General features: G+C 41.3%; 1 protein-coding gene across 1 annotated transcript; it reads left to right on the forward strand.

The window, feature by feature from the left end:
• Window positions 1–56,452: 56,452 nt before the first annotated feature.
• On the forward strand, window positions 56,453–198,660 carry SLC38A3 (solute carrier family 38 member 3). Its single transcript, XM_053721165.1, has 16 exons — window positions 56,453–56,986; window positions 107,546–107,636; window positions 115,072–115,150; window positions 115,965–116,080; window positions 134,138–134,211; window positions 146,616–146,708; window positions 148,765–148,846; window positions 159,874–159,956; window positions 160,142–160,200; window positions 162,796–162,957; window positions 179,239–179,318; window positions 183,716–183,816; window positions 190,309–190,433; window positions 191,379–191,523; window positions 191,605–191,708; window positions 192,461–198,660. The coding sequence occupies exons 2-16, from the start codon at window positions 107,548–107,550 to the stop codon at window positions 192,563–192,565; spliced, it is 1,497 nt and encodes a 498-aa protein (XP_053577140.1). The 5' UTR covers window positions 56,453–56,986; window positions 107,546–107,547; the 3' UTR covers window positions 192,566–198,660.
• The last annotated feature ends 89,698 nt before the right edge of the window (window positions 198,661–288,358 follow it).

Raw genomic sequence — 288,358 nt, forward strand, 5'->3', positions numbered from 1 at the left:
ATCACACATTTAGATAGAGAGCACTGTCCTTTGACAGGCCACAATAGGATTACAGTACTTAAGATAACAAGTTTACAAGTTCATCTTATCAATTAGCAGTCTGGCTCCAGAGGTGATTAGACAATGGGATTGGTTATCCCTAAACTTAGAGCTGAGGCCAGCAAATGTGTATTTAGGCAATAGTTTCTAAAAGCTGAAAAAAAAGAGTTAACTCTTTATGAAATGATACTTGTTACGGTTTTCTTGGAGCCCTTCTTAGGCGCTGGCTTGCTGGTTCAGGCATTGCTGCTGGGAAATAAGCTCTTCACAACAAAATAACTAATGCTTCTGTAACAGTGCTCCCTTTCTGTGGAACACTCTGGCAGACACGGTCTGACCCCTTTTCGGGGCAGACTAAGGCTGTCCAGACCGCTGGTTATGCGGGGCTGAGGTTGGTTTGTCTGGACAACCCGTCGGCGTTGCCATTCTGTTTCCCAGGTCTGTAAGTAATGGTGAAATTGAAGGGTTGCAACGATAAGCTCCAACGTAATAGCCTGCCGTTATCTCCAGAGACCCGGTTCAGCCACACCAACGGGTTATGGTCGGTGACCAGAGTGAACTCCTGACCATATAAATAGGGAGTCAATTTCTTTAATGCCCACACCAAAGCCAAACACTCCTTTTCGACCGCTGCATAGCTGACTTCGCGGGGCAGGAGCTTCCGGCTGATGTAGGCAACTGGATGCTCCCCTCCATCTTCGCCTACTTGGCTGAGGACAGCTCCCAGCCCGAACATGGAAGCATCTGTATGGACGATAAAACGTTTGTTAAGGGCTGGGGCCGCCAAGACAGGAGCGTTAATTAAAGCATTTTTGAGAGCCTGGAAAGCCGTTTCACAGTGGGGAGACCACAGGACCTGTCGAGGTAAGTTCTTCTTGGTCAAGTCAGTCAGGGGTTTGGCAAGTGTGCTGTAGTCTGGTACGAACCGTCTATAGTACCCTGCTGTGCCCAGGAAGGCTAGGACCTGAGTCTTAGTGATGGGGGTGGGCCAATTGGCGACAGCTTCTATTTTGGCCGGCTCTGGTCGCTGCTTTCCACACCCCACCCGGTGACCCAGGTACTGTACCTCGGCCATCCCAAAGTGGCATTTTTCTGGCTTCAGAGTCAGGCCAGAAGCCCGGATCTGATCCAGAACCATTCCCACATGAGCTAAGTGGTCCTCCCAGGACTCACTGTGGATCGCTATGTCGTCCAGGTAGGCGCAAGCAAAACTCTGGAAGCCATCCAGGAGCCTATCCACCAAGCGCTGGAATGTAGCTGGGGCATTCTTCATCCCAAACGGCATTACCCTAAACTGATATAAGCTGAATGGGGTGACGAATGCCGACTTGGGGATAGCCTCCGGGGCCAGGGGAATCTGCCAGTAACCTTTGCAGAGGTCAATAGTGGTCAGGTAATTTCCCCTGGCTATACGATCGAGTAGCTCGTCTACCCTGGGCATAGGGTAAGCGTCTGTCACGGTATTTTCATTGAGCCTCCGATAGTCTACGCAGAACCGGGTGGTCCCATCTTTCTTGGGCACCAAGACAACTGGGGAGGCCCATGGACTATCGGAGGGCTCAATTACCCTGAGCTGGAGCATCTCATCGATCTCCTTCTTCATTCCTGTCCTAACTGCTTCGGGGATTCGGTACGGAGCCTGGCGCAAGGGAGCTTGTCCCGGAGTATCTACCTGGTGGGTGGTTAAAGTAGTGTACCCTGGCTTTGGGGAGAAGGTGAGGTGTTTGGACTGGAGGAGTTGGTTGAGCTGCTCCCTTTCAGTGGGGCTAAGTCGGTCCCCTATCTGAACCTGCGCCACTATACCTGTGGGGAGACTCTTTTCTAATAGGTCTGGAATGGGTAAACTGTCGGGGTCTTCCTGAGGGGAACAACATACGGCCGTCACGTTCTCTGGTCGCTCAAAATATTCCTTGAGCATGTTTACATGGAATGTCTTTCTAAGATTGTTGTCATGGCAGCTAGCTATCACATAAGTGGTGTCTCCCCTTTTCTCTACGATCTGGTAGGGACCCTGCCAGGACGCCTGCAATTTGTCTGTCTTCACCGGCTTAAGTACTAACACCTTTTGTCCTATGGTGAAGATTCTCTTTCGGGCCCCCCGATCGTACCATACTTTCTGTCTTCTCTGGGCCAACTGGAGATTAGCCCGCACGGATTTGGCTAATTGCTCCATTCGGTCCCTGAGTTCCAGCACGTATGGCACAATGGGGACACCGTCAGCCTCCATCTCTCCCTCCCAGTGCTCCCGGATCAGGTTTAGGGGTCCCCGTACCTTTCTTCCGTAGAGCAACTCGAAGGGAGAGAACCCTGTCGTTTCCTGGGGCACCTCCCGATAAGCAAATAGGAGGTGCGGCAGGAAGCGTTCCCAGTCTCGGTATTCCTGAGTGAACGTCTTGAGCATTTGCTTGAGGGTCCCATTGAACCTCTCACACAGCCCGTTCGTCTGGGGGTGGTATGGGGAGCTCAGGAGGGACTTAATTTTGCAAACCTGCCAGAGTTGTTGGGTTAATTCAGCCGTAAATTGGGTGCCTCGGTCGGATAGGATTTCTTTTGGAAATCCTACCCGGGAGAACACCTGTACTAGTGCATTCGCTACCGTATCCGCTTGTATGTTAGATAGGGCGACAGCCTCTGGGTACCTGGTAGCGTAGTCCACTACGGTAAGAATGTAGCGCTTACCGGAGGGACTAGGGGTAGCCAGTGGTCCCACTAGGTCAATAGCAACCCGGCTGAAGGGTTCCTCTACAATGGGCATATTTACTAGCTGGGCTTTAGGGTGATCGCCTCGCCTTCCTACTCGTTGACACACATCGCAGGTGTTACAGTAAGTTCTAACGTCAGCGTGCACCCCTGGCCAAAAGAACGTGTGAGTAATGCGGTGTAGGGTACGGGTTACGGCTAGGTGGCCTGCTAAGGGGATGTCGTGGCCTATTTTGAGGATTTCTTGACGGTATTTGTGGGGCACTACCAGCTGTCGCCTACGCTGTCCCCTTTTCTCTGTCCAGCGGTATAGTTTCCCCTTTTCCCATAAGAATGTTTCGTTATCTGCCCCGCCCCCTCCGGTCTCTGCTCGTTCCCGGTACTTTTGTAAGGTCGGGTCAGTCTTAGACTCTGCCTCGAAAGCATCTGGGGTGTCCCAGGGTATGGGGCCTAACCTGTCAGGCAAGGTCGGGGTAGGTCTTACCTGTGTCTCCCGCACTGGTGAGAGCTCTCGCTCCGTCAGGGCTTTGGCCCGTGTAGTCACTGGGTCCGCCTCGTTGTTGCATACTGGAGCATAGGCAGAAGTCATGGGGCCCAAATCGTTGCCCAGTAGTACTTCGGCAGGTAAATTATCCATTAGGCCCACGTTCACAGCCCCCTTTCCCGCTCCCCAATCAAGATGCACTTTAGCTGTTGGAATTTTGTACACATCCCCCCCGCCACTCTAACGGCCACAGTCTGTCCGGATCGCTTGTGCTCTGGCACCAAATGACTCTGTAGTAGCCCCTGTGTCTCGCAATCCCTCGGTAGATCGCCCCTCGAGCCATACCCTCTGCCGATGGTGCTGGCGGTTATCTGAGGCAGCATATACAGGGTCTGCCTCGTGAAGCGGCCCCACATATCCCTCCATAGGGGCCTCTTGGTTAACACAGAGGGCCCGGGCCGGACGATAGGACCCGGAGGGGTAATTGTAATTCCTGGGTGTCTGGTGCATATTAAGGGGGCAGCTAGCCATGAAATGCCCTGGTTGCTTGCATCGGTGGCAAGTCGGTCTGGGACGCTCAGAGCTGTTATTGGGTGGTCCTGAGTGTCGGACGGGCCCTGTGGGCACCGGGGCTCGGAATTCAGCACGAGGGGGTGCACGGTAAACCTCTCTGGGTTCGACCCGTGCTGGAGCTCGGTAGTTCATGGGTTCGTGAAGACGGGAGTCATAATGTTCATCGGCCAATTTGGCTGCTTCTTCTAAGGTAGAAGGCCGCCTGTCTCGCAGCCATTCCTTCCCTTGCTGTTCCATGCCATTATAAAAATGTTCTAAGAGAAACAATTGTAAAATTTCCTCCCCAGTCACCGCTTTACTTTCGCTCAGCCAGTGATTTGCCGCTCTCCGCATTCGGTGCGCCCATTCCATATGGGTATCGTTAGGCTTCTTTTCCGTGCCCCGAAACTGTCGGCGATACGTGTCCGGAGTTACAGCGTACCGTCGCAACAGTGTCTCCTTAACTAGCTCATACTGTGTCACTTCCTCAGCACCCAGAGTACGAAAGGCTTCCAGGGCTCGCCCGGATAGTTTCCCAGACAATATCGTGGGCCACTCTCTGTTGGGAATCTGGTGCAGGGCACATTGCCTTTCAAAGTCCGCCAAATATTCATCAATCCCTGTCTCGCTCTCTAGAAAGGGTCGAAATGCCGCATAGGGTATCTTGGGCCTCCCAGCATTTTCGACAGGGATGATTACCTGCGGGGCTTCAGCATTGCGGTGTGCGTTTGCTAGGTTGAGTTTGTGGGCTCGAGTCTCTCGTATATCCTCGTCCGCCTCCGCCATCAACTGCTGTACCAATGCTGTACCCCCTCCATGGAGGGGTTCGGCCCGTATAATGAGAGCCTTTCCCGAACAATCCTGGTTTTTTCGTCACTAATCGTGGTCGGTGTTTCCGCCATTGTGAAGCTCTGATCCAGTTTGGTCAATTCTGCGATCAGCTCTCTCCTCGGCCGGTTGCTGGCGTACCCCCCTCTGCTTTCAAGTAAATCCTTTAGGGTTGTACGCTTCAATTTTTCGTAAGCGCTCTCCATCCGTTCTGTACCTCTCCTAGGAAATCCAGGAAAATCCCGCCGCTGCCGCCAAATGTTACGGTTACCCTTAGTCTCGCTGAGAGATGGACCGCTTAGTAGCCTGGATCCCTATTGCTAAAGAGGGGAGAAGCTGCTTTCCATAGTATTCTATATGAGTCTCGCAAATATAGAATAATCTCCCTTAGCTGCAGTACAGCTAGGATACCCTTCTGCCCACAAAAACGAGTCAACGCTGCGATTGAGGGTCAAACAAGAACTCAGGACTGGGATGCCCAGCCTGCTTTTTATTAAGGTTACATGCACACAGGGCACTCCCAGGGGGAGAGGGGGGGAAGCACAAAATCCCCCATCACACATTTAGATAGAGAGCACTGTCCTTTGACAGGCCACAATAGGATTACAGTACTTAAGATAACAAGTTTACAAGTTCATCTTATCAATTAACAGTCTGGCTCCAGACGTGATTAGACAATGGGATTGGTTATCCCTAAACTTAGAGCTGAGGCCAGCAAATGTGTATTTAGGCAATAGTTTCTTAAAGCTGAAAAAAAAGAGTTAACGCTTTATGAAATGATACTTGTTACGGTTTTCTTGGAGCCCTTCTTAGGCGCTGGCTTGCTGGTTCAGGCATTACTGCTGGGAAATAAGCTCTTCACAACAAAATAACTAATGCTTCTGTAACAAACGATAGAATAGAGATTTAGGTAAGACATTAACAGATACAGAATGGAGTCGGTCTGGGACGCTCAGAGCTGTTATTGGGTGGTCCTGAGTGTCGGACGGGCCCTGTGGGCACCGGGGCTCGGAATTCAGCACGAGGGGGTGCACGGTAAACCTCTCTGGGTTCGACCCGTGCTGGAGCTCGGTAGTTCATGGGTTCGTGAAGACGGGAGTCATAATGTTCATCGGCCAATTTGGCTGCTTCTTCTAAGGTAGAAGGCCGCCTGTCTCGCAGCCATTCCTTCCCTTGCTGTTCCATGCCATTATAAAAATGTTCTAAGAGAAACAATTGTAAAATTTCCTCCCCAGTCACCGCTTTACTTTCGCTCAGCCAGTGATTTGCCGCTCTCCGCAACTATTGCCTAAATACACATTTGCTGGCCTCAGCTCTAAGTTTAGGGATAACCAATCCCATTGTCTAATCACCTCTGGAGCCAGACTGCTAATTGATAAGATGAACTTGTAAACTTGTTATCTTAAGTACTGTAATCCTATTGTGGCCTGTCAAAGGACAGTGCTCTCTATCTAAATGTGTGATGGGGGATTTTGTGCTTCCCCCCCTCTCCCCCTGGGAGTGCCCTGTGTGCATGTAACCTTAATAAAAAGCAGGCTGGGCATCCCAGTCCTGAGTTCTTGTTTGACCCTCAATCGCAGCGTTGACTCGTTTTTGTGGGCAGAAGGGTATCCTAGCTGTACTGCAGCTAAGGGAGATTATTCTATATTTGCGAGACTCATATAGAATACTATGGAAAGCAGCTTCTCCCCTCTTTAGCAATAGGGATTTAATAGTGTTAGGAAGTCCTCTTTCTCTACAAGGTTCCTCGAAACCAACTATAAGCTACTAACCAGATGGTACCTCACGCCCACTAGAATTAAAAGCTTTTTTCCCTCCTCCTCAGAGCTTTGCTGGCATGGGTGCGGGACAAGGGGTTCCCTTATGCACATATGGTGGGAGCGCCCCAAGATACAACCCTTTTGGGAAGTGATCCAAGTTATTATTAAAACCATATTGGGCTTGGAAGAACAATATAAACTAGAGCCAGAGGTGGCATTACTTAATCTCCCCATCCCTTGTAAATGCAGGTTGAGAAGTAGATTGACTCAATTAACATTAAAGGGACAGTCTAGGCCAAAATAATCTTTTATGATTCAGATAGAGCATGTCATTTAAAACAATTTTCAATTTTACTTTTATCACCAATTTTGCTTTGTTCTCTTGGTATTCTTAGTTGAAAGCTTAACCTAGGAGGTTCATATGCTAATTTCTTAGACCTTGAAGGCCACCTCTTTTCAGAATGCATTTTAACAGTTTTCACCACTAGAGGGTGTTAGTTCATGTATTTCATATAGATAACACTGTACACGTGCATGTGAAGTTATCTGGGAGCAGGCACTGATTGTCTAAACTGCAAGTCTGTCAAAAGAACTGAAATAAAGGGGCAGTTTTCAGAGGCTTAGATACAAGATAATCACATAGGTTAAAAGTATATTAATATAACTGTATTGGTTATGCAAAACTGGGAAATAGGTAAAAAAGGGATTATCTATCTTTTAAAACAATAAAAATTCTGGTGTAGACTGTCCCTTTAAACTCAGCTAGATCATTGATAGCCAAAGGTTGGAAGTCATAGATCTACCCTTCGCTTAATACATGGTTAACACATATGACTGAGACCTTGATAATGGAGGAATACGGATATTTCAAATCCAACAATGTATCTTTTTCCATGACCTTAAATTCTTATGGGATGAAATACATCATAAGCTACCTCTCAACACTAACGGCTAGATTTAGAGTTATGCATTAGCCGTCAAAACCAGCGTTAGAGGCTCCTAACGCTGGTTTTGGCCGCCCGCTGGTATTTAGAGTCAGTCAGGAAAGGGTCTAGCGCTCACTTTGCATCCGCGACTTTTCCATACCGCAGATCCCCCTACGCCATTTGCTTATACTATCTTTTCAATGGGATCTTTCTAACGCCGGTATTTAGAGTCTTGGCTGAAGTGAGCGCTAGAAATCTAACGACAAGACTCCAGCCGCAGAAAAAAGTCAGGAGTTAAGAGCTTTCTGAGCTAACGCCGGTTCATAAAGCTCTTAACTACTGTGCTCTAAAGTACACTAACACCCATAAACTACCTATGTACCCCTAAACCGAGGTCCCCCCACATCGCCGCCACTCTATTAAAATTTTTTAACCCCTAATCTGCCGACCGCACACCGCCGCCACCTACGTTATCCCTATGTACCCCTAATCTGCTGCCCCTAACACCGCCGACCCCTATATTATATTTATTAACCCCTAATCTGCCGCCCCCAACGTCGCCTCCACCTACCTACAATTATTAACCCCTAATCTGCCGACCGGACCTCACCGCTACTATAATAAAGTTATTAACCCCTAATCCGCCTCACTCCCGCCTCAATAACCCTATAATAAATAGTATTAACCCCTAATCTGCCCTCCCTAACATCGCCGACACCTAACTTCAAGTATTAACCCCTAATATGCCGACCGGACCTCACCGCTACTCTAATAAATTTATTAACCCCTAAAGCTAAGTCTAACCTTAACACTAACACCCCCCTAAGTTAAATATAATTTAAATCTAACAAAATAAATTAACTCTTATTAAATAAATTATTCCTATTTAAAGCTAAATACTTACCTGTAAAATAAACCCTAATATAGCTACAATATAAATTATAATTATATTGTAGCTATTTTAGGATTAATATTCATTTTACAGGCAACTTTGTATTTATTTTAACCAGGTACAATAGCTATTAAATAGTTAATAACTATTTAATAGTTACCTAGTTAAAATAATTACAAAATTACCTGTAAAATAAATCCTAACCTAAGTTACAATTAAACCTAACACTACACTATCAATAAATTAATTAAATAAAATACCTACAATTATCTACAATTAAACCTAACACTACACTATCAATACATTAATTAAATACAATACCTACAAATAAATACAATTAAATAAACTAACTAAAGTACAAAAAATAAAAAAGAACTAAGTTACAAAAAATAAAAAAATATTTACAAACATTAGAAAAATATTACAACAATTTTAAACTAATTACACCTACTCTAAGCCCCCTAATAAAATAACAAAGCCCCCCAAAATAAAAAAAATGCCCTACCCTATTCTAAAATTTAAATAGAAAAGCTCTTTTACCTTACCGGCCCTTAAAAGGGCCTTTTGCGGGGCATGCCCCAAAGAATTCAGCTCTTTTGCCTGGAAAAAAAAACATACAATACCCCCCCACCAATATTACAACCCACCACCCACATACCCCTAATCTAACCCAAACCCCCCTTAAATAAACCTAACACTAAGCCCCTGAAGATCTTCCTACCTTGTCTTCACCATGCCGGGTTCACCGATCCGTCCAGAGGAGCCTCCGAAGTCTTGATCCAAGCCCAAGCGGGGGCTGAAGACGTCCATCCTCCGGCTGAAGTCTTGATCCAAGCGGCAGCTGAAGAATTCCATCATCGGGCAGAAGTCTTCATCCTATCCGGGCAGAAGAGGAGATCCGGACTGGCAAACATCTTCATCCAAGCGGCATCTTCTATCTTCTTCCATCCATCAACGAGCGGCTCCATCATCAAGACCTCCGGCGCGGATCCATCCTCTTCTTCCGATGTCCTAACACAGAATGAAGGTTCCTTTAAGGGACGTCATCCAAGATGGCGTCCCTCGAATTCCAATTGGCTGATAGGATTCTATCAGCCAATCGGAATTAAGGTAGGAAAAATCTGATTGGCTGATTGAATCAGCCAATCAGATTCAAGTTCAATCCGATTGGCTGATCCAATCAGCCAATCAGATTGAGCTCACATTCTATTGGCTGATCGGAACAGCCAATAGAATGCAGGGGTCAGCGATAGCGGGGGCGGCAGATTAGGGCTTAATAAGTGTAAGGTTAGGGGTGTTTAGACTCGGGGTACATGTTAGGGTGTTAGGTGCAGACTTAGGAAGTGTTTCCCCATAGGAAACAATGGGGCTGCGTTAGGAGCTGAACGCTGCTTTTTTGCAGGTGTTTTTTTTTCAGCTCAAAATGCCCCATTGTTTTCTATGGGGGAATCGTGCAAGAGCACGTTTTTGAAGCTAGCCACGTCCGTAAGCACTGCTGGTATTGAGAGTTGCAGTGGCGGTAAATGTGCTATACGCTCCCTTTTTGGAGCCTAACGCAGCCCTTCTGTGAACTCTAAATACCAGCGGTACCGACAAAACTCTAAATCTAGCCATAAGACTTTTACCCAGGACTCTAGTGTGACATGAAACATTCAGACAAAGGTAATAGTTGCTTTGCGATCAATATACACCTGGTATCACCTCCGCCCATGGACGTGGACAGACCCACGCATGATATTTGGTGAGAGTAAAGGTATGAATATAAAGTAAGTAAAGAGATGCTTTTTATTAAGAGAATTCGATAGTTCAGTTTATTGTTAAGTAGTAGGTACTTGTTATTTGTACCCCTGTTAGTCTTATTGACTCCCAATTTGGGATGTATACTAAATGCATAATTTATGATGGACTTTTGTGGTGGATACTAACATTTAGTTTACCATATATAAGATTTGAGGGCACTGCCTATTGTTCATTATTATTATGTCAAAATTCAAATAATGATGAATAAATAAAAAAAAAGAAAATGTTGGGGTTTCGTATTCCTTTAATTATAAACTGATGAACTCTTTAACCAGCACTTGAGTTTTACAATCAGCATTGACTTTATTCTAGTTTGTGTGTTTCCTAAAACATTTATTATCTTTGTTTAGTGTTATTTGTCTTTTCGTGAGGAACTTCAAGGGCATCAGACTATTAATACTATTTTGTCTGTCAGCCCTCATTGCAGAATAGTTATAAAGAGCAGAAATTAAAGGGACATTAAGCTGTGATTCCTTTAAATAATATTCGGCTAGATTATGAGTTTGGCGTTAGACTTAAAAAGCAGCGTTAAGGGGTCCTAACGCTGCTTTTTAACGCCCGCTGGTATTACAAGTTTGGCAGGTACAGGTGTACCGCTCACTTTTCTTCCGCGACTTTTCCATACCACAAATCCCCTTACGTCAATTGAGTATCCTATCTTTTTAATGGTATTTTCCTAACGCTGATATTACGAGTCTTGGAAGAAGTGAGCGGTACAGCCTCTACCTCCAAGACTCCTACCGCATTTAAAAGTCAGTAGTTAAGAGTTTTATGGGCTAACGCCGGAACATAAAGCTCTTAACTAAAGTGCTACAAAGTACACTAACACCCATAAACTACCTATTAACCCCTAAACCGAGGGCCCCCCCCCACATCGCAAACACTAAAATAAACATTTTTAACCCCTAATCTACCGACCGGACATCGCCGCCACCAACATTATATCTATGAACCCCTAATCTGCTGCCCCTAACATCGCCGACACCAACATTAGATTTATTAACCCCTACCTACAATTATTAACCCCTAATCTTCCGACCCCAACGTCACCGCTACTATAATAAAGTTATTAACCCCTAAACCTAAGTCTAACCCTAACCCCCCCCTAACTCAAATATAATTTAAATTAAACAAAATTTATTTAACATAATTAAATAAATTAATCCTATTTAAAACAAAAATACTTACCGATAAAATAAACCCTAAGCTAGCTACAATATAACTAAAAGTTACATTGTAGCTAGCTTAGGGTTTATATTTATTTTACAGGCAACTTTGTATTTATTTTAACTAGGTACAATAGTTATTAAATAGTTATTAATTATTTAATAACTACCTAGCTAAAATAAGTACAAAATTACCTGTAAAATAAATCCTAACCTAAGTTACGATTACACCTAACACTACACTATCATTAAACTAATTACCTAAACTACCTACAATTAATTACAATTAAATAAAATAAAATAAATTACGAAAAAAAACACTAAATTACAGAGAGAAAAAAAGAATTTCAAGAACTTATAAACTTATTACACCTAATCTAATCCTCCTAATAAAATAAAAAAGCACCCCCAAAATAATAAAATTTCCCTACCCTATACTAAATTACAAATAGCCCTTAAAAGGGCCTTTTGCGGGGCATTGCCCCAAAGTAATCAGCTCTTTCACCTGTAAAAAAAATACAATACCCCCTCAACATTACAACCCACCACCCACACACCCCTACTCTAAACCCCACCCAATCCCCCCTTAAAAAAACCTAAAACTAACCCCCTGAAGATCACCCTACCTTGAGCCATCTTCACCCAGCCGGGCACAAGTGGTTCTCCAGAGGGTCCGAAGTCTTCATCCGATCGGGGCAGAAGAGGTCCTCCAGACGGCAGAAGGCTTCATCCAGGTGGCATCTTGTATCTTCATCCTTCCGGAGCGGAGCGGATCCATCTTCAATCCAGCCAACGTGGAGCCATCCTCTTCAAACAAAGTCCTAACGAAGAATGAAGGTTCCTTTAAATGACGTCATCCAAGATGGCGTCCCTTGAATTCCGATTGGCTGATCCTATCAGCCAATCGGAATTAAGGTAGGAAAAATCCTATTGGCTGATATAATCATCCAATCGGATTGACCTTGCATTCTATTGGCTGTTCCAATCAGCCAATAGAATGCGAGGTCAATCCTATTGGCTAATTGGATCAGCCAATTGGATTGAACTTCAATACGATTGGCTGATTACATCAGCCAATAGGATTTTTCCTATCTTAATTCCGATTGGCTGATAAGATCAGCCAATAGGAATTCAAGGGACGCCATCTTGGATGACGACATTTAAAGGAACCTTCATTCTTCTTTAGGACTTCGTTTGAAGAGGATGGCTACGCGTCGGCTGGATTGAAGATGGATCCGCTCCACTCCGGAAGGATGAAGATACAAGATGCCACCTGGATGAAGCCTTCTGCCGTCTGGAGGACCTCTTCTGCCCCGATTGGATGAAGACTTCGGACCCTCTGGAGGACCACTTGTGCCCGGCTGGGTGAAGACGGCTCAAGGTAGGGTGATCTTCAGGGGGTTAGTGTTAGGTTTTTTTTAAGGGGGGATTGGGTGGGTTTTAGAGTAGGGGTGTGTGGGTTGTAATGTTGGAGGGGTATTGTATTTTTTTTTTACAGGTAAAAGAGCTGATTACTTTGGGGCAATGCCCCGCAAAAGGCCCTTTTATGGGCTATTTGTAATTTAGTATAGGGTAGGGAAATTTTATTATTTTGGGAGTGCTTTTTTATTTTATTAGGGGGATTAGATTAGGTGTAATTAGTTTAAAATTCTTGTAATTCTTTTTTTTCCCCTGTAATTTAGTGGGGGGGGTTTTCTCGTAATTTAGTTTATTTAATTTAATTTTAATTAATTGTAGGTAGTTTAGGTAATTAGTTTAATGATAGTGTAGTGTTAGTTGTAATTGTAACTTAGGTTAGGATTTATTTTACAGGTAATTTTGTACTTATTTTAGCTAGGTAGTTATTAAATAGTTAATAACTATTTAATAACTATTGTACCTAGTTAAAATAAATACAAAGTTGCCTGTAAAATAAATATAAATCCTAAGCTAGCTACAATGTAACTATTAGTTATATTGTAGCTATCTTAGGGTTTATTTTATCGGTAAGTATTTAGTTTTAAATAGGATTAATTTATTTAATTATGTTAAATTAATTTCGTTTAATTTAAATTATATTTAAGTTAGGGGGGTGTTAGGGTTAGGGTTAGACTTAGGTTTAGGGGTTAATAACTTTATTATAGTGGAGGCGACATTGGCGGCGGCAGATTAGGGGTTAATAACTATAATGTAGGGTTCGGCGATGTTGGGGGCAGCAGATTAGGGGTTCATTAGTATAATGTAGGTGGCGGCAGAGTCCGGAGCGGCAGATTAGGGGTTAATAGTATAATGCAGGTGGCGACGATGTCGGGGGCAGCAGATTAGGGGTTAATAAGTGTAATATTAGGGGTGTTTAGACTCGGGGTTCATGTTAGGGTGTTAGGTGTAGACATAAAATGTATTTTCCCATAGGAAACAATGGGACTGCGTTAGGAGCTGAACGCTGCTTTTTTGCAGGTGTTAGGTTTTTTTTCAGCCGGCTCAGCCCCATTGTTTCCTATGGGGAAATCGTGCACAAGCACGTTTTGCCAGCTTACCGCTACCATAAACAACGCTGATATTACAGTGAGATGTGGAGCTAAATTTGGCTCAACGCTCACTTTTCTGAGGCTAACGCCAGCTTGAAGAAAACTTGTAATACCAGCGTTGTTTAAAGTGAGCGCTGGAAAAAAAAGGCTCATTAGCAACGCAAGTCTTTACCGACAAAACTCGTAATCTAGGCAATAGTTTCTAATCCAATCAGCAGTGCTAGTCGAGTCAACCCAGCTATGAACTAGCATTGTTGGTTGGATCAGCAGCAGTTTCCAGTAGTCCTCTGTGGGTCTTCAGTGGGACTTATTATGGTTAAACACATAGAGTTGCAGCATAAATAGCAGGGGTGAACTGAGACCAACAAGGGCCCCCAGGCAACAATTAGAAAAGGGCCCCCATCTCCTTGGCTCCTCCTTCACCCCAAAGCCTACCTGCCTTGCCCCCACCAGGGCCCACAGCCTCCAGGGCCAGGGACCCAACATCAATTGCCAGGGATTCCATAATCCAGGGACCCTACCCTCTAGGGCCAGATCCCACACTACAGGGCTCCCAGAACAACAGAACTCCTATCTAGGCACAGGCATGCCTTCCAACATTTGTGGCCGAGTATCAGGGACACAGGAGGTGGATAGGGGAGTGTCGCCATTTTGTGGGAGAAGCTGTATTGGGAGGGATCATGGGGGTTAGTGGGTGGGGCTGTGGGTGTGTCTGGGAGGTCTGTGGGTGGGGTTAAGGGAAATTCTGGAAATAGCAACATTTGGCTGTCTCATAGGGACAGAGCTCAGAATCAGGTACCGTCCCTCTCAAATAGGGACGGTTAGGATGTATGTAATGAGGGCACCCACTCCAGAGAGAGGGCAAACACTTTGCCCACCATTATCTGCCTTATTATTGCTAGTGCTGCTGTCTGCACTGCGCCAGCTCCTGATAATCTGCTGCCTGCCCAGCTCACAATAACTATAGCTATCCCATGCTAACATATACCTGCCTGCTGCTGCCTCTAGAGTAGTTCAACTGTCACTGCTACACTAGCTGTGACTGTGAGCATAACCAGTACAGCATGAGCCCCACCTTGGGGCCCATTTAAGTGCCAAGCCCTTGGTCCAGGTCCTATTGGCTACTGCTCAGTCCGCCCCTGGTTAAAAGTTGTGACAGACTCCGGATACCTCGACTAGGTATCTCCACCAAACAATCCTTCTTTAGCCTGGAACCTGTAGCTGTAGAGCGGGAGAAGTGATTTTAGCAAGAGGCCACCCTAATAACCAGACAAGACCAGTATTAAGGTGATACACGAACAGACTTTATTGGGACAACCAAACAGCTTATATACACATTTGACATCTTGATAAGAGCCTTATCTGATCGAGAGATCCCGGCTCCTTCAGACAGGCTGGCGCCTCCATAGGAGCCATAGTCACATAGAGGTCCCATAACAGCTAGGTCGCAGTTTTGGGGTGATCCCGAGGGAGCGGCAGCTATTCCCGGGTACCGCTGGAGAGCTCCGGTCCCCTAGATGTCCCAGTCCAAAAAGCGACATGATCCATCGCTGGGGCTCGGATTGGCAGCTGGGCAAAGGGGACGCCGGGCCAGCATGAGGTAGAGAGAGGTTCAAAACTCCAGGTTCCCGAGTCAACTACCTCTTAGCAATCACCCTAACCCATGCCCCTCAAAGGTATTACAAGTCCCCAAAAGAGTGGAGTTCTGGGGCAAAGGGCCTCTGGAGGGATCTAGGTTAAAGTTCAGTGAGGATCTCTAGCGAGTCCAGCAGGTCATTAGTTCCATAAGCTTCCGACTGGGTCTTAGTAAAGGGACACTGAACCCATTTTTTTCTTTTTTGATTCAGATAGAGCATGCAATTTTAAGCAACTTTCTAATTTATTCTTTTATCAATTTTTCTTCATTCTCTTGGTATCTTTATTTGAAAAGCAAGAATGTAAGTTTAGATGCTGGCCCATTTTTGGTGAACAACCTCGGTTGTTCTTGCTGATTGGTGGATAAATTCACCCACCAATAAACAAGTGCTGTCCGGGGTCCTGAACCAAAAATTGGCTGGATCCTTAGCTTAGATGTCTTCTTTTTCAAATAAAGAAAGCAAGAGAACGAAGAAAAAATGGCAGAGATCAGCTCTTTCAGGGCAAAGTGCAATAAAAAGGGGAACTGGTGGAAACACAATAACCCACAGGAGGAGAGGGGGTGGCCTTGGCAGCCTTGTATCCGTGACAACAGTGATAAAATGTTAATGGCAAGTTGTAGAGTATTTCCCTGATTCTCACATTGTCATGTTTGCTTGGTTCAAATAAACCCTTCCACTGCATAACCACTACTCGCTCCCATAGAAAAATACTGTAGTACCTGTGCGTTCCCTGGACCGTAGTTGTCTGCTTATCTGTTCAGGCACTCCGGTGCAGAGGTGCTCTGCTTTCCATGCGGTACGCTGGAAGTTTTACTTCTCCTCCTCTCACAGTCTTGGCATCTGGCGTTGCAGCGTATGACTGGCCAGGCTACCGTGGGCGCTCCGATAATGTCATCACAAGTTGCTAAAGCCGAATAGGGACAACAGGGGCTGGCAAAAACGGTCAATTGAACTGTGGCCGTGGATCTTCTGGGTAATGTAGATACAAAAGGGCAAAAAGTAAAAACAAACTTTATTGTCAAATTTTTAAAAAAGGTAAGGGAAGCTCCTTAACAATTCACAGAGCAGGCGCAGTACTGTGGCTTACGCGTTTCAGCTGTATAGCCGTAGTCAAAGCCTCATAGTGATAAAATGACATTCTCTAACGAATTATGATGTGAGGTCCGTGTACCACTATTCAAGCTGAGAGCTGTTGGTGGAGTGTATTGTGTCTGTGAAATAGGGACATTAAACTGCTGTGCATAACTACAAAAGAATAGTAAATACAGGTAGCCCTCAGTTTACATCGGGGCTAGGTTCCAGAAAGAATGGTTGTAAATTGAAACCGTTGTAAATTGAAACCCAGTTTATAATGTAAGTCAATGGCAAGTGAGGGAGTTAGGTTCCAGGCCCCTCTCAAAATTGACATAAGTAACACCTAATACATTATTTTTAAAGCTTTGAAATGAAGACTTTAAATGCTAAACAGCATTATAAACAGTATCAAATAATCACACAACACAGAATATATAATTAAACTAAGTTAAATGAACAAAAACATTTGCTAAACAGTATTATAACCTAATAAAATAATCACACAACACAGAAAATATAATCAAACTAAGTTTAATGAACAAAAACATTTGCTAACAGCACCTAATAAAATAATTACACAATAGACTGCATCATCATCAAACTAAGTTTAATGAACAAAAACGTTTTTTTACTTGCATTTTTCTGCAAACAGTTCTCTGCATTGTTAGCATGTTAGATAATATTGGGTTTGCACTTATTCTATGCATTTCAATCTGCAGTGATTAATAGGCAGTTAGGCACCCTCATCTCAAGCTGCTGGACAGGAAGATAATAGGGAGGTGCCTGCTAGAACTTGTTGCTTGATAAGTCTGGTCTGATCTGTGTACACAGATCAATTTAAGGCTGTAAAGCTTGCTTAACTTTGCTGAAACACAAGCGGACAGCTCCACCTACTGGATATTTTAATTAGTGCAATGTTTTTCAATGCATTTCAATAGCAGTCACATGACTGGAAAAAAAAAGGTTGTTATTCTGAAACGGCGCAAATTGAACCGGCGTAAACCGAGGGCCAACTGTACTCACTATGTTATTGCAATTCATCCTGTTCCTGCAGCTCTTTACAAATCAGTTATCCTGTTTTTATAGCTTAAAGGTTCCACAGATACTGAAGCTCCGCCTCTTTGTACTGGGGGCCGCCATCTTGTATCTCAGTTATTCTCACAGCCTGTGACAGAAGCTGTGCACACTCACAGAGCAGTAATATTGTGCACTTTTTACAGCTGCCTCAGGGTAATGTGCATTATACATTACCCTGAGGCAGCTTTTACATTTACACAAAATATATTTAAATAAAGCACTGAGCACTAACATATAGCATCGCGGCCACAGGAAAAATGTACAGCTCCTGCTCTGTATCATGCACCATAACCTGAAGTTCACTATACAGCTGTAAACAAATTTGTAATATTACTGATCTGTGAGTGTGCACAGCTTCTGTCACAGGCTGGGAGAATACCTGAGATACAAGATGGCAGCCTTCAGTACAAAGAGGCGGAGCTTCAGTATCTGGCACCTATATGTCATTAAAACAGGAGAATGGATTCAAAAAGAGCTGCAGGAACAGAATGAAATAAAATAACTCGCAGCTAGATTACGAGTTTTGAGCGCTATAGGGAAATTAACGACCGCCACAAAAGCAGCGTTATTTAACCTCCCTATAGTGCTGCTATTACAGGTTTTGTAAAACCCGGCTTGCACGGGCGATATGGTTGCGTTGAGCTCCATACCTCACCCAAATACAAGCAGTGTTTTGACGTGCTCGTGCACGACTTCTCCATAGACATCAATGGGGAGAGTCGGATTAAAAAAAGCCTAACACCTGCGATCTCGGAAACAAAAGCTCCATAACGCAGCCCTATTGATGTCTATGGGGAAAGAAAAAGTTATGTTTAAACACCCTAACATAAAAACCACGTCTAAACACCCCTAATCTGCCGCCACGACATCGCTGCAACCTACATAATGTTATTAACCCCTAATCTGCTACCCCTAACATCGCCGCCACCTAAATAAAACTATTAAAACTAATAAAACTATTAACCCCTAATCTGCCGCTCCCAATATCGCTGCCACCTACATTACAGTTATTAACCCCTAATCTGCCGCCCCCAATGTTGCTGCCACTTAACTAAAGTTATTAACCCCTAAACTTCTGGCCTCCCACATCACTAACACTAAATAAATATATTAACCCCTAAACCTAACCCTAACGTAACCCTAAGCATAACCCTAACGTAACCCTAAATCTAACCCTAACCCCCCATAACTTAAATATAATTAAAATAAATCTAAATAAAACTTACAATTATTACCTAAATAATTCCTATTTAAAACTAAAAGGGTCTTTTGCGGGGCATTGCCCGAAAGAAACCAGCTCTTTTACCTGTAAAAAAAAAAAATGCAAACACCCCCCCAACAGTAAAACCTACCACCCACCCAACCAAACCCCCCAAATAAAAACCTATCTAAATAAACCTTAGCTAACCATTACCCTGAAAAGGGCATTTGGAAGGGCATTTAGTTCTTTTGTCATGCCCTGAAAAGGGCAATCAGCTCTTTTACGAGGTGCCCAAATCCTAAGCTAAAAATAAAACCCACCCAAAAAAACGTTAAAAAAACCTAACACTAACCCCCGAAGATCAACTTACAGTTTTCAAAGTCTGGACATCCATCCTCATCCAGCCGGCGAAGTCCTCATCGAAATCAAAGTCCTCCCTCTGTGTACCTGCCTCTGGTCCCCCAGCCTTAAGGGCTAATGAATAAACTTAAACTAATATCTTGGAATATTGGAGGGATCTCATCCCCAATTAAGAGGAAACTTATGTTCAAGCATTTAGGGGCCCAAAACCCGGATATAGTGTTTGTGCAGGAGACGCATCTTAGACCCCAGGAAGCCATTAAACTCCAATCCAAATGGGTAGGAGGGGTGGTGTTTACCCCCCTATGATAGATCTAAAAGAGGCCTAGCTATACTGATCAATAAGCAGTTAGATTACCAGATAATATCAGTGGATAAAGACTTAGAAGGGAGATGCCAGATACTAGAATTAGAAATAAACAAGTGTCAATTTGTCTTTTGCAACGTCTATGGAACAAATACGGTAGAGAAAGATTTCTGGGATGGCCTTAGTTTGAAATTATTTCCATATATCGGGAAAAACATGGTGGTCGTAGGATACTTTAATTTGGCTTTTTCTCACATTGCTGATAGATCACACTCAAGGTATCTCTCCAGGAACAATAGAGAAATTAAAGTTTTACAGATGTTTTGCCAAAAATTGTCTCTCAATGATATATGGCGTACACAAAACCCGGATAGCAGAGAGTTCACGTGCGCATCCAAGGGGCATTTGTCTTTCTCCAGAATAGATTATTTTCGAATTGCTAAACACATGATGGGGTGGGAAAGTAAGTCTAGTATTGGAGAAATAGTGGTGTCAGACCATGCTATTATTTCACTGGAGATAGGACATAGAGATTGGGGCTCGACAGGTAATGACAGATTCTTTTTTCCTTTTACCTTTTTCAGAATATACAGTTTAAGGCCTGGCTACAAAACAGATGGAAGCAATTCCATAAAAATAACTGGGAATATCAGGAGGAACCAGAGATTTTCTGGAAGTAAAATAGAACGTGATTTGTTTTTAAAACAAAATATGATTCTTGAGGAACAAAAACAGAAAGCATTTTTTTCTGGTATACAAGGTACCTCAGCAAAATATTTGGCCAAGATTTCCAAAGTTAGGCAGCAGAAGAATATTATAACTTCAGTGATCTATCAAAATAAAAGAACCACGAAGGTGGCAGAAATAAGGCAGGCATTCTTGAATTTTCTTCAGGATCTATATTCAACAAGCCAGATTAATACAACCAATAAAGAATGGTTTTGGCACAATGTGAAGCTTCCCCAAATTATGAATGCTGATCTCCAGGGCTAAAATTAACCTATTACTGAAACAGAAATAGTGAATACTATAATGAAGTTAAAACTAGGGAAATCTCCAGGGTCAGATTTATTTTTTGCCCATATCGCCCAGCCCTACTGGCAGCCATAGGGGGTAAAAATCACTGCTGTGAGAGTTACTGGAGCCAAAGGGGGTGATATCACTGAGGTAACTTAATGACAGCCAAAGGGGTGAGATCACTGCTGTGTTACTGGCAGATGTAGGGGTGAAATTACTGCAGTGAGTGTTACTGGCAGACAAAGGGAGTGAAATCACTGCTGTAACTGTTACTGGCAGCCACAGGGGTGAGATCACTGTTGTGTTACTGGAGCCAAAGGGGGTGAAATCACTGAGGTAACTGTTACTGGCAGCCAAAGGGGTGAGATCACTGCTGTGTTACTGGCAGCCATAGGGGTGAAATCACTTCTGTGAGTGTTACTGGCAGCCAAAGGGAGTGAAATCACTGCTGTAACTGTTACTGGCAGCCATAGGGGTAAGATCACTGCTGTGAGTGTTACTGGCAGCCAAAGGGAGTGAAATCACTGCTGTCACAGTTACTGGTAGCCATAGGGGTGAGATCACTATTGTGAGTGTTACTAGCAGCCATAGGGGTGAAATCCCTGCTGTGAGTGTTACTGGCAGCCAAAGGGAGTGAAATCACTGTTGTAACTGTTAATGACAGCTGCTATAGGGGTGAAATCACTGATGTGAGTGTTACTGGCAACTGAAGAGGGTGAATCATTGATTTGTACGTTACTTGCAGTCAAATGAATTCAATTACTGCTCATTTGTAAAACATGGACATCATGTGGCAACTCTATTTTAGTACCTTGTCATTGCATATCTAATATTTTATTTTGACACTTTAAAAATCAATTAAAATAATAATAATTTGCCCTAAAATGTCTCTTTAAACGTGGTACTGCCACTTTAAAAAAAAAAAAAAGAACCTCAAATACAATATCTTTTTTTCTTACCTCCAATTTTCTTTCCTGGCTTCCCATTAACTATTTCATAGTCTTGCTCAAATAACCTATCACCTGGGTTTCTATATCCAATTTCCAAATTGATATCCTGATATACTGAATACTGCATGTTTCTTTTTGTCTTGATTTGATCAGTTATCTTATTTATTGTTGATATCAATATTGTTTTGTAAACTAAAATCATTATGCCATAATAATCTTCAAACTGTGAAAATACAAATAAATTAACAAAAAGAAAAAAAAATGAATAGAAAGGTATATTAGTCACAAAACACTACTTGACTGGTGCCAATTCACTAGAACAAGATTAGATTTGAAGACATGAGACACACAGCATGGCACAGTTTTGATCAGCAATAATAAAATCAGTATAAGATGATGTGTTTAATGGCTGAATAAAAGGAACAGGCGCACAGTAAAACACTTGTACAATGTTTAGGTAACGCATCCAAAAATCTAAAGTCTAATATCTGATACCGAATTCTGGTGGTTTTATCACAATCACCACTAATCTTATAAAAGATGTAATCACAAAGCTGAGTGAGACAGACAAAAGCTGTGCTTCATCTAGTCGGAACCGGGTGGGGGGCCTGTAGCTGGGGGCTGTATTGCTCTAACCTGACCTGTTTTGGTCCTTAGTAAGCATAAGAAAGAAAGGAAAATGAGAGAATGAAAAACACCAGGGCAGATGAGGTGGAGATTAAGAAGATTCAGATAGATAAAGGAAAATAAATGAAAGTTTAATGATTTGGACAGAGCATACAATTGTAAACATTGTGTCAATGTATATACAATTTACTTTTTTCTCTTTCAATCCTTTGTTGAAAAGCATGCTTTATTGTTACTGTGTTAGCCAACTAACTAAATGAAAAATAAAATAGCCAACAAATTGTATAAGTGATACGCACAAACATAAATACGCACATACGCATATATACACAAATACAAGCACACACACATACAGTATATGCAGTATATATTTATATATACACACACAGAGATGTAGATATATAAACACAAACATACAAATATATATACACACATACATGTACACACTCCCATACACATATATACACACACACAGATATACATATATAAACACACAAATATATATATATATATATATATACACACACACACACACATATATATATATATATACATACACAGTATATATATATATATATATATATATATATATATATATATATATATATATATATATATATGGAGTGCAGAATTATTAGGCAAATGAATATTTTGACCACATCATCCTCTTTATGCATGTTGTCTTACTCCAAGCTGTATAGGCTCAAAAGCCTACTACTAATTAAGCATATTAGGTGATGTGCATCTCTGTAATGAGAAGGAGTGTGGTCTAATGACATCAACACCCTATATCAGGTGCGCATAATTATTAGGCAACTTCCTTTCCTTTGGCAAAATGGGTCAAAAGAAGGACTTGACAGGCTCAGAAAAGTAAAAAATAGTGAGATATCTTGCAGAGGGATGCAGCACTCTTAAAATTGCAAAGCTTCTGAAGCGTGATCATCGAACAATCAAGCGTTTCATTCAAAATAGTCAACCGGGTCGCAAGAAGTGTGTGGAAAAACCAAGGTGCAAAATAACTGCCCATGAACTGAGAAAAGTCAAGCGTGCCGCTGCCAAGATGCCACCAGTTTGGCCATATTTCAGAGCTGCAACATCACTGGAGTGCCCAAAAGCACAAGGTGTGCAATACTCAGAGACATGGCCAAGGTAAGAAAGGCTGAAAGACGACCACCACTGAACAAGACACACAAGCTGAAACGTCAAGACTGGGCCAAGAAATATCTCAAGACTGATTTTTCTAAGGTTTTATGGACTGATGAAATGAGAGTGAGTCTTGATGGGCCAGATGGATGGGCCCGTGGCTGGATTGGTAAAGGGCAGAGAGCTCCAGTCCGACTCAGACGCCAGCAAGGTGGAGTACTGGTTTGAGCTGGTATCAAAAGATGAGCTTGTGGGGCATTTTCGGGTTGAGGATGGAGTCAAGCTCAACTCCCAGTCCTACTGCCAGTTTCTGGAAGACACCTTCTTCAAGCAGTGGTACAGGAAGAAGTCTGCATCCTTCAAGAAAAACATGATTTTCATGCAGGACAATGCTCCATCACACGCGTCCAAGTACTCCACAGCGTAGCTGGCAAGAAAGGGTATAAAAGAAGAAAATCTAATGACATGGCCTCCTTGTTCACCTGATCTGAACCCCATTGAGAACCTGTGGTCCATCATCAAATGTGAGATTTACAAGGAGGGAAAACAGTACACCTCTCTGAACAGTGTCTGGGAGGCTGTAGTTGCTGCTGCACGCAATGTTGATGGTGAACAGATCAAAACACTGACAGAATCCATGGATGGCAGGCTTTTGAGTGTCCTTGCAAAGAAAGGTGGCTATATTGGTCACTGATTTGTTTTTGTTTTGTTTTTGAATGTCTGAAATGTATATTTGTGAATGTTGAGATGTTATATTGGTTTCACTGGTAAAAATAAATAATTGAAATGGGTATATATTTGTTTTTTGTTAAGTTGCCTAATAATTATGCACAGTAATAGTCACCTGCACACACAGATATCCCCCTAACATAGCTATAACTAAAAACAAACTAAAAACTACTTCCAAAACTATTCAGCTTTGATATTAATGAGTTTTTTGGGTTCATTGAGAACATGGTTGTTGTTCAATAATAAAATGAATCCTCAAAAATACAACTTGCCTAATAATTCTGCACTCCCTGTATATATACACACACACATATATGTATACACTCTCATATTCATATATACACAAATACAAGCACACACACACATTTTCATACTCATATATACACAAATACAAGTACACACACAAACATATACATAATCACATATACACAAATACAAGTACACACACAAACATATACATACTCATACACATATATACACAAATACAAGTACACACACAAACATATACATACTCATACACATATATACACAAATACAAGAACACACGCAAACACATACTCATACACATATATACACAAATACAAGTACACACACACACACAAACGTATACATACTCATACACATGTATACACAAAGTACACACACAAACATATACATATTCATACACATATATACACAAATACAAGTACACATACACACATATACATACTCATACACACAAACATAGACATACTTATATATATAAATATATATATATATATATATAAATATATATATATATACTATATATATATATATATATATATATATATATATATATATATATATATACACACACAAATACAAGTACACATGCACACAAACATATTACCAGTTTCATACATATACATATAAACACTGACATACACATATTAACACAAACACAACTGCATGCACACATATATGCACACACATATACAAACACACACACATATATATATTACCAGAAAATAAAGAGGGAAGGCTCTAACACAAAAACTACCCTAAAAAAAAAACACACACACAGTTACATATACAAATATCTATCTATCTATCTATATATATATATATTATTATTATTATTATTCTTTATTTATAAAGCGCCGACAGATTCTGCAGTGCTGCCCATGGGTACAAGGATAACAGTACAGTGGATAAACAATACGATAAGACACAACATTTTACAGACAAATACAGGGGGAATTGAGGGCCCTATTCCTGTGGGGACTTAAAATCTAGACATATATATATATATATATATATATATATAAACACACACACAAGCACACATATACATTATATACATATACACACACAAGAGCACATATAAATATATATATATAAGCAAACACACACACATATATATATATATATATATATATATATATATATATATATATATATATATATATATTTGTGCTCATAAGTTTACATACCCTGGCAGAATTTATGATTTCTTGGCCATTTTTCAGAGAATATGAATGATAACACAAAAACTTTTCTTTCACTCATGGTTAGTGTTTGGCTGAAGCCATTTATTATCAATCAACTGTGTTTACTCTTTTTAAATCATAATGACAACAGAAACTACCTAAATGACCCTGATCAAAAGTTTACATATCCTGGTGATTTTGCCCTGATAACATACACACAATCGCTGATGTTTTAGGGATGTGTGAGCTAGAAAAGGCAGAGGAAATTTGGTCAGAATTGATGGCAAGATAAATGCAGTATGTTATCAAACAGAACGCCTCATTTTCCACTTCTTGATTAGAGTTTGAACACTGCTGATTTGCATTCTCAATTCCTTGGATATCGTTTTAGATCCCTTTCCTGGTTTATACAGTTCAACTACCGTTTTGCCACAGATCCTTTGACAATTCTTTTTCTTTCCCCATGACTCAGAATCCAGAAACGTCAGTGCAGCCATGGATGAAAGATGCAAGGGTCTGTCAGGAGTTCAGAAACTCATTGACCTTTTATACACACACATAAATTACAAGCAAACAGATCACAGGTGAGGATGGTTACCTTTAATAGCCAGTCAAACCCCTTTGTGTCAACTTGTGTGCATGTTATCTGGCCCAAATCACCAGGGTATGTAAACTTTTGATCAGGGTCATTTGGGTAGTTTCTGTTGTCATTATGATTTAAAAAGAGTAAACACAGTTGATTGATAATAAATGGCTTCATCCAAACACTAACCATGACTGAAAGAAAAGTTTTTGTGTTATCGTTCATATTCTCTGAAAAATGGCCAAGAAAACATAAATTCTGCCAGGGTATATATATATATATATATATATATATACACAGTATGTTGTACACTTAGAACACAGTCATATGCCAGGGAAGAATCTTAAATATTCTTTTACTGGTTAAAACAGCTATATTTTATTACAAAACTGTATGACAAACTGTAGGACAGGTCACTCCAATGTTTTCAAATTTTACAAGTTTGCTTAAAAGAAAAAGAACATAGTCATCTTATGTATAAACAACAGAATTTATAGATTCAGAGAAAATGTCAGCTTTTAAAGGAACAATGTATTTACACAAGCAGCTGATAAAAGTGAATTACATTCAAAGCCGCTGCAGGACCACCCTTTTTAAATGTGCTGAGCAATCTCTCTCCCCTATACCTCACGGAGATGTTGATTTCTGCTGCTGCCTATTGTTTCAATGCCTTCTCTATATCCAGTAGGGAAGTACTGAACTTTACAGTATATGTAGAGGTTTTTAGTAGGCAAAAAAAAACAGAATTTATGTTTACCTGATAAATTACTTTCTCCAACGGTGTGTCCGGTCCACGGCGTCATCCTTACTTGTGGGATATTCTCTTCCCCAACAGGAAATGGCAAAGAGCCCAGCAAAGCTGGTCACATGATCCCTCCTAGGCTCCGCCTACCCCAGTCATTCGACCGACGTTAAGGAGGAATATTTGCATAGGAGAAACCATATGGTACCGTGGTGACTGTAGTTAAAGAAAATAAATTATCAGACCTGATTAAAAAACCAGGGCGGGCCGTGGACCGGACACACCGTTGGAGAAAGTAATTTATCAGGTAAACATAAATTCTGTTTTCTCCAACATAGGTGTGTCCGGTCCACGGTGTCATCCTTACTTGTGGGAACCAATACCAAAGCTTTAGGACACGGATGAAGGGAGGGAGCAAATCAGGTCACCTAAATGGAAGGCACCACGGCTTGCAAAACCTTTCTCCCAAAAATAGCCTCAGAAGAAGCAAAAGTATCAAACTTGTAAAATTTGGTAAAAGTGTGCAGTGAAGACCAAGTCGCTGCCCTACATATCTGATCAACAGAAGCCTCGTTCTTGAAGGCCCATGTGGAAGCCACAGCCCTAGTGGAATGAGCTGTGATTCTTTCGGGAGGCTGCCGTCCGGCAGTCTCGTAAGCCAATCTGATGATGCTTTTAATCCAAAAAGAGAGAGAGGTAGAAGTTGCTTTTTGACCTCTCCTTTTACCTGAATAAACAACAAACAAGGAAGATGTTTGTCTAAAATCCTTTGTAGCCTCTAAATAGAATTTTAGAGCGCGAACAACATCCAAATTGTGCAACAAACGTTCCTTCTTTGAAACTGGTTTCGGACACAGAGAAGGTACGATAATCTCCTGGTTAATGTTTTTGTTAGAAACAACTTTTGGAAGAAAACCAGGTTTAGTACGTAAAACCACCTTATCTGCATGGAACACCAGATAAGGAGGAGAACACTGCAGAGCAGATAATTCTGAAACTCTTCTAGCAGAAGAAATTGCAACTAAAAACAAAACTTTCCAAGATAATAACTTAATATCAACGGAATGTAAGGGTTCAAACGGAACCCCCTGAAGAACTGAAAGAACTAAATTGAGACTCCAAGGAGGAGTCAAAGGTTTGTAAACAGGCTTGATTCTAACCAGAGCCTGAACAAAGGCTTGAACATCTGGCACAGCTGCCAGCTTTTTGTGAAGTAACACCGACAAGGCAGAAATCTGTCCCTTCAGGGAACTTGCAGATAATCCTTTTTCCAATCCTTCTTGAAGGAAGGATAGAATCCTAGGAATCTTAACCTTGTCCCAAGGGAATCCTTTAGATTCACACCAACAGATATATTTTTTCCAAATTTTGTGGTAAATCTTTCTAGTTACAGGCTTTCTGGCCTGAACAAGAGTATCGATAACAGAATCTGAGAATCCTCGCTTCGATAAGATCAAGCGTTCAATCTCCAAGCAGTCAGCTGGAGTGAAACCAGATTCGGATGTTCGAACGGACCCTGAACAAGAAGGTCTCGTCTCAAAGGTAGCTTCCAAGGTGGAGCCGATGACATATTCACCAGATCTGCATACCAAGTCCTGCGTGGCCACGCAGGAGCTATCAAGATCACCGACGCCCTCTCCTGATTGATCCTGGCTACCAGCCTGGGGATGAGAGGAAATGGCGGGAACACATAAGCTAGTTTGAAGGTCCAAGGTGCTACTAGTGCATCCACTAGAGCCGCCTTGGGATCCCTGGATCTGGCCCCGTAGCAAGGAACTTTGAAGTTCTGACGAGAGGCCATCAGATCCATGTCTGGAATGCCCCACAGGTGAGTGACTTGGGCAAAGATTTCCGGATGGAGTTCCCACTCCCCCGGATGCAATGTCCGACGACTCAGAAAATCCGCTTCCCAATTTTCCACTCCTGGGATGTGGATAGCAGACAGGTGGCAGGAGTGAGACTCCGCCCATAGAATGATTTTGGTCACTTCTTCCATCGCTAGGGAACTCCTTGTTCCCCCCTGATGGTTGATGTACGCAACAGTTGTCATGTTGTCTGATTGAAACCGTATGAACTTGGTCCTCGCTAGCTGAGGCCAAGCCTTGAGAGCATTGAATATCGCTCTCAGTTCCAGAATATTTATCGGTAGAAGAGATTCTTCCCGAGACCAAAGACCCTGAGCTTTCAGGGATCCCCAGACCGCGCCCCAGCCCATCAGACTGGCGTCGGTCGTGACAATGACCCACTCTGGTCTGCGGAATGTCATCCCTTGTGACAGGTTGTCCAGGGACAGCCACCAACGGAGTGAGTCTCTGGTCCTCTGATTTACTTGTATCTTCGGAGACAAGTCTGTATAGTCCCCATTCCACTGACTGAGCATGCACAGTTGTAATGGTCTTAGATGAATGCGCGCAAAAGGAACTATGTCCATTGCCGCTACCATCAACCCGATCACTTCCATGCACTGAGCTATGGAAGGAAGAGGAACGGAATGAAGTATCCGACAAGAGTCTAGAAGTTTTGTTTTTCTGACCTCTGTCAGAAAAATCCTCATTTCTAAGGAGTCTATAATTGTTCCCAAGAAGGGAACCCTTGTTGACGGGGATAGAGAACTCTTTTCCACGTTCACTTTCCATCCGTGAGATCTGAGAAAGGCCAGGACGATGTCCGTGTGAGCCTTTGCTTGAGGAAGGGACGACGCTTGAATCAGAATGTCGTCCAAGTAAGGTACTACCGCAACGCCCCTTGGTCGTAGCACAGTTAGAAGGGACCCTAATACCTTTGTGAAAATCCTTGGAGCAGTGGCTAATCCGAAAGGAAGCGCCACGAACTGGTAATGTTTGTCCAGGAATGCGAACCTTAGGAACCGATGATGTTCCTTGTGGATAGGAATATGTAGATACGCATCCTTTAAATCCACCGTGGTCATGAATTGACCTTCCTGGATGGAAGGAAGAATAGTTCGAATGGTTTCCATCTTGAACGATGGAACCTTGAGAAACTTGTTTAAGATCTTGAGATCTAAGATTGGTCTGAACGTTCCCTCTTTTTTGGGAACTATGAACAGATTGGAGTAGAACCCCATCCCTTGTTCTCTTAATGGAACAGGATGAATCACTCCCATTTTTAACAGGTCTTCTACACAATGTAAGAACGCCTGTCTTTTTATGTGGTCTGAAGACAACTGAGACCTGTGGAACCTCCCCCTTGGGGGAAGTCCCTTGAATTCCAGAAGATAACCTTGGGAGACTATTTCTAGCGCCCAAGGATCCAGAACATCTCTTGCCCAAGCCTGAGCGAAGAGAGAGAGTCTGCCCCCCACCAGATCCGGTCCCGGATCGGGGGCCAACATTTCATGCTGTCTTGGTAGCAGTGGCAGGTTTCTTGGCCTGCTTTCCCTTGTTCCAGCCTTGCATTGGTCTCCAAGCTGGCTTGGCTTGAGAAGTATTACCCTCTTGCTTAGAGGACGTAGCACTTTGGGCTGGTCCGTTTTTACGAAAGGGACGAAAATTAGGTCTATTTTTTGCCTTGAAAGGCCGATCCTGAGGAAGGGCGTGGCCCTTACCCCCAGTGATATCAGAGATAATCTCTTTCAAGTCAGGGCCAAACAGCGTTTTCCCCTTGAAAGGAATGTTTAGTAGCTTGTTCTTGGAAGACGCATCAGCCAACCAAGATTTCAACCAAAGCGCTCTGCGCGCCACAATAGCAAACCCAGAATTCTTAGCCGCTAACCTAGCCAATTGCAAAGTGGCGTCTAGGGTGAAAGAATTAGCCAATTTGAGAGCATTGATTCTGTCCATAATCTCCTCATAAGGAGGAGAATCACTATCGAGCGTCTTTATCAGCTCATCGAACCAGAAACATGCGGCTGTAGCGACAGGGACAATGCATGAAATTGGTTGTAGAAGGTAACCCTGCTGAACAAACATCTTTTTAAGCAAACCTTCTAATTTTTTATCCATAGGATCTTTGAAAGCACAACTATCCTCTATGGGTATAGTGGTGCGTTTGTTTAAAGTGGAAACCGCTCCCTCGACCTTGGGGACTGTCTGCCATAAGTCCTTTCTGGGGTCGACCATAGGAAACAATTTTTTAAATATGGGGGGAGGGACGAAAGGAATACCGGGCCTTTCCCATTCTTTATTAACAATGTCCGCCACCCGCTTGGGTATAGGAAAAGCTTCTGGGAGCCCCGGCACCTCTAGGAACTTGTCCATTTTACATAGTTTCTCTGGGATGACCAACTTTTCACAATCATCCAGAGTGGATAATACCTCCTTAAGCAGAATGCGGAGATGTTCCAACTTAAATTTAAATGCAATCACATCAGGTTCAGCCTGTTGAGAAATGTTCCCTGAATCAGTAATTTCTCCCTCAGACAAAACCTCCCTGGCCCCATCAGACTGGGTTAGGGGCCCTTCAGAGACATTAATATCAGCGTCGTCATGCTCTTCAGTATCTAAAACAGAGCAGCCACGCTTACGCTGACAAGGGTTCATTTTGGCTAAAATGTTTTTGACAGAATTATCCATTACAGCCGTTAATTGTTGCATAGTAAGGAGTATTGGCGCGCTAGATGTACTAGGGGCCTCCTGAGTGGGCAAGACTCGTGTAGACGAAGGAGGGAATGATGCAGTACCATGCTTACTCCCCTCACTTGAGGAATCATCTTGGGCATCATTGTCATTATCACATAAATCACATTTATTTAAATGAATAGGAATTCTGGCTTCCCCACATTCAGAACACAGTCTATCTGGTAGTTCAGACATGTTAAACAGGCATAAACTTGATAACAAAGTACAAAAACGTTTTAAAATAAAACCGTTACTGTCACTTTAAATTTTAAACTGAACACACTTTATTACTGCAATTGCGAAAAAACATGAAGGAATTGTTCAAAATTCACCAAATTTTCACCACAGTGTCTTAAAGCCTTAAAAGTATTGCACACCAAATTTGGAAGCTTTAACCCTTAAAATAACGGAACCGGAGCCGTTTTAAACCTTAACCCCTTTACAGTCCCTGGTATCTGCTTTGCTGAGACCCAACCAAGCCCAAAGGGGAATACGATACCAAATGACGCCTTCAGAAAGTCTTTTCTAAGTATCAGAGCTCCTCTCACATGCGACTGCATGCCATGCCTCTCAAAAACAAGTGCGCCACACCGGCGCGAAAATGAGGCTCTGCTTAAGCTTTGGGAAAGCCCCTAAGGAATAAGGTGTCTAATACAGTGCCTGCCGATATTATTATATCAAAATACCCAGATAAAATGATTCCTCAAGGCTAAATATATGTTAATAATGAATCGATTTAGCCCAGAAACAGTCTACAGTCTTAATAAGCCCTTGTGAAGCCCTTATTTATGATCGTAATAAACATGGCTTACCGGATCCCATAGGGAAAATGACAGCTTCCAGCATTACATCGTCTTGTTAGAATGTGTCATACCTCAAGCAGCAAGAGACTGCACACTGTTCCCCCAACTGAAGTTAATTGCTCTCAACAGTCCTGTGTGGAACAGCCATGGATTTTAGTTACGGTTGCTAAAATCATTTTCCTCATACAAACAGAAATCTTCATCTCTTTTCTGTTTCTGAGTAAATAGTACATACCAGCACTATTTCAAAATAACAAACTCTTGATTGAATAATAAAAACTACAGTTAAACACTAAAAAACTCTAAGCCATCTCCGTGGAGATGTTGCCTGTACAACGGCAAAGAGAATGACTGGGGTAGGCGGAGCCTAGGAGGGATCATGTGACCAGCTTTGCTGGGCTCTTTGCCATTTCCTGTTGGGGAAGAGAATATCCCACAAGTAAGGATGACGCCGTGGACCGGACACACCTATGTTGGAGAAAGTTATTTTAGATGACAAAACAAAGTTAAAGGGGCTATTTGTAAACAATTTAATACACTCCTGCTGGTAAAATTAAAGGGAAGAAAATTTTACAAACCATGCCCCTTAATTAAGTCTATTATCTAGTGTTGGCAAACTAAAAACTTATAAATTCCCCCTTTTAAATAATAGCTGTATTAAAGAGATATGGGATTCATTTGAAGCTCATGAAAGTAAGTTTATGCTGAATTAAAAAATTAGGTAATTAAAATGCATATTTGTTATATGCTCAATATAATAATCTTTTGTTTTTATTCTCATGGAGGCATGTTTCTTTACACCAATATGGTGTTAGCAAATGATCCTTAAAGGGATAGTCTAGTCAAAATATAAATTTCATGATTCACATTGAGCAGTAATTTTAAGCAACATCTAATTTACTCCTATTATCACTTTTTCTTTGTTCTCTTGGTATATTTTTATTAAAAAGCTGGAATGTAAGCTTAGGAGCCGGCCCATTTTTGGTTCAGTGCCCTGGGAAGCGCTTGCTAATTGCTGGGTACAAATAGAGGGGGCTAAGGTAGAGCTTTTGGGGGCACTGTGTGACCCTACCTATCATCATGTCTAGTCATTTTCAGACTACAGTATTTTTGTGGAGGGCAGCTGGCAACCCATCTGATTTGTATTGGCTGCAGAATGTATAAAGCGCGCCCCTGCTAACTTCCCTCTCCCCAGCGAAGCTTCCATTTCCAATCAGCTCCATCACTTTCCATTTTGCAACTTGCAGGGACAGACGCCCTTTTTTTTAGAGAGCGAATTCTCTAAGAGCAGCCCCTATGAAATGATTTACACCTAATATTGTGAATATTAGATAATACGTCTGCAGGCCCCAAGATAAATATATACATTTGATAAAATACATGCATTGGAAAGGTTTATTTTGTTTTAAATTCTAAGAACCTCCTGAATCAGGAATTGTGAAGTACTATATCCATACAAATTGTGAAGTACGGTAAACAATTTGAAATTATAATATACTCCATAGTTGTACCCAGTAAAACCACATTGTAATATCATTTATCTTTCTTCCTTGTATATGTAATTTAAGTCTGAAAACTGAGATAGCACATGGCAGCTTCACAAGCCCAACCCTGCCACATATATGTCCCTGATTTGCATTTCTGCTGAAGCCAGACAATGTAGATTTTGATAATGCAATGATAGTGGCAATTCCTGTCTTTTCCAGACTCAAGTCCTGATAGGCTACTTCAAATAAAGTGGTGAATAGAAAACGACCATTAAAAATGATTGCAGCAAACAAGGTGTTAATCAGTTCTAATCATTTTTAGACGTGGCTTACATGTTAATATATTTACCAAATGTCATGAGGAAATCAAGTCAAAATTAAACTTTCATGATTCAGATAGAGCAGCGGTTTTAAACAACTTTCCAATTTACTTCCATTAAAAAAATATGCACAGTCTTTTTATATTTACACTTTTTGAATCATCAGCTCCTACTGAGCATGTGCAAGAATTCACAGAATAAACGTATATGCATTTATGATTGGCTGATGGCTGTCACATGGTACAGGAGGAGTGGAAATAGACAGAACTTTACAAATGTGTTAGAAAAAAATCTACTACTCATTGCATTATCTTTTTATCATGTACTTGTTCATTGTGCAAATCTCCTGTATTTACAGGTTCTTTACTTTTTATATTAAAGGTCTCAAATGACCTTCTGAGGGCTTGAGCCCCATATTCTGCCCTTCTTGGCTTACAGTTTCAGGCAATAGGCATAGGCCTTTTTGATTGGTAATGAACCAGAGACCTGTGAAATTCATTAATTAATTAATTAATTAATTAATTAATGAGTGAATTCATTAAAGCCTGAGATGCCTGCTCAGTCATTCAGCATCAAGGAATCATTTTAGTCTTACTATACAAATTATTGTTTCTAGAAGAAAAATTGACTTGTCACTTACATTAAATATGCAATAAGGTGTTAATCAATTCTAATAATGCTCAGATTCTGAATGTTCATCTGTTGGAAGACTGCATAAAAATGTTATTGCAGGGTGTTTACTGTCCCTTTAAGCTATTTGTTGTTTCTCCATTGAACAGTACAAGACAATCAGCATTCTCATACATTTTAACCCATGTGTCTGAGGGCAGATAAACCTCACATGTTCCACCCAGTTAGCCTGGATATCTGGAATCCACCCAATTCTGACTCTACAGTCAGTGTAGCACTATTATTATTCTTACTAATTAGATATATAGATAGATAGATAAATTGTTTGAGAAAACAAGTTATACTAGAGAAATCAAATAAAGAGATACCCCAAAAATCTTTTATTTCCCATAAAGGTCTAGATCACAAGCAATGCACTAACTTTTGCGAGGCAAATGATATCTTGTTTTTTTCGGCTTTTTGGTGCTCATCGGGAATAGCGATCGTATTACAAGTCGAAAGTAAACGCATTTGCTCAAACACAATCACAATTTGCGCTCTTTGGATTTGCATGACTGAAGAACTAGCATGAAGAGTAGTGAGTTAAAAAAAGTTGCATTAAACACAATGAAAATACTTTTAAAAGTATATAAACACTATCCAATAAAAATTATTTTAAAAAAAAAGAAAAAAAAAGTTATAAGAGCTGAAATATATATGGTATAAGGTGTATGACAAAAAAGTATCTGACACACACACAAATATATATATACTAGTCCTAAAGCCTGTGTACACGGGCCATTTTTTGAAGTACAGCGGTCCCACCCCTTGCTCTCTCTCTATCCCCCCTCTCTTTTGTGCTCTCTCCTCCCTCTCTTTTGTGCTGTCTCTCTCCTCCATCTCTTTTGTGCTGTCTCTCTCCCCCATCTCTTTTGTGCTGTCTCTCTCCCCCTCTCTTTTGTGCTGTCTCTCTCCCCCTCTCTTTTGTGCTGTCTCTCGCCCCCCTCTCTTTTGTGCTCTCTCCCCCATCTCTTTTGTGCTCTCTCCCCCATCTCTTTTGTGCTCTCTCCCCCCTCTCTTTTGTGCTCTCTCCCCCTCTCTTTTGTGCTGTCTCTTCCCCCTCTCTTTTGTGCTGTCTCTCTCCCCCTCTCTTTTGTGCTGTCTCTCTCCCCCTCTCTTTTGTGCTGTCTCTCTCCCCCTCTCTTTTGTGCTGTCTCTCGCCCCCCTCTCTTTTGTGCTCTCTCCCCCATCTCTTTTGTGCTCTCTCCCCCATCTCTTTTGTGCTGTCTATCTCCCCCTCTTTTTTGTGCTCTCTCCCCCCTCTCTTTTGTGCTCTCTCCCCCTCTCTTTTGTGCTCTCTCCCCCCTCTCTTGTGTGCTCTCTCCCCCTCTCTTTTGTGCTGTCTCTCTCCCCCTCTCTTTTGTGCTGTCTCTCTCCTCCATCTCTTTTGTGCTGTCTCTCCCCATCTCTTTTGTGCTGTCTCCCCCCCCCTCTCTTTTGTGCTGTTTCTCTCCCCATCTCTTTTGTGCTGTCTCTCTCCCCCTCTCTTTTGTGCTGTCTCTCCCCCCTCTCTTTTGTGCTGTTTCTCTCCCCATCTCTTTTGTGCTGTCTCTCTCCCCCTCTCTTTTGTGCTGTCTCTCTCCCCCATCTCTTTTGTGCTGTCTCTCCCCCTCTCTTTTGTGCTGTTTCTCTCCCCCCTCTTTTGTGCTGTCTCTCTCCCCCATCTCTTTTGTACTGTCTCTCCCCCCTCTCTTGTGTGATGTTTCTCTCCTCTCTCTTTTGTGCTGTCTCTCCCCCTCACTTTTGTGCTGTCTCTCCCCCCTCTCTTTTGTGCTGTTTCTCTCCCCTTCTCTTTTGTGTTGTCTCTCCCCCTCTCTTTTGTGCTGTCTCTCTCCCCCATCTCTTTTGTGCTGTCTCTCCCCCTCTCTTTTGTGTTGTCTCTTTTGTGCTGTATCTCCCCCTCTCTTTTGTGCTGTCTCTCTCCCCCTCTCTTTTGTGCTGCCTCTTTCCCCATCTCTTTTGTGCTGTCTCTCTCCCCCATCTCTTTTGTGCTGTCTCTCCCCCCTTTCTTGTGTGCTGTTTCTCTCCCCCTCTCTTTTGTGCTGTCTCTCCCCCTCTCTTTTGTGCTGTTTCTCTCTCCTTCTCTTTTGTGCTGTCTCCCCCCCTCTCTTTTGTGCTGTCTCTCTCCCCATCTCTTTTGTGCTGTCTCTCTCCCCCTCTGTTTTGTGCTGTCTCTCTCCCCCATCTCTTTTGTGCTGTCTCTCCCCCCTCTCTTGTGTGCTGTTTCTCTCCCCCTCTCTTTTGTGCTGTCTCTCTCCCCCTCTCTTTTGTGCTGTTTCTCTCCCCTTCTCTTTTGTGCTGTCTCCCCCCCCCCTATTTTGTGCTGTCTCTCTCCCCCTCTCTTTTGTGCTGTCTCTCTCCCCCTCTCTTTTGTGCTGCCTCTCTCCCCCATCTCTTTTGTGCTGTCTCTCTCCCCTATCTCTTTTGTGCTGCCTCTCTCTCCCATCTCTTTTGTGCTGTCTCTCTCTCCCATCTCGTTTGTGCTGTGTCTCTCCCCCTCTCTTTATCCCCCCTCTTCTGTTCTCTGTCTCCGATGTCTCGGCAATCGACCCCGCCCGGCCACGCCGCACCCACTGACCACGCCTACGCCACAACCGACCACGCCCATGTCACGTCCGGTCCCGTCTATGTCACGTCCGGCCACGCCCACAACGCACCCGTCCGGCCACGCGCACTCCACCACATGCTGACGCCAGATGCCAGGTCAGTCGGAAGGCCAGGTGTGTTTGTCCTTGCGCGCAGTTTCTACTGCGCATGACAGCTTCGGACAAACACACTTGGCCTTTTATTATATATAGGATATATATATATACACATACATGTCTAAAAATGTGTATGTATGTATATATATATATATATATATATATATCTGTGTGATTGTGTGTGTAAAGATGTATTTATATGTGTATAATAATAATAATAATAATAATAATAATATATACATATATATATATACTGTATATGTGACACGGTCAAGGGGACATCAGAAGAAATATGCATAAATGAGAACAAAAATGTTTTGAATCTATCATGTACAGAATTGTCAGATGTAGAAATTTCGGTTCTTTCCAGGGGGCTTGGTGTTGTTCCATCTCAGCACTTTAACCTATTTAACACTATTTTAGATGTTAATAGATTTATAAGAAAATTGGTGCTACGTAAACATTTTATTGATGCTGAGATTGAACAAGACCAATCGAAACTGGATATTGATGATAATGGTTCAAAGGAACCACTTTCATTTGCTGACAAGCTCAATTATTAACTTGCAGGAACTACAAATGGAGAGCAATGACACAAGGGATGATTTAACTAATGAGTCTCATATAGATTTTAGTAACTGTAGGAAAAAGAGTCATTTCTACCCTGTACATTCCAGATCTAATGCTATAGAAATTTTTCAAAAGGTAATGGAAGAAAAACTGAGGCAACTAAACTGTACAATTAAGGATACAACTAGTACTAAGAAAACAAATATGACAAGAAAAGAAAAAGAAGTTCTGACAAGGCTTACACAGGATAGAAGAATTGTGACTAGACCATCGGACAAAGGTGGGAATGTAGTGGTATTGGACAGAGTAGCATACATTAGGAAAACACAAAAACAGCTTAATGATAAGGAAGTATAGTTAAAGTTGAGGGAGAACCCCACTGATCAATACAAGAAACATACTTAAAGATATTGTTAAAGTTGCAAGATATAACAATATCATTACACAAGTGGTAGAAGAGAATCTTATCCCTGTATATCCAGTAACACCAATATACCATTACTTTCTAAAAGTTCACAAAGATCTTAAGAACCCTCCGGGTCGTCCAATAATAGCAGGAATCGAATCATTGAATGAACTCTTATCAGAACTTATGGATAATTATCTTCAACCCCTAGTAAAAAAACTTCCTAGTTACATACAGGACACAACATCTCTGTTATCAGAACTTAAACAAATCAAATGGAAACAAACCTATAGGTTTTTTGTAGCTGACGTTTCGTCACTCTACACTTCCATTCAACATGCCAAAGGGCTTGAGGCTATTGAATATTTTCTAGAGAGATGTAGTAATTATGAAAATAATACGAAAAAATTTATTTTAAGATCTATTGATTATCTTTTGACACATAACTTTTTATGTTCGATGGGGGCTTCTATCTCCAGAGACTGCTATGGGGGCGAAGTTTGCCCCCTGTTATGCCAACCTTTTCATGGGTTGGTGGGAGCAGTCTCACGTCTATGGAGATGGGAACCCCTATCGTGACAGCATTATTTATTATGCACGGTATATTGAAGATCTGTTTTTTATTTTGGATTGTAGTGACACAAAAACGGAAGAATTTTGTACATATCCTAATAGGAATACTAGTGGTATTACTTTTTTAGAAGAACAAAATCAGAATCAGATTATTTTTTTAGATATTGAAATATCAGTCAATAGAGAAGAACATACTATTGAGACCGACATCTTCAGAAAACCGACAGCAGGGAACACCATCTTAGAATTTAGTTCTAGTCACCCTCGACATACACTTATAGGTATTCCCAAGGGTCAATTTATGTGAAACAAGTGAATAGCATTACTGAACGTCTAAAAAAAGAGGATATAATGATAATATACTCAACAAGGCAAAAATGGAAGTTGATCAAATTCCCAGAGAACGACTTTTAAGTTATAAAATAAGAAACAATAGGGGAACTAAACAGAAACCGAAATTCATCACGACTTACAGCACTCAATATGGGGAGATATGCAATATCATAAAAGAGAGTATCCCCATTTTGGGTGCTGATCCTATAATGAAGAAAATTATGCAGGATGGCTGTGAATTTATTTCAAGAAAGGGAAAAACAATAGGCAATTTAGTTTCCCCCTCAGATCTCCCAAGAGAGATCAAGACTTGCTGGTTAAATCAACAAAATGTTTTTTCAAATGTAGGAAAAACATCTGTAAAACATGTGATCATGTAATGGAAGGAAAAAGCTGTAGATCTACTTCAACAAAATGCACACATGAGATAAAATTCCATATAAATTGTAACACAACTCATGTAATATACTCCTAACATGTAGGTAGAACTAAGAGGTCACTAAAGGATAGGGTGTTACAGCACCTTAGATCCATTGAGGATAAGGATTCAACTATACCGATAGCCAAACATTTTAGGGAATTTCATAATTCCAACTCTAATCTTTTGAGAGTTTAGGGAATTGATGATGTCCCTAGTTGGAGAAGAGGGGGTAATAGGGAGAATAAATTGAACCTCAGAGAGGTCTTCTGGATATTTACTCTCAATACCTCAATCCCAAATGGTCTTAACTTTAGAAGGGATATTGACCTATATGTATAGGGGAATGCATATCTACATAGCTACAAGATTGCCTTTATGGTGGTTATATAAAATATATAGAAGGTTAATATAAATGAATTTAGGACTTAGGGCAGACCTTAACAATTTATTTATCTAAGGGTGAAAATAGATTTTTATAGTAATATTATGTAAAGTGAATTCACAAGTATTGCTTAAAACTCATGTTCATGCCCAGTTTCTATTTGAACATTTGGATATCAATGTTGCGGTCTTGAAACATATATATGGCAATTTGGAGGGTATATAGAATTAATATGTATTGTATCTTTAAGAAATGATGTGTATAAATGGCCGGAAATAGCAGTTGCTCCCCTATGCAGTGAACAAGTGCAGTGTGCATGAAACATGTCTGCTGTGGAGCACGGCTATACACTGTATACCCTATATTAGATTTCATGCTTTTAACTTCGTTTTGGAATAATGGATTTTTTCTACTTTTATATTTGTTTGCCTGGACTCTAGTGCTTTGGACTTTTTTTCTGTATGTATATATATATATATATATATATATATATATATATATATATATACATACATACATATACAGGTATAGATATATGTAGCAAATCAATATATATATATATATATATATATATATATATATAAAGATTATAAAGAGTATATATTAAAGGGACAGTTTACCCAAAAACTTTCTCTCCTTTAATTTGTTCCCAATATTCAATTTTACCTGCTGGAGTGTATTAAATTGTGTACAAATAGCTCCTTAGTCATATTAACATTTGAAATAGCTGATTTAGCCTGTAGTATCCCTACCTATACGGAAAGTTTCTATACCTAGGTATAGGCTATTGAGTAACTATGTAAACACATGTGGGAGGTGGAAGAGATAAAGCAATGCTCATTTTCAATTTCTCTTTCTAAGTATTGTACAGAGACAGAGGTTAAGAAACGGAAGCATTTGAGTGATAAGATAACGAGAGATGATCATTCTGCAAACTAAGCCTATTTTGATGGGCAAATAGCATAAATAAGCAATTTTTCATACATTTTATATGCTGCAGCTGGTATAACAAGTGTAGGGGAACACATTCAGGGAAAAACTATTTTACAGTGAACTGTCCCTTAAAAAATAAATAGAACATTTTCTTCTAAGTGAAGAACATTGGAATGCAAAATATGAAAACTGCCAATCAAGTTTAGTACTGTAGATCTAACGTGGTGTTGGGTTAGTGCACTTGAAGACAGTTATTTTAACCCCTTAAGGACAAGACCATTTTTAAATTTTCTTACAGTTAAGAACAAAGGCTATTTTTACATTTCTGCGGTGTTTGTGTTTAGCAGTAATTTTCCTCTTACTCATTTACTGTACCCACACATATTATATACAGTTTTTCTCGCCATTAAATGGACTTTCGAAAGATAACATTATTTTCATCATATCTTATAATTTACTATAAAACAATTATAAAATATGATGAAAAAATGAAAAAAAACCCACACTTTTTCTAACTTTGATCGCCAAAATCTGTTAAACATCTTCAACCACCAAAAAAACAACCATGTTTAATAGTTTCAAAATTCTGTCATGAGTTTAGAAATACCCAATGTTTACATGTTCTTTGCTTTTTTTGCAAGTTATAGGGGAATAAATACAAGTAGCACTTTGCTTTTTTGCAGGTTATAGGGGAATAAATACAAGTAGCACTTTGCTTTTTTCAAACCATTTTTTTCTTCAAAATTAGCGATAGTTACATTGTAACACTGATATCTGTCAGGAATCCCTAAATAACCCTTGACATGTGTATATATTTTTTTTTTTAGTAGACAACCCAAAGTATTGATCTAGACCCATTTTGGTATATTTCATGCCACCATTTCACCGCCAAATGCGATCAAATAAATTTTTTTTTTCTTTTTTTCACAAACTTTAGGTTTCTCGCTGAAATTATTTACAAACAGCTTAAGCAATTATGGCACAAATGGTTGTAAATGCTTCTCTGGGATCCCCTTTTTCAGAAATAGCAGACATATATGGCTCTGGCATTACTTTTTGGTAATTAGAAAGCCGCTAAAAGCCGCTGCGCACCACACATGTATTATGCCCAGCAGTGAAGGGGTTAATTAGGGAGCTTGTAGGGTTAATTTGAACTTTAGTGTAGTGTAGTAGACAATTAGTGTAGTGTAGTAGACAACCCAAAGTATTGAGCTAGGCAAATTTTGGTATATTTCATGCCACCATTTAACCGCCAAATGCGATCAAATAAAAAAAATGCTCACTTTTTCACAAACTTTAGGTTTCACACTGAAATTATTTACCAACAGCTTGTGCAATTATGGCACAAATGGTTGTAAATGCTTCTCTGGGATCCCCTTTGTTCAGATATAACAGACATATATGGCTTTGCTTTTTAGTAATTAGAAGGCCGCTAAATGCACACACACAGAGTGTCTCTCTCTGCATCGGTATTTGAAAAAAGGTATTGCAGTGATGCCTCAATATCGAGGCATCACGGCAATACCTTCAAAGCGACTGAAAGCAATCAGGATTGCTTCCAGACGCTTTAAACCCCTAACAACGTACAGGGTACGTCGCTGGTCTTTAAAGGGGTTAAGGCGCGCTATGTAAATAATAAATAAAAAAATAATGTACAAAATATTAAGAATAATAAGTAAACATGATTACAGATGTTCTAAAAAAAATTAATATGTATTCTAATTATTTTTTTAGAACCTCTTTAAAAATTATTATTAATATTTTTTTACATTATTTTCATACTTAATATTTACATAACACACCTTAAAAGGACATTGTACACTAGATTTTTTTCTTTGCAAAAATGCTTTGTAGATGATTCATTTATATAGCCCATCTGGGATTGTGTTTTTGTAACAATGTATAGTTTTGCTTATTTGTAAATAACATTGTGCTGATTTTCAGACTCCTAACCAAGCCCCAAAGTTTTAGAGGTATACTGATGTATACAGACTTCAGACTGCTTCTGTTTGTATAATGGGTCTTTTCATATGCAGGGGAGAGGGGGGGGGGTTCTGCTATCAGCCCCTTTCAGTGGGTGTCCCAGGCTTATCTCATTAAGAGTGTTAATTTGGGAGCTTCTAAGTAAGTTTTTAAAAGGTTTTACACTGGATTTGTATATTAGTATCTGTGCATATCCTTTTTTTAGTAGTGTCTATTACATGCAGTTAAAGGAAAATTGGTGTATACTGCCCCTTTAAGATAACTGTCTTCAACTGCGGTAATCTGATACATCGTTAGACCTACAACACTAAACCCGATTCGTATATTGTACATTTTAATGTTGTTCACATAGAAATACATTTATATTTCTATGTATATTTATATATATATAGGATTTTTTAAAATATACATCTATATATATATATATATATATATATATATATGCAGGTATAGGTATGTATACAGATGTACTGTATATAAAATATATATATATATTACATATATTTTAATGTGAAGAACATTGGAATGTGTAATATTAATAGCTTATTTACTTATTTATACGCAAGTATGGGTGTGTTTTTTTCTGTTTGCATGCTCCATTGAAGTCTATGGGGAGAGTAAGTTAACGCGGTCGCGATATCTGAAGTCCAACTCTTTACGCCCGTTGGGGTTTTGTTTGCACACAAAGTTTTTCTTTCAACTCGACGTGCACAAAAAATAACTTCTAGCGAAGCTAACACTTAAGCAAGAGCATTAAATAGTGTGCCACTTGTAATCTAGTCCAAAATGTTTAAATATGCAATACTACACATTTATTTTGCTTGGAAAGTCTTATTTTTTCCACTGCCCACAGAAAGGCTAGAGGGAATACTATTCACTTTAATTGCATGATTGTCTGATCAGTGGAGGAACACTTTTTAATTTTTTGGCCACAGCCATTTAATGAACAGTAAACAACGAGATTTTTAGACAAAATGTTTTGTTATACAATATACTTTCATTATTTGGCCCTTTTTTAAATTTATCTCTGACAATTGTGGATTATCTCATCTTCAGAACTTGAAAAAGCACCTGCTGACATATCAAGGCTAAACCTGCTACATATACAGTATGTCCCTAATTGGCTTTATCAGAAAACAACTGCAAAACAATATACTTTGGGGTCGATTTATCAAAGTCTTTCGCCAGCCTTCGACCCCTATGACTGCAGGTTCTCACAAGAGAACCTGCAGACCATATTTAACAAGCAGCGTTCATCAGACCACTGCTTCCCTAACCTTTTCGCCACCTCTTAGGTGGTGATTTTCAATCTTCCCTGCCTTGTCCGACTGGGGAGATTGACAACGTGTTTGGCTGTGCCCGGGCAGGGGGCAGGATTGCAAGCCCAAAATAGCTCTTGTGTGCAATGCTGAATTCTGGCAGCAGAATTCCACCCGCCAGAGGCGAGCTGCGGCGGAGAGGGGCGCGCATGTGTACCCGTGTCCGCCACAGCCTGAAAAATCGACCCCTTTATACTAACATTATGACAGTAGTGGTTACCCTTGTTGTCTGCAGCCTAAAGCCCAGATTGGCTCCTCCGAATAAGGCAAATGGTGGGAGGAGTTTGTCTATTGAAAAACAATTGCAGTAAAATGGATGATAATTTGTTTTAAAAATAGACGCGGCTGATGTTATTCTGTAAAAGCACAACAGAAATGTCTTGTGATTACAAGGTGATTTAACCCTTTCGTGACAGGGTAAATCTGTATACAATGGAACAACGTTCTGATGTAGACAAATTGAAATCCCGCGATCGTGCATGTGATTTCAGTTATGGGATTGGGTCAGGGGGCGTCCCTATAACGCTAGGCACGCCCTCCAGACCGCAATCAGATCCAGGAAGCGCTGTTGGCTTCAGGACAGCCAAACGGCCAGGACGTTTTATTCCGTCCTAACGGCGCTTAAGCCCAGCGTGGATAGGAGGGAATAAAACGCCATAACGGCTTTAGAAGGTTAAACACAATAATGATATTTCATGATTGGGCAGATATATGTAAACAAAGAAGCATATGTGTGTATGTCACTGAAAACTGTAATAACTTTTACTAGAAGCATTTTTGCTAATGGATGTATATTGCAAAAAGGTGGAGAGGTGAGTGAGAACAGGTAAGATTATGCGGATATTGAGGGGAGGATTAAAGGACCAGTAAACACAGTAGATTTGCATGATCAACAAACACATGAGTCTGAACTTCAAATTAGTAGTTGATTTTTTTCTGACAATTTTAAAAGTTATGTCTATTTCCACCCCCCCGTACCATGTGTGACTGCCATCAATCAGCCAATCACAAATGTATATACGTACCATGTGACTGCCATCAGCCAATCACAAATGCATATACGTATCATGTGACAGCCATTAGCCAATCACAAATGCATATACCTTTATTCTGTGAACTCTTGCACATGCTCAGTAGGAGCTGATGACTCTAAAAGTTTAAATATAAAACAACTGTGCACGTTTGTTAATGGAAGTAAATTGAAAAGTTATTTACAATTGCTGCTCTATCTCAATAATGAAAGTTTAATTTTGACTTGAGTGTCCCTTGTCTTCTGATTTCAGTCATGAAAGGGATTTACAGGAAACCTAAAGGAATAATAAAAATATCTATAGTAGAATATATAAAAAAAAAAATCTTATTTAAAAGATGTTGCAATAGATTATTTCAGCACAACACTGCAAGATGTGTATTTTATTATGAATATTAAGAAACTGGAACTTTTATTGCTATGTTTTGTGTGCTGATGCCAGAATTAAAGTGATCAAGTACGCTTAGTGCAAACAATAGTCATAAAACATTTTGTCACCGTTATCGCTTGAAGGGAAAAAGTGACAAGATTGCTAGAGCTGTGTGCACAATGCTTGCAAATCTGATTAACCTAATTGCTGTAAAATACAGTTAGTTTTTTTTGCGGGGAGGGGGGGGTTGGGTCAGGGACGACCATGCCTGCCCATTTGTGCAGGGTGGGCACTGAGGGACCCCGTAATGTCAGGGGGGAGGTTATGAAAAGTTGCAATGTACATTCTGTATTTTGTTTTTGAAGAAGTGTAACAGGATGTGTACAACATGGTGTTATTATTTATATAGGTAACATTAAATGTCGGGACGGGGTGGGTCACACAAGGCACAGGGCATATGGGGGAGAGGAATAAGGAGATGAACCCCACAAATGTGTCTTGCCCAGTGGCCCACAAATGCTATGGGTGGCACTGGGGATGGTGATGTAGATTCTACACCTCTCTCTGCAGCTTTCATTTTATTTCAGATCATTAAAGTGAATGTCAATTTTGATGCTAAAAATTCGATTAAAAACGGGGGCACTTTAATTCATCAAAATTTACATTTCACTCCTGTTGAGAAAAAAAACTTACCTTTTAATCTTCATAGCAGCTCCAGCTTCCTCCACCCGTCGCAAAGCCTCTTCCTGGGTCTAAAATGAGGAATCCGGCTTCCTCCAATCACGGCGTTGAATCAGACGCTGATTCCCCGGGGGGGGGGGGGGGGAGCCATGATTGGAGGATGACCTATCCATCATTTCTGACGTCAGAAATGGCGTGCAATGACCGGAGGAAGCTGGAGCTGCTGTGAAGTTTAAAAGGTACGTTTTTTTTCTTAACAGGAGTGAAATGTAAATTTTGATGAATTAAAGTGCCCCTGTTTTTAATCTAATTTTTAAAAACCAGGCACTTTAGCATCAAAATTGACATTCACTTTAAAGGGACATTCTAGTCTAGTACAATTTATAAGCATTGTACGGAATTTTGTATCGCTATACAAATAAATGATAATAATAATATTGAGGTTATTCTCCTCCTACATCTAGTCATGGATGCCGCCATGTTGTAATCTGCCTTTCCCTGCATTCCAGAGCTGACTAGTTTACACATGTGCAGTAACTCTCCTTCAGATACCTGCAGTGTAACCTAAGTTCCAAAATGGCAGCCCCCGTGATTAGAGGGAGGAGCATGAGACGTAGTTAGTGATTAGTGTCCCTTTAAAGGGACATGACATAGTATGAGATTGTAATATAAAATAACTTTGCAATATGTATAATGTTTAGTTATGTGCAATGAAAGAATGTTGCAATATATTTTCATTATTTAGTTTGCCCCCTATTCATGTAATTTTGAAAATTTAGCAATTTCTATTTCTCAGAACCTGAAATGCACCTGCTGACTTATCACTAACCCTGCTACATATATGCCCCTAATTGACTTTATCAGATAACAACTTCAAAACAATGCACCTTTATACTAACTTTTTACCTCTGTGATTACCTTGTATCTAACCATCTGCTGACTGCCTCCTTATTTTAGATGTTTTGACAGACTTGCATTTCAGGCCATTAGTGCTGACTCTTAAATAACTCCACGTGCATGAGCACAATGTTATCTATATGGCACACATGAACTAACGCCCTGTAGCTGTGAAAAACTGGCAAATGCATTCAGATAAGAGGCGGCTTTCAAGGGTTTAGACATTTTTAGCATACAAGGCTACCTAGGTTTAGCTTTCAACTATGAATACCAAGAGAACAAAGCAAATTTGATGATAAAAGTAAATTAGAAAGTTGTTTAAAATGACATGCCCTATCTGAATCATGAAAGTTTAATTTGGACTTTACTATCCCTTTAACTTTGCCATAGAATTGGAAGTATAATATGCCTAATCCTAATCCTTCCATATTTATCGGACTCAGCAGTTGTCTGACTCTTCAGATAATTATCGGCAAAACAATGCAATTTTTACTCTGGTTAGCTGTCTCTAATTCAGTAACAAGTCTAGATAGGCTCTTCCAAATAAGTGTTGGGTCGAGTTTGGCTTTTAAAAAAACAATTATAGCAAAAAAAGTATTAATGCATTCAGTTTTTTTCACATTCACCTAGTATGTTAAATTACAATACTGTAATTGCAAGGTGATTTAATTACATTTTTAGAGCTATTGTTGTATATAATTCACATGCTATCGCTAATACACAAATACATGAGATTTTTGCATTACTGATCCTAGGTAACTTTGTTTTAACCCCCAAGAGGGATTAAACATATACAGTGTGTATATATATATATATATATATATATATATACATACATAAAGGGGTCAGCACACCTTCACAAACTTCTCTGCTGTAGTCCTTCCAAATATTTTTAAGAATCATGAAGACACAGCTCCTTCTTTGTCAAACATTATGTTTTTATTCCAACATTCCGGCCTCATTTTTGACATGTTGGAATAAACACATAATGTTTGCAAAAGAAGGAGCTGTGTCTTCATGATTCTTACATATATGTATATATATATATATATATATATATATATGTATATATATATATATATATATCAGAAGAGAGAGAACAGCACTCCTGAAATAGAACAAAAGTTATAATAACTTACATGCCTGTTCATTTTTATTACAACTCAGGGAGGGTGCGTGTTCTTTTAGCACACTATGCCCCTTCACAGAGAAAAAATATCCTGTAGCATATCAGTCTGACCCTGCCCAATGACAGTCCAGCGCCAAAATACCAGGCAATTCTTCTCTGAACAAGAGAAACAACAACCCCAGACGATTGTTTCGGCCATCTGTGGGCCTCATCAGTGAGGTGTAGTCAGGGCCGTCTTTAATATTGACTGGACCCTGGGCAAACATTTTCTTGCCCCCCCCCATGCAATTTCGCTCTCCACCCCAACATCCCAAAAAACAACTAAATCAATTTATTTTATATATTTTTTTAATCATTAAAAAAAAAAAATTGCAATATGTGAAACTGGACCTAAGCAGTACTAATAAGTAAATAAATATATAAATTCCTTCACTCTGGATTAATTTAATATGCTTTTGAATGTGATTCTGGTGTGAGGTTAGCTGGTTAAAGAGATTTAGGGCAGCCAACAGGAGCAAAGCAAGGTAAAGACTGAGGCGGAAACATGGAGGTGCAGACAGATATAAGTTTACTGACTGGGACAGTAGAACTACTATGGGAAGCTTACCTTAATGTGTGAAGTATCAGCATGACACTATACATCAGCCACAGCAGCACATTTCACTACTTTGCTAGGAACAAGTTCCCTCTCATCCTGCACTAGACAATGCTGCATGGGGGAGGGGCATGTGTACACTCACTTATTCTTCCCACTGACACCTTTCTACAAAGCACTGTTTTCCTAACTAACTTCAGTTAGTTGATCTTAGAGCCACAGCAGAAATAGCAGGGCTAAGGGGACCAGCAGACTAGATGCTGTCTGCCCAAGGCTGCATGGATACAGACGAGTCACACAGCCTCAAGACTGAAGAGTGCAGTGTGTGCAGCTGCACAGATGCTCAAATCCTCGCATGCCTGCCACTCCAGCTTTCTGCTGCATGCACCTATAGTCAGCCCTACCCAGAAACAATCCCCACCACCAGAGCAGTTACCTGGTAACAGTGGTAACCCCAGCAGGACCTTTTCTGATGCAGTGGGATTGGCTGGATGCTGAGTTAGGGATTAGCATCCAGTGCTGCACAGTGCACATCTAAAACAGCACATGGCACTAGCTTGGAATGTCACATGACATCGGCACAGTCTGGCACAGATTCTCACAAATAAATATAAGCAGAGAACTTTTGACTGTGACAATATTAGGACTGACTGTGTGTGTCCCCCATGTCACATGACATCAGCAGTCTAGCATGAACTAAAAAAAAAAAAAAACATTTTTTTTTTTTAGGACTCTTGGGCCCCTCAACAAAGACTGGGCCCAGGGCAGCTGCCCCTTTTGCCCTGTGTTAAAGACGGCCCTGGGTGCAGTTGTATCTCTCTAAGGGCATGTGTGCACGGAGTCCACTTCTGGTTTCCCCATGTTCTCTGTCTTTTTGACATATATATATATATATATATATATATATATATACAACACTTACAATCTCTGCAGCTCCCCAGCATTAAATGAGCCAAGCAAAAGCCTCACAAAACCACCAATCCCCATCAGTGTTCTAGTCTGCAGCTGCCATGTTTAGTTTGGTATAATTTTATAACTAGCGTGTTTAAACCTTCCAACACTTTGTTGCCATCATAAATGAACATTTAGATGTTCTGTTTAATCTGAGCGACAATTTCATAATCTAAAAGTCAGGTTGAGCAATATTTGTGAAGCACAATGAACAACAATAACACATTGTCAATCATGTGTTCTCTCCTCTAAAAACACCAAAATAAAGAACATCATTATTTACGTTTCAATAACAGAGAGATAAATTCCAAAAACCAAACCAAAACAAAACATAAATAAAATAAAATATTGGGAAAAAAATACTACTAAATCTATTTTTAGTTTTTGAACATTTCAGTTACTTTTTCATCATTATGTTAATTATAAATTATTTTATATTTTTTTTATTATTTGTTTTCATAATTATGTTTGTAAAGGGACAATAAAATTGAAAATTAAAATTTCATGAACAGAGTCAAAAATTGTTCTGAAAATATACTCACACATATTGTGCCAGATTACAAATGGGGGGGGGGGGGGCAAATGTTTGCGTACAAGTGATAAGGTGTGTATTGCAGGTGTTTGCACTCGTCGGGCTTATCCGCTCGTATTACTAGTTGAAAGTAATCTGTTTCATGAAACAAAAAATTGTTACAAAACACATACAAAATACATTACGGAGTACAGTTACACTCATAATAACAGTAATAAAAAGTATTTTAAAAAAAATATTGCACAAGAAAGTTATAAGGGCTCAAAGATATGAGGTGTCAGGTGTTAGAAAAAAAGCAGGCAAATGGCTTTAACATAGAGATACATGTTTAAATATGTATAACTGTGTGTATATATATATACTGTATGTCTATATATGTGTACATATGTATTTATATGTGTATTAACAGACATATATACACATATAAACACATAAATACATATGTACACACACATAGACATATATAACTACATTTGGAGCTCTTTGCAGTTAAAGTGAATGTAAAGTCAGTGACATTCGTTAACGCCACATTAACATTCGTAACAAATTAGGGGCACTTTCATTCATCATTGTTTTTTAGATCTGAGTAATATCTCCAAATAATACCTTGTAATCTGTTCAATCTTCGTTCCGAACCTCTGCCTGCAATATTTTATTTTTGATTGACATACTTTGCAGCTTCTGATTACCAATCACTGCCCCCCACAGGGGGGTTCAACCTCTCATTTCTGGCATCACAGGGTAATAATGCGCATGCGCTAATCCCGATATTTCCTACTCTGTCCTAATACGTGTTCACCTGTCATGCATGCTCTCTACCCCTCTTTTAAGAAATAGAAAAATCTACAGTACAATGAGTGTATTTATTAATTTAATACAATGTTGCTAAGTTACGTAATCGTCTTTTCACGCATGCGCAGTTGCACAGCTCAACTGGAGCGTGCTTGGAAGATACGTATATAGCGGGTGGGACCGCTCTATATGTCACACTGTGCAGAAGTAGGAAGTGGTGGCTGGGAGGAGTCGGGGTGAAAACGGCATCAAGTTTGTTGCATAAATATAAAATAAATGCTTGATTTATTACAAAAAAAAGTGGCGGTTTGACTAATAGAAAGGTAACAAATGCTTAGGAGGCATCGAAACAAGTAGATGAAAACATGTAAAAGCAAATTTATGCAATATTCATATTTAATAAAGTATTATACTGTTTATTTTCTGTAAATAGTTTACATTCCAATGTTCTGCACATAGCAGAATATGTTCTAAGTATTCATAAATAGATATACCTATATATATCTGTATATATCTATACCTATATATAATCAATATATATAGGTAAGGATATGGTACCAAAATATCATCAGATATCTGTAGAGATATTTATTTATGAATAAAAAAATATATATTCTTCTATGCAAAGAACTTTGGAATGTGAAATATTCATATTTTCATGTCGGGTTAGCGCACTCGAATATGCGATCGTGTTTGAGCGCGAATAGGGTGTTAGTTTTCTTTTCAGCTCCACATCGCTCCATTTGTAATCTGGCCCTATATGGGAAATTACATTTTGAGTTTAAAGGAACAAGTAAACTGCCCCTACTTTGCAATGCACTTTCATTATTTATTTTGCATGCTTTTCCCATGCATGGAATGCAGAACCCTGACAATTTTATATGCTGCACAGTGATTGGTTGATTTGTGCAGAAACCCATTTATATATTTCCCTAATTGGACACAGCAAAGGAAATAAGTTAAACATTAAACAGTTTTTGAGGGTGTGTGTTTTGGGACTGCTAAACAATTGATATTTATTTTTAAATGACAGGGTTTTTTTTTTAATACTTTCACATTTATTTAGTATGCAGACCTGTTGTTAGGGTTTCCAAGGCCTAGATTTAGAGTTGGGCGGTAGCCGTTAAAACCAGCGTTAGAGGCTCCTAACGCTGGTTTTTACCGCCCTCTGGTATTTGGAGTCAGTCAGGAAAGGGTCTAACGCTCACTTTTCAGCCGCGACTTTTCCATACCGCAGATCCCCTTACGTCAATTGCGTATCCTATCTTTTCAATGGGATCTTTCTAACTCCGGTATTTAGAGTCGTGGCAGAAGTGAGTGTTAGAAATCTAACGACAAAACTCCAGCCGCAGAAAAAAGTCAGTAGTTAAGAGCTTTCTGGGCTAACGCCGGTTTATAAAGCTCTTAACTACTGTGCTCTAAAGTACACTAACACCTATAAACTACCTATATACCCCTAAACCGAGGTCCCCCCACATCGCCGCCACTCGATTAAATTTTTTTAACCCCTAATCTGCCGACCGCCACCTACGTTATACTTATGTACCCCTAATCTGCTGCCCCTAACACCGCCGACCCCTATATTATATTTATTAACCCCTAACCTGCCCCCCACAACGTCGCCGCCAGCTACCTACAATAATTAACCCCTAATCTGCCGACCGCAAAGCGCCGATACCTACGTTATCGTTATGTACCCCTAATCTGCTGCCCCTAACACCGACGACCCCTATATTATATTTATTAACCCCTAATCTGCCCCCCTCAACGTCGCCTCCACCTGCCTACACTTATTAACCCCTAATCTGCCGAGTGGACCGCACCGCTATTATAATAAAGTTATTAACCCTTAATCCGCCTCACTCCCGCCTCAATAACCCTATAATAAATAGTATTAACCCCTAATCTGCCCTCCCTAACATCGCCGACACCTAACTTCAAACATTAACCCCTAATCTGCCGACTGGAGCTCACCGCTATTCTAATAAATGTATTAACCCCTAAAGCTAAGTCTAACCCTAACACCCCCCTAAGTTAAATATAATTTAAATCTAACAAAATAAATTAACTCTTATTAAATAAATTATTCCTATTTAAATCTAAATACTTACCTGTAAAATAAATCCTAATATATCTACAATATAAATTATAATTATATTATAGCTATTTTAGGATTTATATTTATTTTACAGGTAACTTTGTATTTATTTTAACCAGGTACAATAGCTATTAAATAGTTAAGAACTATTTAATAGCTAAAATAGTTAAAATAATTACAAATTTGCCTGTAAAATAAATCCTAACCTAAGTTACATTTAAACCTAACACTACACTATCAATAAATTAATTAAATACAATACCTACAAATAACTACAATTAAATAAACTAACTAAAGTACAAAAAATTAAAAAGAACTAAGTTACAAAAAATAAAAAAATATTTACAAACATTAGAAAAATATTACAACAATTTTAAACTAATTACACCTACTCTAAGCCCCCTAATAAAATAACAAAGCCCCCAAAATAAAAAAATGCCCTACCCTATTCTAAATTACAAAAGTTCAAAGCTCTTTTACCTTACCAGCCCTGAACAGGGCCCTTTGCGGGACATGCCCCAAAGAATTCAGCTCTTTTGCCTGTAAAAAAACACATACAATACCCACCCCCCAACATTACAACCCACCACCCACATACCCCTAATCTAACCCAAACCCCCCTTAAATAAACCTAACACTAAGCCCCTGAAGATCTTCCTACCTTATCTTCACCTCACCGGGTATCACCGATCAGTCCTGGCTCCAAAATCTTCATCCAACCCAAGCGGGGGCTGGCGATCCATAATCCTGCGGCTGAAGAGGTCCAGAAGAGGCTCCAAAGTCTTCATCCTGATCGGAACAGCCAATAGAATGCGAGCTCAATCTGATTGGCTGATCGGATCAGCCAATCGGATTGAACTTGATTCTGATTGGCTGATTCCATCAGCCAATCAGAATTTTCCTACCTTAATTCCGATTGGCTGATAGAATCCTATCAGCCAATCAGAATTCGAGGGACGCCATCTTGGATGACGCCCCTTAAAGGAACCGTCATTCTTCAGTTGGACGTCGTCGGAAGAAGATTGGTCTGCGCTGGAGGTCTTCACGATGGAGCCGTTCCTCATCGGATGAAGATAGAAGATGCCGCTTGGATCAAGATGGTTGCCGGTCTGGATCGCCTCTTCTTCCCGGATAGGATGAAGACTTTGGAGCCTCTTCTGGACCTCTTCAGCCGCAGGATTATGGATCGCCAGCCCCCGCTTGGGTTGGATGAAGATTTTGGAGCCAGGACCGATCGGTGATACCCGGTGAGGTGAAGATAAGGTAGGAAGATCTTCAGGGGCTTAGTGTTAGGTTTATTTAAGGGGGGTTTGGATTAGATTAGGGCTATGTGGGTGGTGGGTTGTAATGTTGGGGGGTGGGTATTGTATGTGTTTTTTTACAGGCAAAAGAGCTGAATTTCTTGGGGCATGCCGCGCAAAGGGCCCTGTTCAGGGCTGGTAAGGTAAAAGAGCTTTGAACTTTTGTAATTTAGAATAGGGTAGGGCATTTTTTTATTTTGGGGGGCTTTGTTATTTTATTAGGGGGCTTAGAGTAGGTGTAATTAGTTTAAAATTGTTGTAATATTTTTCTAATGTTTGTAAATATTTTTTTATTTTTTGTAACTTAGTTAGTTTATTTAATTGTAGTTATTTGTAGGTATTGTATTTAATTAATTTATTGATAGTGTAGTGTTAGGTTTAATTGTAACTTAGGTTAGGATTTATTTTACAGGTAAATTTGTAATTATTTTAACTATTTTAGCTATTAAATAGTTCTTAACTATGTAATAGCTATTGTACCTGGTTAAAATAAATACAAAGTTACCTGTAAAATAAATATAAATCCTAAAATAGCTATAATATAATTATAATTTATATTGTAGATATATTAGGATTTATTTTACAGGTAAGTATTTAGATTTAAATAGGAATCATTTATTTAATAAGAGTTAATTTATTTCGTTAGATGTAAATTATATTTAACTTAGGGGGGTGTTAGTGTTAGGGTTAGACTTAGCTTTAGGGGTTAATACATTTATTAGAATAGCGGTGAGCTCCAGTCGGCAGATTAGGGGTTAATGTTTGAAGTTAGGTGTCGGCGATGTTAGGGAGGGCAGATTAGGGGTTAATACTATTTATTATAGGGTTATTGAGGCGGGAGTGAGGCGGATTAGGGGTTAATAACTTTATTATAACGGTGCGGTCCGCTCGGCAGATTAGGGGTTAATAAGTGTAGGCAGGTGGAGGCGACGTTGTGGGGGGCAGATTAGGGGTTAATAAATATAATATAGGGGTCGGCGGTGTTAGGGGCAGCAGATTAGGGGTACATAGGGAAAATGTAAGTAGCGGCGGTTTACGGAGCGGCAGATTAGGGGTTAAAAAAAATATGCAGGGGTCAGCGATAGCGGGGGCGGCAGAATAAGGGTTAATAAGTGTAAGGTTAGGGGTGTTTAGACTCGGGGTACATGTTAGAGTGTTAGGTGCAGACGTAGGAAGTGTTTCCCCATAGCAAACAATGGGGCTGCGTTAGGAGCTGAACGCGGCTTTTTTGCAGGTGTTAGGTTTTTTTTCAGCTCAAACAGCCCCATTGTTTTCTATGGAGGAATCGTGCACGAGCACGTTTTTGAAGCTGGCCGCGTCCGTAAGCACCGCTGGTATCGAGAGTTGAAGTTGCGTTAAATATGCTCTACGCTCCTTTTTTGGAGCCTAACGCAGCCATTCTGTGAACTCTCAATACCAGCGGTATTTAAAAGGTGCGGCCAGAAAAAAGCACGCGTAGCTAACGCACGCCTTTGGCCGCAGAACTCTAAATCTAGGCGCAAGTGTCCAGTATTTAACAGGACAGTCCAGTATTTCAGGTGCCTGTCCAGTAAAATATATGTAAAAAAATTGAAGTCTGATTAGAAAATTGCCTTTATTATACAAGTGATGTGAGGATGACCACGATCTTAGGTCTGATATGGACAAGTATGGCTTTAGGCAATGAGGTCTGGGCATGATCAGCCAACCTATTTCTCTCTATCACCCACTGCACTTCAGTGTGTTTTGTAGGACAACTGGCAACCCTGCTTGTAGCAGAAAATCATTTTTATGCCATAAAATGTCCAGTAAATAATATTAACAAATGAGGGACAAGGAGGATGAAGAAGCAACATTAGTTTAGGGAAAGTATTATGAGGGAAGGTGTAAGAGGGGAGGGGGGAGAGGAGAGCACACTGTGTCCTAAGTGAAGTAACAACAAAGTGTTTCATTGCAATTTGCTCTACTTTTCTCCATTGCCCCTCCCCCTCTGTGCCCCCCCCTCACTACTTTCCATGCCCCCCTGTAGTGTGAGAGAGGCATCTCTACCAATCATTAACCAGCATTGTGACCAAAGCTCTCACACTGCGCTCACACTGGCAGCTCCTTTAAAGCCACTTGGATTACAGGAGCCAGGAGTCAGTCATTGAATTGTCACTCTGTCAGGGACAGGCACAAGGCTTCCTTCTTCATCTGCCCCAGGCTGCCATCCACTTACCCCATCCTGCCAATATCACTTACCTCATCCTGCCACCCTCAGGTACCACAGGCTGCATCTCAGTTACCCCAGGCTGCCACCCTCAGGTACCCCAGGCTGTATCTCTATTACCCCAGGCTGCCACCCTCAGGTACCCCAGGCTGTATCTCTATTACCCCAGGCTGCATCTCAGTTACCCCAGGCTGTCACTCTGAGCCCACCTCTTCCTGCAGTTTTTGGGTACCCTAGCCTGTCACTTGCCCCAGGCTGCCAGTCTCACTCAGCCCAGGCTGACACTCGGTTACCCCAGGAGGCCTGTCCTACCACAAAGCCCCAGGCGCTCAGTCTTTGTTCCTGGCGCAGCTTCCCAGCAGAACACTGAAGGAGACTTCCCTCTCACTCACGTAAGTTTCCTTAGTGAACTTTATATTTCTAAAGCTGTATCTATCAGTGAATAAGCAGTGAGGCGCGTGCTCTACTCACACGTGTCGTGCCCGACGGATGCGCGAGTGCTGGCGCTCTGACCACTCCGCGGCCGCGGGTTTTTAATATTAGTCTGTAGGTGAGGAGCGGGGCTGGTTACAGATATTATCTCACATCTAATAGTGTTATATAGCACTGGGGAGCTGTGTTATATTCAGGGAGTTTTGTTACAATAGTTGTGTGTATACTAGTGGCACACGTGTTCTGTCATGGTATGTGGTGATCACTAATGTCACACACTATAGTGTAGTAAACTAGTGACAGTACAGTGCTGTGTGTAGTGTCATACTGTTGTTGTGTGTGTATTCTCACTCATGTGTTACAGTACAGTGCTGTATATAGTATCATACTGTTGTGTGTGTAATATCACTCCTGTGTTACAGTACAGTGCTGTATATAGTATCATACTAATGTGTGTGTAATCTCACTCCTGCTGTATATAACTTGTGTTACAGTACAGTGCTGTGTGTAGTGTCATACTGTTGTTGTGTGTGTAATATCACTCCTGTGTTACAGTACAGTGCTGTATATAGTATACTAATGTGTGTGTAATCTCACTCCTGCTGTATATAACTTGTGTTACAGTACAGTGCTGTGTGTAGTGTCATACTGTTGTTGTGTGTGTAATATCACTCCTGTGTTACAGTACAGTGCTGTATATAGTATCATACTAATGTGTGTGTAATCTCACTCCTGCTGTATATAACTTGTGTTACAGTACAGTGCTGTGTGTAGTGTCATACTGTTGTGTGTGTAATATCACTCATGTGTTACAGTACAGTGCTGTATATAGTATCATACTGTTGTGTGTGTAATATCACTCCTGTGTTACCATACAGTGCTGTATATAGTATCATACTAATGTGTGTGTAATCTCACTCCTGCTGTATATTAAGTTGTGTTACAGTACAGTGCTGTGTGTAGTGTCATACTAATGTGTGTGTAATATCACTCCTGCTTTATATTAAGTTGTGTTACAGTACAGTGCTGTATATAGTATACTAATGTGTGTGTAATCACACTACTGCTGTATATTAAGTTGTGTTACAGTACAGTGCTGTGTGTAGTGTCATACTGTTGTGTGTGTAATATCACTCCTGTATTACAGTACAGTGCTGTATATAGTATCATACTAATGTGTGTGCAATCTCACTCCTACTGTATATTAAGTTGTGTTACAGTACAGTGCTGTATATTGTATCATACTAATGTGTGTGCAATCTCACTCCTACTGTATATTAAGTTGTGTTACACTATAGTGTGATGTGTTGTCTACTAGTGACTCACAGTACAGTGCTGTATACAGTATCATACATGTGTAATCACACTCCTGCTGTATATTAAGTTGTGTTAGAGTACAGTGCTGTGTGTCGTGTCATACTGTTGTGTGTGTAATATCACTCCTGCTGTACAGTGCTGTGTGGTCATACTAATGTGTGTGTAATCACATTCCTGCTGTATATTAAGTTGTGTTACAGTACAGTGCTGTGTGTAGTGTCATACTGTTGTGTGTGTAATATCACTCCTGCTGTATATTAAGTTGTGTTACAGTACAGTGCTGTGTGTAGTGTCATACTGTTGTGTGTGTAATATCACTCCTGCTGTAAAAGTTGTGTTACAGTACAGTGCTGTATATAGTATCATACTAATGTGTGTGTAATCACACTCCTGCTGTATATTAAGTTGTGTTACAGTACAGTGCTGTGTGTAGTATCATAAAGTTGTGTTACACTATAGTGTGATGTGTGGCATACTAGTGACTCACAGTACAGTGCTGTATACAGTATCATACATGTGTAATCACACTCCTGCTGTATATTAAGTTGTGTTACAGTACAGTGCTGTGTGTAGTATCATACTGTTGTGTGTGTAATATCACTCCTGCTTTATATTAAGTTGTGTTACAGTACAGTGCTGTGTGTAGTGTCATACTGTTGTGTGTGTAATATCACTCCTGCTTTATATTAAGTTGTGTTACAGTACAGTGCTGTGTGTAGTGTCATACTGCTGTGTGTGTAATATCACTCCTGCTGTATATTAAAATACAGTGCCGTGTGTAGTCATACTAATGTATGTGTAATCACACTCCTGCTGTATATTAAGTTGTGTTACAGTGCAGTGCTGTATACAGTATCATACAGTTGTGTGTGTAATCTCACTCCTGCTGTATATTAAATTGCGCTACACTATAGTGTGATATGTTGTATACTAGTGACTCACAGTACAGTGCGGTATACAGTATCATACAGTTGTGTGTGTAATCTCACTCCTGCTGTATATAAAGTTGTGTTACACTATAGTGTGATGTGTTGTATACTAGTGACTGACAGTACAGTGCTGTATACAGTATCATACATGTGTAATCTCACTCCTGCTGTATATAGTGCCTCTATAGATAAAATAAAATGACATTCCCTAATTTGTAAGAGCATGTCATTTTATCACTAGTGACCCTGCAATGCTATGTGACCCAGTTGTGCAACTACCTCTGCTGATTGGGTCAGTTTCTGCTTGAGACCAGCAGTTCTGTGAGGCTCCCAAGCAATACTTTAACTTTATATTTAACCCTTTTGGGGTGTTAAACTCATATCATCGCAGGTTCGCTAGTGATACAATTACATGCTTTTTCTAGAGCATGCATATATATTTTTTTAACTATAACTGCCATTTCAATTATGTTGTAGTGTTTTGTGTACAATAAGGTCACATTGCTATGTAATGTCACACTCTTGTTGTATATTATGTTGTGCAACTGTGCTGTGTATATTTTTCCTGTTATTGCTTTTGTATTTATTGACACATTGTTGTGTGTACTAGTGTCACACTCCTGCTGTTGTGTGTGTGTATATATGTGTCACACTGCTGTTTTTATATTAGTGTCACATTCCTGCTGTATATGGTTTTGTGTGTTTATTGCTGTGGATATATTAATGTCACCTTTCTGTGTGTTTAGTATTGCTGGTATTTAATCAGTTGTGTTACAGTGTTAGTAAATCATAGTAGACTGCTGGTGTTTATTATGGTATTCTTCCATGTCTATATTACATGTGTATTACTGCTGTATATGTACAGGTAGAAAACTCTTTATACAGACTGATTGGGACCAGAAAATGTTTCTACTTCGGATTAGTATGGATTTTGGAATATTTGCATCTGTAAAATAGGACAGTTTGGAGAGGGGATGGGACATTTTATGTTATTTAGGGAATTATTTACATGTCATAATGCAGTTTATACATGTGACCTAAAGCTGGTTTTATATGTTTAATACTTTTTTTTATACATAGTACCATCAGAAATATAGTACAGTACTGTAATCAGAAAATTAATATTTAAAACCAAAGACACAGGCAGAGAAGATTGTGAATAACAGACGGTGAAAAAAGTAATTTTTGATAGTTTTAAAAATATTAATTAAAAAGTTTGTATATCAGAATAAGTTTGGATTTTGGAATTCCAGATTAGACGATTTGTGTGTTAGATTTCTATGAGTTTATTATGTTATGTCAAACTAGTGTGTGTATATTAGTTTTTTGGTGTCACAATGAATATATATTGGTATCACATAACTGCATACTTGTGTCATATTGTGTGTGTCAAACACTGTTGTATGTGTGTTTGCTGGTATGTGTGTGTTACACATTGGTATATGTGTTTATTGCAGGCTGGTGCATTTATCTGTAAATTACACTTGGGGTTAGATTTATTAAGCTGCGTATGCAGCTTTTCCGGCTATGTGGAGCAGCTTGGCATAAGCTAACCTGCTGCACATTTTTAAGAAGCACAAACGCTTTTTCCTCTCCGCCACCTTAGAAGTGACGAAATAAATCAGCCCAACACTCGCTCGTTCAGGGTGATTGACATTCGCTGCTGTAGCGCAACTGATTGCACTGGAGCAGGGGACGACATTGCACAAGAAACCTCTTGTGCAGTATAAAATTTCGCTGTGCAATACAGCATTGCTACGGTGATTGCAGGCGAACAGGTTCACTACTTGTGAAAATTCCTTCAAGGATAGTAAATCCACTCATTGGTTTGTGTGTACCACTTTGGTGTATGTGTATGTTAGAGGGTGGTGTATGTGTGACACAGGCTAGTGTATGTGTATGTTAGAGGGTGGTTTATATGTTTGTCACATTCTGGTGTATGTGTGACACAGGCTAGTGTATGTGTATGTTAGAGGGTGGTTTATATGTTTGTCACATTCTGGTGTATGTGTGACACAGGCTAGTGTATGTGTATGTTAGAGGGTGGTTTATATGTTTGTCACATTCTGGTGTATGTGTGACACAGGCTAGTGTATGTGTATACTACACTTTAGTGTATGTGTGTGTCCCACTTTGCTGTGCATATTACACCTTTCTGTGTGTACTGTAGTATGTGTATGTGACACTTTGGTGTATGTGTATGTCACACAGGTGTATATGTATATAACAGTTTGGGTGTATGTATATGTCACACAGGTATATATGTATATAACAGTTTGGGTGTATGTATGTGTCACACAGGTGTATATCTGTATATAACAGTTTGTGTGTATGTATGTGTCACACAGGTGTATATGTATATAACAGTATAGGTGTATGTATATGTCACACAGGTATATATGTATATAACAGTTTGGGTGTATGTATGTGTCACACAGGTGTATATCTGTATATAACAGTTTGTGTGTATGTATGTGTCACACAGGTGTATATGTATATAACAGTTTGGGTGTATGTATGTGTCACACAGGTGTATATCTGTATATAACAGTTTGGGTGTATGTTACACAAGTGCATATCTGTATATAACAGTTTGGGTGTATGTATGTGTCACACAGGTGTATATGTATATAACAGTTTGGGTGTATGTATGTGTCACACAGGTGTATATGTATATAACAGTTTGGGTGTATGTATGTGTCAAACAGGTGTATATGTATATAACATTTTGGGTGTATGTATGTGTCAAACAGGTGTATATGTATATAACAGTTAGGGTGTATGTGTGTCACACAGGTGTATATGTATATAACAGTTAGGGTGTATGTATGTTTCACACAGGTGTATATGTATATAACAGTTAGGGTGTATGTATGTGTCACACAGGTGTATATGTATATAACAGTTAGGGTGTATGTATGTGTCACACAGGTGTATATGTATATAACAGTTAGGGTGTATGTATGTGTCACACAGGTGTATATGTATATAACAGTTAGGGTGTATGTATATGTCACACAGGTGTATATGTATATAACATTTTGGGTGTATGTATGTGTCACACAGGTGTATCTGTATATAACAGTATAGGTGTATGTATGTGTCACACAGGTGTATATGTATATAACAGGGTGTATGTATGTGTCACACAGGTGTATATGTATATAACAGTTAGGGTGTATGTATGTGTCACACAGGTGTATATGTATATAACAGTTTGGGTGTATGTATGTGTCACACAGGTGTGTATATATATATATAACAGTTAGGGTGTATGTATGTGTCACACAGGTGTATATGTATATAACAGTTAGGGTGTATGTATGTGTCACACAGGTGTATCTGTATATAACAGTATAGGTGTATGTATGTGTCACACAGGTGTATATGTATATAACAGTTAGGGTGTATGTATGTGTCACACAGGTGTATCTGTATATAACAGTATAGGTGTATGTATGTGTCACACAGGTGTATATGTATATAACAGTTAGGGTGTATGTATGTGTCACACAGGTGTATATGTATATAACAGTTAGGGTGTATGTATGTGTCACACAGGTGTATCTGTATATAACAGTTAGGGTGTATGTATGTGTCACACAGGTGTATATGTATATAACAGTTAGGGTGTATGTATGTGTCACACAGGTGTATATGTATATAACAGTATAGGTGTATGTATGTGTCACACAGGTGTATATGTATATAACAGTTAGGGTGTATGTGTGTTACACAGGTGTATATGTATATAACAGTTAGGGTGTATGTATGTGTCACACAGGTGTATATATATAACAGTTTGGGTGTATGTTTCTGTCACACAGGTGTATATGTATATAACAGTTTGGGTGTATGTATGTGTCACACAGGTGTATATGTATATAACAGTTTGGGTGTATGTATGTGTCACACAGGTGTATATGTATATAACAGTTTGGGTGTATGTTTGTGTCACACAGGTGTATATGTATATAACAGTTAGGGTGTATGTGTGTTACACAGGTGTATATGTATATAACAGTTAGGGTGTATGTATGTGTCACACAGGTGTATATGTATATAACAGTTTGGGTGTATGTATGTGTCACACAGGTGTATATGTATATAACAGTTAGGGTGTATGTGTGTTACACAGGTGTATATGTATATAACAGTTAGGGTGTATGTATGTGTCACACAGGTGTATATGTATATAACAGTTTGGGTGTATGTTTGTGTCACACAGGTGTATATGTATATAACAGTTAGGGTGTATGTGTGTTACACAGGTGTATATGTATATAACAGTTAGGGTGTATGTATGTGTCACACAGGTGTATATGTATATAACAGTTTGGGTGTATGTTTGTGTCACACAGGTGTATATGTATATAACAGTTTGGGTGTATGTTTGTGTCACACAGGTGTATATGTATATAACAGTTAGGGTGTATGTATGTGTCACACAGGTATATATGTATATAACAGTTTGGGTGTATGTATGTGTCACACAGGTATATATGTATATAACAGTTTGGGTGTATGTCACACAGGTGTATCTGTATATAACAGTTTGGGTGTATGTATGTGTCACACAGGTGTATAGCTGTATATAACAGTTTGGGTGTATGTCACACAGGTGTGTATCTGTATATAACAGTTTGGGTGTATGTATGTGTCACACAGGTGTATATGTATATAACAGTTAGGGTGTATGTATGTGTCACACAGGTGTATATGTATATAACAGTTTGGGTGTATGTTTGTGTCACACAGGTGTATATGTATATAACAGTTTGGGTGTATGTATGTGTCACACAGGTGTATATGTATATAACAGTTAGGGTGTATGTGTGTCACACAGGTGTATATGTATATAACAGTTTGGGTGTATGTATATGTCACACAGGTGTATATGTATATAACAGTTAGGGTGTATGTATGTGTCACACAGGTGTATCTGTATATAACAGTTTGTGTGTATGTATGTGTCACACAGGTGTATATGTATATAACAGTTTGTGTGTATGTTTGTGTCACACAGGTGTATATGTATATAACAGTTAGGGTGTATGTTTGTTACACAGGTGTATCTGTATATAACAGTTTGGGTGTATGTGTGTTACACATGTGTATATGTATATAACAGTTTGGGTGAATGTGTGTTACACAGGTGTATCTGTATATAACAGTTTGGGTGTATGTGTGTTACACAGGTGTATCTGTATATAACAGTTTGGGTGTATGTGTGTTACACAGAATATGTGCATGTCACACTCCCATGTGTGTGTTTATCTTATGCTTTTTCCTTATATGTCATGGTGTCATTTATGTGCCACATAGCGACTTCCTCTGCTAATGGTTTAGAGCTTCTTGCATCATGCAGACTTGCGCACAGTGCACAGTGACCAGTTACATATTACACATTCTGAAACATTTATGCACCTTGAAATAGTAACTTTTACCACACAGACATATAGATAGATATAGTCAAGCAAATACATGAATAACAGGCACGTGCTTGGGCTTTTCTCTATGAATACACCTACAAGCTGTCTTATGAACATTGTATTCAGTAAAGAAATCATATCTAACAGCCAATAGTAATGTCTTAAAGGTTTTAACATTTTATAATGATTCAGATAGAGCATTTATTTTTAAACAACTTTCTAATTTACTTCTATTATCTAATTTGTTTTATTCTCTTGATATTTATTGCTGAAAAGCATATCTAGATATGCTCAGTAGCTGCTGATTGGTTGCTGTACATAGAAGCCTCATGTGATTGGCTCACCCATGTGCATTGCTTTTTCTTCAAATAAGGATATCTAAATAATGAAGCAAAATAAATAATAGAAGTAAATTGTAATGTTGTTTAAATTTGTATGTTCTATCTGAATCATGAAAGAAAGATTTTGGGTTTAGTGGCCCTTTAAGTTATGGGGATATCTAGACATTTTCAAAGCTTCAAGTATTTTGACCATCAATGTATAAACAAGAAATGACTTTTTACAAGATAAGCAGTGATGGTATGCATAACACTGACATGTCACATCCTTATTTCACGGACAAAACGTATTAAACGGCCATTAAACATTAAATACATAGTATAGTATTGTGATTATTCCTTACTTCCCTTTAGTCATGGGTCTATCTTTCACTGCATTCCAGCGCTGACCTGTTAACACATGACTGATTCAGCAGGTAGCATTTGTATCTGTTCGATGACATTGCTTCCTATTCAATTTATCAAGCTGCGGTGGACAGGGGCGTACATACGCGCCCTTGTCCGCTGCAGCTCGCCTCTGCCATAATTCAGCATTGCACAAGAATGCAATTTTGCGCTCTTGTGCAATGCAACCCACTGCCCGCACACAGCCAATCACGCGCGGGCAGGTCGGACGAGACCGGGGAGATTGAAATTCGCCAGAGGTGGCGAGAGGTTACGGAAGCAGCGGAACAATGACCGCTGCTTGTTAAATACGGACTGCAGGTTCTCTTGTGAGAACCTGCAGTCTTAGGGGGTCGAAAGGCTGGCAAAAGTATTTTGATATATCAACCCCCTAATGTATCAGGAATAATGTCAGTGTGTTCTGCACAAAACAATTAACTATTACATTTAAAAACTTTATATAGGATGCTTAGTAAAAAGTTGAAAAGTGTAGTATGGTGTAAGTGAAGAATGACACTGGAAATGTATGGTTAAGTATTGAGAAGTTTAATTGTGATTAGGAAAACAGAACTGACACATGTTAAAGGCACCCTAGTAAAAAAATAAAAAATAAATTGTGATTCAGATAGAGCATTCAGTTTTCAACTTACTTCCTTATATACACTTTCTGAGGCACCATCCTCTACTGAGCATGTGCGAGAGTACACAGTGTATACATATGTGTCTGTAATTGGCTGTAGTCTGTCACATGATGCAGGGAGCCGTCAAACTAAAGGACTTTTTTAAATTTGTCAGAAAAAAAATCTGCTCATTTAAAATTAAAGGGATACTGACCCAAATTTTTTCTTTTCGTGGTTCAGATAGAGCATGCAATTTTAAGCAACTTTCTAATTTATTCCTATTATTAATTTTTCTTCGTTCTCTTGCTATCTTTATTTGAAAAAGAAGGCATCTAAGCTTTTTTTTGGTTCAGAACTCTGGACAGAACTTTTTTATTGGTGGATGAATTTATCCACCAATCAGCAAGAACAACCCAGGTCGTTTACCAAAAATGGGCCGGCATCTAAACTTACATTCTTGCATTTCAAATAAAGATACAAAGAGAATGAAAAAAAATTGATAATAGTAAATTAAAAAGTTGCTTAAAATTACATGCTCTATCTGAATCTCGAAAGAAAAAATTTGGGTTCAGTGTCCCTTAGCGTTTTTGATCACATCAACATTGAAAAAGGCTCTTCTCTAGCCATTAACATGCAGATAATTATCAAAGATAGATTATGATGAACCCCATGTCTTTAATCCTGCAAACGGCTTAAACACATAGGGACCTATCTATGAAGCTCCGCTGCTCCATAGCCCTGTCCGGTTGCTCTGATGAGGCGGAGAGGAATCAAAACATGGCGGCGTAAATATTTATAGGGATGTACTTTGATAAAAAGGGAGTAAATAGGGAGTAAATGCCGTTTCCGAGAAGCAAAATTTATCATTATTACGCCCCAGCTCACCTGTACAAAGTTACCTCTATTTTTATGGAGCCTTTTCCAGTTAAGCAGATGAAAACATGAAAAAACATATTTATGCAATATTCCTATAAAATAAAGGTTTTAACTATGTATTTACGGTAAATATTTCACATTCCATATTTGTGCAAAATACCATCAGATATATATCTAGAAATATGTATTTATGAATAAAAAGAATTACATATACTGTTATGTGAAGAACATTGGAATGTGAAAAAAATCATATTTTCATGTCAGATAGGCGATCGGGTTTGCTCGCGAGTTAGGTGTTAGGCTCGGGTTGATTGACACCCCCTGCTGGCGGCCGATTGGCAGCGAGTCTGCAGGGGGCGGCGTTGCACCAGCAGCTCACAAGAGCTGCTGGTACAATGCTGAATACAGAGAGCGTATTGCTCTCCGCATTCAGCGATGTCTGTCGGACCTGATCCGCACTGTCGGATCAGGTCCGACAGACATATGATAAATAGGCCCTATAGGTTCTGCTCAGGAGCATATCATTTTTGCATCAAAATGTCCCTTTAAAGGACCATTAAATACAGTAAAATTGCATAATTAACAAATGCATAATAAAAAGACAATGCAATAAAAATTACTCTGAATTTAAAATCTGCAGTAGATTTTTTTTCCCGACAAATGTATTTGTTTTCCCCATTTGCCAGCCCCCTGTATCATGTGACAGAAATCAGCCAATCACAGAATAGTATGTGTATACCCTGTGAACTTGTGAACCTGCTCAATAGCATATGGTGCCTCAGAAAGTGTGTATATAAAAAGACTGTGCAAAATGTAATAATGGAAATAAATTGGAAAGTTTCCTAACATAGCATGCTCTGTCTAAATCATGAAAGTTTAATTTTAACTTTAGTGTCCCTTTAAAGGGACATAAAAAGCAAAATTAAACCTTAAGGTTTCAGAGAGTGTATAATATTAAAGGGACATTCCAGTCAACATTTAAATATTACAGATGAATTACACCTTTGAATATAAATATATTTGCAATATACATGTTTTGGCAAAAATGCTTCCAGTAAAAGATATCACTGTTTTAGTGTTAACATTTTTCTCTGTGTGCCTGTTAATCATAGCTAGATATTCTCAGCGCACCAGCTTTTTAAATACTGCAGCTGCTCAGAGAGTCAGTGGGGCTTGCATCATGTCAGTAGTTAACAAATTGAGTAATAACCAGATGGTACAAGCACCTGAGGCTCTCTGAGGTGTTTAAAATGCTGGTGCACGGTGCATACTTAAATACACTTTTGAAACAGCTAATACACGTACATTACAAAAATACTTCTATTCAAAACTGAAATGCATCCATGTGGATTCCAATTTTGGTTGGAATGTCCCTTTTTTAAGAAGAGAATTTTTTTTCTAGTTTTTCATTATTATCAAATGTATCTTTCTTGATGTCCCTTGTTAAAGCCTAGCTCATTTGCCTGAGAGCATACTGAGACGTGCTTAAGATCATGCACTTGAAATGAGTACTGTATGTATAACATTGTTATAATAATATAATACTTAAAGTCAATTGGAACACTTAGAGGTTTTTTTCCTTTTTTTTTAAATTGTACACTTTATTTTAAACATGAAAGTTTAATTTTGCATTCTATATTCCTTTTAGACATAAAATACAAAATGATCATTAGTTTGAAAAGAGGCCTACATAGGCTCAGATTACGAGTGGAGCGCTAATTAACGCTCCCGCTCGAGTGTTAATTGTGCTAGAAGTAGGTTTATTGCGCTCGTATTATGAGTTGAAATTAAACTGTTTTTGCTTGCGCACTAACCTGACAAGCCCCCCCATAGAAGTTAATGGTGAAAAAAAAGCCTAACACCTAACTCGCGAGCAAACCCGATCGCCTATCTCACATGAAAATATGATTTTTTTCACATTCCAATGTTCTTCACATAACAGTATATGTAATTCTTTTTATTCATAAATACATATTTCTAGATATATATCTGATGGTATTTTGCACAAATATGGAATGTGAAATATTTACCGTAAATACATAGTTAAAACCTTTATTTTATAGGAATATTGCATAAATATGTTTTTTCATGTTTTCATCTGCTTAACTGGAAAAGGCTCCATAAAAATAGAGGTAACTTTGTACAGGCGAGCTGGGGCGTAATAATGATAAATTTTGCTTCTCGGAAACGGCATTTACTCCCTATTTACTCCCTTTTTTCAAAGTACATCCCTATAAATATTTACGCCGCCATGTTTTGATTATTAAAAAAGTGTTTTTAAGTTAATATTTAGCTTATATTTATATTATATAATGTTTCTGTGCTGTTTTTTATATATGTTGATAATTTAAGATCGCAAAAAATAAATATATTAAAATATTGATCTATATATATATATAACTGTTGGTACCCATATGCGCCAGTGGAAGCGCAAATTTCTGGCAATAACAGTCTCTTCTTAGCGCTGAGCCTTTGAAAAATTAGTTAAAAGAAAAAAGTACTGCATCACAAGATGTAAAAGCATGTATTATAATGGTGTTCGCCTCAGTCTGCATGGCGAAATATACAACATGCAATTGAAGCCGAAATTGCAGTTCCCTATCGGCGCAAAGCAATGATAAATAAGAAACTGGGCGTATTTGTAGGTCGGGCTGTTAAATAACGCCTATTACTAATGTTAATTGTAGCACTCGGGAGCGCGCCTGTGCGCCTAGGCGAATGCACGCTGAGTGCGAAGAAGTTTCTTTCAGATTTGCGCAATTATAAGCACAGAGTGCTTTGATGAATATGACGATCAGTTTGTATGAGCTATTCTGGACGTAATTATAGGAGAAGGGCTTTGATAAATCTAGCCCTATGTCTGTAAATTCACATGTACACATATAAATACATATATAGACATGTGTATAGTGTTATTATGAGTGTAACTATATTTTGTAATGTATTTTTGATGTGTTTTGTGCAACTTTTATGTTTTGTAAAACAGTTAAACAGAGCTCTGAGGACGCGGTAATCATTCTAGTGCAAATTGCGCTTAAGCGATTGCGTTTACTTTCAACTTGTAATATGAGCGATAAGCCAGATGAGCACAGAGCCCCGTGGTAAACCCCTTATTGCCCGCGCGCAAATGTTTCCGCTCCACTCGTAATCTAGCACATGGCCATTTAGCAAACAACTGCAAAAAAAGGTAGGAAAGTGGGAAATGAGACTGGACAAGTGATAATTCCTATGTATCTCAGGCTACTTAGCATCCTCATGCAAATTTCCCAGTTAGGGACTATAAAGTTAAAATTAAGAGTAAACCTAGGAAGGCTGATAGTAGCTTAGGAGCGTACACATATCTTTAGCATTCTCTGACAGCAGTTTAAAAAAATTATACTATAAAGCATAAAAGGTAGGGTGCGCCAGACGATATAGGTTCTAGTGAACAATAATTGTTGAAATGATTAATTCTGTTCAAACTAAAACGATATAAAATGGCAAAAGGCAGTGAATACAATAAGTAAAAAACAAAACAATACGTGAACAATTTGTGACCAATGTCATTAAGCAATATGAGATGAGTAAAAATTGCTTGTAAAAAACTTTTTGTAAAAAAGAAAAAATTGTTTCGTAAAAAAATAAGTTCAAATGAGAAAGTTCATGTGGAGGCAGCTTTTCTTGGTGCCGATGGTGAGTCAGTGAATCTAGGAAGTGAAAACGGAAAGAAATCGCCTCATGGTGTAATATCTCAAGTAGATGTTGAACATATACAGCATATAGCATAAAGGTACTCACAAGTGTGGTGCCACTCTTTGTGAAAGAAGTGCAAACGAGCAGGCTGACCTTTTACAGCAGTCAGTACGCTGGAAGGACGAAATCTTTGTGGTGGCAGATTAGGACAGATTGGATGTCCGCAGTGAGGCTGATATCCCCTTATCTTTGTCGGGTGATGTGCATATCGTCCAAATGGAGCAAGGTGAAACCTCCGGGTATCTGGAAGCCGTCTCAGGTACAAGGGATTTTTGGACCGGCGGCTGGACCCACAATAAGGCGTGATGTTATTAACAATTGCCAATCTAATGTGGTGATGTCGGGGTTCAAAAAGGATTAGAAACATCCGAATGTAATAAAAACAAGGTTTTAATGAGCAATACAACGCGTTTCTTGGCTGTTAAGCTCCTGACCTTTTCATCAGGTTGGATATAAAACATGCCCGCCATGAGGCTTTAAAAAAACATACATCAGATGTGATTGGACATAATATAGGCCAATCATAAAAGTTGATACATAATCTGTACACAATGTAGTAACCAAAAAGAAAAAACATTGATACTGGTCTAAAAATTGGAGTCTAAGTATCAGACAAAAAGAAACTGTGTAATGAAACGAATACAATGTACATAGTTATTGGGCTAGATGTAAAAGCAAAATGATATACATTTATAGCCTGCTTCTACATTATAGAAACTGAAATCACACTTGTGAGTACCTTTATGCTATATGCTGTATATGTTTCACATCTACTTGAGATATTACACCATGAGGCACTTTCTTTCTGTTTTCATTCTCTGACAGCAGTTTTAGCAAAATGGTATAACATTGCTATAAACATTGTTACAAACACTGCTGCCAGATGGCTAATAAGGACATGTGCACGCTCCTGAGCTCACCGTGGATTGCTCTTTAACAAAAAATACCAAGAGAACTAACACAATTGATAACAAAAGTAAAATTGAAAATTGTTTAACTTCTCATGCTCCATCCAATCCATTTAAATTTCATTTTGACTTTTACTGTCTCTTTAACTTTTATTATCCCTAAAACTTCTCGCTGGAAGGTTTTTTCTCTGAATCTGCATCCAGCTCAGTAAACCATCGGCTCCATGTACGAAGCAGTGTAAGCTGCTCCAGAGCACTTGCAGGTAGCGAAGAGAAATCACCCTTAACTTGCTCGCTTGGAATGATTGGCAGACCCTTCTCTCGTGCATTTGGTTGTGCAAGAGAAGGGGCGGGCATTACACACTCATCGGAGTGTATAATGATGCATACAGGCCAGCGAACTAACAGATTTGTTGCCCGTATGCAGCAAAGGCGTGCAACATCTTCTAAAGTTGAGAAGCTTGTCCTCCATAGCGCTTAGGGCTAGACTTATCAAGCAAGGGCGGGCAGGAACGTACATATTCGCTCCTGTCAGCCCCAGCATGCTGCAGGGGGAATTCAACATTGTACATGAGCGCTATTATGCGCTCGTGTGCAATACCGCCCCTTGCCCGCGCATAGCCAATCACTCGTGGGCAGGAGCTCTCAATCTCCCCAGTTGGATGAGACCTGGGAGACTGAAATTCTCCACCTAAGAGGTTGAGAAGAGGTTAGGGAAGCAGCGGTTTGATGACCGCTGCTTGATAAATACGGCGTGCAGGTTCTCTAGATAAATCAAGCCCTTAATACTTGGGGCCCCATAACTTCCTGCTGTTTCCAACACTTCTCCAGTTTCAGAGCATGAACATGCTGTTCTAACACTACTTCTTCTATAAGTTATGCTTACCTCTTGCAAAGCTTCTTTCACTCTATAAAGCACAGTTGGTCCCCACTTGTGGTCTTTAAAAAAAGGAAAAGATCAAATCATTTCTGCCCTTTCCCAGTATGTTGCTTTTTTCACCCCATTCTCACCCCTAATTCCACAAATGTTTTACTTTTATTGCAAATATTGTGATAAAGTGAAGTTTTCCCTGCGCGATGCATACACCACAGGGTTATTAGCGTCCCTGGGCCGTGTGCCATACACTGTAGACATGTGTTCACAGCCCAACCCAGGGATCGCATGCTGTGTGTCACAACCCACAGCAGTTGCCCGTGATCCCTGTTTGAGTGTCACTGTGTCACAAGTGACAGCGCTTTATCCTTACTGTGCAGAAAAAAAGCTGACTACAAAATCATAACATCATTTTATTTGCTGTATGTGTGCAGATCAGGTCTTTATTAGATTATAGCAGTGCTTCCTATTTAGATTTCCATACAACCTTTACAAATACGCCTTCAAAATCTCTTCTCCTTATAAGAAGAGAATGCTCTAATATGTAAGCTGGTGAGTGATGGCTGCACATATTTGCATCTTGTCGTTGGCTCACTCAATGCGTTCAGCTAGCTCCCAGTAATGCATTGCTGCTCTTGAGGTACTCTTCAACAAAAGATGCAAAAGAACAAAGCATATTTGATAAAATAAGTAAATTGGAAAGTTGTTTTAAATGACAAAAAAGTGTAGTTCTGAATGTACTGTCCCTTTATTAACCCATTAAAGAGCTGATTTGTTAGTATCCACCAATCACCTGCCATGTTTAGCTCAGGATTGTGTTGAAGATCCAGTGTTACATTTATTTATATGTTAAACTCTTTTGTGAGGTTAAAGGGATAGTAAACCCCAAAACTTTCTTTTATGATTCAGATAGAAGATACAATTTTAAACAACTTTCTAATGTAATTCTATTATCAAATTTTCTTCATTCTCTTGTTATCCATTGCTGAAGGGACAGCATTGCACTACTGACAGGAAGCTGCAAATATCTGTTTAGCCAATCACAAGAGACAAATGTGTGCAGGCACCAATTAGCAGCAGCTCCCACTAGTGTAGGATATGTGTGTATTCATTTTTAACAAGGGATACTAAGAGAACGAAGCACATTTAAAAATAGAAGTGAATTTAAAAGAGTCTTAAAATGACTTGCTCTATCTGAATCATGCAAGGTTAATTTTGACTTTGCTATCCTTTTAAAGGGACATTTTAGCCAAAATTTAAATTCACATAATTTCAGATTGGAATAGAAGCATTTTGTTATATACGTGTATTAGCAAAAATACTTGTAATAAAACTATAGCTGTTTCAAAAGTGTATTTAAGTATGCACCGTGCACCAGCATTTTAAACACAGCACTTGCACAGAGAGCCTAAGGTGCTTGTACCATTTGGTAATGACTCAATTTGTTAATTGCTGACACGATACAAGCCCCACTGGCACTCTGAGCAGCTGCAGTATTTAAAATGCTAGTGCACTGAGAATATCTAGCTATGCTTTACTGTGCGCGGGCAGGGGACGGCGTTGCACAAGAGCACAAAATAGCTGTCACGTGCAATGGTAAATTTCCGGCACCAGAATTCATCCCGCCAGAGGCGAGCTGCGGCGGATAGGGGCACATATGTATGCTTCTGTCCGCCATAGCTTGATAAATCGAGCACATAGCGGTTATAGGGAGCAATAGGAGAAGCTAAAGAGACTTGTTGGCTGAGGCTTGGTGTATTGCTCGGATCATGGTATTTGTGTTTGATGTTGTACACAGCAGGTTACACAGACAGGAGTAACTGTTAGCTGTGCTGTGGGCAAGTCCTCACAAGCCTTTATCCTGCACTAATCGCTGTCAATAACCTCAGAATATTAACCCTTTCAGTAGCACACACAGGCTTCAGTTCTATCTATCTAATGTCTGTCTGTCTCTCTGTTAGTCTGTCTATTTATCTTATATCTATTTATTTGCCTGTCTATCTATCTATCTAATGTCTGTCTGTCTCTATCTAATGTATGTCTGTCCTTCTATCTAATGTATGTCTGTCTCTCTGTTAGTCTGTCTATCTTATATCTATTTATTTGGCTGTCTATCTATCTATCTATCTATCTATCTATCTATCTATCTATCTATCCATCTAATGTCTGTCTCTATCTAATGTATGTCTGTCCTTCTATCTAATTTATGTCTGTCTCTGTTAGTCTGTCTATCTTATATCTATTTATTTACCTGTCTTTCTTTCTATCTATCTATCTCTCTATCTATCTAATGTCTGTCTGTCTCTATCTAATGTATGTCTGTCCTTCTATCTAAGGTTTGCCTATCTCTCTGTTAGTCTGTCTATCTATCTTATATCTATTTATTGGCCTGTCTTTCTATCTGTCTATCTATTGTTCTTTCTCCCTGTCTATCTGTCTATCGGTCTCTGTCTATGGCTTTCTATGTCTATCTCTGTTCAGTTGCCTCCATCTGTATCTGTCTCTGTCTGTCTACCCTTAAAGGGACACTGAACCCAAATTTTTTCTTTTGTGATTCAGATAAAGAATGCAATTTTAAGCAACTTTCTAATTTACTCATATTATCAATGTTTCTTCATTCTCTTGCTATCTTTATTTGAGAAAGAAGGCATCTAAGTTGGGGGTTTTTGGCTCAAAACTCTGGACAGCACTTTTTTTTTATTGGTGGATGAATTTATCCACCAATCAGCAAGGACAACCCAGGTTATTCACCAAAAATTGGCTGGCATTTAAACTTACATTCTTGCATTTCAAATAAAAATACCAAGAGAATGAAGACAATTTGATAATACGAGTAAATTAGAAAGTTGCTTAAAATTTCATGCTCTATCTGAATCACAGAAGAAAAAAAATTGGGTTCAGTGTCGATTAATGGTTTAATGCAAGTAATTACTTAAAGCTACAGTAAAGTCAAAATTAAACTTTTATGATTCGGATAGAGGATACAATTTTAAACAATTATAAAACTAAAACCAGTTAAGCTCACGGGCTCAGGAGTGTTCACGTGTCTTTAGTACTCTATAGCAGCAGTGTTTTGCAACATTATTTGTAGCTTTATTATACAATGTTGCAAAACACTGCTGCTATAGAATACTAAAGACGCGTGCACACTCCTGAGCCTACTTAGTTTTACTCTTCAATAAAAGATACCAAATGAACAAAGAAAAATTGAGAACAGAAGTAAATTGGAAAGTTGTTTAAAATCGCTGCTCTATCTGAATCATGAATGTTTAATTTTGAGTTTACTGTTTACTTTAAGGAAGACCATAAGCAAGAGAATGATGGTGACCAAACTTTACTGAACTCTCTCAAATAACTTAATCAGAAACCTCTATTGCAAAAGAAACTAATCAATATCAAAAAAGATCAAATAACATTATGTTTGCAGATTATGTGTAGATTAAATATAATTTAGGTCAAACTCAGGCAAAATACAAATCTTAATCAGGTAACTGAAACAGCAAAATATATTAATAAGTTACTGTAAGACTAGCAATGTGTAAAAATAGCGCATCAAGTACTCTGCAAATCTCATCAGACAAGGAACAGCTAGAATAGGTAGAACGAACTCTCAGATATAGCTCAGCAGCAGTACAGAGCGATTACAAATGTTATTAAAAACAGAGTCAAATCAATTAAAGGGACCTTAAAGGGACAGTATACACTCATTTTTATATAACTGCATGTAATAGACACTACTATAAAGAATAAGATGCTCAGAAACTGATATAAAAATCCAGTATAAAATGGTTTAAAAACGTACTTAGAAGCTCTCAGTTTAGCTCTGTTGAAAAGACACTCCCCCCTCCCCCTTCTTTTGCATATGAAAAGACCCTTTACACAAACAGTAGCAAGCTGGAGAAGGTAGCTGACGGTATTCAAATAAAACTTTGGGGCTTGGTTAGGAGTCTGAAATTCAGAGCAATGTTATTTAAAAATAAGCAAAATTATACATTTAAAAAAAACAAAAAACTTTATGGGCTTTATAAATAGATCATCTACAAAACATTTATGCAAAGAAAAAAATGAGTGTATAATGGCCCTTTAAGTCCAACACTTTTTTAATGATTCAAGTAGAGCATACAATTTATAAACAACTTTCTATTTTACTCAAATTTGCTTCATTTTCTTGGTATCTTTTGTTGATATAGTAGCTACTGGGAGCTAGCTGAACGCATCTGGTAAACAAATGACAAGAGGCGTGTGTGTGTCTATCATTCTATGTGTGTGTTTATTTATATGTATGTGTGGGTTTGTAGGTATGTGTATACTGTATATGTATGTATGTATGTGTGTGTGTGTATTTATATGTATGTGTGTGTATATGTATGTGTGGGTTTGTAGGTATGTGTGTGTATGTATGTGTGTGTGTGTATTTATATGTATGTGTGTGTATATATATATATATATATGTGTGTGGGTTTGTAGGTATGTGTGTATTTATATGTGTGTGTGTGTATGTACGTATGTGTGTGTATATCTATGTGTGTGTGTGTATGAGTGTGTGTATTTATGCATGTGTGTGTGTATATGTATGTGTGAGTTTGTAGGTATGAGTGCGTATATATGTGCATGTGTGTATTTATGTATGAGTGTGTGTATGTATGTATATATTTATGTGTATGTATGTGTGTGTGTGTATATCTATGTGTGTGGGTGTATGTGTATATATATGTGCGGGTTTGTAGGTATGTGTGTATGTATGTGTGATTGTGTGTATGTATATATGTGTGTGTGTGTGTATCTTTGTGTGTGTGTATCTATATGTGTGGGTGTATGTGTGTGACGTGTGTATATATATATATATATATATATATATATGTTGTATGTGTGGGTTTGTAGGTATGTGTGTGTATGTATGTATGTATGAGTGAGTGTATGTATGTATGTACAGTATATATGTGTGTGTGTGTATGTATGTATGTATGTATGTGTGTGTTATGAGTGTTATGAATGTGTGTGTGTGTTTGTGTATGTGTGTGTGTATGTAAAGGTGTGTGTGTGTATGTATGTATGTATAAATGTATGTATGTGTATGTATGTATGTGTGAGTGTGTGTATGTATATATGTATGTGTGTGTATGTATGTATGTATGTGTGGGCGTATGTGTATATATATGTGCGGGTTTGTAGGTATGTGTGTGTATGTATGTGTGATTGTGTGTATGTATATATGTATGTGTGTGTGTGTATCTATATGTGTGGGTGTATGTGTGTGATGTGTGTATATATATGTTGTATGTGTGGGTTTGTAGGTATGTGTGTGTATGTTTGTATGAGTGAGTGTATGTATGTATGTACAATATATATGTTTGTGTGTTATGAATGTGTGTGTGTGTGTACGTATGTGTGTGTTATGAGTGTTATGAATGTGTGTGTGTATGTAAAGGTGTGTGTGTATGTATGTATGTATGTATAAATGTATGTATGTGTATGTATGTATGTGTGTGTGTATGTATGAATGTGTGTGTATGTGTGTGCATGTAAGGGTGTGTGTGTATGTAAGGGTGTGTGTGTATGTATGAATGTGTGTGTAAGGGTGTGTGTATGTAAGGGTGTGTGTGTGTGTATGAATGTGTATGTGTGTGTGTGTGTATGTGTATGTAAGGGTGTGTCTGTATGTAAGGGTGTGTGTGTGTGTATGTATGTGTGTATTTATGTCTGTATGTGTGTGTATGTAAGGGTGTGTGTATGTAAGGGTGTGTGTGTGTGTGTGTGTGTAAGGGTGTGTGTATATGTAAGGGTGTGTGTGTGTGTAAGGGTGTGTGTATGTAAGGGTGTGTGTGTGTGTGTATGTAAGGGTGTGTGTGTATGTAAGGGTGTGTGTGTGTGTGTAAGGGTGTGTGTGTGTATGTAAGGGGTGTGTGTGTGTAAGGGTGTGTGTGTGTATGTAAGGGGGGTGTATGTAAGGGTGTGTGTGTGTATGTAAGGGTGTGTGTGTGTGTAAGGGTGTGTGTGTATGTAAGGGTGTGTGTATGTAAGGGGTGTGTGTGTGTAAGGGTGTGTGTGTATGTAAGGGTGTGTGTATGTAAGGGGTGTGTGTGTGTAAGGGTGTGTGTGTATGTAAAGGTGTGTGTGTGTGTATGTAAGGGTGTGTGTGTGTATGTAAGGGTGTGTGTGTGTGTAAGGGTGTGTATGTAAGTGTGTGTATGTAAGGGTGTGTGTGTATGTAAGGGTGTGTGTGTATGTAAGGGTGTGTGTGTGTGTGTGTGTCTGTATGTAAGGGTGTGTGTGTGTGTATGTAAGGTTGTGTGTTTATGTAAGGGTGTGTGTGTAAGAGTGTGTGTGCATGTAAGGGTATGTGTGTGTATGTAAGGGTGTGTGTATATGTAATGGTGTGTGTGTGTGTGTGTGTGTGTATGTAAGGGTGTGTGTGTAAGGGTGTGTGTGTGTAAGGGTGTGTGTGTATGTAAGGGTGTGTGTGTATGTAAGGGTGTGTGTGTGTATGTAAGGGTGTGTGTGTGTGTGTGTGTGTAAGGGTGTGTGTGTATGTAAGGGTGTGTGTGTATGTAAGGGTGTGTGTGTAAGGGTGTGTGTGTATGTAAGTGTGTGTGTATGTAAGGGTGTGTGTGTGTATGTAAGGGTGTGTGTATGTAAGGGTGTGTGTTTAAGGGTGTGTGTATGTAAGGGTGTGTGTATGTAAGGGTGTGTGTGTGTATGTAAGGGTGTGTGTAAGGGTGTGTGTGTATGCACGTGTGTGTGTGTATATAAGGGTGTGTGTGTATGTAAGGGTGGGTGTGTATGTAAGGGTGTGTGTGTGTATGTAAGGGTGTGTGTGTATGTAAGGGTGTGTGTGTGTGTGTGTGTGTATGTAAGGGTGTGTGTGTATGTAAGGGTGTGTGTGTGTGTGTGTAAGGATGTGTGTGTGTGTGTATGTAAGGGTGTGTGTGTATGTAAGGGTGTGTGTGTATGTAAGGGTGTGTGTATGTAAGTGTGTGTGCGTGTGTTTATGTAAGGGTGTTTGTGTGTATGTGTTTATGTAATGGTGTGGGTGTGTGTATGTAAGGGTGTGTGTGTGTATGTAAGGGTGTGTCTGTGTGTGTGTGTAAGCCTGTGTGCCATCTAGATTTTGCTTTTGAGATGACCATCATTTTTCTCTATGCTTTTTTGGGGGCTTAGCTAGAAGAGCACTTAAGGCAACTGAACTTTCAGCATTTTCTAACCCTACAAAAGCACTTTTTTCTCCAGTTTGACAGCTAATTATTTTAATGTCCCTATAAAAACTATTATTTAAAAAAAAAAAAAAATAGGAGTCACAATAACATTTTTAGAAGCCTCAGCTCTATTGGGACCTTTCAGTGCCACATGTTTCTTCGTGTCCTTTTTTATTTTTTCCATACTTTTTTTTTTACTGTGTCTTTCCAGAGGGAACATTCTCACCCCACAGCCTGTCCTATAAATACAGAATGGGGTCAGTGCTGAGCCCAGAGCTCGCATTCCACTCCACGCCCACCTCCAGGCATGATGGGGTTAAATTAGGACACTGTATCTATGATGTGGTATAGGAAGGAGGGGGAAGTCTAGGGATGTGGATATGTCCTAGAGGTATTGTGTTTCTCTGTGTATAAATATGCACGGATATTGTACAGACGTACGGACACATTCTAACACATACACACGTCTACACAGTAACTCAGTCGTACAAATAGACTTTACATTCTAAGCCTCGTTTTTTTAATTGCTCTGAATTGAATTAAACACCTTGAGATTTGTATATAAAATGTTTAGTTATGAGTAATTGTTTTATATGTGTATTTATTTTGCCCCCTTTCATGTAATTCAGCTGTGCATTATTTATTTTTAATTTTGAGAACTTGAAATACACCCTGGCTAACCCTGTTACATATATGTCACTAATTGTACTTTATACTAACTTTATGACCATGACTGTAGCCTTGTTGTCTACAGAGTAAAGCCCAGATTGGCTAAATCCAGGTACAGGTATACCTCACTTTACAGCGCTTCACTTTACAGCGCTTCACTAATACAGCGCTTTGTGAAGCTAAAGTTCAAACTCCAAGAATTTCGAAACAGTGCTGTAATCATCGTGAGATTGAGAGAAAAGTGACTGGCACCATTTTGTTATGCACAGTTCACTCTGTTTACCACATTACAGTGCAATTTGTGTCTCAGTGCTATAGTCTGGCAAATTGTACTAAGTAATTGTCACTATTTTACAGGTACAGTATTTATTGAATACTAATTGAATACTGTGCTGTGCTAGTGTTAAACTAAACATAGCACTATTGCACCCTTAATATTTGTTAGTTCAAACATGTTTTCAAGTCTTTAAACACACTGGCAAGTGAAAAGAAGGCTAAAACTGCCTTGTTTCACTTTAAGGCGGTTTTCACTTTACAGCGGTGCTCCGGTCCCTAACCCGCTGTATGAGCGGGGTATACCTGTATTTATTTTGCAAAAGAAGCATAAATGAGCAATTTCTCATACATTGTATACAAGTCACGGGGAACACATTCAGGGAAAAACTACTTTACAGTGAACTGTCCCTTTAATTGTAGATTAAAAGGGGAATGGCTTTTTGCTTGTGCTTAGGGAGGGGGAGGAGGAAATTCCTTTTTTCTTTCTTTCTCTCCCCATGGTATGTTAAAGGGACACTGAACCCAATTTTTTTCTTTCGGGATTCAGATAGAACATGCGCAATTTTACGCAACTTTCTAATTTACTCCTATTATAAATTTTTCTTCGTTCTCTTGCTATCTTTATTTGAAAAAGAAGGCATCTGAGTTTTTTTTGTTCAGAACTTTGGACAGCACTTGTTTATTGGTGGGTGAATGTATCCACCAATCAGCAAGAACAACCCAAGTTGTTCACCAAAAATGGGCTTGCATCTAAACTTACATTCTTGCATTTCAAATAAAGATACCAAGAGAATGAGGAAAATTTGATAATAGGAGTCAATTAAAAAGTTGCTTAAAATTTGGGTTCAGTGTCCCTTTAAATAACTTACCGGGCATGAACACATTGTTATCTATATGGCCCACATAAACTAGCAGTCTCCTGTTGTGAAAAGCAAATAAAAAAGCATGTGATAAAAGGCTGTCTGTAGTGGCTTAGAAACAGGCAGAAATGTAGAGGTAAAAATGTTATAAAATATATTAATATAACAATGTTGGTTATGCAGAGCTGGGGAATGGGTAGTAAAGACGTTCTCTATCTTTTTAAACAAATTTTTGTGTAGACTGTCCCTTTATTGTAATAACAACAAAAGAAAAATTCAGTACAGTCATTTTTGTATTTTTTTTTGCTGTAAAATACGTCTGAATATCAGGCTTATCCTACAAACAATATCGCATTTTCTCATTGCAGCTTTATGTTCCTTTAAAAGCATTTTCTCAGACAATCAGGTTTTGAATATTGTATAAAAACACTGATAATTTGTCTTAAAGGGACACATTTCCATATGAAATGTTTAGCTTTGTGTAATGAATCATGTTTGCAATTTATTTTCAGTGTTTATTTTGCCCCTTTTTCATGTAATTTAGCTTTGAAACTGAAGCAATTTCCTCAGAACTTAAAACATACCTGCTGACTTATCAAGGCTAACCCTGCTACATGTCTGTCCTTAGTTGGCTTTAACAGATAAAAAAACTGAAAAACAATGTAATATTATGACCACGACTAGCCTTGTCTGCAAATTAAAGCCCTGATTGGCTCCTCCAAATAAGATAAATGGTGGCTGGTGTTTGGCTATTGAAAAACAATTGCAGTAAAAAGGATGTTAAACGTTAAAACTTGGCTGGTGTTATTCTATAGCAACATAACAGAAATGTCTTGTAACACCAAGGTGTTTATTGGCCCTTTAATCAAAAATGGCTTACAAAAATGTATAAAGGAAAACTTGAACTGGGTAGTAAAGACGTTCTCTATCTTTTTAAACAAATTTTTGTGTAGACTGTCCCTTTATTGTAATAACAACAAAAGAAAAATTCAGTACAGTCATTTTTGTATTTTATTTTGCTGTAAAATACGTCTGAATATCAGGCTTATCCTACAAACGATATCGCATTTTCTCATTGCAGCTTTATGTTCCTTTAAAAGCATTTTCTCAGACAATCAGGTTTTGAATATTGTATAAAAACACTGATAATTTGTCTTAAAGGGACACATTTCCATATGAAATGTTTAGCTTTGTGTAATGAATCATGTTTGCAATTTATTTTCAGTGTTTATTTTGCCCCTTTTTCATGTAATTTAGCTTTGAAACTGAAGCAATTTCCTCAGAACTTAAAACATACCTGCTGACTTATCAAGGCTAACCCTGCTACATGTCTGTCCTTAGTTGGCTTTAACAGATAAAAAAACTGAAAAACAATGTAATATTATGACCACGACTAGCCTTGTCTGCAAATTAAAGCCCTGATTGGCTCCTCCAAATAAGGTAAATGGTGGCTGGTGTTTGACTATTGAAAAACAATTGCAGTAAAAAGGATGTTAAACGTTAAAACTTGGCTGGTGTTATTCTATAGCAACACAACAGAAATGTCTTGTAACACCAAGGTGTTTATTGGCCCTTTAATCAAAAATGGCTTACAAAAATGTATAAAGGAAAACTTGAACTCTGTGTAAATATCATGAGTTTGCACAAATCAGTGTATGTGTAACAGTGTAAGAGTGTATCCTTATTCATCTATAAATGTTTAAAGGGATAGTAAACCACAAAATTTTCTTTTATGATTTGGATAGAGCATACAATTTTAAACAACTTTGCAATTTACTTCAATTATCAAATTTGCTTCAATCTCTTGCTATCCTTTGCTGAAGGAACAGCATTGCACTACTGGCAGCAAGATGAACACATCTAGTCAGCCAATCACAAAAGACAAATAAGTGTAAGCACCAATTAGCAGCAGCTCCCACTAGTGTAGGATATGTGCGTAAGAAAATAGAAGTACATTTAAAAGTGTTTCAAAATTACACGCTCTATCTGAGTCATGCAAGTTTAAATTTGACTTTCCTATCCCTTAAATTGTGGACATATATTCCTGTGGGTTTAGATACGCTAGTGCAAGACAATTTCTCTGACGCCTGGTAACCAGGGCTACTAGGTTTCTAGTTTTGGTTCCTAACCTTCGATTCTTCTTCATACATCACAGTGGTTGACACATTTATAAGAAATCAAGAAATCAACCACATATTTTAAAAAGCAGAAGATAGATAGAAAGATAAATAAAGATAGACAGATAAAGATAAATAGACAGGTAGCATTTTGTGGAAAAATAACAAAACAAATTGAAGTAGATGTATCATTTTGGAGGCCAAGCATGTAGCATGAAAAATACTTGATCCTCAGAGTCAAGAAGGACTCCAAAACCAAGCTTGTCAGAACTAACCTTTGGCTGTATATTGGCCATGCAGATTTGATAATGAGTTTGACAATATTGATGTAGATTGTCTATGTGGTCCTCCTGGTAAGACCTCAGGTCCTGATGTAGAATGGTCATGCAATATAAATGATGTATATTTGCCATGTAGACCTTTGATGAAATTGTCAGAGATGTGCAGTATTGCTATATATTGACCATGAGGACCTACTGATAACATATACTATTGCTGTATATTAACCACGTAGGACCTTTTGATGAGATGTGCAGTTTCTTGTGAAATTGTACAATAGTCTTGCTATATATTGACCATGAGGACCTACTGATAACATATAGTATTGCTGTATATTAACCACAAGCTGCTCAGTCATGCTGTTTATTAATCACAATGACTTACTGATGAGCTGTACAGCATTGCTGTATATTGATCACAAGGACTTACTGATGAGAAGTGCAGTCCTGCTGTATATTATGAAGACCTACTGATAAGATGCTCAGTCTTGCTGTTTATTAAACATGAAGACATACTGATGAGCTATGCAGTTTTGCTGTATATTTACCATGAGGACCTGCTAATGAGATGTGCAGTTTTGCTGTATATTGACCAAGAGGACCCACTGATGAGTTGTGCAGTCTTGTTGTATATTAACCATGAGAACCTGCTAATGCGATGTGCATACTTACTGTATATTGGCCAAGAAAACCCACTTATGAGCTATGCAGTCTTGCTGTTTATTCCCCAAGAGGATCCACAGATGAGATGTGCAGCCTTACTGTATATTGACCATGAGGACTTACTGATGAGTTGTGCAGTCTTGCTGAAAATTGATTATAAGGATTTACAGATGAGATGTGCAGACATGCTGTATATTTATCATGAGTATCCACTGATGTAGTGTGCAGTTTTGCTTATTTTCGACCATTTTGAACTACTGATGAGATCTGTTCTCTTGCTGTATATTGGTCATAAGGAGCTACAAATGAGAAGTGCCATGTGGATCTACTAATAAGATCTGAGTTCTCACTGAATGTTGTTTACCATTGAGAACTTCTAATGGTATCTCTATTCTGAATGCATATTGGACTTGGAATCATTGATATACTAGTTATATCTATAGATTTGCTACATACTAGGTATATGATGCTGTATTTGAGATATTCTAGCGTATGTATCTATCAGTTATTTATTTAGTCAAGTCCTGTTGTATGCTCAACCAGATATCTCTGCCATTCACACATATGTTGTTTAGTTGGGGTCTAGATATTTGATGGGTGAGTTTTGCTAAACAAACAATATTTTCAGTGATTATTCTTATTTTTCTGTGTGTGTATAGTGGTGAAGGGGCCTAATTGTTTTTAATGGGGAGGGGGGGGGGGGAAACTGTAGTTACGACCAGAGGTGAGTAATACAATAGGAACATATGGGAACCTGTGACTAAGGACAGGTACTGGCAGGGCTCTCACCACCAAGGGACATTGCTTGTCAGAGATGAGAATGATAGGTCAATGATGAATAGTTTTCTGCCAGATAAGTGTACTCTTTACAAACAGAATCAGACAGACCAGTGGGAGGGCAGAGAGGCGAGTGTCACAGAGAGTTCAGGGGCGCAGGCGACGCAGGTTTCACAATCTGAAGCTGTTGTGTTAGAGGAAAGGTACATTGTGTTTTTGCAGTGAGAGGATAAAACTGCAGACTTTTTAACTGGTATCCAAAATTCTTCAATATATATGTTCTATATAATGTCACATAACCCCCACCTGTGCTCCATATAACCTCTCCCTACAGCTCCTCCTATTGCACCATATATCCCTCCATATAACACCTCATATTGCACCATATATCCCTCCCTATAACACCTCATATTGCTCATATAACCTCTCCCTACAGCTCCTCCTATTGCACCATATATCCCTCCATATAACACCTCATATTGCTCATATAACCTATTCCTACAGCTCCTCCTATTGCACCATATATCCTTCCCTATAACACCTCATATTGCTCATATAACCTCTTCCTACAGCTCCTCCTATTGCACCATATAACCCTCCATATAACACCTCATATTGCTCATATAACCTCTTCCTACAGCTCCTCCTATTGCACCATATAACCCTCCATATAACACTCATATTGCTCATATAACCTCTTCCTACAGCTCCTCCTATTGCACCAAATAACCCTCCCTATAACACCTCATATTGCACCGTATAACCCTCCCTATAACTCCTCATATTGCACCAAATAACCCTCCCTATAACACCTCATATTGCTCATATAACCTCTTCCTACAGCTCCTCCTATTGCACCATATAACCCTCCATATAACACCTCATATTGCTCATATAACCTCTTCCTACAGCTCCTCCTATTGCACCATATATCCCTCCATATAACACCTCATATTGCTCATATAACCTCTTCCTACAGCTCCTCCTATTGCACCATATAACCCTCCCTATAACACCTCATATTGCTCATATAACCTCTTCCTACAGCTCCTCCTATTGCACCATATAACCCTCCATATAACACCTCATATTGCTCATATAACCTCTTCCTACAGCTCCTCCTATTGCACCAAATAACCCTCCCTATAACACCTCATATTGCACCATATGACCCTCCATATAACACCTCATATTGCTCATATAACCTCTTCCTACAGCTCCTCCTATTGCACCAAATAACCCTCCCTATAACACCTCCTATTGCACCATATAACCCTCCATATAACACCTCATATTGCTCATATAACCTCTTCCTACAGCTCCTCCTATTGCACCATATATCCTCTCCCTATAACACCTCATATTGCTCATATAACCTCTTCCTACAGCTCCTCCTATTGCACCATATAACCCTCCCTATAACTCCTCCTATTGCACCATATAACCCTCCCTATATCTCCTATTGTACCATATAACCCTCCCTATAACTCCTCATATTGCACCCTATAACCCTCCCTATAACTCCTCATATTGCACCATATAACCCTCCCTATAACACCTCATATTGCACCATATAACCCTCCCTATAACTCCTCCTATTGCACCATATAACCTCTCCCTATAACTCTTCCTATTGCACCATATAACCCTCCCTATAACTCCTCCTATTGCACCATATAACCCTCCCTATAACTCCTCCTATTGCACCATATAACCCTCCCTATAACTCCTCCTATTGCACCATATATCCTTTCCCTATAACTCCTCCTATTGCACCATATAACCCTCCCTATAACTCCTCATATTGCACCATATAACCTCTCCCTACAGCTCCTCCTATTGCACCATATAACCTCTCCCTATAACTCCTCCTATTGCACCATATAACCTCTCCCTATAACTCCTCCTATTGCACCATATAACCTCTCCCTATAACTCCTCCTATTGCACCATATAACCCTCCCTATAACTCCTCATATTGCACCATATAACCCTCCCTATAACACCTCATATTGCTCATATAACCTCTTCCTACAGCTCCTCCTATTGCACCGTATAACCCTCCATATAACACCTCATATTGCTCATATAACCTCTACCTACAGCTCCTCCTATTGCACCATATAACCCTCCCTATAACTCCTCCTATTGCACCATATAACCCTCCCTATAACTCCTCCTATTGCACCATATATCCTTTCCCTATAACTCCTCCTATTGCACCATATAACCCTCCCTATAACTCCTCATATTGCACCATATAACCTCTCCCTACAGCTCCTCCTATTGCACCATATAACCTCTCCCTATAACTCCTCCTATTGCACCATATAACCTCTCCCTATAACTCCTCCTATTGCACCATATAACCTCTCCCTATAACTCCTCCTATTGCACCATATAACTCTCCCTATAACTCCTCATATTGCACCATATAACCCTCCCTATAACACCTCATATTGCTCATATAACCTCTCCCTATAACTCCTCCTATTGCACCATATAACCCTCCCTATAACTCCTCATATTGCACCATATAACCCTCCCTATAACTCCTCCTATTGCACCATATAACCCTCCCTATAACTCCTCATATTGCACCATATAACCCTCCCTATAACTCATATTGCACCATATAACCCTCCCTATAACTCCTATTGCACCATATAACCCTCCATATAACACCTCATATTGCTGATTTAACCTCTTCCTACAGCTCCTCCTATTGCACCGTATAACCCTCCCTATAACACCTCATATTGCTCATATAACCTCTTCCTACAGCTCCTCCTATTGCACCATATAACCCTACCTATAACACCTCATATTGCTCATATAACCTCTTCCTACAGCTCCTCCTATTGCACCATATAACCCTCCCTATAACACCTCATATTGCTCATATAACCTCTTCCCACAGATCCTCCTATTGCACCAAATAACCCTCCCTATAACACCTCATATTGCTCATATAACCCTCCCTATAACTCCTCATATTGCACCATATAACCCTCCCTATAACACCTCATATTGCACCATATAACCCTCCCTATAACACCTCATATTGCTGATTTAACCTCTTCCTACAGCTCCTCCTATTGCACCATATAACCCTCCATATAACACCTCATATTGCTCATCTAATGTCTTCTTACACAGCCTCCTATTGCACTGTATAGCCCTCCCTATTGCACCAAATATCCCTCCCTCCATAAAACATCTCATATTGCTCATATAACCTCTTCCTACAGCTTGGTATGAAAGGGTTAGTGTTGCGCCAGTTTGACCCTTGCACATATACTATCACTATATACAGTATACTGCTATTCTTCCTACAGCTTCTCCTATTGCACTGTATAACCCTCCCTATAACACCTCATATTGCTCATATAACCTCTTCCTACAGCTCCTCCTATTGCACCATATATCCCTCCATATAACACCTCATATTGCTCATATAACCTCTTCCTACAGCTCCTCCTATTGCACCATATAACCCTCTTTATAACACCTCATATTGCTCATATAACCTCTTCCTACAGCTCCTCCTATTGCACCATATAACCCTCCCTATAACACCTCATATTGCTCATATAACCTCTTCCTACAGCTCCTCCTATTGCACCAAATAACCCTCCCTATAACACCTCATATTGCTCATATAACCTCTTCCTACAGCTCCTCCTATTGCACCAAATAACCCTCCCTATAACACCTCATATTGCACCATATGACCCTCCCTATAACACCTCATATTGCTCATATAACCTCTTCCTACAGCTCCTCCTATTGCACCATATAACCCTCCCTATAACACCTCATATTGCTCATATAACCTCGCCCTATCACTTCACCTATAGCTCATCCTAATCTTTCTATAATTTCTCCTCTTGCTCCATATTGCCTCTTGCTATAAATTTTCCTATTGTTCCATATAGCTACCCCTATTATTTATCCTTTTCTTCTCTATAACCTGTTCCTATAACTCCTCATATTGCACCATATAACCCTCCCTATAACACATATTGCACCATATAACCCTCCCTATAACACCTCATATTGCACCATATATCCCTCCATATAACACCTCATATTGCTCATATAACCTCTTCCTACAGCTCCTCCTATTGCACCATATAACCCTCCCTATAACACCTCATATTGCTCATATAACCTCTTCCTACAGCTCCTCCTATTGCACCATATAACCCTCCATATAACACCTCATATTGCACCATATAACCCTCCATATAACACCTCATATTGCACCATATAACCCTCCATATAACACCTCATATTGCTCATATAACCTCTTCCTACAGCTCCTCCTATTGCACCATATAACCCTCCCTATAACACCTCATATTGCACCGTATAACCCTCCCTATAACACCTCATATTGCTCATATAACCTCTTCCTACAGCTCCTCCTATTGCACCATATAACCCTCCCTATAACACCTCATATTGCTCATATAACCTCTTCCTACAGCTCCTCCTATTGCACCATATAAGCCTCCCTATAACACCTCATATTGCTCATATAACCTCTTCCTACAGCTCCTCCTATTGCACCATATATCCCTCCATATAACACCTCATATTGCTCATATAACCTCGCCCTATCACTTCACCTATAGCTCATCCTAATCTTTCTATAATTTCTCCTCTTGCTCCATATTGCATCTTGCTATAAATTTTCCTATTGTTCCATATAGCTACCCCTATTATTTATCCTTTTCTTCTCTATAACCTGTTCCTATAACTCCTCCCATTGCTTCACATAACCTTCCTTGTAACGCCTCACACTAATCCATATAACCTCTCCCCATAGCTCCTCCTATGCCCATATAAAACTCCTCCCAAACATTTTCTCCTAAGTGACCTCTCCCTATATATTTTCATGCTGCTCTGTATATCCAGTACTTATACATATGATGTATACTTCTATTCATGCAAAAGAAAGTATATTTGTTTTTCCCAAAAAAGTAACGTTGAACTGGCAGAAGGGCGCCAAGCCATTTCTGGTTACAACCCTGACATTGTATACGTACACACATACATTAAGACACACTCCTATATACAACTATATATGTGATCATGAATAATTAACCCTATTTTTCCTTCTAAAAACTAGACAAGCATGGACACATACTTAAATGTGCAAAGAGATATTTAAATTTTTGAGGAAAACACTGTAATACTTGGGATTTGTGTTTTTTGCCAGGGTTCACCTCTGAAAATCTGTCATCTTTGAACAAATGATCCACGTATGTTTAGCAAAATAATCTTCAACAGGATAAGGTAGTAGAAAGAAAATAAATCCCCTCCCCCACTAAACACGTATCCTTCTTGTAAGAGGGTTTTTTCTTGACATTAGGGTCATGTATGATAATTGTTGTTACTTGTACTGAATGTGAAACAGATGTTTTCATCTGCTTGTGTGAGAAGACTCCTCACCTCAGAAAGTGGCAGATATGTAATGCAGCTAGATGCAGTTGGGATTACTTCTGTGAGGTTTCTAAATACTCATAACTTAAGTTTATTCCCAGTAGAAAAGAAGTACCAGACATCCTTTGACCATTTTGAGATATTGCTGAGGACTCTGAGTGTTAGGGGTTGGGGAAAGAAAGAGGAAGGAAAATGGCAGGTACAATATGGTACTTATACATATATGAAGTCAGGACACGTTTATGTTCTCAGACTGTTGCTCTGTGTTTTCCAGGTAGTTGATGATATTGTGAAACAGTCTTTGTGTATATTTTGAAACAATTGGTGTGTGTATTTTTTGGAACAGTTGACATGTACAGTTTAGAATAGTTGATGTGTGTATTCTAGAGCAATTGATATGTATATTCTAGAACAATTGCTGTGTATGTTCTGCAACTGTTGGTGTGTATAGTCTAGAACAGTTGATGTGTAGATTCTTGAACAATTGGTGTGTATATTCTTAAATTGCTGGTGTGTATATAATATATGGTGCGTATATTTTGGATGAGTTGGTCTGGTTATTCTAGAACTGTTTGTGTGTATATTTTGAAATAATTCATATGTATATTCTATACCCATTGATGTGGATTTTCTAGAACCATTGGTTTGAATGTTCTGGAACAGTTGTTATGTATATTCTGGAACAGTTGATGTGTATATTCTAAAACAGATGGTGTGTATATTCTAAAACAGTTGGTGTATATATTCTAAAACAGTTGGTGTGTATAGTCCAGAACACTTGATATGTATATTCTAGAACAGTTGATGAGTATATTATAAAACAGTTGATGTTTATATTGCTGGTGTGTATAGAATATTTGCTGTGTATATTCTAAACCCATTGATGTGGATATTCTAGAACTGTTTGTGTGTTTATTTTGAAATTGTTCATGTGTATATTCTAAACCCATTGATGTGGATATTTAGAACCTTTGATTTGAATGTTCTTGAACAGTTGATGTGTATATTCTAAAACAGTTGGTGTGTATATTCCTGGAACTTTGGTGTGTATATTCCGGAATAGTTGGTGTGTAGATTCTTTAACAGTTTGTGTGCATATTCTAGAATATTTGGTGTGTATATTTTGGAAGAGTTTGGTGTGGATATTCTAGTACAGTTGGTGTAAGTATTTTGGAACAGTTGTGTAAATTATGGAACAATTAGTATGTATATTTCCATCTTAATGGGAGGAGAGTCCACTGCTTCATTCATTACTGGTGGGAAATAAGAACCTGGCCACCAGGAGGAGGCAAAGACACCCCAGCCAAAGGCTTAAATACCTCCCCCACTCCTCTCACCCCCCAGTCATTCTTTACCTTTCGTCACAGGAGAAACTTCCAGAAGAACCTTTGATCCCTAAACTAGATAGGGTTTACGAGGACAGGGTGGTGCCTCAGACCTTCCCAGTTCCCGTGAAGATTCCCGGGTAAGATTATTAAGAATGAGTGGGAGAAACTGGGCTCATCCTTTTCTCCCTCTACCTCTTTTTAAAAAGCTTTTCCCCGTTCCTGACTCTCTGCTTGAGCTATGGGGGGCTATTCCTAAAGTGGATGAAGCGATCTCCACGCTAGGTAAGTGTACGGCTATTCCCCTCGAGGATAGTTCGTCGTTCAAAGAGCCCATGGATAAAAATTTGAAATCCATGTTGAGAAAGATGTTCCATCTCACTGGGTTTGTTTTCCAACCGGCAGCGGCGATCGCTGCGGTGGCTAGAGCGGCTACCTATTGGTGTGACGCACTGTCAGCTATGGTCAAGGTGGAGTCTCCCCTCTAGGAGATACAGGAAAAAAATGAAGGCCTTAAGGGTCGCAAATTCTTTCATCTGTGATGCAAATATGCAGGTTATTCGCCTGAATGCTAAGACATCATGTTTCTCTGTTTTAGCCCATAGGGCTCTGTGGTTAAAGTCGTGGTCTGCTGACATGACTTCCAAGTCTAGATTACTATCCCTTCCATTTCAGGGGAAAGTTCTTTTTGGTCCAGGCCTGGACTCTATCATATCCACAGTCACGGGAGGCAAGGGTGCTTTCCTTCCGCAGGATAAGAAGAATAAGCCTAAGGGCTCTAATTTGCGTCCCTTTCTTTCGGACAAGTCTCAACGCCAGCAGCCTGCTGCAAAGACCTAACAGTCCAAGGGATCTTGGACGCCAGCTCAATCCTGGAATAAATCCAAGCAGAGCAAGAAGCCCGCCGAGACAAAGTCAGCATAAAGGTGCGGCCCCCTATCCGTCTCTGGATCGCGTAGGAGGCAGACTATCACTGTTCACAGAGGCTTGGATGAGAGACGTACAGGATCCTTGGGTTCTGGAGGTTATCACCCAGGGTTACAGGATAGGGTTCAAGACTCATCCGCCCAGGGGCAGATTCCTCCTGTCAAACCTATCCTCCAGACCAGAGAAGAGAGACGCCTTTCTAGAGTACGTGAGGGATCTCTCTTCTCTCGGAGTAATCATCCAAGTACCTCTAGCAGAAAGGGGTCTAGGGTACTATTCAAACCTTTTCTAAAGGAGGGCACGTTCCGCCCAATTCAAAAAAGGACCTAAACAAGTTTTTCTTCATAAATGGAAAGAGTCCACAGCTGCATTCATTACTTTTGTGAAATAAGAACCTGGCCACCAGGAGGAGGCAAAGACACCCCAGCCAAAGGCTTAAATACTCCTCCCACTCCCCTCATCCCCCAGTCATTCTTTGCCTTTCGTCCCAGGAGGTTGGCAGAGAAGTGTCAGATGTTTTTCGATAGTCTCTTATGGAGGTTAGTACTCTTCGGCATTGGACTGGAGTTTTAAGTAGTCCTATCAGCCTCTCAGTGATAGCATGGATGAAAGTTAGAGTCCGGAGATGCAGGGAGAGTCTTTTTGCGAAACGATCCCGACTCATATTAACAGCTCTACAAGCAATCTGCATTGACGAGTTTCGCTGCCTGCTTCTTCTCTCAAGTCCATGGCAGAGGCAAGGCTACTATCTGTCACACTTGAAGGGCCAAGTTCCTGTTCCACAGTGTAGATTCCGGTAAGATCGTTTAATTTTACTTTCTCATGAATGTATTGTATTACTGATGTTTTTCCCGAGAGGCTACCACCTTGTGGGACTAACTATAACGCAGGGTCTCAGTGAGGCTCCTTTTGTATCTTGGAATCAAGGGTTAATATCTCCTAAGGGGGATTATTGAACAGGTTTTTTTGTAATCATGTTTGTTATGTGATTCGACCTGCTTATGTGTAGTGTTACTTTGACTTGAGGCCTTGTGGAACATAACGGCCTTGGTAGTGGCGCGGCCTTTACGATCGGGTGCACTGTTTTTGGACTGTACGGCCTACCTTGTGACCGGGCATGGTCACGTTTTTGCCTCTCCAGTTCCGCCTTCCTGACCGTGTGGCGACAGAAAGATTCTGGCCCGCTGGTGTCTGGTGCTAGGAGGTGGTGAGTGCCCCAGTCATTGGGGGTGTAAGGTGCCGTTTAGGTTTATTTGTCTAATTAGTCCAAACTTTTTGTATTCATTCCCAGCTATGGTGGATATTGAGATTCAAGTAGTCTCTTATTCTTGTGACAAATACGAACTGGCCCTGATGACGCATGACAGTCAGTTATGTTCTGATGGCCGTTCTAGTGGGCCCAATTCCTCGGGACCGGGGAATCAAGGGGTCGCTGAGCCATCCGCCTCTGGGGGTTCTGTCCCTCAAGTGACGAGTTTCCTACTTCTTACTGTTGCTACACATGTAGGTGACCCAGATTATGCTTATCCTTCCCTGAATGGCGGTTTGTTCCGGAGGTTGCGGCACGTTTCCGTATTCAAATTCTTATGGCGTTGACACATCTGCAGCTTCCAGATGTTTGGTTAAGGTTGCGGCACGTTTCCGTATTCAAATTCTTATGGCGTTGACACATCTGCAGCTTCCAGATGTTTGCTTAAGATTGTGTTTGTGTTCCGTCAACCCAGGTTCCCTAGGCATGGGATGACCTGTTCACTTATCCGGGGGAGCGACTGGTCCTGAGGCTCCGGCGGAGGTGTGCTGTGCTTTTTGGCACATCCTAGCGTTGTTGGAGGATCCCATCCTTAATGGATATAGGGGTTCTGGGTCTTTCCGAATAGCTCTCAGAATTAATTATAAGCGGATGAAGTAATCTTCTTACAATCTGATTTGAGTATCTTTTCCTATCTGAGCTTGGTCGGGCAGGGTTCCGTTGGGCTGGTCCTAAGGGTTGCCTTTTCTTCTTTTTACTTCGGTAAGGATGTCTTTTATTTGATTTTCAAGCTCATGTTTTTTTTTATATTCCTTCGGGGATTTACTCTCTGGAATTGATACTCGCGATTTTATGATCGCAGTGGTTACTTCTACGGAAGTTGTTCTAGGAACGTGTTAGTCCTCTGTTTGCCATTTATCTCCTTTCCTGGGGGGGTATTTCAAGTAAGGGCTGAGGTTCAGCTCCTTATGGCTTGAGGCCTAAAATTCGGTCACGTGGCGAGTGGTTGCACTACTGTTTGTGTTTGTTTATTATCTTGTTTTTACAAGTTTCAACTAAGCATTCTGAGAAGACCTGTGGGGCATGGGGGACTGGTTCAGTCCTCATCGACTCCGAGCTGGTCATTTGGGACTTGGTGGAGTCTTAGTCCGTCACACTCCGTAGGTTCCGGTTCTTCTGGATTTTAGTGTTTTCCTTCCCAGCATGGGTTTAGGATTGGAGGTTTTGGACCTCTTTGCCGCCGTTTTGGGTGGTCTTGCCTTGCCTTGACTTGTTCCTTAGGGTCAAGATCTCTGGTCTGGGTATTTTTTTTTCCTTTGCAGTTGAAGCCGCCATATGGGAGGGCCTTGCAGACTCCTTTTTCTGGGGGTTTGCGTTCCTTATTGGGATATTTGGCTGTTTTCTTATCCTAGCCATGTCTAGGGGTTGTTTCCAGGGTTGGGATGCTATGCATTCTCCTTCCCTGGATGTTGTCCTTGGGGTTTGTACTCGGAGGAGATTATGAGGCCTAGCCTTACTGACTCAATCTTTGGGGGACTTTGTCCCTGACGTTTTCCCCTCGGTTATGGAAGTGTGGGTATTGTAGCCTGTTGGACCTAGAATCTTCTCGGTTCTGGCGTGCCCTATTGCTCTTTGGAATTGGACTTCTGTACAGGGTACTCTCTTCCCCTTGGGTTGGGATTTCTTGTGTGAGTCTTCAACCAGTTCTATGGGTTTGTCTTACTTCCAGGTATAGTCTGTTTTTTTCTTCTGGGGCTCGGGCTTTCTTTTAGGAAAGTTTTATATTTCTGTGTCTGGTCCGGAAGCCCTTATTCTCCAGGTTACGTGGACTATCTTATGGTCTTGCTAGTTGTGCTACTAGCAGCTGGGCCAGGAACTCTGTGTGCTTGGGCTTCTTGCGGCCTGCCTTGTTCTTGAGGGTATGTGCTTTACTTTTGGAGAGTTCCTCTTTCATGTTCATCAGGGGCGCCTGGATGTTTTTTGTTTGGCTCTATTTACAGCTTGGCCTTGTGAGCTTGTGTGCCATCCTTTTCTGTGCCCTTCCCTTGAGGTGGGTTGTCTTGCTTCCGTAGAGGTGAGGTTTCCTTTCTCTGGAAAATGTTGCCCTGTCCTGTGTGCAGGAAGGTGGAACAGGTTGTCCTGTTAAGAGGGTGATTCTCTTTCTCGGATTGTTCTGTCTGTGACTGGGCAGTTTCATACTGGTCCGCATAGTTCTGCTTATCTGTATAGGTTCTCCTTTGGAGTGCCGTTGTAGGTGTTATGTGGAGTCCATAGAGTGTCGGGCTAGATCATGAGACTTCAGTCTTTTCTACCTATCTCTATGGGGATCTTCCTTGGAAGTATCTGTTTGTGTAGGTGCTTTCGGAAGGCTTCCGAACTCTGTTGGGGTGTCTGGGGTCATCCTTTCCGCACTTTTATTCTATGGGGGCTGGTGGTTGGGACCTTTTCTGCTCCCCTGTATTTTAGTCCTGTTGCTTGGGCTGGCCCAGTGTGGACTAGGTTCTGAGATGAGTGGTATCTCCTCGGTTTGTGGAGGTCTGAAGAGCCTTTTTTTGAGGTTCTGAGCTCCTTGTTGCCTTGCTACGTGTGTTGGCCTTGCGGCTTTAGATATCCTGAGTGTACCCACTAGTTGGTGGATGTTACTCTATCTTCGGCTATCTTTTACTTGCTTGCAAGTGTTTCCTTTTCAGTCGTCTTGGTATGACTGCTGCGTTTAGTACTCAGAGGCTGCTTCTCTGGGATTATCGCACGTGTTGGTTGGAATATGTTGATATTCTGAGTTGCGACTTGACTATGGTTTCAGTCGTTTGTTCGAGGCAATTGCTCTGATTTTTCAGAGAAGTTTGCTTCTTTGTTCTGTTTCCCAATCCAACCTTGTAGTTCAGTGCTGTCGGGGTCTGGGCGTTGCCATTCCCTTGTTTCAGGACATCTTGGGGTCCCTGTGAGCGTGGTTCGCTTTTTGGGTTTCCATTTTTATTTGGATTTTATTGCACCCTGTTTTTCTGGGATTACTTGTTAATCCTCCATAGCCTCTCCTTTTTGGGAGTTTTCCGTTGTCTCCCTTTCAATGAAGGGGTGTGTGGTTGAGTTTCGTCCTTTGGGCAATAGTATCTCTGGAGGAGTGTTGGCTCAGTTGCGTCTGTTTTGCAGGCTCTAGTTCGGTTTGTGGACTATCTGTGGGTCAGTGTCCTTGGGGGCCGTGTTTTCTTTTTCAAATGTTTTCTGGATTCGGACAAAGAAGGATTTTTTCTGGGGTTGTGGTTCAGGTTCGGTGCCCCCATAATGGGCCGCCTTTTGTACCCTCCCATTTTAGCATTCAGTGTCCTTTATAGCTTGGATATTGTTTTCCCAAAAGTAATGAATGCAGCTGTGGACTCTTTCCATTTATGAAGAAGAACATTCATTATGATTACCTGATAATTTTCTTTTCTTCAGATGGAAAGAGTCCACAGCTCCCCGCCCGTAGTTTTTTTGGGGGATGGCTGTAATTTTTGTTCTGGCACGTTTTCACCCTGATATTTCTTCTACTGTTCCTTGTTCCTCGGCAGAATGACTGGGGGATGAGGGGAGTGGGAGGAGCCTTTGGCTGGGGTGTCTTTGCCTTCTCCTGGTGGCCAGGTTCTTATTTCCCCAAAAGTAATTAATGCAGCTGTGGACTCATTCCATCTGAAGAAAAGAAAATTATCAGGTAAGCATAATTTATGTTTCTGTCAGTCCCATCGTTCAAAATGGAAACGATCAGATCGATTCTGCCCCTAGTTCAAGAGGGGCAACTTATGATGACAATAGACTTGAAGGATGCCTACCTTCACGTACCAATCCACAAGGACCACATCAGGTTCCTAAGATTCACGTTTCTGGACCAACACTTTCAGTTTGTGGCCCTACCGTTCAGTCTGGGGACCGCCTGAAGAGTCTTTACGAAGGTTTCTGGGGGCGCTGCTCGCGGTAGCGAGAGCCAGAGGTATTGCGGTGGCTCCTTATCTGGACGATATTCTGGTCCAGGCTCCGTCCTGCAATCTCGTGGAGAACCACTCAAGGGCTCTTCTTCTTCTTCTCCGATCCCATGGATGGAAGATAAACGAAGGAATGAGTTCTCTGGTTCCCAGCAACAGGGTGGAGTTCCTGGGTACGATAATAGATTCCATATCAATGAAGATATTCTTGACTGAGCAGAGACGTTCCAAGATTGAGTCCAACTGCCTTGCTCCGAAGATCTAACGCCCCTTTCATCCATTGCGCATGCGCTTGGTTTTCTTCATCCTGGATGCCTATGTAGTGAGTGCGTGTGACCGCTATCTACCTCACACATTGCTTAGACCACAAGGCATGGTAGGAAGCAATATATAAAATATAATTTTTTTAAATTTCAGCTTAAATTATAAAAAAAAAGCTATACTATATTGTACAAATGCTACCTGCAGAAGTGATTGAGAAGCCTTAACTTTACAATCACTTTAAGTGGTGTATATTTTTATGTGAGGAGAGCTACTTTTTTTTTTTTTTTTTTTTTGTAGGGAGGGGATGATATATTTCTGGTTGTTAAGCATATTCTGAAGCAGGGATTGGCTCTATAAATTCTTTAGGCATTGGGTGAAAAGTTTCAGATTTTTCCAGTTTAAAACACTGACATATTATTATATGACTTTTACTAAGACAAATACTCTTATCCCGCAGTATTTCAATCAGAGGTGAATACACTAATATAAACGACACCCTATTATTATCAAAGCACCCTGGCATTTGTTCTTCTCTCACTATTTATTTTGTGCTTTTTACGTATGTTTTGTTTTTCTTATTCTCTTCTGCCGAACTCTGTCTCATATGCATGTTTGTAACCTCCTACACTCTCTAACTGATTCCATCACGCCCCACCTGTGTGCTTCTCTGGCTTAGTTTGCGCACGTTATCTTGTTTATTTTGTGGGAGCAGGAAAAAGAGTGAGATGCAGCGAGGTTAGATACACACAAATAAATACTGATAAAACCAACACTGATTTAGCCAACTGGGAGAAAAACTAGAAACAGAAGCAGATAAAAAGGGACATGAAATTAAACAAAAAAAATTCTGTCATGATTCAGATAGAACATACAATTTTAAACAACTTTAAAATGTACTTCTATTATTTAATTTTCTTCATTCTCTTAGTATCCTTTCTTGAAGGAGCAGTAATGCACTACTGGGAGTTAGCTGTAAGACAATGTCAAGAGGCATATATGTTCGACCACCAATCAACATTTTTTGATACTACGTAGATATAAAGATAATAGAAATACATTGGGAAGTTATTTGAAATTGCATGTTCCGATTCATTAAAGATAAATATGGGGTTTCATGTCCCTTTAAAGGACCAGTCAACACAGTAGATTTGCATAATCAGCAAATGCAAGATAACAAGACAATGCAATAGCACTTAGTTTTAACTTCAAATGAGTAGTAGATTTTTTTCAGACAATTTTAAAAGTTATGTCTATTTCCACTGCCCCTGTACCATGTGACAGCCATCAGCCAATCACAAATGCATACACGTACCATGTGACAGCCATCAGCCAATCACAAATGCATACACGTACCATGTGACAGCCATCAGCCACTCACAAATGCATACACAATTATTCTGCACATGCTGGTGACTCAAAAAGTTTAAATATAAAAAGACTGTGCACATTTTGTTAATGGAAGTAAATTGGAAAGTTGTTTAAAATTGCATGCTCTATCTAAATAATGAAAGTTTAATTTTGACTTGAGTGTCCCTTTAAGTGTGACAGTGTAATAATTTAATATACTTGCATTAATAAAATATGCTAACACTAATAAGCATTTCTAAACATAGTGTGATACTGTATAAAACTATAATGCAAATTCATGTGTGAATGTATGTGCGTGCTTGTGTGTGTCTGTGTATGTATTGGTGTGTATGTGAGTTTATATTAGTATGTGTGTGCATACATGCCTGTGTGTGTATCAGTGGGTGAGTGCATGTATATGTGTGTGTCAGTGACACTGTGTATATGTGTGTGAGTGCATGTGTATGTCAGTATGTATATGTGTGTTTCAGTGTGTCTGAGTGCATGTGTGTATGTAATAGCTTGTGTGTGCATGCGTGCGTGTATGCATATGCATGTGAGTGCATGTATGTGTGTGTGTGTCAATGTTCATATGTGTGTGTGTGTCAGTGTGTATGTGTGTGCATGTGTGTATGTATAAGTGTGCATGTGAGTGCATGTATGTATGCATGCATGTGTACATGTGTGTGCATGCATGTGTATATGTATTAGCATGTGTGTGAGTGCATGTATGTGTGTGTGTCAATGTGTATATGTGTGTGTGTGTCAGTGTGTGTGCATGCAAGTGTGAGTGTGCATGCATGTGTGTGAGTGCATGCATGTATCAGTGTGTATATGTGTGTGCGTGTGCATGTGTGGATGTATTAGTGTGTGTGTGTGCATGTATGTGTTGATGTGTATATGTGTCAATGTGTATATGTATGTGTGTCAGTGTGTGTGCGTGAATGCAAGTGTGAGTGTGCATACATTTGTGTGTCAGTGTGTATATGTATGTGTGCATGAGTGGATGTATTAGTGTGTTTGTGTGTGAGTGCATGCATGTGAGTGCATGTATATGTGTGTCAGTGTGTATGTGCGTGACTGCACATATTTCTGTTATTCTCTGCTGCTTTCGCGGTGCTGAGTGCAATGGAGACTCCTCTGGCAGTGGGGAACAGGTTAACGAAGGTGATTAACAGAATTTATTTTAGTAAATATTAAATCATAACTGAAGAATAGGTCATCAAGCTAGTGTTACAACTGAGGAATGGAACACCCAACAAGCGCCAAATGAATTATTTGGGTCACTGTCAAATAAAAAAAGGTTATAAACTACTGTTAACTTTTTTACGTTTACTTTCCCAGAGTCTCTTGCACCTGTTTGAATACTCTTCCTTTATAAGAATCCTGACATATGTATTTTTCATATGTGGCCCCCCTGAAAAGCAGCAATATCTCAACCCTGTCTGCACTTATCCTTTTCCCCTCTGCACACCCTACATCATATGTAACTCATAACTGTCCAGAAAACATTACCGACATGGCAACCCTACTCAGATGTGTACCTGTGCTATGTATGTCATGTATGCCGAGAGGAGTTTGAATCAAGTCACTGTCTGGTTGGTGACCACAGATGTTCTTTAGTGGTCTCATCCTATGGTGCCAGGGGAGACCTGTTTGATTTACATCTAGCAGTTCTAGTGGCGGACATTTGAGGTCAAGTGATTTGCCAGTTGGCTGTAGTGTCCTATACTGATTGTCTAACTTGTCCATTTATATCTCGGTCATTCATCTTTGCCTGAGTGAGCCATGAAGGAATACTGTTTACCTAAAAATAATATCTTGAAGCAAAACCTAATTCTCAAACGTATAAATAGATGTGATATTCTCATGACTTGCCAGTTCTATAAACATTCTCCTTTTCTCCAAGTTTTAGCTGTACTTGTTCGTGATTTTGCAGGACTGAAAGTGTCAGTGCACTTTAAAATTGTTTCCCCCTTAATGTGTTTCAAGTGACTTGTTATACCAGCTATAGATAATAATATGTATTAGAAATGGCTTGTTTATGTTTATTTTTGTATATGAAATAACTAGTTTTGCTCTTTAAAACCACAACCCATTAAAAGGGGTTGAGCTTGCAGGGAAATCATATCCCCTTTTTCTTCATAAATGGAAAGAGTCCACAGCTGCATTCATTACTTTTGTGAAATAAGAACCTGGCCACCAGGAGGAGGCAAAGACACCCCAGCCAAAGGCTTAAATACTCCTCCCACTCCCCTCATCCCCCAGTCATTCTTTGCCTTTCGTCCCAGGAGGTTGGCAGAGAAGTGTCAGATGTTTTTCGATAGTCTCTTATGGAGGTTAGTACTCTTCGGCATTGGACTGGAGTTTTAAGTAGTCCTATCAGCCTCTCCATGAGAGCATGGATGAATGTTAGAGTCCGGAGATTCAGGGAGAGTCTTTTTGCGAAACCATCCCGACTCATATTAACAGTTCCACAAGCAATCAGCGTTGACGAGTTTCGCTGCCTGCTTTCTTATCTCAAGTCTATGGCAGAGGCGACGCTACCATCTGTCATACTTGAAGGGCCGTGTTCCTGTTCCACAGCGTAGATTACGGTAAGATCGTTTCATTTTACTTTCTCATGAATGTATTGTATTACTTATGTTTTTCCCGTGAGGCTACCGTCTTGTGGGATTAACTATAACTCAGGGTCTCAGTGAGGCTCCTTTTGTATCTTGGAATCAAGGGTTAATATCTCCTAAGGGGGGTTATTGAACAGGGTTTTTTTTAATCATGTTTGTTATATGATTCGACCTGCTTATGTGTAGTGTTACTTTGGCTTGAGGCCTTGTGGAACATAACGGCCTTGGTAGTCACGCAGCCTTTATGGTCGGGCATGCTTTTTTGGACTGTACGGCCTACCTTGTGACCGGGCGTGGTTACGTTTTTGCCTCTCCAGTTCCGCATTCCTGACCGTGTGGCGACGGATACATTTTGGCCCGCTAGTGTCTGGTGCTAGGAGGTGGTGAGTGCCCCAGCCATTGGGGTGTGAGGGGCTGTTTAGATTTTTTTGTCTAATTTAGTCCAAACTTTTTTTTTATTCATTCCCAGTTATGGAGGACTCTGATGTTGAGATTCAAGTGGTCTCTGATTCAGATTTTACTTCTTGTGACGAATACGAACCGGCCCAGATGACGCATGACAGTTATGTTTCGAAGGCCGTTCTAGTGGGTCCAATTCCTCAGGACCAGGAAATCAAGGGGTCGCTGAGCCATCCGCCTCTAGGGGTTCTGTCCCTCGAGTGGCGAGTTCCCTACCACTTTCTGTTGCTACACGTGCGGGTGAACCAGATTGTGCTTATCCTTCCCTGGAGGGTGGTTTGTTCCCTCCGGAGCTTGCGGCACGTTTCCGTATCCAAATTCTTATGGGGTTGGCACATCTACAACTTCCAGATGTCTGCTTAAGATTGTGTTCGTGTTCCATCAACCCGGGTTCCCTAGGTATGGGATGGCCCATTCAGTTATCTGGGGGAACGACTGGTCCTGAGGCTCCGGTGGAGGTGTGCTGTGCTTTTCTGTACAGACTGGCGTGCCTTCGTGTTCTGCTACGGCACATTCTGGTGTTGTTGGTGGATCCCATCCTTAATGGATATAGGGGTTCTGGGTCTTCCTTTCTGAATAGCTCTCAGAATTAATTATAAGGGGATGAAGTAATCTTTTTATAATCTGATTTGAGTATCTTTTCCTATCTGAGCTTGGTTGGGCAGGGTTCCGTTGGGCTGGTCCTGCGGGTGTGCCTGTTGTCATTGGGTGTTAACGTACGGGTTGCCTTTTCTTTTCTTTTTAATCCGGTTAGGATGTCTTTTATTTGATTTTACAAGCTCATGTTTTGTTTTATATTCCTTCTGGAATTTTCTCTTCTGGAAACGATACTCGCGATTTCATGATCGCACTGGTTACTTCTACGAAAGTTGTTATGGGGACATGTTAGTCCTCTGCTTGTCATTTATTCTCCCTTTCTGGGGGTGTGTATCTCAGCCTTGCAAGTAAGGGCCGAGGTTCAACTCCTTATGGCTTGAGGCCTAAATTCAGTCACATGGCTCCTGTCTGCCTGGCTGGTCCTGTTTTGGCGCTGAGTGCTTGCATTACTGTTTGTGTTTGTTTATTATCTTGTCTTAAGTTTCAGCTAAGCATTCTGAGAGGAACTGTGGGTCTGTGGGGCATTCAGGGTTGGTTCAGTTCTCATCAGCTCCGAGCTGCCCGTTTGGGACTCGGGGGAGTTTCAGTCCGCCACACTCCGTAGGTTCCGATTCTTCGGAATTAAGTGTTTTTCCTTCCCCGTGTGGGTGGAGGATTTGAGGTTTTGAACATCTTTGCCGCCATTTTGGGCGGTCTTGCCTTCCCAGGGCTATTGGACTTGTTCTATTTTTGGGGACTCTTCCTTAGGGTCGAGATCTCTGGTCTGGGTATATTTCTCCTTAGCGGTTGAGGCCGCCATATGAGAGGGCCTTGCAGACTTTTTTTCTGGGGGGTTGCGTTCCTTATTGAAATCATTGGCTATTTTTCTTATCCTAGCTATGTCTAGGGGCTGTTTCTGGAGTTGGGATGCTATGCATTATCCTTCCCTGGATGTTGTCCTCTGGGTTCGTAATCTGAGGAGATTATGAGGCCTAGCCTTATTGACTTGCTTTTCGGGTGACTTTCTCCCTGATGTTTTTCCCTCGGTTATGGAACTGTGGGTTTTATAGCCTGTTGGGCCTAGAATCTTCTCGGTTCTGGTGTGCCCTATTGCTCTTTGGAGTTGGACTTCTGTACGGGGTGTTCTATTCCCCTTGGGTTGGGATTTTTTGTGTGAATCTTCGACCCGTTCTATGGGTTGCTCTTACTTCCCGATGTAGTCTGTTTTTTCTTCAGATGGGGTATGGTGTTCCCTGGGGTAATGTTTGTCTACACAATTCTGGGGCTCAGGCTTCTTTAAAGAAATTTTTATTTTTCTATGTCCGGCCCGGAAGCCCTTATTCTCCAGGGAACGTGGACTATTTCTTATGGTCTTGCTAGTTGTGCTACTAGCAGCTGGGCCAGGAGCTCTTTGTGCTTAGACTCCTTGCGGCCTGTTTTGTTCTTGAAGGTATGTGCTTTCCTTTTGGAGAGTCCCTTTTTTGTGGTCATCAGGGCCGTCTGGATGACTTCGTTCGGCTCTACTTGCGCCTTGACCTTGTGAGCGTGTGCGCCGTACCTATCTGTGCCTTTTCCTTTGAGGCTTGCTTTCCTTAGAGGTGAGGTTTCCTCTCTCTGGAAGATGTTGCCCTGTCCTGTGTGTAGGAGGGTGGACAGGTTGTCCTGTTAAGAGGGTGATTCTCTTTCTGGGATTGTTCTTTTCTGTCTGTGACTTTGCAGTTTCCATTCTGGACCGCATAGATTCATAAGATTTCTGTCTTTTCTACCTATCTCTTTGGGGATCTTCCTTGGAAGTATCTGTTTGTAGGTGCTTTTGGAAGGCTTCCGAGCTCTGTTGGGGTCATCCTTTTCCGCCCTTTCTTTTTGAGGTTCTGGGCTCTATGTTGCCCCGGCTACGTCTGTTGGCCTTGCGGCCTTGGATATCCTGAGTGTACCCACTAGTTGGTGGATGTTACTCTATATTCGGCTACTTTTTACTTGCCTGCAAGTGTTTCCTTTTTTTCAGTCATCTTGGTATGACTGCTGTGTTTGGTGCTCAGAAGATGCTTCTCTGGGGTTATCGCAAATGTTGGTGAGAATATTTTGATATTCTGTGTTCCTGGCTACTTGGGACTTCGGTTTCAGTCGTTTGTTCTAGGCAATTTCTCTGATTTTTTTTCAGGGACGTTTGCTTCTCTCTTCTGTTTCCCGATCCAAAATTGTGGTTCAGGGCTGTCGGGGGCTGGGCGTTGCCTTCCCTTGTTTCTGGAAACCTTGGAGTCCCTATGAGTGTGGTTCGCTTTTTGGTTTTTATTGTGCCCTGTTTAAGGTTTTCTGGAAATCCTTGTTCTTCCTCCATAGCCTCTCCTTTTGGGAGTTTTCCGTTGTCTCCCTTTCTTTGAGAGGGTATGTGGTTGAGGTTCGTCCTTTGGGCGATGGTATCTTCTGGAGTAGTGTTGGCTCAGTTGCGTCTGTTTGCAGGCTCTAGTTTGGCTTGTGGACTATCTGTGGATCAGTGTCCTTGGGGCCGTGTTTTCTTTTTCAAATGTTTTTTGGCTTTGGATGAAGCAGAATTTTTTCTGGGGTTGTGGTTTTAGGTTTGGTGCCTTCAGAATGGGCCGCCTTTTGTACCCTCCCATTTTAGAATTCAGTGTCCTCTATAGCTTGGTTATTGTTTTCCCAAAAGTAATGAATGCAGCTGTGGGCTTTTTCCATTTATGAATAATTTTGCTTTCCTGATCATTTTCTTTTCTTCAGATAGAGTCCACAGCTCCCAGCCCGTGTTTTTATGTGGGCAGCTGTAATTTTTGTTCTTCTGGCACCTTTTCACCCTGATATTTCTTCTACTGTTCCTTGTTCCTCGGCAGAATGACTGGGGGATGAGAGGAGTGGGAGGAGTATTTAAGCCTTTGGCTGGGGTGTCTTTGTGTCCTCTTGGTGGCCAGGTTCTTATTGCCCAAAAGTAATGAATGTAGCTGTGAATTCTTTCCATCTGAAGAAAATAAAATTCAGGTAAGCATAATTTATGTTATTTTATCACTTTCTGTAGATACATATTTGCTTCTTTATATTATCTCTGTCTGTATACCAAAGCCTATTACTTAGAGAGAAAGATGGATAATTAACATTTCATTATTATCTCTCCTGATTCCTACTGTGAGTGTAATTTTCTTCTGCTTGTTATGCATTTCTATAGTAAATACAAAAGTATAAAAAAATTGAGTATAGGTGGGAACACCACAGGCAAAATTGGCTATTTCAAATGCAGAAGAAAAAAGGTAAATTAACTTTTAGTAAACAATTTAATATACTTCAGCAGGTAAATTGATAATTGTGAACAAGTTGTAGGCGATAATAATTGAGGGTATGCTGCCTTTTTAATAACTTAATAATGTATACAGTTTATTTAAAGGAACATAAAAGTAAATTAAAGGGACATAAAATACTTTTTTGTAGTCTTGCAATAAATTAATATATTAGTCAAACGTGAAAACTTTCTGTATACATTGGCATCTTGTTTGCTGCAATTGTTTTTCAAGGATCTATTCTGGACTTGCTACTGTAGTATAAACTGTTAATTTTACAGTTGTAAAAATATATCCATAGCTCAAAGTATAAACTTTAAAACAATTACTTTATTGTCTTCTTAACAGCGTCAAAAACATAAACCATAGTATAATGAGGCTGTATCAAACCCCTGCAAAACCAGCACTCAGCTAAAAGCTGCAGGATTTGCATCAGGGAATCATTTTGCTCTTATTATAAAAAGGTGATTGAGGATTCATAAAGTCACCATTTCAGGGGAAACTTTTTCAAGCTACAAAAGAACAAGTTCTCAAGCAGAGAACCTTTTTGCTTGCAATGCACCATCGCTTGCAGAAATTTAAGATCGCACAAGAGGTCTTTTGGGCAATCCTGACCCTGCACATAAAAACAATTGCGCGCGAGCAGGGCCTGTCAATCACCCCATAAAATCAACTTCGGTGAGGGGTATCTCCATCACCTGTGAGGTTGGGTATATGATAAGAAACTGGAAATATTCCTTATAGAGTCAGTAAAACAATAGTGTTATATTGCATCGCATTTTATTTTATCTCTCTCTCTCTCTAACCTGTCTAGGTATGGATTATCCTCCTCAGACAGAGATGGTAGATATGGGACTCAGTGAGAAGCAAGTGGAGGCTTTGGGAACAGAGACACCTGATCCCAGGTACAAATACGTTTGCCCCCTGTTATGTACATCTCTGTGCCTTCTGCTCTGTGACTCTCTGTGCTCCTGCTCTGTGACTCCCTGTGCTCCTGCTCTGTGACTCTCTGCTCCTGCTCTGTGACTCTCTGTGCTCCTGCTCTGTGACTCTCTGTGTGCTCCTGCTCTGTGACTCTCTATGCCTCCTGCTCTGTGACTCTCTGTGCTCCTGCTCTGTGACTCTCTGTGCTCATGCTCTGTGACTCCTGCTCCGTGACTATCTGTGCTCCTGCTCTGTGACTCTCTGTTCTCCTGCTCTGTGACTCTCTGTGCTCCTGCTCTGTGACTCTCTGTTCTCCTGCTCTGTGACTCTCTGTGCTCCTGCTCTGTGACTCTCTGTGCTCCTGCTCTGTGACTCTCTGTGCTCCTGCTCTGTGCCTCCTGCTCTGTGACTCTCTGTGCTCCTGCTCTGTGACTCTCTGTGCTCCTGCTCTGTGACTCTCTGGGCTCCTGCTCTGTGACTCTCTGTGCCTCCTGCTCTGTGACTCTCTGTGCTCCTGCTCTGTGACTCTCTGTGCTCCTGCTCTGTGACTCTCTGGGCTCCTGCTCTGTGACTCTCTGTGCTCCTGCTCTCTGACTCTCTGTGCTCCTGCTCTGTGACTCCCTGTGCTCCTGCTCTGTGACTCCCCGTGCTCCTGCTCTATGACTCTCTGTGCTCCTGCTCTGTGACTCTCTGTGCCTCCTGCTCTGTGACTCCCTGTGCTCCTGCTCTGTGACTCTCTGTGCTCCTGCTCTATGACTCTCTGTGCTCCTGCTCTGTGACTCTCTGTGCTCCTGCTCTGTGACTCTCTGTTCTCCTGCTCTGTGACTCTCTGTGCTCCTGCTCTGTGACTCTCTGTGCTCCTGCTCTCTGACTCTCTGTGCCTCCTGCTCTATGACTCTCTGTGCTCCTGCTCTGTGACTCTCTGTGCTCCTGCTCTGTGACTCTCTGTTCTCCTGCTCTGTGACTCTCTGTGCTCCTGCTCTGTGCTCCTGCTCTCTGACTCTCTGTGCCTCCTGCTCTGTGACTCTATGTGCCTCCTGCTCTGTGACTCTCTGTGCTCCTGCTCTGTGACTCTCTGTGTGCTCCTGCTCTGTGACTCTCTGTGCTCCTGCTCTGTGCCTCCTGCTCTGTGACTCTCTGTGCTCCTGCTCTGTGACTCTCTGAGCTCCTGCTCTGTGACTCTCTGTGCTCCTGCTCTGTGACTCCCTGTGCTCCTGCTCTGTGACTCTCTGTGCTCCTGCTCTGTGACTCCCTGTGCTCCTGCTCTGTGACTCTCTGCTCCTGCTCTGTGACTCTCTGTGCTCATGCTCTGTGACTCCTGCTCCGTGACTATCTGTGCTCCTGCTCTGTGACTCTCTGTGCTCCTGCTCTGTGACTCTCTGTGCTCCTGCTCTGTGACTCTCTGTGCTCCTGCTCTGTGACTCCTGCTCTGTGTCTCTCTGTGCTCCTGCTCTGTGACTCTCTGTGCTCCTGCTCTGTGCTCCTGCTCTGTGACTCCTGCTCTGTGCTCCTGCTCTGTGCCTCCTGCTCTGTGACTCTCTGTGCTCCTGCTCTGTGACTCTCTGTGCTCCTGCTCTGTGACTCTCTGGGCTCCTGCTCTGTGACTCTCTGTGCCTCCTGCTCTGTGACTCTCTGTGCTCCTGCTCTCTGACTCTCTGTGCTCCTGCTCTGTGACTCCCTGTGCTCCTGCTCTGTGACTCCCCGTGCTCCTGCTCTATGACTCTCTGTGCTCCAGCTCTGTGACTCTCTGTGCTCCTGCTCTGTGACTCTCTGTGCCTCCTGCTCTGTGACTCTCTGTGCTCCTGCTCTGTGACTCTCTGTGCCTCCTGCTCTGTGACTCCCTGTGCTCCTGCTCTGTGACTCTCTGTGCTCCTGCTCTATGACTCTCTGTGCTCCTGCTCTGTGACTCTCTGTGCTCCTGCTCTGTGACTCTCTGTTCTCCTGCTCTGTGACTCTCTGTGCTCCTGCTCTGTGACTCTCTGTGCTCCTGCTCTCTGACTCTCTGTGCTCCTGCTCTGTGACTCTATGTGCCTCCTGCTCTGTGACTCTCTGTGCTCCTGCTCTGTGACTCTCTGTGTGCTCCTGCTCTGTGACTCTCTGTGCTCCTGCTCTGTGCCTCCTGCTCTGTGACTCTCTGTGCTCCTGCTCTGTGACTCTCTGTGCTCCTGCTCTGTGACTCTCTGTGCTCCTGCTCTGTGACTCTCTGTGCTCCTGCTCTGTGACTCCCTGTGCTCCTGCTCTGTGACTCTCTGTGCTCCTGCTCTGTGACTCCCTGTGCTCCTGCTCTGTGACTCTCTGTGCTCCTGCTCTGTGACTCTCTGTGCTCCTGCTCTGTGACTCTCTGTGCTCCTGCTCTGTGACTCTCTGTGCTCCTGCTCTCTGACTCTCTGTGCCTCCTGCTCTGTGACTCCTGTGCTCCTGCTCTGTGTCTCTCTGTGCTCCTGCTCTGTGACTCTCTGTGCTCCTGCTCTGTGACTCTCTGTGCCTCCTGCTCTGTGACTCCCTGTGCTCCTGCTCTGTGACTCTCTGTCCTCCTGCTCTGTGACTCTCTGTGCTCCTGCTCTGTGACTCTCTGTGCCTCCTGCTCTGTGACTCTCTGTGCTCCTGCTCTGTGACTCTCTGTTCTCCTGCTCTGTGACTCTCTGTGCTCCTGCTCTCTGACTCTCTGTGACTTCTGCTCTGTGACTCTGTGCTCCTGCTCTGTGACTCTCTGTGCTCCTGCTCTGTGACTCTCTGTGTGCTCCTGCTCTGTGACTCTCTATGCCTCCTGCTCTGTGACTCTCTGTGCTCCTGCTCTGTGACTCTCTGTGCTCCTGCTCTGTGACTCTCTGTGCTCCTGCTCTGTGACTCCCTGTGCTCCTGCTCTGTGACTCTATGTGCTCCTGCTCTGTGACTCTCTGTGCCTCCTGCTCTGTGACTCTCTGTGCTCCTGCTCTCTGACTCTCTGTGCTCCTGCTCTGTGACTCCCTGTGCTCCTGCTCTGTGACTCCCTGTGCTCCTGCTCTATGACTCTCTGTGCTCCTGCTCTCTGACTCTCTGTGCCTCCTGCTCTGTGACTCTATGTGCCTCCTGCTCTGTGACTCTCTGTGCTCCTGCTCTGTGACTCTCTGTGTGCTCCTGCTCTGTGACTCTCTGTGCTCCTGCTCTGTGACTCTCTGTGCCTCCTGCTCTGTGACTCTCTGTGCTCCTGCTCTGTGACTCTCTGTGCTCCTGCTCTGTGACTCTCTGTGCCTCCTGCTCTGTGACTCTCTGTGCTCCTGCTCTGTGACTCTCTGTGCTCCTGCTCTGTGACTCTCTGTGCTCCTGCTCTATGACTCTCTGTGCTCCTGCTCTGTGACTCTCTGTGCTCCTGCTCTGTGACTCTCTGTGCCTCCTGCTGTGTGACTCTCTGTGCTCCTGCTCTGTGACTCTCTGTGCCTCCTGCTCTGTGACTCTCTGTGCCTCCTGCTCTGTGACTCTCTGTGCCTCCTGCTCTGTGACTCTCTGTGCTCCTGCTCTGTGACTCTCTGTGCTCCTGCTCTGTGACTCTCTGTGCTCCTGCTCTATGACTCTCCGTGCTCCTGCTCTGTGACTCTCTGTGCTCCTGCTCTGTGACTCTCTGTGCTCCTGCTCTGTGACTCTCTGTGCTCCTGCACTGTGACTCTCTGTGCTCCTGCTCTGTGACTCCCTGTGCTCCTGCTCTCTGACTTTCTGTGCCTCCTGCTCTGTGACTCTATGTGCCTCCTGCTCTGTGACTCTCGGTGCTCCTGCTCTGTGACTCTCTGTGCTCCTGCTCTCTGACTCTCTGTGCTCCTGCTCTGTGACTCCCTGTGCTCCTGCTCTGTGACTCTCTGTGCTCCTGCTCTGTGACTCTCTGTGCTCCTGCTCTGTGACTCTCTGTGCTCCTGCTCTGTGACTCTCTGTGCTCCTGCTCTGTGACTCTCTGTGCCTCCTGCTCTGTGACTCCCTATGCTCCTGCTCCGTGACTCTCTGTGCTCCTGCTCTGTGACTCTCTTGACTCCTGCTCTGTGACTCTCTGTGCTCCTGCTCTTTGACTCCCTATGCTCCTGCTTTGTGACTCTCTGTGCCTCCTGCTCTGTGACTCTCTGTGCCTCCTGCTCTGTGACTCTCTGTGCTCCTGCTCTGTGACTCTCTGTGCTCCTGCTCTGTGACTCTCTGTGCTCCTGCTCTCTGACTCTCTGTGCTCCTGCTCTGTGACTCTCTGTGCTCCTGCTCTGTGACTCTCTGTGCTCCTGCTCTCTGACTCTCTGTGCCTCCTGCTCTGTGACTCTCTGTGCCTCCTGCTCTGTGACTCTATGTGCCTCCTGCTCTGTGACTATCTGTGCTCCTGCTCTGTGACTCTCTGTGCTCCTGCTCTGTGACTCTTTGTGCCTCCTGCTCTGTGACTCTCTGTGCTCCTGCTCTGTGACTCTCTGTGCCTCCTGCTCTGTGACTCTCTGTGTCTCCTGCTCTGTGACTCTCTGTGCTCCTGCTCTGTGACTCTCTGTGCTCCTGCTCTCTGACTCTCTGTGCCTCCTGCTCTGTGACTCTCTGTGCCTCCTGCTCTGTGACTCTCTGTGCCTCCTGCTCTGTGACTCTGTGCTCCTGCTCTGTGACTCTCTGTGCTCCTGCTCTGTGACTCTCTGTGCTCCGGCTCTGTGACTCCCTGTGCTCCTGCTCTCTGACTCTCTGTGCCTCCTGCTCTGTGACTCTATGTGCCTCCTGCTCTGTGACTCTCTGTGCTCCTGTTCTGCTCTCTGTGCTCCTGCTCTGTGACTCCCTCTGCTCCTGCTCTCTGACTCTCTGTGCTACTGCTCTGTGACTCTCTGTGCTCCTGCTCTCAGACTCTCTGTGCTACTGCTCTGTGACTCCCTGTACCTCCTGTTCTGTGACTCCCTATGCCTCCTGCTCTGTGACTCTGTGTGCTCCTGCTCTGTGACTCTCTGTGCTCCTGCTTTGTGACTCTCTGTGCTACTGCTCTGTGACCCCCTGTGCCTCCTGTTCTGTGACTCCCTGTGCTCCGACTATGTGTGCTCCTGCTCTGTGACTCTATGTGCTCCTGCTCTGTGACTCTATGTGCTCCTGCTCTGTGACTCTCTGAGCTCCTGCTTTGTGACTCTCTGTGCTACTGCTCTGTGACCCCCTATGTCTCCTGCTCTGTGACTCCCTGTGCTCCGACTATGTGTGCTCCTGCTCTGTGACTCTATGTGCTCCTGCTCTGTGACTCTCTGAGCTCCTGCTCTGTGACTCTCTGTGCTCCTGCTCTGTGACTCTCTGTGCTCCTGCTCTGTGACTCTCCGTGCTCCTGCTCTGTGACTCTCTGTGCCTCCTGCTCTGTGACTCCCTGTGCTCCTGCTCTGTGACTCTCTGAGCTCCTGCTCTGTGACTCTCTGTGCTCCTGCTCTGTGGCTCCCTGTGCTCCTGCTCTGTGACTCTCTGTGCTCCTGCTCTGTGACTCCCTGTGCTCCTGCTCTGTGACTCTCTGTGCCTCCTGCTCTGTGACTCCCTGTGCTCCTGCTCTGTGACTGTGCTCCTGCTCTGTGACTCTCTGTGCTCCTGTTCTGTGACTCCCTGTGCTCCTGCTCTGTGACTCTCTGTGCTCCTGCTCTGTGACTCCCTGTGCTCCTGCTCTGTGACTCCCTGTGCTCCTGCTCTGTGACTGTGCTCCTGCTCTGTGACTCTCTGTGCTCCTGCTCTGTGACTCCCTGTGCTCCTGCTCTGTGACTCTCTGTGCTCCTGCTCTGTGACTGTGCTCCTGCTCTGTGACTCTCTGTGGTCCTGCTCTGTGACTGTGCTCCTGCTCTGTGACTCTCTGTGCTCCTGCTCTGTGACTCTCTGTGCTCCTGCTCTGTGACTCCCTGTGCTCCTGCTCTGTGACTCTCTGTGCTCCTGCTCTGTGACTCCCTGTGCCTCCCTGTGCTCCTGCTCTGTGACTCTCTGTGCTCCTGCTCTGTGACTCTCTGTGCTCCTGCTCTATGACTCTCTGTGCTCCTGCTTTGTGACTCTCTGTGCTCCTGCTCTGTGACTCCCTGTGCTCCTGCTCTGTGACTCTCTGTGCTCCTGCTCTGTGACTCCCTGTGCTCCTGCTCTGTGACTTTCTGTGCTCCTGCTCTGTGACTGTGCTCCTGCTCTGTGACTCTCTGTGCTCCTGCTCTGTGACTCTCTGTGCTCCTGCTCTGTGACTCCCTGTGCCTCCCTGTGCTCCTGCTCTGTGACTCTCTGTGCTCCTGCTCTGTGCCTCCCTGTGCCTCCCTGTGCTCCTGCTCTGTGACTCTCTGTGCTCCTGCTCTGTGACTCTCTGTGCTCCTGCTCTGTGACTCCCTGTGCCTCCCTGTGCTCCTGCTCTGTGACTCTCTGTGCTCCTGCTCTGTGACTCTCTGTGCTCCTGCTCTGTGACTCTCTGTGCTCCTGCTCTATGACTCTCTGTGCTCCTGCTTTGTGACTCTCTGTGCTCCTGCTCTGTGACTCCCTGTGCTCCTGCTCTGTGACTCTCTGTGCTCCTGCTCTGTGACTCCCTGTGCTCCTGCTCTGTGACTTTCTGTGCTCCTGCTCTGTGACTGTGCTCCTGCTCTGTGACTCTCTGTGCTCCTGCTCTGTGACTCTGTGCTCCTGCTCTGTGACTCCCTGTGCCTCCCTGTGCTCCTGCTCTGTGACTATCTGTGCTCCTGCTCTGTGACTCCCTGTGCCTCCCTGTGCTCCTGCTCTGTGACTCTCTGTGCTCCTGCTCTGTGACTCTCTGTGCTCCTGCTCTGTGACTCTGTGCTCCTTCTCTGTGACTCCCTGTGCCTCCCTGTGCTCCTGCTCTGTGACTCCCTGTGCTCCTGCTCTGTGACTCTCTGTGCTCCTGCTCTGTGACTCTCTGTGCTCCTGCTCTGTGACTCTGTGCTCCTGCTCTGTGACTCCCTGTGCCTCCCTGTGCTCCTGCTCTGTGACTCTCTGTGCTCCTGCTCTGTGACTCCCTGTGCCTCCCTGTGCTCCTGCTCTGTGACTCTCTGTGACTCTCTGTGCTCCTGCTCTGTGACTCTCTGTGCTCCTGCTCTGTGACTCCCTCTGCTCCTGCTCTGTGACTCCCTTTAGCCCCTGTCCTGTAGTTCTGTGCCCCCTGCTCTGTGACTCCCTACCCCCTGCCCTGTGGTTCTGTGACTCTTGCTTTGTGACTTCCTCTTACCCCTGCTTTTGAGACACCTTACGTCCCTTTCTTAGTTACTCCCTGTGCCACCCTGCTCCATTACTCTTTGTGCCCCAGCTCTGTTACTTCCTGTTCCCTTTGCTGTATGACCCACTGTGCCCCCTGCTTGTTTGTCCCTACTGTTCCTACATTGTTACTTTTTGTGCTTACTGCTTTATGATTCACTGTGAATCCTGTTCTGTGATCCCCTGTGTTTTGTTAAGGGTGACAGTCTGCATCTGACTCACTGTGCTGCTTATTTTCCTCAGTTATACTGGAGCTGATATCCCAGAGATGGAGGAATTTCTTCCACATGTCGCAGGAAAGGAAAAACCCAGATTTACAGATGTAAGTAATATCAGTAGCTATAAGGTTGCAGGGATTGTGTGCAGTAATATGGGGTGTGCTTACTCTAAAGCATCATTTTTATTTTTTTTGTACCTTATAAAGTGAAAATTAAATTGTTAAGATTCAGACAGATCTTACAAATTTAAATATCTCTTCAGTTTACTTCTGCTGTCTAATTTGCTTCGTTTTCTTGGTATCCTGTATTGAAAAGCATACTCAGGTAGGCTCATGCGCTGCAGTGATTTTTTTTTAATTGAATGCTGTATCTGAATCACAAACAAATTTTGTTTTTCATGTTCCTTTAAGATCTGACAAATAAATGTAACCTTATGAAAGGATGAGCCGGGATGATGTTAAGGGGACATTGTACACTAGATACATTTTTTGTAGATGATCCATTTATATAACCCATACAGTAGTTTTTTTTTTTTTAATGTATAGTTTTGCTTATTTTTAAACAACATTGTGCTGATTTTCAGACTCCTAACCAAACCCCAAAGTTTTAGAAGTAGACTGTTGTCTACCTACTCTAGCTTGTGTATTGGGGTTTTCATATGCAGGGGTGGGGGGGTCTGCTCTTTTAGCTTTCCAGCCCATTTCACTGGTTGTCCCGGCCTAACCTTTTCAACAGTGCTAAACTGGGAGCTTCTAAGTATGTTTTTAAAAGGTTTGTATCAGTATCAGGTTTGTATATTTGTATCAGTATCTGTGCATATTCTTCTTTAAAGTATTGTCTATTACATGCCGTTGTATGAATTTGGTGTATACTGTCTCTTTAAACAATTTGTGTGATGGTAGTTTCCTGTCCCCACAGTTCGATGGGAAGACATCTTTTGGTATGTCTGTTTTTAACCTCAGCAATGCCATCATGGGCAGCGGCATCCTTGGGCTGGCATATGCCATGGCTAATACTGGAATTCTTCTTTTCCTGTGAGTATATATATAAGACTTTTCATAAATTATAGCTAATATGTTCAGTATTGAAAAACACATGGTGGGAGCAAATTCATCTCTCTTTTAAGAAACACACTTTTCTTTTTCAAGATACGATGAGTCCACGGATTTCATCCTTACTTGTGGGATATCGCCTCCTGGTCAGCAGGAGGAGGCAAAGAGCACCACCGCAGAGCTGTATATATAGCTCCTCCCTTCCCTCCCACTCCAGTCATTCTCTTTGCCCGTGTTAGTTATAGGAAGAGGTAAAGTTCTTCAAGCAGTGGTGCCTTCCGTTTAGGTTCCCTGTCTTGTCCCTCCCGTTTCATCCGTGTACTATAGCTTTGGTATTGTATCCCACAAGTAAGGATGAAATCCGTGGACTCATCGTATCTTGAAAAAGAAAAGGAAATTTATGCTTACCTGATAAATGTATTTCTTTTTCGATACGATGAGTCCACGGCCCGCCCTGTTTCTAATGTGACAGGTTATTATGTTTTTGTTAAACTTCAGACACCTCTGCACCTTGGCTTTTCCTTTCTCTTCCTAACTTCGGTCGAATGTCTGGAGTGGGAGGGAAGGGAGGAGCTATTTATACAGCTCTGCTGTGGTACTCCTTTCCTCCTCCTGCTGACCAGGAGGCGATATCCCACAAGTAAGGATCAAATCCGTGGACTCATCGTATCGAAAAAGAAATACATTTATCAGGTAAGCATACATTTCCTTTTGTGCCAATTCATGCTAGAAGCTCATTATTTTCTTGTTACCTTGTTACTAGCTGATATCCCTTTTCTTTTCTGAGCCAGACACAATTCTCTCTTGCTACATTAAATGAACTAATTGTTAAGAGTTTAGTTTAAGGTTGCACTTTAGTTTAGAATTAGGGTTGAGGTTGGGTTTAAGATTATGGCGGGGGTTAGATTTGAAGTTAGTGCTTGGGTCACAGTTGACTTTAGTGTTTGGGTTGGGATTGAGGTTAAGGTTGTGTTTGGTTTTGGGGTTACAGTTGGGGTTGAGATTGGGCTTGGTGTTATGATTGAGGTTTGGGTTAGAGATGAGATTGAAGTTAGGGTTGAGATTGGTGTTAGGTTTGAGGTTTAAATAATGGTTGTAGTTGAGGATAGAGTTTGGGTTGAGTATAGAGTTTGGGTTGAGAACATGAGGATTTAGGATTGGGGCTGAGGTTTTGGTTCGGGCAGGCTTAGGGCTGGGATTGAGGCTAGGGTTTTTAATGTGTTGCAGTTCTCTGACATACCAGGAGTCAATATAATTTCCCACCACCATCCCGGCAGCAATTTGACACAAATTGCTGAGTGAATTCTTGGCAGCCTATGTATTGTTGTTAGGGGATATTCCTAACAAGAACCCTTGAAACACAGCTAGAATGTTTTCCTTTCCTATGTTTAGTTGACAGCGTTATGTGGATCAAGTCAATGAATGTTAAGCTATATAACTGTGCTATTCTAAAAGCAAAAACGAGTGGCCTACATAAAGGAGAAATTGGTAGTGAGAATGAGACACTGGACATAATTCACTAACAACCTTCTCCAGACTCTTTTGTAAACTTTCACTAAAGTTTGCCCACCTCTTTTTCATTAAGTCATTGGGTTTTATAGAAGAAAGTTGAAAGATTGTAACATTTGAAAAGTTTGGAGTGAATATATCCTACAATCCCAGATTCACTAAGGCTTCTCCTTGATTCTAAAAACTAACTGATCTCTTCATTCTTAGTGAACAGCCTGGGTAGAATTAATTTCAACATTATAGGGGAGACACACATCTACATATTACTTTAACCTCTTGTCCAAGATACACAGCTCCCAATCATCTCAGGATGAAGGTGTGAGGTTAATGACTGCACACCTACTCATTACCTTTTTACCTAATTAATACAGTACGATAATATAATAATTAATGCTGGAAAATTGTACATTGTGCCAACTCAATATGTCAAAACATTGTCAAAGGCATGTGAATGAGAACAAACTATTCATAATTCTCCAGTATAGGGGTGATATCTCACAGTGCCAGTTGTCCTGGTTCATATGTGCTATTGACTTGTGTTTGAAATATCTGACTTCATCCAAAAGCACATATCAGGCATGAAAAATACCAGCTATTCTGCTATAAACAAATAGTCCAACCAGCGTTAGACACTCTATGGTCTTCGCCACTGGCTACAGGATATTTTATGTTTATTTTAAGTAATGTAAAATGACAGTGCACACTAAGCGCATGTTTTTTTGGTGGTGGTTGTCTATTTGTTATATTGGGTGGCTGTGGTTGTTTACACAATCCTCCGAACAATCTAAGTAGCCAGCCCCCATGTATTTATTGCCTTTTCACTGCAGGAAATATCTTCATTTCTCATGGCACAAGTGAACTTAAAGAGATTAATTGAAGCTACAAGGTTTAGTGTTTCTCTTCTCTACCCCAGAGTTGTCATCTGCTAATCTAGAAGCAATACATCAGATTGTTTTTGTTTGATAGTAGTAACTTTTTAAAAGGACATTAAACACTAAATAAATGTTAGATAGAATGATATATTCAAGAAAAGATTAGTCTGAGAATAACATGTATATTGAGAAAATAAGTGTAAAGTTTTAGTGTCTATAAAACAATGGGAGCTGCCATGTTGTAACTTAGGTTACCTTCTCTGCTGTGGCCAATTAGGGACAGTTATAAATAGGTCACTAGAGTGTGCAGCCAATGGCTGTAAGGAATATAACAGTGTTGTGCACTTCCGTTTCTAACAGGAACTAAAAAGCTCACAATTTCAGTAAGGAATTACAGGAAAGGGGAACAAAATAAATAATAAAAGTATATTGCAGACTTTTCTCCAACATAGGTGTGTCCGGTCCACGGCGTCATCCTTACTTGTGGGATATTCTCCTCCCCAACAGGAAATGGCAAAGAGCCCAGCAAAGCTGGTCACATGATCCCTCCTAGGCTCCGCCTTCCCCAGTCATTCTCTTTGCCGTTGTACAGGCAACATCTCCACGGAGATGGCTTAGAGTTTTTTAGTGTTTAACTGTAGTTTTTATTATTCAATCAAGAGTTTGTTATTTTAAAATAGTGCTGGTATGTACTATTTACTCTGAAACAGAAAAGAGATGAAGATTTCTGTTTGTAAGAGGAAAATTATTTTAGCAACCGTTACTAAAATCGATGGCTGTTTCCACACAGGACTGTTGAGAGGAATTAACTTCAGTTGGGGGAACAGTGAGCAGACTTTTGCTGCTTGAGGTATGACACATTCTAACAAGACGATGTAATGCTGGAAGCTGTCATTTTCCCTATGGGATCCGGTAAGCCATTTTTATTACAGAAAGAAAAAAAAGGGCTTCACAAGGGCTTTTTTAAGACTGTAGACATTTTCTGGGCTAAATCGATTTATATATAAACATATTTTATACTCCATAGCCTTGAGGAATTATTTTAATCTTGGGAATTATGTAAAATAACCGGCAGGCACTGTATTGGACACCTTATTCTCTAGGGGCTTTCCCTAATCATAGGCAGAGTCTCATTTTCGCGCCTCTATTGCGCACTTGTTTTTGAGAAGCATGACATGCAGATGCATGTGTGAGGAGCTCTGATACATAGAAAAGACTTTCTGAAGGCGTCATTTGGTATCGTATTCCCCTTTGGGCTTGGTTGGGTCTCAGCAAAGCAGATACCAGGAACTGTAAAGGGGTTAAATATAAAAACGGCTCCGGTTCCGTTATTTTAAGGGTTAAAGCTTCCAAATTTGGTGTGCAATACTTTTAAGGCTTTAAGACACTGTGGTGAAATTTTGGTGAATTTTGAACAATTCCTTCATACTTTTTCGCAATTGCAGTAATAAAGTGTGTTCAGTTTAAAATTTAAAGTGACAGTAACGGTTTATCTTAAAACGTTTTTTTGTACTTTGTTATCAAGTTTTTGCCTGTTTAACATGTCTGAACTACCAGATAGACTGTGTTCTGAATGTGGGGAAGCCAAGGTTCCTTCTCATTTAAATAGATGTGATTTATGTGACACAAAATTTAGAGAAAATGATGCCCAAGATGATTCCTCAAGTGAGGGGAGTAAGCATGGTACTGCATCATCCCCTCCTTCGTCTACACCAGTCTTGCCCACACAGGAGGCCCCTAGTACATCTAGCGCGCCAATACTCCTTACTATGCAACAATTAACGGCTGTAATGGATAATTCTATCAAAAACATTTTAGCCAAAATGCCCACTTATCAGCGAAAGCGCGACTGCTCTGTTTTAGAAAATACTGAAGAGCATGAGGACGCTGATGATATTGGTTCTGAAGGGCCCCTACCCCAGTCTGAGGGGGCCAGGGAGGTTTTGTCTGAGGGAGAAATTTCAGATTCAGGGAAAATTTCTCAACAAGCTGAACCTGATGTGATTACATTTAAATTTAAATTGGAACATCTCCGCGCTCTGCTTAAGGAGGTGTTATCCACTCTGGATGATTGTGAGAATTTGGTCATTCCAGAGAAACTATGTAAAATGGACAAGTTCCTAGAGGTCCCGGGGCCCCCCGAAGCTTTTCCTATACCCAAGCGGGTGGCGGACATTGTAAATAAAGAATGGGAAAGGCCCGGTATACCTTTCGTCCCTCCCCCCATATTTAAAAAATTGTTTCCTATGGTCGACCCCAGAAAGGACTTATGGCAGACAGTCCCCAAGGTCGAGGGGGCGGTTTCTACTCTAAACAAACGCACCACTATACCCATAGAAGATAGTTGTGCTTTCAAAGATCCTATGGATAAAAAATTAGAAGGTTTGCTTAAAAAGATGCTTGTTCAGCAAGGTTACCTTCTACAACCAATTTCATGCATTGTTCCTGTCACTACAGCAGCGTGTTTCTGGTTCGATGAGCTAGAAAAGGCGCTCAATAATAATTCTTCTTCTTATGAGGAGATTATGGACAGAATTCCTGCTCTCAAATTGGCTAATTCTTTCACCCTAGACGCCACTTTGCAATTGGCTAGGTTAGCGGCGAAAAATTCTGGTTTTGCTATTGTGGCGCGCAGAGCGCTTTGGTTAAAATCTTGGTCAGCGGATGCGTCTTCCAAGAACAAATTGCTTAACATTCCTTTCAAGGGGAAAACGCTGTTTGGCCCTGACTTGAAAGAGATTATCTCTGATATCACTGGGGGCAAGGGCCACGCCCTTCCTCAGGATAGGTCTTTCAAGGCCAAAAATAAACCTAATTTTCGTCCCTTTCGCAGAAACGGACCAGCCCCAAGTGCTACGTCCTCTAAGAAAGAGGGTAATACTTCTCAAGCCAAGCCAGCCTGGAGACCAATGCAAGGCTGGAACAAAGGAAAGCAGGCCAAGAAACCTGCCACTGCTACCAAGACAGCATGAGATGTTGGCCCCCGATCCGGGACCGGATCTGGTGGGGGGCAGACTCTCTCTCTTCGCTCAGGCTTGGGCAAGAGATGTTCTGGATCCTTGGGCACTAGAAATAGTCTCCCAAGGTTATCTTCTGGAATTCAAGGGGCTTCCCCCAAGGGGGAGGTTCCACAGGTCTCAATTGTCTTCAGACCACATAAAAAGACAGGCATTCTTACATTGTGTAGAAGACCTGTTAAAAATGGGAGTGATTCATCCTGTTCCTTTAGGAGAACAAGGGATGGGGTTCTACTCCAATCTGTTCGTAGTTCCCAAAAAAGAGGGAACATTCAGACCAATCTTAGATCTCAAGATCCTAAACAAGTTTCTCAAGGTTCCATCGTTCAAAATGGAAACCATTCGAACACTTCTTCCTTCCATCCAGGAAGGTCAATTCATGACCACGGTGGATTTAAAGGATGCGTATCTACATATTCCTATCCACGAGGAACATCATCGGTTCCTAAGGTTCGCATTCCTGGACAAGCATTACCAGTTTGTGGCACTTCCGTTCGGATTAGCCACTGCTCCAAGGATTTTCACAAAGGTACTAGGGTCCCTTCTAGCGGTGCTAAGACCAAGGGGCATTGCAGTAGTACCTTACTTGGACGACATTCTGATTCAAGCGTCGTCCCTTCCTCTAGCAAAGGCTCACACGGACATTGTCCTGGCCTTTCTCAGATCTCACGGGTGGAAAGTGAACGTAGAAAAAAGTTCTCTATCTCCGTCAACAAGGGTTCCCTTCTTGGGAACAATAATAGACTCCTTAGAAATGAGGATTTTTCTGACAGAGGCCAGAAAATCAAAACTTCTAAACTCTTGTCAAATACTTCATTCTGTTCCTCTTCCTTCCATAGCGCAGTGCATGGAAGTAATAGGTTTGATGGTAGCGGCAATGGACATAGTTCCTTTTGCGCGAATTCATCTAAGACCATTACAACTGTGCATGCTCAGTCAGTGGAATGGGGACTATACAGACTTGTCTCCGACGATACAAGTAGATCAGAGGACCAGAGATTCACTCCGTTGGTGGCTGTCCCTGGACAACCTGTCACAGGGGATGAGCTTCCGCAGACCAGAGTGGGTCATTGTCACGACCGACGCCAGTCTGGTGGGCTGGGGCGCGGTCTGGGGACCCCTGAAAGCTCAGGGTCTTTGGTCTCGGGAAGAATCTCTTCTCCCGATAAATATTCTGGAACTGAGAGCGATATTCAATGCTCTCAAGGCTTGGCCTCAGCTAGCAAAGGCCAAGTTCATACGGTTTCAATCGGACAACATGACGACTGTTGCGTACATCAACCATCAGGGGGGAACAAGGAGTTCCCTGGCGATGGAAGAAGTGACCAAAATCATTCAATGGGCGGAGACTCACTCCTGCCACTTGTCTGCAATCCACATCCCAGGAGTGGAAAATTGGGAAGCGGATTTTCTGAGTCGTCAGACATTTCATCCGGGGGAGTGGGAACTCCATCCGGAAATCTTTGCCCAAATTACTCAATTGTGGGGCATTCCAGACATGGATCTGATGCCCTCTCGTCAGAACTTCAAGGTTCCTTGCTACGGGTCCAGATCCAGGGATCCCAAGGCGACTCTAGTAGATGCACTAGTAGCACCTTGGACCTTCAAACTAGCTTATGTATTCCCGCCGTTTCCTCTCATCCCCAGGCTGGTAGCCAGGATCAATCAGGAGAGGGCATCGGTGATCTTGATAGCTCCTGCGTGGCCACGCAGGACTTGGTATGCAGACCTGGTGAATATGTCATCGGCTCCACCATGGAAGCTACCTTTGTGACGAGACCTTCTTGTTCAAGGTCCGTTCGAACATCCGAATCTGGTCTCACTCCAACTGACTGCTTGGAGATTGAACGCTTGATCTTATCAAAGCGAGGGTTCTCAGATTCTGTCATTGATACTCTTGTTCAGGCCAGAAAGCCTGTAACTAGAAAAATTTACCACAAAATATGGAAAAAATATATCTGTTGGTGTGAATCTAAAGGATTCCCTTGGGACAAGGTAAAAATTCCTAAGATTCTATCCTTTCTTCAAGAAGGTTTGGAGAAAGGACTATCTGCAAGTTCCTTGAAGGGACAGATTTCTGCCTTGTCTGTGTTACTTCACAAAAAGCTGGCAGCTGTGCCAGATGTTCAAGCCTTTGTTCAGGCTCTGGTTAGAATCAAGCCTGTTTACAAACCTTTGACTCCTCCTTGGAGTCTCAATTTAGTTCTTTCAGTTCTTCAGGGGGTTCCGTTTGAACCCTTACATTCCGTTGATACTAAGTTATTATCTTGGAAAGTTTTGTTTTTGGTTGCAATTTCTTCTGCTAGAAGAGTTTCAGAATTATCTGCTCTGCAGTGTTCTCCTCCTTATCTGGTGTTCCATGCAGATAAGGTGGTTTTACGTACTAAACCTGGTTTTCTTCCGAAAGTTGTTTCTAACAAAAACATTAACCAGGAGATAGTCGTGCCTTCTTTGTGTCCGAATCCAGTTTCAAAGAAGGAACGTTTGTTGCACAATTTGGATGTGGTTCGTGCTCTAAAATTCTATTTAGATGCTACAAAGGATTTTAGACAAACATCTTCCTTGTTTGTTGTTTATTCTGGTAAAAGGAGAGGTCAAAAAGCAACTTCTACCTCTCTCTCTTTTTGGATTAAAAGCATCATCAGATTGGCTTATGAGACTGCCGGACGGCAGCCTCCTGAAAGAATCACAGCTCATTCCACTAGGGCTGTGGCTTCCACATGGGCCTTCAAGAACGAGGCTTCTGTTGATCAGATATGTAAGGCAGCGACTTGGTCTTCACTGCACACTTTTACTAAATTTTACAAGTTTGATACTTTTGTTTCTTCTGAGGCTATTTTTGGGAGAAAGGTTTTGCAAGCCGTGGTGCCTTCCATCTAGGTGACCTGATTTGCTCCCTCCCTTCATCCGTGTCCTAAAGCTTTGGTATTGGTTCCCACAAGTAAGGATGACGCCGTGGACCGGACACACCTATGTTGGAGAAAACAGAATTTATGTTTACCTGATAAATTACTTTCTCCAACGGTGTGTCTGGTCCACGGCCCGCCCTGGTTTTTTTAATCAGGTCTGATAATTTATTTTCTTTAACTACAGTCACCACGGTATCATATGGTTTCTCCTATGCAAATATTCCTCCTTTACGTCGGTCGAATGACTGGGGAAGGCGGAGCCTAGGAGGGATCATGTGACCAGCTTTGCTGGGCTCTTTGCCATTTCCTGTTGGGGAGGAGAATATCCCACAAGTAAGGATGACGCCGTGGACCGGACACACCGTTGGAGAAAGTAATTTATCAGGTAAACATAAATTCTGTTTTTCTCCAACATTGGTGTGTCCGGTCCACGGCGTCATCCTTACTTGTGGGATATTCTCTTCCCCAACAGGAAATGGCAAAGAGTCCCAGCAAAGCTGGTCACATGATCCCTCCTAGGCTCCGCCCACCCCAGTCATTCTCTTTGCCGTTGTACAGGCAACATCTCCACGGAGATGGTTAAGAGTTTTTTGGTGTTTAAATGTAGTTTTATTCTTCTATCAAGTGTTTGTTATTTTAAAATAGTGCTGGTATGTACTATTTACTCTGAAACAGAAAAGGATGAAGATTTCTGTTTGTAAGAGGAAGATGATTTTAGCAGACAGTAACTAAAATCGATTGCTGTTTCCACACAGGACTGTTGAGATGAAGTAACTTCAGTTGGGGGAAACAGTTAGCAGACTTTTCTGCTTAAGGTATGACTAGCCATATTTCTAACAAGACCAAGTAATGCTGGAAGGCTGTCATTTCCCCTCATGGGGACCGGTAAGCCATTTTCTTAGTTAAACATAAAAGAATAAAGGGCTTCAAAAAGGGCTTATAAACTGGTAGACATTTTTCTGGGCTAAAACGATTGCTTTGCTAGGCATATTATGCAGATTCTAACTAATAATTGGTATTATAATCTTGGGGAACGTTTAAAAAAAACGGCAGGCACTGTGTTGGACACCTTTTTCAGATGGGGGCTTTTCTAGTTGTAGACAGAGCCTCATTTTCGCGCCACTAATGCGCAGTTGTTTTTGGAGAGCAAGGCATGCAGATGCATGTGTGAGGAGCTAAGAATCACTGAAAAAGCTTATAGAAGGCGTCATTTGGTATCGTATTCCCCTCTGGGCTTGGTTGGGTCTCAGCAAAGCATATAGCTGGGACTGTATAGGGGTTAAATGTAAAAACGGCTCCAGTTCCGTTAATTTAAGGGTTAAAGCTCTGAAATTTGGTGTGCAATACTTTTAATGCTTTAAGACACTGTGGTGAAATTTTGGTGAATTTTGAACAATTCCTTCATACTTTTTCACATATTCAGTAATAAAGTGTTTTCAGTTTGAAATTTAAAGTGACAGTAACGGTTTTATTTTAAAACGTTTTTTGTGCTTTGTTGACAAGTTTAAGCCTGTTTAACATGTCTGTACCATCAGTTAAGCTATGTTGTATATGTATGAAAGCCAATGTGTCTCCCCATTTAAATTTATGTGATAATTGTGCCATAGTGTCCAAACAAAGTAAGGACAGTAATGCCACAGATAATGATATTGCCCAAGATGATTCCTCAAATGAGGGGAGTAAACATGATACTACATCATCCCCTACTGTGTCTACACCAGTTATGCCCACACAGGAGGCCCCTAGTACATCTAGTGCGCCAATACTTATTACCATGCAACAATTAACGGCTGTAATGGATAACTCCATAGCGAATCTTTTATCCAAAATGCCTACTTATCAGAGAAAGCGCGATTGCTCTGTTTTAAACACTGAAGAGCAAGAGGACGCTGATGATAACTGTTCTGACATACCCTCACACCAATCTCAAGGGGCCATGAGGGAGGTTTTGTCTGATGGAGAAATTTCAGATTCAGGAAAAATTTCTCATCAAGCTGAACCTGATGTTGTGACATTTAAATTTAAATTAGAACATCTCCGCGCACTGCTTAAGGAGGTGTTATCTACTCTGGATGATTGTGACAATTTGGTCATTCCAGAGAAATTATGCAAGATGGACAAGTTCCTAGAGGTTCCGGTGCCCCCCGACGCTTTTCCTATACCCAAGCAGGTGGCGGACATAGTAAATAAAGAGTGGGAAAGGCCCGGCATACCTTTTGTTCCCCCCCCTATATTTAAGAAATTATTTCCTATAGTCGACCCCAGAAAGGACTTATGGCAGACAGTCCCCAAGGTCGAGGGGGCGGTTTCTACTCTAAACAAACGCACTACTATTCCTATCGAAGATAGTTGTGCTTTCAAGATCCTATGGATAAGAAATTAGAGGGTTTGCTTAAAAAGATTTTTGTACAGCAAGGTTACCTTCTACAACCAATTTCATGCATTGTTCCTGTCACTACGGCAGCGTGTTTCTGGTTCGAGGAACTAGAAAAATCGCTCAGTAAAGAATCTTCGTATGAGGAGGTTATGGACAGAGTTCAAGCACTTAAATTGGCTAACTCTTTTGTTTTAGATGCCGCTTTGCAATTAGCTAGATTAGCGGCGAAAAATTCAGGGTTTGCTATCGTGGCGCGCAGAGCGCTTTGGCTAAAGTCTTGGTCAGCGGATGTGTCTTCCAAGACAAAATTGTTTAACATTCCTTTCAAAGGTAAAACATTATTTGGACCTGATTTGAAAGAGATTATTTCAGACATCACTGGGGGAAAGGGCCACGCCCTCCCACAAGATAGGTCTTTTAAGTCTAAAAATAAGCCTAATTTTCGTCCCTTTCGCAGAAACGGTCCAGTCTCTAATTCTGTATCCTCTAAGCAAGAGGGTATTACTTCACAACCCAAACCAGCCTGGAAACCAATGCAAGGCTGGAACAAGGGTAAGCAGGCCAAGAAGCCTACCACTGCTACCAAAAGAGCATGAAGGGATAGCCCCCGATCCGGGACCGGATCTTGTGGGGGGCAGACTTTCTCTCTTTGCTCAGGCTTGGGCAAGAGATGTTCAGGATCCTTGGGCGCTAGAAATAGTTTCTAAAGGTTATCTTCTGGAATTCAAGGAACTACCCCCAAGGGGAAGGTTCCACAGGTCTCAATTATCTTCAAACCAAATAAAGAGACAGGCATTCTTACATTGTGTAGAAGACCTGTTGAAGATGGGAGTGATACATCCAGTTCCAATAAGAGAACAAGGAATGGGATTTTATTCCAATCTGTTCATAGTTCCCAAAAAAGAGGGAACATTCAGACCAATTTTGGATCTAAAGATCCTAAACAAATTTCTCAGGGTACCATCGTTCAAAATGGAAACTATTCGAACGATCCTACCTACTATCCAGGAAAATCAATTTATGACTACCGTGGATTTAAAGGATGCGTACCTACATATTCCTATCCACAAGGAACATCATCAGTTCCTAAGGTTCGCTTTTCTGGACAAGCATTACCAGTTTGTGGCACTTCCATTCGGATTAGCCACTGCTCCAAGGATTTTCACAAAGGTACTAGGGTCCCTTCTAGCGGTTCTAAGACCAAGGGGCATTGCAGTAGTACCTTACTTGGACGACATCCTGATTCAAGCGTCGTCCCTGTCAAAAGCAAAGGCTCATACGGACATCGTCCTAGCCTTTCTCAGATCTCACGGATGGAAGGTGAAAAGAGAAAAAAGTTCTCTGTCCCCGTCAACAAGAGTTCCCTTCTTGGGAACAATAATAGATTCCTTAGAAATGAGGATTTTTCTGACAGAGGTCAGAAAATCAAAACTTCTAAGCTCTTGTCAAGTACTTCATTCTGTTCATCGTCCTTCCATAGCGCAGTGCATGGAAGTAATAGGATTGATGGTTGCAACAATGGACATAGTTCCTTTTGCACGAATTCATCTAAGATCATTACAGCTGTGCATGCTCAGACAGTGGAATGGGGATTATACAGACTTGTCTCCGACGATTCAAGTAGATCAAAAGACCAGAGAGTCACTCCGTTGGTGGATTCAATGTTTTCTTACAGCGCTGAAAGTGTGGACCTATAGCTCCTGTCTATAGTGGGTCCCCAGGTGCCCACTTTTAGAAAATATGTGTCAAAACGTGGTTTAGAAAGGAGCGCCAAATCTTGGCGAGGTCTGGTGCGGTATAGGTGTGGAAATATGGTATTCTGTCTGAGAAATTGTATAGCGCTATAGCTCAGCTACAATTATGGTAGTTGTGCTGTATAGATGTGTAGGTTTTGATATCTAGATATAAGATCTAAGAGTGGCACAGTTGATACATAAAAGCATTTAATACATATTAAACATATAAAACAAGGGTGTCGTTTAAAATATATTTTAACAGAACGGCAAGAAATAATGTGTAAAAACACATAAACACATAAATATCTATAAAAACACGCGTGTTTTGCTTTTTAGCTGTATGTATAATGTCTCATAAAATTCGTCTCATATATAGTTGTGTTGGCATAAATCTGAAAATAATAAACAATAAAAAATAATAAAAAACAATGAAAAGTAAATAATGTCCAATAATCCCTTCTCAAAGTTAAGAGATATATAAAAAAAGGTTAAGTAGTGTCCAAAAATCCCTTCTCAAAGTTAAGAGATATAAATAGATTTTCACATGTGTATCCAAAAAATAAACTGTCCAAATTTAAGTGTTGTCCAAAAACGTGGTATAAATGAATAGTGCAAATCCAGCAGATTCAAAAGTTCTATTAAAAAAGCTTTGCAAAAAACATTTCAAAGAGACATTTAAAAAACATCAAAATGAAGGTAGAAAAAAAGGTCTATCAAAATATGGTGACAAAGAATAATCCGTGAAGTCAATCCAAAATAGTGATAAAAATAAGTCCAAAAAAGATGTAAAATATCCAAAAGATAAAAAACAAAAAATAAATGATTAGTATGTGCACAAACTAGTGAGAGTGATCCCAAAAAGGGGGCTTATGTGGAGGGGTTATGTTTCCATGTAGAAAAATTATTTGCTGTATAAAAATAAAAAATAAAAAATAAAAATAAGCAAAAATACAAAAATATAAATAAAAATAATCTAAAAATAAGCAAAAATACAAAAATATAAATAAAAATAATCCTAGGGAATCTTCAAACCCTGAAAATAAAAGATAATAACAATAGTGTAATACTGTATTATAATTCAACAATCAAGGAATAAATAGCTCACCATAGCTCTGTCAACGCGTTTCGGCCCTCAAGAGAGGCCTTTATCAAGACTATAGTATGGTGTGGGTGAGCTGAGGACTTTATACCTTTCTCTAACCAATCAAATTGCATTGAAATTGCGCCAAATTTTTGCGCCAAAATTTCGCGCCAAAAATGTGGTACCGGAAGTGTTGAGCCGGAAGTGCTCATCTGTATAAAAAAAAAATAAAAAAAAAAAAAAATATAAAAAAAAAATAAAAAAAAAGTTCACATTTGTCTCTGTATCATTTAGATAAGGCTTTTATTTAGAGTTTGTCTATGTTTATGTTTATTAAACATTGTCTATGTTGTTCCTAATGTGTTTATTCGTGTTATGTGCCTTAGTAGTTAGCTGTGGGGTCAAATGTTATGGTTTGCCGGTGTTTTTTTTAACCGGAAATGGCCGCTGAGATGTAAACATCCGGTTAAGCTATATCGGATGTTATGGGTGAGGCGGAAGTGGTATTTACTCTGTACCAATCAGATCCGGAGGGGCAGAAAGCAGTTATCCCACATGTAGAGCCAGTTTTACAACTTGGCATGAAATATATGACAAAATACCGGTACGTTTCTGAACCGGAAGTAGCCGGAAAAAGTAAGATACTTTAACATCCGGTAAGATTGAGCCGGATGTTGCACCTTACCGGTCATGGTTAAACCGGAAGTGGTGTGTATCCTAGCCTATTCAAATTCAAAGGGACAAAAAGTGTTAACCTTGGTATTTGTCTAGTGAACAAAATCAATGTAGGGATCACGGTACAGAGAGTGTTTATTGTAAAATACACAGTTTATATATATTGGAAAATATATATATATATCGAAAAATACATAATCTAATAAATAGAGATCTAAAAACCTTAAAGGAACTTTTGGAAACTTTCTAAAAAACTTTTTAGGATAAAAATATAAAAGATATGTAGTATAAAGAAAAACTTTTTTACAATGCATCTATGATTGGTTAGAAAATCTATAGAAGGAGTACATTTGTATCAACCTGTATTCTCTTTTTGTCATGTGCAATATTGGGTATTGGTGGCTGACCCTGGACAATCTGTCACAGGGAATGAGCTTCCGCAGACCAGAGTGGGTCATTGTCACGACCGACGCCAGCCTAGTGGGCTGGGTCGCGGTCTGGGAATCCCTGAAAGCTCAGGGTCTATGGTCTCGGGTAGAGTCTCTTCTCCCGATAAACATTCTGGAACTGAGAGCGATATTCAATGCTCTCAGAGCTTGGCCTCTACTAGCAAAGGCCAAATTCATAAGGTTTCAGTCAGACAACATGACGACCGTTGCATATATCAATCATCAGGGGGGAACAAGGAGTTCCCTGGCGATGAAAGAAGTGACCAAGATAATTCAATGGGCGGAGGATCACTCCTGCCACTTGTCTGCGATCCACATCCCAGGAGTGGAAAATTGGGAAGCGGATTTTCTGAGTCGTCAGACATTCCATCCGGGGGAGTGGGAACTCCATCCGGAAATCTTTGCCCAAATAACTCAATTATGGGGCATTCCAGACATGGATCTGATGGCGTCTCGTCAGAACTTCAAGGTTCCTTGCTATGGGTCCAGATCCAGGGATCCCAAGGCGACTCTAGTAGATGCACTAGTAGCACCTTGGACCTTCAACCTAGCTTATGTATTCCCACCGTTTCCTCTCATCCCCAGGCTGGTAGCCAGGATCAATCAGGAGAGGGCCTCGGTGATCTTGATAGCTCCTGCGTGGCCACGCAGGACTTGGTATGCAGACCTGGTGAATATGTCATCGGCTCCACCATGGAAGCTACCTTTGAGACAGGACCTTCTTGTTCAGGGTCCATTCGAACATCCAAATCTGGTTTCCCTCCAACTGACGGCTTGGAGATTGAACGCCTTGATTCTATCAAAGCGTGGGTTCTCAGATTCTGTAATAGATACTCTGATTCAGGCTAGAAAGCCTGTAACTAGAAAATTTACCATAAAATATGGAAAAAATATATCTGTTGGTGTGAATCTAAAGGATTCCCATGGAACAAGATAAAAATTCCTAAGATTCTATCCTTTCTACAAGAAGGTTTGGAGAAAGGATTATCTGCAAGTTCTCTGAAGGGACAGATCTCTGCTTTATCTGTTTTACTTCACAAAAGACTGGCAGCTGTGCCAGATGTTCAAGCATTTGTTCAGGCTCTGGTTAGGATCAAGCCTGTTTACAGACCTTTGACTCCTCCCTGGAGTCTAAATCTAGTTCTTTCAGTTCTTCAAGGGGTTCCGTTTGAACCTTTACATTCCGTAGATATTAAGTTACTATCTTGGAAAGTTTTGTTTTTGGTTGCAATCTCTTCTGCTAGAAGAGTTTCAGAGTTATCTGCTCTGCAGTGTTCTCCTCCTTATCTGGTGTTCCATGCAGATAAGGTGGTTTTGCGTACTAAGCCTGGTTTTCTTCCTAAAGTTGTTTCTAACAAAAATATTAACCAGGAGATAGTTGTACCTTCTTTGTGTCCGAATCCAGTTTCAAAGAAGGAGCGTTTGTTACACAATTTGGACGTTGTCCGTGCTCTAAAATTCTATTTAGAGGCTACTAAAGATTTCAGACAAACATCATCTTTGTTTGTTGTTTATTCTGGTAAAAGGAGAGGTCAAAAAGCGACTTCCACCTCTCTTTCCTTTTGGCTTAAAAGCATTATCCGTTTGGCTTATGAGACTGCCGGACGGCAGCCTCCTGAAAGAATCACAGCTCACTCCACTAGGGCTGTGGCTTCCACATGGGCCTTCAAGAACGAGGCTTCTGTTGACCAGATATGTAAGGCAGCGACTTGGTCTTCACTGCACACTTTTGCCAAATTTTACAAATTTGATACTTTTGCTTCTTCGGAGGCTATTTTTGGGAGAAAGGTTTTGCAAGCTGTGGTGCCTTCCGTTTAGGTGACCTGATTTGCTCCCTCCCTTCATCCGTGTCCTAAAGCTTTGGTATTGGTTCCCACAAGTAAGGATGACGCCGTGGACCGGACACACCAATGTTGGAGAAAACAGAATTTATGCTTACCTTATAATTTACTTTCTCCAACGGTGTGTCCGGTCCACGGCCCGCCCTGGTTTTTTTAATCAGGTCTGATGAATTATTTTCTTTAACTACAGTCACCACGGTATCATATGATTTCTCCTATATATATTTCCTCCTGTCCGTCGGTCGAATGACTGGGGTGGGCGGAGCCTAGGAGGGATCATGTGACCAGCTTTGCTGGGACTCTTTGCCATTTCCTGTTGGGGAAGAGAATATCCCACAAGTAAGGATGACGCCGTGGACCGGACACACCGTTGGAGAAAGTAATTTATCAGGTAAGCATAAATTCTGTTTTTATATCAACATCATTTTAAATTACCTTCTCAAAGTGTTTAATGTCCCTTTAATAACAATAAATATATCACTGTGAATATCATTTGATAATACAACATTAAAATATAATTGCAATTAAACAACACTGCTTTTTGGTTGTCAAATGTCCAGCTACCCAATATTATGCCTACTGCACAACACTAATTATAGTCACATACTTACGGAGCATTAGACCATATATTCACTAGTTTTATGCAGAGTATATAGGGCGATGACTGTCTGTCTCTGAGTTAGTAGACATAACATTAATATTGAGTTTTCTGGCAGAAGACTTGCTCTGTTGCTAAGTAAGCAGGCTGAAGTCAGTGACTCTGTACATAGGTTAGATTATCTGGGGGAGGCTTGTAATGTTGTTACTGTTGAGGAATTAAGGGGTCATTAAACATTAAATATATTTAATACAACTTCCTCTATGGATGCTGCCATTTTGGAATTTAGGTTATGCTGCAAGAATCTTAAGAGAGTTGCTGCACGTTAGCACTGGAAATAAATCCTAGATTTTAAAATACCCATGACTTGAAGGAGGTAGAGAATAACCTCGGTATAATGCTTAGAAAACATAGTGTTTTAAGTCCCTTTAAGTTTATTATCCCTTTAAAAGTCTTACACTGACTGTCCTAATAGAAGAATGTAAGAGTCGTGTGCAGAGGAACTGGTGCTTATTTAGGTCTGTGACAGGTCACACCTGGTTTTGTAGAAGCAGAGAGTGGGGAGGACTTCTCTTTTCATGGTAGCCCCCCCCTTTCACATATCACCTGCATGTTCCCACAGTTCAGGGACAGAAGTTTGCATAACAACACAAACACCATTATGTTTGTTTGTATACTGTGTACTCTATCATTTATGTGTAATTTTTGTGTTTGATGTGTTAACTGTGTTTTGTGTAGTATTGAGTAACATCTGTGTATTTTGTCTGGTGTGCGTATTGTTTTGTGTGTATACAGCTCTTTATATGTGTGGTTATATTGATGACGTATCAGCATTGCTCTATATTAAACAGGGCTTCATGTGGGGCTCCTTGCTGTACACATTACAGTGACATCAGGAGAAGATAGCATTTGGTTGTGGACATAATGAACCAGTCACTTATATGTTGCCCCTCATATATTTCTCACTGCTCACAGGTTCCTCCTCACTGCAGTGGCTCTCCTGTCCAGTTATTCCATCCATTTGCTGCTAAAGTCCTCAGGGATTTTGGGTGAGTAAAATAAAAATGTGTGAGCATATCATGTAGGCAGAATGTCTGTGTCACTTAGCAGCAAACAAGCAAGCAGTCTACAGAGATTGTCAATTTTCCTGAAGGTCCATTTATATAATCTAAATGGATAAATGGACCATGCGGTTTATGTTCAACCAAAAAAAAAAATCAATAAAACATTACAATTAAGTTTAGAAAAACAAATACAGGTAGCATGATTTATTTGTTGTGTAAAATAGAGGTAGTGTGTGTTCTGAAGGTAAAGAATAGATCCAAACGATAGGACCGCACATGACAAACCTCCAAGGGCCAGATGCAGGTTCCAGGTTAAGATCTGCTGAGCAAGGAACCTGATTTAGAGCCATATTACAGAAAAATAATAATAATAATAATGTTACCTGCCAACCTAGGAATGTATTGGAGTATTGATTTATAAGACAAGGTCTCTGCATGGGCAGATTGGTTAATGATTATATGTGGACTCTAGATGATATCCGGAGTCTTCGCCTTGCTCTTTCAAATAGATAATTGAATTATGTTTTGCAGATTCCATGTTTTAAATCTTCCACTTTTGTCACAGTGCAGTGCCATACTTCATAGTTCCCTCATGTCTATGTCACTTGGCAGTAGAAGTGGAAGACTACATTTTCCATAGTTCCATTCTGTCTGTTCCACAATGCTGTGGGAGAGGCAAAATCCATGTCCCATAGCTCCCTTATGTTTTTGTCACCCTGCAATAAATTCAATTTCCCATAGTTCCATCCTGTCTCTTCTATATCGCTATGGAAGTAGCAGATTCCGTATCCGATAGTTTCGTTATTATGTGTGTTACCCTATAGTAGAAGTGGTGAATTCCATTTTCATAGTTCCGTCTTGTCTGTTCCACCATGTTGTGGAAGCGGCAAACTGGTAGTTCACTCATAATTGTGTCACCCTACAGTAGAAGTGGTAGATACAATTTCCCTTAGTTCCATCCTGCTTGTTCTAGCTTGCTATGGGAGAAGCAAAATCCTAGTCTTATGCTGCCCTTATGTTTAAACAATCTTAGCAGTAAGCACTATGGCCTGGCCTCCAGTGTTTTAGAGCTTGCGATGCAAATACATGGTTCTTCATTTAGCAGGGGGCGGGGGGGTTGTTACGCAGAGTATTACAATTCATGTGAAGCATTTGGCTGTGAACTTGTTAGGTTGCTCAAGATAGATTGGTGTAGTTCCAACTGTCAGATTTGATAAAAATTGTAAAAACTTACACATAAGAAGCATTTTTACAGGATTTGCTAAAAAATAAGCAACCAATTGGAAACATTTTCTTCATCCAAAAATGAATTCATGATTATTGATTAAAAAGCTGCAAAAGCCTAGAGATGTCAAAATAGGTCTTCAAAAGGTTAAAGATTTTTTTTTGTTTTGGTGGGGGGGGGGGGGGGGGGGATTTAGGAAAAAGGTGTTTTCTTGTGTGTTGTAATAAATTGGAAAAGAGTCTCAGTGTTTGGAATCTAATACGTTAAAAGAACATAATACCTAAATGTTAAAGCACTTGAAAGGGATGCAGCATAGCTGTAAAAATCAGACTAGAAAATATCAACTGAACATCTCTGTGTAAAAAAAAGAAGATATTTTACCCCAAAGTTCCCTCAGTAGCCACATCCCATTGTAAAGGGACTTTAATCAGCCAATTAAGATGCTAGTCCCAGGTATGCATCTGCCAAGTGCATGCACAGTCCTGTTATTTCCCTACACAGTTTAAGGAAGTTTACTATGACATATTGTGAGATTTCAGCGAAATCTCATGAGATCACAGTGAAGCAAAGTGTGACATTAGCACTGATGAAGCTGATTGGCCGCTGTTTTTTTTTTTTTAACCATACAGCTGACAGTAGCTGACTGATAACTGATCATAGAAGACTTACTGTTGTGAGATAAAGAAATGTTGAGGTAAAATATCTTCCCTTTTTTACATAGAGATGTTCAGATGATATTTTCTAGTTAGCATATGGGTATTATGTCCCTTTAAATGGACATTCGGATACAAAAATTGTATTCTAGATTTATTTAAAACGTAATTTGTGAAATACCAACCATGGAGTTGATTACAATTAAAGGGACATGATTTTAGATTGAGTATACAATTTTAAACAACTTTCCAATTGGTATCATTTGTTGAAGAAAGAGCAAAGCACATGGGTGAGCTATAACATACATACCTAGATATACTTTTTTCAACAAAGGATACCAAGAGAACAAAACAAATTATAAAACAGAAGTAAATTGGAAAGTTGTTTAAAATCTCATGCTCTGTCTCAATCATGAAAGAAAAAAAATTGGATTTCATGTCCGTTTAATTATCAAATGATTTATCTACAAAAATCCACATAGACTTTAATGGTGAATTTTGTAGAAATGTTTAAATCTGCAAATATTTAACCACATAGGTGCAGTCACAATTGGGAGCTGAAAAAAGCACACAGCTGGTTATTGGCAGTTAAGTATGACTGCTGATTGGCTTAAAGAAACATTAAACCCACATATTTTTTTTTCATGATTAAAGGGACCATAAACTTTCATCTAAATGTACTACTAATAAGCACTTCATTTTCTTAATTTCATTTTGATCTTAAATTGCAGAGCATAAGCGCTATGGAAGAGTTTTAAAACAAAGGTAAAAACTTACCTAATTTGCGCTCCACTATTCGCTCAGGCAGCCCGAGATTTTTTTTCATGGCAAGTGCTGCAGGGAGGGATGTCAATCAATTGTTTTTTATACGACCGTTTTTAAAACTGGAGCGTGCATTCGTCTATAGGAGTGACTCACCGCTCTATCTCAAACACAGAATCTCAATGCACGAATCATCGAGATTCTGTGTATATGGCTGCTGAATAGTTTAAGTGCGCATGCGCAGGGTGAGAGGAAACGTGCGCTGTTAAAATGAGTGAAAATGGACGTTCGCTCCACTGTTGGCTGCAGGGGCAATGATGGCAACAGGAAAAAAAATGCTTCAGATTCGTAGGCGGCCAGAAGATGCGTTTTTGGGTAAGTATAAAATTTAAATTAAATGCGTCCACTGCGCTTTTGCTCTACAAACTTAGACTTATCTATATTTTAAATATTAAACTTTAATTTAGGGGCTATTATGTAGGAACGTTTACTGTCCCTTTAAGAAAGAGTATGCAATTTAAAACAACTTTCTAATTTACTTCTATTGTCTAATTTGCATTCTCTTGATATCCTTTGCTGAAAAGCATATCTGCTGATTGGTGGCTGCACATAGATGACTCGTGTGATTGGCTCATCCATGTGCATTGCTATTTCTTCAACAAAGGATATTTAAAGAATAAAGCAAATTAGATAATAAAAGTAAATTGAAATGTTGTTTAAAATTGTATTCTTGGCCTCCTTGAGAGGATTCTCAGCATCTCCCCTGGGATACCAGGCACGAAGAGGCCGCAAGCAATTTTCTTAACACCCTATGTTACAGCATGGAGGAGGTTTCTTATTCTGCAATACTAGCTCTATTTGCAGAATCTGAGCGGCAAATACACCGCAGATTTGATCGCCTTATGGAACTGATTGAGACCCCTCTGACGCAACCCTGCAGGCTTACCAAGGCGAAGGGGACAGTCCCAAGCAATTTGACATGTGGCCTACGGCCACGGGATGTAAATACATGTACCGGAGCTTTTGGTTTGGGTGAGAGGCAGCGGTATGCTGGCCCTGGAGACACCGGACTGAGAGGCGCTGAAAATATGGAAACTCCAGTAGAAGTGGGCCCTCCTATTCTAGACACAGATATGAAGGCAGCGGTGGCCGATACTGCGCTAGAGCAAGCAGAGGCTCATGACGATTGTCATAATAGACGTACCCAGATGGTTGCCGTTTGCCTGGCCATGGGGGGAGACCGGCCGGCTCCCCTGTGGAGGGTGATGCGGAGGATCGCTGGATGTCGGTGGCTTGCTATCCTTTTGCTACTCTGGCTCTCTGCAGCGGCTGCGGCCTGGGGCTGTGGCGTATGACGGAGTGCTCGTCGGATCTGGTTCCCGCAGTGCCAGGAGGCTTTTCGGATCTTGATGTGGTCGCAAGAGTCGGGGTTGGGTAAAGTTGCAGACATTGAGACAGCCTGTGGCCTGCTAGGCCTGACCTCACCCCACCCCAGAATTACTCTAACTCCGAAGACTGTTACCTCATGAGTCATAGGGAATGGGGACTTACTGAAGCGGATCAGCCCAAGCCCCAGTTCATTGTTTATAACTTAGATACTGACATTTATTAGAAAGTTGGACTGTATTGAGAGGTAAAGGTGTGATGTTTGTTAGACAGGGAGTAGTCCTTCCCCTTCAGTCAATATAAGCTACACTGTAGGTCTGACATAGGCCTGTTCCTCTTCCCTGTTAAGCAATAGTCAATGCTTGATCCGGCACTGGGTAATTGGGAATAGCCCTGTGAGTTTAGAGGGATAGTTGGCAAAGTCAGGCTGTGCTCAGATATGTGTGTACAGGGATCTGTCTTGCCGCTGTATAACTACTCAAGCCTTGTGGGATGTTTGTCTTTATGTGCCAGAGGTGGGAAGAAGATAGCATAAAATGTATATTTTGCTCCTTACTTATTTGCTCATAGGCGCTACTACCTAGCTTGGGGTGAGTTTTTTGAGACTAGGATATCTATAAAATAAGTAAATGCCGATGAGGTATGTCCTGTAACTTGCCTCACATACTGTACAGTTTAAAAATATGCCAACCTTAATGTTATCACTCCACACTGTATATTATAGAGTTATGATATCCTACCTATAGCTGTGTAACTGGTACTTCCTGTGGTAGGACCAAGATTTGAGCTGTGTGCAGTAGGTGGTAAGATTCTAGAGCTAAGTGGAGTGGCAAGGGGATATTCAGATAAATGTTAAGGGCCCATCTACCCCAGTGTGCACTGTTATCTCACACTGCATAGTATAATGTTATTCTAGCCTACCTACAGCTTTATAACTAATATTGTTGTGTTGGATACACATTAAATAATGCTTGCATGTCTCCTTATATAAGTTCATATACTCTTGAGGAAATAGAGACCCTGCACCTACAACATATAGCACCCAGAATGCTGGTCTTAGATATAAATAAAGGTTTGAAAGAAGACTATATTCTTTCCAGCTCTTCCCACCCCCTATTTCCCCTGCACATAGGCTTAGTTTTTCAAAGGACCCTAGTTGTACAATTAGTTGCTATTTTTCCTGCAAAACTTCTTACATGATAGATGTGTATAACACTATGTATAACACCCCCAACTTGTTCTCTCTACTCCGCCCCCCCTTCCCCCCCTTTATGCGGTAAGGGATGAGTAATTTCTCCTCCGCATTCATTCTCTGACAGAGTTCCTTAGTCTCTGTCCTACCCTTAGGGCCTTTGCTTTAGATTTTACCTGCATTTCTGTAAGAAAGGCTCTGCGGATCTTATTATTGTAGTTATATTTCATTAATATTTTGAGTCCTAGAGTCTGCAAATTGTTCATCCTTGTAACCTTTGTTTACATTTCAGCTCATGTATTTATTTAATGTATCATTAGTTAGAATTTTCATACTAAGTTCTCATAAGCAGTCTGGTGAAACAATATGGGGTCAACATGAACATAAGTCCTTGCTCTGCTACCATAGTGTTAGTATATATCTTGTATTTTACCTATGTTACAGTATTCATGTTGACCTGAGATAATCAAGCAAAACATTGCAGTTGTTCTCTTTTACTAATTTGATTATTTTTATAATCCCAATTCAGACCTATTCTTATTGAGTTTATTGAACCCGAGGATGACTACTGAGCCCAAGAGGGACTTTATTTATTTCAGTATAACTATATAACTATAGCAACCTATATCATAGTTTTATCGTATTACCTGTCCTGTGGTTTTAGAGGTCCATAAGAGGCCTGTACTATCTACACAATATCCCTATTTTATTTACTATCATCATGTTTCCCCTCTGTTTATGTAATATCAAGGGTTCAAGAGTGACCCTATCATTATTTTAGTTCTACTAGTTTATTGCCCTCCTTCGCAACTTGAGTCTTCTGGACCCATTTGAGGTCCGAGCAACTATAGGAGGTGCGAATGAGAGAAACAGGTCCACAAGTGGCCTGCTTCACTTAAAACCCCCAGTTTATTAGTGTGACAAGTGAGGTCCAAGAGTGGCCTCTGCTACTTTTGGGGGAAAAATAGGGGGTAGTTTAGAGATTTGCTCCTCAAGTATTGCTTACTTGCCTCTTTTCTCCAACATAGGTGTGTCCGGTCCACGGCGTCATCCTTACTTGTGGGATATTCTCTTCCCCAACAGGAAATGGCAAAGAGCCCAGCAAAGCTGGTCACATGATCCCTCCTAGGCTCCGCCTACCCCAGTCATTCTCTTTGCCGTTGTACAGGCAACATCTCCACGGAGATGGCTTAGAGTTTTTTAGTGTTTAACTGTAGTTTTTATTATTCAATCAAGAGTTTGTTATTTTAAAATAGTGCTGGTATGTACTATTTACTCTGAAACAGAAAAGAGATGAAGATTTCTGTTTGTATGAGGAAAATGATTTTAGCAACCGTTACTAAAATCCATGGCTGTTCCACACAGGACTGTTGAGAGGAATTAACTTCAGTTGGGGGAACAGTGAGCAGTCTTTTGCTGCTTGAGGTATGACACATTCTAACAAGACGATGTAATGCTGGAAGCTGTCATTTTCCCTATGGGATCCGGTAAGCCATTTTTATTCAGACAGTAAATAAGGGCTTCACAAGGGCTTATTAAGACTGTAGACATTTTCTGGGCTAAATCGATTCATATATTACACATATTTAGCCTTGAGGAATCATTTAATCTGGGTATTTTTGTTAAATAATATCGGCAGGCACTGTTTTAGACACCTTATTCTCTAGGGGCTTTCCCTAATCATAGGCAGAGCCTCATTTTCGCGCCGGTATTGCGCACTTGTTTTTGAGCAGCATGACATGCAGTCGCATGTGTGAGGAGCTCTGATACATAGAAAAGACTTTCTGAAGGCGTCATTTGGTATCGTATTCCCCTTTGGGCTTGGTTGGGTCTCAGCAAAGCAGATACCAGGGACTGTAAAGGGGTTAAAGTTAAAAACGGCTCCGGTTCCGTTATTTTAAGGGTTAAAGCTTCCAAATTTGGTGTGCAATACTTTTAAGGCTTTAAGACACTGTGGTGAAATTTTGGTGAATTTTGAACAATTCCTTCATACTTTTTCGCAATTGCAGTAATAAAGTGTGTTCAGTTTAAAATTTAAAGTGACAGTAACGGTTTTATTTTAAAACGTTTTTTGTACTTTGTTATCAAGTTTATGCCTGTTTAACATGTCTGAACTACCAGATAGACTGTGTTCTGAATGTGGGGAAGCCAAGGTTCCTTCTCATTTAAATAAATGTGATTTATGTGACACTGAAAATGATGCCCAAGATGATTCCTCAAGTGAGGGGAGTAAGCATGGTACTGCATCATTCCCTCCTTCGTCTACACGAGTCTTGCCCACTCAGGAGGCCCCTAGTACATCTAGCGCGCCAATACTCCTTACTATGCAACAATTAACGGCTGTAATGGATAATTCTATCAAAAACATTTTAGCCAAAATGCCCACTTATCAGCGTAAGCGCGACTGCTCTGTTTTAGATACTGAAGAGCATGAGGACGCTGATGATAATGGTTCTGAAATGCCCCTACACCAGTCTGAGGGGGCCAGGGAGGTTTTGTCTGAGGGAGAAATTTCAGATTCAGGGAAAATTTCTCAACAAGCTGAACCCGATGTGATTACATTTAAATTTAAGTTGGAACATCTCCGCGCTCTGCTTAAGGAGGTATTATCCACTCTGGATGATTGTGAGAATTTGATCATCCCAGAGAAACTATGTAAAATGGACAAGTTCCTAGAGGTCCCGGGGCTCCCAGAAGCTTTTCCTATACCCAAGCGGGTGGCGGACATTGTAAATAAAGAATGGGAAAGGCCCGGTATACCTTTCGTCCCTCCCCCCATATTTAAAAAATTGTTTCCTATGGTCGACCCTAGAAAGGACTTATGGCAGACTGTCCCCAAGGTCGAGGGAGCGGTTTCTACTTTAAACAAACGCACCACTATACCCATAGAAGATAGTTGTGCTTTCAAAGATCCTATGGATAAAAAATTAGAAGGTTTGCTTAAAAAGATGTTTGTTCAGCAAGGTTACCTTCTACAACCAATTTCATGCATTGTCCCTGTCACTACAGCCGCGTGTTTCTGGTTCGATGAGCTAGTAAAGGCGATCGATAGTGATTCTCCTCCTTATGAGGAGATTATGGACAGAATCCGTGCTCTCAAATTGGCTAATTCTTTCACCCTAGACGCCACTTTGCAATTGGCTAGGTTAGCGGCGAAGAATTCTGGGTTTGCTATTGTGGCGCGTAGAGCGCTTTGGTTGAAATCTTGGTCAGCGGATGCGTCTTCCAAGAACAAACTCCTTAACATTCCTTTCAAGGGGAAAACGCTGTTTGGCCCTGACTTGAAAGAGATTATCTCTGATATCACTGGGGGTAAGGGCCACGCCCTTCCTCAGGATAGGTCTTTCAAGGCCAAAAATAAACCTAATTTTCGTCCCTTTCGTAGAAACGGACCAGCCCCAAGTGCTACGTCCTCTAAGCAAGAGGGTAATACTTCTCAAGCCAAGCCAGCCTGGAGACCAATGCAAGGCTGGAACAAGGGAAAGCAGGCCAAGAAACCTGCCACTGCTACCAAGACAGCATGAAATGTTGGCCCCCGATCCGGGACCGGATCTGGTGGGGGGCAGACTCTCTCTCTTCGCTCAGGCTTGGGCAAGAGATGTTCTGGATCCTTGGGCACTAGAAATAGTCTCCCAAGGTTATCTTCTGGAATTCAAGGGGCTTCCCCCAAGGGGGAGGTTCCACAGGTCTCAATTGTCTTCAGACCACATAAAGAGACAGGCATTCTTACATTGTGTAGAAGACCTGTTAAAAATGGGAGTGATTCATCCTGTTCAATTAGGAGAACAAGGGATGGGGTTCTACTCCAATCTGTTCATAGTTCCCAAAAAAGAGGGAACGTTCAGACCAATCTTAGATCTCAAGATCTTAAACAAGTTTCTCAAGGTTCCATCGTTCAAAATGGAAACCATTCGAACAATTCTTCCTTCCATCCAGGAAGGTCAATTCATGACCACGGTGGATTTAAAGGATGCGTATCTACATATTCCTATCCACAAGGAACATCATCGGTTCCTAAGGTTCGCATTCCTGGACAAGCATTACCAGTTCGTGGCGCTTCCTTTCGGATTAGCCACTGCTCCAAGGATTTTCACAAAGGTACTAGGGTCCCTTCTAGCGGTGCTAAGACCAAGGGGCATTGCAGTAGTACCTTACTTGGACGACATTCTGATTCAAGCGTCGTCCCTTCCTCAAGCAAAGGCTCACACGGACATAGTCCTGGCCTTTCTCAGATCTCACGGATGGAAAGTGAACGTGGAAAAGAGTTCTCTATCTCCGTCGACAAGGGTTCCCTTCTTGGGAACAATAATAGACTCCTTAGAAATGAGGATTTTTCTGACAGAGGCCAGAAAAACAAAACTTCTAAACTCTTGTCAAACACTTCATTCCGTTCCTCTTCCTTCCATAGCGCAGTGCATGGAAGTAATAGGTTTGATGGTAGCGGCAATGGACATAGTTCCTTTTGCGCGCATTCATCTAAGACCATTACAACTGTGCATGCTCAGTCAGTGGAATGGGGACTATGCAGACTTGTCTCCGAAGATACAAGTAAATCAGAGGACCAGAGACTCACTCCGTTGGTGGCTGTCCCTGGACAACCTGTCACAAGGGATGACCTTCCGCAGACCAGAGTGGGTCATTGTCACGACCGACGCCAGTCTGATGGGCTGGGGCGCGGTCTGGGGATCCCTGAAAGCTCAGGGTCTTTGGTCTCGGGAAGAATCTCTTCTACCGATAAATATTCTGGAACTGAGAGCGATATTCAATGCTCTCAAGGCTTGGCCTCAGCTAGCAAAGGCCAAGTTCATACGGTTTCAATCAGACAACATGACGACTGTTGCGTACATCAACCATCAGGGGGGAACAAGGAGTTCCCTGGCGATGGAAGAAGTGACCAAAATCATTCAATGGGCGGAGACTCACTCCTGCCACCTGTCTGCAATCCACATCCCAGGAGTGGAAAATTGGGAAGCGGATTTTCTGAGTCGTCAGACATTACATCCGGGGGAGTGGGAACTCCATCCGGAAATCTTTGCCCAAATTACTCAACTGTGGGGCATTCCAGACATGGATCTGATGGCCTCTCGGCAGAACTTCAAGGTTCCTTGCTACGGGTCCAGATCCAGGGATCCCAAGGCGACTCTAGTAGATGCACTAGTAGCACCTTGGACCTTCAAACTAGCTTATGTATTCCCGCCGTTTCCTCTCATCCCCAGGCTGGTAGCCAGGATCAATCAGGAGAGGGCGTCGGTGATCTTGATAGCTCCTGCGTGGCCACGCAGGACTTGGTATGCAGATCTGGTGAATATGTCATCGGCTCCACCATGGAAGCTACCTTTGAGACGAGACCTTCTTGTTCAAGGTCCGTTCGAACATCCGAATCTGGTCTCACTCCAGCTGACTGCTTGGAGATTGAACGCTTGATCTTATCAAAACGAGGGTTCTCAGATTCTGTTATTGATACTCTTGTTCAGGCCAGAAAGCCTGTAACTAGAAAAATTTACCACAAAATATGGAAAAAATATATCTGTTGGTGTGAATCTAAAGGATTCCCTTGGGACAAGGTAAAGATTCCTAAGATTCTATCCTTTCTTCAAGAAGGATTGGAGAAAGGATTATCTGCAAGTTCCTTGAAGGGACAGATTTCTGCCTTGTCTGTGTTACTTCACAAAAAACTGGCAGCTGTGCCAGATGTTCAAGCCTTTGTTCAGGCTCTGGTTAGAATCAAGCCTGTTTACAAACCTTTGACTCCTCCTTGGAGTCTCAACTTAGTTCTTTCAGTTCTTCAGGGGGTTCCGTTTGAACCCTTACATTCCGTTGATATTAAGTTATTATCTTGGAAAGTTTTGTTTTTGGTTGCAATTTCTTCTGCTAGAAGAGTTTCAGAATTATCTGCTCTGCAGTGTTCTCCTCCTTATCTGGTGTTCCATGCAGATAAGGTGGTTTTACGTACTAAACCTGGTTTTCTTCCAAAAGTTGTTTCTAACAAAAACATTAACCAGGAGATAGTCGTGCCTTCTTTGTGTCCGAAACCAGTTTCGAAGAAGGAACGGTTGTTGCACAATTTGGATGTTGTTCGCGCTCTAAAATTCTATTTAGATGCTACAAAGGATTTTAGACAAACATCTTCCTTGTTTGTTGTTTATTCTGGTAAAAGGAGAGGTCAAAAAGCAACTTCTACCTCTCTCTCTTTTTGGATTAAAAGCATCATCAGATTGGCTTACGAGACTGCCGGACGGCAGCCTCCTGAAAGAATCACAGCTCATTCCACTAGGGCTGTGGCTTCCACATGGGCCTTCAAGAACGAGGCTTCTGTTGATCAGATATGTAGGGCAGCGACTTGGTCTTCACTGCACACTTTTACCAATTTTTACAAGTTTGATACTTTTGCTTCTTCTGAGGCTATTTTTGGGAGAAAGGTTTTGCAAGCCGTGGTGCCTTCCATTTAGGTGACCTGATTTGCTCCCTCCCTTCATCCGTGTCCTAAAGCTTTGGTATTGGTTCCCACAAGTAAGGATGACGCCGTGGACCGGACACACCTATGTTGGAGAAAACAGAATTTATGTTTACCTGATAAATTACTTTCTCCAACGGTGTGTCCGGTCCACGGCCCGCCCTGGTTTTTTAATCAGGTCTGATAATTTATTTTCTTTAACTACAGTCACCACGGTATCATATGGTTTCTCCTATGCAAATATTCCTCCTTAACGTCGGTCGAATGACTGGGGTAGGCGGAGCCTAGGAGGGATCATGTGACCAGCTTTGCTGGGCTCTTTGCCATTTCCTGTTGGGGAAGAGAATATCCCACAAGTAAGGATGACGCCGTGGACCGGACACACCGTTGGAGAAAGTAATTTATCAGGTAAACATAAATTCTGTTTTTGTCCAATTATCGGATTAATATGTTTGGCAACAAATGTTATTCACCTTTCTGATATTTTTGTTTTGTATGATAAATGAGCAAATTCATGTCTTGTCAATGTTTACCCTCAATAAAAAATATTATTAAAAAAAAAAAAAAAAATTGTATTCTTTATCTGAATCATGAAAGAAAAATTTAAGGTTTAATGTCCCTTTAATGGTTGTGTTCTGCAGTCCCCATATCTCACTGTCCCCCTTCTCTCTGTGTCACATGAGGACCCTCCTGATAATATTTCTTTGTCTCCTGCAGGCGTCAGAGCCTATGAACTGTTGGGGTATAAGGCGTTTGGTACGCCAGGAAAGTTGGCTGCTGCTATTGCTATAACGCTGCAGAATATAGGAGGTAAGCAGAGTCCATTGAGGCTGATGGGAGTAGTAACACTTGGTGGCATTAAGTGGCTCAGTACAGATGGCAATTATGCTTTTCAACAAAGGATACCAGAAGAACAAAGTAAATTTGATATTTGCAGTAAACTGAAAAGTGTCTTAAAGGGTTACTAAACAGTATGGCATTGTAATATAAAATATTTCATTATGTGTAGTAAACTAAAAACGTTCATCTTTATTTTGTCCCCTTTTCCTGTCATTTTCTAAATCCTACTTAGTTTTTATAAAGGAATAGGCACTACCATATTTAAAGGGACATAATACTCATATGCTAAATCACTTGAAACTGATGCAGTATAACTGTAAAAAGCTAACAGGAAAATATCACCTGAGCATCTCTATGTAATAAAGGAAGATATTTTACCTCATTATTTCCTCAGCTCACCAGAGTAAGTGCTGTGTAAAAAGTTATACTCAAAGATGTTAACAAGCAGGCCCGTCTATTTTAACCTTACAATAATTTAGTCCCACTGAGGTTGCTCTTGCCATAACTGAGAAACATTTATACCTCAGATAATATCCCCCCCCCACACATCCTATCTTAGATTTTAGCAGTTCTTCGTGGGTTGCCATATATTGGATGTGGTACATTCATTGTTCATTGGTGACCATTACATATCAAGCGGTATTTACACGCTGAAAAATTATCCTGAAAGTGTCATTAAGCCCTATGGGGTTCCCGGTATGACTTTGGTACCTTAGCATTTATTTTACCTATATTAAAGGGTCTCATGAGGTCCCAGATAACTAGTAATCTATAGAAACAATTATATATATAAAATTGAGGTTTCAGTTAACGTTGTGATATCTCTTATGTCTGTTAATCCATACGACAGGCTGTTGTTATTTTCAATTTGTACTCTTCATTGTATGTTTCAATTTATTTTTGTATCGCAAAACCTCAATAAAAGATTATTTAAAAAAAAAAAAAGTTATACTCGGCTGCTTCCAGCTGCAGGTAAAAAAATAATAATGAAGAAATGAACAGCAGCCAATCAGCATCAGCAGTGCTGAGGTCATGAACTCTTTTACTGTGATCTCATGAGATTTCACTTAACTCTCATGTGATTTCATAGCAAACTTCCTTAAAGGGACATGAAACCCAATTTTTTTCTTTCGTGATTTAGAAAGAGCATGTCATTTTAAACAACTTTCTAATTTACTTCTATTATCTAATTTGCTTCATTCTCTTGATATCACTTGCTGAAAAGCATATCTAGATATGCTCAGTAGCTGCTGATTGGTTGCTGCACATAGAGGCCTTGTGTGATTGGCTCACACATGTGCATTGCTATTTCTTCAACAAAGGATATCTAAAGAATTGAGCAAATTAGATAATAGAAGTAAATTGGAAAGTTGTTTAAAATTGCATGCCCTATATGAATCATGAAAGTTTAATTTTGACTAGACTGTCCCTATAAACTGAATAGGGAAATAACACGAGAGTGCACAAAGCTCACTCCCGTCCTTTACAATGGGAGGTGGCTACTGAGGAACTTTTGAGGTAAAATATCTTTCTTTTTTTACATAGAGATGTTCAGGTGATTTTTTCTAGTCAGCTTTTTACAGCTATGCTGCATCACTTTCAAGTGTTTCAACATTTGGGTATCATGGCCCTTTAAAGGTTTTCTATTTGTCTCTCTCTACTGCTGAGGGCAATAAGGGACAGGTATAAAAGGGGCAATTAAAGAGAATGTGCAAACAAGGCATTGTTAAAGTAACCATCTAATAGGGTTTCCACTCAGCCTCATTTGCACACTCTTTTGTATTACCTGATTTATATCTGTCCCTAATTGTCCTAAGTAGGAGAGAGAAATAAATAATTGTGGTGCCCATTACTTTATCGTAAAAAATGCTTTATAGAAACTAAACCTTTGCACGAATAGCACAAAAGTATACCTGGCACTTTCATACCCCTTTAATTAGTAATAAATGCAATGCAAACTATTTTAGTGTTTCTTTAAGGGGAAAAAAATATTGCAGCCATCTAATTGTTTGTTTGCATCCCACAGCCATGTCCAGTTATTTGTACATTGTAAAGTCAGAGCTTCCTCTAGTCATCCAGACGTTCCTTAATCTTTCAGAAAAAACATCGTAAGTAACCTTAGAGCATCAATAACACATTTTGTTAGTGATCCCTCTCTTATAATGTATTTATTTTCTGTGCTGCACTGTGCTCTAAATACCCACAGAATATACCCACAGTGTACGTACTGTCTATAATTTGTTCTACACACTGATCTGCACGCACTGTTTTACACACACACACATGCCTCGGCACACACACTGCTTTACACACACACACATGCCTCTGCACACACACTGTTTTACACACACACACATGCCTCTGCACACACACTGTTTTACACACACACACACACACATACCTCTGCACAAACACTGTTTTACACACACACATACCTCTGCACACACACTGTTTTACACACACACACACACACACACACACATACCTCTGCACATACACTGTTTTACACACACACACACATGCCTCTGCACACACACTGTTTTACACACACACACACACATGCCTCTGCACACACACTGCTTTACACACACACACATGCCTCTGCACACACACTGTTTTACACACACACACATGCCTCTGCACACACACTGTTTTACACACACACACACACACACACACATACCTCTGCACATACACTGTTTTACACACACACACACACATGCCTCTGCACACACACTGTTTTACACACACACACACACATGCCTCTGCACACACACTGCTTTACACACACACACATGCCTCTGCACACACACTGTTTTACACACACATGCCTCTGCACACACACTGTTTTACACACACACACATACCTCTGCACACACACTGTTTTACACACACACACACATACCTCTGCACACACACTGTTTTACACACACACACACACATGCCTCTGCACACACACTGTTTTACACACACACACACACACACATGCCTCTGCACACACACTGTTTTACACACACACACACACACACACACACACACACACACACACACATACCTCTGCACACACACTGTTTTACACACACACACACACACACACACACACACATGCCTCTGCACACAAGCTGTTTTACACACACACATGCCTCTGCACACACACTGTTTTACACACACACACATGCCTCTGCACACACACTGTTTTACACACACACATGCCTCTGCACACACACTGTTTTACACACACACACATGCCTCTGCACACACACTGTTTTACACACACACTGTTTTACACACACACATGCCTCTGCACACACACACACACACACGCCTCTGCACACACACACATGCCTCTGCCACACACACACACATGCCTCTGCACACACACTGTTTTACACACACACACATGCCTCTGCACACACATGCCTCTGCACACACACTGTTTTAGATACACATGCCTCTGCACACACACTGTTTTAGATACACATGCCTCTGCACACACACTGTTTTACACACATACACATGCCTCTGCACACACACACTGTTTTACACACACACGTGTATCTGCACACACACACATGCCTCTGCACACACACACTGTTTTAAACACACATGCCTCTGCACACACACAACATGCCTCTGCACACACACACACATGCCTCTGCACACACACTGTTTTACACACACACACATGCCTCTGCACACACACTGTTTTACACACACACATGCCTCTGCACACACACTGTTTTACACACACACACACACACACACACACATGCCTCTGCACACACACTGTTTTAGACACACACATGCCTCTGCACACACACTGTTTTACACACACACATGCCTTTGCACACACACTGTTTTACACACACACACTGTTTTACACACACACACATGCCTCTGCACACACACACATGCCTCTGCACACACACACACATGCCTCTGCACACACACTGTTTTACACACACACACACATGCCTCTGCACACACACTGTTTTACACACACACACACATGCCTCTGCACACACACTGTTTTACACACACACACATGCCTCTGCACACACACTGTTTTACACACACACACATGCCTCTGCACACACACACATGCCTCTGCACACACACTGTTTTACACACACACACACACACACACACACACATGTCTCTGCACACACACTGTTTTACACACACACAGATGCCTCTGCACACACACACATGGCTTTGCACACACACACTGTTTTACACACACACACATGCCTGTGAACACACACTGCTTTACACTTACACACACACATGCCTCTGCACACACACTGCTTTACACACACACATGCCTCTGCACACACACATGCCTCTGCACACACACTGTTTTACACACACACACATGCCTCTGCACACACACACACTGTTTTACACACACACACACACACACATACCTCTGCACACACACACACATGCCTCTGCACACAAACTGTTTTACACACTCACATGCCTCTGCACACACACTGCTTTACACACACACATGCCTCTGCACACACACACACATGCCTCTGCGCACACACTGTTTTACACACACACATGCCTCTGCACACACATGCCTCTGCACACACACACTGTTTTACACACACACGCCTCTGCACACACACTGTTTTACATACACACATGCCTCTGCACACACACTGCTTTACACACACACATGCCTCTGCACACACACTGCTTTACACACACACACACACACACACACATGCCTCTGCACACACACTGCTTTACAAACACACACATGCCTCTGCACACACACTGTTTTACACACACATGCCTCTGCACACACACTGTTTTACACACACACACACATGCCTCTGCACACACACTGTTTTAAACAAACACACACATACCTCTGCACACACACTGTTTTACACACACACACACATGCCTCTGCACACACACTGTTTTACACACACACACACACACACACATGCCTCTGCACACACATTGTTTTACACACACACATGCCTCTGCACACACACTGTTTTACACACACACATGCCTCTGCACACACACTGCTTTACACACACACACATACCTCTACACACACACTGTTTTACACACACACACATGCCTCTGCACACACACTGTTTTACACACACACATACCTCTACACACACACTGTTTTACACACACACACATGCCTCTGCACACACACTGTTTTACACACACACATACCTCTACACACACACTGTTTTACACACACACACACATGCCTCTGCACACACACTGTTTTACACACACACACACACACACACACACACACACACACACACACACACACACACATGCCTCTGCACACACACTGTTTTACACACACACATGCCTCTGCACACACACTGTTTTACACACACACACATGCCTCTGCACACACACTGTTTTACACACACACACATGCCTCTGCACACACACTGTTTTACACACACACACACATGCCTCTGCATACACACTGTTTTACACACACACACATGCCTCTGCACACACACTGTTTTACACACACACACATGCCTCTGCACACACACTGCTTTACACACACACACATGCCTCTGCACACACACTGTTTTACACACACACATGCCTCTGCACACACACTGCTTTACACACACACACACATGCCTCTGCACACACACTGTTTTACACACACACACATGCCTCTGCACACACACTGCTTTACACACACACACACATGCCTCTGCACACACACTGTTTTACACACACACACACATGTCTCTGCACACACACTGTTTTACACACACACACACATGCCTCTGCACACACACTGCTTTACACACACACTCATGGCTTTGCACACACACACATGGCTTTGCACACACGGCTCTAGACACACAGTGCTTTACACACACACAGACACATACATACACATGGCTTTGCACACACACACACACACGGCTTTGCACACACACACACGGCTCTGCACACACATACACATGGCTTTGCACACACACACACATATGGCTCTGCGCACACACACACATACACATGGCTTTGCACACACACACATATATGGCTCTGCGCACACACACACATACACATGGCTTTGCACACACACACATATATGGCTCTGCGCACACACACACATACACATGGCTTTGCACACACACACATATATGGCTCTGCGCACTCACACACATACACATGGCTTTGCACACACACACACACATATGGCTCTGCGCACACACACACATACACATGGCTTTGCACACACACACATATATGGCTCTGCGCACTCACACACACGGCTTTGCACACACACACACACGGCTCTGCACACACATACACATGGCTTTGCACACACACACACATATGGCTCTGCGCACACACACACATACACATGGCTTTGCACACACACACATATATGGCTCTGCGCACACACACACATACCTCTGCACACACACTGTTTTACACACACACATACCTCTACACACACACTGTTTTACACACACACATACCTCTGCACACACACTGTTTTACACACACACACATGCCTCTGCACACACACTGTTTTACACACACACACACACACACACACACATACCTCTGCACAAACACTGTTTTACACACACACACACACATGCCTCTGCACACACACTGCTTTACACACACACACACACACACACACACACACATACCTCTACACACACACATACCTCTACACACACACTGTTTTACACACACACACATACCTCTACACACACACTGTTTTACACACACACACATGCCTCTGCACACACACTGTTTTACACACACACACATGCCTCTGCACACACACTGTTTTACACACACACATGCCTCTGCACACACACTGTTTTACACACACACATGCCTCTGCACACACACTGTTTTACACACACACACATACCTCTACACACACACTGTTTTACACACACACACATGCCTCTGCACACACACTGTTTTACACACACACATACCTCTACACACACACTGTTTTACACACACACATGCCTCTGCACACACACTGTTTTACACACACACACACATGCCTCTGCACACACACTGCTTTACACACACACTCATGGCTTTGCACACACACACATGGCTTTGCACACACGGCTCTAGACACACAGTGCTTTACACACACACAGACACATACATACACATGGCTTTGCACACACACACACATATGGCTCTGCGCACACACACACATACACATGGCTTTGCACACACACACATATATGGCTCTGCGCACTCACACACATACACATGGCTTTGCACACACACACACATATATGGCTCTGCGCACACACACACATACACATGGCTTTGCACACACACACATACACATGGCTTTGCACACACACACACACATACACATGGCTTTGCACACACACACACATACACATGGCTTTGCACACACACACACATACACATGGCTTTGCACACACACACACATACACATGGCTTTGCACACACACACATACACATGGCTTTGCACACACACACACATACACATGGCTTTGCACACACACACACACATACACATGGCTTTACACACACACATACACATGGCTTTGCACACACACACATACACATGGCTTTGCACACACACACACACACATACACATGGCTTTGCACACACACACATACACATGGCTTTGCACACACACACACATACACATGGCTTTGCACACACACACACATACACATGGCTTTGCACACACACACACATACACATGGCTTTGCACACACACACATACACATGGCTTTGCACACACACACACATACACATGGCTTTGCACACACACACATACACATGGCTTTGCACACACACACACATACACATGGCTTTGCACACACACACACACACACATATATGGCTCTGCGCACACACACACATACACATGGCTTTGCACACACACACATACACATGGCTTTGCACACACACACACATACACATGGCTTTGCACACACACACACATACACATGGCTTTGCACACACACACACACACACATATATGGCTCTGCGCACACACACACACATACACATGGCTTTGCACACACACACATACACATGGCTTTGCACACACACACACATACACATGGCTTTGCACACACACACACATACACATGGCTTTGCACACACACACACACATATATGGCTCTGCGCACACACACACATACACATGGCTTTGCACACACACACATACACATGACTTTGCACACACACACACACATACACATGGCTTTGCACACACACACACACACATATATGGCTCTGCGCACACACACACATACACATGGCTTTGCACACACACACATACACATGGCTTTGCACACACACACACATACACATGGCTTTGCACACACACACACACACATATATGGCTCTGCGCACACACACACATACACATGGCTTTGCACACACACACATACACATGGCTTTGCACACACACACATACACATGGCTTTGCACACACACACATACACATGGCTTTGCACACACACACACATATATGGCTCTGCGCACACACACACATACACATGGCTTTGCACACACACACACATATATGGCTCTGCACACACACACATACACATGGCTTTGCACACACACACATACACATGGCTTTGCACACACACACATACACATGGCTTTGCACACACACACATACACATGGCTTTGCACACACACACACATATATGGCTCTGCGCACACACACACATACACATGGCTTTGCACACACACACACATACACATGGCTTTGCACACACACACATATATGGCTCTGCACACACACACATATATGGCTCTGCACACACACACATACACATGGCTTTGCACACACACACACATATATGGCTCTGCGCACACACACACATACACACATACACATGGCTTTGCACACACACACACATACACATGGCTTTGCACACACACACACATACACATGGCTTTGCACACACACACACATACACATGGCTTTGCACACACATACACATGGCTTTGCACACACACACACACACATACACATGGCTTTGCACACACACACATACACATGGCTTTGCACACACACACACATACACATGGCTTTGCACACACACACACACACACACACATACACATGGCTTTGCACACACACACACACATACACATGGCTTTGCACACACACACACATACACATGGCTTTGCACACACACACATACACATGGCTTTGCACACACACACACACATACACATGGCTTTGCACACACACACACACACACACACATACACATGGCTTTGCACACACACACACACACACACACATACACATGGCTTTGCACACACACACATACACATGGCTTTGCACACACACACACACACACATACACATGGCTTTGCACACACACACACACACATACACATGGCTTTGCACACACACACATACACATGGCTTTGCACACACACACACACACATACACATGGCTTTGCACACACACACATACACATGGCTTTGCACACACACACACACATATGGCTCTGCAAACACACACACACACATACACATGGCTTTGCACACACACACATACACATGGCTTTGCACACACACACATACACATGGCTTTGCACACACACACATACACACATACACATGGCTTTGCACACACACACACACATACACATGGCTTTGCACACACACACACATATATGGCTCTGCAAACACACACTCAGCTGTGCACAGATACAGACTGCTGGCTGCTGTCTCACTGTACTTGCTAAACACTGGGCATGTGTGAACTCTCAGGGGTGATATTCTGATTACCTGCCCCCTCCTCAGCTGGCCTGGCCAGAATTAACCCCTTCCTTTGGCTCTGGATATGATTGGCCGAGCCCTAGACCACCCTGCATTTAAATGACGCCTAGAGAGCCACAGAGGTAGGCAGCTATAAACACGGCCTGTCTCCCTCTTCTCCCCCTCCCCAAAAATAAACATCCCCCAGCACGTCCGCCTGCTCTCAAAGGCTGCCTTATTGGTAGTGACGTGACCTGCTACACTCCCTCTGGCTCTCACCAACTCTCTCCAAACCCCCACTCTCAGTTCTCTGTGTCTCCCTCCCCTTCCTTTAACCCTTTCTATTCTGTTTATATATTGGTCTTTCATGTTAGCTTTCCATTGTCATTCTTTGTTTTAGGTCTCCATTATGTGTCAGTGTTTCACCTCCCCCTCACTGTTTAATCCCCTTCCTCTCTTCTCCCCTTCCTACCCTTTCAATTCACCTCCCCCTCTTACCCTTTTTGCTCCTTTCACTACTAGTTACCCCCTCTTCTGTAGCTTGTTTCCACCTATAAACCCCTCTTTTTCCCACTATTAGAATCAAATAGTTTTTCCCATCTTGGAACTCTATGTGGCTAAACCATACAAAGGAGTTAAACACATAAATAAATACCCACTCAAGAGCTACCAGGAAACAGCCGGTGATCAAGTTGGCAGCCAATCACCTGTGTTCAACTCAGGAACTGCAATGCTTGCAATTTCTGAGCAAGACTTTACCTATGTGTTCCTCTTTCTTCTTTAATCTCAAATGATTTTCTGTCATTTGAAAAAAAATATATAAAATCTTATATGAAGTTTATGATCAGTTTCTATAGGTAAAAAAGTTTGAATGAAACCTTTTGATGCACCTAATAATACATCACAAGTATTAATATTTATGTCAAAGTAAGACCAGAGAGAGTGTTTGCTGCTGCTGTGCTTAGTGCTGGGAGTTTAGTCGTTACTGTTGGTATGCACAGCTCTGCAGCTCTAACCCACTGCCCTTATTGAGAGATAGCTGGGCCGTCTGCTCTGCACTAACTCATTGCACCTAAAAATAAAACCGTATGACACAGAGATCAGTGGAAAAACACAGCAAGGCTGGCAAGCACTATAGGGGAGGGGAGCATAATAAACCAAGTGTGCCCTAAAGTCTTATCAAATGTACCTGCTTAGCCATCTCCTTGACACTTGGGAATTTGCTTTTTCATTTTTCCATATGTGTCGCTGTGTGAATTCTTTCCATATATTGTCATAGTGTGAATTCTCTCCTTACCGTGTCAGTATGTGTTTTGTTTATATTCAGTTATTGTGTTCCCTCTCGCTATACCCTGTCTTATTGCACCCCTCTCTTCAATTTACCCCATACCTACAGCCTCAGTTGCACTCTCACCCAGACCTGCACTTTGGGCAGGGGGAGTGGGGCAGCTTGCCAGGGGCCCCCACGCTTTCAGGAGTGAGGGTATAAGAAGGTGCAATGTATATCCGATATTTAGTTTATAAAGAAGTGTTTATGATATCAGTTCTTGAGGTGTAATATATACTGTTATTCTTTATATAGGTAACACTGAATGTTGCTACAGGGGTGGGCCAAACAGGGGGAGGAGAAAAATAGCTCTGGGCTGCAATTTTGTTCCGCATATGCTAAGGATATCCCTGCCCTCACCCTATGCCCTGTCATAGATTGCCCTCTTCCTGTGTCCTGACCCATGCCTTTTCATTATGAGTTGTTCTTGTTTCCTATGCCCCCTGATGTTGTGCCATGGCCTGTCACTGTTTATCCTTTTCTATTTTCCTATGCCCTCTGGTGCTGTGCTATGCGCTGTCACTGTTTTTTTTTTTTCCCTCTGGTGCTGTGCTATGCGCTGTCACAGTTTTTTTTCCTATGCCCTCTTGCGCTGTGCCATGCGCTGTCCCTGTTTTTATTCCTATGCCCACTTGCGCTGTGCCATGCGCTGTCACAGTTTTGTTTCCTATGCCCTCTGGCGCTGTGCCATGCGCTGTCCTTGTTTTTTTTCCTATGCCCTCTTGCGCTGTGCCATGCGCTGTCACAGTTTTTTTTCCTATGCCCTCTTGCGCTGTGCCATGCACTGTCACTGTTTTTTTTCCTGTGCCATGCGCTGTCACTGTTTTTTTCCTATGCCCTCTTGCGCTGTGCCATGCGCTGTCCCTGTTTTTTTCCTATGCCCTCTTGCGCTGTGCCATGCGCTGTCCTTGTTTTTTTTCCTATGCCCTCTTGCGCTGTGCCATGCGCTGTCACAGTTTTTTTTCCTATGCCCTCTTGCGCTGTGCCATGCACTGTCACTGTTTTTTTTCCTGTGCCATGCGCTGTCACTGTTTTTTTCCTATGCCCTCTTGCGCTGTGCCATGCGCTGTCCCTGTTTTTTTCCTATGCCCTCTTGCGCTGTGCCATGCGCTGTCCCTGTTTTTTTTCCTATGCCCACTTGCGCTGTGCCATGCGCTGTCCCTGTTTTCTTTCCTATGCCCTCTTGCGCTGTGCCATGCGCTGTCCCTGTTTTTTTTTCCTATGCTCACTTGCGCTGTGCCATGCGCTGTCACAGTTTGTTTTTCCAATGCCCTCTGGCGCTGTGCTATGCCCAGTCTCATTTCTCTTTTTCCTGTGCCATGCGCTGTCACTGTTTTTTCCCCTCTGCTTCTGTGCCATGCGCTGTCACTGTTTTTTTCCTATGCCCTCTTGCGCTGTGCCATGTGCTGTCACTGTTTTTTTTCCTCTGCTGCTGTGCCATGCGCTGTCACTGTTTTTTTTTATACCCTCTTGCGCTGTGCCATGCGCTGTCCCTGTTTTTTTTCCTATGCCCTCTTGCGCTGTGCCATGCGCTGTCACTGTTTTTTTTCCCTCTGCTGCTGTGCCATGCGCTGTCACTGTTTTTTTTCCTATACCCTCTTGCGCTGTGTCATGCGCTGTCCCTGTTTTTTTTCCTATGCCCTCTTGCGCTGTGCCATGCACTGTCACAGTTTGTTTTTCCAATGCCCTCTGGCGCTGTGCTATGCCCAGTCTCATTTCTTATTTTTCTTTTTTCGAATACCCTCTGACATTGTGCCTTGCCCTGTCACTGTTTTTTTCCTATGCCCTCTGATGTTTTGTGTCCTTTACATATACCCCATAAAGGTGTTCCTTATGTGTATGCCATCACTGTGCACTCGTCCCCATGCCCTGATAAAATAAAAGCTCCCTTCCTTGCCCTGTGCTTGCTAACCCCCTCTGTCTTTGCTCCACCGGAGTGATCCATACTGTGCCCGCTCCTTCTTCACATTTTGATTATCAGATTGCCTTCTCATGCTCTACACTAACTAAACTGTACCCCCTCTAGGGACTGGTACCTGGATGGGAACTACCTGGTGATTATGGTGTCTGTCTCCATCATCCTCCCATTGGCACTTATGAAACAGCTGGGTGAGTGTGATTGGTATACGCTTAGAAAACAGGATTAGAACTGATACACAAGTGTACTGTTTTGTGGACCAGAATGCTTTGCAAACACAGGACTGCATGAGAACCAACTGTTAAGAATGCATTGATAGCTTTTACCTATAAAATACATCAAATCCAGTGACTGATAATCTTTTTTTTATCTGCAGGGTATTTGGGATATGCCAGTGGATTCTCCCTCAGCTGTATGGTGTTCTTCCTGTGCTCTGTGAGTGTCAAATCGTTGTATAATTATATATCTAGAAATGTAACCTTGATAAAAAAAAAACTCTCTGGGAATCAGTTTATAACCACAATAACATATAACATGTACAGACTCTCTGGGAATCAGTTTATTACCACAATAACATATAAGCTGTACAGACTCTCTGGGAATCAGTTTATTAGCACAACAACATATAAGATGTACAGACTCTCTGAGAATCAGTTTATTACCACAATAACATATAACATGTACAGACTCTCTGGGAATCAGTTTATTACCACAATAACATATAACATGTACAGACTCTCTGGGAATCAGTTTATTACCACAATAACATATAACATGTACAGACTCTCTGGGAATCAGTTTATTACCACAATAACATATAAGATGTACAGACTCTCTGAGAATCAGTTTATTACCACAATAACATATAACATGTACAGACTCTCTGGGAATCAGTTTATTACCACAATAACATATAACATGTACAGACTCTCTGGGAATCAGTTTATTACCACAATAACATATAAGATGTACAGACTCTCTGAGAATCAGTTTATTACCACAATAACATATAAGATGTACAGACTCTCTGTGAATCAGTTTATTACCACAATAACATATAATATGTACAGACTCTTTGGGAATCAGTTTATTACCACAATAACATATAATATGTACAGACTATCTGGGAATCAGTTTATTACCACAATAACATATAAGATGTACAGACTCTCTGGGAATCAGTTTATTACCACAATAACATATAAGATGAACAGACTCTCTGGGAATCAGTTTATTACCACAATAACATATAAGATGTACAGACTCTCTTGGAATCAGTTTATTAGCACAATAACTTATAAGATGTACAGACTCTCTGAGAATCAGTTTATTAGCACAATAACATATAAGATGAACAGACTCTCTGGGAATCAGTTTATTACCACAATAACATATAAGCTGTACAGACTCTCTGGGAATCAGTTTATTAGCACAATAACATATAAGATGTACAGACTCTCTGGAAATCAGTTTATTACCACAATACCATATAAGCTGTACAGACTCTCTGGGAATCAGTTTGTTACCACAATAACATATACGATGTATAGACTCTCTGGGAATCAGTTTATTACCACAATAACATATAATATGTACAGACTCTTTGGGAATCAGTTTATTACCACAATAACATATAAGATGTACAGACTCTCTGGGAATCAGTTTATTACCACAATACCATATAAGATGTACAGACTCTTTGGGAATCAGTTTATTACCACAATAACATATAAGATGTACAGACTCTCTGGGAATCAGTTTATTACCACAATAACATATAAGGGATGTACAGACTCTTTGGGAATCAGTTTATTACCACAATACCATATAAGATGTACAGACTCTTTGGGAATCAGTTTATTACCACAATAACATATAAGATGTACAGACTCTCTGGGAATCAGTTTATTACCACAATAACATATACGATGAACAGACTCTCTGGGAATCAGTTTATTACCACATTAACATATAATATATACAGACTCTCTGAGAATCAGTTTATTAGCACAATAACATATAAGATGAACAGACTCTCTGGGAATCAGTTTATTAGCACAATAACATATAAGATGTACAGACTCTCTGGGAATCAGTTTATTACCACAATAACATATAAGATATACAGACTCTCTGGAAATCAGTTTATTACCACAATAACATATAATATGTACTGACTCTTTGGGAATCAGTTTATTACCACAATAACATATAAGATGTACAGACTCTCTAGGAATCAGTTAATACCACAATAACATATAAGATGTACAGACTCTCTGGGAATCAGTTTATTACCACAATAACATATAAGATGTACAGACTCTTTGGGAATCAGTTTATTACCACAATAACATATAAGATGTACAGACTCTCTGAGAATCAGTTTATTACCGCAATAACATATAAGATTTACAGACTCTTTAGAAATCAGTTTATTACCACAATAACATAAAAGATGTACAGACTCTCTGGGAATCAGTTTATTACCACAATAACATATAAGATGTATAGACTCTCTGGGAATCAGTTTATTACCACAATAACATATAAGATGTACAGACTCTCTTGGAATCAGTTTATTACCACAATAACAGATAATATGTACAGACTCTTTGGGAATCAGTTTATTACCACAATAACATATAAGATGTACAGACTCTCTGAGAATCAGTTTATTACCACAATAACATATAAGGGATGTACAGACTCTTTGGGAATCAGTTTATTACCACAATAACATATAAGATGTACAGACTCTCTGGGAATCAGTTTATTACCACAATAACATATAAGATGTACAGACTCTCTTGAAATCAGTTTATTAGCACAATAACATATAAGATGTACAGACTCTCTGGGAATCAGTTTATTACCACAATAACATATAAGATGTACAGACAGTATAGTATATATAAAAGCTTTTCAGTAGTAAAATTGTAGTCATGCCCAAGGTGCCAGCTCTGTGCCATTGCCCATTCATTATCCATCCCATTGACTGCATGTCCAGCTCACCCCATATGTCTCCTATAGGTGATATACAAGAAGTTTCAGATACCGTGCCCTTTCCCGTGGGATAGTATGAACCACACAATGTCTGGGAATGTGAGCATACAGTCAGCAAGTCACGTGTATCAGAACGGCCATGCTGATGTGGAGGAATGTGCACCAAAGATGTTCACCATCAACTCACAGGTAAAGGTGGCAAAGAGGGCATGTAAACAAAAAAAGGGAAAGGGCTGAATGGATGGTTATTGAGAAATGGCATTCTGTGCCAGATTACAAGTGGCATGCAGGATGCGATATCGCTGGACTGTGCTAACATTAGTGCGCAACTGGATGTTAAAGTTCATTGTAAAGCGCATTTACCAGAGAAGGGTCAGCGCGGCCAACATCGATGGAGCGCAACTTTCAATGCCTATATCGAAACCTTGCTAAATAGCACTGGTATTGAAGTTATAGTTTGCACTTGAGCGAAAGTCGAAACTGCGATATTTAACACAACTTGAGACCTGGGCCTCTAGTTATCAAGCCGTCAACCGAAAATACGCTAGAATTCCGCAGCGTATTGCCGGCGAGGGTGATTCGCCTTAGTTATCAAGCCCTACAGCCCGGAAAAAGTAGAATATAGTGACGTAACTTATGATCCGCCGGACTCAGTCCGACACAGATCGATGGTTACGTCACTACAGATGTTCCGAACGCAAGTTCGGCACAATCTGACTACTTTTGGTAGTTATCAAACTACTACCAGGTACGCTCGCCACTATTCCGGGCCAGCGTACCTGGATTTCAATCCGCCGCCCTGAAAGCGGCGGATCCCATAGGAATCAATGGGAGTCTGATGAAAGTTCATGTTCGCTGCTGCCCGATATTCCATTGATTCCTATGGGAAATGTCTGCCCCTAACACCCTAACATGTACCCCGAGTCTGAACACGCCTAATCTGCCCCCCCCCTACACCGCCGCAACGAAATAAACTTATTAACCCCTACACCACCGCTCCCGGACCCCGCTGCAACTATAATAAACATGTTAACCCCTTAACCGCCGCTCCTGGACCCCGCCGCCACCTACATTATACATATTAACCCCTAATCTGCCGCCCCCTATACCGCCGCCACCTACATAAACTTATTAACCCCTATCCTGCGGATCCCGGACCCCGCCACAACTAAATAAATTGTTCAACCCCTAAACCGCCGCTCCCGGACTCCGCCGCCACCTATATTAAAGTTATTAACCCCTATCCTGCCCTCCCTATACCGCCGCCACCTATATTAAAATTATTAACTCCTAAACCTAAGTCTAACACTAACCCTAACCCCCCCCTAACTTACATATTATTTTAATAAATCTAGATAATATTACTCGTATTAACTAAATTAATCCTATTTAAAACTAAATACTTACCTGTAAAATAAACCCTAAGATAGCTACAATATAACTAATAATTATATTGTAGCTATTTTAGGATTTATATTTATTTTAACTAGGGTACAATAGTTATTAAATAGTTATTAACTATTTAATAACTACCTAGCTAAAATACTTATAAAATTACCTGTAAAATAAATCATAACCTAAGTTACAATTAAACCTAACACTACACTATCATTAAATTAATTAAGTAAATTAACTACAATTACCTAAAATAAAATAAATTAAACTATAGTACAAAAAAACACACACTAAGATACAGAAAATAAAAAATAATTACAAGAAGTTTAAACTAATTACACCTAATCTAAGCCCCCTAATAAAATAATAAAGCCCCCCAAAATAAAAAAATGCCCTACCCTATTCTAAATTTCAAAGTAACCAGCTCTTTTACCAGCTCTTAAAGGGGCTTTTTGCAGGGTATTGCCCCAAAGTAATCAGCTCTTTTACCTGTAAAAAGAAATACAACCCCCCCCCCCCAACATTAAAACCCACCACCCACATACCCCTACTCTAACCCACCCAAACCCCCCTTAAAAAAACCTAACACTAACCCCCTGAAGATCACCCTACCTTAAGTCGTCTTCGCCCAACCGGGCCGAAATCTTCATCCAAGGGGCGCAGAAGAGGTCCTTCATCCGGTAGAAGTCTTCATCCAGGCGGCGTCTTCAATCTTCATCCATCCGGAGCAAAGCGGAGCCATCTTCCAAGGAGCCGACGTGGAGCCATCCTCTTCATCCGGAATCTTCATACACAATGACGGTACCTTTAAGCGACTTCATCCAAGATGGCGTCCCTTCAATTCCGATTGGCTGATAGGATTCTATCAGCCAATCGGAATTAAGTTAGAAAAATCTGATTGGCTGATTCAATCAGCCAATCAGATTGAAGTTCAATCCGATTGGCTGATCCAATCAGCCAATCGGATTGAGCTTGCATTCTATTGGCTGATTGGAACAGCCAATAGAATGCAAGCTCAATCCGATTGGCTGATTGGATCAGCCAATCGGATTGAACTTCAATCTGATTGGCTGATTCAATCAGCCAATCAGATTTTTTCTACCTTAATTCCGATTGGCTGATAGAATCCTATCAGCCAATCGGAATTGAAGGGACGCCATCTTGGATGACGTCACTTAAAGGTACCGTCATTGTGTACGAAGACTCCGGATAAAGAGGATGGCTCCGCGTCGGCTCCTTGGAAGATGGCTCCGCTCCAGATGGATGAAGATTGAAGACGCCGCCTGGATGAAGACTTCTACCGGATGAAGGACCTCTTCTGCGCCCCTTGGATGAAGATTTCGGCCCGGTTGGGTGAAGACGACTCAAGGTAGGGTGATCTTCAGGGGGTTAGTGTTAGGTTTTTTTAAGAGGGGTTTGGGTGGGTTAGAGTAGGGGTATGTGGGTGGTGGGTTTTAATGTTGGGGGGGTTTGCATTTTTTTTTTACAGGTAAAAGAGCTGACTACTTTGGGGCAATGCCCCGCAAAAAGAGCTGGTTACTTTGTAATTTAGAATAGGGTAGGACATTTTTTTATTTTGGGGGGCTTTATTATTTTATTAGGGGGCTTAGATTAGGTGTAATTAGTTTAAACTTCTTTTAATTATTTTTTATTTACTGTAATTTAATGTTTGTTTGTTTTTGTACTATAGTTTAGTTTATTTTATTTTATTTAATTTTAGGTAATTGTAGTTAATTTATTTAATTAATTTAATGATAGTGTAGTGTTAGGTTTAATTGTAACTTAGGTTAGGATTTATTTTACAGGTAATTTTGTAAGTATTTTAGCTAGGTAGTTATTAAATAGTTATTAACTATTTAATAACTATTCTACCTAGTTAAATAAATACAAAGTTGCCTGTAAAATAAAAATAAATCATAAAATAGCTACAATATAATTATTAGTTATATTGTAGCTATCTTAGGGTTTATTTTATAGGTAAGTATTTATTTTTAAATAGGAATAATTTAGTTAATAATAGTAAGTTTTATTTAGATTTATTAAAATAATATTAAAGTTAGGGGGGTGTTAGTGTTAGACTTAGGTTTAGGGGTTAATAAGTTTTATATAGGTGGCTGCGGTATAGGGGGTCAGGATAGTGGTTAATAAGTTTAATATAGGTGGCGGCGGGGTTCGGGAGCGGCGGTTTAGGGGTTAAAGATTTCATTTAGTTGCGGCGGGGTCCGGGAGCGGCGGTTTAGGGGTTAAACATTTAATTTAGTTGCGGCGGGGTCCGGGGGCGGCGGTTTATGGGTTAATGAGTTTAATGTAGGTGGCGGCGGTGTAGTGGGGGGGCAGGATAGGGGTTAATAACTTTAATATAGGTGGCGGCGGGGTCCGGGATCCGCAAGATAGGGGTTAATAACTTGAATATAGGTGGCGGCGGTATAGGGGGCAGCAGATTAGGGGTTAATAGGTAGTGGCGGTTGGGTCCGGGAGCGGCGGTTTAGGGGTTAATATATTTATTATAGTTACGGCGTGGTCCAGGAGTGGCGGTTTAGGGGGTAATAACTTTATTTAGGTGCGGAGGGCTCCGGGAGCGCCGGTTTAGGGGGTATAACAGTATAGTTTAGTGTGGGTGCTTAGTGACAGGCTAGCAAGAAAGCTGCGAAGAAGCCGATGAGCAGCGAGATCGATGACTGTTAGTTAACAACAGTCCACTGCTCATCGCTCCGTACTTGGTGCGCGACTTCTTGACAGCTTTCTTGATAACTTTGGCGAACGTATTCAGGTCCGCGGCAGCGATGGTAGGCAAGCGTATTGGGCCGGCGAATGCAGGTAAGTAGACGGCTTCATAACTAGAGGCCCTGATGTAAAGTGTAAGGGATAAAGTATTTTTGAACAAAACACATCAAAAACACATACAAATAAAGTATTACATATATATATATATATATATATACTTTTTGGATAAAAATATATCATTTTAATATTAATATTATATAAATATTATCTAAAAATAAAATGGTTAAAAAGGATATGGTATATGGCAAGGTGTTTCACTGGATAGGGCTCCAATGTGTGTAAATGTTTATTTATGTGTTTATATGTGTAAATATGTATTTGCACATATATATAAATATATATATATATATTTTCACACACATAACACATGTATATACAGTGTGTATATATATATATATATATATATATATATATATATATATATATATACACACTTCCCAGTCAAATACTTTGAAACATGCAATATCATTTTTATTAATTTGTAATGTGTTTTAATAGAAATACTTGAAATTCCTATGTTCTTTTTATTTTTAAATAAACATTTCTACATATATCTGTATATACTATCTCTCTCTCTCTCTCTCTCTCTCTCTCTCTCTCTCTCTCTCAAATTTTAAGCCCTAAGCTACTAGCCAGCCCAAAATGTTACTCGCACTTTTGATCCTACTAACCCACCCCATCTTTGCATATGTTTAGCCAATGTGAAACACGTTATTGTGCAGTCATTTTTAATATTAGTTTTGTTTTATACTATAAATTAAATAATGCTACATACAGAAATAAATTAACAAAAATAAGTGCATAGCAATTAGCAACATCAACGAGGGTTCTTGGGAAGACAGCTGGACAGAAAAAGGAAGTTGTTGAACTGAGAGAAAGCAGAGTGTTGACATGTATGTGAGGTCATTGCAGAAAAATTGTTTTATAAATATCATCTCTCATCTATCTTTCTCCACTGCCTCCTCTCTTCAATCTCTCTTTCCTAAAATATGGTGAGTCCACAACGTCCTTAATTACTAGTGGGAATATAACTCCTGGCCAGCAGGAGGAGGCAAAGCTGTTAAGTATTGCTCCCCTTCCCACAAACCCCAGTCATTCTCTTTGCCTTCTCAATGCAGGAGGTGAAGTTTTGGTGTCTGAAGAAAATTGGAATTCTTTTGCTACAAGCAAGATTTTTGGGTCTAGCCGTAGTCCACGTCAATCTCTTCAGTAGGGTAGTGGTGGCTTTAAAGCAGTTAGTAACTTGTGAGGTGGGTCTCACTGCGTTTTCCCAACAGGTTGCTGCCCTAGTTTAGAAAGCTAGAGTAGGTTTACTCTGTTTTTTCTCTTGTTACACAGGTCTCTGTAAGGAGTAGTGTCCTTTCACACCGTGTGTGCTGTCCTCCTGCCGGACAGCTGGATGTGCAGGTAAGTGCCTTTTGTCTTCTGGGGCTAGGACACTGAAGGGGTTAAGCTGAGACTTCTGCCCAATCTCTCTGCATCAATATGGGACTAGAATCCTGGGTACAGGATTCATTTCTGGCAGTGGGCAGGCACAATTGCTATGTGACAATGGAGACGGGTTAATCTCCTTTATGGGCAATAAGGAGTTAACTCTAATTCGGCTCATGAGTTTATTGTTTATTCAATGGACAGGTGTCTGTTGTGTCTTTTTTCTGTGTTCACATAATTTACAGCAGTAAATGGAACGGAGACCAGGAGCAGTGAGCAATTTAGTTTTTTGCCTACGCTATTGCGCAAAATGTCTGCGGTCTCTTGCCGGCTCTGACGTATTTCTCTGTCAGGCAGTGGCTTTTCCGTTGTGGCTCTTTCGGCTTGAAGCACGCGCTTTCATTTCTGGTGCTACTTCAATTGCCGGTCACGTGACTCTAACTCCACTCATAGAGAGAGATGTTCCAGATCTGATCGGAGCGGTTGCCTGTGGCTGCATTAGGTGGAGTCTGTTTTCCTCAGCACTCGTTTGCTTTCGAAGGGGCAGGTAGGTACCAAAGGCGACAGGCTGAGGTGTAGAGGTGTCTATATATTTTTTGTTGCCCAAATTATTAATTGCAGTATATTGAGGTCAATTACTGTAAGCAGTGAGACGCAGTATGGTGCTATAACTTAAGTCTAAAGTGGCTTTGTAGTTTGTTTGTTTTTAATCCTAGGAGGTTCATATGCTAATTTCTTAGACCTTGAAGGCCGCCTCTAATCTAAATGCATTACTAGAGGGCATTAGTTCACATATTTCATACAGATAACATTGAGCTCATGCACATGAATTTACCATGGAGACAGCTCTGATTGGCTAAAATGCAAGTCTGTCAAAAGAACTGAAATAAGGGGGCAGTCTGCTGAGGCTTAGATACAAGGTAATTACAGAGGTAAAACATGTATAATTATAACTGTGTTGGTCATGCAAAACTGGGGAATTGGTAATTAAGGAATTTATCTATCTTTTAAAACAACAACAATTCTGGTGTTGACTGTCTCTTTAATGTAAATCATGAAGCAGGTTTCTAATACTATGGACAGGTGATTCCTTTGCTTGGATAATCAAATTGTGCCACCCTTGCAGTTTAGTTCCTCATGTATAGAGAGGACTTTAAAACATAAAGATAAACTCTTTGTTTCAATTTGAGCCAACAGTCTCTCAGGATGATGCTGTTCGGCAATGCCACAGCTTTCTCCTCAAATGTCCTTAGCCTCTATGGCGTCACATGCAGTGCCCTGTGGTTCCTCAACCTCCTGGAGGAGTTTTTTTGCAAGCAGAAATTGCTGCCCAGGTATCTTCTGCAGTATCTGCGGCATTAGCTGCCATTCCCATGCTACAGGGAAAACGCAAGAGGAAAATCAGATAGTAAGGATTCTGCTCCTGCTTCTGCTACCCAAGTTGTCCTTCCTAAGTCTGATGAGGAAGATACGTCGGTAGCATCTGAGGGTGAAATCTCAGATTCGGACAGTATAATTCCTTCATCTGATGCTGAAGTTGTAACCTTCAGATTTAAGATTGAACACCTTTGTGAACTGTTAAAGGAGGTATTGGCTACTTTGGACGACTCCTGTCGTTGTCAACCCTAAGAAACCTAGTAAACTTAATTAATACTATGATGTTCCTTCCTCTGTGGAGGTGTTTCTGGTTCCAGACCGTGCTACAGAGATTACAGCACAGGAATGGGAGAAGCCAGGGATTCCTTTTTCCCCGTCTCCTGTCTTTAAAAAGATGTTTCCTGTCGCTGACTTCATTAAAGAGTCATGGCACACGGTACCTAAAGTAGAAGGGGCCATTTCTACTCTGGCTAAGAGAACTACTATTCCTATTGAGGATAGCTACTCCTTTAAGGATCCAATGGACAAAAAGCTGGAGGCTTATTTGAAGAAGATGTATGTTCATCAAGGTCTCCAATGGCAACCTACAGTGTGTATTGCCACTGTGACATGTGCGGCATCCTATTAGTTCGACACTTTGTCTGATTGTCTTCAGGTAGAGACTCCCTTGGAGGAGATCCAAGACAGGATTAAGGCTCTTAAACTAGCCAATTCCTTTATTTCTGATGCTACCATGCAGGTTATTAAACTGGGCGCCGAGATATCTGGCTTCGCTGTGCTAGCCCGCAGGTCATTATGTCTGAAATCTTGGTCAGCTGATGTTACCTCTAAGTCCAAGCTTCTGGTGATTCCTTAAAAAGGGTAAAACCTTGTTTGGTCCTGGTCTGGCAGAAATAATTTCTGATATTACGGGTGGAAAAGGGTCTTTTCTACCACAAGACAAGAAGAATAGACCTAAAGGACGTCAGAGTAAATTTCGTTCCTTTCGTAACTTCAAAGGAAAGTCTTCCTCTCATAAGCAAGAACAGTCTAAGTCTTCTTGAAGGGTTTGCCCCTGATCCGGGATCGATTCAAGTAGACGGCAGACTTTCTCAGTTCTATCAAGCATGGATAAGAGATGTCCCAGATCCCTGGGCTGTGGACATAGTATCTCAGGGTTACAAATTAGAATTCAAGACCTTTCCTCCCAGGGGCAGATTTTACCTCTCAAGATTATCTGCAGACCAGATAAAAAGAGAGGCGTTCTTGAAATGTGTTCAGGATCTTTCCTCCCTGGGAGTGATAGTTCCAGTTCCCGTAGAGGAACACGGTCTAGGTTTCTATTCAAATCTGTTTGTGTTTCAAAAAAAAGAAGGAACTTTCCGACCTATTCTAGACTTGAAGTGTCTAAACAAGTTTCTCAGAGTTCCATTCTTCCTTTGGTCCAAGAGGGTCAGTTCATGACGACCATAGACCTGAAGGATGTGTATCTTCATGTTCCCATCCACAGGGATCATTACAAGTTCCTGAGATTCGCCTTTCTAGACAAACACTTTCAGTTTGTGGCTCTTCCCTTTGGCCTTGCCACAGCTCCCAGAATTTTCTCAAAGGTTCTGGGGGCTCTCTTGGCAGTGATCAGGTCTCGGGGAATTGCTGTAAGGCCTTACCTGGATGATATATTGGTTCAGGCGCCATCTTTTCAACAAGCAATCTCTCATACAGAGATCTTGTTATCTTTTCTACATTCCCACAGATGGAAAGTGAATCTGGGAAAGAGTTCCCTTGTTCCATCTACAAGGGTAGTTTTCTTAGGGACCATCATAGATTCCCTATCTATGAAAATGTTTCTGTCAGATGTTAGAAAATCCAAGATCCTTTCCTCTTGCCTCTACAGTCTACTGTTCGGCCATCAGTGACTCAATGTATGGAGGTAATTGGTCTGATAGTTGCTTCCATGGACATCATTCCCATTGCTCAATTCCATTTGAGAGCTCTGCAGTTATGCATGCTCAGACAATGGAACGGAGACAATTCGGAGCTGACTCAGAGGATAGATCTAGATCAGTCGACAAGAGACTCTCTTCCGTGGTGGCTTTCTTAGGAGCATCTGTCTCAGGGCACATGCTTTCGGAGACCTTCCTGGGTGATTGTGACCACAGACGCCAGCCTGCTGGGGAGCAGTCTAGGACTCATTAAAGGTGCAAGGACTTTAGACTCGGGAGGAGTCTGCTCTCCTAATAAACATCTTGGAGTTGAGAGCGATTTACAATGTTCTGATGGCTTGGCCTCAGTTGTCCTTAGCCCGGTTTATCAGGTTCCAGTCGGATAATATCACCTCAGTGGCTTACATCAACCACCAGGGGGGAACTCAGAGTTTCTTTGCCATGAAGGAGGTGGCTCGGATTGTTCAGTGGGCAGAAGCACACAATTGCTGTCTATCTGCCATCCACATTACAAGAGTGGACAACTGAGAAGCGGACTTCCTGAGCAGACAGACATTTCATCCCGGGGAGTGGGCTCTCCATCCGGAGGTGTTCTCCAGGTTAACTCTCAAATGGGGGGTGCCGGAGTTGGATCTGATGGTGTCTCGGCAGAACGCCAAGCTTCCAAGGTCTGGTTCAAGGTCAAGAGATCCGCAGACCGCCCTGATAGATGCTTTGGCGGTTCCTTGGGATTTCAATCTAGCATACCTGTTTCCTCCGTTTCCTCGAGTCATTGCTCGTATCAAACAGGAGAGAGCATCAGTAATTCTAATTGCTCCTGCATGGCCTCGCAGGACCTGGTATGCAGACCTAGTGAGGATGGACCTTCTAACACAGGGTCCATTCCTTCATCCAAACCTTGTTTCTCTGAAGCTGACTGCTCAGAGATTGAACGTTTATTTCTATCAAAGCGTGGTTTTTCTGAGTCGGTCATTGAGACCTTGATTCAGGCTCGTAAATCTGTTACTAGAAAGATTTACCATAAGGTATGGCGTAAATACCTTTATTGGTGTGAATCCAAGGGCTACTCTTGGAGTAAAGTCAGGATTCCTAAGATTTTGTCCTTTCTCCAGGAAGGGCTGGTAAAGGGATTGTCAGTCAGTACTCTGAAAGGTCATATTTCTGCATTATCTATTTTGTTACACAAGCGTCTGGCGGATGTGCCAGATGTTCAATCTTTTTGTCAGGCTCTGGTCAGAATCAGGCCTGTGTTTAAGTCTGTTGCTCCTCCTTGGAGCCTTAACCTTGTTCTTAAAGTGTTGAGCCTTTGCATTCCATAGATATTAAGTTATTATCTTGGAAGGTTTTGTTTCTTTTTGCTATCTCTTCTGCTCGGAGAGTTTCGGAACTCTCGACTTTGCAGTGTGATTCGCCTTATCTTATCTTTCATGTTGATAAGGCGGTTCTTCGTACTAAGTTGGATTTTCTTCCTAAAGTGGTTTCCGAAATTGTTGTTCCTTCGTTATGTCCTAATCTTTCTTCTCATAAAGAACGTTTGTTGCACAACCTGGATGTTGTGCATGCTCTTAAATTCTACATACAGACTACTAAGGATTTTCGCCAGTCTTCTGCCCTGTTTGTTTGCTTCTCAGGAAAGCTTAAGGGTCAGAAGGCTACTGCTACTTCTCTTTCCCTTTGGTTAAGAAGTATAATTCATTTTGCTTATGAGACTGCTGGTCAGCAGCCTCCTGAGAGAATTACAGCTCATTCCACAAGGGCTGTTTCTTCTTCTTGGGCTTTCAAAAATGAAGCTTCTGTGAAACAGATTTGAAAGGCTGCTTCTTGGTCCTCTCATCATACTTTTTCAAGATTTTACAAATTTGATACTTTTGCCTCGACTGAGGCTTCCTTTGGGAGAAAGGTTCTTCAAGCAGTGGTGCCTTCTGTTTAGGTCTGCCTGTCTTGTTTTCCCTCCCTAGTCAACTGTGTCCTCTAGCTTGGGTATTGGTTCCCACTAGTAATTGACGACGTCGTGGACTCACCATATCTTAGGGAAAAAAAACAAAATGTATGCTTACCTGATAAATATATTTATTTCCGGATATGGTGAGCCAACGACCCCACCCTTTATTTAAGACAGTTATTTTTTACTAATCCTCAGGCACCTCTACATCTTTGTGTTATACCTTTTTCCATTTCCCTTTAGTCGAATGACTGGGGCTTGTGGGAAGGGGTGATACTTAATAGCTTTGCTGTGGTGCTCTTTGCCTCCTCCTGCTGGCCAGGAGTGATATTCCTACTAGTAATTGAGGACGTTGTGGACTCACCATATCCGGAAATAAATACATTTATCAGGTAAGCATAAATTTTGTTTTTTACCCCCTCCCTTTTTTCTTATGCCATATCTTCTCTTTACACTATTTTTCCCCCAGCCCCCACTCTTTCTTAACATTATCTTTTTCTCCACTTTCACTTTTCCTCTCCAATTTATCTCTGCCCCTGTTTACCCTCTTAGAAGTAACAGTCTACTAATGGCGTCCCTATAGCACTAGAGCAGTAATGGCAAACCTTTTTGAGCCCGAGTGCCCAAACTGCAACACGAAAGCAAATTATTTATCTCAAAGTACCAACAGAGAAATAGAGGGACTGGGGTGGGGGGAGAGAAAGGGGGAAAGGGGAAGAAAGAGGAAAAGGGGGAGGGAGAGAGAGGGAAAATGGGAGATAAAGAAAGAGAGAGAGAGAGAGAGAGAGAGAGGAAAAAGGGGAAGGAGAGAGATAAAGAGAGAGAGGGAAAGGGGGAGAGAAAGGAAAAGGGGGATAAGAGAGAGAAAATGGTTGGGAGAGAGAGAGGGATGCAAGGGGGGGGAGAAAGGGGGATAAAGAGTGTGAGAGAGAGAGGGGGAGATAGAGAAAGAAAGGGAGAGAGAGAGAGAGAGAGAGAGAAAGATAGAGAGAGAAAGGGAAAGAGAGAGAGAGAGAAAAGGAGAGAGAGAGAGAGAGAGAGAGAGAGAGAGAGGAAAAAGGGGAGAGAGAGGGAAAGGGGGAGAAAGAATAGGAGAGAGAGAGAGAGAGATTGAGAAAGAGAGGAAAAGGAGGGATGAGAGAGAGAAAATGGTTGAAAGAGAGAGAGAGGGGTGAGAGAGAGATAGAGGGAAAGAGGGGAGAGAGAAATGGAATGGGAGAAAGAGCGAGTAAAAAGGGAGGTAGAGTAAGAGGGAATGAGGGAAAGAGTGAGATAGAGTAAGAGAGAGAGAGAAAGAGAAAAGGGGGATGAGAGAGGGAAAGTCGAAAGAGGGAAAGAGAGCGAAAGAAGAGGGGAAGAGGGAAAGACAGAGGGTGAAGAGGGAAAAAGTGAAAGGGAAGAGAAATAGAAGAATGGAGAGAGAGAGAGAGAGAGAGAGAGGGGGGGAGATAGGGAAAGTGGGGGGCAGAGAGACAAGAGGGAGAGAGAAAGGAGAGGGGGCAGAAGGTGGGAGAGAGGAATCCACAATGGTAAACCAAGCTTACAAAGAGGGTCAAGGATGAAACAAAAGGCTCCACCTGCAGCCTGTTTCATTTTACAGTAACATCACAAATAGTGAAATAGATTTGAAAATCACAAATAATACAGAATCTAAAATCAACATAGTAAAAAACAAAATTTATGCTTACCTGATAAATTTATTTCTTCCAGATATGGTGAGTCCACAGGTTCATCTTAATTACTGTTGGGAATATTACTCCTGGCCAGCAGGAGGAGGCAAAGAGCACCACAGATAAACTGCTAAATATCACTCCCTTACCCACAACCCCCTGTCATTCGACCAAAAGGAAATTGATAAAAAGGGGAAGCACTAGGGGCGGAGGTGTCTAAGGTTTAGCCAAAAGCTATCTTTAAAACAAAAAGGGTGGGTCCGTGGACTCACCATATCTGTAAGAAATAAATTTATCAGGTAAGCATAAATTTTGTTTTCTTCTTAAGATATGGTGAGTCCACGGGTTCATCTTAATTACTGTTGGGAACCAATACCCAAGCTAGAGGACAAATATGAATAGGGTGGTACAAAAACAAGCATGCCTAAACAGAAGACACCGCCGCTTGAAGAACCTTTCTCCCAAAAGCAGCCTCAGCCAAGGCAAAAGTATCAAATTTGGAAAAAGTATGCAAAGAAGACCAAGTTCCAGCCTTGCAAATTTGTTCCATGGAAGCTTCATTTTTAAAAGCCCAAGAAGAAGCAACAGCCCTGGTGGAATGAGCCATAATTCTCTCAGGAGGTTGCTTACCAGCAGTCTCATAGGCTAGACGAATAACACTTTGTAACCAAAAGGAAATAGTAGAAGCAGGAGCTTTCTGACCCTTACGTTTCCCAGAGAAACAGACAAAAAGAGCAGAAGATTGGCGAAAATCTTTAGTCGCCTCCAGATAAAATTTAAGAGCATGTACAACATCCAAATCGTGCAACAGACATTCTTTGTAAGAAGAAGGCTTAGGACATAGAGATGGAACAACAATCTCCCGATTAATATTATTATTAAAAACAAAAACTTAGTTTGAAGAACTGCCTTATCAGCATGAAAAATAAAATAAGGTGAATCATACTGCAAAGCTGAGAGTTCAGAGACTCTCCATGCAGAAGAGATAGCTAAAAGAAATAAAACCTTCCAAGATTACAACTTAATATCTAAGGAATGTTAACGGTTCAAAAGGAGGATATTAAAAAAATAAATTTAAGAACAAGATTAAGGCTCCAAGGAGAAGCAACAGACTTAAATACAGGCCTGATTCTGACCAAGACCTGACAAAAGGATTGGACGTCTGTCATGTCCGCCAAACGCTTATGTAACAAAACAGATAAAGCAGAAATCTGACCCTTCAGGGTACAAACTGATAAACCTTTCTCCAGACCTTCCTGGAGAAAAGACAAAATCCTAGGGATCCTAAGTCCACTCCAATAGAAACCCTTAGATTCACACCAATAAAGATATTTACGCCATATCGTATGGTAAATCTTCCTAGTAACAGGCTTATGCGCCTGAATCATGGTCTCAACGACCTACGCCATCAGATCCAACTCCAGCGTCCCCTAACTGAGGGTTAGGACGGAGAAAACTTCTGGATGGAGTTCCCACTCCCCGGGATGAAATGTCTGTCTGCTTAGGAATTCTGCTCCCCAGTTTCCACTTCTGGAAAGTGGATGGCAGACAGATAACAACTTTGAGCTACTGCCCACTGAATTCACCATGCTTCATTCTGCCGAAAATAAGATGGAAAAAAAAAACTTTACCTCCTCCATGCACCAAAGGCAAACAGAATGACTGGGGGTTATGGGTAAGGGAGTGATACTCAGCAGTTTATCTGTGGTGCTCTTTGCCTCCTCCTGCTGCCCAGTAGTGGTATTCCCAACAGTAATTAAGATGAACCTGTGGACTCACCAGATCTTAGGAAGAAATCAGCTATATATGTGAAAGAAGGATGGCTATAAGAACAGCTTTGAAAAAGAAAACCTCTGACAAACTAATGGTCTGCCATTTTATGAAGAGAGGATTTACTTTAACTTCATTGAAAGATATAATTATTAACCATGTGCCAAACATGGTGCTGACAGAGATAAGAATATTGCAACTGGAACTTAACTGGATCTTTAGTTTGTACACAATTATACCAAGGGACTAAACCTGGTTTCAGATTTCAAATGATGAATATAAAATATCTAGGAATGCAGACATGTTCGTTCCCAGTGATACCTCCCAGTTGGTGAGGGATTGTATGATACGCCTCATATTCATGCATATACATCTACTTATATCCAAGGTGGCCAGACATGAACATAATAACTCCTTTCAAGGTCCGCGTTGCCTGGTCAGTCTGCCCCTGCCCAGTTACTTACCTTGAGTTCAGAAATCCACCACCTCTCCTGCCACTACTGCTGCTGTCCTGGCTTTTCCCCTGGTGCTGTCACTGTTTGCGCGCGTTTCACTGTCAGTGGTTTGTTGAAAGTTTGGTGCGCTGAGCTGTCACGCTTCACCTACGTAATCTTGCGCAGGCATGCTGCGCTATTTACATTCTGGACAAGTCTCTTAGGGAACAGTGCAAGATAGTTGTCGAGCTAAGGCTCGCGTGCCAACAGACAGGCCTTTGCATGCCAGCTGTGGCACATGTGCCATAGGTTCGCCATCACTGCACTAGAGGAATAACATATCCTTTGCCTTTAATGGATATATAATATCCCTTTAGATAATATTTGTAGACATTCTCTCAATAACTATCACTCGCCACTGTTAAATTTCCACTTGCCACTTGTATATATATATATATATAAATTATTTACTTTGAGTACAATTATAGGGGCATATTTATCAAGCTCCGTATGGAGCTTGATGCCCCGTGAAGGCTCGCCGGAAACAGAAGTTATGAAGCAGCGGTTTAAAGACCGCTGCTCCATAACCTGTCAGCCTGCTCTGAAGCGGCGGACAGAAATCGACAGAAATCAACCTAATCTGCGGACAGAAATCGTCAGAAATTAACCCCCTGCTAGAGGCTGATTGGCCGCGAATCTGCAGGGGGCGGTATTGCACCAGCAGTTCACAAGAACTGCTGGTGCAATGATAAATGCCGACAGTGTATGCAGCATTTATCGATGTGCAGTGGACATGATCCGCTATATCGGATCATGTCCGCTCGCACAATTATAAATATGCCCCATTTTGTGTGCAAAAAAAATTCAAATGACCATGTTATGTAGATTTTACGGTTAAAGGGGTACTAACGTCATGTTTAAAGGGACAGTAAAGTCAAAATTAAACTTGCATGATTCAGATAGGGCATGCAAATTTAAACATCTTTACAATTTACTTTTATCATCAAATTTGCTTTGTTCACTTGGTATTCTTTGTTCAAGGCTAAACCTAGGTAATCTCATAAGCGGATTTCTAAACCCTTGAAGACCGCCTCTTATTTTATTAGCTTTTTACAGCTAGATAGTGCTAGTTCATGTGTATCATATAGATAACATTTTGCTCACTCCTGTGGAGTTATGCAGGAGTCCCCATTGATTGGCTGAAATGCAAGTTTATTTTTTTTATTTTTTTAAAAAGCACTGAGATAAGGGGGCAGTCTGCAGAGACTTAGATAGAAGGTAATCACAGAGATAAAAAGTATATTAATATAACTGTGTTGGTTATGCAAAACTGGGGAATGGGTAATAAAGTGATTGTCTATCTTTTTAAACAATAAACATTTTTAAGTAGACTTTCTCTTTAAGCATGCAATAAAAAAACTTTCCAATTTACTTCCATTATTAAAACATGCACAATCTTTTTATATGCACACTTTCTGAGCTCCTACTTAGCAAGAGTTTACAGTATATATGTATATGCCTTTTGTGATTGGCTGGTGGCTGTCAGATGATACAGGGGGTGTGGAAAATAGAAATAACTTTGCAATTTGCCTGGAAAAATCTACTATTTTAAAATTCAGACAAAGTGTTATTGCATTTGTTGATTATACCGTTTTACTGTATTTAATGATCCTTTAAGCATACAGCTTTAGTGAAGTGTCACTCATTACACTCAATGCTTAACTCTCCATTATCTGTGCCTGCAGACAGCATACACAATCCCTATCATGGCCTTTGCTTTTGTGTGCCACCCAGAGGTCCTGCCAATATACACCGAGCTGAAAGAGTGAGTATAGCAGAGGCAGCAGCGTGTGCAGCTTGTACAGAACTGCTTGTGTGAAATAGTAGGGGCTAGGTCATATAGCAACTGTTAGTAGCAGCAAAAATCTTCCCAGACTTTCATGGGGATATTTTTTTATTTACTACCATTTGTTGTGATGGATGTGAGCTTGTATTGCTAGCTGCAAGGTGTATGCATAGTGTTTGCAGTAATGGCTGAGAGCTGCGTGTATGTCTGCAGTGCCCGCTGGGTGCTGTATATACAGTGCTTGTAATGCTAGCTGTGAATTGTATGCATAATGTGTGCAGTGATCACTGTGAGATGTATGCAAAATATTTGTATTGCTCTCTGGGAGTTGTACGTACAGTATTTGCAGTACTGGCTGGGAGCTGTATGCACAGTGTCTGCAGTGCTGGCTGGGAGCTGTATGCACAGTGTCTGCAGTACTGGCTGGGAGCTGTATGCACAGTGTCTGCAGTGCTGGCTGGGAGCTGTATGCACAGTGTCTGCAGTGCTGGCTGGGAGCTGTATGCACAGTGTTTGCAGTGCTGGCTGGGAGCTGTATGCACAGTGTCTGCAGTGCTGGCTGGGAGCTGTATGCACAGTGTCTGCAGTGCTGGCTGGGAGCTGTATGCACAGTGTTTGCAGTGCTGGCTGGGAGCTGTATGCACAGTGTCTGCAGTGCTGGCTGTGAGCTGTATGCACAGTGTCTGCAGTGCTGGCTGGGAGCTGTATGCACAGTGTTTGCAGTGCTGGCTGGGAGCTGTATGCACAGTGTTTGCAGTACTGGCTGGGAGCTGTATGCACAGTGTTTTCAGTGCTTGTTGGGAGCTGTATGCACAGTATTTGCAGTACTGGCTGGGAGCTGTATGCACAGTGTCTGCAGTGCTGGCTGGGAGCTGTATGCACAGTGTCTGCAGTGCTGGCTGGGAGCTGTATGCACAGTGTCTGCAGTGCTGGCTGGGAGCTGTATGCACAGTGTCTGCAGTGCTGGCTGGGAGCTGTATGCACAGTGTTTGCAGTGCTGGCTGGGAGCTGTATGCACAGTGTCTGCAGTGCTGGCTGGGAGCTGTATGCACAGTGTCTGCAGTGCTGGCTGGGAGCTGTATGCACAGTGTTTGCAGTGCTGGCTGGGAGCTGTATGCACAGTGTTTGCAGTACTGGCTGGGAGCTGTATGCACAGTGTTTTCAGTGCTTGTTGGGAGCTGTATGCACAGTATTTGCAGTACTGGCTGGGAGCTGTATGCACAGTGTCTGCAGTGCTGGCTGGGAGCTGTATGCACAGTGTTTGCAGTGCTGGCTGGGAGCAGGAGCAGTATGCACAGTGTTTTCAGTGCTTGCTGGGAGCTGTATGCACAGTGTTTTCAGTGCTTGCAGGGAGCTGTATGCACAGTGTTTTCAGTGCTTGTTGGGAGCTGTATGCACAGTGTCTGCAGTACTGGCTGGGAGCTGTATGCACAGTGTCTGCAGTACTGGCTGGGAGCTGTATGCACAGTGTTTGCAGTGCTTGCTGGGAGCTGTATGCACAGTGTTTTCAGTGCTTGCTGTGAGATTTATGCACAGTGTTTACAATACTTGCTGGGAGCTGTATGCACAGTGTTTTCAGTGCTTGCTGGGAGCTGTATGCACAGTGTTTGCAGTGCTTGCTGGGAGCTATATGCACAGTGTTTGCAGTGATTGCTGGAAGCTGTATGCACAGTGTTTGCAGTGCTTGCTGGGAGCTGTATGCACAGTATATGCAGTGATTGCTGGGAGCTGTATGCACAGTGTTTGCAGTGATTGCTGGGAGTTGTATGCACAGTGTTTTCAGTGCTTGCTGGGAGCTGTATGGACAGTGTTTTCAGTGCTTACTGGGAGCTGTATGCACAGTGTTTTCAGTGCTTGCTGGGAGCTGTATGCACAGTGTTTTCAGTGCTTGCTGGGAGCTGTATGCACAGTGTTTTCAGTGCTTGCTGGGAGCTGTATGCACAGTGTTTTCAGTGCTTGCTGGGAGCTGTATGCACAGTGTTTTCAGTGTTTGCTGGGAGCTGTATGCACAGTGTTTTCAGTGCTTGCTGTGAGATTTATGCACAGTGTTTACAATACTTGCTGGGAGCTGTATGCACAGTGTTTTCAGTGCTTGCTGGGAGCTGTATGCACAGTGTTTTCAGTGCTTGCTGGGAGCTGTATGCACAGTGTTTGCAGTGCTTGCTGGGAGCTGTATGCACAGTGTTTGCAGTGCTTGCTGGGAGCTATATGCACAGTGTTTGCAGTGCTTGCTGGGAGCTGTATGCACAGTGTTTTCAGTGCTTGCTGGGAGCTGTTACTGTATGCAGAGTGTTTTCAGTGCTTGCTGGGAGCTGTATGGACAGTGTTTGCAGAGATTGCTGGGAGCTGTATGGACAGTGTTTTCAGTGCTTGCTGGGAGCTGTATGGACAGTGTTTGCAGAGATTGCTGGGAGCTGTATGGACAGTGTTTTCAGTGCTTGCTGGGAGCTGTATGGACAGTGTTTGCAGAGATTGCTGGGAGCTGTATGCACAGCGTTTGTAGTACTTGCTGGGAGCTGTATACACAGTGTTTGCAATGCTTGCTAAGAGTTGTATGCACAGTATATGCAGTGATTGCTGGGAGCTGTATGCACAGTGTTTGCAGTGTTTGCTGGGAGCTGTATGCACAGTATATGCAGTGATTTCTGGGAGCTGTATGCACAGTATTTGCAGTGATTGCTGGGAGCTGTATGCACAGTGTTTGCAGTGATTGCTGGGAGCTGTATGCACAGTGTTTGCAGTGATTGCTGGGAGTTGTATGCACAGTGTTTGCAATGCTTGCTGGGAGCTGTACGCACAGTATATGCAGTGATTGCTGGAAGCTGTATGCACAGTGTTTGCAGTGCTTGCTGGGAGATGTATGCACAGTATATGCAGTGATTGCTGGGAGCTGTATGCACAGTGTTTGCAGTGATTGCTGGGAGTTGTATGCACAGTGTTTTCAGTGCTTGCTGGGAGCTGTATGGACAGTGTTTGCAGAGATTGCTGGGAGCTGTACGCATAGTGTTTGCTGGGAGCTGTATGGACAGTGTTTGAGGTGCTTACTGGGAGCTGTATGCACAGTGTTTTCAGTGCTTGCTGGGAGCTGTATGCACAGTGTTTGCAGTGCTTGCTGGGAGCTGTATATGCACAGTGTTTTCAGTGCTTGCTGGGAGCTATATGCACAGTGTTTTCAGTGCTTCAGTATGCAGTACTGAAAAATTGTTTTCAGTATGCAGTATGTACAGTGTATGTATGCAGTGTGTACAGTGTAAGTATGCAGTATGTACAGTGTATGCATGCAGTGTGTACAGTATGTATGCCGTGTGCACAGTGTATGTATGCAGTAAATATACAGTGTATGTATGCAGTATGTACAGAGTAAGTATGCAGTGTGTACAGTGTATATATGCAGTGTGTATAGTGTATGTATGCAGTATATATACACAGTGTAAGTATGCAGTGTGTAGAGTGTATGTATGCAGGGTGTACAGTGTATGTATGCAGTGTGTACAGTGTATCTATGCAGTGTGTGTAGTGTATGTATGCAGCATATATACACAGTGTAAGTATGCAGTGTGTAGAGTGTATGTATGCAGTATGTACAGTGTAGGTATGCAGTGTGTACAGTGTAGGTATGCAGTGTATACAGTGTAAGTATGCAGCGTGTACAGTGTATGCATGCAGCGTGTACGTACAGTGTAAGTATGCAGTGTGTACAGTGTAAGTATGCCGTATGTACAGTGTATGTGTGCAGTGTATGTATGCAGTATGTACAGTGTATGTATCCAGTGTGTACAGTGTATGTATGCAGTGTGTGTATGTATACAGTGTAAGTATGCAGTATGTGCAGTGTAGGTATGCAGTGTGTACAGTGTAGGTATGCAGTGTGTACAGTGTATGTATGCAGTGTATGCAGTGTATGCAGCGTGTACAGTGTAAGTATGCAGTGTGTACAGTGTAAGTATGTAGTGTGTACAGTGTAAGTATGCAGTGTGTACAGTGTAAGTATGCCGTATGTATGCAGTGTGTGCAGTGTATGTATACAGTATGTGCAGTGTATGTATACAGTATGTGCAGTGTATGTATGCAGTGTGTGCAGTGTATGTATGCAGTATGTACAGTGTATGTATACAGTATGTGCAGTGTATGTATACAGTATGTGCATGCAGTGTGTGCAGTGTATGTATGCAGTATGTACAGTGTATGTATTCAGTATATATACACAGTGTAAGTATGCAGTGTGTACAGTGTAAGTATGTAGTGTGTACAGTGTAAGTATGCCGTATGTATGCAGTGTGTGCAGTGTATGTATACAGTATGTGCAGTGTATGTATACAGTATGTGCAGTGTATGTATGCAGTGTGTACAACACATGTAATCCTTCTGTTTTCCAGCCCCTCCAAGACGAAGATGCAGAAAGTGTCTAATATCTCCATCGCTGTCATGTACTGTATGTATTTCCTGGCTGCTCTCTTCGGATACCTCACCTTCTATGGTATGTCCTAGTCAGCTGGCACTCTAGTGATGCTTAGTATCTGTATACAGTGCTGCAGCTAGAGTCTGAGAGTCTGTCTGGCCTGCCCCCCCCCCCCCCCCCATATGTATGTTTTCTAAATCTTTCCAGCTATTTATCTTTTGCTTCCTTTACTTTCCAGTCCTTTTTAGATTGCATTGTGAAGTTACAATATACTTTCTCTGTTCTGATCCTTACTGTTTCAACCTCATATTTCCCTTCTCTGTCTGTCTCTCCCTCTCTGATGTTTACTAAAGTTCTCATTCCATTGACTCTCTATATCCCCAACAACAGTGAACCACCACCCCCTGCTCTCGTAAACCTATCATGCTAGAGCAGAGTCTGTCAATCAACCATGAGGAACACTCAGAGGGCACTATAATTACCTATCGCCTTATTATATGACGTTAGGAAGCTATATCATCAAACAGATATAAAGGCTTCCTGCTTCATCAGTTCAATAAAACAATTATAATGAGCTTTTCTACAGTACGAAAAATAAGCAAAAGTTAAAGGGACAGTCTAGTCAAAATTAAACTTTCATGATTCAGCTAGAGCATGTAATTGTAAACAACTTTCCAATTTACTTTTATCATCACATTTGCTTTGTTCTTTTGGTATTCTTTGTTGAAAGCTAAACCTAGGTAGGCTCATATGCTAATTTCTAAGCCCTCAAAGTTCGCCTCTTATCTCAGTGCATTTTGACAGCGCTAGTTCATGTGCGCCATATAGATTAAAAAAAAATCTCACTCCTGTGGAGTTATTTATGAGTCAGCAGTGATGGACTAAAATGCAAGTCTGTCAAAAGCACTGAGATAAGGGGGCCTACTGCAGAGGCTCAGATACAAGGTAATCACAGAGGTAAAAAGTGTATTAATATAACAGATAAGGAGCAGTCTGCAGAGGCTTAGATACAAGGTAATCACAGAGGTAAAAAGTATATTAATATAACTGAGATAAGGAGGCAGTCTGCAGAGGTTTAGCTACAAGGTAATCACAGAGGTAAAAAGTATATTAATATAACTGAGATAAGGAGCAGTCTGCAGAGGCTCAGATACAAGGTAATCACAGAGGTAAAAAGTATATTAATATAACTGAGATAAGGAGCAGTCTGCAGAGGCTCAGATACAAGGTAATCACAGAGGTAAAAAGTATATTAATATAACTGAGATAAGGAGCAGTCTGCAGAGGCTTAGATACAAGGTAATCACAGAGGTAAAAAGTATATTAATATAACTGAGATAAGGAGCAGTCTGCAGAGGCTCATATACAAGGTAATCACAGAGGTAAAAAGTATATTAATATAACTGAGATAAGGAGCAGTCTGCAGAGGCTCAGATACAAGGTAATCACAGAGGTAAAAAGTATATTAATATAACTGAGATAAGGAGCAGTCTGCAGAGGCTTAGATACAAGGTAATCACAGAGGTAAAAAGTATATTAATATAACAGATAAGGAGCAGTCTGCAGAGGCTTAGATACAGGGTAATCACAGAGGTAAAAAGTATATTAATATAACTGAGATAAGGAGCAGTCTGCAGAGGCTTAGATACAAGAGAATAACAGAGGTAAAAAGTATATTAATATAACAGATAAGGAGCAGTCTGCAGAGGCTTAGATACAAGGTAATCACAGAGGTAAAAAGTATATTAATATAACTGAGATAAGGAGCAGTCTGCAGAGGCTTAGATACAAGAGAATAACAGAGGTAAAAAGTATATTAATATAACTGTGTTGGTTATGCAAAACTGGGGAATGGGTAATAAAGATATTTTCTATCTTAATAAACAATAAAAAAAAATAATCAAGTAGACTGTCCCTTTAAAGGCCCTTCAAAATGTAAAGTAATCTCTAAACCCACAAATACATAATTTTGTTTGCTGCTAATCGTGCACGTTTTTTTTTCAAGATCAGGAGATTGTACACGAATGCAAAATAAGCAGTTTTGCAATATAAATCTAATAGCAAAAATCCTTCATGTAAAGGTTATTACTGTTTTTTCGGGTCATACACACATATGCTGCGAGGGCCTTTGCACTGGTATTCTATGTATGTATTGTGTCTGACTTCATTTGCTGCTTACTCTCTGAGAAGGTGTGGTGTTTGCATACTGTGCATGGGGCCGTCACAGCATATGTGCGTATGCCCCTAAAAAAACAGTAATAACTTTAAAGGGACATAAAACCCCAAAAATGTATTTCTTGATTCAGATAAAACATATAATTTTAAACAACTTTTACATTTACTTCATTGTTTTGTTATCCTTTGTTGAAAATCAGGCATGTAAGCTCATGAGTGTGCACGTGTCTGCAGCACTATATAGCAGCAGATTTGCAACAATGTTATACATTAGCAGGGGCACTAAATGGCAGCACTATTTCCTGTTATGTATTGCTTCAGGCACGTGCACGCTCCCTACCTAGGTATCTCTTAAACAAAGAATATCATGAGAACAAAGCAAATTTGACAATAGAAGTAAATTGGAAAAAAATAAATAAATTGTATTCTCTATCTGAATAATGAAATATTTTTGGGGGGGTTTAATGTCCCTTTAAAATGCACCCCTGCACATTTCCTTTTAATCTTTCTACCCCTTTAATGTCTGCACTTAACCAGTGACAAGCAAAGAAGACTTTTTTATTTTTTTTATTTTGGTTATCAAATGAAGCGGAATGTGTATTACTACCTGGCACAGGTTGCTTATAATATTTTCTCAAAAGATTCAAGTAATTTATTAAAGGGATATTGTGGTCAAAATTGGAATACACTTATATGAATTAAATCTTTAGATATACACATATTTACAATATTCACTGTTTTAGTGTTAGCATTTTTCTCTGCACATGCACGTGAAGCATTGCAAGATATTCTCAGTGCACCAGCATATTAAATAATGCAGCTGCTCAGAGCGCAAGTAGGGTTTGTATTATGTCAGCAATTATTCAAATTCAGTCACTATCACATGATACAAGCACCTTAGACTCTCTGAGTAACTGCTGTGTTTAAAATTCTGGTGCACGGAGCACTCTTGAAACAGCTATAGTTTTACTGGAAGCATTTCTGCTAAAACATATACATTGCTAATATACTTCTATTCGTAACCGAAATCTACCCGTGTGTATTCCAATTTTGTCTGAACTGTCCCTTTAAGAGACATTCCATGAACTGTGTTGCAATAATTGGATATTTCTCCATCAAATTCACTACTAAGAATATTCTGAAGGGCTTTGGTCCTTTAACACATTAAACACAAAAGACGCCATTACGTGATTGGCAGACAGTGAGAAGAACATTCAACGGGAGTGTGAGAAACTCAGCGCACTGCCAATTACCCTCAGTCGGTTGGTAGGTGCATTGAATAAAGAGACTCCTGATGAATAGGAAAATACTCAATGAACAGCAGTGTTGTATATAACATTCAGTGCTTTTTTTCAAGAGGAAATTTTTTTTTTTAACTGTTCCTTTCATGATTACAATAACATTTTTATTTTCATACTTAAAGGGACAGTCTAGTCCAAAATAAACTTTCATGATTCAGATAGAGAATTTCATTTTAAACAATTTTCCAATTTACTTTTATCACCAACTTTGCTTGGTTCTCTTGGTATTCTTAGTTGAAAACTAAACCTAGGAGGTTCAAATGCAAATTTCTAAGCCCCCTCTTCTCTCAGGGCATTTTGACAATTTTTCACCACTAGAGGGTGTTAGTTCATGTGTGTCATATAGATAACACTGTGCTCACGCACGTGGAGTTCCAGTGAGCCAGCTCTGATTGGCTAAAATGGATGTCTGTCACTGAAATAAGGGGGCAGTTTGCAGAGGCATTTTGACAATTTTTCACCACTAGAGGGTGTTAGTTCATGTGTGTCATATAGATAACACTGTGCTCACGCACGTGGAGTTCCAGTGAGCCAGCTCTGATTGGCTAAAATGGATGTCTGTCACTGAAATAAGGGGGCAGTTTGCAGAGGCTTAGATACAAGGTAATCACAGAGGTAAAAAGTATATTAATATAACTGTGTTAGTTGTGCAGAACTGGGGAATGAGTAATAAAGGGATTATCTATCTTTTTAAACAATAACAATTCTGGTGTAGACTGTCCCTTTAAAGGGACATTCTACTTAAAAAAATATTATTGTTTAAAAAGATAGATAATCCCTTTATTACCCATTCCACGGTTTGCGTAACAAACACACTTATATTAATATACTTTTTACCTCTGTTATTCCCTTGTATCTGAGCCTCTGCAGACTGCCCCCTTATCTCAGAGCTTTCGACAGACATGCATTTTAGCCAATCAGTGTTGACTCCTAAGTAACTCCACAAGAGTGAGCACAATTTTTTTTATCTATTTGACACACATGAACTACTCAGTGCATTTTGACAGTTAGCCACTGCTAGTTCATGTGTGTCAAATAGATAAAAAACTGTTAGTTTATAAATCAGTTTGAGCCAACCTAGGTTTAGCTTTCAACAATGAATATCGAGAGAACAAAGCAAATTTGATGATAAAAGTAAATTGGAAAGTTGTTTATAATGACATGCCCTATCTGAATCACGATAGTTTAATTTTTACTAGACTGTCCCTTTAAAGATATGAAAGTCAAAATTAAAGTCTCAGATAGACCAAGCAACTTTACGAGTCTTTATTCAATTTGCTTCTATTATCAAATTAACTTTGTTTGGTATCCTTTCTTGAAAATATCTAGGTAGGTTCAGAAGCAGCAATGCACTACTAGTACCTAGCTCTGGTGACTACACACATATGATTCTTATTATTGACTCAGCAGATGTGATCAGCTAGCTCCCAGTAGTGCATTGCTGCTCTGGAATTGACTTTTGTATATGCATGGGATCATTTACATTTGAAATAGAATCATGTTTGCAATACGTCGATTAGCAAAATGCTGCTAGTAAATGTCATTACTGTATTCCAGGAGCATACGCACATATGCTGTGAGTGCCCGTGCATCAGTATTCAAACACTACAGCTTCTCAGAGAGTCCGCAGAGGCTTGTATGACATTTATTACATGACGGTCGTATATTGATCCTCTAGTCACACATAGCATATGTGCGTATGCTGCTAATAGCTTTTATTAGAAGTATTTTTACTAATGGAAGTATATTACAAAAATGCTGATATGTTAAATGGAATGCCCCACCCACATTTCAGTTTCTATCCCTTTAAATAGTTACATGCAAACAACAGTGCGATAAAATACACTCTTTTCTTTACACTTTTATGAAGGTATGGTCAGGGGTTCTATTTTTTAGGGGGACCATATACGGAGGAGTTTTCTGATAGTACTGTTTGCTCCGTGCTCTGTCTGTAAATAAGGGAGTTCACGCTGCAGGATGACGTTAAATAATGTAAACATTGCCTCCCGGAGCCGTTGCTATCTGTGTGTCCATATCTGCTCAGGATAATTTTATGCATGCTCTGAGCTGCCTTGCTGTATGTGTTAGATATTTCAGGTAAATGATACAATTAATACATTTTCTCTATATTTTGCATTAATCAGAAATACAATAAATAAGAAGCCCCTTTAACGAATCAGCGAAAGAGCAAATTAATTTAATTTATGTTTTCATGTGATTAAAACTGTTGCTTTAAATGCGTGAAAGGCTTCACCTTTACGATAGATTATAACAATCCAGCAATGTCTCGTGTCTGATGATTGACTCCTGTGTCAGTTAAAGGGACAGTCTACTCCAGAATTTGCATTGTTTAAAAAGATAGATAATCCATTTATTACCCATTCCCTAGTTTTGCATAACCAACACGGTTATATTAATACACTTTTTACCTCTGTGATTACACTGTCCCTTTAAGCCAATCAGTGCCCTCTCATAAGTAACTCCACGGGCGTGAGCACAATGTTAACTATATGGCACACATGAACTAACTCCTTCTAGCTGTGAAAAACTGTCAAATGCATTCAGATAAGAGGCAGCCTATACAGGCTTAGAAATTAGCATATGAGCCTACCTAGGTTTAGCTTTCAACTAAGAATGCTAAGAGTACAAAGCAAATTTGATGATAAAAGTCAATTGGAAAGTTGTTTAAAATGTCATGTCCTATCTGAATCATGAAATTTAATTTTGACTAGACTATCCCTTTAATAAGTATGTAAGCTTCACTTTTATTCTTAGCCTGACCTCTTTAGGGATTTAAAATTATAACAAAGGTCCCTGCCTGCCAATTTTCCCTTAATTCTCAGTCATCTTGCTGCTGGCTTGCCTTACCAGTGCCATTATACACACACAATTAGACATTATTTTAAAACAATGTTTTTGTGCTGATGGTGGCTTGTAGCAGTAGCTCTAGCTACTACTTTTACTGTAAGTTTAATCTTTAATTAGTGTGTCCCATAATCATCACCTGACTATGTTCCATCCTGTTTTTTTGGGTATGTTAACCCCCTATATCCTTATCCAAGCTCATCCTCTCACTCTCTTTCCCGGTGTTTAGATCACGTGGAGTCAGAGCTCTTGCACACCTACAGCTATGTGGATCCCTTTGACATCCTGATACTATGTGTGCGAGTGGCAGTACTTATAGCTGTCACACTTACGGTGCCCATCGTCCTCTTCCCGGTAAGGGCACTAAATAAGTTATAGCATTATGTGACAATAGGGGTTATCATGGGGGAAATGTGGTTCAACAGAAGTAGTAAGAGGAAGGATGGTCATATATATTGCAATAGGAGGCATTATAGGGAGGTTCATACAGAGCAATGAGGTATTTACGGATGTTTTTATAGAACAAAATATGAGGTATTACAGGGAGGTTTATATAGAACAATATGAGGTATTACAGGCAGCAAGAATAGGAAGTTATATGGAGAGCAAAATGAGATGCTGCAGGAGTGTGAGGCCCTGTAGGAATGTGAAGCGCCTCAGGAGTGTGAGGAGCGGCAGGAAGGTGAGGCGCTGCAGGAGTGTGAGTAGCTGCAAGAAAGCGAGGCATTGCAGGAGTGTGAGTAGCTGCAGGAATGTGAGGCGCCTCAGGAGTGTGAGGAGCGGCAGGAAGGTGAGGCGCTGCAGGAGTGTGAGTAGCTGCAAGAAAGCGAGGCATTGCAGGAGTGTGAGTAGCTGCAAGAAAGCGAGGCATTGCAGGAGTGTGAGTAGCTGCAGTAATGTGAGGCGCGCAGGAGTAGCTGCAGGAATGTGAGGTGCTGCATGAGTGTGAGGTGCTGCATGAGTGTGAGTTGCTGCAGGAATGTGAGGTGCTGCAGGAGTGTGAGTAGCTGCAGTAATGTGAGGCGCTGCAGGAGTGGGAGGCATTGCAGGAATGTGAGGCGCGCAGGAGTGGGAGGAGCTGCAACATTATGAGATGTTGCCAGAATGTGAGGCGCTGCAAGAGTGTGAGTAGCTGCAGGAAAGTTAAGCGCGGCAGGAGTATGAGGCGCGGCAGGAGTGTGAGGCGCTGCAGGAATGTGAGGTGCGGCAGGAGTGTGAGGCGCTGCAGGAGTATGAGTTGCTGTATGCAGTATCTCAGTAGACTGCTCCTGTTTTCTAATTGCTGTCCTCTATGGTTAGGTTCGCCGTGCCATCCAGCACATGCTGTTTCAGAATAAGGATTTCAGCTGGATCAGACACACACTTATCGCAGTGGTACTTCTTACTCTTATTAATCTTCTTGTGATCTTCGCCCCAACCATTCTTGGCATCTTCGGGATCATCGGTGAGTGTCTCCTGTAATCCCAATGCTTATGCACCCAGAACACATTGTCACAGCCTTCACTAACCAAGCATTTATTTACAGGCGCCACCTCTGCCCCGTGTCTAATATTCATCTTCCCAGCTGTCTTCTACATTCGGATCATGCCCAAGGACAGAGAGCCAATGAAGTCCCCACCCAAGATCCTGGTGAGTTAACCAATACTGTGACCACTCTGGTGGGCTGACTACACCCCAATCTCTTTCCCTCACTAATATGTTCCTCAATATCATTTACTCATCAAAATAATATGTATATACCCTATCTATGTACCTGATAATTAATAACTCGCCGTCATGGAGAGAAATCAGGCAAAATTGTTTGGATTTTTTTAGCATACTGTAAAGTCGGCGTCTGCTTCACATCTAGAACCTGCATAGTGAAATAAACAGTTCTCAGTAGAATCTAATAACTTACAAATACACAATAAAAGACAATGCTGTAGCATTTACTATAAATTGAGCAGTAGAATATTTTCTAGAAAACTTTAAAGTTAATCCAATTTTCCCTCCCCTTGTATCATGTGACAGCCATCAGCCAATCATGTAATGCATATACAGATTTACTGTGCACTTTTGCACATGCTCAGTAGAAGTTGGAGCCTCAGAAAGTGTTCATATAAAATGAATGTGTATATTTTGATAATGAAAGAAAATTGGAAAGTTTTTTTTTAAATTAAACGCTTTATCTAAATCACAAATCTTTAATTATGACTTAAGTGTCCCTTTAAAATTCTTTGAGACACCTCACAGGACTGATGAAACTTCTTAGATAATTTATCCAGAGAGCTTTAGATAATCGGGCCCTAAATCACACACCTTTTTCTTTCTCCTCTGCCCATCAGACTAACTTCTCTTGTTCGCCATTTCGTCATAATATCTTTCTTTTTCTTTTCTTGCAGGCCGCGTGCTTTGCTGTACTGGGTGTACTATTTATGATCATGAGTTTGAGTTTCATCATCATTGACTGGACAAGTGGAAGCAGTAAATCGAGTGGCCACCACTAACCCCTATAGGGACCTCCCATCCCTCATATCATTCTCGTAGCTCCAGGAAGCCTCACTCTGGCACGTCATGTGACACCGCTGCTGGTACATGGCAGTCACCATTGGAATGTGTGATGTCATTTTTATATATATATATACGTACTTCTGGAAGGGTTAATATTTGGGGCGGGATGAGACAATTTGACCCCTGACTTCCCTCCATGAAGAGGTGGCACTAATGTGTCCGTTAATTACTGTAGAAGGGGGAATATAGCAGTAACATATATAGCTGCTAGGAACAGGACCTGCTTCCTTTCTTTCTGTTACCGTGTTTATGGAGCTGCTGTCGTTTCCTGTTTGTCATCTGATAATGGTACAATTCCTGGAAAAAAAGTGCATTTATTGTCAACATTCAAGGGATGAGAGGATGATAAGACTTTCTAGGGGCCCCTCACTATTGGGGCCACTTTTTTATTTTTTTTATTTCATTTTATTTAAAATCTATTCTTCGTGAAAGATATTTCATCTGTGAGCCAGTATATAGGGAAGTATCCCAGAACTAGGCCCCAACAGCACAAAGGTTATGACAGAGAGGAACGTTATAACTTTTTTTTTAACTGTTTCAAGTAAAATTGTGTCTGGAACTTCTGGTGGTCAAAGTGTTAAAGTGACGTCCCTTCCTGTGGTATCTGAATGGTATTTCTGCAGAAGCAGCAAAAACAAAATGGCAGCGGACGTCCTACAGAAGACAAAAACAGAATTGATACATCACAACTTTCGGACTGGCACTGAACAACAGAATATATTATACTGGAAGAACGTGGTGGAGGCTATTGTATGTTGTCTACTAGTACACAATGCTTTGATTCTTTAGCTGAACCATATTCCTGATCTCCAAAGTTTAACAATCCGATAATTGGTAACTATTGTTTCTACTGTTACAGATATAAAGGAGATAAACAGTTATTTGTACCATGAAACACCTCCATATATGGAGCGTAGCACGGAGGGTCCGAGAATCGCTGTATACTATGAGGGGGCGTGATAAGGCTGCAGAAATAATCTACAGCAATCTTCAATTATATTTACATGGCACATCATTTGTGTAATAATATGTTTTTATGATCTGTACAAACATTACAACTTTAAACTTATAGAATAATATAAGAAAGATGAAGATTACAGATCGTGTTTAGTACTTAATCGAATAAATTCAAGCTGTATTGTATTTATGATCAGTATTTATAGGAATGCCATAGAACTATACAATGTAGTGTGACAAAGATCTAAGTGTTTAATTACTCTATACTGTACAATGTAGTATAAAAGAGATCTCTGTATTTAAATACTTAGCAGAATGATCATGCCAACTTTAAATACATTATAATCTGGATCAGTTCTCAGTGGATCTTAAGATACCACAGTATATTTGTAAGCATTGATATGGATACAGCTCAACGTATAACTGTAGCAATCACCTAGGCCAGGGGTGGCAAGCCTATGGCACGAGTGCACGAGGTGCTGGCATTCTACCTATGGACTGCTGCTGTACTGCTTACTTTCAATGTCTGCAGATATAAAAGTTAATAAAAAATGTTTTCAATATTCATGTTAAATATTAGGAATACATTTAATGCCCCTTTAAATGGGAAAAATGGCAGCAATCATAAAGGGATATGAAACCCAAATGTTTTTCTTTCATGATTCAGATAGAGCATGTAATTTTAAGCAAATCTCCAATTTACTCCTATTATCACCTTTTTGTTCTCTTGGTATCTTTATTTGAAAAAGCATAAATGTAAGCTTGGGTAGCACTTGCTTACTGGTGGCTACATTTATTGCTGCCAAACTCAAATAGGTTTGCCCCCTCCGGACCTAAGCGAACAAATGGTAACAGATCGCACTGTACCCTTATACTTTGTTACTATATAGACAACACAATATGTTCATGATCAGCTGAACTACACAGATCAGTGTATTATCATGCATGGAGACACTTACTTAAAGGGACATAATACTCATATGCTAAATCACTTAAAACTGATGCAGTAGAACTGTAAAAAGCTGACAGGAAAATATCACCTGAGCATCTCTATGTAAAAAAGGAAGATATTTTACCTCACAATCTCCTCAGCTCAGCAGAGTAAGTTCTGTGTAAAAAGTTATACTCAGCTGCTCCCAGCTGCAGGTAAAAATAAAAAAAAATGAAGAAATGAACAGCAGCCAATCAGCATCAGCAGTGCTGAGGTCATGAACTCTTACTGTGATCTCATGAGATTTGACTTAACTCTCATGAGATTTCATAGTAAGCTTCCTTTACCTGATTGGTGAAATAATATGAGAGTGCACGATGCTAGTCCCTTCAGCTGTCCCAGGACAAACACACTAAAATGCTGCTTAGAAATCCTTTACAATGGGAGGTGGCTACTGAGGAACTTTTGAGGTAAAATATCTTTCTTTTTTACATAGAGATGTTCAGGTGATATTTTCTAGTCAGCTTTTTACAGCTATGCTGCATCACTTTCAAGTGTTTAAACATTTGGGTATTATGGCCCTTTAAAGAAGCATTACATTTGTGTTTTTGGACTAAGATGTAAAAATGTATTACAGTTTGTTTTGTGCTAAATGTTTTGTTAATGTTTGTGGGCTGTTTCACTGTTCGCCAATAAAGGTGTAGGAGTTGCCCATATCATCCAGTGATCAATCTATAGTACCGAGATGTGCACAAATATACATTTCCTATTAGTTTCCAAATATATTTAAAATATTTCTATATATCATCATACCTCCTAACATTCCCAGAGGCTTTCAGAGTCAAGGAAGCAAGGGGGCTTGTGGGAAGTCACCTACCAATGTTTTTTGGACAGAGTTACAAGAGAGGCAGAGCAGCAGGTGTGCTATGGGCGTGGCCGGTGTCGGAGGTTGGGCATGTTATGGGCGGAGCCAGGCAGTTGGGAGCTCTGACATTTATACTAGGGTGGAAAAATATCACTATAGTTTACAAGGCAGGGAAGAAAAGTTACTAGTCCACTTAAAGGGACATGGAAGTAAAAATGAATCATTCATGACTCAGATACATTCACTTCTGTTATCTTTGTTGAAAAGCATGTAGGTAGGCTCAGGAGCAACCATGCACTACTGAGAGCTAGCTGCGGATTGGTAGCTACACACATATGCTTCTTTTCATTGGCTCCTCAGATGTTTTTGTTGCTGCTCTGGAGCTCACATTAACCACGTGTTTAACCCTTTGCAAGGGTTGAACACAAAGTTATACACAAGCACTATTGCAATAATAAAATGCTCTGACACATTAGGACCTTTTCTTTTTCATTTTTTTATGTCCCTTTAAAATTAAAGATAGGAAAAAGGTCATTTTGTTTTACTCGGCCAGGACGAGTGGAAATTTCCAGCCCTGTGATACATACATTTCCATATTTAATTTCCTGTTGATAAAGTTGTTTATTGGTAAATTATGCAAAATAAATAAATACATTAGGAGTGTGTGACTAGAAACACCTGGTGCGGATAAGGAAAAACGGAGGCATAATGGTAACTTTTTCTATAGTAACCATTTTACCTGACAGATATTGGTACCTCTACATTTCCAGTCCTGTATATAAGGACAATAGGACTATATAAGGACTATAGGGGCCTATTTAAGCACGTGCGAGCGGATAAGATCTGATATTGTGGATCATGTCCGCTGCACATCGATAAATGCCGACAGCCTACGCTCTCTGCATGTATCATTGCACCAGCAGTTCTTGTGAGCTGCTGGTGCGATGCCGCCCCCTGCAGATTTGCGGCTAATCGGCCACTAGCAGGGGGTGTCAATCAACCTGATGGCATTGGATCGGGTTGATTTCTGGCGATGTCTGTCCGCCGCCTCACTAACTTGTGTTTCTGGCGAGCCTTCAGGGCATACGGAGCTTGGTAAATAGGCCTCTAAGTCTGTAAAGAAATAAATCACATGTATAAAATGAGGAAGGATTAAGAGTTTAAAAAGTTGCTGCTATATAATCAGGTCACGTAAGCTATTGGTCACAGCCTCCCGGGGAATATAGTCACTTTCCCACTGTCACTATGACACACAGCACTTAATGAGAATGCAGAACAATGTTTTAAATCATTAATATTCGGCACAAAGCTGTCCGGAAACAGCAGAATACAGGGGACAGTGTGACAGAATGAGGCCTACAGGGGAAATCATAGAAAAGACAGAACACGGGCATGGGAATGGTTGCAGGAGAAACGGGGGGTTGTGTCATAGGACATAGTGGGGGCACTGTGGCATTAGAGAGTACATTTATGTGTGACAAGGCAGCACAAAATACAGTGTAATAGTGGGCAGGACATATTGTTACATGAGACAGGGAGAGTGCATGTGTATGGGGTGACAGGGAGAGTGCATGTGTACGGGGTGACAGGGAGAGCGCATGTGTACGGGGTGACAGGGAGAGCGCATGTGTACGGGGTGACAGGGAGAGCGCATGTGTACGGGGTGACAGGGAGAGCGCATGTGTACGGGGTGACAGGGAGAGCGCATGTGTACGGGGTGACAGGGAGAGCGCATGTGTACGGGATGAGAGGGAGAGCGCATGTGTACGGGGTGACAGGGAGAGCGCATGTGTACGGGGTGACAGGGAGAGCGCATGTGTACGGGGTGACAGGGAGAGCGCATGTGTACGGGGTGACAGGGAGAGCGCATGTGTACGGGGTGACAGGGAGAGCGCATGTGTACGGGGTGACAGGGAGAGCGCATGTGTACGGGGTGACAGGAGAGAGCGCATGTGTACGGGGTGACAGGAGAGAGCGCATGTGTACGGGGTGACAGGAGAGAGCGCGTGTGTACGGGGTGACAGGGAGAGCGCGTGTGTACGGGGTGACAGGGAGAGCGCGTGTGTACGGGGTGACAGGGAGAGCGCGTGTGTACGGGGTGACAGGGAGAGCGCGTGTGTACGGGGTGACAGGAGAGAGTGCATGTGTACGGGGTGAAAGGAGAGAGCGCATGTGTACGGGGTGACAGGGAGAGCGCATGTGTACGGGGTGACAGGGAGAGCGCATGTGTACGGGGTGACAGGGAGAGCGCATGTGTACGGGGTGACAGGGAGAGCGCATGTGTACGGGGTGACAGGGAGAGCGCATGTGTACGGGGTGACAGGGAGAGCGCATGTGTACGGGGTGACAGGGAGAGCGCATGTGTACGGGGTGACAGGGAGAGCGCATGTGTACGGGGTGACAGGAGAGAGTGCATGTGTACGCACACATATACACATAATGTCATACATAAACAAACAAACACATACACAGATAGCCTATGAAGACAGATATTAGATTCAGCCATTACTGATGAAACATAAGTGGACAAGAGTTCTCTTTATAGTACATTTATAGAATTAACCTCTTCATTGCCATCATTCTATTTACATTGTTATTTAATTAAACACTTGGTTTCTATATAAATTCTATACCATCCATATTAAAGACTAAAATGTATATATATTTAATGTTAACTAAAAGATGTCAGGAAAGTAATGCTACAGTATCAGTTGTATACTTCCTACTAATGCTTACTGGCTAACAATGACAACTCCCACAATACTATTGGTGGAAAGAAGCACACTTCTGTAAACCTGGCACGAAAATATTCCTTTTTTTCAGGACAGGAACATGTGTTTAAACAAACTGTAAAACATGTTGACTTGAAATGCCTTCCTTTTGCTTTGAAAAATAAGAATATTGACCATTTAAATGGATGATATTTATGTTTAGTAAGTGCTGTTAGAAACCCTCTTCCCTTATTGTTAGATGGAAATGTCAAGTGTGCCTCTGTCATATTCCTGTGACATGCGCTTTCTGATGACATCATCACCAGCAAATGTTCAAATTTCTAATTTATCTTATGTTTAGGTTTCACTTTTTTTTAACTACTTTGTAATAATAGAAAGCTTTAATGGTCTGACCCTCCCCAGTTAGTTTATATGGCAGGGTGGGAGGTTAATATTGTTATTTAAAATTATAATTTAATCAGTTGTTTGTGGGAGAAGGGAACTGTTTATACAAATAAAGTAAATCTTTGTATGTGATAACAAATAAATAAAATCCGTGAATATAAATGATTATATAGCTTTTATTGATATATATATTTATATATTATATTTATTTTATAAATTTATATTATGAATAACCCTTAGCAATGAATTTGTGCTAAGGGGTTACAATGAACCTTTACAGGGACAGTCAAGTCAAAATGAAACCATCATTACTACCTAAACTTAGGTAGGCTTATATGCTAAGCCCTTGAAGACCGCCTCACAGTGCATTTTATTAGCTTTTCACTGCTAGATAGTGCTGGTTCATGTGGGTGATATAGTTACTATTGCGCTCACTTCTGTGGAGTTATGCATGAGTAAGCACTGATTGGTTGAAATCCAAGTTTGTAAAAAGCACAGAGATAAGGGGCTGTCTGCAGAGGCTTAGATACAAGGTAATCAGGTATATTAAAATAACAGTGTTGGTTATGCAAAACTAGAGAATCTCATAACTATCCAGGTTAACATGACAACCCTATCTAGGCGTGCACAGTAAAAGTACAAAAAAAAATCTGTTCACTTACACATACACCTTTGACCTTTCTCTATTTAATTCTGCCGCAAAACCTTTTTTTTTCATTACCTTTGCTTATTTGGAGCTAAGCTAAATTTGCTTCTGCAGAAAGTAGGGTTTGCCACTGTTAAGTTAGCAAAATCTTCATTTTTTGCCTTCAGCAGAAATGATAAGACAACAAATTGCAAAATAGGAAGAGAAATGCAGCAACGTTAGGCTTATGAAACCTGTCATGTGCTCTTTTATTTTTCAGGACTGGAAAATCTTCCATATTCACACTTAAATTACAGGACGAGGGAGCAAAATAAATAATTAAATTATATTGTAAAGTTGTTTTACTGTTATATTTATACATTTTGTATTACTTCAAATTGTTTACCGTCCCTTTAACTGATAACCGTGAAACAATACATTTTTTTCTAACATTATACCCGTGGCTAGCGATGTTGTTTGCAGATTCAAGAACTCTAAAAAGGCAAATGATGTTTGAGTTTGTCTATTGAAAAATAATTGCAGCAAACAAGATGTTAATTTAAAAATGTTTAGACCTGGCTATGTTATTCTATATCAACACAGCAAACAGGTTTTGTAATTACAAAGTCCTGGGCTACATCAGTGTAAACATTTCTTATAATGCCGGCTTGGCACATTTAATAGTTTCAGTTAGCTATTTAAAATTGCACATGTGCAAATCAACGGTTGCAAGTAGGAAAACGTATTCACAAGTCGATAATGATTGGAGAAACTTAACATACCAAATATACATGCCATAGGTGGGCGGAGCTTGGTGGCCATATGATGAATATTTAAATGTTTTGTGTACTTCTTACAAGCTTATAGATGTGGGACCAGTTGCAGGATGCCTCTCTGGTATGTAACAATAAGTAATCAAAATTATGTATTGGGTCTAGACTGTCCCTTTAATATAAATGAGTAATCAGCTTATAAAGCAAGGCAGTGATGAAACTATAAACACATTACTTTGGGTTCTCCCTAAACTGGCTGCTAAAATAAACCTAACGCATGCGCAATGTCTATCTCCCTGTCAACCGCGATCTGCTAAAATAAACCTAACGCATGCGCAATGTCTATCTCCCTGTCAACCGCGATCTGCTAAAATAAACCTAACACCTAACGCATGCGCAATGTCTATCTCCCTGTCAACCGCGATCCCCCGCCGCAATCCATAATAAAGTATTTAACCCCTAAACCGTCGCCATCTACATAAACTAACCCCCTACTGTGAGCCCCTAAAACCGCCACCATCTAACTGATCTATCCCCTAATGTGAACCCCTTACACCGCCGCCATCTATATTAAAATTATTAAGCCCTAATTTAATCTACCTACCCCGCCGCCAGCTATATTATCTATATTAACCCTAAGTATATTATAGTTAATATAGTTATTACATTATATATATTAACTATATTAACCCTAATTATATTAGGGTTAATATAGTTAATATAGTTACTATAGTATTTATATAAACTATATTAACTCTATCTAACCCTAACACCCCTAACTAAATTCTTATTAAATAAATCTAATTCATATTATAAACTAAAATATTCCTATTTAAATCTAAATACTTACCTATAAAATAAACCCTAAGATAGCTACAATATAATTAATAATTACATTATAGCTATGTTAGGGTTTATATTTATTTTACAGGTAAATTGTTAATTATTTTAACTAGGTATAATAGCTATTAAATAGTTATTAACTATTTAATAGCTACCTAGTTAAAATAATTACCCAATTACCTGTAAAATAAATCCTAACCTAAGTTACAAATACACCTACACTATCAATAAATTAAATAAACTACAAATATCTATCTAAAAATACAATTAAATAAACTAAACTAAATTACAAAAAAAAAAACACTAAATTACAAAAAATAAAAAAAGATTACAAGATTTTTAAGCTAATTACACCTATTCTAAGCCCCCTAATAAAATAATAAAGCCCCCCAAAATAAAAAAAATTCCCTACCCTATTCTAAATTAAAATAAGTTCAAAGCTCTTTTACCTTACCAGCCCTTAAAAGGGCCTTGTGTGGTTCAGCCAATCGGATTGAACTTGAATCTGATTGGCTGATTCAATCAGCCAATCAGATTTTTCTACCTTAATTCCGATTGGCTGATAGAATCCTATCAGCCAATCGGAATTCGGCGGACGCCATCTTGGATGACGTCATTTAAAAGAACCTCATTCGTCGGGAAGTCGTCGTGCCGGAAGGATGCTCCGCGGAGGAGGAGCGAAGTAAGAAGATTGAAGATGCCGATTTGCTTGAAGACGTCGCCGATGGAAGAAGACTCTCTGCCGCTTGCTTCAAGACATCGTCCGGATGGATGAAGACTTCACTGCCGCTTGCTGGAACACATCGCCTGGATCGGTTCGGCCCGGCTGGGTGAATACAAGGTAGGGAGATCTTCAGGGGGGTAGTGTTAGGTTTATTTAAGGGGGGTTTGGGTTAGATTAGGGGTATGTGGGTGGTGGGTTGTAATGTTGGGGGGTGGTATTGTGTTTTTTTTTGCAGGCAAAAGAGCAGTTTTCTTTGGGGCATGCCCCCACAAAAGGCCCTTTTAAGGGCTGGTAAGGTAAAAGAGCTTTGAACTTATTTTAATTTAGAATAGGGTAGGGAATTTTTTTATTTTGGGGGGCTTTATTATTTTATTAGGGGGCTTAGAATAGGTGTAATTAGCTTAAAAATCTTGTAATCTTTTTTTATTTTTTGTAATTTAGTGTTTGTTTGTTTTTTGTAATTTAGTTTAGTTTATTTAATTGTATTTTTAGATAGATATTTGTAGTTTATTTAATTTATTGATAGTGTAGGTGTATTTGTAACTTAGGTTAGGATTTATTTTACAGGTAATTGGGTAATTATTTTAACTAGGTAGCTATTAAATAGTTAATAACTATTTAATAGCTATTATACCTAGTTAAAATAATTAACAATTTACCTGTAAAATAAATATAAACCCTAACATAGCTATAATGTAATTATTAATTATATTGTAGCTATCTTAGGGTTTATTTTATAGGTAAGTATTTAGATTTAAATAGGAATATTTGAATTAATAATATTAATATTAGATTTATTTTAATAAGAGTTTAGTTAGGATGTTAGAGTTAGATAGGGTTATTATACTTAATATATATATAATATAATAACGATATTAACTATATGAACCCTAATATAATTAGGGTTAATATAGTTAATATATATAATATAATAACTATATTAACCCTAATATAATTAGGGTTAATATAGTTAATATAGCTGGCGGCGGTGTAGGGGGATTAGATTAGGGGTTAATACATTTATTATAGGTGGCCGCGGTGTAGGGGGATGTAGATTGTAGGCAAAAGAGCAGTTTACTTTGTGACATGGCCCCGCCAAAATTCCTTTTAAGGGCTGGCAAAAGAGCTGTTACTTTGGGGCATGCCCCGCAAAAAGCCCTTTTAAGGGCTGGCAAAAGAGCTGTTACTTTGGGGCATGCCCCGCAAAAAGCCCTTTTAAGGGCTGGCAAAAGAGCTGTTACTTTGGGGCAATGCCACGCAAAAAGCGCTTTTCAGGGCTATTTGTAGGGTTAGACTTAGGTTTAGTGGTAGGGATAGTTTAGTATTTTGGGGGTTAAATAATTTAATATAGATGGCGACGGGGTAGGGGGATTAGATTAGGGGTTAATAATTTTAAAATAGATAGCGGCGGGGTAGGGGCTCACTTTAGGGGGTAGGTAAGGCAGATGGCGGCGGTGTTAGGGGCTCACTTTAGGGGGTTATAGATTTAATATAGCTGGCGGCGGTTTAGGGGTTAATAACTTGATTAGGTAGCGGCGGGCTCCGGGAGCGGCGGTTTAGGGGTTAATACATATTTTATTGTTAGGATAGTGAGGGGGGATAGCGGATAGAGGGTTAGACGTGTCGGGCTATGTTAGGGAGGCGTGTTAGACTTGTCAGGCTATGTTAGGGAGGCGTGTTAGACAGTGCGGGTGATTTAGACTTTAGTCAGGTTTTGTAGGCGCCGGCAGTTTCTAACGTGCCGCAAGTCACTGGCGACGCCAGAAATTTGTACTTGCGCAGATTTCTGGACATCGCTGGTTTGTCAGACTTACGGCACGTTAGCATCTGACGGCGCCGTATATGGGATAGCTCGAGTTGCGAGCTGAAACTGCGGGCGATGCGGGTTCCCTCGCTTGCGCCGCAAACTACGATCTATATCGGATCACGCCCCAGATGTCCGAGATCTCTTTCTAAGATGTTGCCCAAAAACTCCTCTGCCTCCCTCACAGCAATTCTACTAATTAAAGTACAGTTTAGCAGGTGTGTCTAATCTCGTGTCAATCATATTATTTTGTAGCAAGCATGTAGCAAGATAAACGAATATTCTCACAGCAGAACATAGCACTATCTCTCTTGAAATGTGACTTCCCACCTAAAACTAGAAAATACAAAATCAAAGATAGAAGCCCTAGCAGTGAAATGATACATCACAGTATTTTATATATTAATAAATAATATCTACAAACAATATAACTGAGAATATGAAGACATAAAAAGCTGATATATAATCTATTTGGCAGTTCAAAGGAGATAACATTTTTTTTAAATATTTATAGTTAAAGGGACATTGTACATTAGATTTTTCTTTACATTATGTTTTTGCTTAGTTTTTTAATAACATTGTGCTGATATTCAGACTCCTAACCAAGTCCCAACATATCAGATGAAGACCCAAATATACAGACTCCTGCTTGCTCCTGTTTGTGTAATGGGTCTTTTCATATGCAGGGGAGGGGCTGCTATTACTGCTTTCCCAGCCCCTTTCAGTAGGTGCCCCAGTCTAACCTCATCAACAGTGCTAAACTGGCAGCTTCTAAGTAAGTTTTTTTAAAAGGGTTTATCATGGATATTTACTGTAGATCAGTATCCGTGCATATTGTTTATAGTAGGGTCTATTACATGCAGTTATATGAAAATTGGTGTACACTGTCCATTTTGAAAGGCATATTTATGCTTATTTAAAGCTAATGCAATACACTTCACTGCAGTATAGAAGATAAGTAAAATAATACAAATGAATAAAAAAACATTGTAAAAGGAATTGATCCCAATTAATCTGAGCTTTAAGGTCTACAACAATGAGGTTTAGCAGGGTTTTAGTGCTAAATAGCAAGATATGAAAGGTACCTCTAACCCTAGGAAGTATTCCCTTTAAATATGTAATAATGTTTGACATAATTTCCATAATAGAATTAACCTGCATGTATAAGTGTAAGCTAAGTAGTGTGTGTGTGTGTATCTGCATGTATAAGTGTATGCTATGTAGTGTGTGTATCTGCATGTATAAGTGTATGTTGTGTAGTGTGTGTGAATCTGTATGTATAAGTGTAAGCTATGTAGTGTGTGTGTAGCTGCATGTATAAGTGTAAGCTATGTAGTGTGTGTATCTGCATGTATAATTGTAAGCTATTTAGTGTGTGTGTATCTGTATGTATAAGTGTGTGTGTGTATCTGCATGTATAAGTGTATGCTATGTAGTGTGTGTGTGTATCTGCATGTATAAGTGTATGTTGTGAAGTGTGTGCGAATCTGTATGTATAAGTGTAAGCTATGTAGTGTGTGTGTAGCTGCATGTATAAGTGTATGCTATGTAGTGTGTGTATATCTGCCTGTATAAGTGTATGCTATGTAGTGTGTGTGTGTATCTGCATGTATAAGTGTATGCTATGTAGTGTGTGTGTGTATCTGCATGTATAAGTGTAAGCTATGTAGTGTGTGTATATCTGCCTGTATAAGTGTATGCTATGTAGTGTGTGTGTGTATCTGCATGTATAAGTGTATGCTATGTAGTGTATGTATCTGCATGTATAATTGTAAGCTATTTAGTGTGTGTGTATCTGTATGTATAAGTGTGTGTGTATCTGCATGTATAAGTGTAAGCTATGTAGTGTGTGTGTATCTGCATGTATAAGTGTAAGCTATGTAGTGTGTGTACATCTGCCTGTATAAGTGTATGCTATGTAGTGTGTGTATCTGCATGTATAATTGTAAGCTATTTAGTGTGTGTGTATCTGTATGTATAAGTGTGTGTGTATCTGCATGTATAAGTGTATGCTATATAGTGTTTGTGTGTGTATCTGCATGTATAAGTGTAGTGTGTGTATCTGCACGTATAAGTGTATGCTATGTAGAGTGTGTGTATCTATTAGGGCTGGGTGATATGGGTGGAAAGTCGCGATTTTAAAAAAGAAAACGCAATTGCAATTTAATCGCAATTTTCTTATAAATTACTAGAACACCTTAATTTTGCACATGTGACGGGTTTCTCCCTCTGAGCAGTCAGTGTCCGTGGGTTGGTCCCGGGGAGGAGGGGCTGGGCATAGACTGGGATGGAGGTTTGTAGCATGAGAGTGGCCCATCGGAATTTAGCACCGACACAACACCGGCTTTTTCATTACAGGCGGTGCTGTGGGATCATGATACTTCCTGTTCTGTCACTACAGAGGCAGCTTAGAAAATACTATTTCAAATTAAAACACAGTGCATAATAAAGCTGCTAAGTGATATATAAACAATGTATAACGTATGGCACTTGCTAACACTTCAATAAACACATGAGGTGCATTTTTATTTTCCATACGTATACTTTATTAGCATTTAGCCTCTCAGCTGCCTCCCAGGGACCTGAGTGCAATTTAAACAGAACAAGTTAATATTCACATGTGAAGATGTGGGGCTCACAGGAACTGTAGTGACAGAACAGGAAGTATCATGATCCCACAGCACCGCCTGTAATAACAAAAAGTCGGTGTCGTGTCGGTGCTAAATTCCGATGGGCCACTTTAATGCTACAAACCTTCCCAGTCTATGTCCCGCCCCTCCTCCCCGGGGACCATCCCAGGAACGCTGACTGCTCAGAGGGAGAGACCCGTCACGTGTGCGCTCAGGATCTTCTCTTCAGTCGCCGCTAAGCCTGTTCACATGGGGCAAGTGATGTCAATTCTGGGCGGGGCTAAAAATCACACTCCCGTGACGGTTAATCGCGGTCTAAAACCGCATATGCGGTTAATCGTGCAGCCCTAGTATATGTATAAGTGTGTGTGTCAATCTGCATGTATAAGTGTAAGCTATGTAGTGTGTGTGTGTATCTGCATGTATAAGTGTATGCTATGTAGTGTGTGTATCTGCATGTGTAAGTGTATGCTATGTAGTGTGTGTGTGTATCTGCATGTATAAGTGTATACTATGTAGTGTATGTGTGTATCTGCATGTGTAAGTGTATGCTGTGTAGTCTGTGTGTATCTGCATGTATAAGTGTATGCTATGTAGTGTGTGTGTGTGTATCTGCATGTATAAGTGTATGCTATGTAGTGTGTGTGTGTATCTGCATGTGTAAGTGTATGCTATGTAGTGTGTGTGTATCTGCATGTATAAGTGTATACTATGTAGTGTGTGTGTATCTGCATGTATAAGTGTATACTATGTGGTGTGTGTGTATCTTCATGTATAAGTGTATGCTATGTAATATGTGTGTGTATCTGCATGTATAAGTGTATACTATGTAGTGTGTGTGTATCTGCATGTATAAGTGTATGCTATGTAGTGTGTGTGTGTATCTGCATGTATAAGTGTATGCTATGTAGTGTGTGTGTATCTGCATGTATAAGTGTATGCTATGTAGTGTGTGTGTATCTGTATGTATAAGTGTGTGTGTGTATCTGTATGTATAAGTGTAAGCTATGTAGTGTGTGTGTGTGTATCTGTATGTATAAGTGTGTGTGTGTATCTGCATGTATAAGTGTATGCTATATAGTGTTTGTGTGTGTATCTGCATGCAAAAGTGTAAGCTATGTAGTGTGTGTGTGTATCTGTATGTATAAGTGTGTGTGTGTATCTGCATGTATAAGTGTAAGCTATGTAGTGTGTGTGTGTGTGTATCTGTATGTATAAGTGTGTGTGTATCTGCATGTATAAGTGTAAGCTATGTAGTGTGTGTGTGTGTATCTGTATGTATAAGTGTGTGTGTATCTGCATGTATACGTGTAAGCTATGTAGTGTGTGTGTGTGTATCTGCATGTATAAGTGTATGCTATGTAGTGTGTGTATCTGCATGTATAATTGTAAGCTATTTAGTGTGTGTGTATCTGTATGTATAAGTGTGTGTGTATCTGCATGTATAAGTGTATGCTATATAGTGTTTGTGTGTGTATCTGCATGTATAAGTGTAAGCTATGTAGTGTGTGTATCTGCACGTATAAGTGTATGCTATGTAGAGTGTGTGTATCTATTAGGGCTGGGTGATATGGGTGGAAAGTCGCGATTTAAAAAATAAAACGCAATTGCAATTTAATCGCAATTTTCTTATAAATTACTAGAACACCTTAATTTTGCACATGTGACGGGTTTCTCCCTCTGAGCAGTCAGTGTCCGTGGGTTGGTCCCGGGGAGGAGGGGCTGGGCATAGACTGGGATGGAGGTTTGTAGCATGAGAGTGGCCCATCGGAATTTAGCACCGACACAACACCGGCTTTTTCATTACAGGCGGTGCTGTGGGATCATGATACTTCCTGTTCTGTCACTACAGTTCCTGTGAGCCCCACGTCTTCACATCTGAGGGAAAATATTAACTTGTTCTAATGTTTAAAGTGCACTCAAGTCCCTGGGAGGCAGCTTAGAAAATACTATTTCAAATTAAAACACAGTGCATAATAAAGCTGCTAAGTGATATATAAACAATGTATAACGTATGGCACTTGCTAACACTTCAATAAACACATGAGGTGCATTTTTATTTTCCATACGTATACTTTATTAGCATTTAGCCTCTCAGCTGCCTCCCAGGGACCTGAGTGCAATTTAAACAGAACAAGTTAATATTCAGATGTGAAGACGTGGGGCTCACAGGAACTGTAGTGACAGAACAGGAAGTATCATGATCCCACAGCACCGCCTTTAATAAAAAAAAGTCGGTGTCGTGTCGGTGCTAAATTCCGATGGGCCACTTTAATGCTACAAACCTTCCCAGTCTATGTCCCGCCCCTCCTCCCCGGGGACCATCCCAGGAACGCTGACTGCTCAGAGGGAGAGACCCGTCACGTGTGCGCTCAGGATCTTCTCTTCAGTCGCCGCTAAGCCTGTTCACATGGGGCGAGTGATGTCAATTCTGGGCGGGGCTAAAAATCACACTCTCGTGGTTTTTCAATTGTGACGGTTAATCGCGGTCTAAAACCGCATATGCGGTTAATCGTGCAGCCCTAGTATAATATAAGTGTGTGTGTCACTCTGCATGTATAAGTGTAAGCTATGTAGTGTGTGTGTATCTGCATGTATAAGTGTATGCTGTGTAGTCTGTGTGTATCTGCATGTATAAGTGTAAGCTATGTAGTGTGTGTGTATCTGCATGTATAAGTGTATGCTATGTAGTGTGTGTGTGTATCTGCATGTGTAAGTGTATGCTATGTAGTGTGTGTGTGTATCTGCATGTATAAGTGTAAGCTATGTAGTGTGTGTGTATCTGCATGTATAAGTGTATGCTATGTAGTGTGTGTGTATCTGTATGTATAAGTGTATGCTGTGTAGTCTGTGTGTATCTGCATGTATAAGTGTAAGCTATGTAGTGTCTGTGTATCTGCATGTATAAGTGTAAGCTATGTAGTGTGTGTGTGTGTATCTGCATGTATAAGTGTATGATATGTAGTGTGTGTGTGTATCTGCATGTATAAGTGTAAGCTATGTAGTGTGTGTGTATCTGCATGTATAAGTGTATGCTATGTAGTGTGTGTGTGTATCTGCATGTATAAGTGTATGCTATGTAGTGTGTGTGTGTATCTGCATGTATAAGTGTAAGCTATGTAGTGTGTGTATCTGCATGTATAAGTGTATGCTATGTAGTGTGTGTGTATCTGTATATATAAGTGTATGCTGTGTAGTCTGTGTGTATCTGCATGTATAAGTGTAAGCTATGTAGTGTCTGTGTATCTCCATGTATAAGTGTAAGCTATGTAGTGTGTGTGTGTATCTGCATGTATAAGTGTATGATATGTAGTGTGTGTGTGTATCTGCATGTATAAGTGTAAGCTATGTAGTGTGTGTGTATCTGCATGTATAAGTGTATGCTATGTAGTGTGTGCGTGTATCTGCATGTATAAGTGTATGCTATGTAGTGTGTGTGTATCTGTATGTATAAATGTATGCTGTGTAGTCTGTGTGTATCTGCATGTATAAGTGTAAGCTATGTAGTGTGTGTATATCTGCCTGTATAAGTGTATGCTATGTAGTGTGTGTATCTGCATGTATAAGTGTATGCTATGTAGTGTATGTATCTGCATGTATAATTGTAAGCTATTTAGTGTGTGTGTATCTGTATGTATAAGTGTGTGTGTATCTGCATGTATAAGTGTATGCTATATAGTGTTTGTGTGTGTATCTGCATGTAAAAGTGTAAGCTATGTAGTGTGTGTGTGTATCTGTATGTATAAGTGTGTGTGTGTATCTGCATGTATAAGTGTAAGCTATGTAGTGTGTGTGTGTGTGTGTATCTGTTTGTGTAAGGGTGTGTGAGTATCTGCATGTATAAGTGTATGCTGTGTAGTCTGTGTGTATCTGCATGTATAAGTGTATGCTGTGTAGTCTGTGTGTATCTGCATGTATAAGTGTATGCTGTGTAGTCTGTGTGTATCTGCATGTATAAGTGTATGCTATGTAGTGTGTGTGCATCTGCATGTATAAGTGTAAGCTATGTAGTGTGTGTGTATCTGCATGTATAAGTGTGTATCTGCATGTATAAGTGTATGCTATGTAGTGTGTGTGTATCTGCATGTATAAGTGTATGCTATGTAGTGTGTGTGTATCTGCATGTATAAGTGTATGCTATGTAGTGTGTGTGTATCTGTATGTATGAGGGTGTGTGTGTATCTGCATGTATAAGTGTATGTTGTGTAGTGTGTGTGTGTATCTGCATGTATAAGTGTATGCTATGTAGTGTGTGTGTGTGTGTGTGTATCTGCATGTATAAGTGTAAGCTATGTAGTGTGTGTGTGTATCTGTATGTGTAAGTGTGTGTGTGTGTATCTGTATGTATAAGTGTATGCTGTGTAGTCTGTGTGTATCTGCATGTATAAGTGTATGCTGTGTAGTCTGTGTGTATCTGCATGTATAAGTGTAAGCTATGTAGTGTGTGTGTGTGTATCTGCATGTATAAGTGTAAGCTATGTAGTGTGTGTTTGTATCTGTATGTGTAAGGGTGTGTGTGTATCTGCATGTATAAGTGTATGCTGTGTAGTCTGTGTGTATCTGCATGTATAAGTGTATGCTGTGTAGTCTGTGTGTATCTGCATGTATAAGTGTATGCTGTGTAGTCTGTGTGTATCTGCATGTATAAGTGTATGCTGTGTAGTGTGTGTGTATCTGCATGTATAAGTGTATGCTATGTAGTGTGTGTGTATCTGCATGTATAAGTGTAAGCTATGTAGTGTGTGTGTATCTGCATGTATAAGTGTGTATCTGCATGTATAAGTGTATGCTATGTAGTGTGTGTGTATCTGCATGTATAAGTGTATGCTATGTAGTGTGTGTGTGTGTATCTGTATGTATAAGGGTGTGTGTGTATCTGCATGTATAAGTGTATGCTATGTAGTGTGTGTTGTATGCTATGTAGTGTGTGTGTGTATCTGCATGTATAAGTGTATGCTGTGTAGTCTGTGTGTATCTGCATGTATAAGTGTATGCTATGTAGTGTGTGTGTATCTGCATGTATAAGTGTAAGCTATGTAGTGTGTGTGTATCTGCATGTATAAGTGTATGCTATGTAGTGTGTGTGTGTATCTGTATGTATAAGGGAGTGTGTGTATCTGCATGTATAAGTGTATGCTATGTAGTGTGTGTGTGTGTGTGTGTATCTGTATGTATAAGGGTGTGTGTGTATCTGCATGTATAAGTGTATGCTATGTAGTGTGTGTGTGTGTGTCTGTATGTATAAGTGTATGCTGTGTAGTGTGTGTGTATCTGCATGTATAAGTGTATGCTATGTAGTGTGTGTGTGTGCCTGTATGTATAAGTGTATGTGTAGTGTTGAGCTTACTTCCTGGTTTGGTCAAAGGGCACATTGAGGCTTCCATACAAAGATGATGTCATCAAGTGGGCTGTGCTTAGAATCAGTACAGTTCAGAGAAGCCATCTTGTGACAGTTTGTGATGCAGTTATAAAGTACTAGGATTGAACCTGAGCTCTGACAATTGCTGATACTAATAAATGTAATGTCAGCTACAGATCACTGCAGAGGATACAGCATCAGCCAGTCAGGAAGAGTAAGAACTGTCAGTTACACATTATAAGTTATATTGCAGTTATACAGTTAACAGTTATACATTTATCAGTTACCCTGGATTACTATAGTGCTGCATACACAGTGTACAGGACTGCTAATATAAGGAGTGCAGCAGCCATTCATTATAAAGGACTATATATGTGTATCTATCCATATTACTGTGTGCAAATCTACAGGAGCACCTTGCTATGTCATGCATTATCTGCATGTATAAGTGTATGCTATATAGTGTTTGTGTGTGTATCTGCATGTAAAAGTGTAAGCTATGTAGTGTGTGTGTATCTGTATGTATAAGTGTGTGTGTTTCTGCATGTATAAGTGTAAGCTATGTAGTGTGTGTGTGTGTATCTGTATGTGTAAGGGTGTGTGTGTATCTGCATGTATAAGTGTATGCTGTGTAGTCTGTGTGTATCTGCATGTATAAGTGTATGCAGTGTAGTCTGTGTATCTGCATGTATAAGTGTATGCTGTGTAGTCTGTGCGTATCTGCATGTATAAGTGTATGCTATGTAGTGTGTGTGTATCTGCATGTATAAGTGTAAGCTATGTAGTGTGTGTGTATCTGCATGTATAAGTGTATGCTATGTAGTGTGTGTATCTGCATATATAAGTGTATGCTATGTAGTGTGTGTGTATCTGTATGTATGAGGGTGTGTGTGTATCTGCATGTTTAAGTGTATGTTGTGTAGTGTGTGTGTGTATCTGCATGTATAAGTGTATGCTGTGTAGTGTGTGTGTGTGTATCTGCATGTATAAGTGTAAGCTATGTAGTGTGTGTGTGTATCTGCATGTATAAGTGTAAGCTATGTAGTGTGTGTGTGTATCTGTATGTGTAAGGGTGTGTGTGTATATGCATGTATAAGTGTATGCTGTGTAGTCTGTGTGTATCTGCATGTATAAGTGTATGCTGTGTAGTCTGTGTGTATCTGCATGTATAAGTGTAAGCTATGTAGTGTGTGTGTGTATCTGCATGTATAAGTGTAAGCTATGTAGTGTGTGTGTGTATCTGTATGTGTAAGGGTGTGTGTGTATCTGCATGTATAAGTGTATGCTGTGTAGTCTGTGTGTATCTGCATGTATAAGTGTATGCTGTGTAGTCTGTGTGTATCTGCATGTATAAGTGTATGCTGTGTAGTCTGTGTGTATCTGCATGTATAAGTGTATGCTATGTAGTGTGTGTGTATCTGCATGTATAAGTGTAAGCTATGTAGTGTGTGTGTATCTGCATGTATAAGTGTGTATCTGCATGTATAAGTGTATGCTATGTAGTGTGTGTGTATCTGCATGTATAAGTGTATGCTATGTAGTGTGTGTGTGTATCTGTATGTATAAGGGTGTGTGTGTATCTGCATGTATAAGTGTATGCTATGTAGTGTGTGTGTGTCTACATGTGTAAGTGTATGCTATGTAGTGTGTGTGTATCTGCATGTATAAGTGTATGCTGTGTAGTCTGTGTGTATCTGCATGTATAAGTGTATGCTATGTAGTGTGTGTGTATCTGCATGTATAAGTGTAAGCTATGTAGTGTGTGTGTATCTGCATGTATAAGTATGCTATGTAGTGTGTGTGTGTGTATCTGTATGTATAAGGGTGTGTGTGTATCTGCATGTATAAGTGTATGCTATGTAGTGTGTGTGTGTGTCTGTATGTATAAGTGTATGCTGTGTAGTGTGTGTGTGTCTGCATGTATAAGTGTATGCTATGTAGTGTGTGTGTGTGTCTGTATGTATAAGTGTATGTGTAGTGTTGTGCTTACTTCCTGGCTTGGTCAAAGGGCACATTGAGGCTTCCATACAAAGATGATGTCATCAAGTGGGCTGTGCTTAGAATCAGTACAGTTCAGAGAAGCCATCTTGTGACAGTTTGTGATGCAGTTATAAAGTACTAGGATTGAACCTGAGCTCTGACAATTGCTGATACTAATAAATGTAATGTCAGCTACAGATCACTGCAGAGGATACAGCATCAGCCATTCAGGAAGAGTAAGAACTGTCAGTTACACATTATAAGTTATATTGCAGTTATACAGTTAACAGTTATACAGTTATCAGTTACCCTGGATTACTATAGTGCTGCATACACAGTGTACAGGACTGCTAATATAAGGAGTGCAGCAGCCATTCATTATAAAGGACTATATATGTGTATCTATCCATATTACTGTGTGCAAATCTACAGGAGCACCTTGCTATGTCATGCAGTAAATAAAGTGCCAGTTTACATTTAGAAGTTGCAAGTGCATCATTCATATAAAGAGTTAATGTTTGCTATGTAAGGACATTACATCTGGCGACGAGTATACTACCACAAACTCACGCTATAATGGCTGTATTTGGAGCATTGAAAGAATTTGACCCTGACACAGATAACTGGGTTTCACCATCATCGGAGGGCACCATATCACCCAGCCACCAACGGGCAAGCAGAGAGATTTGTCCAAACCTTTAAAAGGGCACTGAAAGCGCTAAAAGCAGAGAAGCAGGTTAATACTAAAAACATTTTACAATTTAGGGTTACTCAACACCCCACCACGGGAGTTGCCCCAGCTCAACTATTGTTTGGCAGGAAGATCCGTACAAAGCTGGATTTAATCACACCATATGTAGCAGAAACAGTCCGCATCATGCAAGATAAAATGAGAGTGGGAAAACCTTCACTGACCTATACAGAAGGAGACTTGGTTTGGTATAGGGTGTACCATACAGAGGAAAAATGGGCACCAGGTGTTGTTGCCCAGGTTGAGGGCCCAAAGATGTATGTTATAACCACTCCATCAGGTGTGTGTTGCCGCCATGTGAACCAACTACAACCACGGCTAGAGAGGAGAGAACAGGCTGGTGAGGACCATCACATAGAAATGCAATCAGACAATGACTTTGATATCTGGAGTGGTGTTTGGCATGATCCAAACACAGGCTCCGACTCAACTACAGAAGATGACTCAGAAATACCAGCCTCAGTAAAAGAACCTTGTAATGATGAGTCAGGAAATTCTATCCAGGACCACAATAGTCATGCTCATACTCCCAGGCAACGAACACCTGTTGTTCGTTGGTCTCCTGAAGTTAATCTCAGAGACACTCGCCGGAGACAACATGCAACATATCAGAGAAACCTTCGTCAACGTAAGAAACAAGAAGCAGCTTTCACGTCCACAATACAAGAGGATGCTGGAGAAGACTGATTTATCTTACGGTTGTTGTTGTGCAGTTAAGTTTATTTAAAAATAAATAAATAAATAAATAAGTAGGAAAGGAGATGTAGTGTTGTGCTTACTTCCTGGCTTGGTCAAAGGGCACATTGAGGCTTCCATACAAAGATGATGTCATCAAGTGGGCTGTGCTTAGAATCAGTACAGTTCAGAGAAGCCATCTTGTGACAGTTTGTGATGCAGTTATAAAGTACTAGGATTGAACCTGAGCTCTGACAATTGCTGATACTAATAAATGTAATGTCAGCTACAGATCACTGCAGAGGATACAGCATCAGCCATTCAGGAAGAGTAAGAACTGTCAGTTACACATTATAAGTTATATTGCAGTTATACAGTTAACAGTTATACAGTTATCAGTTACCCTGGATTACTATAGTGCTGCATACACAGTGTACAGGACTGCTAATATAAGGAGTGCAGCAGCCATTCATTATAAAGGACTATATATGTGTATCTATCCATATTACTGTGTGCAAATCTACAGGAGCACCTTGCTATGTCATGCAGTAAATAAAGTGCCAGTTTACATTTAGAAGTTGCAAGTGCATCATTCATATAAAGAGTTAATGTTTGCTATGTAAGGACATTACAGTATGCTATGTAGTGTGTGTGTGTATCTGTATATATAAGGGTGTGTGTGTATCTGCATGTATAAGTGTATGCTATGTAGTGTGTGTGTGTGTGTCTGTATGTATAAGTGTATGCTGTGTAGTGTGTGTGTATCTGCATGTATAAGTGTATGCTATGTAGTGTGTGTGTGTGTCTGTATGTATAAGTGTATGCTATGTAGTGTGTGTGTATCTGCATGTATAAGTGTATGCTATGTAGTGTGTGTGTGTATCTGTATGTATAAGGGTGTGTGTGTATCTGCATGTATAAGTGTAAGCTATGTAGTGTGTGTGTGTGTGTATCTGCATGTATAAGTGTAAGCTATGTAGTGTGTGTGTGTGTGTGTATCTGCATGTATAAGTGTATGCTATGTAGTGTGTGTGTGTATCTGTATGTATAAGGGTGTGTGTGTATCTGCATTTATAAGTGTAAGCTATGTAGTGTGTGTGTGTGTGTATCTGCATGTATAAGTGTATGCTATGTAGTGTGTGTATCTGAATGTATAAGTGTATGCTATGTAGTGTGTGTGTGTATCTGTATGTATAAGGGTGTGTGTGTATCTGCATGTATAAGTGTATGTTGTGTAGTGTGTGTGTATCTGCATGTATAAGTGTAAGCTATGTAGTGTGTGTGTATCTGCATGTATAAGTGTAAGCTATGTAGTGTGTGTGTATCTGCATGTATAAGTGTAAGCTATGTAGTGTGTGTATCTGTATGTATAAGGGTGTGTGTGTATCTGCATGTATAAGTGTATGCTGTGTAGTCTGTGTGTATCTGCATGTTTATTTGAGTGTGTGTACATGTATAGGTGTAGCTTGTTTTACTGTGCATTTTTGCTGACTTTAAAGGCCAGAATCTAGAATATTAATGGGGAATGCAGAGAGCAGTTTTAAAGAATCTCTTGTTCAATGTCCAATTAAGATAAAAATATTTTGCACTGTTTCTGCAAAGACTAATTAAATACAGAGCTTACATAGCTATACCTGTGGTTTGAGCTTCTGTTTGATTTCCTGCATGAGTATTAAAAGACATTACTTTTTTGTATTGTATTTATATTACTTTGGTCTTATGATTTTTTAAGCCCCATCCCTGCTCCTGCCCACCACATATCACACTTTTGCCGCTGGGAGGTGTGGAGGGGGGCTGTCCCTCTTTTGAATTTTGAAATGTTGGGAGGTATGTATACATATAACACACACACACACACACATACATACATACATACATACATACATGCAGGTCTAAACACACACACACACACACACACACACACAAATACATGCAGGTCTAAACACACACACACACACATACATACATGCAGGTCTAAACACACACACACATACATACATGCAGGTCTAAACACACACACACACACATACATGCAGGTCTAAACACACACACACACACATACATACATGCAGGTCTAAACACATACACATACATACATGCAGGTCTAAACACACACACACACACATACATACATGCAGGTCTAAACACACACACATACACGCAGGTCTAAACACACACATACATACATGCAGGTCTAAACACACACATACACGCAGGTCTAAACACACACATACATGCAGGTCTAAACACACACACATAGATAAATGCAGGTCTAAACACATACACACATACATGCAGGTCTAAACATACACACACACACATACATGTAGGTCTAAATATACACACACACATGCAGGTCTAAACACACACATACATGCAGGTCTAAACACACACACACACATACATGCAGGCCTAAACGCACACATACATGCAGGTCTAAACACACACATACATGCAGGTCTAAACACACACACACACACACACATGCAGTGATGCAGGTCTAAACACATACACACATACATGCAGGTCTAAACACACACACACACACACATGTAGGTCTAAATCACACACACATACATGCAGGTCTAAACACACACACATACATGCAGGTCTAAACACACATACAAAATTCAGGAAGACAGGGATAGAGACACACACATAAATGCAGGCACAAAAACATACAGGAAATAAGTCACAGGGGCCTATTTATTATGTGTCTGTCCAACATGATCCGATCAGCGGATCATGTCCGACAGGCATCGCTGAATGCGGAGAGCAATACGCTCTCCGCATTCAGCATTGCACCAGCAGTTCTTGTGAACTGCTGGTGCAACGCCCCCCCCTGCAGATTTGCGGTCCAACGGCCGCTAGCAAGGGGGTGTCAATCAACCCGATCGTATTTGATCGGGTTGAATTTGCGGCAATTTCTGGCCGTCTCTAGTGATGTCCCGAACTTAGCTTGTTCGCGTTTGCCGCTGCGGGCGAACACATGCGATGTTCGATTTGCCCCCTATGTGTCATCATTGAGGAAACTTTGACCCTGTATGTCACAGCCTTCTGACACATTAGAGCCAATCAGCATCAGACACTCCCTCACAGACCCTCCCAGCTTCTTGCCAGCAGCCATTTTAGACTCATTACGACGTTGCTTTCTTAGTGAGAGGAGGTTTAGTGCTGCTGCTGCTGACATTATAGGGAAATAGATAGCTAGGCTAGTGTATTTAGTGTCCACTACAGTTAGGGTTGCCACCTCAGCCATGTTTTCCTCAACACTTATGAGTTACACATGCTGCAGGGTGTGCAGGGAGGAACATGTATTGTGTGTCTGGACAGCACTATTCATATTCCGCCCTGCAGCATGTGTAACGTATAAGTGTTCTGTATTTTAAGGGACGGGTGGCAACCCTAACTACAGTCCTGAAGGACTCATCTCATCTCTGCTGCAAGGACAGCACCCCAAAAAGCCCTTTTTAGGGCTATAACTTCAGTCTTTTTTTTTTTTTTTTATTATTTGTATTTTTATTTGCATTTGCCTGGCTTTGAGCCTGTGTGTGAGGCTCGCAGCATATGCTGTGATTAGTGCCACCACTGATATCTGCCTAACAACATTAGTTTAAATTTAACCAACCAAAATTTGAAATTGCTAGTGTAATTTATTTTCATTTTCTATCAGGCCTGTGTCACACAGCATATACTCTGGTTCATTGCTCTGTGCCAGCCACCACTCATATCCGCTTATAACATTATTTATAATTAAAAAAAAAAACTTTTAAATCATTTTGCTAGTGTAATCTAATTTCATTTTTTATCAGGCCTGTGTCTGTCAGGCTCACACAGCATATACTTCAGTTTTCTCCAACATTGGTGTGTCCGGTCCACGGCGTCATCCTTACTTGTGGGAATATCTCTTCCCCAACAGGAAATGGCAAAGAGTCCCAGCAAAGCTGGCCACATAGTCCCTCCTAGGCTCCGCCCACCCCAGTCATTCTCTTTGCCGTTGCACAGGCAACATCTCCACGGAGATGGTTAAGAGTATGTGGTGTTTAGTTGTAGTTTTTTTATTCTACTATCAAGAGTTTGTTATTTTAAAATAGTGCTGGTATGTACTATTTACTCTGAAACAGAAAAAGATGAAGATTTCTGTTTGTGAGAGGAAGATGATTTTAGCAGACAGTAACTAAAATCGATTGCTGTTTCCACATAGGACTGTTGAGATGAAGTAACTTCAGTTGGGGGAAACAGTTAGCAGACTTTTCTGCTTAAGGTATGACTAGCCATATTTCTAACAAGACTGTGTAATGCTGGAAGGCTGTCATTTCCCCTCATGGGGACCGGTAAGCCATTTTCTTAGTCTCAAACAGAATAAAGGGCTTAATATGGGCTATAAAACTGGTAGACACTTTTATGGGCTAAATCGATTGCTTTATTTGGACATTTTATACATGTTTATGCTGATAATTCACACTTATAAACTTGGGGAACGTTTTTTAACAGATGAGTGCAGAAATATAGCGCTAATAACTAAAGTAGACCTAGGCCACTCTAAGAACAATCACCCCTAGATTGTCACAAGTATACAAAAGTAGAAAAAATAAGAGGGCGCTGAAGCTAAGATCCCACCACACTTAGTAAAAAAATATTAAAGACAATGGTTGGAAAATAAATCACTTTACTTAACATATAATTCATATAATAATACAAGATAAAGATAAAAAGACAAGAGAAAAAAGGGACGTCTCCCTTAATAAAAAATAAAAATAAATTGAATTGCCACCTTTAAAAGATAAAATTTTGTGCTAGAGTTAGTTAAAATATTTACTTATATTCAATGAGCGTTATTCATCCAGTGATGATGGCTACACTTTAATGAGTAGCTACTCTTTTGAAACAATGTTCATTGTATGAGCCGATCAAAGAGAAAGACGTGTTACTGTCCATAAAACAGTTATAACATAGAGAAATTGTATTATTATTCCTTGTGTGACTCTCTATGTTATAGTTCAAACAGTCAGAATACACACCTTGGAGTAAAGATGAATAGCGATCTTTTATAAAAACTCACACTGTCGGATGTATAGCAGGTAAGCGATTTCCTCCAATGTTGTTTTGTTCTTTTCACTTGCTGGAGCTGAACCAGGTCAGCGTGTATGGAAACTGCTTGTCAGTGCAATGTGCTTAGCTGTTTGTTTCCGAAGGTGAGAAATGGAATCCACAGACCCGCACTTAGCGTGAATCACGCGCGGGTTTAAAAATTCTTCTAGGTACCTATCAAGATAAAGCCCTGTTAACGGGCGAAACGCGTAGACTGATCTCCAGTTGTTCCCCACAAAGGACTGTTATCTTATCTCTTATCTAGGTACCTAGAAGAATTTTTAAACCCGCGCGTGATTCACGCTAAGTGCGGGTCTGTGGATTCCATTTCTCACCTTCGGAAACAAACAGCTAAGCACATTGCACTGACAAGCAGTTTCCATACACGCTGACCTGGTTCAGCTCCAGCAAGTGAAAAGAACAAAACAACATTGGAGGAAATCGCTTACCTGCTATACATCCGACAGTGTGAGTTTTTATAAAAGATCGCTATTCATCTTTACTCCAAGGTGTGTATTCTGACTGTTTGAACTATAACATAGAGAGTCACACAAGGAATAATAATACAATTTCTCTATGTTATAACTGTTTTATGGACAGTAACACGTCTTTCTCTTTGATCGGCTCATACAATGAACATTGTTTCAAAAGAGTAGCTACTCATTAAAGTGTAGCCATCATCACTAGATGAATAACGCTCATTGAATATAAGTAAATATTTTAACTAACTCTAGCACAAAATTTTATCTTTTAAAGGTGGCAATTCAATTTATTTTTATTTTTTATTAAGGGAGACGTCCCTTTTTTCTCTTGTCTTTTTATCTTTATCTTGTATTATTATATGAATTATATGTTAAGTAAAGTGATTTATTTTCCAACCATTGTCTTTAATATTTTTTTACTAAGTGTGGTGGGATCTTAGCTTCAGCGCCCTCTTATTTTTTCTACTTTTGAACGTTTTTTAACGTCAGGCACTATATTAGACACCTTTTCCAGTCAGGAAGGGCCTTCCCAGTTGTAGGCTGAGCCTCATTTTCGCGCCATTACTGCGCAGTTGTTTTTGAGTGCAAGACATGCAGATGCATGTGTGAGGACCTGAAAGTAATTGGAAAAGTTCCTAGAAGGCGTCATTTGGTATCGTATTCCCCTCTGGGCTTGGTAAAGTCACAGCAAAGGCTGTAGCTGGGACTGTATAGGGGTTAAATCTGTAACTGGCTCCGGTTTCGTTATTTTAAGGGTTAAAGCTCTGAAAATTGGTGTGCAATACTTTTAAAGCTTTAAGACACTGTGGTGAAATTTTGGTAAATTTTGAACAATTCCTTCATATATTTTCACATATTCAGTAATAAAGTGTGTTCTGTTTAAAATTTAAAGAGACAGTAACGGTTTTGTTTTAAATCGTTTTTTGTGCTTTATTGACAAGTTTAAGCCTGTTTATCATGTCTGTGCCTTCAGATAAGCTATGTTCTATATGTATGAAAGCCAATGTGTCTCCCCCTTCAAAATTGTGTGATAATTGTGCCATAGCGTCCAAACAAAGTAAGGACAGTACTGCCACAGATAATGAAATTGCCCAAGATGATTCCTCAGATGAAGGGAGTAGACATGGTTCTACATAATCTCCTTCTGTGTCTACGCCAGTTTTGCCCATGCAGGAGGCCCCTAGTACTTCTAGCGCACCAATGCTTATTACCATGCAACAATTGACGGCTGTAATGGATAACTCCATAGCAAATATTTTATCCAAAATGCCTGCATATCAGAGAAAGCGCGATTGCTCTGTTTTAAACACTGAAGAGCAGGAGGGCGCTGATGATAATTGTTCTGTCATACCCTCACACCAATCTGAAGGGGCCATGAGGGAGGTTTTGTCAGATGAGAAATTTTTCCTGAATCTGAAATTTCCCCAACAGGCTGAACCTGATGTTGTGACATTTAAATTTAAATTAGAACATCTCCGCGCACTGCTTAAGGAGGTGTTATCTACTCTGGATGATTGTGACAACTTGGTCATTCCAGAAAAATTATGCAAGATGGACAAGTTCCTAGAGGTTCCGGTGCACCCCAACGCTTTTCCTATACCCAAGCGGGTGGCGGACATAGTGAATAAGGAGTGGGAGAAGCCCGGCATACCTTTTGTTCCCCCTCCTATATTTAAGAAATTATTTCCTATGGTCGACCCCAGAAAGGACTTATGGCAGACAGTCCCTAGGGTCGAGGGGGGCAGTTTCTACTCTAAACAAGCGCACTACTATTCCTATCGAAGATAGTTGTGCTTTCAAAGATCCTATGGATAAAAAATTGGAAGGTTTGCTTAAAAAGATTTTTGTACAGCAAGGTTACCTTCTACAACCCATTTCGTGCATTGTTCCTGTCACTACAGCAGCGTGGTTCTGGTTCGAGGAACTAGAAAAGTCGCTCAGTAGAGAGACTCCATATGAGGAGGTTATGGAAAGAGTTCACGCACTTAAGTTGGCTAACTCTTTTATTTTAGATGCCGCTTTGCAATTAGCTAGATTAGCGGAAAAAAATTCAGGGTTTGCAATTGTGGCGCGCAGAGCGCTTTGGCTAAAGTCTTGGTCAGCGGATGTATCATCCAAGACAAAATTGCTTAACATCCCCTTCAAGGGTAAAACTCTCTTTGGACCAGAATTGAAAGAGATTATCTCAGACATCACTGGGGGAAAGGGCCACGCCCTCCCACAAGATAGGCCTTTCAAGGCCAAGAATAAGTCTAATTTTCGTTCCTTTCGTAATTTCAGGAACGGACCGGCCTCTAATTCTGCATCCTCTAAGCAAGAGGGTAATGCCTCACAGTCCAAACCAGCCTGGAAACCGATGCAAGGCTGGAACAAGGGTAAGCAGACCAAGAAGCCTGCTACCGCTAACAAAACAGCATGAAGGAGTAGCCCCCGATCCGGGACCGGATCTAGTGGGGGGCAGACTCTCTCTCTTTGCTCAGGCTTGGGCAAGAGATGTTCAGGATCCCTGGACGCTAGAAATAGTTTCTCAGGGTTATCTTCTGGAATTCAAGGAACTACCCCCAAGGGGAAGGTTCCACATGTCTCACTTATCCTCAAACCAAATAAAGAGACAGGCGTTCTTACATTGTGTAGAAGACCTGCTAAAGATGGGAGTGATACACCCAGTTCCAATGACGGAACAAGGAATGGGATTTTACTCAAATCTGTTCGTAGTTCCCAAAAAAGAGGGAACCTTCAGACCAATTCTGGATTTAAAGATCCTAAACAAATTTCTCAGGGTACCATCGTTCAAAATGGAAACCATTCGAACGATTCTACCCACTATCCAGGAAGGTCAATTTATGACTACCGTGGATCTAAAGGATGCGTACCTACATATTCCTATCCACAAAGAACATCATCAGTTCCTAAGGTTCGCCTTTCTGGACAAACATTACCAGTTTGTGGCCCTCCCATTCGGATTAGCCACTGCTCCAAGGATTTTCACAAAGGTACTCAGATCCCTTCTAGCGGTTCTAAGACTGAGGGGCATTGCAGTAGTACCATACTTGGACGACATTCTAATACAAGCGTCGTCCCTTTCAAAAGCAAAGGCTCATACAGACATCGTTCTGGCCTTTCTCAGATCTCACGGATGGAAGGTGAACATAGAAAAAAGTTCTCTGTCTCCGTCAACAAGAGTTCCCTTCCTGGGAACAATAATAGATTCCTTAGAAATGAGGATCTTTCTGACAGATGTCAGAAAGTCAAAACTTCTAAGCGCTTGTCAAGTTCTTCATTCTGTTCCACGTCCTTCCATAGCTCAGTGCATGGATGTAGTAGGGTTGATGGTTGCAGCAATGGACATAGTTACTTTTGCGCGAATTCATCTAAGACCATTACAACTGTGCATGCTGAAACAGTGGAATGGGGACTATACAGACTTGTCTCCAGTGATTCAAGTAGATCAGAAGACCAGAGATTCACTCCGTTGGTGGATATCCCTGGACCACCTATCCCAGGGAATGAGCTTCCGCAGACCAGAGTGGGTCATTGTCACGACCGACGCCAGTCTAGTGGGCTGGGGTGCGGTCTGGGAATCCCTGAAAGCTCAGGGACTATGGTCTCGGGAAGAGTCTCTTCTCCCGATAAACATTATGGAACTAAGAGCGATATTCAATGCTCTCAGGGCTTGGCCTCAGCTTGCAAAGGCCAGATTCATAAGATTCCAATCAGACAACATGACGACTGTTGCGTATATCAATCATCAGGGGGGAACAAGGAGTTCCCTGGCGATGAAAGAAGTAACCAAAATAATACAATGGGCGGAGAATCACTCCTGCCATCTATCTGCGATCCACATCCCAGGTGTGGAAAACTGGGAAGCGGATTATCTGAGTCGTCAGACATTCCATCCGGGGGAGTGGGAACTCCACCCAGAGATTTTTGCCCAGTTGACTCAATTATGGGGCATTCCAGACATGGATCTGATGGCGTCTCGTCAGAACTTCAAGGTTCCTTGCTACGGGTCCAGATCCAGGGATCCCAAGGCGACTCTAGTGGATGCACTAGTAGCGCCTTGGACCTTCAACCTAGCTTATGTGTTCCCACCGTTTCCTCTCATTCCCAGGCTGGTAGCCAGGATCAAACAGGAGAGGGTCTCGGTGATCTTGATAGCTCCTGCGTGGCCACGCAGGACTTGGTATGCAGACCTGGTGAATATGTCATCGGTTCCACCATGGAAGCTACCTTTGAGACAGGACCTTCTTGTTCAGGGTCCATTCGAACATCCAAATCTGGTCTCCCTCCAGCTGACGGCTTGGAGATTGAACGCTTGATTCTATCAAAGCGTGGGTTTTCAGATTCGGTGATTGATACTCTGGTTCAGGCCAGAAAACCGGTAACTAGAAAGATTTACCATAAAATATGGAAAAGATATATCTGCTGGTGTGAATCCAAGGGATTCCCTTGGAATAAGGTAAAAATTCCTAAGATTCTTTCCTTTCTGCAAGAAGGTTTGGATAAAGGATTATCTGCGAGTTCTCTAAAGGGACAGATTTCTGCTTTATCTGTCTTGCTACACAAACGACTAGCAGCTATGCCAGATGTTCAAGCATTTGTTCAGGCTCTGGTTAGGATCAAGCCTGTTTACAGACCTTTGACTCCTCCCTGGAGTTTAAATCTAGTTCTTTCAGTTCTTCAAGGGGTTCTGTTTGAACCTCTACATTCCATAGATATTAAGTTGTTATCTTGGAAAGTTTTGTTTTTGGTTGCTATTTCTTCTGCTAGAAGAGTTTCAGAGTTATCTGCTCTGCAGTGTTCTCCGCCCTATCTGGTGTTCCATGCAGATAAGGTGGTTTTGCGTACTAAGCCTGGTTTTCTTCCAAAGGTTGTTTCTAACAAAAATATTAACCAGGAGATAGTTGTACCTTCTTTGTGTCCGAATCCAGTTTCAAAGAAGGAACGTTTCTTACACAATTTGGACGTAGTCCGTGCTCTAAAATTCTATTTAGAAGCTACAAAAGATTTCAGACAAACATCTTCTCTGTTTGTCGTCTATTCTGGTAAAAGGAGAGGTCAAAAAGCGACTTCTACCTCTCTTTCCTTTTGGCTTAAAAGCATCATCCGATTGGCTTACGAGACTGCCGGACGGCAGCCTCCTGAAAGAATCACAGCTCACTCCACTAGGGCTGTGGCTTCCACATGGGCCTTCAAGAACGAGGCTTCTGTTGATCAGATATGTAAGGCAGCGACTTGGTCTTCACTGCACACTTTTGCCAAATTTTACAAATTTGATACTTTTGCTTCTTCGGAGGCTATTTTTGGGAGAAAGGTTTTGCAAGCCTAAAGCTTTGGTATTGGTTCCCACAAGTAAGGATGACGCCGTGGACCGGACACACCAATGTTGGAGAAAACAGAATTTATGCTTACCTGATAAATTACTTTCTCCCACGGTGTGTCCGGTCCACGGCCCGCCCTGGTTTTTTAATCAGGTCTGATGAATTATTTTCTCTAACTACAGTCACCACGGTACCATATGGTTTCTCCTATATTTTTCCTCCTGTCCGTCGGGCGAATGACTGGGGTGGGCGGAGCCTAGGAGGGACTATGTGGCCAGCTTTGCTGGGACTCTTTGCCATTTCCTGTTGGGGAAGAGATATTCCCACAAGTAAGGATGACGCCGTGGACCGGACACACCGTTGGAGAAAGTAATTTATCAGGTAAGCATAAATTCTGTTTTTTTCAGTCTTTTGGTTAATTGCTCTGTGCAAGGCATCACTCATATCTGCTTAACCTTATTTTAAATTTAAAAAAATAACTTTGAAATCATTTTGCTAGTGTAATCTAATTTCATTTTCTATCAGGCCTGTGTGTTTTGCTGACTTACAGAGCATACTGTGTTTAATTGCTGCCCTCCCTAGTCTTTCAGCCACGACTCATATGTGTTTAACCTTTTTTTAAATTCCCCCCAAAAAAACTTTAAATAATTTTGCTAGTGTAATCTAATTTTATTTTCTATCAGGCCTGTGTGTATCTGACTTAGAGAGCCTACTGTTTTTAATTGCTTCCCTTCCAAGGCTATCAGCCTCGACTCATATGTGCTTAACCTTTTTCTTTAAATTCCAAAAAAAAATCTTTAAATCATTTTGCTAGTGTAATCTAATTTTATTTTCTATCAGGCCTGTGTGTATCTGACTTACAGAGCATACTGTTATTAATTCCTGCCCTACGTAGCAGCCACGACTCATATCTGCTTTACATTATTTTAAATGTAAAACAATTTTTTAAATCATTTTGCTAGTGTAATTTAATTTCTTTTTCCATCAGGCCTGTGTGTTTCTGGCCCACATCATATAGTGTTACACAGATTAAATTTTATTTTTTTTCCACCACTTATATCTGGTGTAACAACATTAGTGTAAATTTTATGTAAATTTTTTTTTAACACCAGTCCTCTTCTAGTGTTATTAAATTTTAGTTGCCAGGCTGCCATTAGTGCCAGCCTGTGTGTCAGGCTGCCAGCATATACTGTGCCTACTTCCATCCTCAGTGCCAGTCCACCACTCCTATCTGTTGTAACATAACATTAAATGTTTTAAAAAAAAAACTTTTACATCACTCTTCAAGTGTTTAATTTAATATTAGTTCACAGGCCAGCCTGCCACCACTAGTGCCAGCCTGTGTGCCAGGCCCACTTGCCAACTAGTTACACCAATCATAGTTGTTGTAACAGTATTGTTAATATTTAAAATTAAAAATTGTTAGATTGTGAATCATCAGTTAGCTTGTGCCATTAAATTGCACTTTCTTCCTGCCTGCCAGCCTGTGTGCTAGGCCCACTAGCCAATTAGTGCCACCAATCATATTTCTTGTAACAGTATTGAAAAAATTGTAAATCATCACTTTTTTGACTGCAAATCTTCAGTCTCCTAGTGCCATTGAATTGCAGTTTCCTCCTGCCTGCCGGCCTGTGTGCCAGGCCCACTTGCCAACTAGTTACACCAATCCTATTTGTTGTAACAGTATTGTTAATATTTAAAATAAAAAATTCTTAGATTGTGAATCACCAGTTTGCAAATTGCTAGTGCCATTGAATTGCAGTTTCCTCCTGCCTGCCAGCGTGTGTGCCAGGCCCACTAGCCAACTAGTGCCAACAATCATATTTGTGACTGTATTGAAAAAAATTTAAACATAACTTTTTTGACTGTGAATCTGCAGTCTACTAGTGCCATTGAATTGCAGTTACCTCCTGCCTGCCAGCCTGTGTGCCAGGCCCACTTGCCAACTAGTTACACCAATCATAGTTGTTGTAACAGTATTGTTAATATTTAAAATTAAAAATTGTTAGATTGTGAATCATCAGTTAGCTCGTGCCATTGAATTGCACTTTCTTCCTGCCTGCCAGCCTGTGTGCCAGGCCCACTAGCCAATTAGTGCCACCAATCATATTTCTTGTAACAGTATTGAAAAAATTGTAAATCATCACTTTTTTGACTGTGAATCTGCAGTCTACTAGTGCCATTGAATTGCAGTTACCTCCTGCTTGCCAGCCTGTGTGCCAGGCCCACTTGCCAACTAGTTACACCAATCATATTTGTTGTTACAGTAATGTTAATATTTAAAATTAAAAATTGTTAGATTGTGAATCATCAGTTTGCTCGTGCCATTGAATTGCACTTTCCTCCTGCCTGCCAGCCTGTGTGCCAGGCCCACTAGCCACTAGTGCCACCAATCATATTTCTTGTAACAGTATAGAAAATTTTTTAAATCATAATTTTTTTGACTGTGAATCTTCAGTCTCCTAGTGCCATTGAATTGCAGTTTCCTCCTGCCTGCCAGCCTGTGTGCCAGGCCCACTTGCAAACTAGTTACACCAATCATAGTTGTTGTAACAGTATTGTTAATATTTAAAATTAAAAATTGTTAGATTGTGAATCATCAGTTTGCTCGTGCCATTAAATTGCACTTTCTTCCTGCCTGCCAGCCTGTGTGCCAGGCCCACTTGCCAACTAGTTACACCAATCCTATTAGTTGCAACAGTATTGTTAATATTTTTTAAAAAAAATTCTTAGATTGTGAATCACCAGTTTGCAAATTGCTAGTGCCATTGAATTGCAGTTTCCTCCTGCCTGCCAGCGTGTGTGCCAGGCCCACTAGCCAACTAGTGCCAACAATCATATTTCTTGTGACTGTATTGAAATAAATTTAAACATAACTTTTTTGACTGCGAATCTGCAGTCTACTAGTGCCATTGAATTGCAGTTACCTCCTGCCTGCCAGCCTGTGTGCCAGGCCCACTTGCCAACTACTTACACCAATCCTAGTTGTTGTAACAGTATTGTTAATATTTAAAATAAAAAATTGTTAGATTGTGAATCATCAGTTTGCTCGTGCCATTGAATTGCAGTTTCCTCCTGCCTGCCAGCCTGTGTGCCAGGCCCACTAGCCAACTAGTGCCAACAATCATATTTCTTGTGACTGTATTGAAAAAAATGTAAACATAACTTTTTTTGACTGTGAATCTGCAGTCTAATAGTGCCATTGAATTGCAGTTTGCTCCTGCCTGCCAGCCTGTGTGCAAGGCCGACTTGCCAACTAGTTACACCAATCATATTTGTTGTAACAGTATTGTTAATATTTAAAATAAAAAATTGTTAGATTGTGAATCATCAGTTTGCTCAAGCAATTGAATTGCAGTTTCCTCCCGCAAGCCAGCGTGTGTGCCAGGCCCACTAGCCAACTAATGCCAACAATCATATTTCTTGTAACTGTATAGAAAAAAATTTAAATCATAATTTTTTTTACTGTGAATCTTCAGTCTCCTAGTGCCATTGAATTGCAGTTACCTCCTGCCTGCCAGCCTGTGTGCCAGGCCCACTTGCCAACTAGTTACACCAATCATATTTGTTGTAACAGTATTGTTAATATTTAAAATAAAAAATTGTTAGATTGTGAATCATCAATTTGCTCATGCCATTGAATTGCACTTTCCTCCTGCCTGCCAGCGTGTGTGCCAGGCCCACTAGCCACTAGTGCCACCAATCATATTTCTTGTAACAGTATAGAAATTTTTTTAAAAAATAATTTTTTTGACTGTGAATCTTCAGTCGCCTAGTGCCATTGAATTGCAGTTTCATACTGCATGCCAGCCTGTGTGCCAGGCCCACTTGCCAACTACTTACACCAATCCTAGTTGTTGTAACAGTATTGTTAATATTTAAAATGAAAAATTGTTAGATTGTGAATCATCAGTTTGCTCGTGCCATTGAATTGCACTTTCTTCCTGCCTGCCAGCGTGTGTGCCAGGCCCACTAGCCAACTAGTGCCACCAATCATATTTCTTGTAACAGTATTGAAAACAATTTAAATCATAACTTTTTTGACTGTGAATCTTCAGTCTCCTAGTGCCATTGAATTGCAGTTTCCTCCTGCCTGCCAGCCTGTGTGCCAGGCCCACTTGCCAACTAGTTACACCAATCATATTTGTTGTAACAGTATTGTTAATATTTAAAAATAAAAATTGTTAGATTGTGAATCATCAGTTTGCTCGAGCCATTGAATTTCATTTTCCTCCTGCCTGCCAGCGTGTGCCAGGCCCACTAGCCAATTAGTGCCACCAATCATATTTCTTGTAACAGTATTGAAAAAATTTAAAAAAATAATTTTTTTGCCTGTGAATCTTCAGTCTCCTAGTGCCATTGAATTGCAGTTTCCTCCTGACTGCCAGCCTGTGTGCCAGGCCCACTTGCCAACTAGTTACACCAATCTTATTTGTTGTAACAGTATTGTTAATATTTACAATTAAAAATTGTTAGATTGTGAATCATCAGTTTGCTCGTGCCATTGAATTGCACTTTCCTCCTGCCTGCCAGCCTGTGTGCCAGGCCCACTAGCCAACTACTGCCACCAATCATATTTCTTGTAACAGTATTTAAAAAAAATTAAATCATAACTTTTTGGACTGTTAATCTTCAGTCTCCTAGTGCCATTGAATTGCAGTTTCATCCTGCCTGCCAGCCTGTGTGCCAGGCCCACTTGCCAACTAGTTACACCAATCATAGTTGTTGTAACAGTATTGTTAATATTTAAAATTAAAAATTGTTAGATTGTGAATCATCAGTTTGCTCGTGCCATTGAATTGCACTTTCCTCCTGCCTGCCAGCCTGTGTGCCAGGCCCACTGGCCAATTAGTGCCACCACTCATATTTCTTGTAACAGTATTGAAAAAAGTTTAAATCATCACTTTTTTGACTGTGAATCTTCAGTCTACTAGTGCCATTGAATTGCAGTTTCCTCTTGCCTGCCAGCCTGTGTGCCAGGCCCACTAGCCAACTAGTGCCAACAATCATATTTCTTGTGACTGTATTGAAAAAAATGTAAACATAACTTTTTTGACTGTGAATCTGCAGTCTACTAGTGCCATTGAATTGCAGTTTGCTCCTGCCTGCCAGCCTGAGTGCCAGGCCGACTTGCCAACTAGTTACACCAATCATATTTGTTGTAACAGTATTGTTAATATTTAAAATAAAAAAATGTTAGATTGTGAATCATCAGTTTGCTCGAGCAATTGAATTGCAGTTTCCTCCCGCAAGCCAGCGTGTGTGCCAGGCCCACTAGCCAACTAGTGCCAACAATCATATTTCTTGTAACTGTATAGAATTTTTTTTAAATAATAATTTTTTTGACTGTGAATCTTCAGTCTCCTAGTGCCATTGAATTGCAGTTTCCTCCTGCCTGCCAGCCTGTGTGCCAGGCCCACTAGCCAACTAGTGCCAACAATCATATTTCTTGTGACTGTATTGAAAAAAATGTAAACATAACTTTTTTGACTGTGAATCTGCAGTCTACTAGTGCCATTGAATTGCAGTTTGCTCCTGCCTGCCTGTGTGCCAGGCCGACTTGCCAACTAGTTACACCAATCATATTTGTTGTAACAGTATTGTTAATATTTAAAAATAAAAATTGTTAGATTGTGAATCATCAGTTTGCTCGAGCCATTGAATTTCATTTTCCTCCTGCCTGCCAGCGTGTGTGCCAGGCCCACTAGCCAATTAGTGCCACCAATCATATTTCTTGTAATAGTATTGAAAAAATTAAAAAAAAATATTTTTTTTGCCTGTGAATCTTCAGTCTCCTAGTGCCATTGAATTGCAGTTTCCTCCTGCCTGCCAGCCTGTGTGCCAGGCCCACTTGCCAACTAGTTACACCAATCATATTTGTTGTAACAGTATTGTTAATATTTAAAATAAAAAATTGTTAGATTGTGAATCATCAGTTTGCTCGTGCCATTGAATTGCGCTTTCCTCCTGCCTGCCAGCCTGTGTGCCAGGCCCACTAGCCAATTAGTGCCACCAATCATATTTCTTGTAACAGTATTGAAAAAATTGTAATCATCACTTTTTTGACTGCGAATCTTCAGTCTCCTAGTGCCATTGAATTGCAGTTACCTCCTGCCTGCGAGCCTGTGTGCCAGGCCCACTAGCCAATTAGTGCCACCAATCATATTTCTTGTAACAGTATTGAAAAAATTGTAATCATCACTTTTTTGACTGCAAATCTTCAGTCTCCTAGTGCCATTGAATTGCAGTTTCCTCCTGCCTGCCAGCCTGTGTGCCAGGCCCACTAGCCAACTAGTGCCAACAATCATATTTCTTGTGACTGTATTGAAAAAAATGTAAACATAACTTTTTTGACTGTGTGCCAGGCTCACTTGCCAACTAGTTACACCAATCATATTTGTTGTAACAGTATTGTTAATATTTAAAATAAAAATTTGTTAGATTGTGAATCATCAGTTTGCTCGTGCCATTGAATTGCGCTTTCCTCCTGCCTGCCAGCCTGTGTGCCAGGCCCACTAGCCAATTAGTGCCACCAATCATATTTCTTGTAACAGTATTGAAAAAATTGTAATCATCACTTTTTTGACTGCGAATCTTCAGTCTCCTAGTGCCATTGAATTGCAGTTACCTCCTGCCTGCGAGCCTGTGTGCCAGGCCCACTAGCCAATTAGTGCCACCAATCATATTTCTTGTAACAGTATTGAAAAAATTGTAATCATCACTTTTTTGACTGCGAATCTTCAGTCTCCTAGTGCCATTGAATTGCAGTTTGCTCCTGCCTGCCAGCCTGTGTGCCAGGCCCACTTGCCAACTAGTTACACCAATCATATTTGTTGTAACAGTATTGTTCATATTTAAAAATAAAAATTGTTAGATTGTGAATCATCAGTTTGCTCGAGCCATTGAATTTCATTTTCCTCCTGCCTGCCAGCGTGTGTGCCAGGCCCACTAGCCAATTAGTGCCACCAATCATATTTCTTGTAACAGTATTGAAAAAATTTAAAAAAATTATTTTTTTGCCTGTGAATCTTCAGTCTCCTAGTGCCAATGAATTGCAGTTTCCTCCTGCCTGCCAGCCTGTGTGCCAGGCCCACTTGCCAACTAGTTACACCAATCATATTTGTTGTAACAGTATTGTTAATATTTAAAATAAAAAATTGTTAGATTGTGAATCATCAGTTTGCTCGTGCCATTGAATTGCACTTTCCTCCTGCCTGCCAGCCTGTGTGCCAGGCCCACTAGCCAATTAGTGCCACCAATCATATTTCTTGTAACAGTATTGAAAAAATTGTAATCATCACTTTTTTGACTGCGAATCTTCAGTCTCCTAGTGCCATTGAATTGCAGTTACCTCCTGCCTGCCAGCCTGTGTGCCAGGCCCACTTGCCAACTAGTTACACCAATCTTATTTGTTGTAACAGTATTGTTAATATTTACAATTAAAAATTGTTAGATTGTGAATCATCAGTTTGCTCATGCCATTGAATTGCACTTTCCTCCTGCCTGCCAGCCTGTGTGCCAGGCCCACTAGCCAACTACTGCCACCAATCATATTTCTTGTAACAGTATTTAAAAAAAATTAAATCATTACTTTTTGGACTGTTAATCTTCAGTCTCCTAGTGCCATTGAATTGCAGTTTCATCCTGCCTGCCAGCCTGTGTGCCAGGCCCACTTGCCAACTAGTTACACCAATCATAGTTGTTGTAACAGTATTGTTAATATTTAAAATTAAAAATTGTTAGATTGTGAATCATCAGTTTGCTCGTGCCATTGAATTGCACTTTCCTCCTGCCTGCCAGCCTGTGTGCCAGGCCCACTGGCCAATTAGTGCCACCACTCATATTTCTTGTAACAGTATTGAAAAAAGTTTAAATCATCACTTTTTTGACTGTGAATCTTCAGTTTACTAGTGCCATTGAATTGCAGTTTCCTCCTGCCTGCTAGCCTGTGTGCTAGGCCACTAGCCAACTAGTGCCAACAATCATATTTCTTGTGACTGTATTGAAAAAAATGTAAACATAACTTTTTTGACTGTGAATCTGCAGTCTACTAGTGCCATTGAATTGCAGTTTGCTCCTGCCTGCCAGCCTGAGTGCCAGGCCGACTTGCCAACTAGTTACACCAATCATATTTGTTGTAACAGTATTGTTAATATTTAAAATAAAAAATTGTTAGATTGTGAATCATCAGTTTGCTCGAGCAATTGAATTGCAGTTTCCTCCCGCAAGCCAGCGTGTGTGCCAGGCCCACTAGCCAACTAGGGCCAACAATCATATTTCTTGTAACTGTATAGAATTTTTTTTAAATAATAATTTTTTTGACTGTGAATCTTCAGTCTCCTAGTGCCATTGAATTGCAGTTTCCTCCTGCCTGCCAGCGTGTGTGCCAGGCCCACTAGCCAACTAGTGCCAACAATCATATTTCTTGTGACTGTATTGAAAAAAATGTAAACATAACTTTTTTGACTGTGAATCTTCAGTCTCCTAGTGCCATTGAATTGCAGTTTGCTCCTGCCTGCCAGCCTGTGTGCCAGGCCGACTTGCCAACTAGTTACACCAATCATATTTGTTGTAACAGTATTGTTAATATTTAAAAATAAAAATTGTTAGATTGTGAATCATCAGTTTGCTCGAGCCATTGAATTTCATTTTCCTCCTGCCTGCCAGCGTGTGTGCCAGGCCCACTAGCCAATTAGTGCCACCAATCATATTTCTTGTAACAGTATTGAAAAAAATTAAAAAATATTTTTTTTGCCTGTGAATCTTCAGTCTCCTAGTGCCATTGAATTGCAGTTTCCTCCTGCTTGCCAGCCTGTGTGCCAGGCCCACTTGCCAACTAGTTACACCAATCATATTTGTTGTAACAGTATTGTTAATATTTAAAATAAAAAATTGTTAGATTGTGAATCATCAGTTTGCTCGTGCCATTGAATTGCACTTTCCTCCTGCCTGCCAGCCTGTGTGCCAGGCCCACTAGCCAATTAGTGCCACCAATCATATTTCTTGTAACAGTATTGAAAAAATTGTAATCATCACTTTTTTGACTGCGAATCTTCAGTCTCCTAGTGCCATTGAATTGCAGTTACCTCCTGCCTGCCAGCCTGTGTGCCAGGCCCACTTGCCAACTAGTTACACCAATCTTATTTGTTGTAACAGTATTGTTAATATTTACAATTAAAAATTGTTAGATTGTGAATCATCAGTTTGCTCGTGCCATTGAATTGCACTTTCCTCCTGCCTGCCAGCCTGTGTGCCAGGCCCACTAGCCAACTACTGCCACCAATCATATTTCTTGTAACAGTATTTAAAAAAATTAAATCATAACTTTTTGGACTGTTAATCTTCAGTCTCCTAGTGCCATTGAATTGCAGTTTCATCCTGCCTGCCAGCCTGTGTGCCAGGCCCACTTGCCAACTAGTTACACCAATCATAGTTGTTGTAACAGTATTGTTAATATTTAAAATTAAAAATTGTTAGATTGTGAATCATCAGTTTGCTCGTGCATTGAATTGCACTTTCCTCCTGCCTGCCAGCCTGTGTGCCAGGCCCACTAGCCAACTACTGCCACCAATCATATTTCTTGTAACAGTATTTAAAAAAATTAAATCATAACTTTTTTGACTGTAAATCTTCAGTCTCCTAGTGCCATTGAATTGCAGTTTCATCCTGCCTGCCAGCCTGTGTGCCAGGACCACTAGCCAACTAGTGCCAACAATCATATTTCTTGTGACTGTATTGAAAAAAATGTAAACATAACTTTTTTGACTGTGAATCTGCAGTCTACTAGTGCCATTGAATTGCAGTTTGCTCCTGCCTGCCAGCCTGTGTGCCAGGCAGACTTGCCAACTAGTTACACCAATCATATTTGTTGTAACAGTATTGCTAATATTTAAAAATAAAAATTGTTAGATTGTGAATCATCAGTTTGCTCGAGCCATTGTATTTCATTTTCCTCCTGCCTGCCAGCGTGTGTGCCAGGCCCACTAGCCAATTAGTGCCACCAATCATATTTCTTGTAACAGTATTGAAAAAATTTAAAAAAAAAATTTTTTTGCCTGTGAATCTTCAGTCTCCTAGTGCCATTGAATTGCAGTTTCCTCCTGACTGCCAGCCTGTGTGCCAGGCCCACTTGCCAACTAGTTACACCAATCTTATTTGTTGTAACAGTATTGTTAATATTTACAATTAAAAATTGTTAGATTGTGAATCATCAGTTTGCTCGTGCCATTGAATTGCACTTTCCTCCTGCCTGCCAGCCTGTGTGCCAGGCCCACTAGCCAACTACTGCCACCAATCATATTTCTTGTAACAGTATTTAAAAAAATTAAATCATAACTTTTTTGACTGCTAATCTTCAGTCTCCTAGTGCCATTGAATTGCAGTTTCATCCTGCCTGCCAGCCTGTGTGCCAGGCCCACTTGCCAACTAGTTACACCAATCATAGTTGTTGTAACAGTATTGTTAATATTTAAAATTAAAAATTGTTAGATTGTGAATCATCAGTTTGCTCGTGCCATTGAATTGCACTTTCCTCCTGCCTGCCAGCCTGTGTGCCAGGCCCACTGGCCAATTAGTGCCACCACTCATATTTCTTGTAACAGTATTGAAAAAAGTTTAAATCATCACTTTTTTGACTGTGAATCTTCAGTCTCCTAGTGCCATTGAATTGCAGTTTCCTCTTGCCTGCCAGCCTGTGTGCCAGGCCCACTAGCCAACTAGTGCCACCAATCATATTTCTTGTGACTGTATTGAAAAAAATGTAAACATAACTTTTTTGACTGTGAATCTGCAGTCTACTAGTGCCATTGAATTGCAGTTTGCTCCTGCCTGCCAGCCTGAGTGCCAGGCCGACTTGCCAACTAGTTACACCAATCATATTTGTTGTAACAGTATTGTTAATATTTAAAATAAAAAAATGTTAGATTGTGAATCATCAGTTTGCTCGAGCAATTGAATTGCAGTTTCCTCCCGCAAGCCAGCGTGTGTGCCAGGCCCACTAGCCAACTAGTGCCAACAATCATATTTCTTGTAACTGTATAGAATTTTTTTAAATAATAATTTTTTTGACTGTGAATCTGCAGTCTCCTAGTGCCATTGAATTGCAGTTTCCTCCTGCCTGCCAGCGTGTGTGCCAGGCCCACTAGCCAACTAGTGCCAACAATCATATTTCTTGTGACTGTATTGAAAAAAATGTAAACATAACTTTTTTGACTGTGAATCTTCAGTCTCCTAGTGCCATTGAATTGCAGTTTGCTCCTGCCTGCCTGTGTGCCAGGCCGACTTGCCAACTAGTTACACCAATCATATTTGTTGTAACAGTATTGTTAATATTTAAAAATAAAAATTGTTAGATTGTGAATCATCAGTTTGCTCGAGCAATTGAATTTCATTTTCCTCCTGCCTGCCAGCGTGTGTGCCAGGCCCACTAGCCAATTAGTGCCACCAATCATATTTCTTGTAATAGTATTGAAAAAATTAAAAAAAAATATTTTTTTTGCCTGTGAATCTTCAGTCTCCTAGTGCCATTGAATTGCAGTTTCCTCCTGCCTGCCAGCCTGTGTGCCAGGCCCACTTGCCAACTAGTTACACCAATCATATTTGTTGTAACAGTATTGTTAATATTTAAAATAAAAAATTGTTAGATTGTGAATCATCAGTTTGCTCGTGCCATTGAATTGCGCTTTCCTCCTGCCTGCCAGCCTGTGTGCCAGGCCCACTAGCCAATTAGTGCCACCAATCATATTTCTTGTAACAGTATTGAAAAAATTGTAATCATCACTTTTTTGACTGCGAATCTTCAGTCTCCTAGTGCCATTGAATTGCAGTTACCTCCTGCCTGCGAGCCTGTGTGCCAGGCCCACTAGCCAATTAGTGCCACCAATCATATTTCTTGTAACAGTATTGAAAAAATTGTAATCATCACTTTTTTGACTGCGAATCTTCAGTCTCCTAGTGCCATTGAATTGCAGTTTCCTCCTGCCTGCCAGCCTGTGTGCCAGGCCCACTAGCCAACTAGTGCCAACAATCATATTTCTTGTGACTGTATTGAAAAAAATGTAAACATAACTTTTTTGACTGTGTGCCAGGCTCACTTGCCAACTAGTTACACCAATCATATTTGTTGTAACAGTATTGTTAATATTTAAAATAAAAATTTGTTAGATTGTGAATCATCAGTTTGCTCGTGCCATTGAATTGCGCTTTCCTCCTGCCTGCCAGCCTGTGTGCCAGGCCCACTAGCCAATTAGTGCCACCAATCATATTTCTTGTAACAGTATTGAAAAAATTGTAATCATCACTTTTTTGACTGCGAATCTTCAGTCTCCTAGTGCCATTGAATTGCAGTTTCCTCCTGCCTGCCAGCGTGTGTGCCAGGCCCACTAGCCAATTAGTGCCACCAATCATATTTCTTGTAACAGTATTGAAAAAATTGTAATCATCACTTTTTTGACTGCGAATCTTCAGTCTCCTAGTGCCATTGAATTGCAGTTTGCTCCTGCCTGCCAGCCTGTGTGCCAGGCCCACTTGCCAACTAGTTACACCAATCATATTTGTTGTAACAGTATTGTTCATATTTAAAAATAAAAATTGTTAGATTGTGAATCATCAGTTTGCTCGAGCCATTGAATTTCATTTTCCTCCTGCCTGCCAGCGTGTGTGCCAGGCCCACTAGCCAATTAGTGCCACCAATCATATTTCTTGTAACAGTATTGAAAAAATTTAAAAAAATTATTTTTTTGCCTGTGAATCTTCAGTCTCCTAGTGCCAATGAATTGCAGTTTCCTCCTGCCTGCCAGCCTGTGTGCCAGGCCCACTTGCCAACTAGTTACACCAATCATATTTGTTGTAACAGTATTGTTAATATTTAAAATAAAAAATTGTTAGATTGTGAATCATCAGTTTGCTCGTGCCATTGAATTGCACTTTCCTCCTGCCTGCCAGCCTGTGTGCCAGGCCCACTAGCCAATTAGTGCCACCAATCATATTTCTTGTAACAGTATTGAAAAAATTGTAATCATCACTTTTTTGACTGCGAATCTTCAGTCTCCTAGTGCCATTGAATTGCAGTTACCTCCTGCCTGCCAGCCTGTGTGCCAGGCCCACTTGCCAACTAGTTACACCAATCTTATTTGTTGTAACAGTATTGTTAATATTTACAATTAAAAATTGTTAGATTGTGAATCATCAGTTTGCTCATGCCATTGAATTGCACTTTCCTCCTGCCTGCCAGCCTGTGTGCCAGGCCCACTAGCCAACTACTGCCACCAATCATATTTCTTGTAACAGTATTTAAAAAAAATTAAATCATTACTTTTTGGACTGTTAATCTTCAGTCTCCTAGTGCCATTGAATTGCAGTTTCATCCTGCCTGCCAGCCTGTGTGCCAGGCCCACTTGCCAACTAGTTACACCAATCATAGTTGTTGTAACAGTATTGTTAATATTTAAAATTAAAAATTGTTAGATTGTGAATCATCAGTTTGCTCGTGCCATTGAATTGCACTTTCCTCCTGCCTGCCAGCCTGTGTGCCAGGCCCACTGGCCAATTAGTGCCACCACTCATATTTCTTGTAACAGTATTGAAAAAAGTTTAAATCATCACTTTTTTGACTGTGAATCTTCAGTTTACTAGTGCCATTGAATTGCAGTTTCCTCCTGCCTGCTAGCCTGTGTGCTAGGCCACTAGCCAACTAGTGCCAACAATCATATTTCTTGTGACTGTATTGAAAAAAATGTAAACATAACTTTTTTGACTGTGAATCTGCAGTCTACTAGTGCCATTGAATTGCAGTTTGCTCCTGCCTGCCAGCCTGAGTGCCAGGCCGACTTGCCAACTAGTTACACCAATCATATTTGTTGTAACAGTATTGTTAATATTTAAAATAAAAAATTGTTAGATTGTGAATCATCAGTTTGCTCGAGCAATTGAATTGCAGTTTCCTCCCGCAAGCCAGCGTGTGTGCCAGGCCCACTAGCCAACTAGGGCCAACAATCATATTTCTTGTAACTGTATAGAAAATTTTTTAAATAATAATTTTTTTGACTGTGAATCTTCAGTCTCCTAGTGCCATTGAATTGCAGTTTCCTCCTGCCTGCCAGCCTGTGTGCCAGGCCCACTAGCCAACTAGTGCCAACAATCATATTTCTTGTGACTGTATTGAAAAAAATGTAAACATAACTTTTTTGACTGTGAATCTGCAGTCTACTAGTGCCATTGAATTGCAGTTTGCTCCTGCCTGCCAGCCTGTGTGCCAGGCCGACTTGCCAACTAGTTACACCAATCATATTTGTTGTAACAGTATTGTTAATATTTAAAAATAAAAATTGTTAGATTGTGAATCATCAGTTTGCTCGAGCCATTGAATTTCATTTTCCTCCTGCCTGCCAGCGTGTGTGCCAGGCCCACTAGCCAATTAGTGCCACCAATCATATTTCTTGTAACAGTATTGAAAAAAATTAAAAAAATATTTTTTTTGCCTGTGAATCTTCAGTCTCCTAGTGCCATTGAATTGCAGTTTCCTCCTGCTTGCCAGCCTGTGTGCCAGGCCCACTTGCCAACTAGTTACACCAATCATATTTGTTGTAACAGTATTGTTAATATTTAAAATAAAAAATTGTTAGATTGTGAATCATCAGTTTGCTCGTGCCATTGAATTGCACTTTCCTCCTGCCTGCCAGCCTGTGTGCCAGGCCCACTAGCCAATTAGTGCCACCAATCATATTTCTTGTAACAGTATTGAAAAAATTGTAATCATCACTTTTTTGACTGCGAATCTTCAGTCTCCTAGTGCCATTGAATTGCAGTTACCTCCTGCCTGCCAGCCTGTGTGCCAGGCCCACTTGCCAACTAGTTACACCAATCTTATTTGTTGTAACAGTATTGTTAATATTTACAATTAAAAATTGTTAGATTGTGAATCATCAGTTTGCTCGTGCCATTGAATTGCACTTTCCTCCTGCCTGCCAGCCTGTGTGCCAGGCCCACTAGCCAACTACTGCCACCAATCATATTTCTTGTAACAGTATTTAAAAAAATTAAATCATAACTTTTTGGACTGTTAATCTTCAGTCTCCTAGTGCCATTGAATTGCAGTTTCATCCTGCCTGCCAGCCTGTGTGCCAGGCCCACTTGCCAACTAGTTACACCAATCATAGTTGTTGTAACAGTATTGTTAATATTTAAAATTAAAAATTGTTAGATTGTGAATCATCAGTTTGCTCGTGCCATTGAATTGCACTTTCCTCCTGCCTGCCAGCCTGTGTGCCAGGCCCACTAGCCAACTACTGCCACCAATCATATTTCTTGTAACAGTATTTAAAAAAATTAAATCATAACTTTTTGGACTGTTAATCTTCAGTCTCCTAGTGCCATTGAATTGCAGTTTCATCCTGCCTGCCAGCCTGTGTGCCAGGCCCACTAGCCAACTAGTGCCAACAATCATATTTCTTGTGACTGTATTGAAAAAAATGTAAACATAACTTTTTTGACTGTGAATCTGCAGTCTACTAGTGCCATTGAATTGCAGTTTGCTCCTGCCTGCCAGCCTGTGTGCCAGGCAGACTTGCCAACTAGTTACACCAATCATATTTGTTGTAACAGTATTGCTAATATTTAAAAATAAAAATTGTTAGATTGTGAATCATCAGTTTGCTCGAGCCATTGTATTTCATTTTCCTCCTGCCTGCCAGCGTGTGTGCCAGGCCCACTAGCCAATTAGTGCCACCAATCATATTTCTTGTAACAGTATTGAAAAAAATTAAAAAAATATTTTTTTTGCCTGTGAATCTTCAGTCTCCTAGTGCCATTGAATTGCAGTTTCCTCCTGCCTGCCAGCCTGTGTGCCAGGCCCACTAGCCAACTAGTTACACCAATCATATTTGTTGTAACAGTATTGTTAATATTTAAAATAAAAAATTGTTAGATTGTGAATCATCAGTTTGCTCGTGCCATTGAATTGCACTTTCCTCCTGCCTGCCAGCCTGTGTGCCAGGCCCACTAGCCAATTAGTGCCACCAATCATATTTCTTGTAACAGTATTGAAAAAATTGTAATCATCACTTTTTTGACTGCGAATCTTCAGTCTCCTAGTGCCATTGAATTGCAGTTACCTCCTGCCTGCCAGCCTGTGTGCCAGGCCCACTTGCCAACTAGTTACACCAATCATAGTTGTTGTAACAGTATTGTTAATATTTAAAATTAAAAATTGTTAGATTGTGAATCATCAGTTTGCTTGTGCCATTGAATTGCACTTTCCTCCTGCCTGCCAGCCTGTGTGCCAGGCCCACTGGCCAATTAGTGCCACCACTCATATTTCTTGTAACAGTATTGAAAAAAGTTTAAATCATCACTTTTTTGACTGTGAATCTTCAGTCTACTAGTGCCATTGAATTGCAGTTTCCTCCTGCCTGCCAGCCTGTGTGCCAGGCCCACTAGCCAACTAGTGCCAACAATCATATTTCTTGTAACTGTATAGAAATTTTTTTAAATAATAATTTTTTTGACTGTGAATCTTCAGTCTCCTAGTGCCATTGAATTGCATTTACCTCCTGCCTGCCAGCCTGTGTGCCAGGCCCACTTGCCAACTAGTTACACCAATCATATTTGTTGTAACAGTATTGTTAATATTTAAAATAAAAAATTGTTAGATTGTGAATCATCAATTTGCTCGTGCCATTGAATTGCACTTTCCTCCTGCCTGCCACCGTGTGTGCCAGGCCCACTAGCCACTAGTGCCACCAATCATATTTCTTGTAACAGTATAGAATTTTTTTTTAAAAATATTTTTTTTGACTGTGAATCTTCAGTCTCCTAGTGCCATTGAATTGCAGTTTCATACTGCATGCCAGCCTGTGTGCCAGGCCCACTTGCCAACTACTTACACCAATCCTAGTTGTTGTAACAGTATTGTTGATATTTAAAATTAAAAATTGTTAGATTGTGAATCATCAGTTTGCTCGAGCCATTGAATTTCATTTTCCTCCTGTCTGCCAGCGTGTGTGCCAGGCCCACTAGCCAATTAGTGCCACCAATCATATTTCTTGTAACAGTATTGAAAAAATTTAAAATAATAATTTTTTTGCCTTTGAATCTTCAGTCTCCTAGTGCCATTGAATTGCAGTTTCCTCCTGCCTGCCAGCCTGTGTGCCAGGCCCACTTGCCAACTAGTTACACCAATCATATTTGTTGTAACATTATTGTTAATATTTAAAATAAAAAATTGTTAGATTGTGAATCATCAGTTTGCTCGTGCTATTGAATTGCACTTTCCTCCTGCCTGCCAGCCTGTGTGCCAGGCCCACTAGCCAATTAGTGCCACCAATCATATTTCTTGTAACAGTATTGAAAAAATTGTAATCATCACTTTTTTGACTGCGAATCTTCAGTCTCCTAGTGCCATTGAATTGCAGTTACCTCCTGCCTGCCAGCCTGTGTGCCAGGCCTACTTGCCAACTAGTTACACCAATCTTATTTGTTGTAACAGTATTGTTAATATTTACAATTAAAAATTGTTAGATTGTGAATCATCAGTTTGCTCGTGCCATTGAATTGCACTTTCCTCCTGCCTGCCAGCCTGTGTGCCAGGCCCACTAGCCAACTACTGCCACCAATCATATTTCTTGTAACAGTATTTAAAAAAAATTAAATCATAACTTTTTGGACTGTTAATCTTCAGTCTCCTAGTGCCATTGAATTGCAGTTTCATCCTGCCTGCCAGCCTGTGTGCCACGCCCACTTGCCAACTAGTTACACCAATCATAGTTGTTGTAACAGTATTGTTAATATTTAAAATTAAAAATTGTTAGATTGTGAATCATCAGTTTGCTCGTGCCATTGAATTGCACTTTCCTCCTGCCTGCCAGCCTGTGTGCCAGGCCCACTGGCCAATTAGTGCCACCACTCATATTTCTAGTAACAGTATTGAAAAAAGTTTAAATCATCACTTTTTTGACTGTGAATCTCCAGTCTACTAGTGCCATTGACTTGCAGTTTCCTCCTGCCTGCCAGCCTGTGTGCCAGGCCCACTTGCCAACTAGTTACACCAATCATATTTGTTGTAACAGTATTGTTAATATTTAAAATAAAAAATTGTTAGATTGTGAATCATCAGTTTGCTCGTGCCATTGAATTGCAGTTTCCTCCTGCCTGCCAGCCTGTGTGCCAGGCCCACTAGCCAACTAGTGCCAACAATCATATTTCTTGTGACTGTATTGAAAAAAATTTAAACATAACTTTTTTGACTGTGAATCTGCAGTCTACTAGTGCCATTGAATTGCAGTTTGCTCCTGCCTGCCAGCCTGTGTGCCAGGCCGACTTGCCAACTAGTTACACCAATCATATTTGTTGTAACAGTATTGTTAATATTTAAAATAAAAAATTGTTAGATTGATTATATTTTGAATCATCAGTTTGCTCGAGCAATTGAATTGCAGTTTCCTCCCGCAAGCCAGCGTGTGTGCCAGGCCCACTAGCCAACTAGTGCCAACAATCATATTTCTTGTAACTGTATAGAAAAAAATTTAAATCATAAATTTTTTGACTGTGAATCTTCAGTCTCCTAGTGCCATTGAATTGCAGTTACCTCCTGCCTGCCAGCCTGTGTGCCAGGCCCACTTGCCAACTAGTTACACCAATCATATTTGTTGTAACAGTATTGTTAATATTTAAAATAAAAAATGGTTAGATTGTGAATCATCAATTTGCTCGTGCCATTGAATTGCACTTTCCTCCTGCCTGCCAGCGTGTGTGCCAGGCCCACTAGCCACTAGTTCCACCAATCATATTTCTTGTAACAGTATAGAAAAAATTTTAAAAAATAATTTTTTTGACTGTGAATCTTCAGTCTCCTAGTGCCATTGAATTGCAGTTTCCTCCTGCCTGCCAGCCTGTGTGCCAGGCCCACTTGCCAACTAGTTACACCAATCATATTTGTTGTAACAGTATTGTTAATATTTAAAATAAAAAATTGTTAGATTGTGATTCATCAGTTTGCTTGTGCCATTGAATTGCACTTTCCTCCTGCCTGCCAGCCTGTGTGCCAGGCCCACTAGCCAACTACTGCCACCAATCATATTTCTTGTAACAGTATTGAAAAAATTGTAATCATCACTTTTTTGACTGCGAATCTTCAGTCTCCTAGTGCCATTGAATTGCAGTTACCTCCTGCCTGCCAGCCTGTGTGCCAGGCCTACTTGCCAACTAGTTACACCAATCTTATTTGTTGTAACAGTATTGTTAATATTTACAATTAAACAATTGTTAGATTGTGATTCATCAGTTTGCTCGTGCCATTGAATTGCACTTTCCTCCTGCCTGCCAGCCTGTGTGCCAGTCCCACTAGCCAACTACTGCCACCAATCATATTTCTTGTAACAGTATTTAAAAAAAATTAAATCATAACTTTTTGGACTGTTAATCTTCAGTCTCCTAGTGCCATTGAATTGCAGTTGCCTGCCTGCGAGCGTGTGTGCCAGGCCCACTTGCCGTTTCCAACTAGTTGCACCAATCATATTTGTTCTAACAGTATTGTCAATTTTTGTTAAAAACAATTTTTGGACTAAGAAGCTAGTTTAATCTAATTGTAGTTGCTTTACTACCAGCATGTGTGTCAGACAGGCTCATTTGCCAACTAGTGCCAACAATCATATTTGTTGTCACAGTACTTCTAATATTTAAAAAATAAACATTTTTGACTTTGAAACATCAGTCTTTATTGTTGTTGTCAGTCTCACAGCGTATACTTGCCCACTTGCCCAGTGCCACCACTCATAGTTTGTGTAATAGTATTGTAAGTGTCCATTTTTAAAAAAAATGACAGGCAGAGGCAGGCCACCCCGCAGGTTCCGTGGTCGTGGTGCTGTGATTCCTTTAGACCCTACAAATATGTTCAGACGCCGGGTGCCAGGGGGGAAGCGAAAAGTTCTGAGGAGGACCTAGTTGAATGGCTAACACAGGACACCCAATCTTCTACAGCTTCCGCTCCTAGTCCTCCTAACCTTGACGCACCATCTACGTCCAGCTGTGCTTTGGGCAGGTCTCAAGTGACCAGTACCACTCGCCCGCCTGTCGCCACCACCAACACTAGTACCACAGCCGCTGCACTTGATCTGTCACAGGAGTTATTGACACATCAGTTTGAAGAAATGAGTGATGCGCAACCATCATTGACAGAGGATGTAGATAACAGTGATATGTCTCAGTCAGGCAGCATTACAGACATGGAGGTACGGTGTGATGATGATGATGTTGTACCCGCTGCTGCTTCCTTTCTTGATGTGTCAGATACAAGTGAAGCGATTGATGATGATGTGTCGGTGGATGTCACGTGGGTGCCTGCTAGAAGAGAAGAAGAAGAGGGGGAAAGTTCAGATGGGGAGACAGAGAGGAGGAGGAGGAGACGAGTTGGAAGCAGGGGGAGGTCATCGCAAGGAGATAGTGGCACAGTCAGACAGCATGTATCGGCACCCGGGGTCAGCCAGACAGCACGCCGACGCCCATCAACGCATGCTGTTGCCACCACCAGAATGCCGTCATCGCAGAGCTCAGCAGTGTGGCATTTTTTTTTGCGTGTCTGCCTCTGACAACAGCGATGCCATTTGCAACCTGTGCCAAAAGAAACTGAGTCGTGGGAAGTCCAACACCCACCTAGGTACAACTGCTTTGCGAAGGCACATGGTCTCCCATCACAAACGCCGATGGGAAGAACACATGAGTAGAAGCAGCACACAAACTGAAAGCCGCCCTCCTCCTCCTGCTCCAGCATCTTCAGCCACATCAACCACTGCTGTCCTCCTTGCCCCCTCTCAACCATCCTCCACTGAGTCTCTCTTACGTAGCAGTTCCTGGTCATCTGCCCACAGTCAACTTTCTGTCAAGGACATGTTTGAGCGTAAGAAGCCAATTTCTCAAAGTCACCCCCTTGCCCGGCGTCTGACAGCTGGCTTGTCTGAACTCTTAGCCCGCCAGCTTTTACCATACAAGCTGGTGGAGTATGATGCTTTCAAAAAATTTGTATCTATTGGGACACCGCAGTGGAAGGTACCTGGCAGAAATTTCTTTTCACAAAAGGCAATCCCAAACCTGTACTCTGTTGTTCGAAAGGAAGTAATGGCATGTCTGGCACACAGCGTTGGGGCAAGGGTCCATATGACCACGGATAGCTGGTCTGCAAAGCATGGTCAGGGCAGGTATATCAACTACACTGCGCATTGGGTAAACCTGCTGACGTCTGACAAGCATGGGATGCGTGGCTCTGCAGAAGAGTTGGTGACACCGCCAGGACTTGCAGGCAGGCCTGCTGCTACCTCCTCTACTCCTCCTACTCCATCCTCTTCCATAACCTCTTCCTCGGCTGAGTCCTCTTCTGCTTCTGCGTCTTGCTCCACATCTATGGCACCCCCCCAGCTCCCCAGGTACTATGCTACATCCCGGGTACGGCAGTGTCACGCCGTCTTGGGGTTGACTTGCCTGAAAGTGGAGAGTCACACCGCACCAGCACTCCTGACCGTCCTGAACGCACAGGTGGATCAGTGGCTGACTCCGCACCAACTGGAGATTGGCAAGGTTGTTTCTGACAATGGAAGTAATTTGGTGGCGGCATTGAAATTGGGCAAGTTGACACATGTGCCGTGCATGGCACATGTGTGTAATCTGATTGTACAATGATTTGTCCATAAGTACCCAGGCTTACAGGACGTCCTGAAGCAGGCCAGGAAGGTGTGTGGCCATTTCAGGCGTTCCTACATGGCCATGGCGCACTTGTCCGATATCCAGCGTCGAAACAATCTGCCAGTGAGGCGCTTGATTTGCGACAGACGGCACGGTGGAATTCAACACTCCTAGGCCTAGATTTAGAGTTTGGCGTTAGCCGTGAAAACCAGCGTTAGAGGCTCCTAACGCTGATTTTAGGCTACCTCCGGTATTTGGAGTCACTCAAAAAAGGGTCTAACGCTCACTTTTCAGCCGCGACTTTTCCATACCGCAGATCCCCTTACGTAAATTGCGTATCCTATCTTTTCAATGGGATTTTTCTAACTCGTGTCTGAAGTGAGCGTTAGAAATCTAACGACAAAACTCCAGCCGCAGGAAAAAAGTCAGTAGTTAAGAGCTTTCTGGGCTAACGCCGGTTTATAAAGCTCTTAACTACTGTACTCTAAAGTACACTAACACCCATAAACTACCTATGTACCCCTAAACCGAGAGATTAGGGGAGATTAGGAGATTAGGGGTTAATAAGTGTAGGCAGGTGGAGGCGACGTTGAGGGGGGCAGATTAGGGGTTAATAAATATAATATAGGGGTCGGCGGTGTTAGGGGCAGCAGATTAGGGGTACATAAGGATAACGTAGTTGGCGGTCGGCAGATTAGGGGTTAAAAAATGTAATCGAGTTGCGGCGATGTGGGGGGACCTCGGTTTAGGGGTACATAGGTAGTTTATGGGTGTTAGTGTACTTTAGAGTACAGTAGTTAAGAGCTTTATAAACCGGCGTTAGCCCAGAAAGCTCTTCATCGGATGAAGATAGAAGATGCCGCTTGGAAGATGATGGTTGCCGGTCCGGATCTACTCTTCTTCCACTTTGGACCCTCTTCTGGACTTCTTCAGTGGATGTCTAGCCCCCGCTTGGGTTGGATGAAGATATCGGAGCCAGGACGGATCGGTGTGATACCCGGTGAGGTGAAGACAAGGTAGGATGATCTTCAGGGGCTTAGTGTTAGGTTTATTTAAGGGGGGTTTGGGTTAGATTAGGGGTATGTGGGTGGTGGGTTGTAATGTTGGGGGCGTATTGTATGTTTTTTTTTACAGGCAAAAGAGCTGAACTTCTTGGGGCATGCCCCGCAAAGGGCCCTGTTCAGGGCTGGTAAGGTAAAAGAGCTTTGAACTTTAGTAATTTAGAATAGGGTAGGGCATTTTTTTATTTTGGGGGGCTTTGTTATTTTATTAGGGGGCTTAGAGTAGGTGTAATTAGTTTAAAATTGTTGTAATATTTTTCTTATGTTTGTAAATATTTTTTTATTTTTTGTAACTTAGTTCTTTTTTATTTTTTGTACTTTAGTTAGTTTATTTCATTGTAGTTATTGTATTTAATTAATGTATTGATAGTGTAGTGTTAGGTTTAATTGTAGGTAATTGTAGATATTTTATTTAATTAATTTAATGATAGTGTAGTGTTAGGTTTAATTGTAACTTAGGTTAGGATTTATTTTACAGGTAATTTTGTTATTATTTTAACTAGGTAACTATTAAATAGTTCTTAACTATTTAATAGCTATTGTACCTGGTTAAAATAATTACAAAGTTACCTGTAAAATAAATATTAATCCTAAAATAGCTATAATATAATTATAATTTATATTGTAGCTATATTAGGATTTATTTTACAGGTAAGTATTTAGCTTTAAATAGGAATAATTTATTTAATAAGAGATAATTAATTTCGTTAGATGTAAATTATATTTAACTTAGGGGGGGTGTTAGTGTTAGGGTTAGACTTAGCTTTAGGGGTTAATACATTTATTAGAATAGCGGTGAGCTCCAGTCGGCAGATTAGGGATTAATAATTGAAGTTAGGTGTCGGCGATGTTAGAGAGGGCAGATTAGGGGTTAATACTATTTATTATAGGGTTAGTGAGGCGGATTAGGGGTTAATAACTTTATTATAGTAGCGCTCAGGTCCGCTCTGCAGATTAGGGGTTAATAAGTGTAGGCAGGTGGAGGCGACGTTGTGGGGGGCAGATTAGGGGTTAATAAATATAATATAGGGGTCGGCGATGTTAGGGCAGCAGATTAGGGGTACATAGGGATAATGTAAGTAGCAACGGTTTACGGAGCGGCAGATTAGGGGTTAATAATAATATGCAGGGGTCAGCGATAGCGGGGGCGGCAGATTAGGGGTTAATAAGTGTAAGGTTAGGGGTGTTTAGACTCGGGGTACATGTTAGGGTGTTAGGTGCAGACGTAGGAAGTGTTTCCGCATAGCAAACAATGGGGCTGCATTAGGAGCTGAACGCGGCTTTTTTGCAGGTGTTAGGTTTTTTTTCAGCTCAAACAGCCCCATTGTTTTCTATGGGGGAATCGTGCACGAGCACGTTTTTGAGGCTGGCCGCGTCCGTAAGCAACTCTGGTATCGAGAGTTGAAGCTGCGTTAAATATGCTCTACGCTCCTTTTTTTGGAGCCTAATGCAGCCTTTATGTGGACTCTCAATACCAGAGTTATTTTTATGGTGCGGCCAGAAAAAAGCCGGCTTTAGCTTTTTGGGTCGTTACCGACAAAACTCTAAATCTAGCCGCTAATGTTTGACCGCCTGCTCCAACAAGAAAAAGCTGTTAATGAGTTTTTGTATGACCGGGTGCTAGGACAGCCTCTGGGGAGCTGGGGATTTTTTTGCCAAATTACTGGTCGCTCATGCGCAATGCCTGTAGGCTCATGCGTCCTTTTGAGGAGGTGACAAACCTTGTCAGTCGCACCGAAGGCACCATCAGCGACATCATACCATTTGTTTTTCTTCCTCGAGAGTGCCCTGCAAAGAGTGCTGGATCAGGCCGTAGATGAGCGTGAAGAGGAAGAGTTGTGGTGTCCATCACCCCCACAAACAGCCTTATCAGCATCGCTTGCTGGACCTGCGGCAACGCAGGAAGAGGATTGTGAGGAAGAGTCAGAGGAGGAATGTGGCTTTGAGGAGGAGGAGGAAGACCGAGCACAACAGGCATCCCAGGGTGCTCGTTGTTGTCACCTCTCTGGTACCCGTGGTGTTGTATGTGGCTGGGGGGAAGAAGATACCCTCAGTGAGATCAGTGAGGACGAGGAACGGGACATGATTAGCTCGGCATCCAACCTTGTGCAAATGGGGTCTTTCATGCTGTTGTGCCTGTTGAGGGACCCTCATATAAAAAAGCTGAAGGAGAACGACCTGTACTGGGTGTCCACGCTCCTAGACCCCCGGTATAAGCATAAAGTGCCTGAAATGTTACCAAATTCACGCCAGTTGGAAAGGATGGAGCATTTTAAAAATAAATTAAAAACTATGCTTTACACAGCGTATAAGGGTGATGTCACAGCACAACGGGAATGTAACAGGGGAAGAGATGAAAGTCATCCTCCTCCTCCTCCCACGACCACGGCGGCAAGGACAGGACGCTTTCCTGACGTCTTGTTGATGGAGGACATGCGTACCTTTTTATGTCCCATGCATCGCCAGAGCCTTTTGGGATCCAGCCTCAGAGAAAGACTCAACCGACAGGTAGCAGACTACCTAGCATTAACTGCAGATCTCGACACTCTGAGGAGCGAAGGACCCCTTGACTACTGGGTGTGCAGGATTGACCTGTGGCCTGAGTTATCCCAATTTGCAATGGAACTTCTGGCCTTCCCCCGCTTCAAGTGTCCTGTCCGAAAGGACCTTCAGTGCAGCAGGAGGTTTTGTCACTGAGAAGAGAAGTCGCCTAGGTCAAAAAAGCCTTGACTATCTCACCTTTATTAAAATGAATGAGGGATGAATCCCGAAGGGACTGACATTGGGCGATACATTTGAGTAAAAAAGGCCTGATGATGAGATGAGCTGGCTTGGGCTACAACTGGTACACACGCTGGCTTTTTTTTTTTCTTATAACGCAGGATGACTTGCTTGACTTGTCCGCCAACAACTAGTGTTCAAGCCGCAAGCTTTTAGGTCACTTTCTAAATGTTTTACAAACAGCAATTTTTCTGGCCGCTGCTACAGCAGTGGCTACAACAATACCCAATTTTTCAGTCATTTGTACATGCCTAATTTTTCTGGCCTCTGCTGCTGCTCTGTGGGTACAAAACTCAAAGCAAAAAATAAGGCACATAACAGTGATTAAACTGTTAAGAATAGTACAACTTAACACACCACTCATATCTGGTGGACCATTAAATTGCACGCGCAGTGCCCCAAATTTGAAGGAGGAGGACCGACCAAGCATCTTTATCTGTCTCTTGGTTGCTCTAAATTATCTCTGGGTTCCATCTATGCCATACCTGTAGTTTATTGTGCAAAAGGGTGGCATATGTGGTGTTTCATGCTGTTGTGCCTGTTGAGGTTCGTGGGCCATCTTATTAAAAGGGTGAAGGAGGGGGGAGGAGCCAACGACCAACGAAGCTAGACGTGTCTAGACAGAGCTCCTGATTTCTAATTTAACATATGCAATATATTGCAATATTATCTGCCTCACTTTCCCTGATTTATCATCAAAGTGCCCTCTAATGCCCATGCAGGAACGCAGAGCTGACAGAAATCTATGCTGAAAGCGCACACCAACTTTTAGACTTTCTACCCGGCCACCCAGCGAACTCCGCCATTTTAGTTGCTGGGCCCTTTCTTAGTGGACTCTGAAATCTACTGTGGAACCAGAGTCCCATAAACTACCACCTCCTAAGTGACTGAGCTTAAGTAGCCACCCATCATCATCTTTGCTAGAGGTGGCGGCAGGCGGTTTGCGGGCAATCTGTCTGCTAAGCCCAGAGTACGGTTCTAACATGGAGGCCTGGGAGCAGGCTATGCTACAATCGATAGATGTGCACTTCAGGAACCTAGAGAAGGACCTTACTTTCCTGATTACAACAGTGATGCAACGACTGGGTCCGGCTACAGGCACCTCGCATTCTCAAGAGCGCGATGTGGCTAGCGCTTCAACTACAATTACATGCTCACCCCAGGAGGAGCTTGAATCCGATATAGGCGGCTCGCCTTCAAAATTCCTAGGCCCCAGTTCAGAGAAAAAGATTGCTGTGGTGAGTTCTTCTGGTGGGGGCCCGGCGGCGGCTCAAAGAGATAACAGGCTGTCAAGGTTGAGAAGATCTCTGCCGCAGAGAGAATTAGCACCATGTGTGCTCATTACCTGCCAGCTGGCCTCCTTACATAGACTCGGTCGAACAGAGACCCTTGCCCAGGCTACAGGACTGTCAGTGCTTAAACTCCCAGAACTTACTGTCACTAAAGAGGCCCCGCGGACTGTGCATGGTCCTCCACATTCCATGGGACCGTGTCTGTGTGGAGAAGAAACCATGATGCTAAAGGTGTACTTGTCTTACCATGAAGTGGGCTGAGCTGACCAGATGCAGCTTCAGGAGATAATAGACAGTGTTCTTGATATAGTCAGCTCTCTTATCTCTGCATTTCATATTAAGGTCATTGTTTGTGTTATGCCTGTTAACTAGAGTTTTGTGTTAGAGGGTACCTAGTAGGGTTTTTTCTTATCTTTTTTTATTAGATATAAGCTAACTTGACTTTACACAATCTCCTATGTTTGTAACCACTCATTTCCCTTTTTTCTCCCTTCAGACATGTGATCCCCTGGTGCTCATTTCTTAGTCTAGATTTTATTTTGACTCCCAATGTAGGTGTTTAAGTGAACATCTCAATATCTTGTTCAATAAGGCAATTGACATATGTAGTTTCTTATAGTCTTCACACAGTGCCTAACTTTTATAACTGTTAATTTTCAGGGCATGTATTCTGAGATTATTTTTATAATACACTGTTGGTTTTCTTGCTTAGCCCTGATGGTTGAATTATGATGTGAGGAAGTCCCTACTTTACAATTTTAGACATGCCAGGTAGGGTGTCTTATTCTAGCAAAATAATTTAAGCTATAGCACAACGTAGACTGTTATAATTCCCTTTCCCTAGGTGTTAATCATATATGACCTTCTGGTCCTGGATGGTGGGCCCACATCCGGGAGTTAGGGTATTTATGTCCTTGGGGAGGAGTTATTCAATGGTTTCACTGCTTTTACACTCACCTATTTCTCTTTTGTTCTATACTCATATGGCCTATTCAATGCCCTACCCTTTAGCACCAGATAGTGATTAACTATATTGGGTACTGTTATCAGTATTTTACTCACCCTACTTACATACCGGAGGAGCATTATGGTTATCATATATCCAGGGTTAACAAATAGAGCACTATACTATCAGCATCCTACTTTTAAAAATTAGAATTTGTATAGTTGGATGACTGGCATGTCTCACCTAGTTTAATTCACTTTGTAAAATGAACACAGATGGGCATGTTAGACAGCTACAGGAGAATTATGATGCTACAAAAGTTATTTCAACTGTAATTCCCTACAGGTACAGTTATTCGGCACAATCGGAAGCTAGTCGGATGTTTTATCTATTTACCATAAGCAAATTACCACCTCCTACCCCCCACCCCACATAATATTCCTTCCTTAGCAGAAGGCCTAAATACGCGTTTTTTCTTGCATATACCGCACCTTATTTACCTTTTTCTCTAGCAAAATCTTGCAGTATATCAACATATTTAACATCATCTTTCCTATTAGTTCTGCAAGGTTATATAATATACATTTATACTCATACAATCTTATACTGTTAATTCTATTCTTTCCATTTCTGTATATATAATAAGTGTTCACTCCCTGTTTACCATGTTTTCTTTATAATTAACAGTTGCAGTATAACGAAAATGTAAAATTTGAGGGGAATGTAATGAGAGCCATGAGTGGGCTCTTCTACTCTAAATAGCCTTCTGTCAATGTTATTTTCTCTTTTATGCACTGAGGCCCAAGAGTGGCCTCTTATCTTGGTAGAGAAGGCTTATGTTACCATGGGCATTTATGGATTATATCTTTACGTTGCACAATTGATATTACCAACCTTAGATTCTGTAGCTCAATATGCACTCTGTATAACATATCTTGTTATTGCTACTCTTTGAATGTAATTGTGTAAGGCTTTAATGTTTTTTTTATGTATGCCGAAACTTTCCCTCAATAAAAAAAATATTAAAAAAAAAAAAAAAAAAAAGGGTGAAGGAGAACAAAGTGTACTGGTTGGCCAAGCATCTTTTTCCATCTCCCGGTTCCTAAAAATTATCTCCGGGTTTCTAAAATGGATGCCATACCTGTACTCTATTGTGCAAAAGGATGGCATATGTGGTGTTTCCTGCAGTTGTTTCTGTTGAGGGTGCTGGACCCTCTTATAAAAAGGCTGAAGGAGAATGACCTGTACTGGGTGTTCAAGCATGGTTTTTTGGCCAATTTCACGTTTCCAAAAAATTATCTCTGGGTTTCTAAAATCAATGCCGTACCTGTACTCTATTGTTCAAAAGGATGCAAAATGTCCGCTTTCCAGCTGTTGTTTCTGTTGAGGGTCCTGGACCCTCTTATAAAAAGGCTGAAGGAGAAAGAAGTGTACTGGGTGTCCAATCATTTTTTGGTTCAATTTCCAGGTTCATAAACATTATCTCTGGGTTTCTAAAATCAATGCTGTACCTGTATTCTATTGTTCAAAAGGATGCCATATGTCCTCTTTCCTGCTGTTGTTTTTGTTGAGGGTCCTGGACCCTCTTTTAAAAAGGCTGAAGTAGAAAGAAGTGTACTGGGTGTCCAATCATTTTTTTGGTTCAATTTCCCGGTTGCAACAAATTATCTCCGGGATTCTAAAATCAATGCCTTACCTGTAATCTATTGTTCAAAAGGATGCCATATGCCCTCTTTCCTGCTGTTGTTTTTGTTGAGGGTCCTGGACCCTCTTTTAAAAAGGCTGAAGTAGAAAGAAGTGTACTGGTTGTACAATCATTTTTTTTGTTCAATTTCCCGGTTGCAACAAATTATCTCCGGGTTTCTAAAATCAATGCCTTACCTGTAATCTATTGTTCAAAAGGATGCCATATGTCCTCTTTCCTGCTGTTGTTTCTGTTGAGGGTCCTGGACCCTCTTATAAAAAGGCCGAAGGAGAAAGAAGTGTACTGGGTGTCCAATCAATGTTTTTTTCTATTTCCGGTTTCCTAAAAATTATCTCTGGGTTTCTAAAATCAATGCTGTACCTGTACCGTATTGTTCAAAAGGATGCCATATGTCCTCTTTCCTGCTGTTGTTTCATATGAGGGCCCTGGACCCTCTTTTAAAAAGGCTGAAGTAGAAAGAAGTGTACTGGTTGTCCAATCATTCAATTTCCAGGTTACAACAAATTATCTCCGAGTTTCTAAAATCAATGCCTTACCTGTAATCTATTGTTCAAAAGGATGCCATATGTCCTCTTTCCTGCTGTTGTTTCTGTTGAGGGTCCTGGACCCTCTTATAAAAAGGCCGAAGGAGAAAGAAGTGTACTGGGTGTCCAATCAATGTTTTTTTCTATTTCCCGGTTGCAACAAATTATCTCCGGGTTTCTTAAATCAATGCCTTACCGGTAATCTATTGTTCAAAAGGATGCCATATGTCCTCTTTCCTGCTGTTGTTTCTGTTGAGGGTCCTGGACCCTCTTATAAAAAGGCCGAAGGAGAAAGAAGTGTACTGGGTGTCCAATCAATGTTTTTTTCTATTTCACGTTTCCTAAAAATGATCTCCGGGTTTCTAAAATCAATGCCTTACCGGTAATCTATTGTTCAAAAGGATGCCATATGTCCTCTTTCCTGCTGTTGTTTCTGTTGAGGGTCCTGGACCCTCTTATAAAAAGGCAGAAGGAGAAAGAAGTGTACTGGGTGTCCAATCAATGTTTTTATCTATTTCACGTTTCCTAAAAATTATCTCTGGGTTTCTAAAATCAATGCCTTACCGGTAATCTGTTGTTCAAAAGGATGTCATATGTCCTCTTTCCTGCTGTTGTTTCTGTTGAGGGTCCTGGACCCTCTTATAAAAAGGCAGAAGGAGAAAGAAGTGTACTGGGTGTCCGATCAATGTTTTTTTCTATTTCCCGTTTCCTAAAAATTATCTCTGGGTTTCTAAAATCAATGCTGTACCTGTACTCTATTGTTCAAAAGGATGCCATATGTCCTCTTTCCTGCTGTTGTTTTTGTTGAGGGTCCGGGACCCTCTTATAAAAAGGCCGAAGGAGAGTTTCATATGTGGAGTTTCATTCTGTTGTGGCTGTTGAGGGTCGTGGGCCATCGTATAAAACGGCTGAAGGAGAACGACCTGTACTGCCTTGCTGCTCCTTTTAGGCAGGCCAGCTCATTGCATACATGCCCACAGACTCTGTAACGGATGCCTCTTTTAGGGAGAGGTGCAGCCATAATGCAGGGTCAGAACCTCTGCCTGCAACTGGTATACTCGATTTTGCGAAAGGAAGAAACCTTACCATGGTTCCCTGACCGCACGTCTTGTTGTTATATTTTGTTGAGGGTAATCATGATGGCCATGTAGACCACCCCCGAGAGGCCTTGAAGTAACAGGGATGAAAGTGCTAAGAATAGTACTACTTTAAACAACCGAGTTAGCCATGGGTCTTAGTCCAAGACCGCATGGCTTTTTTTTGGGTTGGGTGCGACTAATCATGAAGGCCATATAGACCTCCCACCATTCGGTGTATCAGGTATTAAACTAATAAGAACAGTACTACCAAAATACAGCCGATTAATAGCGGGCTATCAAGAGCCAAGGTTTTATTGTTGTATTTTGTTAGGATAATCATGATGGCCATGTAGACCACCCCCGAGAGGCCTGGAAGTAACAGGGATGAAAGTGCTTAGAATAGTACTACTTTAAACAAATGAGTTAGCCATGGGTCTTAGTCCAAGACCGCATGGCTTTTTTTTTGGGTTGGCTGCGGCTAATCATGAAGGCCATATAGACCTCCCACCATTCAGTGTTGTATCAAGTATTAAACTAATAAGAACAGTACTACCAAAATACAGCCGATTAATAACGGGCTATCAAGAGCCAAGGTTTTATTGTTGTATTTTGTTAGGATAATCATGAAGGCCATGTAGACCACCCCCGAGAGGCCTGGAAGTAACAGGCATGAAAGTGCTAAGAATAGTACTACTTTAAACAAACGAGTTAGCCATGGGTCTTATTCCAAGATCGCATGGCTTTTTTTTGGGTTGGGTGCGGCGAATCATGAAGGCCATATAGACCTCCCACCATTCGGTGTATCAGGTATTAAACTAATAAGAACAGTACTACCAAAATACAGCCGATTAATAGCGGGCTATCAAGAGCCAAGGTTTTATTGTTGTATTTTGTTAGGATAATCATGATGGCCATGTAGACCACCCCCGAGAGGCCTGGAAGTAACAGGGATGAAAGTGCTTAGAATAGTACTACTTTAAACAAATGAGTTAGCCATGGGTCTTAGTCCAAGACCGCATGGCTTTTTTTTGGGTTGGCTGCGGCTAATCATGAAGGCCATATAGACCTCCCACCATTCAGTGTTGTATCAAGTATTAAACTAATAAGAACAGTACTACCAAAATACAGCCGATTAATAACGGGCTATCAAGAGCCAAGGTTTTATTGTTGTATTTTGTTAGGATAATCATGAAGGCCATGTAGACCACCCCCGAGAGGCCTGGAAGTAACAGGCATGAAAGTGCTAAGAATAGTACTACTTTAAACAAACGAGTTAGCCATGGGTCTTATTCCAAGATCGCATGGCTTTTTTTTTGGTTGGGTGCGGCGAATCATGAAGGCCATATAGACCTCCCACCATTCGGTGTTGTATCAGGTATTAAACTAATAAGAACAGTACTACCAAAATACAGCCGATTAACGGACTATCAAGAGCCAAGGTTTTATTGTTGTATTTGGTTAGGATAATCATGATGGCCATGTAGACCACCCCCAAGAGGCCTGGAAGTAACAGGGATGAAAGTGCTAAGAATAGTACTACTTTAAACAACCGAGTTAGCCATGGGTCTTAGTCCAAGACCGCATGGCTTTTTTTTGGGTTGGGTGTGGCTAATCATGCAGGCCATATAGACCTCCCACCATTCGGTGTTGTATCAGGTATTAAACTAATAAGAACAGCCCTACCAAAATACAGCCAATTAACGGGCTATCAAGAGCCAAGGTTTTATTGTTGTATTTTGTTAGGATAATCATGATGGCCATGTAGACCACCCCCAAGAGGCCTGGAAGTAACAGGGATGAAAGTGCTAAGAATTGTACTACTTTAAACAAAAGAGTTAGCCATGGGTCTTAGTCCAAGACCGCATGGCTTTTTTTGGGTTGGGTGCGGCTAATCATGCAGGCCATATAGACCTCCCACCATTCGTTGTTGTAACAGGTATTAAACCTAATAACAACAGTACTACTTAACACAACCTAGTTACCATGGGTCCCAGAGCATATGTTTTATTATTATATTTTGTAAGTTTAATCATGCAGGCCATATAGACCTCCCACCATTCGGTTTTGTAACAGGTATTAAACTAATAACAACAGTACTACTTAACACAACCTAATTACCATGGGTCCCAGAGCATATGTTTTATTATTATATTTTGTAAGGGTAATCATGCAGGCCATATAGACCTCCCCCGATAGGGTGAGTAACAGGTATTGAAATGCTAAGAACAGTACTACTTAACACAAACTTACCATGGGTCCCAGAGCATATGTTTTATTATTATATTTTGTTAGGGTAATCATGCAGGCCATATAGACCTCCACCGATAGGGTGAGTAACAGGTATTAAAATGCTAAGAATAGTACTACTTAACACAACCTAGTCACCATGGGTCCCAGACCGCATGTTTAATTATTATACTTTGTCAGGGTAATTATATATCTAACAAATCTATCTATTTCTCTTCTGTCGATTCTATCTAACTATCAGTCTATGTATATCTATCTATCCTATCTATCTATCTTCTGTCCGGACTGTTTTGAGACAGCCACTTGTGTTTTGGACAAATTTGAAGTAGGAGGACAGACCAATCACAGGGATTAAACTGGGAAGAATAGTAATACTTAAGAAAACCTAGTTATACCAGAACCACCATGGGTCCCAGACCACATGTTTTGTTATTATAGTTTGTCAGGGTAATCATGCAGGCCATATAGCTTCCCCCGATAGGGGGAGTAACAGGGATTAAAGTGCTTTGAAAAGTACTACTTAACACAACCTAGTTACCATGAGTCCCAGACCGCGTGTCTTGTTGTTATACTTTGTAAGGTAATAATGCAGGCCATATAGACCACCTCAGATAGGAGGAGTTACAGGGATGAAAGTGCTAAGAATAGTACTACTTTACACAACCGAGTTAGCCATGGGTCTTAGTCCAAGACCGCATGGCTTTTTTTTGGGTTGGGTGCGGCTAATCATGAAGGCCATATAGACCTCCCACCATTCGGTGTATCAGGTATTAAACTAATAAGAACAGTACTACCAAAATACAGCCGATTAATAACGGCTATCAAGAGCCAAGGTTTTATTGTTGTATTTTGTTAGGATAATCATGATGGCCATGTAGACCACCCCCGAGAGGCCTGGAAGTAACAGGGATGAAAGTGCTAAGAATAGTACTACTTTAAACAAACGAGTTAGCCATGGGTCTTAGTCCAAGACCGCATGGCTTTTTTTTGGGTTTGGTGCGGCTAATCATGAAGGCCATATAGACCTCCCACCATTTGGTGTTGTATCAGGTATTAAACTAATAAGAACAGTACTACCAAAATACAGCCAATTAACAGGCTATCAAGAGCCAAGGTTTTATTGTTGTATTTGGTTAGGATAATCATGATGGCCATGTAGACCACCACCAAGAGGCCTGGAAGTAACAGGGATGAAAGTGCTAAGAATAGTAGTACTTTAAACAACCGAGTTAGCCATGGGTCTTAGTCCAAGACCGCATAGCTTTTTTTTGGGTTGGGTGCGGCTAATCATGAAGGCCATATAGACCTCCCACCATTCGGTGTTGTATCAGGTATTAAAGTAATAAGAACAGTACTACCAAAATACAGCCGATTAATAACGGGCTATCAAGAGCCAAGGTTTTATTGTTGTATTTTGTTAGGATATTCATGATGGCCATGTAGACCACCCCCGAGAGGCCTGGAAGTAACAGGGATGAAAGTGCTAAGAATAGTACTACTTTAAACAAACGAGTTAGCCATGGGTCTTAGTCCAAGACCGCATGGCTTTTTTTTGGGTTGGGTGCGGCTAATCATGAAGGCCATATAGACCTCCCACCATTCAGTGTTGTGTCAGGTATTAAACTAATAAGAACAGTACTACCAAAATACAGCCAATTAACGGGCTATAAAGAGCCAAGCTTTTATTGCTTTAATTTGTTAGGATAATCATGATGGCCATGTAGACCACCCCCGAGAGGCCTTGAAGTTACAGGGATGAAAGTGCTAAGAATAGTACTACTTTAAACAACCGAGTTAGCCATAGGTCTTAGTCCAAGACCGCTTGGCTTTTTTTTGAGTTGGGTGCGGCTAATCATGCAGGCCATATAGACCTCCCACCATTCGGTGTTGTATAAGGTATTAAACTAATAAGAACAGTACTACCAAAATACAGCCAATTAACGGGCTATCAAGAGCCAAGGTTTTATTGTTGTATTTTGTTAGGATAATCATGATGGCCATGTAGACCACCCCAGAGAGGCCTTGAAGTTACAGGGATGAAAGTGCTAAGAATAGTACTACTTTAAACAACCAAGTTAGCCATGGGTCTTAGTCCAAGACCGCTTGGCTTTTTTTTGGGTTGGGTGCGGCTAATCATGTAGGCCATATAGACCTCCCACCATTCTGTGTTGTATCAGGTATTAAACTAATAAGAACATTACTACCAAAATACAGCCGATTAACGTGCTATCAAGAGCCAAGGTTTTATTGTTGTATTTTGTTAGGATAATCATGATGGCCATGTAGACCACCCCCGAGAGGCCTGGAAGTAACAGGGATGAAAGTGCTAAGAATAGTACTACTTTAAACAACCGAGTTAGCCATGGGTCTTAGTCCAAGACCGCATGGCTTTTTTTTGGGTTGGGTGCGGCTAATCATGCAGGCCATATAGACCTCACACCATTCGGTGTTGTATCAGGTATTAAACTAATAAGAACAGCACTACCAAAATACAGCCAATTAATGGGCTATCAAGAGCCAAGGTTTTATTGTTGTATTTTGTTAGGATAATCATGATGACCATGTAGACCACCCCCGAGAGGCCTGGAAGTAACAGGGATGAAAGTGCTAAGAATAGTACTACTTTAAACAAAAGAGTTAGCCATGGGTCTTAGTCCAAGACCGCATGGTTTTTTTCTGGGTTGGGTGCGGCTAATCATGCAGGCCATATAGACCTCCCACCATTCGTTGTTGTAACAGGTATTAAACTAATAACAACAGTACTACTTAACACAACCTAGTTACCATGGGTCCCAGAGCATATGTTTTATTATTATATTTTGTAAGGGTAATCATGCAGGCCATATAGACCTCCCACCATTCGGTGTTGTAACAGGTATTAAACTAATAACAACAGTACTACTTAACACAACCTAATTACCATGGGTCCCAAAGCATATGTTTTATTATTATATTTTGTAAGGGTAATCATGCAGGCCATATAGACCTCCCCCGATAGGGTGAGTAACAGGTATTGAAATGCTAAGAACAGTACTACTTAACACAAACTTACCATGGGTCCCAGAGCATATGTCTTATTATTATATTTTGTTAGGGTAATCATGCAGGCCATATAGACCTCCACCGATAGGGTGAGTAACAGGTATTAAAATGCTAAGAATAGTACTACTTAACACAACCTAGTTACCATGGGTCCCAGTCCGCATGTTTAATTATTATACTTTGTCAGGGTAATTATATATCTAACAAATCTATCTATTTCTCTTCTGTCGATTCTATCTAACTATCAATCTATGTATATCTATCTATCCTATCTATCTATCTATCTATCTTCTGTCCGGACTGTTTTGAGACAGCCACTTGTGTTTTGGACAAATTTGAAGTAGGAGGACAGACCAATCACAGGGATTAAACTGGGAAGAATAGTAATACTTAAGAAAACCTAGTTATACCAGAACCACCATGGGTCCCAGACCACATGTTTTGTTATTATAGTTTGTCAGGGTAATCATGCAGGCCATATAGACCTCCCCCGATAGGGGGAGTAACAGGGATTAAAGTGCTTTGAAAAGTACTACTTAACACAACCTAGTTACCATGGGTCTCAGACCGCGTGTCTTGTTGTTATACTTTGTAAGGTAATAATGCAGGCCATATAGACCACCTCCGATAGGAGGAGTTACAGGGATGAAAGTGCTAAGAATAGTACTACTTTACACAACCGAGTTACCATGGGTCCCAGACCGCATGTTTAATTATTATAATTTGTCAGGGTAGTTATATATTTAACAAATCGATCTATTTCTCTTCTATCGATTCTATCTAACTATCAATCTATGCATATCTATCTATCCTATCTATCTATCTATCTATCTTCTGTCCGGACTGTTTTGAGACAGCCACTTGTGTTTTGGACAAATTGGAAGTAGGAGGACAGACCAATCATCTTCTTCCATCTCCCGGTTCCAAAAATTAAGGCCATATAGATCTCCCCCGATAGGGGGAGTAACAGGTTGTAGTAAACTGCTAAGAATAGTACTACTTAACACACCACGGGCACAGACCGCATGTCTTATTGTTATACTCTGTCAGGGAAATTATATATATTTCAAATCTATTTGTCTATCAAATCGATCTAACTATCAAACATATCTATCAAATGTAGATTGCATCTATTGATCGATGTAATTCGTATCTATAAAATGTATATTACATATTTTGGTTGATGTAATTCGTATCTATCAAATGTATATTACATCTTTGGATCGATAACATTCGTATCTAGCAAATGGATATTGCATCTATTGATCTATGTAATTCGTATCTATCAAATGTATATTGCATTTATTGATCTATGTAATTTGTATCGATCATATGTATATTGCATCGATTGAGCTATGTATCTATCTATCAAATCTATCTTGTGGTTGTACAAATGGACTGTTTGCGGTTGTTTGCAGTGCGTTACACTTGGAGTTTGCTCTGTCACTGTGAAGCGGGCGTAACCCTTACACTACCTGATAGATACAACATCATAACTGATGTTTTAAAGCACGTTATTGCAAACAATTTGGGAATGTTAGGTGATTTAGGACCTTTATGGGTTAAAAGCAGACTCTGCATCAACTATGTAATTTTCCATGGGAGTTTTGCCAGGGATCCCCCTCCAGCATGCCACAGTCCCGGTGTTAGTCCCCTTGAAACAACTTTTCCATCACTATTGTGGCCAGAAAGAGTCCTTGTAGGTTTTAAAGTTCGCCTGCCTATTGAAGTCAATGGCGGTTCGCGCGGTTCGCTGGTTCGCGAACAATACCGGAAGTTCGAGTCCGCCGTTCGCGAACGGAAATTACAAAGACATACTTGCAGACAGACACCCAAAGGGTACTTGAAGACACACACATGTGACACATACATGCAGACACACACATACATGCAGACACACACATACATGCAGACACATACATACATGCAGACACATACATACATGCAGACATACATACATGCAGACAGGGACACCAAGAGGGACAGGGACACCAAGAGAAACAACGGCAAACTCAGAGACTCAGACACAGGGACACGTAGAGAGAGACATGAACACACAGATAAGGGACACAAAAAAAGACACAGGGAAACACACAGGGATACTGACAGAGAGACAGGGACACACATAGACAGGGACACAGGCAGGGATACACAGAAAGATAGGGACATAGACAGGCACATACAGAGACAGGGAAACACAGAGGAAAAGGGTCAGACACAGAGAGACAGGGACACAGATAAAGGCACAGAGATAGGGAAACAGAGAGCACACAGAGAGAGATAGTGACACAAAGAGAGCACAGACAGAGAAAGGGATACACAGAGAGCACAGACAGAGGGACAAAGAGAGCACAGACAAAGAGACAGGGAAACACAGAGCACAAAAAGAGAGACAGGAACACAAAGAGAGACACACAGAGAGCACAGACAGAGAGACAGGAACACACAGAGAGCACAGGCAGAGAGAGAGTGACTAACAGAGAGCACAGACAGAGAGACAGGAACACACAGAGAGCACAGGCAGAGAGACACACAGAGAGATAGAAAGCACAGACAGAGAGACAGAGACACACAGAGAGCACAGACAGAGAGACAGGAACACACAGAGAGCACAGACAGACAGGAACACAGAGAGCACAGACAGAGAGACAGGGTCAAACAGAGAGTCAGGAACACACAGAGAGCACAGACAGAGAGACAGGAACACACAGAGAGCACAGACAGAGAAACAGGAACACACAGAGAGCACAGACAGAGAGACAGGAACACACAGAGAGCACAGACAGACAGGAACACAGAGAGCACAGACAGAGAGACAGGGTCAAACAGAGAGTCAGGAACACACAGAGAGCACAGACAGAGAGACAGGAACACACAGAGAGCACAGATAGAGAGACAGGGACACACAGAGAGCACAGACAGAGAGACACACAGAGAGACAGGCTCTCACAAAACTGTTTAATATCATCTTACAATCAGGACACTTCCCAGAAACATGGACAGAAGGTCTGATTACCCCAATCCACAAACATGGGGATCTAACTGACCCAAATAACTACAGGGGAGTCTGTGTAAACAGCAATGTAAGCAAACTCTTCTGCGCAATCCTAAACCAGACAATATTACAATTTCAAATAGTGTAATGTCAGGAAAAAAAGACATATATTAGAGTGGACCACAGCTACTGATAAGAAAGTATATATATATAAATATCTTGTGTAGCTAAGTGTGTAGCAGGGTGTCACCCATAAGTAATATGTGGCAACCTAGCACACACACAAGTAGCAGTTAATATGTGAAGAAAAGCAGGAAAAATTAGATAAGCAGCTGCAAAACACTATAGCTGAAAATACAGGAATATACAAATCAGCAGTGTAACTAGATGCTTAAGCCTCAATATGGAGTTGTTGGTAAACTTAAACTCAGACTATATAGATGTTTGTGCACAAAACAGGAAAAATGGATGCTACTTAAATAACATGAGCTCAAGTAGATGGTGTACATACGAAATAGCGCAAATGTGTAAAGCATAACACAGTGACAAAAATAAGCAAAAGAACCCCCCTTAATGTTGGTACCTTGAATACCTAAGTTGGAGACTGGATATGAGAGGAACCGCAAGTAAGGTAAGTAGCTGTAAGCGGTTAGGAGGCAGCCGGAGTCGGCAGGAGAGTGGCGTGTGACGTCACAGAGGCCGCAGTTCCGGTTAGCAGAGCAGGTCACAGCTCAGGATTGCAGCGTAAAGGAGAACAGAGCTCAGAGAGCGGTTGCTGCAGGGATTGCAGGTAGGGAATGCAGCTCAGGACTGGTCCTAGTAGAAAACAAAACCAAGCAATGAGTGAGTGTGGATTGCTGGTATTTATGGTAATTGCAGGAGTTTAAAGGGGCAGTGCAATGTCACTATATAGAAAGGAATAAGCATGACAGAACACCCCCCTCCAGGAGCAGCACCGATGCTCAGAGTCTTGGACGTTCTGGGTGTCTTTGATGGAATCTGGAAAGTAATCTGGGAGCTGAGATATTGGTGGATGGTTCCCAAGAGTTGTGTTCACTGGAATAGCCCTTCCATTTGATAAGATATTGAAGGCCACCCCTGAGACGTCTAGCATCCAAAATATCCTCAACCTCGTATTCCATGTTGGGGTCTATGGAAACAGGAGGTAGTGTGGCATCTATGGATTGGTTACGTAAGGTACGATAAGGTTTGAGCAATGATACATGAAAGGTGGGATGTATCCTGAGTGAAGTAGGTAAGGTAAGACGAACAGCATTGCAGTTGATAATCCGCTGTATAGGGAATGGTCCGATGAAGAGAGGTGAAAGCTTCCTGGATGGAGTTGACAAGCGTAGATTTTTTGTGGAGAGCCAGACGAGATCTCCTAGTTTGTATGTAGGTGGTGGAGTGCGCCGGCGGTCGTAATATTTTTTTTGTATAATCTTTGCATCTTCAATTGCTTGTTTGACGGTTATGAAATTAGATCTGATGGTGGAAGTTAAGTCTGAAATGTGGGAATGATCTGAAACCAGTTCAGGCAAGTATTGGAACGGTTGACATAGAAGGGTGTCTGTTTAGTTGTAGAATGCAGAGTATTATTAAAAACGAATTCAGCAAAATGTAGTTGTTGGGACCAGGAATGTTGATTTGTATGACAATAAGTTCGTAGGAACTGTTCCACCCATTGATTACATCGTTCCGTCTGTCCGTTCGTCTGGGGATGGTAGGAGGAAGAAAGGGACTTGTCAATGGAAAACTGTTTACAGAAGGCAGACCACAGAGCGCTGGTGAATTGGGACCCTCGATCGTTTTTTTTTTAGTAACTTTGTTTAACTGCCTATAATCTACTATAGGTCTTAGGGAGGCATCTTTGTTTTTTACGAAAAAAATCCCTGCTGCTGCAAGAGAGGTTGATGGTCTTATAAAACCTTTTTTAAGGTTTTCTTCAATGTAGGTTCTAAGATGTAGCAGTTCTGGTTTAGACAGAGGAAAGATGTGCCCACAGGGAAAAGCTGCCCCTGGGAGCAGATCGATTGGGCAGTCATATGGCCTGTGTGGTGGAAGATTTTCTGATTGTTTCTTGCTGAACACATCAGAAAAATCTTCATAATCAGGGGGCACATTTGTTTGTACACCTTCGGGTGATGGTTGAAGTAGTAATTGAGGGTAACAGGTTACCTTGCAATAATCGGAACTAAACTGTAAAGAAAGAGATGACCAAGAGATGGAAGGATCATGTTGCCTAAGCCACTGTAGCCCTAGAATTAGAGGAAAATCAGGTGAGGTAATGACATCGAATTTGATATACTCCCTATGGTGACACTCTGTTGACATTAAAATAGGAGTTGTCTCAAACAAAACAGGTCCTGTGGACAAGACCTCACCATCCATCCCTCTCAAATGAACAGGAGACAGTTTCTTATGCAGGGGTATTTTATTAGTTTCACAAAAACTTATGTCAATGTAAGAGAGGGAGGCTCCGGAGTCAATAATCCCTTGGACGGTCACCCGAGTTTTATCCCACTGTAAAACAAGATTGGTTTTACAATACTGATTGCATTTGAGAACAGTCTTAATTGAAGGAGAGGGAGTCAACAGCTTACCCTTTCTTTGGCGAATGAGGTTAGGGCACTCTCTTATCCCATGCTCTTCAGAGGCACAGTACATGGACAGGTTATGAGTGCGACGTCTTGTCTTTTCCTGGGAACTTAGGGGTCCTCTTAGGAAGGCGATATCCATAGGCTCTGGAGGGGGTTTTGAGTGTGTACTGGGTGGATTGTTTGAGAGCCTGGGTCTAGAGAATGAGTCATGGCTAGTTCGTTCGTGATGTCTTTCCCTAAGCCTTCTGTCTATGCAGATACAAAGATCTATAAGTTGTTCCAGAGTGGGAGGTATTTGGGTGCGAGATAGCTCATCCTTAACCGCATCTGACAACCCTAACCGAAATTGATTTCGGAGAGACAAGTTGTTCCATTGGGTGTCGGGAGCCCACCGCTTGAATTCTGCTATATATTCCTCTACGTCTCTCTTCCTCTGCCTTAAGGACCTCATGGCATTTTCAGCCGTTTGCTGCTTAAAGGGGTCCTCATAAATTTGTGATAAGGCAGAGAAAAAAAGAGTCCAAGGAATTGAGAATGTCATCATTGTGCTCCAGAAAACTATTTGCCCATGCCCTTGGCTCTGCCCTTAGGTAGGAGATGGTAGTCATAACTTTTACCCTATCAGTAAGATAGGTATAGGGTTTGAGAGTAAATAGTAAATAGCATGAATTTTTAAATTCCCTAAAAATCTTTCTATCTCCTGAGAAAGGTTCAGGGGTACTAATATGGGGTTCTAAGGGAGGGGGCTTCCTATCAACAACCTCCTTGATATAAGTTTTCAAATTATCATTTTCGAGTTTTAAAGCAGTAAGACCCTCAGTTAATAAGTCTACTTTGTTGCTTAGTGTTTGTATGTGTGTATTCATATCAGTTGGGTCCATTTTAAATGGGCTTGGTATTTCTGTAATGTCAGGAAAAAAAGACATATATTAGAGTGGACCACAGCTACTGATAAGAAAGTATGTATATAAATATCTTGTGTAGCTAAGTGTGTAGCAGGGTGTCACACAGATATTACCCATAAGTAATATGTGGCAACCTAGCACACACACAAGTAGCAGTTAATATGTGAAGAAAAGCAGGAAAAATTAGATAAGCAGCTGCAAAACACTATAGCTGAAAATACAGGAATATACAAATCAGCAGTGTAACTAGATGCTTAAGCCTCAATATGGAGTTGTTGGTAAACTTAAACTCAGACTATATAGATGTTTGTGCACAAAACAGGAAAAATGGATGCTACTTAAATAACATGAGCTCAAGTAGATGGTGTACATACGAAATAGCGCAAATGTGTAAAGCATAACACAGTGACAAAAATAAGCAAAAGAACCCCCCTTAATGTTGGTACCTTGAATACCTAAGTTGGAGACTGGATATGAGAGGAACCGCAAGTAAGGTAAGTAGCTGTAAGCGGTTAGGAGGCAGCCGGAGTCGGCAGGAGAGTGGCGTGTGACGTCACAGAGGCCGCAGTTCCGGTTAGCAGAGCAGGTCACAGCTCAGGATTGCAGCGTAAAGGAGAACAGAGCTCAGAGAGCGGTTGCTGCAGGGATTGCAGGTAGGGAGTGCAGCTCAGGACTGGTCCTAGTAGAAAACAATACCAAGCAATGAGTGAGTGTGGATTGCTGGTATTTATGGTAATTGCAGGAGTTTAAAGGGGCAGTGCAACGTCACTATATAGAAAGGAATAAGCATGACAAATAGACAGCAGAACCCTGCACAGGAGTCAGATGGGTTTCCTCCCTAAACAAAGAACCACAGACATCTTCACATTACATACAAGCTATCACTAACAAGTATGTGAAAAGCTCTGCATCAGGGAAGGTGTTTGCATGTTTTGTGGACTTCAAAAAAGCATTAGACTCAATCTGGCACCCTGGCCGATACATGAAACTGCTGCAAAGTGGAATTAGTGGGAAGACATATGACATAATAAAGACCATGAGGCCTATCTATCAAAGTGTCAACCGCAAATACGCGGAATTCCACATCGTAATTGTTGCGAGATTGATCCGACCTAGTTATCAAAGCCTACAGACCGGCAAATGTTGAAATTCGTGACGTAACATACAAACCAGCGATCTCAATCTGACGCAGACCGATGCTTACGTCATTACAGATGTTCTGAATACACATTCGGCTCTATCTGACACTTTTTCCCAGTTAGCAAACTATTAACAGGTACGCTCGCGTCTATTCCGACCCAGCGTACTTAGTTTTCAATCCGCCACCCTGGAGGTCACGGATGCCAAAGAAATCAATGGGAGTCTGAAAGCAGCGAAAGCTTATGTTCGATGCTGCAAGACAAAGAAATATAACCTATTGATTTCTATGGTAGAAAACAAGTAACATTTACACCTAACACCCTAACAAAAACCCCGAGTCTAAACACCCCTAATCTGCCACTCCGACATCGCTGCAACCTAAATAAAATGTATTAACCCCTATTCTGTCGCTCCCCAACACCGCCGCCATTAAATAAACGTATTAACCCCTAAACCTCTGGCCTCCCACATCACCAACACTAAATAAACCTATTAACCCCTAAACCGTCAGCCCCCACATCGCCAAAAACTAAATTAAGCTATTAACCCCTAAACCTAACTTTAAATTAAAATGACAACATCTCTATCTTAATATAAATTAAAACTTACCTGTAGAATTAAAATAAACTATTTTAAACTATTAATTAACCTACCCTAACTATTATACTACAATTAAATTAAACTACCAATTAAATAAACTAAATTACATATTAAAGAAACCTAAGCCTACTCAAATTATTTAAATATACAATTAAACATTATTAAAAGTACTAAATTACAGGGGGAAAAACACTAAGTTACAAAAACAAACACTAAATTATGAAAATAAAAAATAAAAATTATCAAAAGTTAAAAAGTATTACACCTAATCTAATAGCCCTATCAAAATAAAAAAGCCCCCCCAAAAATAAAAAAAAAACAATAAACTACCAATGGCCCTTAAAAGGTCCTTTTGTGGGGCATTGCCCCAATGATAACAGCTCTTTTACTTTGCAAAAAAATACAAACACCCCCCGAATAGTTAAACCCACCACCCAATCAACCAACCCCCCAAATAAAAAAAATAATCTAAAATGACCTAAGCTCCCCAATGCCCTTAAAAGGGCATTTAGCTCTTTTACATGCCCAGACCCTAATCTAAAAATAAAACCCACCTAAAAACCCTTAAAAAAACCTAACACTAACCCCGACGATCCACTTACAGTTCTTGAAGTCCCGCTTTAAGGATCCATCCAGCCGGAGAAGTCTTCATCCAAACGGCAAGAAGTCTTCATCCGGACGACCTCTTCCATCTTCATCCAGCCGGAGAAGTCCTCATCCAAGTGGCAAGAAGTCTTCATCCAGACGGCATCTTCTATCTTCATCCATCCGGCACGGAGCGGGTACATCCTGAAGACATCCGGCTCAGAGCATCCTCTTCATACGGTCGCCGCCGTACACTGGAACTTCAATGCAAGTGACGCCATCAAATATGGCGTCCTTTGCATTCCTATTGGCTGAAAGATTTCAATCAGCCAATAGGAATTAGAGCTGCTAAAATCCTATATACTGTTCAAATCAGCCAATAGGATTTGAGCAGCTCTCATTCTATTGGCTGGTCCAATCAGCCAATAGGATTTGAGCTCTCATTCTATTGGCTGATTGGAACAGCCAATAGGACTAGAGCTCAATCCTTATGGCTGATTGGAACAGCCAATAGGATTTTAGCAGCTCTAATCCTATTGGCGGATTAAAATCTTTCAGCCAATAGGAATGCAAGGGACACTTGCATTGAAGTTCCAGTTTACGGCAGCGACTGTATGAAGAGGATGCTCCGCGACAGATGTCTTCAGGATGGACCTGCTCCGCGCCAGATGGATGAAAATAGAAGCTGCCGTCTGGATGAAAAGTATTACACCTAATCTAATAGCCCTATCAAAATAAAAAAGCCCCCCCAAAAATAAAAAAAAAACAATAAACTACCAATGGCCCTTAAAAGGTCCTTTTGTGGGGCATTGCCCCAATGATAACAGCTCTTTTACTTTGCAAAAAAATACAAACACCCCCCGAATAGTTAAACCCACCACCCAATCAACCAACCCCCCAAATAAAAAAAATAAAAAAATCTAAAATGACCTAAGCTCCCCAATGCCCTTAAAAGGGCATTTAGCTCTTTTACATGCCCAGACCCTAATCTAAAAATAAAACCCACCTAAAAACCCTTAAAAAAACCTAACACTAACCCCGACGATCCACTTACAGTTCTTGAAGTCCCGCTTGAAGGATCCATCCAGCCGGAGAAGTCTTCATCCAAACGGCAAGAAGTCTTCATCCGGACGACCTCTTCCATCTTCATCCAGCCGGAGAAGTCCTCATCCAAGTGGCAAGAAGTCTTCATCCAGACGGCATCTTCTATCTTCATCCATCCGGCACGGAGCGGGTACATCCTGAAGACATCCGGCTCAGAGCATCCTCTTCATACGGTCGCCGCCGTACACTGGAACTTCAATGCAAGTGACGCCCTCAAATATTGCGTCCCTTGCATTCCTATTGGCTGAAAGATTTCAATCAGCCAATAGGAATTAGAGCTGCTAAAATCCTATATACTGTTCAAATCAGCCAATAGGATTTGAGCAGCTCTCATTCTATTGGCTGGTCCAATCAGCCAATAGGATTTGAGCTCTCATTCTATTGGCTGATTGGAACAGCCAATAGGACTAGAGCTCAATCCTTATGGCTGATTGGAACAGCCAATAGGATTTTAGCAGCTCTAATCCTATTGGCGGATTAAAATCTTTCAGCCAATAGGAATGCAAGGGACACTTGCATTGAAGTTCCAGTTTACGGCAGCGACTGTATGAAGAGGATGCTCCGCGACAGATGTCTTCAGGATGGACCTGCTCCGCGCCAGATGGATGAAAATAGAAGCTGCCGTCTGGATGAAGACTTCTTGCCGCCTGGATGAGGACTTCTCTGGCTGGATGGATCCTTCAAGCGGGACTTCAAGAACTGTAAGCAGGGGCGGACTGACAAGTCGGGCAAATCGGCTCTGGCCCGAGGGCCCGACTTCTTAAAGGGGCCCGCCCCATGCATCATAGAAGTAGCTTTTTTTTATTCTCCTAATAAAAAAATCTTACGATTTTTTTTTTGGCCTTTATTATTTATTTTTTTTGCAAGGGGGGTGGGGGGGGGGGTTGCGGGGCAGCATATTGTGACTTTTTTTTAAACTTAGCGGCAGTGCTACACTGATGTCTAATTATGAGAAGAAGCCCTCAGTCCTGTCCTGTGTCTCACACTCTCTCTGCACTCCGCTCCGTCTCCACGCACTCAGTCAGTCAGTGTGATGAAAAAAGACTGGACTGGAGCAGTGGAGCCTCAGAGGCGAGCCAGCGTGTAAGCAAAAGCAATGCTGCAAATTAATATGTGGACCGGCCGGTGTGTAAATAAATCCGGTCCACATATTTTACACTACGTCTACCACTGTGACCTGCTCTGGCTGCTTAGCTCCACCTCCACACGCTGTGCGCACACATTTTTTAAGTGCGCATAGAGGCTCAGGTGGCAGGAGCTGCAGCAGACCTTGTGTGGCCACGTAGTAGAGCCAAGGAGGACAGGAGTCAGGACGGCTGAGGCGGCGCCGGCGACAAGCAACATACAAGTCAAATAATAAGCCAGGTAAGTGTGAAGGAGCCGGTTGCTGCTGGAGGGGGGGCCCGGGGGCTGAGTACGTGACGTGGGTGTAGCCTACTACTTTATAAATTACAATGGCAGCCACAGGAGCAGCCCAGCCAGGACTCTCAGAGTCAGAAGAGGTAGTTACTCAGGCGCTCAGCCCAGCAGCAGGTGATAGACATCCGGGTGACGGGTCAGTCGTGCTGTGTGTCAGCAATATACTCAGTGAGTGTTCAGAGTGTTGTAATAGTATAGACAGCACTGCAGAGAACTTAGATAGTGTAAGTGATCATATTCACCACTGTGTCTGTGATATATGTAAATATAATTAATGGGCTACTAGCCTACTACTTACTATGGGAATGGGCATTAAAACGAATTGGGGTAATGGCGGCCATATTATGTTATTATGTGGGTATGGGTAATCAAGGGTCAGACTCAGAGGACAATGAAATGGATATTTAGTAGATATAATACAATACAACTTATGTTTGTATGGGCATTGGGCTGGGCAATACAAAGGATGACAAAGGGAAAAAAGGGTTTTATAATAAAGTTAGTGGTAATATAAGGGCAGAGGGTAAGGAGGAGTTTCTAGTTATAATGTATGTGTGTGTGTATATATATATATATATATATATATATATATATATATGTGTGTGTATGTATATATATATATATATATATATATATATATTGATCAGTGTTTTTATCTGAGTGTATATATGTGTATTTTTATTATCTTTTACACTTTTACTCCCTACTGGGGAGGGGGCTGTGTGTGTGACAAAGGGAACCTCTATAATATACATCTGTATATGTACTGGGGAGGGGGCTGTGTGTGTGACAAAGGGAACCTCTATAATATACATCTGTACATGTACTGGGGAGGGGGCTGTGTGTGTGACAAAGGGAACCTCTATAATATACATCTGTATATGTACTGGGGAGGGGGCTGTGTGTGTGACAAAGGGAACCTCTATAATATTCATCAGTATATAAGTACTGGGGAGGGGGCTGTGTGTGTGACAAAGGGAACCTCTATAATATACATCTGTACATGTACTGGGGAGGGGGCTGTGTGTGTGACAAAGGGAACCTCTATAATATACATCTGTATATGTACTGGGGAGGGGGCTGTGTGTGTGACAAAGGGAACCTCTATAATATACATCAGTATATAAGTACTGGGGAGGGGGCTGTGTGAGTGACAGAGGGAACCTCTATAATATACATCTGTATATGTACTGGGGAGGGGGCTGTGTGTGTGACAAAGGGAACCTCTATAATATACATCTGTATATGTACTGGGGAGGGGACTGTGTGTGTGACAAAGGGAACCTCTATAATATACATCTGTATATGTACTGGGGAGGGGGCTGTGTGTGTGACAAAGGGAACCTCTATAATATACATCTGTATATGTACTGGGGAGGGGGCTGTGTGTGTGACAAAGGGAACCTCTATAATATACATCTGTATATGTACTGGGGAGGGGGCTGTGTGTGTGACAAAGGGAAACTCTATAATATACATCCGTATATGTACTGGGGAGGGGGCTGTGTGTGTGACAAAGGGAACCTCTATAATATACATCTGTATATGTACTGGGGAGGGGTCTGTGTGTGTAACAAAGGGAACCTCTATAATATACATCTGTATATGTACTGGGGTGGGGGCTGTGTGTGTGTGACAAAGGGAACCTATATAATATACATCTGTATATGTACTGGGGAGGGGGCTGTGTGTGTGACAAAGGGAACCTCTATAATATACATCTGTATATGTACTGGGGAGGGGGCTGTGTGTGTGACAAAGGGAACCTCTATAATATACATCTGTATATGTACTGGGGAGGGGGCTGTGTGTGTGACAAAGGGAACCTCTATAATATACATCTGTATATGTACTGGGGTGGGGGCTGTGTGTGTGACAAAGGGAACCTATATAATATACATCTGTATATGTACTGGGGAGGGGGCTGTGTGTGTGACAAAGGGAACCTCTATAATATACATCTGTATATGTACTGGGGAGGGGGCTGTGTGTGTGACAAAGGGAACCTCTATAATATACATCTGTATATGTACTGGGGTGGGGGCTGTGTGTGTGACAAAAGGAACCTATATAATATACATCTGTATATGTACTGGGGAGGGGGCTGTGTGTGTGACAAAGGGAACCTCTATAATATACATCTGTATATGTACTGGGGAGGGGGCTGTGTGTGTGACAAAGGGAACCTCTATAATATACATCTGTATATGTACTGGGGAGGGGGCTGTGTGTGTGACAAAGGGAACCTCTATAATATACATCTGTATATGTACTGGGGAGGGGGCTGTGTGTGTGACAAAGGGAACCTCTATAATATACATCTGTATATGTACTGGGGAGGGGTCTGTGTGTGTGACAAAGGGAACCTATATAGTATACATCTGTATATGTACTGGGGTGGGGGCTGTGTGTGTGACAAAGGGAACCTGTATAATATACATCTTTATATGTACTGGGGAGGGGACTGTGTGTGTGACAAAGGGAACCTATATAATATACATCTGTATATAAGCTCTGGGGAGGGGGCTGTGTGTGTGACAAAGGGAACCTATATATACATACAGTATGTATATAAGTACTGGGTAGGGGGCTGTGTGTGTGACAAATGGAACCTCTATATACATACAGTATGTATATAAGTACTGGGGAGGGGGCTGTGTGTGTGACAAAGGGAACCTCTATAATATACATCTGTATATGTACTGGGGAGGGGTCTGTGTGTGTGACAAAGGGAACCTATATAGTATACATCTGTATATGTACTGGGGTGGGGGCTGTGTGTGTGACAAAGGGAACCTGTATAATATACATCTTTATATGTACTGGGGAGGGGACTGTGTGTGTGACAAAGGGAACCTATATAATATACATCTGTATATAAGCTCTGGGGAGGGGGCTGTGTGTGTGACAAAGGGAACCTATATATACATACAGTATGTATATAAGTACTGGGTAGGGGGCTGTGTGTGTGACAAATGGAACCTCTATATACATACAGTATGTATATAAGTACTGGGGAGGGGGCTGTGTGTGTGACAAAGGGAACCTCTATAATATACATCAGTATATAAGTTCTGGGGAGGGGGCTGTGTGTGTGACAAAGGGAACCTCTATAATATACATCAGTATATAAGTTCTGGGGAGGGGGCTGTGTGTTTGACAGAGAAAACCTTGATTGTCATTGGCTCACCCATGTGTGTAAAGTTAGAAACCAGTAGTGCATTGCTGTTCCTTTAGCAAATGATACCAAGGTAATTAAGCAAATTTGATAATAGAAGTAAACTGGAGAGTTGTTTAAAGTTGTATGTTCTAGCTAAATCATGAAATAGTTTTTTTGGGTTTCATGTCCCTTTAAAGTTTAATTTTGACTTTACTCTCCCTTTTTAAAATTGATTTCTCTAAACCTGCCCTGGTTTCAGTTAAAATGGAGATTTATCTTTATTTAGTGTAGATGCCTACTTATAGGATCATGTATCTCTTATTGAAAGGAAATATACTAATACAAATGAATGATTTTACCTCTTTAGCTGCCAGTAACAAGAAGTGGTTTTACTCCCTTGTCTGCCCTTGATTACTTTCTGTTCCATACTGTAGTGCATATAGGCATGGGGATTTTTTTGGCATAACCACTTGTTAAATTACAATATTTAGTTCTTATTAAAAATATTTAAGGAAAAAATTGTTTCTTTATATGACAATCAAAAACATGGTGGGGGAGGGGCATACAAGGTGGGAGGGGCCATTGGAGGTGGGAGGGGCAATATGGTAGAGGAGGGGCAGAGGTAGGTAGGTGGAGCAAAAAGGGGGTGGGGGGCCCTGGTTGGTCTCAGTCCGCCCCTGACTGTAAGTGGATCGTTGGGGGTTAGTGTTAGGTTTTATTAAGGGTTTTTTGGGTGGGTTTTATTTTTAGATTAGTGTCTGGGCATGCAAAAGAGCTAAATGCCCTTTCAAATGCCCTTTTCAGGGCAATGGTGAGCTTAGGTTATTTTAGATTTGGGGGGTTGGCTGGTTGGGTGGTGGGTTTAACTGTTGGGGGGGTGTTTGTATTTTTTTGCAATGTAAAAGAGCTGTTATCTTTGGGCCATTGGTATTTATTGTAGGCTAGGACTTTTTTATTTTTGGGGGGGGGGCTTTCTTATTTTGATAGGGCTATTAGATTAGGTGTAATTCTAAATTTAGTGTTTGTTTTTTTTGTAATTTAGTGTTTGTTTTATTCTGTAATTTAGTACCTTTCATAATGTTTAATTGTATATTTAAATAATTTGAGTAGGCTTAGGTTTCTTTAATATGTAATTTAGTTTAATTGTTTTTTTTATTGAATTGTAGTATAATAGTTAGGGTAGGTTAATTAATAGTTTAAAATAGTTTATTTTAATTCTACAGGTAAGTTTTAAATTATATTCAGATAGGGATGCTGTAATTTTAATTTAAAGTTAGGGGGTTGTTAGGTTTAGGGGTTAATAGCTTAATTTAGTTTTTGGCGATGTGGGGGACTGACGGTTAATAGGGGTTAATAGGTTTAGTTAGTAGTAGTGATGTGGGAGGCCCGAGGTTTAGGGATTAATACATTTATTTAGTGGCGGCGGTGGTGGGGAGCGGCAGGATAGGGGTTAATAACTTTATTTAGGTTGCAGCAATATCGGGGAGCGGCGGGATAGGGGTTAATAACTTTATTTAGGTTGCGGCAATGTCGGGGAGAGCGGCGGGATAGGGGTTAAACATTTTAGTATAGTGGCGGCGTTTAGTGACAGGGTATAAATAAAGTTGGGAAAAAGCCGAATAGACGCGAGATCAATGACTGCTAGTTAAAAACAGTCTGATGCTCATCGCCCCATACTTGGTGCCCTTCTTTTTGCCGGCTTTTATAATAAATAAGGAGAGTGTATTGAGAAACGCGGCCGCAATATTAGGCGACCGTATTGATGCCGGCGAATGCAACATAGTTGACGCTTTGATAGATATCCCCCCGTGTATTCATCCCTCAAATGTAAAGTAAAAATAAACAAACTACAAAGAAAGAGGTTTGAACTAAAGAAAGGTGTCAGACAAGGATGCAACCTCAGCCCCGCATTATTCAACCTGTACATTAATGATCTGGCCACAGTAATGGAGAAATGCACAGCACCATGTATATTCCTGAATGGGAAGGAATCCATTGTCTCTTGTATGCAGATGATCTGCTCATCCTGTCCCCCACAGCAGTAGGTTTGCAAGAAAAACTAGACATACTGCAGACATACTGTAAGTCATGGGCAATGTAAGTGAATATGGAAAAAACTAAAGTCATGATTTTCCAGAAAAAGCCCCAAAAATTCCAGCAAAAACTCAAATTCCTATTGTTCTCTAAAGAGGTAGAGCACTCATTAAATTATACCCATCTTGGGCTTACACTGAGTGCATCAGGAAGCTTTAAACTGGCCATTAAAACACTCCAAGAAAAAGCCCTTAGAGCCTTCCATGCAATCAAGAAGCCGCTAGCCAATTTAAACCCTCCTACAGAACTGTTACTTAAGGTATTTGAAAGCACCATTGTACCAATCCTGCTGTATGGCTGTGAGGTCTGGGGCCCAACACTGACCCAGAACTACCGAGAATGGGACAAAACTCTCACAGAAATTGCACATCTCCAATTCTGTAAATATGCACTGCGGGTACACAGAAGCGCCCCTAACAATGGGTGCAGAGCAGAGCTGGGAAGATTCCCATTGTTGCTACCAATGCAAAAACGGGTGTACAAATTCTGGTGTCACCTCACAAATAGTGACACAAGTACACTTTACCACCAAGCACTTTGTGACCCAGCATCAACAGCATTTAGAGAACATATATCAGACCTGCAAAACCACATCAGCAAAAGCACAGCCCATGAGAGAGTGTCAGCAAACACCTTACAAACAGCTCTGAAGGAGAGGTACACTGGGCACTGGGAGGAACAGATAGGGCAACAGAACAAGCTTGCAAAGAGAGTACAAACTAGCTGAGTATCTCACAAGTGACTGTGTCACCAACCCAAAGCACAGACAGATATTCACTAAATACAGAATCTCTGACCACCAGCTGGAAATAGAGACTGGCAGATATCAGGCAAAATGGATACCCAGGGCAGCCAGACAATGTGCACAGTGTAACATCGGGATCATAGAGACTGAAGCGTACTTCCTCTTGTACTGTACAAGATACAAACTCTTAATGGATAAATACTTCCCAAAAAAAAATGAAAGAAATAACAGACTTCCCACAGATGTCTGAACAAGAAAGACTATTTCACTTGCTCTCATCCTATTGCCTGGTGTACAGCCAATAGGATGAGAGCAAGTGAAATCCTATTGGCTATTCACCAACCAATAAGATTTCACTTGCTCTCATCCTATTGGCTGATTTGAACAGCCAATAGGATTTGAGTAGCTCTAATCCTATTGGCTGATTTGAATTTGAAGAATCAAATCAGCCAATAGGAATTCAAGGGACGCCATCTTTAATCGCGTACCTTGAATTCACTATTCAGTGTACAGCGGAGATCGTACGAAGAGGATCCTCCATGGCTCCGCGGTCGCCGGTCTTCGGTTCCAGCGTCGCTGGTCTTCAGCTCTGCCCTCCGCTCCGCGCTGGCTGTTCCTGGAAGAAGAAAGAAGAGGTTGCCGTTTGGAAGAAGACTTCACCGCATGGGACATGACCTTCTCTGCCGGACTTCAGCAACCATGAGTACCAACCTGGGGTTAGGTTTTTTTAAGGTTTTTTGGGAGAAGTTTGTTTTATTTAGATTAGGGATGGGCAGTAAAAGAGCTAAATGCTCTTTTAAAGGGCAATGCCCAAACAAATGCCCTTTTCAGGGCAATGGGTACTTTAGGTTTTTTTAGTGTTAGGTTTTTATTTTGGAGGGTTTGGTGGGTGGGGGTTTTAATGTTAGGGGGGACTTTGTGTATTTTTTGTAAAAGAGCTGATTATCTTGGGGTAATGCCCTGCAAAAAGCCCTTTTAAGGGCTACTAGTAGTTTATTCTTAGAGTAAGGGGTGTTTTTATTTTGGGGGGCTTTTTTATTTTCATAGGGATTAGGTTTAATTTTGTAAAATTTGGTACTTTGATTTTTTATTTTCTGTAATGTTAGCCTTTTTTTATTTTTTGTAAACTTAGTTTTTTTTTTTTTTTGTAACTTTAGAATTTATTAGTTTAGGTCATCTGGGTTAATTTAAGGTGGTGTTAGGTTAGGGGGTGTTAGGTTAGGGTACTTAGGCCTAGATTTGGAGTTTGGCGGTAGCCGTGAAAACCAGCGTTAGAGGCTCCTAATGCTGGTTTTAGGCTACCGCCGGTATTTGGAGTCATTCAAAAAAGGGTCTAACGCTCACTTTTCAGCCGCGACTTTTCCATACAGCAGATCCCCTTACGTCAATTGCGTATCCTATCTTTTCAATGGGATCTTTCTAACTCCGGTATTTAGAGTCGTGTCTGAAGTGAGCGTTAGAAGTCTAACGACAAAACTCCAGCCGCAGAAAAAAGTCAGTAGTTAAGAGCTTTCTGGGCTAACGCCGGTTCATAATGCTCTTAACTACTGTGCCCTAAAGTACACTAACACCCATAAACTACCTATGTACCCCTAAACCGAGGCCCCCCCACATCGCCGCCACTCGATTAAATTTTTTTAACCCCTAATCTGCCGACTGCCACCTACGTTATCCTTATGTACCCCTAATCTGCTGCCCCTAACACCGCCGACCCCTGTATTATATTTATTAACCCCTAACCTGCCCCCCACGTCGCCGCCAGCTACCTACAATAATTAACCCCTAATCTGCCGACCGCAAAGAGACGCCACCTACATTATAGCTATGTACCCCTAATCTGCTGCCCCTAACACCGCCGACCCCTATATTATATTTATTAACCCCTAATCTGCACCCCTCAACGTCGCCTCCACCTGCCTACACTTATTAAACCCTAATCTGCCGAGCGGACCGCACCGCTACTATAATAAAGTTATTAACCCCTAATCCGCCTCACTAACCCTATAATAAATAGTATTAACCCCTAATCTGCCCTCCCTAACATCGCCGACACCTAACTTCAAGCATTAACCCCAAATCTGCCGACTGGAGCTCACCGCTATTCTAATAAATGGATTAACCCCTAAAGCTAAGTCTAACCCTAACAATAACACCCCCCTAAGTTAAATATAATTTTAATCTAACAAAATTAATTAACTCTTCTTAAATAAATTATTCCTATTTAAAGCTAAATACTTACCTGTAAAATAAATCCTAATATAGCTACAATATAAATTATAATTATATTATAGCTATTTTAGGATTAATATTTATTTTACAGGTAACTTTGTATTTATTTTAACCAGGTACAATAGCTATTAAATAGTTTAATAGCTAAAATAGTTAAAATAATTACAAATTTACCTGTAAAATAAATCCTAACCTAAGTTACAATTAAACCTAACACTACACTATCAATAAATTAATTAAATAAAATACCTATAATTATCTACAATTAAACCTAACACTACACTATCAATAAATAAATTAAATACAATTCCTACAAATAAATACAATGAAATAAACTAACTAAAGTACAAAAAATAAAAAAGAACTAAGTTACAAAAAATAAAAAAATATTTACAAACATTAGAAATATATTACAACAATTTTAAACTAATTACACCTACTCTAAGCTCCCTAATAAAATAACAAAGCCCCCCAAAATAAAAAAATGCCCTACCCTATTCTAGATTACTAAAGTTCAAAGCTCTTTTACCTTACCAGCCCTGAACAGGGCCCTTTGCGGGGCATGCCCCAAGAAGTTCAGCTCTTTTGCCTGTAAAAAAAACATACAATACCCCCCCAACATTACAACCCACCACCCACATACCCCTAATCTAACCCAAACCCCCCTTAAATAAACCTAACTCTAAGCCCCTGTAGATCTCCCTACCTTGAGTCGTCTTCACCCAGCCGAGCCAAATTCTTCATCCAAGAGGAGCAAGAAGAAGTCCTCCATCCGGTAGAAGTCTTCATCCAAGCGGGGCAGAAGAGGTCTTCCATCCGATTGAAGTCTTCAGCCAATCGGATTGAACTTGATTCTGATTGGCTGATTCCATCAGCCAATCAGAATATTCCTACCTTAATTCCGATTGGCTGATAGAATCCTATCAGCCAATCGGAATTCGAGGGATGCCATCTTGGATGACGTCATTTAAAGGAACCGTCATTCGTCGTTCAGTCTTCGGCCAGGATGGATGTTCCGCGTCGGAGGTCTTCAGGATGCTGCCGCTCCGCTCCGGATGGATGACGATAGAAGATGCCTCTTGGATGAAGACTTCAATCGGATGGAAGACCTCTTCTGCCCCGCTTGGATGAAGACTTCTACCGGATGGAGGACCTCTTTTTGCTCCGCTTGGATGAAGAATTTGGCTCGGCTGGGTGAAGACGACTCAAGGTAGGGAGATCTTCAGGGTCTTAGTGTTAGGTTTATTTAAGGGGGGTTTGGGTTAGATTAGGGGTATGTGGGTGGTGGGTTGTAATGTTGGGGGGGGTATTGTATGTTTTTTTTTACAGGCAAAAGAGCTGAACTTCTTGGGGCATGCCCCGCAAAGGGCCCTGTTCAGGGCTGGTAAGGTAAAAGAGCTTTGAACTTTAGTAATTTAGAATAGGGTAGGGCATTTTTTTTATTTGGGGGGGCTTTGTTATTTTATTAGGGGGCTTAGAGTAGGTGTAATTAGTTTAAAATTGTTGTAATATATTTCTAATGTTTGTAAATATTTTTTTATTTTTTGTAACTTAGTTCTTTTTTATTTTTTGTACTTTAGTTAGTTTATTTCATTGTATTTTTTTGTAGGAATTGTATTTAATTTATTTATTGATAGTGTAGTGTTAGGTTTAATTGTAGATAATTATAGGTATTTTATTTAATTAATTTATTGATAGTGTAGTGTTAGGTTTAATTGTAACTTAGGTTAGGATTTATTTTACAGATAAATTTGTAATTATTTTAACTATTTTAGCTATTAAATAGTTCTTAACTATTTAATAGCTATTGTACCTGGTTAAAATAAATACAAAGTTATCTGTAAAATAAATATTAATCCTAAAATAGCTATAATATAATTATAATTTATATTGTAGCTATATTAGGATTTATTTTACAGGTAAGTATTTAGCTTTAAATAGGAATAATTTATTTAATAAGAGTTAATTAATTTCGTTAGATTAAAATTATATTTAATTTAGGGGGGTGTTAGTGTTAGGGTTAGACTTAGCTTTAGGGGTTAATACATTTATTAGAATAGCGGTGAGCTCCAGTCGGCAGATTAGGGGTTAATAATTGAAGTTAGGTGTCGGCAATGTTAGGGAGGGCAGATTAAGGGTTAATACTATTTATTATAGGGTTAGTGAGGCGGATTAGGGGTTAATAACTTTATAATAATAGCGGTGCGGTCCGCTCGGCAGATTAGGGGTTAATAAGTGTAGGCAGGTGGAGGCGACGTTGTGGGGGGCAGATTAGGGGTTAATAAATATAATATAGGGGTCGGCCGTGTTAGGGGCAGCAGATTAGGGGTACATAGGGATAATGTAAGTAGCGACGGTTTATGGAGCGGCAGATTAGGGGTTAATAATAATATGCAGGGGTCAGCGATAGCGGGGGCGGCAGATTAGGGGTTAATAAGTGTAAGGTTAGGGGTGTTTAGACTCGGGGTACATGTTAGGGTGTTAGGTGCAGACGTAGGAAGTGTTTCCCCATAGGAAACAATGGGGCTTCGTTAGGAGCTGAACGCGGCTTTTTTGCAGGTGTTAGGTTTTTTTTCAGCTCAAACAGCCCCATTGTTTCCTATGGGGGAATCGTGCACGAGCACGTTTTTGAGGCTGGCCGCGTCCGTAAGCAACTCTGGTATCGAGAGTTGCAGTAGCGTTAAATATGCTCTACGCTCCTTTTTTGGAGCCTAACGCAGCCATTCTGTGGACTCTCAATACCAGAGTTATTTTAAAGGTGCGGCCAGAAAAAAGCCAGCGTTAGATACGCGGGTCGTTACCGACAAAACTCTAAATCTAGCCGTTAGTTATTTAAATAGTTATTTGCATTGTGGGTTTTGGCGGTTAAGGGGTTAATAAGTTAATTAGGTTTATTGCGATGTGGGAGTTTTGCGGTTTACGGGTTAATAGGGTAAATTGGTTTATTGCAATGTAGGGGTTTTGCGGTTTAGGGGTTAATAGGATAATTAGGTTTATTGCGATGTGGGGGTTTTGTGGTTTAGAGGTTAATAGGGTAATTAGGTGTATTCCGATGTGGGTGGTTGACGGTTAAGTGATTAAGGGGTTAATTATTGTTTGTTTGTTTTTTTTACTTGATGCGGGCGGTTATTATTATTTTTTTAATATTTGATGCGGGTGTTTTTTTTTGTTTTGTTTTTTAATACTTGATGCAGGCAGTTAGTTTTTGCTTTTGTAATGCTCCGTTTGCCTTCGCTGCATCCCGGTGGATTCCGAAAATGGCAGGTGGATGCAACTTCACTGCATCCAGGTGAATTATTTTGTCCTCGCGCTGCCAACATTCCATTAAGGATGCGTGCGCAACTGCCGACAGCGACGGACACTACAAACGCAATTATAGTATAGATATTACTTTGGCAACACATGTAATAATGTCATGCTAATAAAGTATTATTGACTTTTCTTGACAGGAACACACAGAGAGCACAGACAGAGAAACACAGAGAGCACAGACAGAGAGACAGGGACACACAGAGAGCACAGACAGAGAGACAGGGACACACAGAGAGCACAGACAGAGAGACAGACAGAGAGCACAGGCAGAGAGATAGGAACACACAGAGAGCACAGACAGAGAGACAGGAACACACAGAGAGCACAGACAGAGAGACAGAGACAAACAGAGAGCACAGACAGAGAGACAGAGACACACAGAGAGCACAGACAGAGAGACAGGAACACACAGAGAGCACAGACAGAGAAAATGACTAACAGAGAGCACAGGCAGAGATACAGGAACACACATAGCACAGGCAAAGAGACAGGAACACACAGAGAGACAGAAAGCACAGACAGAGAGACGGGGACACACAGAGCACAGTCAGAGAAACTGAACACACAGAGAGACAGGAACACACAGAGAACACAGACAGAGAGACAGGGACACAAAGAGAGCACAGACAGAGAGACATTGACACAGAGAGCACAGACAGAGAGACAGGCACACACAGAGAGCACAGACAGAGAGACAGTAACACACAGAGAGCACAGACAGAGAGACAAGAACACACAGAGAGCACAGACAGAGAGACAGGGACACAAAGAGAGAAAGAGAGCACAGACAGAGAGACAGGGACACACAGAGAGACAGACAGAGAGGCAGGGACACAGAGAGACAGACAGAGAGATAGGGACACACAGAGAGACAGGCAGAGAGACAGGAACACACAGAGAGAAAGACAGAGAGATAGGGACACACAGAGAGACGGGGGCAGAGCACAGTCAGAGAAACAGGAACACACAGAGAGACAGGAACACACAGAGAACACAGACAGAGAGACAGGGACACAATGAGAGCACAGACAGAGAGACATTGACACAGAGAGCACAGACAGAGAGACAGGCACACACAGAGAGCACAGACAGAGAGACAGGAACACACAGAGAGCACAGACAGAGATACAAGAACACACAGAGAGCACAGACAGAGAGACAGGGACACAAAGAGAGAAAGAGAGCACAGACAGAGAGACAGGGACACACAGAGAGACAGACAGAGAGACAGGGACACAGAGAGACAGACAGAGAGATAGGGACACACAGAGAGACAGGCAGAGAGACAGGAACATACAGAGAGACGGACAGAGAGATAGGGACACACAGAGAGACAGGCACACAGAGAGAAAGACAGAGAGATAGGGACACACAGAGAGCTAGGGACACACAGAGAGCACAGAGACAGGGAGACAGGGACACAGAGAGCACAGAGAGACAGGGACACAGAGAGCACAGACAGAGAGACAGGAACACACAGAGAGCACAGACAGAGAGACAGAGACAAACAGAGAGCACAGACAGAGAGACAGAGACACACAGAGAGCACAGACAGAGACACAGGAACACACAGAGAGCACAGACAGAGAAAATGACTAACAGAGAGCACAGGCAGAGATACAGGAACACACATAGCACAGGCAAAGAGACAGGAACACACAGAGAGACAGAAAGCACAGACAGAGAGACGGGGACACACAGAGCACAGTCAGAGAAACTGAACACACAGAGAGACAGGAACACACAGAGAACACAGACAGAGAGACAGGGACACAAAGAGAGCACAGACAGAGAGACATTGACACAGAGAGCACAGACAGAGAGACAGGCACACACAGAGAGCACAGACAGAGAGACAGGAACACACAGAGAGCACAGACAGAGAGACAAGAACACACAGAGCACAGACAGAGAGACAGGGACACAAAGAGAGAAAGAGAGCACAGACAGAGAGACAGGGACACACAGAAAGACAGACAGAGAGACAGGGACACAGAGAGACAGACAGAGAGATAGGGACACACAGAGAGACAGGCAGAGAGACAGGAACACACAGAGAGACAGAGAGATAGGGACACACAGAGAGACAGGCATACAGAGAGACGGGGGGCAGAGCACAGTCAGAGAAACAGGAACACACAGAGAGACAGGAACACACAGAGAACACAGATAGAGAGACAGGGACACAATGAGAGCACAGACAGAGAGACATTGACACAGAGAGCACAGACAGAGAAACAGGCACACACAGAGAGCACAGACAGAGAGACAGAAACACACAGAGAGCACAGACAGAGAGACAGGAACACACAGAGAGCACAGACAGAGATACAAGAACACACAGAGAGCACAGACAGAGAGACAAGAACACACAGAGAGCACAGACAGAGAGACAGGGACACAAAGAGAGAAAGAGAGCACAGACAGAGAGACAGGGACACACAGAGAGACAGACAGAGAGACAGGGACACAGAAAGACAGACAGAGAGATAGGGACATACAGAGAGACAGGCAGAGAGACAGGAACACACAGAGAGACAGACAGAGAGATAGGGACACACAGAGAGACAGGCACACAGAGAGAAAGACAGAGAGATAGGGACACACAGAGAGCTAGGGACACACAGAGAGCACAGAGACAGGGAGACAGGGATACAGAGGGCACAGAGAGACAGGGACACACAGAGAGCACAGACAGAGAGACAGGGACACACAGAGAGAGAGACAGGAACAAACAGAGAGACAGACAGAGAGATAGGGACACACAGAGAGACAGACAGAGAGACAGGAACACACAGAGAGACAGACAGAGAGATAGGGACACACAGAGAGACAGACAGAGAGACAGGGACACACAGAGAGATAGGGACACACAGAGAGACAGGGACACACAGAGAGACAGACAGAGAGACAAGAACACACAGAGAGCACAGACAGAGAGACAGGGACACAAAGAGAGAAAGAGAGCACAGACAGAGAGACAGGGACACACAGAGAGACAGGGACACAGAGAGACAGACAGAGAGATAGGGACACACAGAGAGACAGGCAGAGAGACAGGAACACACACAGAGAGAGACAGACAGAGAGATAGGGACACAGAGAGCACAGACAGAGAGACAAGAACACACAGAGAGCACAGACAGAGAGACAGGGACACAAAGAGAGAAAGAGAGCACACACAGAGAGACAGACAGAGAGACAGGGACACAGAGAGACAGACAGAGAGATAGGGACACACAGAGACAGGCAGAGAGACAGGAACACACAGAGAGCCAGACAGAGAGATAGGGACACACAGAGAGACAGGCACACAGAGAGACAGGCACACAGAGAGAAAGACAGAGAGATAGGGACACACAGAGAGCTAGGGACACACAGAGAGCACAGAGACAGGGACACAGAGAGCACAGAGAGACAGGGACAGACAGAGAGCACAGACAGAGAGACATGAACACACAGAGACACAGACAGAGAGACCGGGACAAACAGAAAGACAGGGACACACAGAGAGAACACACAGAGAGACAGGGACAGACAGAGAGACAGGAACACACAGAGAGACAGACAG

The sequence above is a fragment of the Bombina bombina genome, chromosome 7 (assembly GCF_027579735.1).
Source record: "Bombina bombina isolate aBomBom1 chromosome 7, aBomBom1.pri, whole genome shotgun sequence".
NCBI lineage: Eukaryota > Metazoa > Chordata > Amphibia > Anura > Bombinatoridae > Bombina > Bombina bombina.

Coding starts and splice junctions, on each gene's coding strand:
- SLC38A3 (XM_053721165.1), top strand. CDS start 107,548: ATGGATTATCCTCCTCAGACAGAGATGGTAGATATGGGACTCAGTGAG. Junction 160,201..162,795: donor TGGTGTTCTTCCTGTGCTCT/GTGAGTGTCAAA, acceptor TGTCTCCTATAG/GTGATATACAAGAAGTTTCA. Junction 191,524..191,604: donor TGGCATCTTCGGGATCATCG/GTGAGTGTCTCC, acceptor ATTTATTTACAG/GCGCCACCTCTGCCCCGTGT.